Below are 260,476 nucleotides of genomic sequence, written 5' to 3'. Positions count from 1 at the left end.
AGCCGTTTTTAGTATAAAAGTTGAATTTTAGGGCAACTTTTAGTTAATATAGAACGTAATACAAGCGTTTCAAAAAATTGGAAACAACCCTATTGGTTCAGCGGTTATTGATTCCCCATACAAAATTTCAATTTCACCCCCTTAGGAGCCAAAAAACGCAAGGTTTTGAATTGTTTTGTTGATTGTGTACTAATACATTCCAATTTCAGCTTCCTAGGACTGCAGGAAGTACCCTAAGGGTTTTGATGATCATCAGTGACTTCAGTGAGTGATTGAGTGAGTCCACTATTGACAGTATATTCCGAGAATTTTGTTTATTTGTTATAATTTATAATCCAATCCCACGTTGCTGCGGTGACTGGTTAGTCTAGTTATCATCAGGCCGGCCTTTTGTTTGTTTGCTACCGTCGTGGTATAAAAAAAAATAAAAAAAGTTATGCGGGTTAAAAAAACGACAAATGGCATCGATAAATGGTGCCCTTGAACGTCGCTTTGCTCATCTTGGCGGCACTGTCGTGCCCCCAGATACGTGGACGTGTGGGACTACACTTTGGATAAAGAAATAATAAATCCCTTTTTGGAAAATTAAAAGAAATGTAGTTTTATTGACAATTAAAAGTTATTAACATACATATGACATCTTCACATCTCACACGAAAAACATATCATTGACTTAGCGGCCTGCGTTCGCAGGCAGACGTAAGACAACCAAAGAGGTTCGCCACAGACGAATAAAGAACCAAAGAGCAAAGAGCATAATAATCACTACGTTTTATAAAGAACCGTAACTATTATTTACAGTACATATGGGGCTACTTTATAGCACTAGTGCGAGAAGTAGCATATTACGTTACTGTGTCGAACATTTAAAGGGCCATATGTACTGTAAAACGTTGTACGATACATGTGCGAATAGGTAATTCGCAACTCATGTCGATTTAAAACACTCCCTTCGGTCGTGTTTTAATTTATCGCCACTCGTTTCGAATTTCCTATTTTTCGCACTTGTATCGTAATGTACTATTATGGTCAAGTAATAATATAATGTTGCCATTCAGGAAAAATAAAGCGTCTTATGTAATCAAGCTTTTTTGGTAATTTATGATAGCGTGTTTTTCTGTATGTCAAACAGATCCCCGTTAAAAGTTGTCGTTGTCACTGTCAATAGTGTCAGAAAAAGGGCGGGAAACTTCAGGCGCGGTGGACGCGGTTTTTCGTAACTAGTTTTTGAAATTGTATTTTAAAGGATTGGAGTCTATATTTAGTGTATATATTTGTAGATTTAGATTCACTTTTTAATTATTTTTAGTAGTTAGGTGTATATAGTAATCGGTAAGTGATAATTATATGTAATTTCTTATGGGGGATGGCCAGCCCCCTGACCCTGGGGGAACGATTCCCTCAGGGTCAAAAACACCAATGGATATTTTAATTTCTGCGATAGAGTCATCGATGGATACTGATGTATCAAATACTACGGACGTAACTTTAAAGAGGAAAATACTTTCACGAATGTGTACCAATTGTAATAAAAGAAAACGCAAATCTGGTTCAAACAAGATAAAGATACAGATTGTGTTTGTGTAAACCAATCAAAATTGAAAGATAATGCCAGCCATCCACAACAAACTGAAAAGCTGAATCCCATTGTAAATTCGTATTCTGAAAATACAAATACACTTAATAACTCCACACCTACTCATGTGCCCATTGGTCGTGACCGCTACCAACAGTCAGATGTTGCACCTTACGTTGTACATGTTCGAAAAGAAGCCAACACTGATGGCACAACTTTACATCCAATCTTAACTTTTGGTCGCTTTATGCGACAAAATAACGTCCAAGGCGTTGTGAACGGCAGTCTTAAACGAATAGGGAGAAATCGTGTCAGCATTGCATTTGCTACATTCACTGATGCTAACAATTTTCTATGTAATGAAAACTTAGGAAAAAACAAATACAATGCTTTCATCCCAACATTCAATGTCACACGCATGGGAGTGATTAAAGGTGTACCACTTGACTTGACTGATGATGAAGTACAGACTTCTATTAACCTGCCAATTGGCTGTGGGCCAATTATTAAAATAAGAATAAAAAGGAAAATTGTTGTCAATGACATTACTCAATTTGTGAATACAGGTACTGTTATACTTACTTTTGAAGGGCAAGTATTACCTACCCGGGTGTACATGTGCTACATGGCCTTGCCAGTAGAACTGTATATATATCCTACGGTTCAGTGCTTCCTTTGTTGTCGCTTTCGACATGTTAAAAATCAGTGCCGCTCAAATCCAAGGTGCTTCAAGTGTGGACAAGCTCACTCTGGTGAATCTTGTCATTTAGAGGAGGATGACTATCAGTGTTGCTTGTGTAAAGGTTCACATCAAGCCACTAGTAAAAAATGTTTAGAATTTAACAGACAAAGAGCTATTAAAGAAACTATGAGCAAAAGTTGCATCTCTTACATGGAAGCTTCCAAAATTCACCCACCTGTGTCTAAGGTGTCATATGCTGAGGCCTTGCTTGCAACACCATTGTCATCTTCCTCACAAACACAACATGATTTGCAGAGTAACCAGGATATAATACCAATGTTAAATAATCAATCTTATAAAAAAACTGTTTATCTTAAACCCAGAGCTCCTGTAAAGTTAGGCAAAGGGTATGATAGAAATGCACAAACAGAAATAATAAGACAACCAGTTATCCATAGGGAAAAACCTGTGTTTAATAGTAACAAAGAAGAGAAGCCTAGTATTGATGATATCGTAAAAGCTCTTATGAATTTAATGTCCCAATCTAACACAGTATCACCGTCCAACGTTGCAGCAGTTATTAATGCTTTATACCAACTCAGAAACAATAATAATGGATCAGAGAGCTCTAGTGGTTCAGTGGAACGTTCGCAGCCTAATCAATAGGAAACAAGATTTAATACATGTTATTAATAAATATGATCCCTTTCTACTTTGTCTTCAAGAGACATGGTTGAGAAGGGATTCATTGTTTAAAATACCAGGATATGTCTGTCTAAGAGAGGACAGGCCTGATGGGTATGGTGGTGTGGCCATACTTGTCAAAAACTTATTAACATATGATTATATCACACTACCTGTACATTGTGATGAACTATCTGTTATAGCAGTAGTTGTAAATAGCATTTGTTTTGTATCATTGTATTATAAAAAACCTAATAACAATATTTTTAAAGAAATTGAACAACTTTTTAAGTTCCTGCCTAAACCATTTGTATGCTTAGTTGATTTTAATGCTCACCATGAGTTCTGGGGCTCTGCTCAAACTTTATACTATGGAGAAAAATTGCTGGAACTAATTAGCTCACGTAATTTATTCATATTAAACACTGGATCTCCAACTAGGCTTGCACGAAATCCTAGTGCAATTGATCTGTCCATTTGTACTCCCGATCTTGCTTCATCTCTATCTTGGTCAACTGCAGTCAGGGATCGGAAACCGGTATTTTTTGTATGGGAACGAAAACGGTATTTTTTCGTTCTTTGTTAATTAATCTCACTACTACATTTCTACTTCATTTCTAATTAGGCAATCTAATAATACGAAGTCGTTATCTGAAAACACAACTGAGTCCTACATTTAGAGTATAAAATAAACCGAAATATATGGTTATTTCGATGTTTTTGCAAAAAACCGGTTCCGATCCCTGACTGCAGTTTCCACTTATGGTAGCGACCATTTTCCTATTCTCATTACCTTTCCTTTTTTCAAGAAACCTCAAAGACATGTCAGACATCCCCGTATAAAACATAAGCTTAATGATGATAGATGGAATCAGTATAGAGGTTGTAGAGCAAAAAATTAATAATTTATCTGAAATAAGCAATTTAAATATATTAGACAGTTCACAAGCATTTGCCACAGCTTTGAGGCTGCTAATGAAACCTTTCCATTAAAAAGCAGCGGTCCAGAATCCATACCATCCCCACCTTGGTGGGATTCAGATTGCACTCTTGCAATTAAGCAAAGAAAGGAGGCAGAGAGGAAGTATTGTCATGAAATGACTGATAATAACTTTGATAATTACTTAGAAGTTGCTAAATCCACTAAAGAGTTACTTAGAACCGAAAAGTTTGAAGGATGGCATAGGTTTTGCAAATCATTAAGTCCTAATGTTTCACCATCAATAGTTTGGCAAAACATTGGAAGGTTTAGATCGGCATTTAAAGTCACAGTGAGTAAAATATCTCTACTTTTAGCAGAACAAGTCATGGATCGTTTGGGTCCTCCTTATGTCCCAGAACACCCTATGATTCTAAGGCCACTTTTGCTAGGTAATAATAATGCTGAAGATGTTTTAAATTCCCCCTTTTCACTTTTTGAACTGAAAGGAGTACTTTCATCAACTAAAGATTCTGCACCCGGTGAAGACGGGATTCCTTACTCTTTCTTGTCAAAACTTGATGATAACAGTCTTTGCTACTTTCTTTCTTTGATTAATAATGTTATGATAACAGGTTTTGTTCCTAAGTGGAGGACTCAAACATTGATTTTAATACAGAAGCCAAATAAACCCAATTCAGATCCTACATCGTATAGGCCCATAGCTTTATCAACTGTACTAGCCAAAGTTGCCGAACACTTAATAAAAATTCGATTGGAATGGTTTATAGAACATAATAAACTTTTATCATGTAATCAATTTGGTTTCAGGAAAGGTAAATGTACTCTTGACAGTTTAAGCATTTTTACCACAGATATCAGAATAAGTTTCTCTAAAAATGACTCTTTAGTTGCTGCTTTTCTAGATATAAATGCTGCGTACGACAACGTCAATATTTCAGTTTAAAAAAATAAATTAATTCAACTAGATGTTCCTAACTTTTTGATTAATTTTATAATAAATATGTTACATGAAAGGTATATAAAGTATCCATTAGACCAGTCTGGAAATGAAGTCATTAAAAGAACAGTTTGGAAGGGTCTGCCACAAGGATCTGTCTTGAGTCCTTTACTATACAACATTTATACTTATGATTTGGAACTTTCTGTTGAAGGGCAGGTTAATGTTCTTCAATACGCCGATGATTTGCTCTTATGTTTCTGGGCGATCTTTAGAAAACATTAGTAATATATTATCATCATCTTTGAGTGCCTTAAATAATTGGTTGAATAATAATGGATTAGATCTTTCGCCCCCTAAAAGTTCTGTTGTAGTTTTTTCACGAATGAAAAATATTCCACCTATTAACGTGCATTATAATGGTATTCCATTGGTAATCAAAGATAGTGTAAAATTTTTGGGAGTTATATTAGACTGTAAACTAACTGGACTTCCTCATTTTGAAAATATTGTATTAAGATGTGAACGGAATCTGAACATTTTAAGATGTCTGACAGGAGTCTGGTGGGGGGCTCATCCTTTTACTATGAGATTGCTGTATAACGCTTTGATTAGAAGTGTTTTAGATTATGGCACTTTCCTTCTACACCCTGGAAATGTTAAAGCAATCAAAAAAATTGATTCTATTCAGTCTAAGGCTTTAAGATTGGTCATAGGTGCAATGAAATCAAGTCCAATAAGTTGCTTACAAGTAGAATGCTGTGATCCACCCCTTGCGTTTAGAAGACAGTTCTTCTGTGATAAATTCTTTTTTCGTACTCTGCAATTAGATTCTCATCCACTACTTTCAAAAGTAAAACAATTAGCAGAACTGGTTGGAACCTGTAATTATTGGGCCCATAAGGATTCTCCTTGTCTTGTTAAGAGCTATAAAAAATATCAAAGTTTGGAAGCACCCACTTACAGAAGCGCGACACTTCCTTTATATCAACACGACTACACCAGTCTCATTATAGATCCAGATATTAGATTTAACATAGGCTTATCTAAAAACGATATTAATCCAAAAATAGAATTTATTAACCTTCTTAACATTGAATGGGCTAATTGGCACTGTTTATACACAGATGCCTCCAAACATGGCGATAGGAGTTGTGTTGGTGTTGGAATTTTCCATTCACAATACAAAGGATTACAACTTATCAAACCGCCACCTGAAACTTCCGTCTACACTGGTGAATGTTATGGTTTACTTAAAGCTATAGAATATATACTTATGCTGAAGATACCTACCTAAAACCATAATTTTTTCAGACTCTCGCAGTGCTTTAGAAGCCATAACGAGGTTCCCATTTAAGACTCATAAACAATCTCCAGTTGTCTTTAATATTAGGAATGTTTTATATAAATGTTCACAGAAAAGTTGTGCTGTCGTGCTGGCTTGGATACCAAGCCATGTAGGCATTCCTGGGAATGAAAGAGCGGACCAATTGGCAAATGAGGCTATTCTCGTGGGAGACATTGTGCCATACCATAATTATTGTCATGACTTAATAAATTTGTCAATAGTGTATTTGTATGTGGATTGGAATGAGATTTGAATAAGGAAACCGCAAAAGGTGTACATTATAGGCATATTCAGCCGTCAATTCCACGGAAACCATGGCTTAGCAAAATATTTTTTTCGAAAACTGTAACTTCTATTCTGTGTAGAATGCGTCTGGGGCATGTTTGTTCTTCGGCGCATTTACACATAATAAATAAAAAGCCGGATCCTCTTTGTTCTTGTGGTGACTATGGGGACCTGAACCATATTTTTTTTGCATGCTCTCTTCATGATCGGTCTGATTTTCTTTCCAGCCTTGAATCATTACGCATCCCATTTCCTACATCCATAATTTGCTTGTTATTTAGTAACTCGTATGATATTTATAAAATCTTATCTGTACTTTTAGAAAAGAATGATATTAAAATATAGTATATAATAATTATTATAATTATATACATATATTACAGTAAATCCAATCCTTCCCTTTCCAAATTTTCGTCATATCCGTACTTCCTAATTCCTAGTTTCCCTAACTTTTAATCCCATTACAACTTGACATTGGCTAATGTAACAAAAGCCAGAACAAAAAAAAAAAAAAAGTGTCAGATGTGATGTGACGTTTGACGTTCAATTCAAGTGAATATTTTGGTTTCCCGACTTTCCCGTATGGAGTGTGGATTGAACCTCCACCTTCCATAGTTTCCCGTTTTCCTTTCCTGTGTAACTCAAGATTCACTAAAAAATATAAGATTCTTATGCAAATAAATATAGCAAGGAAAATGCTTCGGAGAGCTAGGCCATTGCTGTGTGCGATCCACGCTCAACATAATAATATGTATTGTTTACGCAATATCCAGACATCACCTGCGCCACAAGAGGGAATTGTGATCAGTGAGAGCTGCGTCCAAAAATTAAAACAGCTTTGTGATGCTGAGAAGAGTTTCTTAAGGGTGTGCGTAGAAAGCGGAGGCTGCTCGGGATTCCAGTACAAATTTGATTTGGATACTAAACTTCAAGATGATGACAGGTTTGTTTAATTTTATACTACGAGGACTAGATATACCTAATGCAGCTACTATACTTTGTGTTCTCCGGTTTGTCAGCTAAACAAACACATTATACTGCACAGACTGGCATATATTGTAGACTTTTAGTCATAAGCTTGTATTAAATTAGAATATGTAACAAGGCCTAGAATGGGTGTCCGGAACTTGCAGTATGGCTATTCTGGGAAACTGTTACTTGATTGTTTTAAGTGGGGTTGTAAGAGATGGTGACTATGTTTTTACACCATATTAAATTACTTAGTAATTTATGTTGTTTCTTTTTAAATATGAAAAATATTTTTTACTGCTGCAGAGTATTCGAGAAAGATGGAGTCAAGGTGGTAATAGATGATACATCACTTGAATACATCAAAGGATCCACAATTGACTATCACACTGAACTAATCCGGGCAGCATTTAGAGTGGTTCAGAATCCTAATGCTGATTTGGGCTGCTCATGCGGGGCAAGTTTTTCAATCAAAATCGATTAAAGGTAACTAGAATTAAAAAGCTAAAGTAACTAGAAAAAATAGGTGGTAAAGATTAGAATAAATAGGTGACATTTGTACCTTAAAAAATATATACTCAATACAAACACTATATAGCAAAGAGTTATTGTTATTCTGTTATCGACAACCGGTTTAGCCTAGTGGTTAGTGACCCTGCCTAGGAAGCTGATGGTCCCGGGTTCAAATCCTGGTAAGGCCATTTATTTGTGTGATGAGCATGGATATTTGCTCCTGAGCCATGGCTGTTTTCTATGTATTTAAGTATGTATAAATATTTATATATATCGTTATCTAAGTACCCTCAACACGAGCCTTATTGAGCTTACTGTGGGACTTAGTCAATTTGTGTATTAATAATGATTATTATTATTTATTATTTGTAAAGCAGGCAGGCAGTTGAAAAAACTGATAATGGCTGTATCCTGAGTCATCAATAAAGTTTTCAGTGTTGAGTAGAATTTGCATAGTATGCATCTAATTTATTCTTAAAATCATTGACACTTTGGGCCGATACTATATCCTCTGGGAGTTTGTTCGAAGGTTTGATCACTCTGTTGCTAAAGAAGTGTCTATGAGGATTGTTGTAGGACCTGCGAGACACCAGCTTATACTGATGACCTCTCAAACAGTTTTTGTTATTGCGATCTAGCATCTTATGAAAATCTTTCAGGTCATAGTGTTGGGTTAGTATTTTGTATGTCTCAATAAGATCTCCACGTTCTCTTCAGGAAGTGCAGTCTTTCTTCATAGGGCATGTTTTTGAGTTTCTTCGGTATCTTGGTGAAACTATGTTGAATAATGTCCTATAATATTATCTATTTATTTATTTTTATAGACCACAAACAGTTGTATAGTATTTTCTCAAATGATGAGGGTAATCTGTTAAACAAAAGCCATTGTTTCTTTTGTGCAAGCAGTGGGCTCCCGTGTTGAGCGTGTGGCAAAGCAAAATGTCATTTGAAAAGCGGCTGTATCATGGTGGTTTTAAAGTTCAAATCTAAGTAATAATATGAGAGCTGGCCTACATTGAGGTGGTCAATCATCCTACATTACCAAAACATCAATAACTTAGAAACAAATATTTGTGATATACACACAAATAAATTCCCCTTAATACCAGGATTTAAACCCAGGCCCTGCTGCTTCGTAAGCAGAGTCACTACTGAGGATGAAAATTCAGGAAAAAATATTTTATTCGGAAATTTTACAAAATTTCGTTTTTTTTTAGTTTTATTCAGAAAAATTAAATACGTCATACACAATGCCACTGATGAGTGATGACAGTCTCAAAGTCAATAAAATGCCAGAAACTAACACATTAGATGTGCAACCTTAAACTACCTGTTTAAAGACCTAATTAGCCGGGTCCGCACAGAGCGAGCATAGGCGCGAGGCAATTTCCTCACGCACAAACCGGCCAGTGGAGACGTGCCTCGGCCGAACGCATGCACCGCCCGCCTATTAAGCCCGCCCGGCCCGGCTATTAAGTTCATTGTTTAATACAAAACATATAGCGTGTAAGCTTAGCTTAAGTTATTTTTCTATATAGCAACATATTTTGTTTGTAGTTGCCCTATAATTTGCATGTGGCAACTCTCTCTTCTTTCTCGATCCGAACCAACGACACATCCCGCGATCACCTTTGTAATAATTTTTAGTATAAAAGTGAATAAAAGTTCATCTAAACTTAAAAAGCGCATTTTGTATTCTCCATGCGCAAGTGGTCCTTTGAACCGGATATGAACCAGTGACCTATGGATTGAAAAATACAGAAGTTTTAAAAAAACTCGTTTGATTCGGCTTTATTCGTTTTTTTCGGAAGTATTGTAACTGAAATTTGCATTGTTTCGAAAGAAACCTGAAAAAACGAGCCATTTGGAAATTTTCCCGTATTTTCCCTGGTTTTTTCAACGCTAGTCACTACTGACTAGGCAAGGAGGTTCACAAAATTGCTATTTTTGAATGACGTTATTACAGTTAAATCGTGAGTTAACTTTGTTGACTATGTTACTTATAGTTAAAGTCAAACTCATCTATGCAAGCAAACATTAAAAAAAAATCAACGGAAGAGCATGTACCTACTTTGTTATTTATAATCAAACAAGCATTGAAAAAAAAACCTTGTCAGTAGCTCTTGAACGTTGCATTGATGAACCCTACTCTACTAACTGGGGCAAACGGGGCAAGTAAATAGCACTTAAAAATAAAGCTATGAATTATTAATTCTTCTTCGTCCTTTAACCAACAAATGTCCATCCTTGTATTTGATATATTTTACTTCATCTTTAAGAGGCTGTCAATACCTAAAGCGCGCACACTGTCTATTTGTATCGGAGTAAATGAGATAGCACTGTCGCATGTTACTGGGCCTGGGTAAGGGAATAATAAGAAAAATATTTAAATAAAAAAATGTTTTGAAATTGTGATTTTAATTGCAGACCCATAAGTCAAAACAATAAAGACATAGAACCGTTTAATTGTGATTTTAAGACCAATCTTTGCAATTATTTTCTATCGAGCCGATTTCGTTCAATCATGTATCGAGTACAACCACGGTCTTTGAAATATAATTAATATGAACATATATTTTTCTTACTTGACTAAAACAAATAGTCTTTCTTAAAAAACTGTTTAAGTAACATCAATTTCAAGGACATTGGGTGTTGACAGCCTCTTAAAGATTGTCCCAATTTGGTTTATGTTTTCTTTATGTTGTTTTCCTGGATAATAATATTCTGTTTGTCTCCAGTCTGCTAAAGCAATGTAATTCATACATTCTTGTATTTAAGTCATAATTGACATAAACCTCTCAAATGAATGGCCTAGCTTTACAAAAGAAGTTTCATATCTTACTAACAGTTTTAACAGAAATAATTAGTTTGAATTAAAAAGAATAGGATAGATTAATCTATAATTTTTATTGTATGCTAATTAAAAAATAGAGATATATAAATGTAAATTGTAAATATACTCAAATTACAATTGGTAGCTTGAAATGTAAATTGTAATATTAAATTTCGGATTGTTAATTGTAAAATGAAATATGAACAATTTGAAATTAAAATTTCGATTTATTAAAAAAAATTGTAAATAAGTATGTAGTTTATAGCGTACATATTAATTGCATTAAAACAATGTAGACATTTAGTTTAATTTATTTACATCTTCTGTGATATAACAATAAAGAATTTAAACAGTAGTATAAGCAAGTCTGCTTTTAATTTTAACAGTTATTATTCTCTGTGATACTTAATTTCCTAAAATGTATGTAATAAATAAGGGGATATAGTCTACTCGACAACTTCAAAATGGTGAAAAATAGAGATACTACTCCTAATAATACGAGTGATGCCTCATTGGATATTTGTCATAAGAGCTCTTATTGAAAAAAATACAGAAACCATTTCGTGAAAGGGCCGATTCTATATGAAAACACGGCTACGCTCTTTCTTTCGTTTTGTTTTATTGCGGTAATTAAAGTTAATTGTTAGAATACCTTCAGAAAACATGAGTGAAATAGTGATCCGTCCGTCTGGCTTACATTTTTTCAGGTTGTATTTTTTGATGGCTGACTGACGTGAAATTTTTTGTGTACTACACAAGATCAAAGTTATTTACATCTCGTGCGCTTTTGAGTCCCTTACTACGCTCAAGATTCTAAATTAGATTCACTCGCTACGCTCGTGAATCTATTATAGAATCTTTCGCTTGCACGGGACTCAAAACAAGCACTCGAAGAAATATCAAACTTTGCTCTCTTGTTGTACAAATAACTATTTCGAGCAAGAAAAAAAGAAAATGAAAATTATTATGATAGCCTATTTAATTGATTAAAAAAATGGAAAACTTGTAAATGGAATTGTGGGTGGGCATAGTAGATTGTATTAATATCATAGATATAAGTAAGTATGTAGGTATACATATAAGAAAATATGTTTCATATAAGTACTTAAATTTGGTTACATTTGCTAGGTACTATGAAAATTCAAATTTCAAACTTAATGCCTTTTAAGGCTCTCACCACACGGAGCGTAAGCGTAAGCGACGCGTAAGGGTCGCGTCAGCGTATCGTAAAAGGCACCAAGCGTTGCGTAAGCGTAATCGTGTTATAAGTGAAATCTTATTAGTTGAAAACATAACTTCTGACATAATCAAACAATAAAAAAATCTTCATCTAGCGAGAAAGTAAGATCGTCGATACATCCGCCGAAGACATCTGACGCCAGCGACTACATGATTTCAACTAATGAGATTTCACTTATAAAACGATTACGCTTACGCGACAGTTGGTGCCGTGGCCGCGTAGCCAATGTGCAAATCGTTAACGCTCTGAAGCGTATCGTAGTCATCTCTCTCTCTATCACTGTCGTACTAATGCGGAATGTATGGCGTTTTTGCCATATTTGACCTCAGAATCATATTGATGATCCTTAGATATCGATTTTCATCTCGATCAGAGCCAAAATGCAGACATCCAAGATGGCGGACGTTTTTTTTTAATTTTTTACCACAGATTCATTATAACGGTCCTTTCGGATCCTCACATATCGATTTTCATCATGATAAGAGCAAAAATGGAGATATTCAAGATGTCGGTTTTTACCCAATTTGATCTCAGAATCATAATGTTGGGCCGCTCGGATCCTTAGATATCGATTTTCATTATGACCAGGGAAACAATGCAGAAATTCGAGATGGCGGGCGTTTGTTTCATTTTGACCCCAGATTCATTATAAAGGTCCTCTAGGATCCTCAGATATCGATTTTCATCTTGATCAGAGCAAACATCCAGAAATACATATTGAACACGTCGTCATAGGAACAGTTTATATGGTAAAATATCATTGTTGTTTTTACTATTTTCCTCGCATTCTTTCCATATTTTTTTCACCGTTTAAACCCTGGACCTAGAAATATTCCAATACCAAAAATAGCCAAATCGGTCCAGCCGTCCGCGAACTTAACGAAAAGTTATAAATAGCAGTCTCGCTGCTACCAGGTCTTAGTAAAAAAGTACACATAAAAAACCTCCACCTACAACGACGATTCGTATTTACCATCACAAATTTAAATTACTAAAACAACAACCTGAACAAATTAAAAATGAAAGTTTCTTAATATCAATGGTTGTTTAAAATGCATAACATCATCCCCATATAAAACCTGTTTTGATCAAGAGAAATGAAAATAATATGATCCTAGCTAAACTATACGTGAAAAGTAATCCCATATTTTTTCCAGTGTTTGTTGGAACGAGTAGCACATCATTTATCCGCACAATAAGGCATATTTCTTTCGTTAAAGATATAATTTGAATACTTCATACTACGACCTACGACTGTGACAACGGGGGCGCCATTTGCATAACTAAATAGCTCCGCGGCATAATGTTGACGTGAGGCTCGGTATGAACTCTTCGTTGTTAACAGTGTTGGTCCTTATCGATTTCTCGAATGCTTTTAACGCTGTTAACCATGATCTGTTACTGGCCACTCTCAGGCACCTGAATATATCTTCATCTGCGGCTGGTTGGTTTTCTTCGTATCTTCAGGACCGCCGTCAGTCGGTTCGTTCTGATCGTACGTCTTCTGACTGGTGCACTCTTACTTCTGGTGTTCCACAGGGTGGAATTCTCTCACCTCTTCTTTTCTCAATTTTTATTAACCTTATTACTTCTAAAATTAAATGCTTTTACCACCTGTATGCTGATGACTTGCAGTTTTATTCCCAAGCGAGTGCGAAGGATCTGGGCCAGGAAATTGCTGAAATAAACTTAGACCTTAACCGTATTTCCACTTGGTCACATTGCTTTGGAATCACAGTTAACCCAGCCAAATGCCAGGCCATATTACTTGGCAGCACCCGCTTACTCGCTTTGGTAAATACTACTGAATTGGCACCTGTTCTCTTTGAAACAGATGTTATTCCGCTTTCATCGCAGGTGAAGAACCTGGGGCTAACAATCGACAATGGGCTCACGTGGGAACCTCAGGTGTCCGACGTCAGTCGTAAAGTAATTAACAAGTTAAGAGCACTATATCGTTTTAAAAAAATTCTCCCGGTCAGCACAAAAACTCTCCTCGTCCAAGCTCTTGTTCTGCCTGTCCTTGATTATTATTATTATTTTTAATTTATTGAGAAACAAACAGTCTTAAAATAAACATATGAGCAACTTAGCTAATAGCTATGCATTGATTTCGTTATAGACCTATAGTTTCCTAATTTTAAATTATTCGATGTACAATTGAAAAAATAATAATAGTGTAAACTTATAGCGTACATAACAAAAGCGTAAATTTATATATAAAATATATATATATATATATATATATATGTAGAGAACTGAGAAAATACTTAAATCACAGGTACCTATTATCAGGTTGCTGCAACTTTTAACCGTTATTTTAGAAAAGAATATACTGCTCTTTTAAGGAGGCCTAATGAATTGCAAAACAAATCTGCGTCCATACATTTTTCATTGTACTGCCTACATGCGCGCCCAATATATGAATGCTGTGCGTATTTCGTTCTGCTGTTAGAAATGCTAAATAACGCCTTACTGCGACAACTACGTTCATTTCTACGGGGGACACGGAAACCAATTTTATGTAATAAGTCGGGGGCATCTACAATATTATTAATAATTTTGAATAAAAATACTAAATCTGTACAGGACCGTCTAAGTGAAAGTGGCTGGATATTATGATGTGTAGCCGAGGAAGCGTAATTTACATAGTTACGACCCACTCGAAATTCCAGTGCTTTAATGAACTTTTTCTGGAGTCTTTCAATTCGAGTCTTATGGACATTAAAGAAAGGATTCCAAACCACAGAAGCAAATTCCAATCTGCTGCGAACGTAACTATTATAAAGAAGTTTATAAGTGAGAGGTATTCGAAAAGGTTTTGCCACGCGAAGAACGAAACCTAGTTGTTTATATGCCTTGTTTAAAATATGATCTATATGAGGGTTAAACGTTAGTTTTGCATCCATTAACACCCCTAGGTCACGTATACTGTGCTGTCGTGTTAGAGTACTGCCACACAGCTGGTAACTAAATGCAATGGGATCCCTTTTCCGCGTGAAAGTAATAACTGAACATTTGTCACTATTTAAAAACAGATTATTTTCCACACAATAAGCTTCAAACCTAGTTAAATCATCCTGCAACAGAGCACAGTCGACGTCAGTTTTAATGACTCGAAATAATTTAGTATCATCGGCGTATAAAAGAGCTTTTGAATTTGTTAGACACTCCGTGATATCATTTATGTATAAAATAAATAATAACGGACCCAAATGGGACCCTTGTGGGACACCTGAAGTAGTTATTTTAAAAGCCGATGAGAAACCTCCAAGTACAACTCTTTGGGACCTATTTTCTATATAAGATTTTACCCATCGAAAAAGATCACCGTGGATGCCAAGGTTCCAAAGTTTCACCAAAAGCGTATTGTAAGAAATTTTATCGAACGCTTTGGCGAAGTCTGTGTAAACTGCGTCGACTTGATACTTATTATCCATTGCATCTAGTATGACTTCACTAAAGGACAAAAGATTACTCTCCACACTTCGGCCCTTGTAGAACCCGTGCTGACTCGGATTGATATGACGCCGGACAGCGTATGATAATTGATCAGTAACAATTTTCTCTAATATTTTACTGAATTGGCATAACTTGGAGATAGGCCTATATTTTTCGATGTCCTGACTTATAGAACCTTTGGGTATAGGTGTGATCCACGCCGTTTTCCAGATTTGCGGGACTTTCCCCTCCTTGATAGACTGCTGAAATATTTTAGTGACGGGAACAACCAAAGTATCAGCACATTTACTAATTAGTAAAGGATGTATACGATCAGGTCCAGCGCCCTTATTTATATCAACAGATTTCAGATATTTGAGGACAATTTCATTTGTCAAAATGATACCACTAAAGTTTAAAATTGGCTTTGGCGGAGGTTCCAGAGAGTTAATGTCCAGAGGTGGCAAAGTGGACTGTTCAAAGACTGATTGGAAGTGATCACTGAACATATTACAAATACTTTCCCTGATTTTGACAAATACTTACTTTGATTATGCTGATGTTTGTTACACTAATCTCACTCAAGATTCCTTGAATAAATTTGACCGGCTCCTTAATAGCTGCATTCGGTTCGTGTTCGGACTTCGTAAGTATGACCATATCTCCTCTTTCCGTAGAAAACTTAATTGGCTCCCTATTCGAGAGCGTAGGTCCCTTCGTATTCTATGTACTCTCTACTCAATCTTGTTTGACCTGTCCGCCCCAGATTATCTCCGTTCGAAATTTAAATTTGTTACCCCACGTCCAGGTACAGATCTTCGCTCTTCCCGTTGTCTTAAGCTCATTGTCCCCCAACACCGAACGGGTTTCATGTCCAATTCTTTCACTGTTCAGGAAATCAGACTTGGGAACGTTCTCCCACTCTCTATCAGACAAGCGCAGACCAAATTCACAATCAAGCGCATGTTGCGCAAGTATTTCCTTGACAAACTTTCTTCTTCATCAACTTAATGATTCACACTTTGTATAATTATGGATGTATTAATATATGTATGTTTATTTGTATTAAGTATATGTGTAAGTTTATCTATATATAGTTTATATTCATATATAGTCTCGGTTACAAATTCATTTACTTTAAAAGACACTGCACCTACTTAATCTTTCTGGTTTAACCCATTGGTTGACTGGTAGAGAATGCCTTAAGGCATTAAGTCCGCCATTTGTACCTTCATGTATTGTGCAATAAAGATTAAATAAATAAATAAATGCTGACGCCCCGCCCGCTTCGGCACAATGTGTGTAGGGTCATTTTGCAGAGCTAGTTCGTCATCTATGTTTATTATCAATCGCTGACGCGGCCAGAACTCTACGCGTCTCGTACTCGTAACGTTTTCATGATACGCTTACGCGACGCTTACACTCCGTGTACTGAGGGCTTAAGTCATCTCAATATTTCTTAAATACTTTAAATAGTGCAGTTTCCAGGGTCAAAACGTTGATTAAAGATAAAATAAGAACTCTGCTTTAAATATGAAACTTTATTTATAAAAAAATCATGGTTTTATGGAAAACTACCAAATTGATATGTAGTGTATTCGTGTACAGGACATAGAATGAAATGAATAATCTTATTTTAACGAGTATATATTCAAATATGTATCTAGCATAGGCTGGTGAATAATTTTGAAGATTTTGCACTTTAGTTCTTACCATGTAAAATTTCTTGTGACAATTTTAACAAACTTGTTTTCTTCCTCATCAATTTAAAGATTTTGCCGCTTGATTTTGCACGCTGAATCAGCGCTTACGCACCACACGTAGCGAGGTGTGTGTTATTTCTTTTTGTGTGCGTCACTGATTATACGCTATTGTCTGTCCTTAATGCGCACCTAGTTTGTTAGCCTCTGTACGTTTATCTCATTTGTATAATGGATACACATTATGTTAGGAATGTATTTATATTACCTATACACATTACACATTATTACACCTAGTGAGATTGAGAGACGTTGATGGCGGTCCACACGTTGTCCAGTTTGGCAGACGGCATCGTGATGATGGGCTCGGTCTTGTTAGAGGAGTTGGCAGCGCATCTGGAGTATATACAATATTCATTATTCTCAAACAGAAAACACTGTGTATAGTAATCAGCCAGAAAAGACCAAGAAATGGGCTTGTCGATAAGCGTAAAGTCGTCACAAAAAAGGCAAATTTGTTATGAAACCTACAACTCGTACCCACTCGTACCTACGCGGCAACATTTACATCTTCACCAAATACATGGTTGGCGTTGGCTGTGCGTTTTTCCAGAAACTTCCTGCCTCGCACAGCTAAACTGCGGAATAAAATGTCTTCTGCGGTATTTCCGTACCGATACGACCTTCAAACCTTCAAGAAAAGACCGTACTCCCACCTTAAAGGCCGGCAACGCATTTAAAACCCATCTGGTGTTGTTGGTGTCCATGGTCAGCGGTAATCACGTTTGCTCGTTTGCCTCCTATATCATAAAAAAAAACAAATACTCGGTAGGTAGTAGTATTTCCAGATCGACCAGTTGCGTTTCTTTCCACCATATACGAGCATTTATGTAAGTCTTCGTCAGAACAGTTTCTACTAAGTTGAAACGAGCGGAGCGGAGAAGATGTAATGTGGATTTTAAGCAATGTCATTGCACTCTAGCACCTCCCCACTCTGCTCGCGTCTGCATTATTTACAATCGTGGTAACGTTCACGTTGAGATATGATTTCGTTTTATGTACGATTAGACCACGGGCCAGGAGTTTATATCGTCAGTCATCGCACCCCGGCTGATACTTTGTCAGATGATAGTTTAGATCCTTTTTTAAATAAAATAAACCGTCTGCCGGTTGTATCGCGGTGGAATGACCGTCAGCTGAAAAATGAACATGTAAAAAATACGCGCCTTACCACTTTACGTTTATTTAAAACGCCTGATGGAATGCTACATGCAAAGTTTCATGATTTTTTATACTATCATAAAAAGGTAAAGCGCTTATTTTTTTACATATTCATGCGACCACACTGACACTGACGTTTTTACCACAATAAGATTTTTTTAACTAACAATAGCATCTGAACTATCATCTGACGAAGTGTCAAACGGGAGGCGATGATTTGCACTTTTGCAGCTGGGTGGGCTTTCGTCCTCTTGTCTGCACTAGCACCTACAGTTGCGTGCAATATAATAGCAGTACATAAGAAATGAAAATTAGGGGAAAACTACCCAACTAGCACACTAGTGGATATAGCAGCCTATTTTGCAACTTTTAGCTGTACAGTAGCGCTTTAAGGGTTCAGAAAGTGATTTTAAGTTCTACTATTGCTTCTGAAATTGCTCATAGCTGTAAATATCACTAGAGGTAGCAGAAACTGAACCAAATGTCACTCTAGGCTTTATAAGAGCTCATTTTACAACCCATTTGCCGTCTATAGCTTTAAAACAGAGTAAAAACATATATGTTAAAGCTTAAGGCTGCTAAAAAGCTTCTATTTCCGCTGCCGTACGCTTCAGAACTGCATAAAGACTTTAATTGCAGACTTTTAAACGGAACTGTATAAAATATATATTTATCACTGTTCTGCCACTGAAAGTTTTATTGCAGAAGTGATTTGTACTTTTGCGCAGACTTAAGTAGCAATTTGAGCGACTGTTTTACTAATAGCGACATTAAGGCTTAACAATAGAAGCAAGAGCGTATTTGACACATTGCCTACTTTTTTGGATACATTCTGCCATTTTTAATGGAGAAGTCACATTTTATAAAATATTTGAGCCAGTTTAAAATAAATATGGACCTGAAAGCATGGAAGTTCAAACAAAGAACTGGTGGATATCGCAAGAAAGTAAGGAGAGTTTATCAGAATATGCAGAAATTAAAAAAGACAACTGTGTGTGAGAATTCTGTAATTGAAATAATTAATAACACATAAGTTAAAAACTCATTACGTGAGAGTGATTTAGCTTTCATTTATAATACTCTATTAATTTAATTTATTCTTTAAGGGATTCATTGGAAACAAAAAAAATAATGCGCCTAGTTCGAGTTCTACAAACACAAGCGAGGGTCCCGTAAATTTTGTTTTCCCAATTACTTTCCAATTTGGCTGTGGAGTTGAATCTTCTATTTTACATAATTTTTTACTTTTTTTTTCGGCCAGTGTAACACTCCATGTTTTTCCCACTTAGATGGACAGATGCACAGTTCTTGTTTATCTTGTTGTTCCTTATAAGTTCGAATTATTTTGAAAGGCATTCTGAAAACATGGTAAAACATAGTAAGTATTAAACAACTGAAAGAGCGAAAAATATAGAAGCAGCTACAAACGATCATCGTATTTTAGGGTTTTCAACGAGTTCTACGGATCTCTAAACATATAACTATTAGTGTGGTTCGATACCTGCAGTAAGTACGAAATAAAAGTGATTGTAAAGACTTAGCATTAGTGGTAGAGGTATTACTTGGATCTTTAGAAGAGTGAAACTTAACGCTTTGACGCGCAGAGTGGAGGTATTACGGTTGAAGTTGCAAGTTAAAGCTGCTTCTCATAGACGCCATGTTTACAAGACAATTATTTATCATTACTTGAGAAATTTATAGGTTTTTATCACAAATATCACAATTTGTAGTAAAATATAACTAAATATAGTACCAGCAACTTACTAAATACAAATGTAGTCAAGTATTTAACTTCAATATCGTGTAGGTATGTGATATAATATTATTTATATATTCATATTTTTACATATTTTACGATATTCTGAGGTAATTATTGAGGCGCGTTAAAAATACTCCAATAATATCAACTTAATGCGCGATAAACTGATCTGCGTTTTTAGCCACTTGCATATAGTACAAAACGTAGCTCAAAAACACTTACCTTCACTTCACTTCACTATTTGTTATTCACTGTCACAGGAACAACTCAGATGTATTTAATAAATGAGAGACAAGGTGAATTGAATGATCAGTTGATCGTCGATCCTTTTATAATTCGTTCAGTTAAACTGTCATTCATTCAATAAGCGCCACAAGAGATTTAGTGTGGTGTTAATTATTAGTTGTAGCTCCTGTAGCGCTGTTATGCCACTAGTATGAAGTTCTAATTGAACGGTAGGTTGCAAAAACTTGTGCCCCTTTGGCTGTAAAGCGCCTGCATAAGGTCTACAGTGCACGCTCTGGCGCTTGAGCTTGGCACCTTTCGGAATAATCGGATTAGCTCCAAAACCCTTAAGCAACTAGTTGTGCTAGTTGGGTATAACTTTGGATCAATTATATTGGATCTTTTTAGGGTTCCGTAGCCAAATGGCATAAAACGGAACCCGCATAGTTTCGCCATGTCCGTCTGTCTGTCTGTCTGTCTGTCTGTCTGTCTGTCTGTCTGTCCGAGGCTTTGCTCCGTGGTCGTTAGTGCTAGAATGCTGAAATTTGGCATGGATATATAAATCAATAAAGCCGACAAAGTCGTACAATTAAAACTAAAAATTTAATTTTTTTTAGGGTACCTCCCCTACACGTAAAGTGGGGGAGAAATTTTTTTTTCGCTTCAACCCTAGAGTGTTGGATTTCGTTGGAAAGGTCTTTCAAAACTAATAGGGTTTTTAAGAAACATTTTTTGATAAAGTGAATATATTCGGAGATAATCGCTCCGAAAGAAAAAAAAAATGTGTCCCCTCCCCTCTAACTTTTGAACCATAGGTCCAAAAAATATGAAAAAAATCGTGGAAGTAGAACTTAAGAAAGACATTAAATGAAAACTATAGCGGACATGATCAGTTTAGCTGTTTTTGAGTTATCGCAAAAAGTTTTCCCTTCATAGTAAAAAGCCTTATTTTAATTAGGTACTGATTATGCAAATTTGCCTATTTGTTTAACTCAGGTGAAAGGTAGCGTTTCATCCCTTGGTTAACAATTTACTATACTTAAAGCTCCAGTTTAGCTTATTGTGACGGAAGAGTAACTACGGAACCCTACACTGAGCGTGGCCCGACATGCTCTTGGCCGGTTTTTTTTTATAATTATTCTGCATTACTTGACATTGTTTCAAATTTAACTGTAACTTTTACTTAAATAATATTGGAAGTTAACAAAAAAATCGTGAAAACCGACTTTTACTAACTTGCTGAAATTCTTATAAAAAAGCGGCCAAGTGCGAGTCGGACTCGCCCATGAAGGGTTCCGTACCATTTATGACGTATTAAAAAAAGTACTTACTACATCTGGTTCAAACCAATTTTCGGTGGAAGTTTGCATGGTAATGTATATCATATATTTTGTTTAGATTTTTCATTCTGTTATTTTAGAAGTTACGGGGGGGGGGGGCACACACATTTTTCCACTTTGGAAGTGTCTCTCGCGCAAACTATTCAGTTTAGAAAAAAATGATTTTAGAAACCTAAATATCATTTTTGAAGACCTAACCCTAGATACCCCACACGTATGGGACTGATGAAAAAAAATTTTTTTTTTTAATTTTATGACGTATTAAAAAAAAACTACTCACTAGACTAGATCCCGTTCAAACCAATTTTCGGTGGAAGTTTGCATGGCAATGTATATCATATATTTTTTTTTAGATTTCTCATTCTGTTATTTTTGAAGTTACGGGGGGGGGGGGCACACATTTTTCCACTTTGGAAGTGTCTCACGCGCAAACTATTCAGTTTAGAAAAAAATTATATTAGAAACCTCAATATCATTTTTAAAGACCTATCCCTAGATACCCCACACGTATGGGTTTGATGAAAAAAATTTTTTTTTAATTTTATGACGTATTAAAAAAAAAACTACTCACTAGACTAGATCCCGTTCAAACCAATTTTCGGTGGAAGTTTGCATGGCAATGTATATCATATATTTTTTTTAGATTTCTCATTCTGTTATTTTAGAAGTTACGGGGGGGGGGGGTGGGGGGGGGGGGGCACACATTTTTCCACTTTGGAAGTGTCTCTCGCGCAAACTATTCAGTTTAGAAAAAAATTATATTAGAAACCTCAATATCATTTTTAAAGACCTATCCATAGCTAGATACCCCACACGTATGGGTTTGATGAAAAAAGATTTTTTGAGTTTCAGTTCTAAGTATGGTGAACCCCCAAAATTTATTGTTTTTTTTCTATTTTTGTGTGAACATCTTAATGCGGTTCATAGAATACATCCACTTACTAAGTTTGAACAGTATAGCTCTTATAGTTTCGGAAAAAAGTGGCTGTGACAGAATCGGACAGACAGACGGACGGCTACGGAACCCTAAAAAAGGACATTATGGCGGACGAATGTTTGATATGTCACCGTATTTAAGAACTATTTCGCTTAAAATTTAGTTTTTTCTTCGCAAGTGTGATGAAAAACATTGTGTGTAACTCCGGGGGTAAGAATATTGCAAACTTGGGTCTTTAATTCCCCCCAGCCTGCGACTGTCGGGAATTACTACCCTCGCTTCCAAAATTTCATTTACCCCCCTCGTTGCACAATGTACTATTAATGGTTTAGTGCACCAGCTTGCACTGTTATTTTTACAACGGGTATAGAACATCAAGCTATTAAAAAGTGGTTTCTTGTTATTAATCTATAGGTAGGTACCTACCTAATAAAATTCACTAAAATAGTCACAGACTTGATCTGCAGGCATACAGGGACTACTGAAAAACTTACTGCTGCAACTCCCCTTTGAAGACACTGCCATCATTGACGTTCTTCACGTTGTGCGGCGAATACCGGTTGTAGAAGCCCCAGATGCTCATCATCAGTTTGCTGTTGTACTTCAGTGGTGATAGCTCCATGACTGGAAAGGAAAATAATATGTTATAAAACTTTTGTTATGCATGTGTAACTAGTTAGAGATATAAAAATTCTGACACTCTTCTGTGTACAACTGTACATTGTTCGTGTTGCGTCATATTATAACCCATCAAAAACAATACTTGTCAAAAAAACCAAGTCTCGCAACTCAGTTGTTCTGCGGTAAAAAGTTGTGAGATCCATGTAATACCAAGTCGGTTATTAATTTATTCAGTCTCTACTTAAGCGACTTTCTGTCTTAATACGTCCAGTCTCTAAGACCACGATCGTGGTCCATAACAATTGAAAATCAATTGTGTCTGGAATCTCCGTACTCGAAGCATTAAGTTGTTACGTAATAATTAACAGCATCTTATAGTGACGCATATCAATATTAAAATTCTTTAATGTTTTATATAAATATATTGAGACTTGGCCATCGCACTAAATAATTGAATTTACATGTGTTTTCAGGCGATTGAATTTACACGTGTTTTCAGGCGATGGCCAAGTCTCAATATATTTATATAAAACATTAAAGAATTTTAATATTGATATGCGTCACTATAAGATGCTGTTAATTATAAATAAATAAATAATAAATAATAAATAAATATTATAGGACATTATTACACAGATTGACTAAGTCCCACAGTGAGCTCAATAAGGCTTGTGTTGAGGGTACCTAGACAACGATATATATAATATATAAATATTTATAAATACTTAAATACATAGAAAACACCCATGACTCAGGAACAAATATCCATGCTCATCACACGAATAAATGCCCTTACCAGGATTTGAACCCGGGACCATCAGCTTCGTAGGCAGGGTCACTACCCACTAGGCCAAACCGGTCGTCAAAAATTATTACGTAACAACTTAATGCTTCGAGTACGGAGATTCCAGACACAATTGATTTTCAATTGTTATGGACCACGATCGTGGTCTTAGAGACTGGACGTATTAAGACAGAAAGTCGCTTAAGTAGAGACTGAATAAATTAATAACCGACTTGGTATTACATGGATCTCACAACTTTTTACCGCAGAACAACTGAGTTGCGAGACTTGGTTTTTTTGACAAGTATTGTTTTTGATGGGATCTCATTTCTTTTTGTATTTTGTAGACAGTTCTACTTTTTTCCTTATAAATACTTAGGTACTTAAAGTATCAATATTTAATTTAAATTATTTATCCGAACAACGTCCAAATTGTAAGCAAATAATATCAGTAAACCAATGAGAGTAGCCTTTAGTCGTCAAACTAATATAGCAATTGAAATTATCAATGAAAATCGCAAACTTATAGGTAAGAATTCTGGGCACATCCGAACAGCATTGGGTCGCTCGCGCGTATGAGCGCGGCTGCTGCTCGCTCGGCGACATTCACCTTTCCGCGCGCCCCGCCACTGTCCCCGCCCCGCGCCCTCGCGCTAGCACCGCGCATAGCAGCGCGTAGTAACGGCCCGCGCTCACTCGCTAGCATCGCAGCGCGTGGTATATAATAATTAATTTACAACCTTACGCACTCGTAATAAGTACGAATACGCACGTAGGTACGTTTTTCGCATTAAATAATTTAATTTACACGTGTTTTCATGACGGGAATACCCATTTTTTGCTCGATTTGGCAGGGGCACTACCATGCGCCTATATTTATATGGGACTAGCTTAAACCCGCGGCTTCGCACGCAATAATAATAACTGCCGTAAAACATAAATTATAAAACATCGTTACGAATAAAGCCAATATTGAAAAATTTAACTGAAGACTTGGCTGTAAGGGCTTAATTTTCTTTGCGGTCTTTTCTAGATTTTTTAGTTTTTCCTTGATTCATACACCAAACACTACTTATATTCCAAATTTGAAGCTTCTAGGTCTGCTAGAAGTGCCTTAGAATTTTGATGATCGGTGAGTCAGTGAGTGACAAAATTAAGAAATTTGACCCGTTATAATTCTTAAAATACTGGTTCAAATTGAATGAAATTTGAAATATACCGTGTCTTTACAATGCCTGCCTGGTTACCTACTGAAAATTTCAGTCTTCTAGTTTTATCCACAACGAAGTTACAGGGGGTCGAAAATGGTCTGAATTGCTTCGAGAAAAGGATGGTACGGCCGTGCTTTTTTGCTCGACTTGGTGGGGGCACTGCCGTGCCCCCAGATATCTAGACTAGCATCTGGATACGTAGATCAACAGAGTGGATACAAGACATAACATGTGGAACCCTTTCTCTCATTATATGGGAATATTTAAGAATAGAAGCCCACTAGTGATATTGGCTAAGGAAGCATACGTGATGCCAGTGCGCCGCGCGAGCAGTATAATTTTGACCTCTGATTCAAGACAGTTTGGACCGTGTAGTGTACATAGAATATCGTTGGTTATAAATAAGACTGATAAGATAAATTTTAAAAAGTTTATAAACCATTGTCGCGTGATGCAATGATACGCAAGAAATGTCAGAAAATGGAAAAAAGTATGAACAATCTTTATAAATATTGATATTAAAAGAAGATTAAAATAGTTTTAAAACGAATACGGGACTTAATCGCGTAAACTTACTTTTATTATATGGCCAGTACCCCTAGTGTAAATTAAATTCGATTTCGAAACGTGACGTACGCGTTTGCGTTTAATCTCATTTTGTATTGGATTTAGAAAGAGCGCGCCAAGCGGGACGTTTTGGAAACTCAAAATCCTATACAAAATGGGACTTAACGCAAACGCGTTCGTCACGTTATGATGTCCATTAAATTTACACTAGGGGTACAGATGTTTCGAACGTGACGTTAGACGTTACGCTCGTGGTCACAGGCAGAAACGTCAGGCCATATAATAAACGTAAGTTTACGCGATTAAGTCCCGTATTCGTTTTAAAACTATGAACGAAAATCGTGTTGGTTTAAGATTAAAATGTTGCCTTAGGTATTCAAATATCTACAGCTACAATATTGTCAAGGTAAAAGTATGTTTTTTTCAAGCCTTCTAATAATAAGTCCATCAGAATTAAGCCTACCTACCCCTTAGATGGAAGAGTCATTGTAAGAAAACGGACTAATTTCAATAGCCTATTTTCCCCGTATGTGTTCTAAGCTTAGATCGCAGAAGGTAAAAACCAGATGCAACCTAAAGTGCCTATTACATCCACACTTTATCAGGCCTGATATCAGACCAAAGTTTGGGCCCGAGAAAGAGTAGGTATTTTTCCGTTTCACCAAAAATCAGCACATCGTTTACAATATTTGAAATATAAAAAAATGGTTCATATGCAAAAAATATCAAACAATGAACATTTTTGTCAAGTAGAAACAAAGTATTATTTACATTTTAAATATTGTTAACGATATGCTGATATTCCATGAAATGAATATCATGTACGAAATAAGCAGGTAAGGTAAGGTTCTAAGTTTAAAGCTGTTGGCTCTCCTTAACATAAATAAATAAATAAATCGGGAAGTGTGGATCTAATTTGCGCTTAAAGCCAGAGGCGAGAGCCTACTTGAAAATATAGGATATTAAAACTCACAGTTAGTGTTGAATATCTTGGCATTGGGATCCTTCGCAGACTTGATGTTGGAAAGCTTCATGTCGCGCTGGGTCTCTCGGATGCGCCCAGCCGAGAACGCGGACGGCGGGATCGATGCCATGGCCTTTACTTGACAGGCTGGAAGTAAAACAGTATATTTGTAACTTTGTCCTGTATATAGTGTTATTAATTAGTAATCGCATTTTCTGTAGTAGGATATAAAACTTAACGCATTCACTGCCAGGGGGCGTGGCCTAGGAACAAACTTGCATGACGGTGAACGCATATATGCGTCGGTGGCAGTGAATGCGTTCACAGTAGCAGTCGAATGCTGTCTATAGAATTGACATGTAGAAAGCGTACGCTAATACTCAGTTTACGCTTAGTTTTAGGAAACGGACTAGAGATACGAACGAAAAATTACATAAGACTAGGCTGGAATAGCAAATTTTTCCAACAGATGAACTTGTTTGATTAATTTACGGCCGCGGCCTGAACTGTCATATTACCAATTATTGAGCTAAGCTGCGTAACAACAAAGTAAAGGTTTTAGGTGCACCTACCAATGTAAGATATCTAACCATTGGGTAAGTACCTATGTTCATAGTTTTAGCTTTACAGATCGTGAGATCACATTGATTGATGTGTGATTCGTATGTAGGTATATAAATACAGTGTAAACTCTTTATAACGAAACTCAAGGGACTGAGCATTTTTTGTCGTTATAGAGAGTTATCGTTATATGGAGTGAACAAAAAAACAACCAAATTAACAAGAATTTTTAATATGTATGTATTAGATAATATTATTGTTTACACATATAGTCTGATAACTTTGTCTGACGTTTTTTGCTATGCCAGTACTTGTTTTGTATTATTTTATGTATTCTATTCATGTGGTGGAATCGTCTTGATTAAACAACAAAAAATTTTCTACCAACTTAGCGGCATCTAGGGCTTGTTGAATTGTTGGTGGTGATTCGGCTTTGTCCACTTGATCATCTTCTTCATCTTGATTATCGGGTGTTTCCTGACTTTTTGACACTAAATCAACAATTTGTTCATCTGTAAGTGTACCAGTTGTGGCTACATCCTCATCTATATTTTCGTACGATTGTAGATCTTCGTTAAAATTGTTTGGTTTGTTGAACTGTCTTATCCATTCACTCAGTGGTAGATTGTCTTCACTGTCAAATTGGTTCGTTTCTTGGCTACTACATAATCCAGCATGTCGAAAAGAATGTTGGATAGTGGCTGCTGTTACCTCTTGCCAGGCTTTTGATAAGAAGTTCACTGCTTGTAGCATGTTGATCGAGACCTTGCCGTCAGTTTCGATCATATCCATCAACATTTTCCGTCTATAGTGGCCCTTTAGGCTTTTAATTACACTCTGATCCATTGGTTGTAAAATACTGGTTGTATTAGCTGGGAAAAATGCTAACTCTATGTTACGAAGATTAGATATGATTGGGTGAGCAGGACAATTGTCTACTAGAAGCAAGATTTTCCGTGATTTTAATTCAGCATCCCATTTTCTCACTTCCTCTTCAAAAATCTGCGATGTCATCCAAGCTGACTTGTTTGCTTTGTACGTAACTGGCAACTGTTTTATGTTCTTGAAACACCGAGGGTTTTTCGATTTGCCTATAACTAAGAGCTTTCTTTTTTCTGTGCCACTCATATTGGCAGCCACTAGAACTGTAATACGCTCTTTAGACAGTTTTCCTCCAACACATTTTTCCCCTTTGAATTTTAAAGTTTTATCGGGAGTCAACTTGAAAAAAAGGCCAGTTTCATCTGCATTAAAAATGTCTTCTGGTGAGTACTTCATCTTTAATTTAGGCCACACTGTACTAATCCAATTGTTAGTCACATTCATATCGACATCCCGCGCCTCTCCGTTCATTTTACCGTACGTAATTTGGTGACGGTGCTTAAATTTTCCAAGCCAACCTTCAGATGCTTTAAAGTCAATTATGCCAAGTTGGTTGGCAAACTTTTCAGCCTTAGCTTTTACAATTGGCCCCGAGATGGGTACATTATTCTGGCGATGATTGTTAAACCACGATAACATTGCCTGATCTAAGTCTTCGAATTTTGGCTTTCTTAATTTTTTAGAAGAGTTTCCTTCCAGCGCCGCCTGTAGAATTGTTTTTTGGTTTTTCCAAATGGTAGCAACAGTGGATTGACTTAGTTCAAAACGCCTTCCAACGTCACTTTTCTTTTCTCCCTTTTCAATCGCACGTATCACACAAACTTTTTCGTCAACACTAATCGCTTTCCGTTTACTGGCCATGTTAACAGTTTCAAAGTAGGTTTACGACTGATAATACGATAGGTACCCAGTATGCTTGGTCGAAGACCATCACTTCCGAGAAAACAATGCGTCTTACTGCACGTGTTCAAGGCAATTAAGGATAACAAAAGCTAGACGGACCTCGGATGTTTCGGAGCTTCAAAGTCTTTTGTTACCTGATAACATAACATAAACAATAATACCGATAATAAATATTTATTGTCTAAAAATATGAACACATTTCTTCGTAATAGAGAATGGCGTATCGCTATAAAGAGTGTTTCAATATGTGGGTTTTAACGCAAACCAACCAAGTTGGGCTCACTTCAACGTTATAGGGAGTTTATCGTTATAAAGGATAACGTTATAAAGAGTTTACACTGTAGTTTAAGTAGTATAAATTTCACTCGCTGATTAAGTAGGCACAATGATATGTGGCGGTAAAGCGGATGAAAACTTCCGGATGGGAGCACTCGTGCAATTACACTAAAAAAGAGACAGCTTATGCTTAGATTCTAGAACGTCTTGATGCGTATTTTAACAGCTGCAACTGTACTTTCATAGCTATTCTCCAAATAGCGGCCGTAAAGTCGTAAAACCTAGCCCCTTATTTACTTATTCACCCAAGATCAACCTTACATCCTTTAGTTAAGGTTGCATTTTCAACAATGAGACCGGTCGATGCAACAAATTCTTGTTTTTCTTTAACACTTCTGAGTTTAAAGGCGTGGTGACCTTATATTTTTTGCTATTCGTATGTCTCCGTAAGTATTTCGCAATATAGGCAGGTGCGCATCACCTGTCGGAAAGGTCATCTGACAATTACCTAATTGGTCGTGTTTATCCCACCACTGTTAATGTTAACCGCACCCATCAAACAGTGGCCATATGTCCACCAGTATAAGTGAGACCTCGAGATTTATATCAATTATTTTGTAATCAGAGACCCAACTATACTAGCTCTTTATATCAGTCTAGTCAGCGCATGCACATGATTTTGTTCCCATTGTTTTATTTGATTGGATGGAAGATAGTTAGGTACATAGTGAATATAGTTGTTTGCTAATTATTTTAATCGTTTTTATGAACAACATATGAGCCACCTTACCCTACCTGTCGACCTTATTTGTTATTGCAGGCATGTTTATAAGGAGATTCACCTCGTCTCTCCTGTGGAAATATCATTTCATTTAATTATTTCAATAACAATATTACATTGTCTTTACTATAAAATCTACAAAATTTTTTTAGGATACCTCCCCTACACGTAAAGTGGGGGTGATTTTTTTTTTCTTCAGCCCTACAGTGTGGGATATCGTTTGAAAGGTCTTTCAGAACTAATAGGGGTCGTCAACAAACATTTTTTGATAAAGTGAATATATTCGGAGAACTAACTTTTGAACAATAGGTCAAAAAAATATGAAAAAAAATCGTGGAAGTAGAGCTTAAGAAAGACATTAAATGAAAACTATAGCGGACATGATCAGTTTAGCTGTTTTTGAGTTATCGCAAAAAGTTTCCCCTTCATAGTAAAAAGACGTACTATGCACAGTTCATCCCTTGGTTAATAATCTACTATACTTTAAGCTCCAGTTTAGCTTATTGTGACGGAAGAGTAACTACAGAACCCTACTCTGAGCATGGCCCGATATGCTCTTGGCCGATTTATATATTTATAACATGACCCAACAGTTTGAATGTCAAAATGTTTACGTACAAGTAGTTAAAAGCTTAAGATTGTATATAATTATAGCACTGGTAATAAACGTGACCACTAATTTGATAACAATGAGTACGTACATAAGTACTATCTGTATCTATCTGTGTCTGTGTCTATGTGTATCTGTCTGTAGTAGTAGTAGTAGTATAAGCGCTATCTGTGAAATTTTGCATATCAACTTATAAAATATAGTCGGGCCAATTATTGGTGTCATTCATACATTTAACCACTAGGTTCCTAATTGATATTGATGTGGATTTGCTACTGCTTCGTAGCCAGGATAGAACCTGAAAACTGGGATAAGAGAGGGACAAACCTAACTAACTTGTACCATTAATTAGTTTAATTACCTTTACACAGATTGAAGAATACGCTGGACAGCAAAGCGAAGTTGTTGACCGCTTCAATCTTAAAGCCTGTCCCGCCCAGGCTCCTGCAGTCGCCGTTGATCCTCAACGTGCTGAATAAATGCACCATTAAATCACAGTAAGATGGGGTAAATGCCTTGAATTTAGACGCTGCACAAGTATGTGCCGAGAGTCGCGGCTGGGATGCCACTGATCACAAAGGCACGAACATGCCTGACCCCAAGAGTTATCAGTGACCAGCTACATCATTCATCAAACATTTTAACGGAACTGTAGGGTGGTGTCTAGTGTCACTTGACCTAGTGATCAGTAGCGATTTTGTGTAATTACAGATCATACTCTGGTAGCTGCAAGGTATAGGTTTAAGACAACAGTCCAGCAACATTTATGTTTATATGAACGTATGTGTGCCGCGATAAGGCGTAGGTACATGAGCGATGTTTCAACGTCTTGTGTTTCGGATGGACAAAATAATTTTCTTGTATGATCCTCAAAACCAAACGACTACAGTTGAATTCAACTAAGTAGATCGTGAACACGTCGGTCTGTTCTCATTAGTGTCTTTATTTCTATATATGCACATGATGACGTGGTCGGTAGGTATAGTATTATTAGTATTTGTAATAATATCCTGTCAAACAGTTCAAAGTTGTTGATATTAAGTCTAAATGTTTAGTTAAAAATCTTCAACACACGACAACGACACGACACAAACGCTTGTCAGTACTATTAAACACAGTATACTTTACTAAACAAACGGGCGTGTAGTGTATGTAGGTATGTAATGCTTGAACATTTCCTAACCTTTAAACGTGTTTTGTATGATGTACTTACCTATTAGTTAGGGAGGCGAGGTAGCTAAATGGCGTAATTCAACGGCGCCGTCGAGACCTATCAAAATCGAAAGATAAAATAATTTCAAAAAGAAAAGCTCGTATGGTAAAAACCATTTTAGCGGTGGGTTTGGCGTGTACGGTTTTTCAAAAATGTTAAAAAAAACAGTTACTTGGGCATTATCGAGCGCGTCAGATATTCATACTACGTATGCCTCAAGTGCCTCTGATAACAACGGTATATAAAGGAAGGAATATAAAGTAGTCAAAAATGCAAAAAAAAAAATGTGCTCGTGCGCGTCAGATTTTCGGAAGGGATGTTAAGTAGGCCCCAAGGAAGCTCCCTTTAAAAAAACTGACGATTTCGGCGTGACGATAAGTTACGATGAATTTTTGAAAATGCAAAAAAAAAAAGTTTTTTTGAAATACTCGAGCGCGTCAGATTTTCATAGGGGAGGTTTATTTCGGTATCCTGAAAGCATATTTTCTTAATCTGACAAAAATGTTGATGGGTTCTCTTAATCTGACCGAAAAAGGTTTTTTGGTTTCTTTTTTTTTTCCTTTATTTTTCCTTGATAAAACGGGGATTTTAAGAATGACAATAAAGCGATAGATGCAACCAACGTACGGTACGTCCAAAAAACAATTTGAAGATCAACAGGCTATTGAATAATATACATACATGAAACTGTACATGTTAATAATACTTTTGTATACAGATACGCGTAACTTTTTCCGAGTCCACGAAAATTGTCGAGAAGCTTTAGAAAAAAAAATTTGAGATATAATAAAAGTCACATAATTTAATATCAATTTTTTTAACACCCTCAGTTTTCGAGATATACTCAAAAAACCGGGAGTTTGAGTTTTTATGATGCTTCAAGTCAAAAAGTTTTAACTTTGGACAAAAATGTAAAGAGACCTTTTTTGTGTAAAATAAAATTACCTTTTTTGTTTATTTAAACTTTTTTTTGTAAAATGTATCGTTCGCGACTTATATGTATGCCGCAACGCGTTTTTCGGAAGACGAAATGGCTCCTCCACACTTCCGGTCATGCGGAAACCGGCAGATTTTGTATTTTTAGTAAGTTTTAGATTATATTCTTCAAAATAAAAAAATAAAAAATCGTGCTCGAGAATGCCGGATTAACGTTTTTTTTTACAAGTTCGCGACCCTATAACTCGGCGGCGTCAAGGACTTATCGTCAGATTAGTTAAATTTAGTCTTAAAACACTAAAATCAACCCCCAATATCTTAATCTGACGCGCTCGAGTATTTCAGACTATCGATTTTTTTTTACTAATCTGATCGTCTATCCTAGGCGCTCGTCACTACATATAGAGCTAAATACTTTACAAGGTTGTTCTATTAGGTCTAAGGTATCTATCTCTCATATCTTAAACTGCCACGCTCGAGTATTACCGAAAATTCCCCTATTCGCCTCCCTTCCTATATAGTTAGGTTGCTTGTAAAAGGGGTAAGTACCTAAGTAGTCATGCATGGTAACGTTACTTCAGTTAGATAAAAAATAATAAGTACATTATTTATTATATTATATTAATTGCTATGCTGGAGATAAATATGTTGTCTGGCAGACATCAAAACTTGTAATTTCTGTGCAAATGAGTTGTTGCTGTTGTTGGCACTCACCTAAACCAAACCAATATAAATGGATGTCGAGGTTGGTTTGTTCTACCGGTTTTCCGCCTCGTTGAGTGTCGTCATATAATATCTGATAGTGTTTTAGGGTTCCGTTAGTCAACTAGGAACCCTTACAGTTTCGACATGTCCGTCTGTTTGTCCTCGGCTTTGCTTTATCGTCAGTGCTAGAAAGCTGCAATTTGGCATGGATACATAAATCATGCAAGCAGGCATGGTAAAATACCTACTAGGTAAAAATGTTTTTTTTTTCTTTAACATAATAGTCTGGGTTATCGTTGGATAGATTTTTTAAAACGAATTACTAATTAGGGTCTCCAACAACCATTTTTGGATAAAGTGAATATTTTCGAAAATAATCGCACCGAAAGTAAAAAAATGTGTCCCTCCCCACCCGCCGTCTAACTTTTGAACCATTGGTCCAAAAAATCTTAAAACAAAAGCTTAACAAGGACTTTAAATGAAAACTATAGGTAGCGAACAAGATCGGCCCAGCCGTTTTTAGGGTTCCGTAGCCAAATGGCAAAAAACGGAACCCTTATAGATTCGTCATGTCCGTCTGTCTGTCCGATTATGTCACAGCCACTTTTTTCCGAAACTATAATGAGCTATACTGTTTAAACTTGGTAAGTAGATGAACCGCATTAAGATGTTCACACAAAAATAGAAAAAAAAACAATAAATTTTGGGGGTTCTCCATACTTAGAACTGAAACTCAAAAAATCTTTTTTGATCAAACCCATACGTGTGGGGTATCTATGGATAGGTCTTCAAAAATGATATTGAGGTTTCTAATATATTTTTTTCTAAAATGAATAGTTTGCGCGAGAGACACTTCCAAAGTGGTAAAATGTGTGTCCCCCCCCCCCCGTAACTTCTAAAATAAGAGAATGAAAAAACTAAAAAAAAATATATGATATACATTGTCATGCAAACTTCCACCGAAAATTGGTTTGAACGAGATCTAAAGAGTAGTTTTTTTTTTAATACGTCATAAAATTAAAAAAAAAATTTTTTATCAAACCCATACGTGTGGAGTATCTATGGATAGGTCTTCAAAAATGATATTTAGGTTTCTAATATCATTTTTTCTAAACTGAATAGTTTGCGCGAGAGACACTTCCAAAGTGAAAAAATGTGTCCCCCCCCCCCCTGTAACTTCTAAAATAACAGAATGAAAAATCTAAAAAAAATATATGATATACATTACTATACAAAATTCCACCGAAAATTGGTTTGAACGAGATCTAGTAAGTAGTTTTTTTTAATAAGTCATAAAATTTTTTTTTTTTTTTTCATCAAACCCATACGTGTGGGATATCTACTGATAGGTCTTTTTTAAAAATGATTTTGAGGTTTCTAATATCATTTTTTTCTAAACTGAATAGTTTGCGCGAGAGACACTTCCAAAGTGGTAAAATGTGTGTCCAAAGTGGTAAAATGTTGAACAAGATCTAGTAAGTAGATTTTTTTTAATACGTCATAAATGGTACGGAACCCTTCATGCGCGAGTCCGACTCGCACTTGGACGCTTTTTTTTTTAAATTATATTATTCGTCTATAGGATGCGAGCGGCGTACCTCCCGCATTCTCAAACTGAACATACCGTCTCATCGCACTGGATTTATGACCAATTCTTTCGCCGTCCAGGCTAATCGTCTTTGGAATTCACTCCCTCTAAACATCAGACAAGCTCCAAGTAAGTTTTCTTTCAAGCGGATGTTACGTAAGCATTTGCTAAAACAAGAGTTCAAATAATATTTATCAATATTATATTTATAGTATGTATGTATATGTATGTATGTGTGTCTTATATTTATAGTGTGTTTGTATGTTTGTATTTATGTGATATATTATGTAGTTTATAAGTATATTAGTTTGCTTTTCTTTTTAATTCATTGACTTTTTTCTCTCTGCACCAATTGTAAGTGTCTCTGTGTGGCCCTATGGTAGAGAATGCCATTTGGCATTAAATCCGCCATTTGTACAATGTTGTATATATTTTGTGCAATAAAGTTCAAAAAAAAAAAAAATTATTGCAAAAAGTCTTCTCCTCTTAGTAAAAAGACGTACACAGCGCTGCGAAGGTACTCCCTTATGCTTATAATTTAGATGATACTAAGGCCCACTTGCACCATCCCACTAACCCGGGGTTAAGCGGTTAAGCCGTTAACCCAGTGTCAAATTGTACTGGTAACCATGGTAACTTCCGGTTTAACCGGTTAACCCCGGGTTAGTGAATGGTGCAAGTGGGCCTAATAGTTCCCATTTATGTTATTTTGACAGAAATAACTACGGAACCCTACACTGAGCATGGCCCGACATGCTCTTGGCCGATTTTTTTTATCTTCGAAACAGTAGCTCTGAAAAGTGATTGAGTGTTTCTTGAACTCTATTGGCGCCTATTTTATTTATTCAAGATTTATTCGCCTCCTTCATTTCGTTACTGGTTAGTCTGCCGAATGCTCGAGAGGTTGGTATGCAACAGTGTTGTCACATACAATTTTGCCGAAATGGTAGAATAGGGTGCAAAAATAGGTAGAAATGGGTGGAATTTAAAATGAAAAATAGGTAGATCTACCACTCAATAGAAGTACATTTTAATGATTAAAAATTTTTGAATTATTTATGAGTTTTTAATATTGTGACGTTAGTACACATGTTCATTAAAGAAATTGAAACATATAAGTTAGGATTTCCATGGTTTCTAGGTAATAAACCTGCTTGTATAATCTGTTTCTTTGGCAAGTTTTCATTAAATCAAATCTAAATTCGGTAGAAATTAGGTAATGTTCCGTCACATGTATTGAGAATTGCTTACAATTGTACTATTTTGAAAAATAGGTAGATTTCAGGCCGAGGGAGGTAGATAGGTAGAACGCAGGTAAAATAGGTAGATCTACCAAAAAGTAGGTAGATGTGACAACACTGGTATGCAATACGAACACACGACTAGAATAAATAAGACAGATAACGCGGCCAGTGGTGAAGGAACTTTGGCTGATTCGATCGCTGTTCTCGAAATCAGAACCCAAATATAATTAAGAAGTGTTTACATTTTAATTGCATAAAGTAACTAATAAGTGAGTTAGCAACACGACAATGTTTTAGTCCTAAATTAGGTTAGATAGATGCTTTTGTAGTGAATTCAAATAATTTCTTAAAACACTTTAGAGAGACCTATCACCTAAATATGTAAGTAGATGAAAATTCCGATATGACATATTCAGCGAATATGAAGAAAGAAATAGGAAGGGGAATAGGCCTACCAGGATTCTGCCACTGTGCGGACGTGATGTATCTCTGTATCTCTTCTTACATGAATATTTTGTTAGTTAAATATATACACAATTATTGATAAAGTTTTTAGTAAATTTCATATTATAAAGAAATATATCAAATTAATTTAAAAAAAAATGACAAATTTTATTCCGCATATGTAGGTATGTAATAGGTATATTCAAATCAGTGCGATAACGAGTCAGACAAAAGTTCGCCTATTAGTCTGATTACTCGATAGGTATTTGTTACAACGTCAATAAACCTTTAGTACTAACCTCGGTTTTCTTCCACGGTAAGGCTGCATTGCCTGACGTCAATGATGTGAAATTGAGCAAAATAAGCGTCACAATTTAACCTACTTTAGAAATTACGCTGATCGCCGATGATTTGTATCTACTTGCGTCAGTAAGTTATTAGACACCCCCGCTTGTGTTCATGGGAATATTATATGGAATCTCAAGAAAATTAGTTTATTCTATAGATTATTTTTTAATATAAGCTGGGCCCGCGGCTTTACTCGCAAGGGATGGTCTGTGTCATTTCTCTTCCGAAGGAGTGAATTTCCAAATATAATGCAGTCGATGGTGTCCATTTTCAAGGCTGACTTTCTGCTTGTCAATTTCATCATCATCATGGATGTTGATATTTAAAATATTGCCTATGACTGGCGTTTCGGGGTAAGAGATACGTATGGCGCAATTTAAGTGCGCACATATAATTTTTCAAATACCTACTTACTGTTTTTTTTTTAAAGTGTTTTTATATGATTCGCATCGGTCTACCTTCATTGGTTCAACAGTTTAGTGAGTTTAGCGCTCGTAAGTTACGGATAAGTTACTCGCATTTATAATACTAATGAGTATGTTTAATTGTAGTTACAAAGTAACTACAAAGGTTTTCGCGCATGAAAATACACCGTGGGTTTATTGAATTCCGTTAACTTAGGTGTATGGGTAATAAGTACGTTTAAAGAAACTAAATGGCATAGTTCATAAAAAAAAGGTTTTTTTACATAAAAAGTTAAATTAAACGTTGCATATAGCATTGTTGTACCAAGGACATTATAATATTTATAATTTAACTCAATCAAGTAATTGAAAACATATCAATATCATATCGATCATCGATCGACAGAGATAGTAATTTAGTAATTACGTTTAGTAGTAAATGTATAAACTCGTACTAAAATAATTATCTCCGAAATGGAGTTAATTAGATTACCGGTGTCTTTGAGAAAGTAACTTGTTATTACCTAGTTCTATTTTATTTGTAGTTAATTTTACATGTAAAATGTATTATTATTGGTGCAATAATAGTTATTTACGATACAAGTGCAGAAAATAGGAAATTCGTAAAGAGTGGTGATAACATAAAACAAGACGAACCGACCGAAGGGAGTACACATGGCTCTTTAAAGTTCCATATGCACGGAAAGTGCTCATTCCCGCACGTGTGCGGGAAAGTAGTAGCACATTATGTACTGTAAAGAATATTTACTTACGTAAGTCTAGGAATATACCCGTGAAATTAACGGAAATAAAAAACACGATGTATACACATTAGAATAATAATGTCATGCTCGTTCCTCTTTCTCAGAGAGTATAATAGCAAGCATCACAGGGCAAAGGCCGGGCCCGTACGCTTCACTGGCTCGATAAGTTTAAGGTGACTACTCGTCTAACCCCAGCTTCGTAGATACTTGGAAACTATAGGTGTTGTGTTGGAGCCTGTGCCGGGTGCTCGTGTTTTCCTCTTGTTTAACATTGTTGCACTTGGATCTGATTTATGGTCGTAACATAAAATCATAAGTTCGCAATAATCATTCAATCATCATCATTATTAATGATCTTTTTATGTCTTTTCGTTTATGTACATTTTAAATTTTTAGATGTCTTTGTCATTTAACGGTCTAGCATGAGTTGCGTTCTCGCACGCGATAATACTAAAATCAAATCCGTATAAGTACTTGAAGTCGTGCGCGAGAACGCAACTCATGCTAGCAGGTCTGATATAAGACTAGTGGTTTTCTGTAGCGAATATCATTGCATAGTAGGATGCCATGAAACTAGCATTTAGGTATTACTTCTATCAATTTGACCAGTCATAATAAGCATAAAAGTTTAAGCATTTTAGTCGTCAATTCCATATTGTTTCAACATAATTATATGTAGTATCTATACTTATCGTATAGTCTTCTGAGCGATCAATTGCAACTTTTTAAAACCCTTAAATCGGCAACGGGTCACAGAAGGCACAATACCTTTGACCAACTTTGTGCATTTTTTTTCCGAAACAGAATCATTAGTAGGTATTATTGAACTTCGAGGAGGCATAAACTCACGACCTTCCGACATTTTGTGCCAATTTAAGGTAGATAAAATTTTTAGGTCATTCGATACTTCGTACGTCAATGAACCATCATCTTCTAACTAGGAGTGGGTTAATGTTTGAATTAGATACTGAAATGAAAACCAGTACTGCAAGGTGTATCAATTAATAAACGTATATTTTTATTTGTATACTTAAATTCTAGAAATCATCATCTGATTGGGTGTCATTGTCGTCACCTTCAATAATTACAATAGAATGAATTTCATGAGGTATAGATAAATGGTATGGGTAAAAGTATCGTTCATCGGTACTTAAAAGCAACACTAAAACATCGCTTATCACATTTATCATATTAAGTACCTGGTGCTGCTGAGTTCATCAAAACATCGAAAAAATAAATGCTTAACTATCAAACATATACAATCAGTTGCTGGAGTGAGAGAGAGGCAAATACGTATTTGGTAACAAACTATCTGGCACTGTTTTTGTACGTTGCATTAAGATTAGTTGAAGTTAGTACTATTTTACAGAGTATTCTTGTTGAAACGTTATTACTTAACCAATCTACACTAAAATAAATAACGATATAATTAATGGTTGAAATGAACACTAGTACGCCCGGCGGCCGATGAATACTGTTTTTCTCAGTCAGCACCCGTGAGGAGAGATAACCTGCAAAACAAACAAAAACTTTAATAAATAAGTGCTAAATTAGCATGCTTACAACAGCGCAGCGTTTATAAATCCCCCGGCTTGCCTAATACGTAAACATTCAAATTAGGTCGCGCACACACTACGCTGCAAGAAAAAATGGTTTTTAGTAAAAGTATGCAATAAAAATTCGCGAGTGATACATAGATTTAGGTTCTAATTTTCTGTTTGAAAGCCAAAAGTTAACAAATGTGGGCGATTTTGGTAAAGGCGAAAACAGCACCGGCATCGGTTTTAGGTGATAGTCACAACTAGAAATTACGCTCCGCTTAACTTTAGGGAACACAGAAAACTTTAGACTACTTATTCCATTGAAATAAGACAAATGTATTAAGTACACATTTTTTGATAGTGCGAACAATAATGCTAAAATATTCAAGGTCCTATAAAAATAAATAATAACAACCGAGTCTTCTATTTAATTGTAGTCATAACTTTAAAAGAATATGCTATGATTGCATTGTAAACTTCCTTCATCGTTAAACAGGCTATGAGAAATTACACAAAATTAAACCTTATCAATTTGATATAAAGTACAAAATCAATGTACGAAATAGATTCCCTCTGCCTTAAGATGGCTTAATTGTAAGTCTAAACAAAGTTAAGGAAAATGTTATCATGGATGTTATTGTTTTAATAGTCGGTTTGATAAGGCGACACAAAATGGTGCTTTATAGCACATAATTAAGACTAAAGTGGAGGACCCGCGCGAAATTGCCTTTTCATACAAACATTGAAATTGAAAATATTTTGACAAAATTTGTTGCATTTCAACCAAAGCAATGTTTGATTTTTTCGAATTTTTAATTATTATAAGAGTTTGTATGAAATCTGTTTTCTGCACCAAATTTTTACAATAATCAAAAATTCTAAAAAAGTCAAAACGTAAACATACGAGTAGCTTTAATATACGTAAACACCAAAATGTCAATATCCAGACAGGAAAATGGGAACTACGTTTGTATGGTGAAGCGGCCGTCCCCTTTTCCCTTAGAATGTTGTTGTTGCGTCATTTAATGAATCAGTTATTAAAACTCGTAAAATAATGAAAAGTATAATTAGTATAGTAAATAGTAGTAAGGTTGATTAGGTTAGGTACCCAGTAAAGAAAGGAATTCAAGTGGCTCTCGCGTATGAAAATCACTAACTAACATTTACTTACACGTAGTTAGAAGTTTAGACTCTAAACACAATATTAACGCCGACGATTCTAACGAGCCCAAACTGAATAAGGTTGGTATCCACCAACACTATTGCACCTTGCACCATTAACCTTGCATTCTCATCGAAATCACATGAGTATTTCAAATTACAACTTAATCAGATACCTATTTTTACTGTAATCGAATTTTAAAACACCTTATATACATTACATAGGTACAAAACAACTTATATACATTACAAGGAATAACGCAATTTAAATAAACTGCTTGTAATAAGGTTATCTAATATACAGTAGCTAATTTAGTTGTTATAACAACAATCACCGTTGTCTGGGTAGATACTGCTACTACCTATAAGTAAACATTTTTATCTTTTTGTACGATAATAATACAATCTTTGTCTATCATCTTGTTTGCGTATCAGTAGTAGGAATTGCTGGCAAAAACGTTTATGCAACTCGTAAACACGCGTACTGTTGACACATATATTAGTTGGAATTTATGTTATATATTAAAAAGTTGTTTATTTGGAAATAAACATCATATTTTGCGTCACAGATCAAATCAAATCAAGTCAAGATCCGTCTAATCTAACTCCGTATAAGCAGCAACACTCTTAACTGTCCACCGGTGGACCTTATGCCTTTTGAAATAAGGCTAGGTTTAGGAGTAAATAGTCACTCTAAATGAAATAAAAATAATTACCTATGTCTTAAAATAAATATAAAATCTAAATAATTTATAAAACGGGGCATATTAGAGTTCGCGCTGGTGGCTTAGCGGTAAGAGCGTGCGACATTCAATCCGGAGATCGCGGGTTCAAACCCCAGTAGTACCAATGAGTTTTTCGGAATTTATGTACGAAATATCATTTGATAGAATATATATAGAATTGGATGGAACTTGGGTTGGAAGGTCAGATGGCAGTCGCTTTCGTAAAATTAGTGCCTACGCCAAATCTTGGGATTAGTTGTCAAGCGGACCCCAGGCTCCCATGAGCCGTGGCAAAATGCCGGGACAACGCGAGGAAGAAGCATAGTAGAATTCTCGAAACTTGCTGGATCGCTGTAAGACATCAGTCAAACTCACCTAAATTTAACCTAGTAGGTCCTAATGACCGGCGGCACGGTCTTGCACTCGCCCTGGTCGAGCGTCTTGTCTATGACGGGCCGGTATGACAGTTTGGTCGCGCCGGTTTCGGCGTCTGTTTCTGCTAGTGTGTGCTTGCGCCAGTGCTGCTCGAATGGTAGCTTCGTCTGTTAAGGAAAAGGAATAAGCGCTGGTGAAAAGATTTATCTTGCCCATAGAAAACCATTGTTAGGCGTGTTACTGTTTTTTATTAATAGGATTTAAACCATTTAAATGTATAATTAAATAGAGAATGAAACAGCGAAGAAAAAATGTACGCAAATCAACTTCAACAAAATTAAAAAATATATTTTAAGTTTAATCTCAATAGATATTTACGACTTGATATAGGTAGTACATTACTAAAAGAGGCCGAGAAATAAGGGATATTTTTAGGAAGTATTTCCGCTCATATTTTTGACAATAGCACAATACCTACACTACATACCTCGACGTGAAAAGGGATGGGAGGGCCCTACGTACCCTGTCTTCAACTACTTAACCGTGTCCCTTGCTTCTCGGCCTCTGTAGTAATCACTATTGTTTTGGCACTAAAACAGGCTGATTTGAGCCTTTAGGACGATAATGTCCCTCTTCCCTTTATAAAAAAAAACTACGAGATTAGCACTATATCAACACTAGAGTCAAACCAAGATAAGTTGTCAGCGATTTTGATAGCCCAGACGGTGCACGGGTTATTTTAAACGTCAAACTTCTATGAAGTTATGACGTTTACTTGACACTTGCACCGTCTGGGCTATAAAAATCGTTGCCAACTTATCTCGGTCTGAATCTAAACTGGTAATGGGTGGTGGTGGTATCCTTATATTTTTGTAATAAGATTTAGGAATGGACGAGGCACCGACCTGGCCGTCCAAAGGCTTGGAGTAGTCGTATTCGTCGCGCCTGGTCTTGAAGTCCTCGCGCGCGTGCGCGCCGCGCGACTCCTCGCGCACCAGCGCGCCCTCCACGATCTGCACGGAGTTGATGAGCAGGTTCTGCAGCTCCAGGGTCTCGATCAGGTCGCTGTTCCAGATTAGGGAGCGGTCGGACACTTTGACGTCCTTGATCTGCTTGTAGATCTCGTGGATTTGCTTGTGGCCTGAAACGATATGATGTTTGAGTGGCATGTCTTTGTGAACCAAGTTTTAAGATTATCTATATTCGAAATATTAAATTCGCCCTCTAAGTAAAAAGGGTCTGAAGGTTTTTATTATTATGGTAGGCATTTAAATGTAATTAAATTTTCGTGACCGTATTAAGATTGTAAATATGTATTAGAATAATCTAAGAGCTAAACCTTTTATTAAATTTAACAATATCATAAATTACAATCCACAAGCACAGTCAATATTCATAGTATGCATGTTCTAAAAACAACATGTAATACATACCAATAAAAGTAACGTAACAAACATACAATTCAAATATGTACTTAAAGGTGCCCACGAGGAACCCGAAATATTTTAACCATGCATTTCTGAGGCCAAAAGAAGGAAAATGTTATGAGTTTAGGTCAATTTCGCACAAAAAGTCTTTTTTGTTTATTTTGTTTCGATTTTTTGTATGTATTTGTACATAAAATGTGAAAGCTATTTGTAAAACTGTAGCTCAAAAACAATTTGAACTTTTTTTTGTAAAACCTATTTTTTGCAAAGTGTGTTACTTTTTGACATCTATCAATAAGGATATTTGGCCTAGGTCTAATAGTGGCAACATCGCCATCAAAAAGGCCTTTTGCACTAGGTAACAATAACAAGATGTTTATTTTGTAAATGACTAACTCTGAAATTAGGCGAATTTCAAAAAAGTTTACAGGACATTTTAGTCTTTAAATATGATCAGGAATATACTGTAAAAATCTCTCGCGATGCTCACGAGCACCGTGTATAAAACAATGTCAAATGAAAACTAAAATTACTATTAGCCTAAACTTAACCAAAAAGAAATCGTCACGCGCACCACGTTGCCACGTTGAACCGCGTTGCAGAGCCAAAGAAATGTTTTTAATTATTTCAAAAGCAGGCAAATCCAAACATATTATCCGAAACTCCGTATTACGTTAATCTCTCTACAAAATAAAGTACTATTTACGTTAATTTTGAACAGGTACCAATTTTATTGCATAGCGTGCATACACATAAATCAATGCTATCGGCTTACGCAATATTTTACGGCCGACATTGGAATGCCTGTTAATAATATATAAAACTCACATAAATATAGTAGTTGCGACACGTTTCTATTAATGACGATTGTAGTTTTCTATTTATTATCAGGACACAAAACATTTTCTATATGTGCTTTGAAATTATATCATGGTTTATTTGTGTATGTTCTCTCTTTAATTCAGGTAATTATTTAGGATAAAATAATAAAGTATAATATCTAGACATAAAAAAATACAAACGTGACTAATCGTTTAAATTGTATACTGTGTACAATCATTATCAAATAAATACATTGTATTCTGAGAGTGATAAAAAAAATATAACGAGTGATAAAAAAAATCATTGACGCGTAAATATCTTATGCATTTTAGAACGAATGTACACGTGTATAGTAAAGTACATACGAACATCATTATCATAACAAACGCTGACTAGTTTAACCGTGATACGCTATATTTAACTTTTAAACAACGTTGATGGAGCAATGATGCCCTTAATTTAGGACACGACCTTCATCGAAATATAATACGCTTACGCATATACGCACTTTAATATGAACAACATTTTATAACAGAATCCATGTTTCTCCACGTGTTGTAAAAAACCGGCCAAGTGCGGTCGGACTCGCGTACGAAGGGTTCCGTACCATTATCTAAAAAAACGGCAAAAAAATTTACATATAAAAATATTTAATTCCATTAAATATTTATTTTATAATGTTTTTCTTTTAGTATTTATTGTTAAAGCGGCAACAGAAATACAAGATCTGTGAAAATTTCAACTGTCTCACTATCACGGTTCATGAGATACAGCCTGGTGACAGACAGACAGACGGACGGACGGACATCGGAGTCTTAGTCTCTCGTTTAGGGTCTCGTTTTACCCTTTGGGCACGGAACCCTAAAAATGAAATAACTTTTTTTAATCAAAAATGTCCTAGGTATACCGCATTTTGAAGTGCAATAAGTGAAGTACATGCATAAATTACATACATTTATTTTATATAGCCACAATAATATTAGTAAAGAAAAGAAATACGTATGCATATTAAAAATACACACATGTAGAACGTTTATCAGGGACCGCCAATGCAAGTCTCAATAAATCTTTACACGAAATTATACAACAAGTTCAGACATGTAACAGTAACAGACCATTCCAACGCTTTACTTTATTTAACACAATAGGACTCATTCTATCCGAGGGATCAGCATAAAAAAGGTTAAACCATTTATGTCAGAAACAATTGCAACATTTAAGTTCGTCTTTGCTGGCCACACGCTGCCGACCAAAAAACCCGTTTTTTCTACTATAGAGCTTTTTTGTCGACAACTACCAGAATTTGTAGCAAAAAAGTTTAAGGGTACCAACGGACTGTCTAATTTTTATGCACATGTTTAGCTATAACCTTTCTACTTAGTGCGAGTATAATGCATCAAATGTTAGGAAACAATTTGTGACTGTAAAGTTTTAGGGAGAAAGTCTACTTTTGATTAATCTTTGGCGCACGTGGTGTTTCTATACAAGGAAGATCCCTGGGTGACGCAGTTGGGTATATCCATAATTTCACATGTGCGTGCTATTGATTTATGACAAGTACCCATTATTAGTGGGCCTTTGGTTATAAATTCCAATGGACTTGGGCCGTTATTTTAACCATGCCATCAAAATTATAAATAGATTTTTGCAGAATAAGCTTCTAGAACTTTACCAAACATACGCTAATGATTTTTTATTTATTTATTTATCGTATGGCGATTACAATACACTGTACAATCATTACTGTTAGCGCTGTGGCAACACCGCTAGTTTTGTCTACAACCAATGATTGATGGAGATGCGGCTCCAATCTGCCAACATAGACGACAGAACGGCGGCCAACCAGAGAGCGCGATGCCAGCGCCGGAGTTTCGCACATGCGACACATCGACGTGCAGCGCGACCCGAGCATCGACCTCTTGCATTTTAACCACTGAACTGAACGCGCGTGTCCTAGACAAAGAACCTATCAGTTGTAAATTGTAATACACCATTAAAACAATGGTATTATTTAAATAGCGCAATAACGCGCTAACATTTACCTTTGATATAATTAACAAATTTAACACATATCAGTAAAAGAATAAGGATCAAAGTCAAATGGCGCCCTAAAAGTTTAAACCATGTGTCGAAAGATGGGAGTAAATTTACTGGGGCTACAACATTTTCTTTGACAATCCACCTCTATTTCAAAGTATAACATGTTTACACTGTCGTCTCCTTCAGATTGCCAACCTAAAACTAAACGGTGACTCACTAATAATCACGGTCATGGATAATAAATAAATAAAATTAAAATAAACCTTAACTACATAAAAAAATACGGGCCCCCAATTATCCTGCTGATTAATTTCGATTAAACGTTGCAGCCGTTTCTCAATTAATAATTGAAGATTTTATAAAACTAGTGGCTCTGAGAGCTGCAGACCTCGAGATAAGCTTAAAAATGTTAAAAAAAACTAACTTGGTTGAATCATTATCACAGCGAACTCACAATACCCGTAGTCTTAAGTGCCATAGACCCTACTGCAGTAACAGCAGCGGCTGCTTAAGTCCCAATTTCCGCCATTTTAATTTTTTTTCAAAAAACGAAACGACAGATAAAGTCTATCTGTTGAGAATTGCGAACTGTAGAAGAGAACATCCAGACATACTAAAGGATTTTTGCTCAAACTGAAACGGACACCTTCGCTAGCGCTCGGTCAAAAAAACATTCGATTAATATCAAAGCCAAACGTTCGATTCTCGTGAAATTTTGTGAACAGGTTTAACAATTAATTTCTTTTTTGTCGATTCAGTTTTCTTTTCTTAATGTTGTCAAGCCAGACGAACCTCCTTCCCCTTCCCCTCTTGCCATCAATTTTTCCTTCCAATATTAGTTGTAGTATATTATATTTGTCATTTCTGTATATATGTCCAAAATAAGATATTTTCCTTTTTTTTCACTGTAACCAAAACCTCCAACTTGAACGTGAATAACGCAGCCATACTGGCAAGAATGGTCAAGAGCAGAAGAGAGATGGCAAAAGTGGTCGCCGACGTCCGTTAGGGCATGGCAAATAAAGAAGAAGAGTTTTCTTTTAATACCGAAATTTCTAAATACCGGAGTCATGGGGGTTCCCGAAGTCTACATCTGACACAGTTCTAGAGAATTCTGGTTGGTGATACTCACCCTCCTCGAGCGTGCTCTTCTGCCGGAACACGGCAGCGTTCTTCTGCATGCACTTCTGCATCCTCAGGCGCAGGTCCGCGGTGGAGATGCTGCCGTCTGCGTAGCGGATCCTGTCCAAGTTCGCCACGCTGGCTTCACCAGTTGTCTGTAAAAGGTGTGCTTTATAATACCTACTTATTTTGATGTGTGTGCTGTTTTAATTTTGCGCTTTAGTTTTTACTTATTACAGCCTAAATACAGCCGAGCACGTCTTTAAAGACACTGTTATTATTTATTATGTGAGAGACAATAAAAATAACATGTCTGAGTTTGAATAAGAAATCATAAAAAAAGCGGCCAAGTGCGAGTAGGACTCGCCCATGAAGGGTTCCGTACCATTTATGACGTATTAAAAAAAACTACTTACTAGATCTCGTTCAAACTAATTTTCGGTGGAAGTTTGCATGGTAATGTATATCATATATTTTTTTTAGATTTTTCATTCTGTTATTTTAGAAGTTACGGGGGGGGGGGGGGGGGGGCACACACATTTTACCACTTTGGAAGTGTCTCTCGCGCAAACTATCCAGCTTAGAAAAAAATGATATTAGAAACCTCAATATCATTTTTAAAGACCTATCCATAGATACCCCACACGTATGGGTTTGATGAAAAAAGATTTTTTGAGTTTCAGTTCTAAGTATGGGGAACCCCCAAAAATTATTGTTTTTTTTCTATTTTTGTGTAAACATCCTAATGCGGTTCATAGAATACATCTACTTACCAAGTTTGAACAGTATAGCTCTTATAGTTTCGGAAAAAAGTGGCGGTGACATAATTGGACAGACAGACGGACATGACGAATCTATAAGGGTTCCGTTTTTTGCCATTTGGCTACGGAACCCTAAAAAGGATAGTATATTTATTCGTGTGATGAGCATGGATATTTGTTCCTGAGTCATGGGTGTTTTCTATGTATTTAAGTATTTATAAATATTTATATATTATATATATCGTTGTCTAAGTGCCCTCAACACAAGCCTTATTGAGCTTACTGTGGGACTTAGTCAATTTGTGTAATAATGTCCTATAATATTTATTTATTTATTTATTTATATATTTACGATTAAGATTGTCTATTCTATTTGTGTGACGCTTGATATGAATCAATAAAAATTTAATGAATGAACATGTCATCAATAAAAGAGAACCTCTAATAAATAGGTAAAGATAAAGTATACCCTCAGATTCACAAATGATTTTCATGCAACTTTTAGATTTTTATATTGATACCGGGCATCTTACCAAAGATGGAAAAACATACGTGGCGCGTGTAATCACACCACAACGATTTATCAAACATGTGTACGACAAATCATAGCAAATTATTTCGTCGCTGCGATGAATCGGTGCATTATCATATGACCATATGTTCGTTTTATATATTACAAAACAAAGGTAAAATCCTAGTGGTGTGCAGCCCGCCACGATGTCGAGCAGCGAGTTGGCGCCCAGCCGGTTGGCGCCGTGCACCGACGCGCACGACGCCTCGCCGGCCGCGTCCAGCCCGGGGACCACCTTGTCTTGTCCGATGTGTATGGCTGTACCCGGGGGTACTCACGTCTCTGAGCGGCGCCTGGGCGTCGCCGGGGCGGGAGGTGTCGGCGATGGTGATGGCGCAGGCGCGGCCGAACACCACGATGTCGAGCAGCGAGTTGGCGCCCAGCCGGTTGGCGCCGTGCACCGACGCGCACGACGCCTCGCCGGCCGCGTACAGCCCGGGGACCACCTTGTCTTGTCCGATGTGTATGGCTGTACCCGGGGGTACTCACGTCTCTGAGCGGCGCCTGGGCGTCGCCGGGGCGGGAGGTGTCGGCGATGGTGATGGCGCAGGCGCGGCCGAACACCACGATGTCGAGCAGCGAGTTGGCGCCCAGCCGGTTGGCGCCGTGCACCGACGCGCACGACGCCTCGCCGGCCGCGTACAGCCCGGGGACCACCTTGTCTTGTCCGATGTGTATGGCTGTACCCGGGGGTACTCACGTCTCTGAGCGGCGCCTGGGCGTCGCCGGGGCGGGAGGTGTCGGCGATGGTGATGGCGCAGGCGCGGCCGAACACCACGATGTCGAGCAGCGAGTTGGCGCCCAGCCGGTTGGCGCCGTGCACCGACGCGCACGACGCCTCGCCGGCCGCGTCCAGCCCGGGGACCACCTTGTCTTGTCCGATGTGTATGGCTGTACCCGGGGGTACTCACGTCTCTGAGCGGCGCCTGGGCGTCGCCGGGGCGGGAGGTGTCGGCGATGGTGATGGCGCAGGCGCGGCCGAACACCACGATGTCGAGCAGCGAGTTGGCGCCCAGCCGGTTGGCGCCGTGCACCGACGCGCACGACGCCTCGCCGGCCGCGTCCAGCCCGGGGACCACCTTGTCTTGTCCGATGTGTATGGCTGTACCCGGGGGTACTCACGTCTCTGAGCGGCGCCTGGGCGTCGCCGGGGCGGGAGGTGTCGGCGATGGTGATGGCGCAGGCGCGGCCGAACACCACGATGTCGAGCAGCGAGTTGGCGCCCAGCCGGTTGGCGCCGTGCACCGACGCGCACGACGCCTCGCCGGCCGCGTACAGCCCGGGGACCACCTTGTCTTGTCCGATGTGTATGGCTGTACCCGGGGGTACTCACGTCTCTGAGCGGCGCCTGGGCGTCGCCGGGGCGGGAGGTGTCGGCGATGGTGATGGCGCAGGCGCGGCCGAACACCACGATGTCGAGCAGCGAGTTGGCGCCCAGCCGGTTGGCGCCGTGCACCGACGCGCACGACGCCTCGCCGGCCGCGTACAGCCCGGGGACCACCTTGTCTTGTCCGATGTGTATGGCTGTACCCGGGGGTACTCACGTCTCTGAGCGGCGCCTGGGCGTCGCCGGGGCGGGAGGTGTCGGCGATGGTGATGGCGCAGGCGCGGCCGAACACCACGATGTCGAGCAGCGAGTTGGCGCCCAGCCGGTTGGCGCCGTGCACCGACGCGCACGACGCCTCGCCGGCCGCGTACAGCCCGGGGACCACCTTGTCTTGTCCGATGTGTATGGCTGTACCCGGGGGTACTCACGTCTCTGAGCGGCGCCTGGGCGTCGCCGGGGCGGGAGGTGTCGGCGATGGTGATGGCGCAGGCGCGGCCGAACACCACGATGTCGAGCAGCGAGTTGGCGCCCAGCCGGTTGGCGCCGTGCACCGACGCGCCGTGCACCGACGCGCACGACGCCTCGCCGGCCGCGTACAGCCCGGGGACCACCTTGTCTTGTCCGATGTGTATGGCTGTACCCGGGGGTACTCACGTCTCTGAGCGGCGCCTGGGCGTCGCCGGGGCGGGAGGTGTCGGCGATGGTGATGGCGCAGGCGCGGCCGAACACCACGATGTCGAGCAGCGAGTTGGCGCCCAGCCGGTTGGCGCCGTGCACCGACGCGCACGACGCCTCGCCGGCCGCGTACAGCCCGGGGACCACCTTGTCTTGTCCGATGTGTATGGCTGTACCCGGGGGTACTCACGTCTCTGAGCGGCGCCTGGGCGTCGCCGGGGCGGGAGGTGTCGGCGATGGTGATGGCGCAGGCGCGGCCGAACACCACGATGTCGAGCAGCGAGTTGGCGCCCAGCCGGTTGGCGCCGTGCACCGACGCGCACGACGCCTCGCCGGCCGCGTCCAGCCCGGGGACCACCTTGTCTTGTCCGATGTGTATGGCTGTACCCGGGGGTACTCACGTCTCTGAGCGGCGCCTGGGCGTCGCCGGGGCGGGAGGTGTCGGCGATGGTGATGGCGCAGGCGCGGCCGAACACCACGATGTCGAGCAGCGAGTTGGCGCCCAGCCGGTTGGCGCCGTGCACCGACGCGCACGACGCCTCGCCGGCCGCGTACAGCCCGGGGACCACCTTGTCTTGTCCGATGTGTATGGCTGTACCCGGGGGTACTCACGTCTCTGAGCGGCGCCTGGGCGTCGCCGGGGCGGGAGGTGTCGGCGATGGTGATGGCGCAGGCGCGGCCGAACACCACGATGTCGAGCAGCGAGTTGGCGCCCAGCCGGTTGGCGCCGTGCACCGACGCGCACGACGCCTCGCCGGCCGCGTACAGCCCGGGGACCACCTTGTCTTGTCCGATGTGTATGGCTGTACCCGGGGGTACTCACGTCTCTGAGCGGCGCCTGGGCGTCGCCGGGGCGGGAGGTGTCGGCGATGGTGATGGCGCAGGCGCGGCCGAACACCACGATGTCGAGCAGCGAGTTGGCGCCCAGCCGGTTGGCGCCGTGCACCGACGCGCACGACGCCTCGCCGGCCGCGTACAGCCCGGGGACCACCTTGTCTTGTCCGATGTGTATGGCTGTACCCGGGGGTACTCACGTCTCTGAGCGGCGCCTGGGCGTCGCCGGGGCGGGAGGTGTCGGCGATGGTGATGGCGCAGGCGCGGCCGAACACCACGATGTCGAGCAGCGAGTTGGCGCCCAGCCGGTTGGCGCCGTGCACCGACGCGCACGACGCCTCGCCGGCCGCGTACAGCCCGGGGACCACCTTGTCTTGTCCGATGTGTATGGCTGTACCCGGGGGTACTCACGTCTCTGAGCGGCGCCTGGGCGTCGCCGGGGCGGGAGGTGTCGGCGATGGTGATGGCGCAGGCGCGGCCGAACACCACGATGTCGAGCAGCGAGTTGGCGCCCAGCCGGTTGGCGCCGTGCACCGACGCGCACGACGCCTCGCCGGCCGCGTACAGCCCGGGGACCACCTTGTCTTGTCCGATGTGTATGGCTGTACCCGGGGGTACTCACGTCTCTGAGCGGCGCCTGGGCGTCGCCGGGGCGGGAGGTGTCGGCGATGGTGATGGCGCAGGCGCGGCCGAACACCACGATGTCGAGCAGCGAGTTGGCGCCCAGCCGGTTGGCGCCGTGCACCGACGCGCACGACGCCTCGCCGGCCGCGTACAGCCCGGGGACCACCTTGTCTTGTCCGATGTGTATGGCTGTACCCGGGGGTACTCACGTCTCTGAGCGGCGCCTGGGCGTCGCCGGGGCGGGAGGTGTCGGCGATGGTGATGGCGCAGGCGCGGCCGAACACCACGATGTCGAGCAGCGAGTTGGCGCCCAGCCGGTTGGCGCCGTGCACCGACGCGCACGACGCCTCGCCGGCCGCGTACAGCCCGGGGACCACCTTGTCTTGTCCGATGTGTATGGCTGTACCCGGGGGTACTCACGTCTCTGAGCGGCGCCTGGGCGTCGCCGGGGCGGGAGGTGTCGGCGATGGTGATGGCGCAGGCGCGGCCGAACACCACGATGTCGAGCAGCGAGTTGGCGCCCAGCCGGTTGGCGCCGTGCACCGACGCGCACGACGCCTCGCCGGCCGCGTACAGCCCGGGGACCACCTTGTCTTGTCCGATGTGTATGGCTGTACCCGGGGGTACTCACGTCTCTGAGCGGCGCCTGGGCGTCGCCGGGGCGGGAGGTGTCGGCGATGGTGATGGCGCAGGCGCGGCCGAACACCACGATGTCGAGCAGCGAGTTGGCGCCCAGCCGGTTGGCGCCGTGCACCGACGCGCACGACGCCTCGCCGGCCGCGTCCAGCCCGGGGACCACCTTGTCTTGTCCGATGTGTATGGCTGTACCCGGGGGTACTCACGTCTCTGAGCGGCGCCTGGGCGTCGCCGGGGCGGGAGGTGTCGGCGATGGTGATGGCGCAGGCGCGGCCGAACACCACGATGTCGAGCAGCGAGTTGGCGCCCAGCCGGTTGGCGCCGTGCACCGACGCGCACGACGCCTCGCCGGCCGCGTACAGCCCGGGGACCACCTTGTCTTGTCCGATGTGTATGGCTGTACCCGGGGGTACTCACGTCTCTGAGCGGCGCCTGGGCGTCGCCGGGGCGGGAGGTGTCGGCGATGGTGATGGCGCAGGCGCGGCCGAACACCACGATGTCGAGCAGCGAGTTGGCGCCCAGCCGGTTGGCGCCGTGCACCGACGCGCACGACGCCTCGCCGGCCGCGTACAGCCCGGGGACCACCTTGTCTTGTCCGATGTGTATGGCTGTACCCGGGGGTACTCACGTCTCTGAGCGGCGCCTGGGCGTCGCCGGGGCGGGAGGTGTCGGCGATGGTGATGGCGCAGGCGCGGCCGAACACCACGATGTCGAGCAGCGAGTTGGCGCCCAGCCGGTTGGCGCCGTGCACCGACGCGCACGACGCCTCGCCGGCCGCGTACAGCCCGGGGACCACCTTGTCTTGTCCGATGTGTATGGCTGTACCCGGGGGTACTCACGTCTCTGAGCGGCGCCTGGGCGTCGCCGGGGCGGGAGGTGTCGGCGATGGTGATGGCGCAGGCGCGGCCGAACACCACGATGTCGAGCAGCGAGTTGGCGCCCAGCCGGTTGGCGCCGTGCACCGACGCGCACGACGCCTCGCCGGCCGCGTACAGCCCGGGGACCACCTTATCCTGGCCGTTGTGGTGGGTGATCACCTGATGAACAACATTATGTTGTCAAATAATTAATATTAAAAACAAAATACTGCAAAAACAACTGAGAAAGTAGTTTTTACGTTTATTATGAATATTTTTTCTCTGTATCTAAGAATTTAACCCTAACCGCACGTAACAAAGAGAGAAAGGGAAGCGCTCTGAGCCTGGATTACTATGAAAATCATTATCACCAACACGCACACTACTACAAACACAATGCTACCTAAATATATAATTGGCCATATTTTCTTATTTCCAAAGAGATTATGAGCCCTCGCCCATTGCTATAATTTGAGTTTTACATTTTAGGAAATAATGTTGAAATTACATTACGATTTTTATTTCTGAAGATAGTGTCACAGCGTCGAGAAGCCACGCTAGCCACACCACATATAATAACATAATAACATGAAGTATATCTAGTCCTGTAATGATGTAATAGTCGCAACTAGCGTCTATGCTCTATCCCTTTTACACCTACAATGTTTTGCTAATTTCGTCGCTCCGGTGAGTAGAGTCAATTACCTAGTTAACTTATTCGAGAACGTTCTGCAGTTTTATGTTAAATTGATATCGACTTTATCGTGTTAACATTAAGTTCATTTTTTTAGCAGTATAAAAACGTGTTGCAAAATTCAGATAATTTTATTTTTATAGTATATTAACCGCAAAAGCTGTAGTTTAGGTTAAGCAGGCGTCAATGTCACCACGTACTCGACAACATTGACGCGTGCGGTTATCGAGGTGGTCTTGCAGATGCCGGGCACACTCCTGTCAAACACGCTAGAGTAAAGCCCCGCCAAGTTTTCCCGCCCGGTGCTATGTCAAGTATGGCACTCCCATGGGATGGTCGGAGTCTACAGACCTCTCCACGGTAGTTGGTGGGCGTGCCGCCCATGTTATAGTGCACCGTGGGGAGCACGGGGATGGGCTCCTTGGTGACGTCGACGCCGGCGAAGATCATGGCGGTCTCGGAGATGCCGGGCAGGCGCTGCTTCAGCTGGTCGGGCGGCAGGTGGTGCAGCTGCAGGTGCACGTGGTCCTTCTCGGGCCCGCAGCCGCGGCCTGGAGATAAGTATTTATTGTAAGACGTATGCATTGACGGCATCAAGACATTTGACAACGCATTTGTAGATCATGGTGCCTCTTTCTCACCAGATTTAATGGCTTCTGTGACCTAAACTGAATACTTTAGCTTGGACCCTTCGTGCTAATACGCAGGTGCTCCCGTCTGGCTGCAAAGTGATAATGTCAAGTTTACTAATTCAGGTTTAAGATAGCAGACAATTCAACGCGCAAGGTAGCGCGCGTAACTGTAAAGATATTCAAACCTGAATCGGTAAACTTAAATTTGACATTATTACTACGCGCCAATAAACAACTCCCAAGTGATAAGTAAAAGAGTCAAAGCTCTTTCATGATGTACCGGCCCTTGTTGTTCACGAGTTACCCTCGCCGCAACAGCCATCAGTCCACATGAACTGCTTCTTACCTTCCATAATCTCAACAGTCATGGCCCGAGACACGACGTCGCGGCTGGCTAAATCCTTGGCAACGGGGGCGTAACGCTCCATGAATCGTTCGCCCTTCGCGTTCACGAGGAACCCGCCTTCACCGCGGCAGCCCTCAGTCATCAAGCAGCCAGCTCCATAGATACCTGAAATTTTTATTCTTTAATATTCTTCTACTTATGAAAAGAAAAATAGACTACGTTTACCAATATTCGGAAAATGTATACTGCAAAAACGATTTTTAGGGTTCCGTACCCAAAGGGTCAAACGGGACCCTATTACTGAGACTTCACTGTCCGTCCGTCTGTCACCAGGCTGTATCTCATGAACCGTGATAGCTAGACAGTTGAAATTTTCACAGATGATGTATTTCTGTTGCCACTATAACAACACATACTAAAAACAGAATAAAATAAATATTTAAGGGGGGCTCCCATACAACAAACATAACTTTTTTTTTCCGTTTTTATAAATAATAGTATGGAACCCTTCGTGCGCGAGTCCGACTCGCACTCGCCCGGTTTTTTATTATTTTTACTTCTTTCATCAACAGTTAAAACCTTTGAGACACTACTCGGTAATCAAGTAGGTACAAGAAAAGCCACAAATTAAGCCCCTACAGAACAAATACGTACGGAAAAATTACTACACTGTGTGAAAATGACTATGGAAAATGAAAATGTAGTTAGCACGACAAAGGGGTACTCGAAGGTGATGGTAATGTTACCCGTGGGGTGGAACTGCACGAACTCCATGTCCTCGTTCTGGAGGCCGGCGCGCGCGGCCATGGCCGTGCCGTCGCCCGTGCACGTGTGCGCCGACGTGCAGCTGAAGTACGAGCGGCCGGTGCCGCCCGTCGCCAGGATCGTGTTCTTGGCTTGGAACCTGATAATAACAATAAAAATATCACTCATCAAACATACTTATAGAATGTTCAATCATTTTTCACACTAGTAAACTAACAATTAGCAACTAGCAAGTGCATGTTAGGCTTTAGGCCTATTCGAATAATGAACAATCTCTAAAAGGATTCTTAATAAAAATAAAATCTAAATTCTACAAATTATAAGCACAGTTTTATCAAATGTGCCCTTCATTTTTTTAGGGACTGCTTTGGCCAAACACGTCCATGTTGCTAACACCAAAAAGACAGGAGTAAAGGAATAGCTATTTACTATACAAGTGCGAAAAGTAGGAACATTACCTATTCACACATGTTACAGTACATATGGCCATTAAATTTTCGACATAGTTACGTAATGTGCTTATTATCGCACTAGTGCTGTAAAGTAGCACCATATGTACGGTAAAACTATAACCCATTGGACAGGCAGATGCCAACAGCAGCCTAATTATAACACTGTGACTGATCAAAACGAATATTTGATCAATTAACCTATTTCTTGTCCGCTAACTTGTCAACAAGTGCTGCTGGTAACTATTTTGAGAATGATGTCACTACTTGGTTTCAATTGCTTGCATAAAACGCCTGCTATGCGATGCGAAAGACGGGATAGTGATTGGCCCGATACCGATTTTGAAGGCGGTGGCTTTTCGTTGCATTGCGTTGGGCGGAGTTTTACCTGTGCAGTGTTCCGTCCTCGAGATTAATGGCGATACAGCCCTTGCAGACGCCGTCCTCCATCAGCAGGTCCAACGCGAAGTACTCGATGAAGTACTCGCAGTCGTAACGGAGGGATTGGCCGTAGAGAGTATGTAGCAGGGAATGTCCAGTTCTGTAGACAGAGATAAATACGATTTGGGCTATAATTTAGTACCCAGACTAGTATAGATGTTTTCATTTCTTAAAGGTTTTGTGATAGCTATCATTACAGCACACGAGTAGGTAATTTATAACTTCAAAATGTCAAATTTTATACGAGCGACTGGCCGCCTAACGCGGGCTGGTAAATAGTCCTCGGGTGTCTGAGACAACGGCATTTTTTAGTTTGCCAGCTCGGTACTTGTAGCGCCTAATGTAGGTAGATAATAAGCAGTCCTGGTTGTGTATAGATTACCTGTCCGCCACAGCGCAGCAACGATGCGCCTGGCCGCCCTTGCCGAACTTGAGCGACTGGCCGCCGAACGCACGCTGGTAGATACGACCCTCGGGTGTTCGGGAGAATGGCATGCCGTAGTTGTCAAGCTCGATGACTGCATGCGGTGCTTCGCGAGTCATGTAGTGGATGGCGTCCTGATTAACAAACATAGTTCTACAGTTCGGCTTTAGAATAGAGTTTGGGGTTCGTAAATTTGTTACAATTTAGTAAGGCAATCCAAATAGCGTCACGAAAATCCGCTTAGGACACTTGAGCTCTATAGTTTCTGCATTTTACTTCTAACGGCCTTCCACTACGGGTCCTATGTCTACGAGACATCCCGGAATAGTCCCCAGTACAATTATGAGCTAAAAATGATTTTAAGATAAATCAGACGAATAAAATATATACAGCAGGTAACTCCGGATACACCTAATCACTATCTGCACGTTCTAACAAATATGTAAGTGAAAAAGTGACAGGCATAGCGACAAGTGATATAAATGCGACCATGCTACAGCCGCTGCATTGTTTATAAAGACAAATAGGCAATGCAATGTATTTAAAAAAATACAGAAATCGTAACTTCTGCCATGGTTTCTCTTACGTGTAAAAGTAGGCGCATGCGACTATAGATCGCGTCATTCACGAAGACGTGTGCCTTGACTCCTATTGTCATATCATTAAAGGTTAGATTTGACAAATCTACGCGTAATCGTGGATGGCACGACCTAAATAAAAGATCAAATTTTCGTTATTTCTAAAGAAACTCATATATTTACAAAGGCGAATCTAGACGACCGGTTTGGCCTAGTGGGTAGTGGGCCTGCCTACGAAGCTGATGGTCCCGGGTTCAAATCCTGGTAAGGGCATTTATACGTGTGATGAGCATGGATATTTGTTCCTGAGTCATGGGTGTTTTCTATGTATTTAAGTATTTATAAATATTTATATATTATATATATCGTTGTCTAAGTACCCTCAACACAAGCCTTATTGAGCTTACTGTGGGACTTAGTCAATTTGTGTAATAATGTCCTATAATATTTATTTATTTATAAAGCAACTTCTTGGCCTAACACGTCAGTTTGACATCTATTATAGACTAGAGAGACACACGACATTAACCACATTCAAAAAGTATTTATGATCCTAAAGAAGGTACCGTATCTTGATACAGGTAAATAACTAAAGCTGTATAAACGCCAAACGACCTTGGCTCAATACATAGAAAAGCAAGTCAGTATGTCGTTGCCATGGCTGGTAATCAAAGTCACCAGTTACTTACTACTTAGTTCCGTAAATTACACCACTTTACAAGTGCATCACGATTTTCGAATGAAAAACAAACGAGTCGTTCATGAAAGCATATTAAAGCGTAAAGGACCGTAGAATTTATTTTACGGGCTCGCGCAGGTAAAATATCGAACAATTGTTTTTTTTTTGTCGTGAATTCGTCAAGCATTGTGCGGCATAACAGATTAAATTCTATAAAATATGTAAATATAAGTAGAATCGTACATTACATTCTATTTTTACAGATTGTTGGTTTCAATGTGTTTGTTCTTGAATGTCACGCAGTAACGCAGGTATTAACGGATGAACTGCTTATTTTTATATTTTTCTTCTTATTCATGATGTATTCACCGTGTTTCTTTCAAACTCCGTTTATTTCAAGGGTGCATTCCTGCGCTTACATTAAGTAACTTCCTCTAAGACACTGGTATTCCATTTTCAATTCCATTCCGAGCGTGTACACTTGTCTTAAGGCCTCATTACATATTGAATATATTGATTAGTGTTTAGTGTGAGCTAATACATTAGGCGGGTCCACACAGAGCGAGCGAGCGAGCACGTACGTGCGAGGCAATTTCCTCACGCACAAACCGGCCAGAGTAGACGTGCCTCGGCCGAGACGGCGTGTGCGTTTTCCTCGCCCGAGCGCGCTGCCTCGGCCGAGGCACGTCTACACTGGCCGGTTTGTGCGTGAGGAAATTGCCTCGCGCGTATGCTCACTCTGTGTGGACCTGGCTGTTTGCTATTAAACGTAAGTACTATCTCAAACAATTGATGTTCGAATTTATATTGATATGTCAAAGTTTTCAATTATTTGCTTGAGTTAAATATAATACCCGTGGTACCTACAACAACGATATATGCATCATTTAAGCACTTACTATTAAATATATAAAAAAAAGTTTTCTTATATGTACTTACTTAGCCATACCATACCCCAAAGCAATCGGAGTTTAAAAAAAAACACGGTGTATATGCGCCATTGACAATAAGCATTATGGTTTACCGCATTCTGTATGTACGAGTATATGAGCCGTTAGAATTGATGAGAGCTATTGCATGACACTTTGCGAGAAAAAAGGAATAAAATATTTCTGAGAAATACTAAAGTTGAAACCATACATTTATAACAAAAATAAGGCGCTACCTACAGGCATTAGCCATATGGTGAGCTTGGACACTACACGCCTACATGTGCCACGTGTGATTTTTGCTTAATAAATTATCTCTAAATTATTTAAAGTAAGCGAGCGTGCAGCGCGAGAATAGTTTCTATTTGAACTTGGCCAAAAATGCTTCCGTATGTGACATATGGTATGTCCGAATGTTTTCGTCTACACGTTCCTCTACCGCTTTTTTGTGAGAACGGTCGATAATTATACGGTTTTTTTTGTAATACAGTTTTTGGAAAAAAAAACAATATGACGAAGCCATGGAAGGCTTGCGAGGTCTACAACTCACAGAGCTGAACTTGTAATGTATGTGCTGGAAAATTCTACATTTTGCTCTGCACTAAATATTATATGTGCCTCTAAAAGTTATACGCCTATACATACATGATTGCTTACTATGATTGCACAAAAATATGGATGATGTAGCAGAATTAAAATAGATCAGTACATAGCTAAACTTAAGTATCTCTTCAAGAATATTTATTGAAAGTTACTACTGTGATATTGTAGTGTTGTGGTTGTTAGTACTTTACGATACAAGTGCGAAAAATAGGAAATGCGCAACGAGTGGGGATAAATTAAAACATAACCAAAAGGAGTATTTTAAATCGACGAGAGTTCCGAATTGCCTATTCGCACATGTATCGTTATGACTAGCTTTTATACCTGATCTCCAAGCCAATCTGAGCCCTTTACTGTGTCATACATATGCCAGAGCCAGCTGTCTTCCTCCATATTACCTTGAAAATAATAATTTAAAAAAAAATTATAACACTGTTTCATATAAAGAGTGACTAATATTTACTGAATTACACACCATTATATTGAACAAGATTTTTAAAAATGATTGCCATTAGAAGTACATTTTTTAAATGGAAATGTTTTAATAGACCCTATGCCCTGTAAAATAGATAAATAAAAAAAAATAAAAAAACACAATATAAAAAGATCCAACATATTTATATTTATAATCAATGAAGATACTGAAGTTGGCTGAAGTTTTCAAACACACTTGGATACTGAGATGCTGGAGAAGGTTCAACATAGTTTCACCATGTTACTGAAGAAACACTGCAATTCCTAAACTTTATAGTGATGAAGGACTGCAGACAATGTGAAGACCTGATTCAGACATTGAAAATACCACCATTAAACCACCACCACCATTTAAGAACCAGCATTTAAGAATATGACCTCAAAGATTGTCAGAAGAGACCAGAATAGAATGCAATAAAAACAACTATCTAAGAGGTCATCAGTATAAGCTGGTGTCTCGCTGGTCCTACAGTAATCCTCATAGACACTTCATAAGCAACAGAGTGGGTTGAGCTTGGAATAAACTCCCAGAGGGCATTGTATCGGCCCAGTGTCAAGGAATTCTACTCAGCACTGAAAACTTTGTGAAGATATAGGCATTTATGTGCCTGCTTTACAAATAAAAAATAAATAATGAAATAGGTACCTATACTTTTGAAAACCTAATAATAGCATTAGACCACCATATGATTTTAATGTTGTGTCAATAATCTCTAAATAAAGCCTTGCTATATTTAATGAGTTTAATCATTAGTATCATGACTTTGAAATAAGCAATTACTATCAATTAAGACTTACTCTAAAACAATTAACATAGTACTTTCTAGAATTTGCTTGAATAAAATGGGGGACATATTTAATGATTCTATGGAGAACAAATTTAAACTTTTTATTTAAGTTAAGAATAAATTTTCTTGAGAGGAATGGAGGTCACATCCTAAGTAAACTACCATTATGGATATGGTGATTGTATTTGTCCATGTGACAGCATGATAATGACAGTCCCTATCTCTTTTAATTGTGCTGCCTCATTACAGCAAAACTGTGTATCTAGATAGGAAATATGTATTAACTATTTTGCCGAACCAGGGCAGTTTGTGGTGTTAATAAGTGATACTTATTATATCACATGGATAAGGCCATTCCATAATATGTTGGCAAAGTTTCTGCTGAAAACAATTATGGTTCAAATTACATGTCAGTTGCCAATAATATACATACCTAAAGCAGCATTGATCCCACCCTGAGCTGCAACAGTGTGAGACCTCGTAGGAAACAGCTTGGTAACTACAGCAGTTTTGAACCCCTCCTGCACCAGACCGAAAGCCGCACGCAACCCTGCACCTCCGGCTCCGATGACCAAGGCATCGTGCTTGTGGTCAACCACAGTATAGGCCTTGGTCATGTTTGTGTTTGATGAGCCACCATCTTTAGCAGCACCTCCCACCGTTAAGTGGAGTCTTCGGTATAAATATGATGCCTGCAACACAAATTATAGCTATGTAACTGTTCAATTACAACACTCATTAAGTATCATGTAAGTTATTGTCATGAACGTAATGACTTATTCATTAAAAGGCAATCACACCGCTAGAAATTTAAAGTATTGTATATTTGTTTACAAACTTCCTAAAACATCCAGAATTCTAGAAAAATCTGGGAAGCAATGGGAAAACCTGGATAAAATCTTGATATCAAACCAAACCCATAAGATGTTTAAATAAATGTGAAACAATTTTAATATATATCAATTTTTAATACGTTGCGCAACTTTTAAGTAGAAATTATTGTAGGTGGCAGATCAAAACATCTCCTAAGAATGTATTACATAACTTGTTTTCTTTTATAAGAGACTTTTGTGGTGACTTACCAATGATGCGGGGCTTCGGGAAACGGCGGCTTTCATGATTGAACTCATGATGGAACTCTCTGTTCGCACCCTGAGATCAAATTCAATAAAAATACACTAGCGATCGAAGTTTTCGTGGAGATTGTACTGTCAAACGCACAGCTATCACATTGCTTGACAATTTTTTTTTTTTCAAATATATTGACACAGATTCTTGTATTTAGCTACTTAAAAAGTTGCCAATCACTAAAATGTTTTCAGTAGTTCTACACGTCCAGAAATCTGAAAGTAAAATACACCGCATTTATGTCATCTGTCAAACGATTAGTTTAGCTGTCACTGTCAGTGAGTGAAGCAACTAAAATAAATTTTACAAAGCTCTCGCAACTCTGTCATTTACTTTTAATTTAATTGCGAAATTTATCTAACATCTAGATTCTGCTATATTGGTTCAAATAGAACATTTGTCATGGCAGACAATCCTAGTGGTGATGCATTGTCGGATGCTGATAGGTTGAAAGGTAAATCGTTGAAAATTCTCGTCACATGTAACACTTGTTTATAAAGGTTTTTTGTTGTTGATATAACACAGTCAATCTTTGTGTCTGGTATATAAATGAATACGCAGAGTTACTTAGATTTGTATACCGATTAAATAAACAATTTCGGTGTAGATACTTGGTATTCTTAACCGCATTTATTGTTATAGAGGACGAGCTAGCTCGAGAGCTGGAGCACAGTGACACCGATGAAGAAAATTCTCAAGAAATATCTCTAGAAATAGAAGAGAAACTACTCAAAGATGAACCTGAATGTAAGACTAAGAATTATGCACAATTATACTTATAAGTTTCTTAAACCTACATAGACCATAGAAGTTCTCAAACATGTACCCCAGATGAGACATTATTTACCCAACTGTTCTCCAAACCTCTTCCTCAATCATTTGATATCTGTTATCTGCTGTGTCTTGATGTGTACCATTTACAATTACTCCTTACTAACCCACTTTGAGATACCTTGAAGTAAAATAAAGTTACAGTAATAAAAAAAAATAGTTTTGTTTTGTAATAAAATTCCTTATCACATGGTATGGACTTGGTGGATAGGGGCTAGGTGAAAAAAAGTGTAAGAGTTTTCCATCTGAAACCTTTCTTAACTTAGTTCCAATGGTGTGTTTGATGAACATGAAGATGACAAGTTTCTGTCACAACCCATTCTTAACTTCTTTACAACCGAGTGTTCCACCACAACACACAATTTCTTTATTATAGGAGTATAAATGAATAAAATTTTATTTATACCAAACATTTATATTACAGATACAACACTAGTGAATTATGAAGAGAGCATACAAAGTACAAATAAAACAGACAATGAAATCATTGAGACATATTCTGACAACTCACAAAGTGTGGAAACAATCCACAGAGCTGATGAGCTGGGTAACATCTACATGGACAGCTCAGAAACCTTCATAAACCCACAGGTTGATGATAGCATAACAGATCCCGCTGAGAACTATGATTCCTACATATCAGAATACAGATTTGAAAATGAAAATCAAACAATTGACAACACCACATTGGAAACAAATGAAGCGAGGAATGAAACAAGTGAACCAGATGAGTTAAAAGATAGTATAGTGTTGCCAGATATGAATGAGTTCCAGCAAAGTGAAAGCAATTATGACTCGCAAACGGCTGAAGATATGCTCATGAGTGAACGAGAAAGGGAGAAGAAAAGTAAGAAGGAGTTAGAGGAGGAAGAAAGAGAAAAGATGCAGTAAGTTGGGCATGCAATACAATACAAATATTCTTTATTGCCCACTAATATCAAAAGGAATATGTCATACAAATTAGGCATATAAATTGAATGATGGCATACACACTCCTCCGGACAACCTTCCAATAGACTTACCTATTTCAACCTAAAATTATGAATTTCTACTGTCCAACAAAATAATGATCAAAAGCAATCAAAATTCATACAATTTGCTAGGATGCGTCCTGCTTTGCTTTACTTTAACTTCAATGCCGGCTCCACATACTTGGTGTTCACTACAAACACGGAACATATGCCAAACACCACCCAACATAAACACAGCATCCCCAGGCTTGGCAAATGTGCCAGTTTGTCAAAATGATTTGTGCAAAAAACCGACACCGATACTGAAACAAAACAGACAAACATCTATTTGGTGGTTGCTGTTTGTTGTTGTTTGTCAAGCACATAGTCACAAATACCAATATGTTGATTTTCAGGGTACTAGTCTCAAACTTTACTGAAGAGCAACTGGATCGATATGAGATGTACAGAAGAGCTGCCTTCCCTAAAGCTGCAGTAAAGCGCCTGATGCAGACCATCACAGGCTGTTCTGTTGGCCAGAATGTTGTCATTGCTATGTCTGGTATAGCAAAAGTATTTGTAGGAGAGGTGGTTGAAGAAGGTTGGTATGATCCAGATTTTTGCTTGTACAGTAATAAACTAATACTATTTTTTTTCAGGTACCTGCCCTTGTCAGAACTTCCTTCAATCATACTGACTATTTTTTTAAGCTACCACATTTAATCTTGATTGTTCACTTTTGCGCTAAGGTTGTCACTCGGCTGACACATCATAACTTAGAGAAATAAAATAAGTAAGAGGGCTTCCGGTTCGAGCCCCATCATGACAGCCTCGTTTTTTTCTTCATTCCTTTGTTTTATGCACATTAATATTGATTAAAAGCTTATTAGACATAAACTAATATGGTAGTGTGCAGTGAATGGAAATAAATCTTGAAACGCGTTTAACCACCATTTTGGAGTCAACGGACGGTAGTCCACAAGCTACTTGTAAAGTCCAGCTATTGCTTTGCAAGAGCTAATAAAATCACCGTACACTGTCTTGTACTAACCATACAATTTTAGTCGTATTTAAAGCTCCTAATACTGGCGAAATAGTCCCACTGGACTAAAGCCATAATTTTAAAAGAATGAATGAAAAAGTAAGTGTCCATGCACTTTTGAACCCTACTGTACAGTCACGTCTGAAAATATCGGTACAAAAAATGCCAAAAATATGTATACACGACTTTATTGCCCATATATTAAGCTTTGAACCGTTATTTGAAGCCTAACATAAATGAATAATTTGAGAGTAGCGAACTTGATTTCCTGTAACAGATCGGTCAAACCACGAACCTAATATTTTCAGACGTGACTGTAGAGCAGATCAGTATTTAAGAAAAAGAAAAAAAGGCTGATGCAAAATGACGCTAAAGTATCGTGGATTACGGAGGGTATTAAAACTTCAAGCAAAACGAAGCGATTTCTGAATAATTTTGACAAGGAAAGGTGTAACGATTCTGTGGATGAGTATAGGAAGAAATATATCACTATTTTCAGACGTGTTATTAGGCATGCAAAAAGACATGCCGTTAATTTGGAAATGGACAGAGTGGTCAATAACAATAGAGAAATATGGAAAATAGTGAATAGGCACAGCAACAAGTCGAAGGCTAGGACTACTGAGAGACTTATCCTTAAAACAGATAAGGTCATCGTAGATCCACAGGAACAGGCGGATATTTTCTCTAAAGTTTTCGATCACGGCGGTTCGTCAGTTACCCTTGCTCTGTAAATACTGAAATGGTTTTTGATAGAGTGACACCACAAGAAATATCAAAATTGGTTATTAATATGAAACCCAATTTATCGGCGGGTCATGACGAAATACCCATAACTATTATAAAGGAATATAGATCTTTTATCGGAACCTCTTGCACAGTTCTTTAATAACCGTCTTGAGTCAGGCCTGTTTCCGGATCATTTAAAAACTGCCAAAATTCTGCCTATCTATGAAAAAGGTTGTAGGATTGATCCAAAAAACTATAGGCCTATCTCTCTTTTACCTACTGACTCAAATTTTTTTGAAAAGCTGTTAAAGTCAAGATTGCTGCGCCATCTGGGCGTGCATGATATCCTAAATAAAGGGCAATTTGGGTATCCAAAAAGTATTGGAACTAATGAGGCTATAAGCACCTTGATTCATGATATTGTGACACAATTAAATGACAAACTCAAAGTAGCTGGAATTTATCTGGATCTTAGCTCTGCTTTCGATACTGTGGACCACAATATTTTGTTACGAAAGCTGGAGCAATACGGAATTAGAGGCAGTATGTTCAAAATATTTGAGTCTTATTTAGCGAACAGGACACAATTTATTGAACTAAGTTCAATTGTGGGTGTCACTGTAAGGGCGGTCAGGTCAAAAACAATGTTGATTAGACGCGGAGTCCCGCAGGGCTCAATACTGGGTCCTTTATTTTTTCTTGTGTTTGTCAATGACTTGATCCCTTTCGTACAGAATACAGTGCCGCAAACAAAACTAGTAATGTTTGCTGACGATACTAATGTTGTAGTTTCGGCGGAAAGCATGCTTGAGTTGAATGATACAGCAAATGCGGCATTAATGGCTTGTAATAAATGGTTCACGGCTAATAATTTAAAATTAAACACGCATAAAACCAATGTTATTTTGTTTTTCGCTACATCAAGGAAATCTGACACTTTAAGTATCACCTTAAATGGCAGCAAAATTTTACAGACAGAGGTTGTGAAGTGACAGTTGTGAAGAGGTCTATATCGACTCATTACTAAATTGGAAACAAGAACTTCAGACATTAAACAATTCCTTGTGTTCAGCCTGCTATGCCCTGCGAAGTCTGCGCGATTTTATTGACAAAAAGCTGTTTACCATGCACTAGTGGAGTCGAAATTGCGATTTAGCATCAAACTTTGGGGAAACAGCTATCAGTATAACACAGAAGCTGCCTTCGTACTTCAGAAAAGAGCTATAAGGACCATAGTGCGCATACCTCAAATAGCTTCTTGCATTGAGTCATTTTGTTGATCTCAATATCCTTACTGTTCCGTCACTATATACGCTCGTACTCTTGATAGACTTAATTAAACATCTAAATAAATATGAGAGCTCATCGGACAGTGAGAAAAGAATGGCTGCCAGACGTAAGGATATAAAAGGCGACATCCCTAGGCTCAGCGTTATGAAACATGCAGCAGACTATCAGGCTGTGTTCATGTTCAACGATGTGCCTACTGAATACAAGTCTATTACAAATAGTAAAATCTTCAGTACAAGACTCAAACAGTATCTCTTGCAGATATGTTATTACTCCATAGCAGGTTTTATATTGGATGGCTGACTATTTATATATTATTTCTTGTTTTGACATGCTTAATTTTTACTTATTAATTGTGTGTATATTTTTTGTTTGACTTGTGTATTGTATTTGACTTGCAATTAAATGGTAATTTTAAAATCTTAGACTATGTTTTTATTATAGTGAGTAAGGTGTACTGTACATATTCGACACAATGTATATTGTTATGAATAAAAAAAAGTTCCAGTACTTAATAATAAGTTGTATGGAAGGTATGGTATTAAAACATATTATTAACCATGTACGACACATTGAGTGCCGGGAAACCGCGCGACGGGTTCTTTGTTCCTAGTCGCTTTCCTCTATACAAAGCGGAAAGCACTGGGATCGTTTACGAGCGTTGTGCTACGAAATCGTTGGCAGTGAATGTGTTAATAAGTTCAAACTTGCTTCAAACCTAATACTTAATTAGCTTAACCCTTTACCAGGCTGACAGTTCAAAAATGACAATCGAATGTCAGTCTTACTCATCGAAAATAGAACACATGTTTGAAGAGCCGCATGTGGGAAATATATATCCCTTAGCCTGGTAAAGGGTTAAATCTTATTACAATATATATATACATATATGGAGTGAGCACTCTAAGCTTACTTATTTCTCTATGATAACAGGCACTAGTCTAAATAAAGTCAGTTAATGAATAATCTCTACAGCTGAAATTAACTGAAATAATATTTAGAATTTTAGTGTCAGGCGTTTTATTTACCTGTACCCCTAGTGTAAATAAATTCGATTTCCAAACGTTACGTACGCGTTTGCGTTTAGTCTCATTTTGTATTGGATTTCGAAAGAGCGCGCCAAGCGGGACGTTTTGGAACCTCAAAATCCTATACAAAATGAGACTTAACGCAAACGCGTTCGTCACGTTATGATGTCGATCAAAGTTACACTAGGGGTACTGATATAGCCAAGACAGCCAAGTAAACGAATTTTAGCAAACTCTTATATATAACCCTTATTATTTCTATAGCCCTGGAAGTATTGGAAAAGTCTGGAGAAGCGGGCCCGCTGCAGCCCAAGCACCTGCGGGAGGCGCTGCGCCGACTGCGAATGAGGGGAGCCATTCCCTCACGGAAGGTACACCGGAGTATGTTCCGGTCGTAACGTAATATTCTTGTATATTCACTCCAAAAACAATATAATTGCGAATACTCCAAATCAAAATTAGAAAAATAATAAATAGTTCAAGTTTTATCTAATGCTGTCAGGTATCAAAATAACTATAGTAATTAAATCACTTAATGAATTAAGTGATGATTAGGGATCAGATTATAATTTAATCAAGTACAATTTTTTGTGTTTTTGTAAGCTCCAGTTCCATGTATTATTCACAAGGAGGAGTCACACATTGAACAGGCAAAGAATAGCTTGTTTGGAAGTGTGATAGGCCGGAGTCCCAGAGTCTGCTCTAGTCTACAAAGCATGAAGGCGGAAATGTTTGACCGAGATATCTTCACCTACAAACACATACATACCTCCACTTTCCATACACATACAATTCAATCTTATTGTCTCTCTCATGACAAAACTAATTTCATTCATTTTTAAATTTAATACATAAATAATATTTTTTTTGATACTTCTTTACCTATTCGTATACTTTTGCAATGTTATACTAACCATTTATGTGAAAAGAAGCAATAAACATACATACTAATTACTACCTAAGTAAAAACTTAATATGTAATAAGTAGTGCTTAATTTGTTAAATTTGATAATAAATATGATGATAAAAAGTAGAATTATTGTTTACTTTGATGTTTATCCTGGATCTAAGTTAGAGGATGCAATAAAACACAAATGATTTATTGAAATGTTAATTTATTACATGATAAATTGTTATTTTATTAAAACATAATATACAACAGTAACTAAGGATTATTCATAGTTCGAAAACTTTGAAAGTAAAATCAGTCTTGTTAAAATGGCCAACTATGTTGTAGTCTGTAGACATTAGTGGAAATCCTTAGAAGGGCATTCACAAATAATAATAAAAAAATAAAATAGCGTTGGCTAACGATCGCAAAACATAAAAATGCACACAAAAAAATTCCATTCAAAATCCAAGGATGAAATTGGTACTTAAAATTAAGATTTATTCCATGCGCGGACGAGAACCGATTTACCAATTTGTTTCCGCATATCACAGACATTTTGCATTTCAAAGCTTCCACTGGTCATTTTGGCATTTGTTGGAATTAAAAAAAAAACTTCAACTAAAATAAAGGAAATATCAACAGAACTTAGTAACGGTATCGAACAATATATTAATTTATTTTTAATCTAGCTACATGGGAAGGCACAAATTAGTGAAGGAATTCGGTAACAAACATTTCAAAAGAGAAAAAGTAGTATAGATCGTGTAATTCACGAAGACGCATGCTTTGACTCTTAATATCATGTTATAAAAAGTAAGATTTGACAAATCTGCGCGCCAACGTTGATGACACGAACTAGTAGTCTTTAAGTCCTACTGAATAGAAAATTGTTATCCTTCATAAAAATGATTTAAGGCTAAAACATTTCACAGTTTGGTCCTGTTGACAGCGGTTTACATAGTAAAAATTAACTATGTATATGTTTTCTCTTCATATCATTGTATTACATAATTATTTTATTAGACCGTTACATTATTTCAGATCTCATGATTTTCAAATACTACCAGATTCGTAAGAGTCAATAATGATAAATTATGTAAAATACATAGCTCCGTGCATCTCATGATTGCAATACGAGCAATCTTTAAAGAGGGTCAATTTCGTCAGACATCAAAACATGTCTTCGAAACTAAAAAAGAATACATATCGTATAATGCAAATTCTGCTCATCGATGCACAGTTTCATATCAATACCGGCAGTATTTCGTCAGCTACACAATAGCCCGAGCAGAATGAGCACAACCGGAACCTTAAAAACGAAAAAGCCGCCCGCACTACTCAAAACGCAAAGCTTATCACACCCGGCTACTACTAACGACTAGATGACACCCGGCGCGGAGCACAGGACAGCGTTTCACTTGACATGAGCCGCTCCGGCTCGGCGTGGCCCGCGCTAGACGGCGAGCCGCTTGACGCCGCACTCGATGCAGAACTTGGCGGTGTCGACGGGGAAGCGGCTGCCGCACTCGTGGCAGAAGCGCGACAGCCGCGCCGGCGCCTTGTGCAGCGACACCTCCGAGCTGCTCGAGCTCAGCTCGGCGCGCGGCCGCCACGACCCGCGCCGCGACGACGCACGGGAGCTTACACGCTTCTCTGAAATACACGCAGGACCTTCGCTTTAGTATTCCTTCCTTCACGTTGTGGGTACAATTTCGAAAAAAAGTTTGCTAAATCGATATAAATAAGGTTTACGAAATGTAACTGTAAGACTTTAGGGGCATAGCACACTGTCGCCGCATGTCGTTGCGAAGTGCGAAGCGATGAATTCGAGTGCGGCGACGACGGTACGATGGTGCGATTTTCTCCGTATCTTCGTCCGAAGTTGCCATGCGCGACGAATCGCGTCTACTTACAAAAGTCCGTACGGTACTATGGAGCTCGGTGTGGCGTACCCCGCGGCGCGCACCGCATCTCCCTCCGAAAGCACGAATCGTCGCGCAATTCGCGCCTTCGTACGGAGAGGCAGAGCCAATGTGTTATACTTTGCATACAAACCGAGATTCTACAATACTCGTACAGTAGTAAGTTGAAAATCGCAGCACCGGACAGACGTCGTTCCGAAGTGCGAAGCAGTGAGATAAAGGCCTTACTATTGCTTCGAACACACGGACAACTTAGTGCCACAATTTATCATTATTACAGGTTTTTTTTTGTATTTATTTTGTACTTTTATGAACTGTGTTCTCTAATAATAAATCTAATTAAGTTGAGATTTTTCAGAATAATTGCCTTACCATGGCCCTGGTTTTCGACTTCTTTGTACGGCGCATGTTCCGGCGGCGGTATGGGCTCATCCAGCTCCGCCGACCGCTCCATCGCTAAGAACTCCTCGCTGGAGACGGAGCGTATTTCGTCTTTTGGACTCCCACTGGAGTCCGAGCCCGCCGGTATTCGCTCCAACGATGACGGACCGTTTGACTCCTTCGGACATACCGTTAGTTTCGAAGGAGATATTCTATTTAAGCTAAAAACAGACAAAACGGTGTAAATGAAATGGTACATGATGAAATCTGTTTTCCAAAGCTGTTTCTTTAAGATTACCTTCATCAACATGAATATGCATGCTATTAGATAATTAAGGATAAATTTTGGTTCGACAGGCGGATGTTTTTCGTCACAAAAAAATTACAGTACCTGACTAACCTGCTATAAGCCGAGTCGTTGCTGGATTTCCCATTTGGCGTGTAGTTCCCGTTGGAATGGCTCTCGGATTTCGCGCTTTTCCGCTGCGTTTTACTTCGCGATTCCTTTTCCGTCCCGTTGTGTACATACGCATTGTAATTAATGACATCTTTGTTCGATTGGTTCATTTGGTTCTTCTCGGATTCGTAGAACTTGTCGAACTCTTTCAAGGATTGCATAATGTCTTGTTCGAGTTGATCAGATTTGTGTCGCGTGTTCCCGCTTTCCGTTTTCGAGACCTTCTTGTGGATGGAGTCGAGGAGGGAAGTGGAACGTTTGACGGAGGATGGGAAGAGGTTTTCGCTCACGACATTGTTACTGCTAAAATTGAAAGGCTTGTTGGTAACTGGGGTTAGACTGAGACCGTTACTATTGGGTTTTACTTGTTTAGGAGTGGAGCTAACACTACTAAAAGTTGAAGTCCTATTGCTACCGTTGAACTCTGACTGCCTCACGACCCTAGTGGTGGAACTACAAGTTCTTTTGTTTTCAGATTTCCTTTTATGAATTTCTTCGTCAAAAGTAGTCATGAATTCTTCAAGGTCAAATTCCTCGAAGGCAGACTCCTCATCCCTAGCTAAAGTTTTAGATGCAATGCTTTCTTCCAAAGAAGACATAATTTTGTCGTATTGGGCACTTAAATTGTCAACCGGGGCGGCAACCAGCTTATTAGTATCAGTGTTGTTGTTGACTTTGTCTTTTTCCGCTTTGATTTGTGAATCAATATTACCGTTTAATTCATAATTATGAATATGTGTTTTGCTGAAAGAATCAAATTTAGAAGGCAAGTTTTCTGTTGTTTGAAGGGATTCCATACTACTAATAATGTCAGGATTGTTTAAAATGGTGTTTACATTAATGGGCAAGTTATCATTTTCATTAATAAGTCTGGGATCGATGTAATTACTGTCGGTCATGGACGAATTATCGTCTGCAAGGATTGCATCTAGGTTTACGAAATTTTTCTTTTCTTCCTCATCTCTCTTTATTTTGTCAAGTTTTACAGGCTGTTTTATGGTAGTCCGCGTGAAACTATGGTACATAGAGGTTGCAATCTTCGGGATTTTATCTTTTGGTTTTGGAGTGATATAGTTAGATGTGGTGTAGCTTGAGAATGATCTATTAAGGCTGCTGTTGCGGTTGAAGTTTGTTTTATCTGTCATGCTAATATTTTCTTTACTCGATTTAGTGAAAGTTGTGTTTAGTTTTTGACTAGGCTTTTTATCATTTCTGTTAAGTCTAAACGAGCTACATCTACCCCCGAAACTGCTAGTGTTAGTGTTATTATCGTTGTTCGTGCTTCCAAAAGATTTCATTCTTTGCAGGGTAGGAGTTTTTTGGTATGTTTTGTTAAGAGTGTCTTTTATAGTTTTGGAATTTTCAGTGCGAAGTTGTGATAATGGAGCTTTGTCTTTGGCAGGACGAAGTATGGGAAGAGTGCGAGTGAGGTCTTTGGAAGAGTTAAGCATCTTTTTAGGGATATCGGTATCTGAAGACAGGAGCTCTTTCATTTGCCTAGCCGCTGATACAAATGGGTCGTAACCGTCGTCCAGTCTGAAATAAAATTATTACACTCCTAGTAAAAATTATTCGCAAATAACTATTAATTATAATTTAGAAATATTGTTTATTAGCCAACCTGAAATATAAATAATTAATTTTTATGAGCAGACATAGGAATCCGTGGGGCAAAATTGTTTGACAAGTAGGGAGTTCCTGTATCGATAAACTCAACTATCGATGCTAGTTCCATATACTAGTGATCACTCAAGGGTTTGTTTGTAAAAATATGTTTTTATTAAGGGTAAAAAAAATAATAAAATAATAACTCAATGTACTCTTCTTATAATTTTACTCATCCCAATTTTTTACTTCGTGAATGTCCCATTTATTATTGTTAAAGTAAACGACCAGAATTTGTTCCATATTCACGAAGAATAAAATTGGGATGATTAAAATTTTAAAAAAATCGTCTTAAAAACGAAGAAGAGTATATTGAGTTATTATTTAATTATTTTTTTACTCTTGCAAACCCTTGAGTGATCACTAGTATATAGAACTAGCATCGATAGTTGAGTTTATCGATACAGGAACTCCCTACTTGTCAAACAATTTTGCCCCGCGGATTCCTATGTCTGTTTATGAGGAAGGATAGCAATTGGATTTTAAAACTTAACCTTGCGCTTTCTATCCTTGGCAACTTTAATGGCGGCGCCTCAGTAGATATAGATTGATCGTCGCTATCACGTACGTTCTCTGCAACTATGAAGGTTCTGTTGTCTGCATTGTCTCGACTTTGCTCACGTAGTAGGATATATTTTCTATTAGATTTAAAGATCTTTTGCATTCTTTTCTTTGTGCAAGCTACTTTTGGTTCAGGTTTATTCGTCACCGTTATGGAAGGCAATTTTAATGTGGAATCCTCATCGTCACTACTATTTTTTTTATTTTGCTGCTGTTCATAGTATTTTAAACCATAAACTGTGATATGTTCCATGTCAGAAACATCTTGGTTCTCTTTTCTATCCGATTGTCGGTCAGTTTGTTTTGCGGTATTTCTAACGGTGTCGCCGGCTCTTTGTAACAATTGTTTCAAATCAAGTTTTAAGTCTTCAAAAGTGTCAGAGAATTGTTTCTTTTTGTCTGAATCATCTGCATTGTCCAAATTTTTATCGTTTAGTGTTTCCAGTGAGACAGTTCTTGGTGTATGTAAATTGTCGATATGTTCTGCCAAATCGAGCTCCATCTGATTTTGGGAATTTATCATTTCATCGGTTAAATGCATAAACTCATCTAAATCTCCTGGATTTTGTGTGAATTTTGTGTATGTATCGCCACTCCCATGCCTGCGTCCGGATTGATTATTTTCAGTATTATTCTCTTCTTCATATTTAGTTCCATCAGAATTGTCTAAATTATCGCCACTGCCATGTTCAAAGCTATCTTCAAAATGGTCACCAGACAGATCAAACATTTCTTTTCCGTTTTCATCATCCTCTAAAACTTTTAATGAATCAATCGGTTCTGATTTAGAAAGAAAGTTAACCGAGAAATAATTGTCACTTTCATCAACCTCATCTTTTTCCACTTTGCATGCATCATTTAAAATTTCTGGCGTATAATTATCAGATTTATTAATTGTTGTTGTTGTAGAACTTGTTGTAGCTTGAGTGTTATACGAGCTATCAATTGTTGAATTTTTATACAGGAGTTCTACTGTGTTATCGGTTACATTATTTTTGGCTTTCCGGGCACTTTCAACAAGCGTTATTCTATTTTTATTATTACAACTTTGAGACTTAACATCTACATTTTCGTGGATAACACATGGAACACAAAAAAGTTCTGTGTTGATGCCGACTGTTTGAGAAAATTTAGTATTTCCCGCAGGATTTATAGTAACACAGTCGTCTAAACTATCAACGCTCATGCTATTCTCTTTAGGTAGTGATACTGTATCCCTCCTTGTTTTATTTTTAGTATTTTTTTCTTTATTTCTGTCTGTCTGCGTTACTTCCGCGGACTTTAAAATAGTGGGTTTAGCTTTAGCGTTAGGTTTTCTTACAGGTTTCTGTGTTACTTTGGAAGGCTCTGATTTTTCAATAGGTTCAGTTATTTCATTTTTAGGTTTTACATTCTTGTTAACGACCCTCTTCAGGATCGGTATTTGTCTCTTCTCTTTCCGTTTCTTATTCTCTTCTTCTTTTTCCTCAGCAGCTTTCGCTTGTTGTTCATTATATTTATTTGCAATTTCTTCCAGCTTCTTTAATTTCTGCTCTTTTTTAATAATTCCAGGATGTTTAATTTTATTTTGAGGCTTTTTCGGATTAGGATCGGTGATTTCTTGTTGGATTTTAGGAAGATTGGGTTCTTTTCTACGGAAGGGGAAAGGAAGGTAGTATAGATTGTGATTTAACTTAGCCAACAAACAAGGAGACAGGAACGAAAATGTGCAAAAAAAAAACATCGAAACAAAAATAACCACCGCTTCCTTTCCCCTTATTTGCTAACTAAAACAAACAAGCGCCCCTTAAAATTATAGGACTCACCTGGAGCTGCTAAGATCTCTTGCCAATCTAGCTTGCCGCGCTTTAACGTTGGCATCGCCCGAAGAATTATTTTGAGAGTTTCTAGTGTTCCTAATAACTGGCACGTGCGGTGACGGTTCGTCATTACAATCATTGCTCGACATGGATTCTGTAATAAACAAATATATAACATAAGTTATCCGTCGTTTGATACGGTTTGAAATATGAGAGGTGCTGTTCGAATAGACATCTCCGATAAAAAATACTGAATTGATACGTGTGAGTTGTGATACTTTACTCGATGATTAATCGGGTATATCGCATACATAGGTCGGGAGGGAATATAAATTACTTTATAATGTAGAAATTCGAATCGGTCAATCAATAATGTATTTGGTAAAAGATATAGACCTGAAGCCCTGGCGCGCCGTCGGCCGTCGCCGCAGTCGCGCGGCGGCGGCGGCGACGCGCCGCGCGACGACTCCACGGACGCCGAGCGGCTCTGCGACGACTTGTCGCGGCTCTGGGACGACCTGGAAATACGATTACACCGTTTACTTTTTGTATTTACATCGTTACTTACTACATGAGGCTTTAGCAATAACAATCAAATAAAAGCCACACATTTATTTGCCTGTCGCCTGTTGTTGTGAGTACGAGTCTTTCATTTTGCAACTATCGAAAATGTCGCTATTGTGAAGCAGCCAATGTTCTGTACAATGTCAGATACCAAATAACAAAAACCGTTATTGAAAAGGAGACAAAAGGTAGATAGCTTTTGGAAAAATAATTAGCTTTGCAGACCCAATGTTCAGCGGTTCCCAGCCGCCTTATGGTAGGTATGTGCAAGCGTTATTACGTCACTTCGCTGTCGAACATGCTGTATTGGCGCAGCCGATGGGGTTATTAGAATACACGTACAATACATACATACGTCCCAATATCATACATGTGTGTATCTTAAGGAAGACACAAAAGCTTAAACAACGAACCGTCTCCCTCTCGCAAGCGGCGCTTTGTACTTAGTGCGAGCATTAAGCCTCTGCTTCGCGTCGGTGATGTGCGGCGGTTGTACGGGCGCGGCGGGGAGGATCTTGGCCTTGTCGGCGCACCACTCCACGTGCCGCTCGAAGGCGCGCACGCCGAACGCGCGGCTGCAGTGCGGGCACTTCTGTAGGTCGGCTGCCGGCTGGAAACGGTCACGGGCTCCGTTAATTCATACACTGATCAAAAACAAAGCACTCATAAACCCTTTGAACGCTACGCCTATCGTGTGCGGCGGATCATCGGGAACCTTGTCGGGATTCATAAAGGTAATATTGGTCTGTAGTCGCGCGCTGCATTTGACGTCTATGGCGGTCAAAAGTTTAAATATAACAAATAACAAGAACCAACTTGTCATTCCAGATCTAGAACAGAGCTCAACTGGGGTAGTACCTCCACCGTACAGAAAAACGCAGCCAAATAACACAAGACCCTACTCATAGTGTTGTGTCCCTGCCAGTGAATAAGGTTGCCAGAGCTCAACGAGTGTGCGGAGTGTTAAGGTCGGCAATGCAGATGTAATACCTCTGGAGTTGCAGGCGTCCGTAGGCTACGGAGACTGCTTACCATCAGGCAGGCCGTATGCTTGTTTGCCACCGACGTAAAAAAAAAACATAAGTTGCATCAACCAAAGTAGTTGCGTAGCCCGGAGCTTATTTGACTTGTTTTTTTCTTCGAAAGCACTGAAATAGGCAAGCCAGTCTGAACAGATTTCCATGGACGCTCCACCACTGTCATACCTACCTACCGACTACAATTTCATACGTGTCGAAACTTAACTTAGATCTGACATCTTTTTAGGGTTCCGTAGCCAAATGGCAAAAAAAACGGAACCCTTATGGATTCGTCATGTCTGTCTGTCTGTCCGTCCGTATGTCACAGCCACTTTTTTCCGAAACTATAAGAACTATACTGTTGAAACTTGGTAAGTAGATGTATTCTGTGAACCGCATTAAGATTTTTAGAACTAAAAACTTTTTTTTTTATCAAACCCATACGTGTGGGGTATCTGTATGCTATGGATAGGTCTTCAAAAATGATATTGAGGTTTCTAATATCATTTTTCGAAACTGAATAGTTCGTGCAAGAGACACTTCCAAAGCGGTAAAATTTGTTGCCCCCCCTGTAACTTTAAAGTAACAGAATGATAAAACTAAAAAAACATAATATGATGTACATTACCATGCAAACTTCCACCGAAAATTGGTTTGAACGAGAATTAGTAAGTAGTTTTTTTTTAATACGTCATAAATGGTACGGAACTCTACATGGGCGAGTCCGACTCGCACTTGGCCGCTTTTTTTAATGAGTTGTTAACTGATTGTGTATAAAGAACGATCAATGCTATTCAAATTAATAATCAATATAAGCGATACATTTTGAGTAAGGAATTTAAAATTAGCCAGTCCGTAAACGGTTAGTGAATAGTACATTACGATACAAGTGCGAAAAATAGGAAATTCGAAACGAGTGGCGATAAATTAAAACACGACCGAAGGGAGTGTTTTAAATCGACACGAGTTGCGAATTACCTATTCGCACATGTATCGTACAACGTTTTACAGTACATATGGCCCTTTAAATGTTCGACACAGTAACATAATATGCTACTTCTCGCACTAGTGCTATAAAGTAGCCCCATATGTACTGTAAAAGTTATTTGAGTATGGTTTGTGTTAAGCAAATATATATATTTTATTGAAAGCCATGGATATATATATGGATAACATTTAAATTTAAAATAACACGCGCTTTATTATTGAAATTTGCTTACTTAGTTCTGATTTGAGTCGTCAACGAAGTTTATTAATTTTTGGAATCCCACATATGCTGGTTCTATTTTGTTTACATCCAGGAAATAAAAATATTGGAAAAAATAAAAGTGTGTTTTTTTCTAGTTTTCGATTATAAATTACAAAATAATCGTAAATTCCAAGTATATCATATGTTAGGTCGATTTGTAGGAAATTTTAAGGAGTGTCCCTCCCCTTCATCGACATCAACTTCTCCACATTCTACAAGTTTTGCACCTAAGTGTATATTAACATCGTTACGCCTCACGTAGCGCCTGAGATGTTTATATATATATATATAATCCTTAGCTTTGTGGCAAAATGATGTACCTAAACAAAATAGAACCAGGATATATGGGATTCTAAAAATAGATAAACTTCGTTGACGACTATATGCAGACATAACTAAGCAAAGCCCATACCAGGATAAGCTAAGTCAATCTGCCCCCAGCGAGTTTTGGCTTGTAATTTTTTTTTGATGATGTGGCTTTATATTAGTAGCAAGTATGCAAAATATCAGCCCCGCAAATATTATAGATTTTAGTAAAAAAAATGATCGTTCTTCAATTATTTTTTTTAGCTAGCCGTGAAATACATTCATTTTGTAGCTTATTAAAGAGGCTAGCTTTGGTGAAAAACTTGGAGTGCTGACGCTGAGCTGAAGTAAAAGTACTTTAAAAAAACAAAAAAAATTATGTTTTTGTATGGCAATGTGTCCTATAATTGCCTTTACTATATACACAATATATGTGACGTACGTCAAAATCAGCTAGGTAGAAAAAAAAATAAAGATTTTTTTACCAAAATCTATAATATTTGGGGGTCGGGCTGATATTTTGCATACTTGCTACTAATATAAAGTCAAAACTCGCTGGGGGCAGATTCACTTAGCTTATCCTGGCATGGCCTTTCAAAAATAAAGCGCGTGTCATTTTTCAATTTAAATGTTATTCATAACAATTTAAAGCGATTCTCTATAATAGCCGCAGCCGTTCATTCAAATATGTAAATTATGGCAGTTACACTATATGGAATATTAATTTCGTTCGAGGTTGTTTTTACTAGCTAGCTTTACTTGGTACACAATACCTACCTACATTAGAAATGGTAATGAGTTATAATTAACATCACAGTATGGCAGCGGCATATGACCGTCGGTACGCAGTTCGTTGTGTCAAGTTACTTGCAACATATGCTTAATACAATACTGTAATATGTGACATGACAAAGCTCTCTAATATATCTGACAGCTCTGCCTCTCCATTGAAATATTGTGCAATAAACAGTGTTAAGCGAAAAATCGTCGTTTACGCTTTACCTGTATTTTCCATTAACGGCAAATAGTTTTAGAAACTAAATGTTATGATGATATAGATTTGTAAGCCTGTATTTTGGGCAAACAATATTGTTGATGGTTCCGGAAGACCCACAGCTTAGGAACTACGAGATCAATGACTCATTGATAATACAGGAATAAAAAGCGCAATTTCAACGAAACGACATACGTCTATCGTTCAATAAGCGACTGAACCAGTAGGTATAACAGTTGGTTTTTTGTGTAGCGTCGCCGAAATATCTATTGAAACTGTGTTTTTTTTTCTCGACATCAATCTTGGACGTCGGATCGTCATTCGATCTAACCTGTCCGTTAGTCTGTCAGTTTTTTGCGACGTATTTGTTTTGAGATTGGCTTTAAAATATGATATTGTGTTATATGTTAGTTTCATCATAACAAACTTTAATAGCAGTCTAATAAAAATAGATAGATACATATTTAATTTTTATTTAGAGACTGTTACAAAGAAAAATATTGTGCTTTTTAACAATTATTACGCCCTAAAATATAAATATATTACTATACTAACAAATTGTCAAGATTATTTATTTTTTCACTTATATTACAATCGCATTAAATTAGTGGTTGCGCATTAATATTTAAATTTTCTTAAACATATATTTAGGCCATATTGTACAGTCAAAGAATTTAATTTACGTACTATTTCGTAACTTGTCACAGTGACAATCAATATGGAAGTCACTAGAGACCTTGAGACACACGGGCCGATTCGAAGAATGATTAAGACACTTCTAAGATCTTGGAAAGATCTTTAAAAGATCGATAACTAAACGACATGTCAAAATTGACTTCAATTTAGATTCCGCTGTGATCCCAATAAGATCTATCTACGATATTTCTAACGTCAAAGTGACATTGGTTACCCGAATCGAGCTGCTCAATTATACGACATACAAACATTACAAACGATATCTGAATGAGAACTTATCTAAACCAGAACTTATCGTTATCGTATCTCATTCTTCGAATCGGGCCGAAAGTACCTACGAAACGGTATTAAACTCCATGACCGTACAAATTTCAGGGGGTGGGACAGTATGATCGCAAACTTGAGGCACCCAACCTCAAAGGCTCAATAGCCTAACATCGAACTACTTCAAACGAAATATAAAATACCTTCATGACAGTAGTCCTGACAGACTGCGGTTTTGCCTTCGGCGCCGCTTTGGCAGTGTTCGGCGGACTCTTTTCCAAAAATGGACTGTTCTCAGGCAACCCAAAGTTCTTTGGCAAGTATTGCTCCAAATCCGTACCTGGAATTACCATTACAAGATAAATATGAGGTTTGTTACTTTGAAAATACAATTCATATTCTATTGTATCAGTTTATTAATAGAAGACGCATTCCTATATAAGGTCTAGACACAGATTAATTCGCATTCGTACAAATCACAATCTAAGTAAACATTAGAGCATGCTGTTCTACTGAAACTCACACATTGGTGCAACAAACATTTTATGTAATGCGAAAATGAAATGACGAAATGCGATGTTTGCAACTAGTTTCCTTACAGTTTAGCTCGGTGCGAGTGTCAGGGATTATCACAGTAAAAATTGTACTGAGATTACATGTTCCTATTCTTAGAATAGGAACCCCTATAGATCCGCTAAAGCGAGATCTTCTTATCAACAAATCCCAAAGTATAAAAAGCTTAATTCGTCATGAATGAAATAATGCTCCTGACATTACCGATTTTGTGATTATATATATCGACGTCAATCACAACTACAGCCTTTAACTACCTACTAGAGTCTGTTTGAAAAAAGAAGAGTCGTGGAATGTATTGGGCCCCATACAATCCACGAGTCTTCTCTTTCCGCACAGACTCTATACAAACTTTTTCAAATTGTCATACTTAAACGACCCGTGGAGGCCGTGGGCATGGGCACTTTCTCTTATTTTTTATTATAACTGGCCTTATAGACCGCGGGCCACAATCGCTATTTTAAATTTAAAAAAAAACATCAGCTGGTTGTGACGCGTCGGAAAGACCGTCAGCTGGTCACATGAACATGTAAAACATTTAAGTAATTTGTGTCGTGTATTATTTTACAGTTTGGTCAAATGTTTGTATAAATTACGATGTTAATACCTAAATGTATTTTCTTTCTTTCTTTAAAAAATACGCCTTACTTATGTCCGCAAAGTGTGCTTAATGCATAATCCGCAAAGTTACATGATTTTGTTATTACTATAATAAAAAGATAAAGCGCTTATTATTTAATTGGTCATGCGATCAGCTGACGTTCTTTCCACCGCGATACAACTGGCTGACGATTTTTTAAATTAACAATAGCATCTAAACTATCATCTGACAGAGTATCAAACGGAAGGCGATGACTTTTTTTTACGTGTTTCGGTGGCTGCCATTCCTCAACCCACCAACGGAGCGGCAGCTGACGTCCTCGAGGGTTGATCATACATAGCCGTTAACTACATACGAGTTATCGCCCGGGAGGCGATTGGTCATGGAAATCTGTTCCTGGCTCGCGGTCTATTATAGAGTCATCATGAGTCGATAGCAAGCGGCATTATTAAACATGTCGAATTGATGAGGTCAGTGGGAACTTTTAACTGATGTTATCAAAGTCGTATTTAATTGATGTACCAAAATATAAATTTGTACGAAAACACCAATAAACAAACGAGTTTTTATTTTAAATATATAATCGAGTAGGTTTTAGTAAAACGCTCAATCGTAGGCGTCAGTTACCAAATAAATTATCAATAAATAGTAATACCTATGCAAATAAGGATAGAGAAACAAGCCAAGATAATATTTAGAATGGGACCCGTGAGTTAGTAAGACGTAAAGACGTACACAATGGTCACAGGATTGAGGTTGCTGTTAAATTAGAGATGACAGATAATGGCAGTTGACAGTTTATGGTTAACGCACCACCCACTCACCGGTATTAACACCATTCGCCGCTGGCAGCCCTTTTACCCACAACAATAAGGCATAAGTCAATATACATAAAATAAGTACATGCCCGTAAACGTATTTACTTAAAATATAATAAGTATAAATAAAATGGTAGTACTTTGGGATAATTCCGAAAAATCTGCTGTTCAAAAAAATTATCACCACATGTTAATTACAACGACAACAACTCTAAGTATTTATTTCGTATTATAAATGTCTGTTCTCAATTTTGAACTAATTCGGATTATGTACGACTACCGCTTAGATGAAAATACAATGTTAACGTCATGAATTCATGATACTCATGATACCAGCGTTCTGGTTGGATTAATGAGCAGGATGGAGGGTATCTTGTCATGTAATGTATAGCATTAGAAAAATTAATAATAATCGTCTTCAAAATAATACTATACAATAAACAGAATAAGTTACAGAAAATTACTCAAAATATATTTTCGGAATTTCCCTAAAGGACCTAAATAATGGAAAAAAGCTATATAAACACGTCTAATTTTAAAAACCAAATGGAAAATTGAACGCAAGAGATGCAAATGATATACAGTAGCAATATTGTTATTACTCTTCCACCTCAAGTTTCATGAACAATAAAAGCGTGCAAACCTTCGCGTCTCTGTCGGGAAGAGTCGAACGTTTTCCTTTTCTTGGCGGCCGTCTTCTCGCATATTTTGACATGTTTGGCGAGTGACTCCGGCACGAAGGTCCTCCCGCATACCGCGCAGGGGATTAGCCTGACGGGGCCTGAGGGCTCTGGGGCCACGGGGGCTATGGGGCGAGTGGGGACCGGGGGGGACGGCGGGGGCCCCACACGAGCCGGCGGCGGCGTGCGCGGTATCGGCCGGAAGGACTCTACGCTGCTTGGCGTGTTCGGCGTGGGCGGGTCCGGCGTCACCGAACGTGAAGACTTCGAAGAATGGTGCCGCTTGCCTGTGAACAAGCAATGTCTTTAAACCTCATTGCAGAATCTACACCTATCATTATTGTTGTCCTCTTTTAGATTTCTAGATAGTCTTAGCGTCATAGCGTCAAAATACAAAATACGTATGAAATAAGTAGAGAAACATGCAAAGTTGACCAAAGTAAATAAACCTTTTCACATTTATACAAAGTTTACACGTATTTAGTCGCGCGTGTGTGAATTCGTTGATACTTACTTATTATTTAAAAACCGTATTAGTTACTATCGTCATACTTCTTGATTGAACGATTTGTTGTTTTACGAAAACTACCTAAGTCAATGCCAAACAACCGACTCACACAAAGAATTACAGGCAAACATTGACTTTTAGCGTATGTCCGCGAAGGTCAAGTACAAAAAACTGGACGATTGTAACACTAACCAACATCTTGAATCACTAGCAAAGTTAACATCTTCTTTCTTCGAGTTCCCGCAATAAAAATACCAACAGGTGTAATGCGGATGAATGCTGAATTGTACTATCAAATATCGAAAAAAAAAAGGTTGTCACTGCAAACAAATGCGACCATGCCATGACGCAAGCCGGCCACAACCTCCATATTGATTAGGTAAATTACAGCCTAGGTCACGCGATCTTAGCTATTGTAATAATAACACCAGGCAAGCCGCCGTAATAGCAGGTTTTTAACTTTTTATAGAGCGATGCAATTCAGATTGTGGTCAAAACCTGGGTGTAAGAAAACTTTTTCGTCACGTACATACCGACATACTAAGAAAAGTAAGAAATTACTTATCAAGCAAGTTCAGTGCTTAAGACATCCAGAGTTCTTCTTCTTATTTATAATATTAGAGGCGATGACTGAGCAAATCGTTAAATTCGATGAAAGACGTCGACGAAAACACAGAGTACTTATTAGAATCGACGCGGGGCTCTTGGCTAATTAATTCTAAGTGGCCAGTGACGCTGAGACTGCTTCCTTTTCATGCTCGCATTCGTAAATGACACCTCATTCCGGTACTCACACAGCTACAGCTGGTTTATAAGTACTTATGTAATATTTAAACGCGAATTCTTCACAAGGTAGTAGAACCAGAAAAACGACCTTGAATTCGCATAAATTATGAACAATTTGACAGTTTAATGGTAGTATTTATTTGAATATTTATCATTTATCGGAGGCTAAACTGAACTGTTACGTCTGGACGTAAGATTGCGAGGTCATAAATCATATAGTTTATTAATAAACTGAGATGGCGTGTGTTTAAACTGATTGCAATTGCGCAAGCAAGTCGAACGCAGTGTTCTTTTATTACGGATCCTCAGATCCTTACTGTGTTTCTTTTGGATCGAATAGTAATAAAAGAGCGCAGATATTAAATTTATATTAACCTACCAATTTCGCGGTCGACTCCCTGGTTCACTTCAGCGTACGACTGGCCTGCTCTTGGTTAGAGGTTAGGTTAGATACCACTCCTAAAGCGTGTGGATCTTTTATGCAGATGCAGGCGCATAGGCACGGTAGGAACACACAAATGTCGGTCGAGTGGTCGCACACGACCGGGTTGCTAATTGATTTTTGTCGGTAACACGGTCCCTTCATATAGATTATATATATAAGAATGGTTTCTATTAAGATTCTAAATGCGCGATAAGGCGTTTTCTGTTAACTCTTCCGTGGAAACTGGTAGGTAAAAAAACCTTCGTTGACTATTTGCATAAATATCAATGTATGAAATAAATATGAAATGATGTAACATTTGCACAACAAATATAATAATACATGGAAACCGTACCAAAAAAGAGGTGTTGCCTTACATCAAATGAGGTAGTTCTGTTTATTAAATATATTATTAGTGATGAAACAGTAATGACAAATCCAAGTTTTCCGCCTCGAAAGCCCTTCGGATCATTGTGTGTATAATATACTGTACAGTGAGGGAACTTGTTATAACTCGTATCTCTTAGTATATCTTTGATGGACCTGGCTTGTCCTTTGGCTCCACAGCACTACTTTTGCGGCCAGCGTGTGTGTGGTAGCATTTCTTAGCTAACCTGATCAGGCAGATCGAAATCGTCATCGGATGTTGGATCATCAATGAATGGTTTTTCAATGTCGGCACACATCTCCAGTCTGGTATATTCTCGCAGGATTGAACATTGCAGTAGTTGCAAACAGCTGAGCATTTAAGTACTGCTTTCCTGCAACCACAACTGCAGGCACAACCTTTTTTGCAGTTACAGTTAGTTCAAAATTTTGGAAACCTTTGAGAAGCCGTATTTTAGAAACTATTTGGCCTACCAAGACTATATAGTCAATTAATTGCAAATTTCATCTTCTTGAAAGTGTGCATAGTGACTTTTGCCGTAACTCCGGGTCTCGGTGGAAAAAAAATACAAGAACTGAAAAAAGTCCTAAAATTAAATGGATTTCCACTTTACAATGATCCCGAGGGCTTTCGAGGTGGAAAACTTGGATTTGTTATTATCATTTCATCACTACCAACATATTAAAAAAACAGAACTACCTCATATGATGTTAAAAAAAAATAGGTATATAAAAATAGGTACCGATTCCATGGGCTATAAATATACATTATCTCAATTCATATATTTATATTATGACTTCTAAGTATTCGTAGGTACAAAATTTTAGACCTCGATGTTTTCTTTTACCTTCGCTTGACTGCAAACCAAGTGCATGATTAATTCAAAAGCATTGAATCTTTTATTCCGTCTATGTCCTACATCTTTCCGAGAACAAATTCGTGGTGTTAGACACAACTTTGATATGCGTCCGACGTTACAAGAGACGCGTGCCGCGAACGCAAAATGCTACAGGTTTTATCCGAGACCCCGGCTGCTAACAAACGAGGCGCTGTCTGCCTCGGACATCATATTGAAATGCACGACGCAAGTTACAAGCGGATACATTTTTGATTCCTTCGCTAGCGGTTTTATGGTCTAGATTCTTTGGTCGTTCCCTCATAATTGGTGACTAAGGATCGTCGATCATTACTTGAGACATTCATGGGGTCGTGTCTATCATGTCTATTAAATTTTAACCAAAACAAATGTAACAACACCCCTTTATGATTTCAACCCGTAGGCACAGAATAAGTAACTGTATTACCGTACAGAAAATAAAGTTATTCCTTCAAAACCGAAGTTTGACAGCGATTCAGGGACGAATCGTGCGGTCCCTTTCTAATGTATGGCACTATCCTTTACGGCTATTTAGGGTTGTCAAAATTCAAGTCATTAATGTTATCCGTGGTTGTGTACGCAAAGGGATGTCAAGTTGTGCCAACCGACCCGAGAATGCCCGAAAAGATCAGATTCGGCTCCCTGCCGTAGGACACTGGAATCGAAGACCTCGAAGTCAATTGCAGTATCCAACAAATAGCAGTATCTACAGGACCTCAGTACTACTTGGCAGTACCGGATACCGGAATGATTTAAGAGGCAACAGGAGTGGTCATTTCTCAATACTACTCGACTGTTTCCTCCGTGTTTTTGGACCTAGAGCAATGATTTGTTTCAACACAGGTTATTATTATTAATATCTGTGTTGGACTGTTTTGCTTTTATTAATATTTTTGTTTCTTAAGACGCTAGTGCATTTCAAATATTCGCAAAAATGGCCTTATTTACTAGGCCGCAAAGAGAAGTATGGTATTCAAAACTGACATCAATTGGCCTAAAAAGCAAAACAGTCCGATACAAATAATTTCATTGCCATTTAGATCTCAGTAGTTCTTTACATTTGGATAAGTTTTGGAGGAGGAAACAGTCCAGTACGAAACATCGTTTTTTGAGATTTTTACGCAGGATTTTTCGCCTAACCTATCGCACCAGTTCTAGGGGTCGCTTCCGTTAGGTGTTAGCTCCCGTATTCTTTTAATATGACGTCATAAAATTGCAACTCAAAAGTGGGTGACGTTCTATATACTATCTTAATTATCTTATCATTAATTAGAAGTTGTACTACAATTGATAGTAGATATGATAAGATTTATTAAATGACACAGAAATAGTGACTAATGAAAAAAGACGCAATTCAAATAAAAAAATATATATTATCTATAAAACTGTGTTATTACCAAAAATTAAGATTTAGAGAGAAAGTCCGTCTAATCTCTGATGTTAGATTCACTAGAGTCCAATAAAAAGGATTCCCATTCCATTCGACATAATTTTAATTTTTGACAAATCAAAATTGCATTTGACTTGGCAAGTTTGGTGTGTGGACGGTTAGAGAATACTGAGCACCAACAATTGTATCACTCCTATTTCGCATATGTAGGTAAGCATATAAATCGTTAACGCAACAAAACTGTAAGTAATGTATGTGGTCGCGTCTAGACCTCAAGGCAAAAAAAAATTGATTCCGCTTGCCTAAGGTATCTTGGTACGCAAGGCGTTTTTATAATTGCACCCAAGCCTGCCCTGAATATCTTCCACTTCGATGCTATCAGAGGAGGAACAAGCTGTGTTAATTGAACCGGATATTTAAGCTGATAAATCGTTCAAATTTCAAAACATGACGAGATCAATAGTTTACAAATTTCGAATTCGAAAGTTCGTGACAGAAACCTACCGTTATTCAAGATTAGGGGAATAGTACAGGTATCAAGGTAAAATGTGTCGAGGGGTGACACCGTATGATGAGTGCCTAGTACCACCCGGCACCGACAAGTAATGGAAATTAGTATCCGTATAGGGAAGAGTGACAACAATGTAACTCCTTAAGGCAATTTGCGCCAGCCATGGAAAATATAAATTCCATGTCTAGATGACTTCAATCAAGGTTATGTAACTTGTATGTATAACTACGACTATGAGGAAAACATCTTTTATATTCTTCATAAGATTATAAAGTAGGTGTATGGACACATATCACTGACGCAAATGGAAAGACAACGATCAGAAATGGCTATGTGGTACAAGGAGTAAAACACTGTTACACGTTCATTGACCACTTACAAATACCGATTGATTGAATTAAGCTTATTCAATAGACTGTACAATATGGGAGCATACCGTTTTGGTATGCTTTAAAGCATATTAAAAGAGTCATGACAAAATTAATATTCTGGTGGTTAGAAAAAAACGGAAGTCGTACGTCGATGATCTAAAAGAAATAATAAAAGTACATTCATAAACTTTATTAAAGTAAATAAAATAAGATACAATATACATAAATATGGACACGGTAAAGAGTATATAAAAAAGCTGCTACCTTCAGTAGTGATATGAAGAGGTAGTAGAAGAGAAGGGTCTTGGGGGACTTTCAGTATATGATTCCTGCACCATCTTCGCACTCAAAAGCTTTAATGTGTCGTCTTGTACCTCTGACTCTTATAATAAAAGTTAAACTCAGCTTGTTTAAACAGTTAACGCGATTTCTCATATGGTTTCTGAGAAACCACTTTAGAAAGACAAATCCCGAGGCATTTCGAAGAAAAATATACGAAATAATCGAAATAACCCCACAAAAATCATAAACAATAAGTGTGATGGCGGATTGTGCAAACTGACGAAGAAAGCGTATCAAGATGAAGTATAATTACAAATTTGCGAAGTAGTTACGAATTATGTATTAATGCGTGAAGAGTTCAATAAAGCACAAAATTACTTCCTTTGAGTAATTCCGATGAGGATTGCATGGTGGAGTAGTTTTTAGCTCGCGTCAGACGTGACGGGGTGTTTTGTGGTCGCCGCAGTTCGTGTGAAACGCGAAACGAAAAAAGATCACACGCAAGTGTAATCACTGGAAATCTCAACTAACTATAAGAAATCATACTATAGATTAAACAGCAGTAGCTGTAAAACTAATGCCTTTTCACGCCAGCAGCTCGAACAAGGGTAATTTGCTGCTTAAAAACAGTGAGCAAAATCGCATTTTGCTCACCGAGTGAGACAAAATAACATTCAAGTGACCTTTAGATTCGAATTTCATTTCAACGTGCGGGGCCTAATACAAGTTCGAAATATTTGGATTCTATTGTCTTTATCCCTTTCACGTCATTAGCAAAAAGAAAGAGACAAAAAAAGTGCATACGTAATTCCACGGTATATTGACGGTTTATAATAGACCCCCGAAATAAGTCAGACCGCATCGTTCCAAAACACCCTACGAGTCGTCATTCGTAATAATTAATTAATGAAATAAAAGTTTAAAATTTAATAAAAATACCATATTTTACGTATTTTATTATACAATCAAAACAATGAACTTATACAAATTTACGCAATTGTTACGCAGTAAATAATTCTACTTAACTACTTTTAACGATCTCTACTATAGTTGACAAATAGTAGTATCCGCAATTCAGACCGTGTCTTACAAAATTTTTTTTTTGCAAAAAAAAGTTGTCGATTGAACTGTCAATTGATGTTCGTTAATTCATTATTTTCGTATTATTTTATTGAAATTTCTTTCGTTTTGTTTTATTGCGGCAATTAAAGTTAATTGTTAGAATACCTTCAGAAAACATGAGTGAAATAGTGATCCGTCCGTCTGGATTACTTTTTTACAGGTTGTATTTTTTGATGGCTGACTGACGTGAAAAATTTTGTGTACTACACGAGATCAAAGTTATTTACATCTCGTGCGCTTTTGAGTCCCTTACTACGCTCAAGATTCTAAATTATAGAATCTTTCGCTTGCACGGGACTCAAAACAAGCACTCGAAGAAATATCAAACTTTTCTCTCTTGTTGTACAAATAACTATTAATAGGTTAAAGTACCCGCTAAATGCCCTTGCATTGCAACATATTTTCCATAATTCATTAGTAAGGAATCTTGAATCTACCGAGTATAGCTCATGCTTTAATTTAATTTTCATCACACTTGCTCTAAAAAAATCTTATTTCATGCAGGTGTACTGATGGAAAAAGGCCCATATTGTTTTTTAACTTTTTAATTATTATTATATCACTTATCCATACAAACCAAGTAGCGTAAATGAGATTTACTTTAAAAATACTGCCGTGAATAATTTAATGTTTGTTTATTTAAAAAAAACCCCTCGTTGCACAATGTTACTATACTAACACATGTAGTATACAAAGCAAAGTAATCTGTACGTCTATCACTGAACAAGTACTGTTAAAATTTTGTCGCGGGTAAAAACTAGAAAAAGAAATGTAAATAAACAACACATTTTCTGAAACAGAGTGTCAATCCAAGATAACTCTGCAGCGATTTTGACAGCGCAGACTGTGGAAGTGTTATTTGAAACGTCATAATCTCATATATGTTTGACGTATAAAATAACAGTCTGTGCTATCAAAATCGCTGCAGTCTTGTAGGGTTAGGCGGACAAACATAGAGTTTGTAACTATAACTCGTTAGATCTTTAGTATCTAAGAGTTTCTGGTCGCTCTCATTGTTCCAGATATCTATTTGTCTCACGCCGAACGCCGCACGAGGACGTGTAAAGTGTTCTAAGAAAGTTACAACTCTTGAACAATTCAACAGCGGCAAACACTTTCCGAGGAGGTTGGAGTTAGCGATAGCGTCTCCAAGTGAATAGCGACCGAAGTAGATTTATCGTAATCAGTATCTCAACTTTAGACGTACTCGTGGCAAGAATCGCGTTCGCGAAACGACGTCCTTATAATAATTATATATAAGGTATACTTAATGTACTTTGGCATAGAGATATATCATACTAAGATGCCAATTAAAATGTACACATATATCACAAAGACGTCAACGTCATTGAGATATTATTCTGTGTACGTTCGAATTGGCCTGTAAATCTACATTTAAAACAACACCAGCAGCACCATTACCCTGAGCTACAACCGCGGCTTCGAGCAATGACAAGTTAGGACTCAGAGATATCACAAGCCTATAATATAATAGTCTGGAACAAGCTCTTACTACAGTAAGACTAAATCCCAACAAAACATAAATGTAAAATAAGAGCGAAGTTCAATGCTTCGTTGCTGACTTAGCCGGTAAAAGAATTGAGATCTATATGGTTGCCTAGTTCACCTGGGGTGTAAGGTGTAAGTAATGTTTGACTTTATTATTTATTAGTAGGTATTCATTCATATTGTTTATTAGTAGGTATTCATCATAGTTGATTTCGAAACTAAAATTTATTTTTGGTATTACAAATTCGATAGGCGCTTAGTGTGTAAATAGACCCTACTCATAGTGTTGTGTTCCTGCCGGTGAGTAAGGTTGCCAGATCTCAACGAGGGGGGGTAGGGGGTAGGGTCGGCAACGCCCATGTAACTCCTCTGGAGTTGCAGGGGTACATAGGCTACGGAGACTGCTTACCATCAGGCGGGGCGTATGCTTGTTTACCACCGACGTAGTATTAAAAAATATACTGATTTTTGGAAAATATTACAAATCGTAAAAAAAACAGTTTTTTTTTAATTAGGTTCGTAACCATATAATTGCCCAGCTGGATGCCAAATTTTAACTTGCTAGAGGTCATCTGAAAGTGGGCTAGGTTTTTGATGTTAGGTCAGTCAGTCGGTGAGAAAAAACCCGATTTGAGCTATATTCATAAAATTTAGGATTTTTGTTAGATTTAAGGGTCTTAATAAATGAACCAAATTGCATACGTTTATTTTTTATAGATTTTGACTGAGGTACGAGGTAGGTGTAATGAATAAGTAATGGTTCGTGTAATATAACCCACAGGCGCTGCGTCGCCATTTCTCTTCTGTAGAACTTGGCTTGACACGCTGCCGCTTGTCTAGAACGGTCTGAATAGCAGATTTGAAGGCGTATCTATGCCGTACGAGTAAATAAAACGCTGAAAAAGTTATAGATCTGAGTGTGGGTGACAGGGATCATTGTACCGAGATGACAGTTGTCATCATGCATTATGCATTTATTAAAGTAGATAATAGCGATATTGATGGTACTGTGAAGTTAGGATACTGTTCGTGATGGTTATTGTGGTTTTTGGCCGTGAGAACTAGAGTCTAACATGTGCAAACAAGTTGTGTCGAGAAATGCGAGAGTTTGCCCCGCTCGTTCACGCCTCTTACGTAAATAAAGGTCAACTTAGCGAGCAACATTCCAACTTTTCTGTTGCACTTTACGCTAGTCTGACATTTATTTCTAGTCAAAAATTATGTAATGTGTAATTTCTAAAGGCATTTCAATAAGTGCACCATTAATAATATCATGGAGCCTAACAAATAATAGGTACGTTCATCTATCAAAATGTGATAAGAATACTAAGTAGTGACGTATTCATGTTTAATCTTAAAATTCTGAAATTATTTTGTAGTAACCGGGTACTGTGCGTTAAAAAATTAAATAAAACTAAAGGATGCAGTTTGTTAACAGCAATTAAAATGTTCAATCATTTGACTTTTGACACGAACCGAAACTCACTTGTTTTTAAATACGTTCGACCGTCAATGTCAACGTTATTTCACCTTACTTCGTTGCGTTGGTGTTACTGGCATCTTTGACCTCCGCTTTGGAATTTATAGTGATGATCTGATGATAATTGAAGAATAACATTTTTTTTAGATAACCTGGACTTTCTTAGGCATGGACTATGAGCACGTTTTTTAAATGTATTTTGAGTCACATTTCAAAGCGTTACGCCACTAAATCAATAGTAATCTCATACATCTTCACGCTTACCGACGTTCGCCGGTTTCCGTATTCTGATGCCTGTGAAAACCAATATTATCGGCGGCTCGGGTATCGTGGAGAGTTCGAAATCTTTATACCTAGGTAATATGATACCTACCTTCTAATGTACAACCGTACCTTTAACAATCATATTACTTAATAGACCGTTAGTCGATTTGTCAATGTTTTGTTTATTTGAACTGATTTTATTTTAGCTGTCAGCCACTATACTTTTTGTAGGCAACATGGACTGACCAAGTTTTGCCCGAAAACCGATATGCTTTTTTTGTGAAACATGAACGAGTGTTCTTTTTTGTTTTGCTTTTTTGCCGCACTATATAACTAAAAACTTAGTATTTTAAAATAACCAACATACACGAGCTTGTTCCTTATATCATAGGAAACACAGGTATTTATACAAATGGTTATGTTATTTAAGTTCAGCGACTTAAGTACCTACTCACAGTTAAAAGTAACTTAAAACATGTTTACCCACGCCGTTCCCGTGTTCCTAATTGTCATAGGCGGGAAAGAGGGCACGTAGATAAGACCTACACACGTATACACAGTTATCCTTTAAAAGTTTCACCGATACATATACACGGTGTAACATGAGGAAACCGAAAGATTTTAACAGTGTATTACTGATCACATTTAGAGACTCTAAATGACATATAAACTTTTTCTAAACTAGTTTCAGAGTAGATAGCAATTTTAAAAAAAAACATGTTCTTGTGGAAACTTAGTGGAAAACGCCTTTTTAATGGCGATGATGCCATTATGGGGCGTAGTCTAAATATCTTTATTGATAGATGTCAAAAAGTGACAAGTAACCTGTACAAAAACTAGGTTTTACAAAAAAAAACGTAAAAAATATTTTTCAGTGCTAGTTTTACTATATTTTTTATGTACAAATACATTCAAAAACTTGAAAAAAAAAACAAAAAAAAATTTTTTTTTGGCATAATATACTTTAACTCATATAATATTTTTTCTTTCTTTTGGCCTAAGAAATGCGTGGTTAAAATTTTCGGTTTCCTCATGTTACACCGTGTATGTACTTATACACGTTGTTTTTATTGAATTGCGTTAACTCCGGGGTTTCGGTAAGTACGGTCAACCAATTTGATTCCTAGGCCACTATAGAACCATGTCATATTGACTTCTACGACAGTGTTTATTGAGTGATGTATGTCATGTATAGAGTAGTTCGACAGACGACGACAGAAAGCGACAAGGTTCTATAGTGGCCTAGGATTCAAATTGGTTGACTGTACGTTTAAGGAAAATTAATGGCATAGTTAATTTAAAAAGAAAAAAAATATTTTGTTTTTTTTTTACTATTTTTATAAAAGTAACTAAATGTTGCATATAGCGTTGTTGTAACACGGGCATTACATTTAACTCAACCAAACAATTGAAAACTGTGATATATCAATGTCATTTCTAACATCGATCGTCCGAAATAGTACGTACCTTTAGTAGCAAATGTATGAACTCGCACTAAACACTAATCAATAAGTAAACAGGCCCTAAGGCAAGTGTACACGCTCGTAAGGGCCTTATAATATAAATAAATTATGATTGATTATGATTATCTCCGAAATGGAGTTAATTAGAATATCGGTGTCTTTGAGAAAGTTACTTAATTTAAGCTCAGGAATGCACCCTCGAAATTAACGCAAATAAAAAAAAACACGGTGTATATATCATTATAAAAGTTGACGGCACAAGATATGCTTGTACATTCCGTTTGGAGAAATTATTTTCAGTAATCATTATTCATTGAATGTTAATTCTTTGCGCAAGTGTCTCCATGTGGGCAGTTTTTAACAATACGGCACTCATTTAAATTGTGAGTAATGTTAAGAGTCCTTATTCCTACAGACGAGCGTATTTTGTAAAATGCTTCCTTTTTCATTCAAGATTACGACGTAACTATTAGTATTTATTCAAAAACTGGTAACGTACTTAAATAATCGTTTCCTAAACTAGCGGCTCCAACAGTTCAAATTTTCATTTTCTCTTTTAAACCTCTTTTTTAATGAGTTTTTTTGGGAGTCTTTTCCAAATTTTGCAGTGAGATGTGGCGTTTCGGTTCTCAATTTTGCTATAAACAAGAATCATTTGGTACATGAATGACTACAATTTGATTCAACATATCTCGTACGAGGGGCTGGAATGATTAACAATCGAAGATTCATTTGAAAAAACTGATAAAATACCTTCCGAGTTTTCTTATTTTTTTTGGCGAAAACAGGGTTTTATTATATATTTTTTCCGCAAATTGTACGCATATTTTGCTTTAAAAATAATATTATAGCAAACTGTAACTTTATGTTGACCTATAAAAAAAAAATCATAACTATGGGACCTATATTGCCGTAAATTTATATTTTTTTAAAACACGTATAAATCACGCAGCAGCGACGCCCCGCTCTCAGTCCGCGCGGAGCGCGCTTAGAGGACGGACCTGTGCTCGATTGTCAGGCATTCGTTGCGATCGTAATCAGCTACGGAGTTCCGAGAAGTGCTATATACTGCGATTAGAAAATCTTAATAAAAGTTCATTTTTTACGCTATGCTTAACAGACTCACGCTTATTGATGGATTTTCAGTGGTCCTTTTTTTTTTATACTACGTCGGTGGCAAACAAGCTTACGGCCCGCCTGATGGTAAGCAGTATCCGTAGCCTATGTACGCCTGCAACTCCAGAGGAGTTACATGCGCGTTGCCGACTCTAACCCCCTCCCGCCCCTCGTTGAGCTCTGGCAACCTTACTCACCGGCAGGAACACAACACTATGAGTAGGGTCTAGTGTTATTTGGCTGCGATTTTCTGAAAAACGCATTTTTACTTGAAATTACGTTAGGGTTTGCATTTGCATTATTATTTTTGACCCGGGTGAAGTCCAAGTTCTCATGATGGAGTCAGGAGTTGGTCACCAGAACTCCTAATCTACTCATTATAATCCCATCGTGTTTGGGCTCAAAAGATTTGCCCTGACGAACACCATCGATCTAGATGAGGTCCAGGGTCTCATGATAGAGTCAGGAGTTGGTCACCAGGACTCTTAATCTACTTATCATAACGCCATCGTGTTTGGGCTCAATAGATTTGCCCTGACGAGCACCATCAATCTAGATAAAGTCCAGGGTCTCATGATGGAGTCAGGAGTTGGTCACTAGAACTCCTAATCTACTCATTATAATTCCATCGTGTTTGGGCTCAAAAGATTTGCCCTGACGAGCACCATAGATCTAGATGAGGCCCAGGGTCTCATGATGGAGTCAGGAGTTGGTCACCAGAACTCCTAATCTACTCATCATAACCTCATCGTGTTTGGGCTCAATAGAGTTGCCCTGACGAGCACCATCAATCTAGATGAGGTCCAGGGTCTCATGATTGAGTCAGGAGTTGGTCATTAGAACTTCTAATCTACTCATCATAACTCCATCGTGTTTGGGCTCAATAGATTTGCCCTGACGAACACCATCGATCTAGATGAGGTCCAGGGTCTTATGATGGAGTCAGGAGTTGGTCACCAGAACTCCTAATCTACTCATCATAACTCCATCGTGTTTGGGCTCAATAGATTTGCCCTGACGAACACTATCGACCTAGATGAGGTCCAGGGTCTCATGATGGAGTCAGGAGTTGGTCACCAGAACTCCTAATCTACTCATCATAACTCCATCGTGTTTGGGCTCAATAGATTTGCCCTGATGAACACCATCGATCTAGATGAGGTCCAGGGTCTCATGATGGAGTCAGGAGTTGGTCACCAGAACTCCTAAACTACTCATCATAACCTCATCGTGTTTGGGCTCAATAGATTTGCCCTGACGAGCATCATCAATCTAGATAAAGTCCAGGGTCTCACGATGGAGTCAGGAGCTGGTCACTAGAACTCCTAATCTACTCATTATAATTCCAACGTGTTTGGGCTCATGAGATTTGCCATGACGAGCACCATCGACCTAGATGAGGTCCAGGGTCTCATGATGGAGTCAGGAGTTGGTCACCAGAACTCCTAATCTACTCATCATAACTCCATCGTGTTTGGGCTCAATAGAGTTGCCCTGACGAGCACCATCAATCTAGATCAGGTCCAGGGTCTCATGATAGACTCGGGAGTTGGTCACCAGAACTCCTAGTCTATTCATCATAACTCCATCGTGTTTGGGCTCAAAAGATTTGCCCTGACGAGTACCATCGATCTAGATTAAGTCGAGGGTCTCATGATGGACTCAGGAGTTGGTCACCAGAACTCCTAATCTATTCATCATAATGGTAATTTGATGGTGCTTGTCGGGGTAAATCTATTGAGCCCAAACACGATGGAGTTATGATAAATAGATTACGAGTTCTGGTGACCAACTCCTGACTCCATCATGAGACCCTGGACTTCATCTAGATCGATGGTATTCGTCAGGGCAAATCTTTTGAGCCCAAATACGATGGAATTATAATGAGTAGATTAGGAGTTCTAGTGACCAACTCCTGACTCCATCATGAGACCCTGAACATCATCTAGATTGATGGTGCTCGTGAGGGCAAATCTATTGAGCCCAAACACGATGGAGTTATGATGAGTAGATTAGGAATTATGGTGACCAACTCTTGACTCCATCATGAGACCCTGGACTTCATCTAGATCGATGGTACTCGTCAGGGCAAATCTTTTGAGCCCAAACACGATGGAATTATAATGAGTAGATTAGGAGTTCTAGTGACCTACTCCTGACTCCATCATGAGACCCTGGACTTCATCTAGATTGATGGTGCTCATCAGGGTAAATCTATTGAGCCCAAACTCGATGGAGTTATGATGAGTAGATTAGGAGTTCTGGGGAGTTCTGGTGACCAACTGACTCCGTCATGAGACCCTGGACCTCATCTAGATCGATGGTGTTCGTCAGGGCAAATCTTTTGAGCCCAAGCACGATGGAATTATAATGAGTAGATTAGGAGTTCTGGTGACCAACTCCTGACTCCATCATAAGAACCTGGATGGACTTCATTCGGGTCATAAATAATAATACAAACCCTAACGTGATTTCAAATAACACTGAAACTCTATAGCACTAATGTGCGCAAACGATTGGCATCTTGACTAGGCAGCATGGGTGCGTAGCCACCATGCCAATCGATACGACAACGAAACACTATCTGTCTCTCTCTCGTACTAATATGCACAAACGATTGGCATCTTGGCTGGGCAGCATGGGTGCGTAGCCAACATGCCAAACGTTTACGATACGACAAGGAAACACTATCTGTCTCTCTATCGCACTAATATGCGCAATAGATTGGCTTCTTGGCTAGGTATCATGGGTGCGTAGCCAACATGCCAATCGTTTACGATACGACAACGAAACACTACTGTCTCTCTATCGCACTAATATACGCAAACGATTGGTATTTTGGCTAGGCACCAAGCAAGTGTGTGGCCAACATGCCAATCGTTTACGATACGACAACGAAACACTATCTGTCTCTCTATCGCACTAATATACTTTATTTATACCTGCAGTCATTTACTAACTTCTTCATTTTCCATTGGTGTGAAAGAGACAGAATAAAGAGCAAGGGTTATAGTACACTCTGTAGTCTGTACACTTAGTAGTAGTGTACATAAAAAAAACTACTGTGCGTATAAAATAAAATAAAGAGTGCCCATATGATATCATATAACACTAAAATTAATGTTGCTTGAAATTATATTGAAAACTATCAAGATTATTCTAGTCTGCATTGAAACGCGCGTCGCGTTGCCGGCGCTCGCGTACCGAGCGCCAACGCCATCTATCGAGCGTTATTTCGTGAAATCGGAGAACGCTCCAAGGATTAAGGGCTCTTAACGCTGATGAACTCTACTCAGAGTTCAATATAATCAGGTTAATGACAAATTAGAGCTTGAAAGTAATATATTTTAGATTTAGGATGTTAACTGTAACTGTATATAGGTGCATGAATTCGCGGAAGTTTGAAAACAATAGATTGACGTCATAGACTGCAAAATGACATTTGACCCGCATGCGACTCACAAAGACAAAAAAAGGATAATGACAGACGAGTCACGGCAAGGTGATCATAAACAGGTTAACAGCACTGTCTGCACGAGCATCCTAAACACTGGGGTTTAAGATTAAGTTAAATTAAATAAATGTTCAAGTTAAATAAGTAATAAACTCACGATAACATTATCTCGCAAGCAGAGCAATATTCAACAATATATTATTGATTTTTTTGGAGATATTTTATTGAGGTTGGTTACCTACATTTTAAATTTGTTATTAATTTTTTTAGTTCAGTAAAATGGGGATCCTGGCCACAACATGGCGGTAGGCTAGGCAACTAAATTTTATTATTTTATTTATTGTTGTTTTTTCTCTCTGTATGTTTGTATCGGCAATATCGGCATTCGTTAGTCATAAGTTAGGTCCCTACCGACAAGCGCTGCGGCTTGCCGATGACGATGCCGATGCCGTGGCATTACGCTGAGTGTGGGTCCTTTTTTTGTCCGTGACTTTTATACCCTCTCTTATATAACTATCTGGTGTGATGTAAATAAATGTATTTTCTTTCTTTCAACACAACGCCGCCCAGCGGCGGCCCAGCTGACAATTCTAATAAAAAAGCTATGGGTCAAAGTAGTTTAGACAAAACTGTAGGTTGTGCTACAATAAAATCACGTAGAGTATGAAGCAGATTTGGGGATAATAATTATCTTTAAAGCCATCTAAGATCAACAGCATTCTCTTAAAGGTAACACGACGTAACAAAGAGCTGTATAGGGTTGAAAGTTCAACAAGCCTTAGCATTGGCTAATTGCAGCTACTAGGTATAATACAAACAAACGGACACGAGCTCGATATAATCTTATAGTGAGTGCAGTGTAAGCACACGACTCCAAGTATTCCCACGGCTACACACGGAAATGAAAGACAAAGACGAGATGTCGAAATTGTGCAAAATGAGACGTCCCGACTGGCAGGTGTCAAGAGTCAAAATGATCGATGTTGTAAGTTTGTGAGGAATATCAGAAACAAAAGTTAATTAAGCCATACTCGCTCGAATGCATCACGAACCTCACGAAATTTAACATCATTAAAGTTAATGAAAGGTGAATTGATGATCGCTTTAACCATGTGAAGGTTTTGACTTATGTTGACATTGTAATTAGGTACAGCGAGAGCAAACGGGGTCAAACTTGATAGATAAGGAGACAATTATTGTGACCTTAACGCGGTTTATCATAGGAAAAAATATGATATGTTGTAAATTGAGATAGTTTACAGTACAGTAGACATTTAGTTTGCATGTTGTACAAACCGGCAAAACATCTACCGGCAGTACCTATGTAAAAAATCGGTAGGTACTTAAAAATCTACTTGAACACCCACATTTATTATTTGTAATGATTTGGATTTTTATAATGTAGTAATATCATATACTTAATATATTTCTTTAGATTATAATTGAGTTTAATGTTTATTTATAAAATGTTTACTGATGTTTCAACTTGTAACTGTTGACCTACAAAGGCCATTAACATCTTTAGCGATAATTTACTGAATGGTTGAGCATATCAGAATAGATTGTACTTCATTTAAAATTACCTTTTCTCCAGCGAAATTTCAGTCCACACGGCATTTTCACAAACACAAACTCACGAGAACATGTAACCTTCTTTACAGTATCTTTAGCACTGAACAAAACAATTGTCGTAAGCAGAGTTAGTACCTAGCGAGTCATATATACATATGGCGATGTATATACATGCGGTACACCACGTGCTTATCAGTTCGTAAAACTCAACTGTTACCTGAGCAAATATTACTAAGGGCAAAGAATAAGGTAATGTGTACCGAACTAAACTAAACATCAGTCATTTAAGAAATGAGTTCAATTATCTGATAAAACGCAACATATTATTTTTTAGAGTGGGTATTTTATAAAGTTGGAGTAAACAACAAAGTAGCAAGTTAGTAACGATTAAATAATTTAGACCCAATGTCACTTGGATAGATTGAGTTTTACTCTAATTCCACTAAAATTCGGACAGTGTGACACGACCAAATCGAATCAATTGCCGAGCTAAAAGATGCTGAGTTGTTGCTTTTAGAAAAAAACTGGTACGATTTTGACGTAAAACATGGTTTGACGATAAGTAATTAATTATGTATGTCTCAAACAGAATCTTCTTCATAAAAATATTATAACTTCCGTGTATACGATCATAAATATAAATCTCATTTAAATTAAATGTATGCATAATTATGTAAATCATTAGAATACCATCAATTTTGTCCTTATACATTAGTAAGATAAATAAGTATTGAGAACAGAATACCTACTTACCTAGTTGATAGATCACAGTGAGTTTTTTTTAACATAAGAAGCGCCCGCCCCTTACCCGTCCAAGTGATTTAATGCACCTTTTAAAGGCGCCCTTACACTGGCATGTTATTGTTAAAATTTACAAGCAGCTGTTCATCAACAGATCCGCATTCGTCACTATAAAAAGCAACCTCGTGCGCCGATTTTAATGTACAGAGTTCGGTTTAGGATCTCTTTGCATTAGGGCCGAGATTTATTTTGCATCCTATGGGAGGAACCCTAAAAGTGTAACGGCTGTCCCAGCTGGCTGATCGCGTGAAGCAACGCATTAAAAACGCGAATTAAAATTCTACAATTTACACTAGAAATGTTCACCGATCTAGCAATTATCGACGCAGATAGAACAGATAATTTGCAATTTCATCAAATACCAACGATTTATTCGTTCTTTTCATAAATTTAGATCGTCATAAAAACTAGCCAACCACGGTTTTTAAATTGAATTAATCGATTCACATTAATTTTATTTTAACTGCACAGAAGTGAATTTGAACCTTCTTAAAAACTAACATGTTATTGAAATAAAATTGTTGATTGAATAAGAATCAATTATGGTGTAAATAAATCATGCAATCCGCATAATCGCCCAGGAAACAAATATTGCCCTTAAATCATCAAGCTTTATGGTGAAAACGTGACAATTCGGGAATACGTAAAGTTTACAGAACAATTCACACTTTCTGACGAGTAAGAAACACTTCATAAATTTTCTTTTCTTCACACATGCTCGTAAACGGTTTTATTGTATGACAGCATACTGAGATGGAATGAGGTATATTATGCACACGGGCGTAATAGTCCATGTGCACATTGAGCATAATATTTATAAATGAGTTTAACTTGTAAAATACACACGTTTATAAATTATTATCTTTTAAATATTTAATTTGTTTAATTAAGTAGCCGTTTAAAATATTTTTACACAATTTTCGAATTTTTAAGAATTATTTGGCTTAAAATTTAGTTTTTTCTTCGCAAGTTTGATGAAAAACATCCTGTGTGCCACGGGCGGAATAATAATTAATTACGAACTCGTGTTAATTAAGCCCTCTCCTTCGTCTTCAGGCTCAAAACTAGGGCTTGCTTGTTCGTAAATTCTTGTTTAATACACCTTAGCCCTTAATACACAATGTACGTACTATAACATAAAAGGGAGTATAAACTATGTTTTACATAATTACCTTTCTTCGAGCCAAATATCGCTTTGAGTGTCGATATCGTCCTTTTCTTCATTTTCCCCATTTGTTATAACACTGCACTAATTACACAAGCAACTGTTATAGACATCGGATCACAACAGACAGAAATACACCCCACACCACGACCTCGAGTTTTTCAGTCAGACGGTTTTGCTCCTTTTGCCGCTCTTATTTCCGTGGTACTAAAATAGGCCCGCCGCTACACTTGCACCGGCGCAGACGCTACAGGCATCAGTCATATGCACGCGGATCAAACGGGAACCCCACTCAATGTACATTAAAATAACTCAAGCAAACAAAATGCCCCTACTTATCCGCGCACCATAAATCCAGAGATTGTAGACACGTTGTATCTCTTACGCTTGCTAATTTTTATTAAACATCGGCGCCTCAATTTGCGGCTTTAATGTTATCAAGACTCCATGTTATCTTCATTTGTAAGCACGGACTGATAACGATGTAAGCGGGCAAATGGCAATACACACAAGTTTACGTCGAACTGTTAAGCTGAATACTGAGGCATATATTAGAATCGTCAACTGGTCGATACACGCGCACGTCACTAATCAAGAGGTCGATGTGGCGAAGGTATCATAACCCGCTGGCCGTTTACGACTAACGAATTAATCCGATAGTAGTCCAGTGGGAAAAGGATCCATCGCAGCGGCTATTCTTGAGCGAGCAGCGAACGCAACTAAACACGCAGCGACGCGGGCGCAGCACGCGAGCATAATAGAGAGCTGACCGGTATACGGTATGACACAAAAATGGTCACAGAACGAACCCCTTTTTAACAAAGTTCAGCTTCCGTCCAAATCCAATCAAGCGATGAAATGGGAGCATTCCATAAGGACCGTTTCAATGGTGCTGCGTTGACAACACCGGAGGCGACATCCGCCGAAATTTTTCAAATTGGAATTTAACGAACGGCACTTTCGGGGAACATGCAGCCGGCTCGATCAAGACTGTGCGTTTGGACCATACATAAATCTCAATCACAAGGGTGCGATGCGATGTGTTGGTTGTGAGAAGAATATAAAAGGTTAAGCAAGGAGAAAAGGGACAGGCGTATAGCAAAAAATTATAAGTGGCATTCCGATCAACAACAAAAAATGGTGCAATCTGTAGCACAGTATACAGCGAAATAGATACACGTGATAAAGTTAATATATTATTTTTTGAGTACGTATTATAATTTCTACTATCTTTTACTACTTATTATAAATTATAATAGTCGAATTGCTGTTAGTAATTTCTAGACAATTTAAGCTGTCGTTATCCTAACCATTATAAACGGTTTCTATTATAGTAACAAATCACACAACGGGACGTAAGAAACTCATTAGAGACAGCGCCTAATTTATGTCCACTTTAGCCGTCGGGCTTCAAACGGAAATATTACGCATCCTCTATAGTTCAGCTCTAATTTAGTCCTGACGAAAATTGCTTCCTCGGATGTGACTTATAACGGCTGTTATTCTGTTGGTGTCTCTGTCTCACTGTCTTCCAAATGATTAATAAAAATATTTTATGAACCGTGTAACATAGTTATAGTTATCTCACTTTCTTTATTAATGAGAAACTACCTATTAAATATAAAGCTCCAAGCTTGTGTCGCATTTTCTATAGTTCAATCAATAAGGCTTTATTAGAAATAATAATTCTTTAGGTATATTACGTATATTAAAACGCGCTAAGGCGATAAAAAATAAGGTAAGTTCAATAAAAATTGCAAATAAAATGAATAAACCAATTTACCTTCATTACTTCGTAATCTCGCACGTTTTAAGGACAACCATGACCCAACAGTTAAGATACTTAAATATTTTATTAATATCATATTTTCAGTTTAAATATATGGTAATTATGAATATTTCGGTGAAAACAACCCTTTATTTTTTTATTTTAGGTTAATATGTCAAATGGTCACAAAATCATATCCGTCATATTTGTTTACATTATTTGCAATTTTATTGAACTCCACTTAAGTAAATTACTATTTTGTTTCTGAAATAGGTAATACGTAACTAAGGAAGAAAAGTTATAAGCTGAAAGCCAATAAATAAAGAGAGAAATTGACTATTGGGTTACTTAACAATTTACTTAAGCCTCATGAATACAATACATGGTGCAGCGTTGCGTAAGCTTCCAGACTTACAATTACTAAATACAGCAGAAAACCCAGACAGAATCACAAATAAACCAAACAATGCAACCAAAAGCACAAAGAAAATGCCCTAAAAGCATGAACGGCCGGCGCATTGTGGTGTAAGACAAAGTGTTAGTTTGTTATTGTTTAGTCTTACCATTAGATTGTTTGGATTTTCAAATACTTAGCGGGTTCTGGATGGTTTCGAAACATGTATACACAAGTCGTGACATAGTGGCACTTATATGAGTGAAGGACAATTTGGCTAACACTTGTAAGTCCGTAACCTATGCAACAACAAATAATTTTACACGGCCTTTTGCAAAGAAATAGCAAAACAAGCTTTATATATAAGATACATAGTTACTTTGTTTAATGGTTATTTGGTTGTTTAGGTCTAGTTCATTACCGAAATATGTAATTAAAAATGTTATTCATATTTTTTATTTGCATACATTTTGTCACGACTCCACCCACATACACGTCGTATACATATGTGTAGCTTTGGCCTGTTGCATATGTAAAGTACGTTCGCGAAACGTCAAGAGCTTTATATTCACTTCAGTTAATCCAACGACTTGCGCCCACATTGCTTACTCGTAACTGATCTACCGCCATGTTTCCAGTACATTTAAGCCAACTTTAAAATATAACCACATTATTAAATTTCAAATCTTGCAAAGAGAAAGAGATGTTATTAACGAATTCGATCAGTAATTTGTGCAGAATTCAATAGTGCGCGACGTATCGCTGCCTCACACTCGGGTGAACATCAGTTTACTTTCACAAACTCTTATCGGAATACCCATTTTGCGGAAATATGAAGTTTATATCACTTGGAATAAGGGTGTTTATGGAATCTGTATCATGTGTTTAATTACGTGTTGGTTAAAGTAAATAGACGATATCCCCCCGGCGCAGCGGAGATACGGACGTACGCAGCGAGATCGTAATATGATCAACCACATTTGGCACATCTATTCCCGTCCCGCCTAATAATAACGTATCTTTAATGAGAACTGTTATTGTCGACTATTCTAACCCGAGATAGATGTGGTTTATGATTGACGTTAACATGGAAGACAATGACAGAAAGCCGCTGAAATCACCGCAGAGGAAAGCAGACGTATTAAAATTTATAGAACTTTAACAATGTGTGCTGGATTTAACATCCTCGAGAATCGGTAAGTCGAGTGTCGCGGCGGTTGGTTATAACGGGACTGCAGGCCACGGTGCTATGCTATAGATAAAAAAGTTGGTTCTAGTTCAACTGTGCTGTATGTACCCAGCACGATTCACCTAGAATGCAAGTCCTAGATCATGCTTCTATTTTCAAATGAGTTTATTTAATTAGCGTCTGTTTTTAGGATTCCGTAGCCAAATAGCAAAAAACGGAACCCTTATAGATTCGTCATGTCCGTCTGTCTGTCCGTTAATGTCACAGCCACTTTTTTCCGAAACTATAAGAACTATACTGTTCAAACTTGGTAAGTAGATTTATTCTATGAACCGCATTAAGATTTTCACACAAAAATAGAAAAAAAAAACAATAAATTTTGGGGGTTCCCCATACAAAAAAAAATTTTTCATCAAACCCATACGTGTGGGTTATCTATGGATAGGTCTTTAAAAATGATATTGAGGTTTGTAATATAATTTTTTTCTAAACTGGCACTTCCAAAGTGGTAAAATGTGTCCCCCCCCCCCCTGTAACTTCTAAAATAAGAGAATGATAAAACTACAAAAAATATATGATGTACATTACCATGCAAACTTTCACCGAAAATTGGTATGAACGAGAATTAGTAAGTAGTTTTTTTTTTAATTCGTCATAAAAATAAAAATTTTTTTTTTTTTCATTAAGCCCATACGTGTGTGGTACCTATGGATAGGTCTTCAAAAATGATATTGAGGTTTCTAATATCATTTTTTTCTAAACTGAATAGTTTGCGCGAGAGACATTTCCAAAGTGATAAAATAGATTAAGAGTCATACGATCTTGCCGCCGCCTACGCCATACAATCTAAATTACGCTCTCATTTTTAAGCGAAATTCTAAAATAGCATTAAATTGTAATACAAACAAAGAAGTTTTACATACAAAACTTCTACTCGCTTGATTTTATTTGTGGGCCATTTTTTCAGATTTTGTTAAAAATTGGTAGGTTGAAGTTAAACAGCTTCTTATTCTGATCGGAATAAACATGAAATCTAAATTAGGAACAAAAAAATGAAAGTTCCCATTGTGTTACGGAAAATTCCATAAGGTTTCCATAACTCAGTGGAACATTTTGTAGGACATGCGGTGAATTGCGCTTATATTGTACAGAATAAGGAACTCTATCTATCCACCATATTTTATCAAAATCCATAATGGCCCTTGTTTAACAATTTTTAGCAACGAAAACTATATTATCGATATATGTTACGTAAATGTTTATGCCAAGTTTCAAGTAATTTAAGCATGTCGTTTTCAAATGATTCACTTCGATTGTATGGGAGCGGTTTTTGGCGGCGGGTTCGTGTGACTCTTAAGCAAAATGTCATCGATGTTGATTGATTTCATTGTTGTACAAACAGCAACACTCTCACAACTGTACATCGGTGGAACTTATGCGTTTTGTAATAAGGTCCACCGATGGACACTGATGACAAAGTACAGCAAGCAGTATCATACCGGATACTATACTACTGATATGCGATGTGATACTGATAGGGCAACTTCAATTTCGCACATACCTATACGAGTACCAAGAACAAGATCTAAAACCGGTCCAGATGTCATGCTGTCATTCATCCGACGAGATTGACGTAACGTAACGAGTAAGTCGAAAGCTGAAAACTTCCCGCAGAATAGGACAATGGATTCTGGTTTCACAATGGACCAGTCGAAGCCAAAACAAGCTCACGTGGCGTATAAAATCGAATATTAAGCAACGGATACCAAAATAAAGATTCGATAGAGGAGAACTGCAAATCGAAACTCATATTATGAATATTTAGCAATTTAAATATAACTTGCATAGAGTTGGTGTTGGTCGTATCAATAAGAAAAAATCGGCCAAGAGAATGTCGGGCCATGCTCCGTGTAGGGTTGTGTAGTTACCATTATGTCAGAATAAGCTAAACGGGGGCATTTAGTAAGTATCATGTACAGTCCGCTGCAGAGAGGTGACCCCCCCTGCATAGAATCAGTCCATGCAGGGGGGGGGGGGGGGGTCACCTCTCTCTACAGCGGACTGTACATTATAAGCATAAGGGAGTACCTTCGCAGCTTTGTACGTCTTTTTACTAAGAAGAGAAGACTTTTTGCAATAATTCAAAAATGGCTGGACCGATCATGTTCGTTAATGGTTCGTTATAGTTTTCGATGAAAGACCTTGTTAAGTTTCAAGATTTTTTTTCATATTTTTTGGACACATGGTCACACTTTTTTCTTTCGGGGCGATTATTTCCGAAGATATTTACTTTATCAAAAAATGATTGTTGATGACCCTAAATTAGTTTTAAAAGAACTAGCCAACGATACCCCAAACCACTAGGTTAAAGCAAATGTTTATAGGTTATGTATCCATGTCAAATTGCAGTTTTCTAGCACTAACGAGCTCGGAGTAAAGCCGCGGACGGACGGACAGACGGACATGGCGAAACTATAAGGAATCCTAGTTGACTATGGAACCCTAAAAATTTGCACAATTTAGAAATGTGGGACACCTGGGTAATATTAAGCTAACGTAACGTAACGTAACGCGTGGACGCTAGCAAAACCATTAGGCCTAGCAAAGATGACAATCATTCGCGGAGAAACGAAACAAAACGCTATCTGTCTATATCGCACAAATGAGGAAGTATGATAGACAGGAAGCGTTTCGTTGTCGTAGGTCGTAGCGCAAATAATTGTCATCTTGGTTAGCCCAGAGGTGTAACTTGCGCTTAAAACACGTAAATATTATCTTAAAGAAACCCATACATTCATTCCACTCATTATTTTTCTGAAATTGTATAAGTGCGCGACCATATTTAAAGATGTCGCAGAAAAGCGTCCAATGTTGTAATAAACACCCGCTAAACCTGTTAGAACATAGCTTTTGGAAAACGCATAAAGTACTTCATTAAAAGAAATCATATGGATCTATATATAGGGTAGGATATCATGGAAAAGGTTTAGAGCTAATTTTAGAGATGCCACGAATATTCGGCATCTGTTCGGTATTCGGCCGAATATCGAATACCTGTTGTGTGTATACCTACATAAAAAGAAAAAAAAATATAATAAAAATTAACCGCAATGCACTTTTTTTTATACTACGTAGGTGTCATCAAGCATACGGCCCGCCTGATGGTTAAGCAGTCTCCGTAACCTATGTACGCCACTATATTTAATTTTAACATGTTTTCTTGGAAAGTTGTTGAATACGAAGACCCTAATATTAATATTTAGCATTTGTTCATTACAAATAATATTATTTTTATCATGGATTGACGCGACCTAATACATTCACTAGTTCTGAACAACAACTTCGTTTAATCTTAGCAAACGTTGTGCTTTGTTGGCGAACAGTTTTCATAATTAACGTGACTCAAAATGTTCGCATGTTATGCTGAATATTCGGTCGCTTCGGCCGTGAGAGGGGCATCTCTAGTTAATTTGCGTTCTTTACTATAATTCAATTTCCTGAAACATCTACAGACTGTAATTAACGGACTCAGTTAAATGAGATGGCTATATATAATATAGAGTAATATACAATACAAAACGTAAAGACCCACGGCCGTGAAACTAGCTCGGGGTAAGACTTGATTTAACTCCCAGCAATCAATTTATGCGTTATCTTGTAAACTTACGGGGATAAATAAGTAGAGAGTTTGAGAAACGATCGTTATAAATAACGACGCTACGAGGAAGGCTGGAGTAAAACTTACTAATTATTTTCTTACAGCCATTTTATTAACTTTGACGTATTTTGTTATCAATGTTATTAGTGCAGACCCTACCAGATTTTCCTTGGCAAAAGGTTTTTCAATGGACGACCTTTTACAATGGATAACTCAGAAAGAATACATCACCGTTGAGTCGCTCGCTAATCTCCAGTCATAGAGACCCAAAACAATGTTTTTTTTTTTCTAATGTTATTCTAAGTTACATCCTTCAAAATAACTTCATAGGTGTCGTCACATCAACAGGTGTCCGACGCGATCCGGACGTGTGGGGGCGGCCGCCCACGTATAATGGCAGTTATCGGCCCTTGGCCGATGTGACGAATTTCGGTTAACTTATTGCTCGGTGGGTTATTAAAAGATAAGTACAAATTGATTTGCAAGAGGCGGCGCTGAATGCTTTAAAAATATTAAAAGATTAGTAGCGTCTGATAACTAACTCTAGCGTTAATCTAGCGTCCTAGCGACTACTATAAATAACTGATGACATTATTTTAATCCTGCACAAGCATTGTGAAAAGTTAAAGAATTTGAATTTATATTATAGCACTTGAAGGAAAGTAATGGAAAGTTAGATATTGGATTGCCACACAAAGTAATTAAAATAAAGAGTCGCAAACTCAGTTATTAATGAACCTGATACGAAAGCCGGATATCAGAATGGACAAATAAGTACCTATCAACTTTTTTTTTGGGTTATTTGAAGTGGGGTTTTATTGTTTTTATTATAGCTATATGCGCATCAGTGGTACCCACCGCACCGATCTCCATACTGCCCTGCAGTGTTGGCCGAACGTTAATTACAATTGAATAATAACCAACCAACACCCAGTTTCAGCCAACACTGCTGCAATAAGCAGGGCAGCTTATTTGACAGTTAACAAATGTCAAATAGGTGGGTATTTTCGTAGCTCTTAGATACCCCGCCGCGTGGTATGTGTATACACATCACATAGTCATTCGCTCAAAATTAATAAAATTATATTAAGTACTAGCTTTTGCTCGCGGCTTCCCCGCAAGCTACTAAGCAAAAAAAAGGTTCTCAGTTTGACCCGTATGTTTGTATGAACCACATCGCACCCTAACAGGGTATTTGTTTTTCACGTCCACTTCGTTAAATTTTATAATCGTTGTCATTTTCGTAATCAGCGACCCGATAAACCATAGAAATAATACCCATGTTGATTTCCCCCTTTTAGGGGTTAAATTCTCAAAAAACCTGAAACACGTGTTTACTCATTTATTGTTAGGAATACTCTTGTAAAGTTTCGAATAAAACAGTCAAACTAATCTTGTTTGCCCATACAAATGTTGGACCCCCATTTCACCCCCTTAGGAGGTGAATTTTGAAAAATCCTTTCATAGTGCACCCCTAGAGACCTTCTAAAGAACCTACGTGCCAAATTTGGAATCTCTAGAACCAGCGGTTTAGGCTGTGCGTTGATATGTCAGTCAGTCAGTCAGTTTCTTCTTTTATATATTTAGATTACTTTCAGGCTTTGTAGTAAATCTGACCTAATAACATGTCTATTTGAAAGCATCAAAAACTTGCCTACCTTTCACTGAGTCGTATATATTTCGTTGGAAATGGGTGCCTTTCATCCCTTGGTTAACAATCTACTATTGAGGCCACGTAAAAGTGGTAAACGGTATTCAAAACAGTTGGCATAGACAGATAGATGGGGATGCATTAGGACCCCAGAACGCGTTTCGCCAATCACTGATGCAGATAATGGACGAGACGTGACTTCAATCTGAGCAGCCGCTCTCTTGTAAACGACAACTATATCTTGTGAATAGACCATTAACGGTGAAGTGACAGACTCACGTCTTCAGATGTAAACAGTATACATACTACAGAGTACCTGAATGTACACATTAAGGGGGGACACATTGATAAACTCATACAAGTTTTTAACGCACGAAATCAGAAGTCGTGGAGGTCAAGGGCGAAAAAACTAAATATTTAGGGTGAGAGATGAGAGATATCATCGAAATGAGATATCGAGATAAACAGAAGTCACCAAACGGTTTACAGCTTGCTATTAGAATTAAACTCGGCCCAAGCCCTCCTACAACTATACATACAACTCATCTGGGCAGCTCTACTGTGCTCCGTGCAGCCGAACTTTTAAAACTAAATTTGGATTTGCAAGTCACGCTCGCGCCCATGCGCGTAATAGTTAATAAATAATATTTAAAAACAATATTAATAAAAATAAAAATAACTTGTCAGGATGTCGCCGTCGACGGATACGTCTGGGAGGACACCATCATCATCATCATGATGATTCATCATCATCAGAATTAATATTTCTAACTATTGTCTGGTTGGTACATTTTCAATTTGATTTACAAATAGCTATGGATTTTAAATATATACATTTTTATGACTTAGCGTGTACCAAAACAATATCCACATACGTAAGGAGTGGTTCAGTAAAAAAGTTGCAGTGAATTATCTAGTATATTTTTTTATTTTTTACTGATTATGAAGTAGTTTTTTTTTTCAGTAATCCGTAGATAAAATACTATATGATAACAATAAAATCATATTGAGAAATATCAAATTATTTGAGTTTTCTCATTTTTATTGCAATGTACTTCGTAACTTTTTGTACAACACAATTTGACAATCTTCACCTGCCGTTTTCCACAATGCCACACTTGAATTTTAATTTTCACTAGTTGTATGCTTTTAGGAATATCATCTTATGAGTAAATTATACCAATAAACTAGAGTTCATCTTCGGTAGTCAGGAAGTTTCTCCAATCTAACCTCTGACAGAGGTTTTTCTATGGGAGACAAATTTCTGTAAAAATCGCAAATACACAAAAATGAAAATTCCATGTAACTACTTCAAAGTGAAGTCAAATCAAAAATGTGCAATATCCAACATAAGACAATTTAATAGTGCATTAAAGAGCTTATCAAATTTAAAGAAACAACTATGTTTATGAGAAACACCTCATAAATTCTCACAGAAGACGCTGTTCAAAGTCTTAGGAGACATGTAATATAAAAGGCGAACATTCAATTCGCCCTTTTATTTTAAATACGATTGTATTTAATTGTATAGAATAGTATGTACGGATTACTACAAAAATGCGCTACTTAATAATTATCACTAAATAAAATGAAAAATCCACATAATGTGCTGCTACTTTTTTTCTGAACCACTCCTTATGTGAATTTTAAGTGTTTTTATTCATACGTAAGTAATACTAGATTCAAAGACAGTGTACAAACAAAGCGTAAATCCAAGTGCTATCATATTTACATACGATGCGCTAGAAAATTGTTATGCCGCGGCAATTTACATACCTTGCGTCAACAAGACAAAAAACGGCTTTCCAGTCCAGCTATAAAATCAGTACGCATAGGAATACATACAGTCAACATTATTACCAGTTACTTCACACTCACATCTCACAGGACTGTCTCATTGTTAAGAGGGTTTGTGCTATTATTGGTCTCCACGTTGAACATGCCTTTGTTTTTTAGATATGTATTGTAAACAAAGTATCGAAAAGCAACCGTAAAAATAAATATATTTGACACTTAAATTCCAAAAAAACTTATTACGAGCCGACAAGGATGTATGATATATTATTAACCGGTACAAATCAGAGATCTATATGCGTAAATACCTAATTAGACAAGTTTTCGTAAATCGGAAAACACGGTCAACCACAAGCACTAAACCTATTTTGCAAAGTAATCCAATACAAATACAAATGTTTAAATATACAGTGAATGAGAGCTCGATATAGGCCAAAGAAGCGACTACGCTACATGATTGATGATGCCAATTTCCTATTGATCGGAGTACTAATATACTTTCATGCGGAGCTTTTTATTTACGTAACATTTGATTAAACTATAGCGGTATTTTCTTTCGCAATCAGAGATATATTATATGGGTAACATTTAAAGCAAATTATTTAAATTCAATAGACAAATAAATGTTGTCTAGTCTATAAATAAGCGCCTGGATTACTCAATATTTACTTTACAGAGATGTTATCGTACGTCTCACGAGAAGCATTTCGAGTAGAGTCATTGCACTTTCTATTAAGAATCGAGGGCACATTACGCGTACAATATGCGAAATGATCATTGACGTCTCATTGGACAAGGAGCCGTTGATCTAATCAACTGTAACAGACCCAAGTGACTTGTTTATGTAGTCATCCTGTTTTGTAAACTGAAAGCATAGACAAATAGAAAATAATAGTAGCAAAAACATAGTACATAATTGAATACACAGGATGTTTTTGTTGGGAACCTCTACAGCTTCGTAGTAATAATGAATCTTAGAATGGATAAAGTTAGTTTTTTTATAAAGTAGGTATTCTAAATCTTACACCGCAGGATTTGAAGATTTTTGAGTAACTATGATATTCATTTTAATCCGATACAGACACTAATGTAGGTATACTAGGTAGGTACCTGCAGAAGCAGGTATCGATTTTATGTTTAGCCAAATGACATACTTGTCAAATATTGGTTGAAATATATTACCACTGGAGTTCACTGGACAGAAAGTAACGATTTACGAGTAAGATCAAGTGCGGTGAAAAACATTGAAATGCTATGCTAGTTTTTCTATGAAAAAAACTCTAGGTTAGAATACAAAGTTGTATTGAGCTTAAACACGATGTATACAATACCACCACGCCTCATTCGATTTCAAAGATTCTCCTTTGCACGCTATCAATTTGCAAATAAACAAAATGTTAAAACTATAATTGTTAAAATTTATTTATAGTCAAATAAAATACCTGAAGATTTGCAAATAGCGATAAAATAAAACTAACAACCGGTTAGTATTTGCTGAATCCAATGAACGACTCACAGATGTCAATAATTAGCCGTGTATCTGTTACAACGACACACCATGTGTAATCTGTGTAAGTCACAGCTGTGATTAAACTGATTACCGGTGTTAAGAGTTAAGACGTGACAGAATGTTGCAGTTAATGAGACGTTGCACTGGACACGACTCTATTAATGCGTTTTTTAATACTACGAATTAAGAGTTTTTTTGACCGGTAGATTATATTATATTGTGTTTCTTTGTAATATACCTAGGTTTCAGCATATTTGCACAAACAAGTTTGCATTTGCCAGGGTTTTTGACTATGTTCTTGGTTTGTGTTTTATAGAGTAAAATCATCTGACTACATGAATTAACAACAATATCTGGGAAACCGAGCTTTGCTCGGATAACATATAAAAACTCAGAAATGCGCGTTTTCCCTGAGATAAGACATCGATTTTTCGCCCCCGAAAACCTCCATATAGAAAATTTCATCGAAATCGTTAGAGCCGTTTCCGAGATCCCCGAAATATAAATATACAAGAATTGCTTGTTTAAAGGTATAAGATATATGTTTGTTTTCTATTCCTGGACATTTTCTACATTCTAAATAATTTATCAAAATAAAAACAAGATATTTCCATTAGCTCACATTTACCAATAATTATAAATTATTTATTCTAACCGTTGACCGTATAAACGACATCGAATATATTTACTCTTACACGATTTCGAGTAGGAGGATGGTCCCACGGCCGTCAAGCTGAATATTCCGCAATTGCTTATTGATCTTCCATCGAGTCATTAATTTGTCCATGAGCGTCTCCATGACGGATTAGGATGGCTCACGGTATCGGTAGCACGATTTGGCTTTCACTTGGCTAATGTGATATCCATTCTGCAATTGATCTCTATACGTACAAAGATTATCTTTAGTTCGGTAATAATAAATTACGCCGCGGTCTCGTGAAATGTATTTTAAAACTTTGAACTGGCCAAATACTTAACAATATTTCATAAAAAACAAAATCCCACCAAAAACATTCTGTAAAAAACTAGCCATGTCTCGATGGAGCAGCTTGTTTATCTCTAAAAAGTGGCAATTTTCCATCGTTAATGGGTAGCGGTTCTGGCGACAGATTGGTGCAATGGTGTCATGGAGCACCTGGTTTTGTACCCTTGTGTACCCTTCAACGGCAAATTCACACAACATTAACTATAATAATAAAGAAATCGCAGTAAGGAACCTTAGACTTGGCACGACTTTGTCTAGATTTCATTACTTTTTAGAGATAAACAAGCAGCTCCATCGAGACTTGGCTAGTTTTTTAGAGAATGTTTTTGGCGGGATTTCACTTCTTTTTGTAGAAAACGTGGGCTTATTGATTTATTTTATTAGATTTTCTTATTTGACACAGTTTTTTTCTTTTTAGGAGTAGTTTTTTATTATTATTTTGTTTTCTAATAAGGGTCACCAGGTACTCCAGATCTTCGACTATCCTAGTTTTTATAGTTTTCCCTTTATGTGGCCATTAAACCCTAACTCTGTACCAAATTTCAGCTCTCTGAGTTTATGGGAAGTACTAGTTCTATTTTGATGATCATGAGTGAGTGAGTGAGTGAGTATCATAAATGCGAAACTTTGTTTTCGCTTAACTTCGGAACTAAATGACCTACAGACTTGAAATTTTGGATTTTAAGTATGTGATTATAGCTTACTGGATGACGAAAATTTCTGCGTTCTGGTCTTATCCAGAGGTTCTCAAATAGGGGCCTGAAAATGCGGCGAAATGGTTCCAGTAAAGGATGGTACGGCAGTGTTTGCTTCGCGCTCGACTTGGCGGGGGTACTGCCGTGCCCCCAGATTACAAAGACGAAAATCAAGACAAAGTATCTGATCTACACCTCGAGGAAATCGTACAGTAAAAATTACAACCATACTAATATGTATTATAAATGCAAAAGTAATAACTCTATCTTTCTGTCTGTCTTTCTGTTAACATTTCGTATGGAGATATTTTGTGTCCTGGGGAAGGACATAGGATAGTCTACATCCCGGAAACCATCGCATAAGGGGTGAAAAGGGGGTAGGAATTTATTATGGAATTGTTATCACTAATTCTACGCAGATGAAGTCGCGAGCAGAAGCTAGTTATTATATATAGTAAAAGAGCAGAAGGCAGATCCTTATCTTAGGCTCTAAATGCTATCGTGACGCAATAGACTTTATTGTATGAGTAGGCTTTGAAATACATAATATTAAATTCCGGCATCGCCGTATCAAACAATTCAAATTGAAAGTTATCGTCGATTCGCGTCGTGACTAGCGAAAATATAAAATTACCGAATATAAGTTTCCAAACAAATTCAGATTAACGATTATAGACGCCAAGAATATTAACGAAGCGATAGTGTTTTGTGTCGGACGTTCAAAAGCAATTACGTAGTTAAGTGAAGCAAATAGGCTGCAATGTAGATTGGAGAGAGATTATCGGAACATTATGGGGGGCCGTGACGAAGCAAATTACATAAAATATTAGTCAAAGACAATTTTGCTACATCAAAGATGCTGGTAACAAAAGCAGACTCAAATTTCTGCTATAATGATAACATGTTTTTGATGCTACTCTTTCGATAAATGTTTTAAAAACTAAAAGTAAAAAGATTTATGAAAATTAAGTTAAGTCGGAACTTCGGGATGTGTAACCAATGTATTACACATCCGCTTCTTCGGACGGATCGGTTCTTGTTACGTTACTTATGAATCGGAAGTTATATCGGATGTCATTTTTTTAGCTTTTAACACCTAAGGGTCAATTTTTTTATTACTGCATAATAAATGCTCATTAATATTTATAATGTTTTATTTTTACCCGTAACATCTCGCCCACCTCTCACTCAGGCTCTGATTCTGGATACGGTTCCATTTTCGGTTCCGATTCCGTTTCAGGTTCCGATAAGCTAAATTTATAACATCTGGTCCCGCTTTCGGTTCCGATAAAACCACATCCGTTACATCCCTGATGAAAATGCTCTATCAATTAGTTGATGACTTTTCCTAATCGATTAGGGTTTATGATAGACGTGTATTTTTATATAATGGAAACCGACCGAAATTTTTTAACTACTTTCTCGGAAGAAAAGTTTAATAAGTGCAAGTTTTAAGTGCAAAGCTTGAAATATAAATAGATAAATAAATAAATTTTTATTGGCATTAAGGTAAGTACATTTTAGTGATTGAAGTCCCTGACTTCTGAGCTAGGTAAAAACCTGTGTTACAGAAGTCAGTGTCCTCTCCCAAACATAATAGTAACTATTAAGACTTTATCCATTTTCATTTTAGACTTAAAGTAGATAATTAAGGCTTGTTTTAATATTATAAAACAAATGCCATTCTAATAAGAATACAATGCAATTTATTTTAAATAATATTTTTATATATATATATTTTTATATTATTATTAAATATTAGTCGACAGGGCAGTTCGTTCTATCAAAATTGCCAAAGCTACCAACCCTTGAAATTAGTTCCCCGAGCGGATCAAGGGCTCCTTTAGTTTAGAACACATATAGGTATATGCAAGTGAAAAGATGCAAAGAGATTTTGATGTCCTAATGAACCTAAGATATAGGTACCTATAATATAACAATTGTATAAAACTACTTTCCGAGGTCCGAACCCGACAATGACTGGCCAAAAGTGCTGATTACGAACGTTGTTCGCGGGTCATTAGTATCTCTGTCGTGAGCGACAGACAGACCTTTGTATATCGACGTGCTGGTAGCGATTGTATCTAATGAACACCCACAAAAAGATATCTGATTACACTTTATTAAAGCAAAATTGTGCCAGATACAATGATAAATATGTTTTACTTAAAAAGAAAGTTTCAAAAGCGAAGTGTTCTAAATCGATTTCAATCTAAGAGGTAAAAAGTCCAAATAATGTTCAAATATGATAATTATTCGATAGAAAGCTGCAAGTAATGTTTAATTGACAAATGGGAATGTGCACTGTGCATTATGCCGGCGACCAAAACCCATTTAAGACGAAATCTCGCAGTGAAATAACTACAAGTTAAAACCATTTGGTGGATAACATCTACATTTCTCCGTTTGTTTACTTTGTCGGCTACTTTGAATTTTACTCTGGAAACACCTTCTATATTTAAATAGAGAAAGCATGAACTAGTAAGTTATATCAACCAAATTCAGTTGAGGATGATTTTGTCATAAGTCATAACATAAAACGATAAAGGATTTCATATAATATTACTGTCACTTTCACAAGTCTAATGTAATCCATAATTTAATATTATTCATAGGTATATCGTATTTAGAATATTCAGAACATAGTTTTATATATAAATTCGTCCCTTTCTGCTTTCGTCACCCATTCTTCATTCGTCACTGTCGATATTTGGCTATTTCTTATTCCGGCTTAGTTCGGTATTCGTCAACATCATCTTTAGGCATGTTCAATGTTGTTTTTAGACTCACTCGTTATTCGTATTTTTTTTCACGGCACGTTCGTTGTTGGTCCTATTCGATTTTGGCAAGTTCTTAATTCATCTTATTCTGCATTCGTCACTTACGCTGGAAGTCTTTGTCATCTTTGGTCATGTTTGCTGTTTGTCTTTTCCTAGCGTAGCGTTGGGTATTAGTAATGAAGGAAGCCATAAACAAGAAACTTAATAAAAATAAAGAAAAAATAGTGAGTGGGGCAAATATCGAAAGAGATAAACAGAGAATGTGTTCAACAAAGAAATATATAAATTACTAAAGAGGCGAAATAAGAAAAACACGAACTTAGAATAGTCCCAAAAACGACAAGACAAATAAAGAGTGAGTCTAGTTGTTAAACATATAAGTTGTTTAAACTCGAAATTTCAATTCTATTTCAATTTTTTATTTATAAAATATACATTTTACACGTCAAATTTGTAACAAACAACATACGTAGTTATATAATTAAATAGGTACATATTTATGTTATTAAGTCTGTAAGTATATTGTAGGTACAAAACTAATCCAGAACTGCAAAACAAACCTAAATGCACTGGCTAACTCCAATAAAGTCCCACTGAAATGGGTACCAGGGCACTCCGACATTAACGAAAACGAAGAAGCGGACGAACTTGCTGGAAAGGGCGCAGACCGACACACCCCTGGTTGGCCCAGAACCGTTCTGTGGAAACACTAAACGGGACGAATATTCTGGACTGGACTGGTGGAAATTCGTTAAAGAACAAGAACACTCGCAAGCTCTAATCGAAGGGTTCAAAACAGCAAAACTGCTAAGGAGCTTCAAAGGGCTCAAAGGACACAAAATCTGCGCGGTGACTAGAATATTGACTGGACACTGACGACACTGTCAGTTGACCAACAAATAAGGTGCAACATGCAGGTCATGAGACTGATTCGGTCAGGAGACTGCAATGCACATCCTCCGTTCCTGTGGTGGTCCACAGGAACGGAGGCTGCTGTCAAAAAGAAGTACCTACTTAGAGCGGTATGTTATGCAACCCTATGAGGTACAGAACATTACGGCCCAAAGAATCCGGAACTTCCTGGATTCAACGGGCTTTAGCAATGAAAATGAACTTTAAAGGGCCATCACAATACTTAGATCACTGATTGGTGGAAGTGGCACTCAACACCCACAATAGGTAATATTTATAGACATAAGTGGAAATATTATTCAGTATGTTTATTCATGCACAGCTTTTATTTAGGTAAACGCAAGCTGGGTGTGTTCATCCGGATAACGCCGGGAGCATCGTCCTCAAAACTGGCACCGTCTAAGGTGACCTTCAGGGTGTTTGCGGCAATTTTCGTACGCCTATCGAGTTTGGGTCGACCGGAATGAATATTTAAAAAGAGAAAATATTACAGCATCAAATTTGAATACACATGGGATTGTAAAGCATAAGTGCCCATTAGTCGTAACCATTACTTCAAGTAAGTTTCAACGACTTTATCGAGATAGATATGCAAGAATTTATACCACGACGGTGGCAAACAAGAATACGGCCCGCCTGATGGTAAGCAGTCACCGCAGCCTATGGACGCCTGCACCTCCAAAGGTGTTACATGCGCGTTGCCGACCCTTTAAAAACCTGTACACTCCTTTTTTGAAGAACCCCATACTGTAGACCCTCGGGAAACCCTCGGAGGGGAGCTCATAATAATCTTGCTTAATCTTGATTAATTTTTAATGAATAATTAATGTAATAGTAATAGGTATTACTGTAAAATCTTTGGAAATCTCCCTTGTAATTTCCTTAACTCAAATAAGTTGCTATCGAAATGGTATGTATTACCTATGTATTACGAGGTTGCCGATATCTAGTTATAACATAACGGTGATAAATGATAAAGTCTGCCAGGTTAGTCAGGTAACGACAACCTAGGCAAACATTAAGCTCAAAGCGTGTCAGGGAAAGCAAACAATCGTGATCAGAAGACGCATGATCGCGGCGCGGCTTTGTACAAGATTGATAAGACAGTCGACCGTGATGACAAATTTTATAATGTACTTATTTGTAGTGGCGACGGCGGGGGCTACATCACTAGGCGCACGACCCCAGATCAGATACGATATATATAAAATCATAAGTATCATAACAATGACAAATGTTGTCACTCGACTGTGTCTTGAAGACTCGAGGAAATGGGCTTTCTTACTAGAACAGAAGATTTGTCAAAAGCTTGAACTCACAATACTAGCAGGTACGATAAAACGAGACTGTCTGGCGACAAGGCATGAGGAGAGCTCGAGTGCGTGCTACTTGGAGCACTCCGATGACACGGCACGACACGCTGGTCTTAAATTTTAAATAAATAGAACGCAAGGTTCTCTGGCGTAAATTGGAATAAAAATACATTCCTTTATATATATATATTTTTTTAATTTCCGCGCACATTTGCCTGTAATGGGCGAGTAAATAAGTGGGAATTGAGCGTTAGAATCGCCATTACATCACACATTATTGTATTAGAATAGATACGTCAAGAAACTGAAGATATAAGACAAACAATCGAAGGGGTCAACATGAACGATCAAAGACACATTTTTCAGATTCCATTTTCGTCAGGATAAATTATAGCCTGTTTTTTTCAGACGAAATCGGAATTCCCCTTTGGACAGAAATAACTTAACTTTGGCGTGAAAGATTTGGAATTATCCTGTGATGCTTGCATCTCTTAATATGGTCCACCAGTAAATCGAATAATTAAAACATTTCATTCACGAGTTAACTAGAAGCGGGGCTCCTCTATCTCTGCGCGGTTTGCCCTTCGGGCATCTAAAGCTACCTAACGAACCTAACCTACCTACCTATTGATTTAGGGTGACGTTCGTGAAAACATTACGCTTTGGGGAAAAAGTTACCTACCTCGTAGGTTAGATTCGTTAGGTAGATTCAGATGTCCGAAGGGTAAACCACCCAGAAATAGGAGCTCTCAGATAAGTTGTGAAGGAAATGTCTTTGGACAAGAAAGAGTGCGGTTTTATTCTGACGAAAGCGGAATCTGACCAATGTCCTTTATCGTCCGAAAAAAAATAGGCTATAATTTATCCTGACGAAAAAGGAATCTGACGAATGTGTCTTAGATCACGTGAACAAACTGCTGAATAGCTATAGGATCATTTATGAGGATAGAATAACTTTACGAGACTATTAAACCTAAAGGTACGTTAACGGACGGCACGTCGTCTGCTGCTGTCGTCTATGGTTGGGTTCCAACTTGTACCTTTATAGTGTAATTGGGGGTCAGATTTGTTTTGGTCTCGCCTGTAGCACTGTAGCAAATTGTCAGTAAGTGTTATGAACAGCCCCTGACAGAATGCCAAAGCTGCAAAGCAGGAGTGGCCGGCAGAACAGATGAAATCAATTAAGGACTAAACCGCCATTGTTTACTAAGATCCTCACACACGAAACGACCTAAGTTTCCTTCTGTACTATTTAATTTAGTCCCTAAATCTACGAGCGTGCCGTCTTCGCGTGAATGACGTAATGTTACCTATTGCGCACCATTGCATATTTACTGCCTATAGAAACTAGAAGCGTGATAAAGCATCGCCTTGCGCCGTATTTGCTCACTTCTGCTTTACGAATAGGTATCTTGATTGGTATGTCTAGTTGCCATTATTGTACCTACGTACATGTGTTTCTAATGACATAGTTTAAATTATAGCCTAGTAGAAGATGTAAGGCCATGGAAAATTGCGAAGTATAGGGACAGACGCCTAACTTTGACTGAGTAGGCGCAATGTCAAGCATCTTAAACAATAACAGAGTTATGGAATGTTTTGATTTTTGATTGGTGTCCTTGGACATCTCCGTTTATTTGTGACCAGAAAAGTTCGAGCTTCCTCAATGTAAGTTGGTAGAGCTTAGGTGTATCGTAGCCATGGCATAATAAAAATATACGTAACCAAGCAGATCTATCGCTAAACAGGGATAAGATAAGGAAAAACCAAGACAAGGATACCACTTAAAAGGGTTAAGAATATTGAGTTATTTTGCACAAATCCGCAAAATATATAGGTATAATCAGTACAATATTGTAGATGTAGAGTCAGAAATATATCTGCCTATTTTTTCTTCTTTTAAGCATTGCGATTTAACAATTGAGAGAATTATAAATAGAATCCTGAGAGCTGACTCATTATAATAACAAATATGAATGAAATGCTGCCAAATAAAAGACAATAATAATTATTGCTAATACTTGATTCCGTCCTACCTGACACCAACGAAATTTAGTCGTCAGGTGAACCTGTTCTTTGAAATGTTATTAAATACATTAACGGTCAAGCTGAAAGACACAATAATAAGCAACAAAATTCACCGATAAAGAAAATATTTTTTCAAAACACTCACCTTCATAAGTCTCCATGTCGTTCCCGACCAAAAAAAAGAAAAGTTAATAAAATAATAAAGCGTTTCTATGACGACGCATGACAGCAATCAAACTCTTCCTTCAAAACTTATAGGATTCCCATTGGTTAATTTTTGACGGCCAAGTATTGTCTACTATTTTTATTGTTTATGGCTAGACCACGGACACGTTTCGGAAGACTAGATTTAGTTCCATTAAAAAAAGCTTTTTTGATAATTTGTCTCGTCAGATTCTATCAATCATTATAATTTATTTTTTTGGATCTTATACAATTTGTTATCCAAAATAACAAAGACGATTTTTTATATAAGTAGTGAAATTGCCATAGAAATATCATACTAAATCAGTTTAGCCAATATAAAGAAGATGACGTGTCTGAAATGACATGGATACCGTCAATAACCGTAAATTAAAGAATCCACTCGTACAACACTAGTACTAGTATAAAATTTAAGAAAATTGGAAATAAAGAACGACGTGTATCATTTATTCGAAGTGATCTGTTGTGTTGTAATAAGTCATTGTATACTCAAGACAACATTTAAATAAGCAAGGGGAATAGTAAATAAATAACTTCTAACCATGGGTTTGACGATATCAAGTGTCTTTACAAAGCTTTTCGGCAAGAAACAAATGCGTATCCTTATGGGTAAGTTACAATTGACAGCTCATCGGCAGACGATAGCGTTGAATCGTGTTTCTTTTATAATACATTACCTTGTAATGAAAGACTGTAACAATATATTACGGATATTGTCATTCTTACATTAACCTTGTCTTACAGTTGGCCTCGACGCCGCCGGGAAGACCACTATACTTTACAAACTAAAATTGGGTGAAATAGTAACAACTATACCGACAATTGGATTTAATGTAGAAACAGTGGAGTACAAAAACATTAGCTTTACGGTGTGGGACGTCGGCGGTCAGGACAAGATCAGGCCGCTGTGGCGTCATTACTACCAGAACACTCAGGGTCTTATTTTTGTAGTGGACTCTAGTGATACCAAGAGAATAGCTGAAGCCGAAAATGAGCTCGCTAATATGGTAATTACGCTGTGATAAAGTTATACATATTAGTTTGTCGAGATTAAAGCATGTCTATTTTTAATTGTCTTATCATAAATCATAAAATCTTTATTTATTTGTATATAATACCAATTAAGTAGGTTAATAAATTATTATTTCAATTCTCACATCAAACTCAAACATTTACAGTTTCATTGTTTTGTTTCAGTTAAAAGAAGATGAATTAAGAGATGCGGTTATCCTAGTATTTGCTAACAAACAGGACATGCCTAATGCAATGACTGCAGCTGAGTTGACCAATGCACTAAACTTAAACAGCCTGAGAAACCGCCGTGTAAGTTACTATCTGATTTATAATTTATCTGGCTATCTGAAAAGCACACACAATAGAATAATCGTTGATCTTGTAAAATTAAGATAATTAGGCCCTTAATGCATGTCATAAAAAATATTTAGTTTAAATTTGAACATAATAGCGGTCAATAGAGTTGAATATTATAACTGCCATATATGGTTGGATTATGCGGTATAGGGTTAATAATATATCTTACGAAATGATATTTTTAAAACTCCATAATTCTGTAAAATGCACAAATATTACAAACTTGGGTTGCATATATAGCTTGCCTGGTGAATTAGATTCTTATTTTTAATGACTAATAAACATTTACATCTTGTTTGTTCTTTTTGGAGGGTGGGTCAATATCACTACAATAAAAATGAAACTTTGATTTCCAGTGGTACATTCAAGCTACCTGCGCGACGCAAGGACAGGGCCTATATGAGGGCCTTGACTGGCTGTCCAATGAATTGGCGAAAAAGTGAGATTCAACACTCCTTGCAGTCTCCGGGAGTCAGCGAGTACATTCCCAAAATGGCTGAAACTTCCTGTATTGTGAATGTTGTTCAATCTATATTGAATTCAAAAGACTTTTAAATTTGTATGTAACTAATTATACAATGTCGTTCTAATATTTTTAAGTCTAAAACTTTGATTTGTTGGTGAATATTTATGAATATTTTGTTAATCATCATTAAAATTTTCATATTATATCTAAACTATCATCTCCGTGTCAGCAAGAACTACATACCTGTAGTTCATAAGAACTGAATACCCTATTCAGTTTGAATAGAGATTTCAGAAGATTATGTATTGTATATCAGACATGGAATATGCATTTATACTTAACTATGGGATGCACAAGTAGAGTGTTAACATACACATTTTTCTTTAATATGAAACCAGTATACATAATAAATAGAGACAATAACTGTTTTAGAATGGTCTGGAATTTATGATAAACTACTATTCCTATGGTTAATTTGATTAAACATTATTATTTATTGTGTGTAAGTTACTATCATATAAAATTTATAACTGCTTTTGTACTGTGAAGTTCTGGGCATTTCTATTATCCAATGTAATCCAATGGCACAATAGATATCCAGCTTTCAATTCCAATGTCCATTGTAATGAAATGTATATAATGTAAATCTTTTGATTGGCCAAAAATCTTTCTACACTTTGAGAAAGCTGTATCTTAAGCCCTAACATTGGAAGTTTGCTAATGTATGCTAAAGATATTTAAAAGTTTATAATAATTATGGCAAATAAAATATAGGTGTAAATAAAACTGTGCCTTTTGCTACTGCTACCACTATGCCTTTATTTTTCATCAGTTGCTATAATTTTTCTGAGGTATGATAAAACATGAAAGAGAAAGGCTAAACACCTGAAGTCCAACCTGTAATAGAACTGGAATGTGGTCTTAAATTGAATTATATAAATAGTTTTTTCTTCTTAGACTTTAGTCTCATCTTGCGTAACTTCTTTCTGGTGATGATTTTGTTTAATTTGGTTACCTATCATAGATAAATTGCATGATAGGAATCATCCCTAAGGTTGACTGGTAGAGAATGCCTCATGGCATTAAGTTCGCCTTTTGTACATTAAGTTTTTCTTTTGTGCAATAAAGTTTTAAATAAATAAATAATCATCATAGAATTATATCCCGAAATGGTAAAATGGTTAAGGCCTTCATATTCAGGAACAGAAAAGGCCAAATAGAACCTACATTCCTATGTAACCCTAAAATGACAACCTAGCGTCAGGATCTTGCTTTATTTCAAGCAAAATCTAAGTGATTATAATGTAAAGCGTAATATATGATCACGCGCCATATTGCGGAATTTCATTGGAACTAAATTTTTCAAACTTGTCACCCTACACATGAGAATAACAGCGCCCTCTTGACAATGATCATATATTTCTCTGGTCGGGCTTTACCTCTAGTGTACTTCAGTGTACCTTGAAAAAAAATCTGTACCTCTCCTAAAACTAAGTTACGTCATAGAGAAATAAGAAGTAATAGAGTGCTCACTCCATACATCAGTTTTGGTACCAAAATGCTTATTATATTATATACCGAGATTAAATGCTTATTATAATAGATAACCGGAACTCTATTTTCAACTCCTACACTTACTCTGGTTATAATATTATAGTACGGTCCCCAAGCCGCTCCGAGGCCAGATTTAATTGACTCAGCTCGGCCTTACCCACAACCGGTATCAATGTGTTCGGACAGTTCTCCTGATCACCGTACATGCGGTAGTAAAGCGGAAAAATGGTGGAGGGGATAGTAATGACGTCACAAAGATGGCGGCCGGACCTATTCTTTTTGGCGGTATATCTCGAAAACCACTTAACCGATTTTAATTATCGAGGTGTCAAATAATAGCTTATATTATGGAGATTATTTCCTTTTCTACAAACATTTACGTGAAACCTATAGGAAAAAAAATAATCACAAAAAACAGTTTTTTTATAATTTTTTTTTTTTGTAAAAATCTCCGTAAATATTAGCATTTCGCAAATTTTGTTTAATATAAAACATATTGCTTCATTATCAAGGAATATAATGAGCCTTAAAACATACAGATCGAGTAATAAACAATGAAGCTACACTCATTTATTTGCGCATGGGTAACGATAACTGGCTTTTACCGGTCGAAACTGTGGTGACTGTTACGATACGTATTGAATGGAATTTATAGAGTATCGGTTTTAATTACTGAAATTATAATGACAATTATAAAAACCAGACACAATAATGTTACCTTACTTCGACGTTTAGTCTCTTTTTTCGTCTTAATCATAGGTAGGTACATATTTCTTTCGTTCTTGGACTAAAAACACACAAACGAGAAGACTGGATGTCACAAAAGACTTGGGACCTCATCGAAGAAAGAAGGGAACTTCATCTTAAATCTCTGGCGACCAGTGACGCGACATTACTAGAAGACCTGAGGCTGCAATACCGTCTGATCCGCAGGCGCATCTACCGTAGTACCCGGTATGATAGGCGAGTTTGGACAGATGGTGTTGCCGATACCGCCCAACGGGCTGCAGACTCCGGTAATCTCAGGGAGATGTACAAGGCAACAAGAGTCTTGGCCGGAAACCAGAAGCGTAAAAAGAAACCTCTAAAAGACAAAGAAGGCCAACTGATTGTGACATCCGAGGGACAGCTAGAACGCTGGCGTGAGCATTTTCAGGATATCTTCCGTGTCCCCAACGACCCCAGCACTGAAAGCGCACCCGCAGATAACTCGCCCTTGCTGAGACTAGATATTGACGTGTCTACAGAACAAGAAGTAGCGAATGCCATCAAATCGCTCAAAAACGGCAAAGCCCCAGGAGTCGACCTCATCACAGCGGAGATGCTAAAATTTGACCTGCCGACCGCCGTGAATGCCTTAACACCACTCTTGAATAGCATTTGGCTTGCTGAAGAGTTACCGGACGACTGGAACAAGGGACTTCTCATCACCGTGCCAAAAAAGGGGGACCTCAGCAACTGTAGCAACTGGAGAGGCATTACTTTGATTTCGATCCCATCCAAGGTGCTCTGCAAGATCATTTTGGATAGGTTGTCGAAGGCCGTTGAACCTCTCATACGCAAAGAGCAAGCTGGATTCCGACCCCACAGATCATGCACGGATCAAGTCAACACACTGCGTATCATTTTGGAACAGGCTACTGAATGGCAGAGTGAAATGTACCTAACGTTTGTAGACTTCGAAAAAGCCTTTGATACGCTTTGGCTTGTATCTGGAACCGTTTACGAGAAATTGGGGTCCCCGAGAAAATCACCAACCTCATTAAGGCTATCTACAAGAATTACTCTTGTAGAGTGACGCACAATGGCCTCGTCTCGGAGGATATTCCAGTGAATGCGGGTGTGCGACAAGGGTGTCTTCTTTCTCCTCTCCTCTTCCTTGTTGTTCTCGATGGCATCATGCATCACACGATTGACAATAAGCGCCGCGGCATAGAGTGGGGACTCTCCAACGTCTTAGAAGATCTGGACTATGCCGATGACCTATGCCTGCTGAGCCACACACGGGCTGATATGCAAGCCAAGCTGGATGACCTTCGAAGTGAGGCAATAAAGACGGGACTCAAAGTGAACATCTGGAAGACCCAGGAGATGAGGTGCAGGGCGGCAAGTACCGTGCCGCTCCTTATTGGCACAGAGGCTGTGGAGCAAGTCCACAAATTTACTTACCTCGGGAGCGTCGTGTCAGAAACTGGAGGGACCGAAGAAGACATCGCTTCGAGAATAGCCAAAGCAAGAGCAACCTTCGCACGGCTCCGACCCGTATGGCAATCAAGTAAACTGACTCGGAGAGTCAAGCTCAGAATATTCGGATCAAACGTAAAAACCGTATTGCTATATGGGTGCGAGACGTGGAAGGTTACAAAAGACATCTCGCGCCAGCTACAAGTCTGTGTTAACCGCTGCCTCCGCCGCATTCTCGGTGTATACTGGCCCGAGAAAATCTCTAATGCCTGCCTCTGGAGATGCTGCAATGAAACCCCGATCGACCAGCAGATCCTGCGCCGGAAATGGAGTTGGATTGGGCATACACTCCGAAGGGATCCTAAACACATACCGAGGCAAGCCCTAGACTGGAATCCCCAAGGAAAAAGGAAACGTTGCCGTCCAAAGCAGACCTGGCGCCGGACTATAATTGCAGAGGCGAAGGCTATTGGGAAGACTTGGAGCGAACTCAAGCACGAAGCTCAAGACCGATCCAGATGGCGGCGCACTGTGTACGCCCTCTGCCCCATCTAGGGGACATAGGACAATAAGTCAAGTAAGTCATAAAAACCAGACACAATAATGTTACCTTACTTCGACGTTTAGTCTCTTTTTTCGTCTTAATCATAGGTAGGTACATATTTCTTTTTACTTAAAAATTTTATACAGGGTGAACTTTTAACCACCAGTCATACTCTGCGCAGCGACTTTATAGGTCATACTGAACAACTTTTACTATGGGACCAATTCCGAAATTGCGAAAAAAATTTTGACTGTCCCATATAAAGGTGCGACCAGACCGCAGCTTAAAAAACGGTCACGATACGGAATCGCAGTGACGCGTCGTATGCGTACCGTTTTTGACGCATGCTCCCCACACCGCTGTTTAAAAAACGGTGACGGTACGGAATCGCAGTGACGTGCTTCACGCGAATCTTTTTTGTTCGCAAAACAGTTGCGTCTTTTACGTCACCGGTACGGTGTCTGCCATAAGATCTCCGTGTAATATTTTTTGCGATTTTTACGCAGATCAATTTACGGTGCGTCAGCTTATTTTAAGCAGCGATGTGGCGAGCATGCGTCATGGACCCGGGTACGTCCTTAAACTACGTCCAAAAGAGAGGTATGGGCATTGTGAATGTCATCTCGCTTTGTGTGGTAGGGCACAGCCAGTGGATGTCATTCCAGATCCAAATTTTCTTGCGTGATTCGGCATTGGTCCCATAAAAAAAGTTGTTCAGTATGACCTGTAAAGTCACTGCGCAGAGTATGGCTGGTGGTTAAAATTTCATCCTATACCTATATTCGACACAAGTAGTAAGCACTTACAGACCAACTATGATACACATTTTGCCTGTATAGTGATACATAGTGAATAAATTAATACCTGATTTAAAAAATAAAAAATAACAAATAGCATGTTATTTAATTCAGTAATCACTAATCAGTCTTAAACAATGAACATCATACTTTTAGATTAGACAACAAAATGTATATTTATACTGTGTTTCGACTGTAAAGATTTTACTGCTTTAAAACATAAGACAAACCTACCAACCAAATGTATTAAAAAAAATGTTTCTTGTGATTATTTTTTTTCCTATAGGTTTCACGTAAATGTTTGTAAAAAGGAAATAATCTCCATAATATAAGCTATTAGTTGACACCTCGATGAATACAATCGATTAAGTGGTTTTCGAGATACACCGCCAAAAAGAATAGGTCCGGACGCCATCTTTGTGACGTCATTACTATCCCCTCCCACCATTTTTCCGCTTTACTACCGCATGTACGGTGATCAGGAGAAACGCCCGAACACATTGATACCGGTTGTGGGTAAGGCCGAGCTGAGTCAATTAAATCTGGCCTCGGAGCGGCTTGGGGACCGTACTAATAGTAAAAGTTGTTCAGTATGACCTATAAAGTCGCTGCGCAGAGTATGACTGGTGGTTAAAAGTTCACCCTGTATAAAATTATTAAGTAAAAAGAAATATATACCTACCTATGATTAAGACGAAAAAAGAGACTAAACGTCGAAGTAAGGTAACATTATTGTGTCTGGTTTTTATAATTGTCATTATAATTTCAGTAATTTAAACCGATACTCTATAAATTCCATTCAATACGTATCGTAACAGTCACCACAGTTTCGACCGGTAAAAGCCAGTTATCGTTACCCATGCGCAAATAAATGAGTGTAGCTTCATTGTTTATTACTCGATCTGTATGTTTTAAGGCTCATTATATTCCTTGATAATGAAGCAATATGTTTTATATTAAACAAAATTTGCAAAATGCTAATATTTACGGAGATTTTTACAAAATAAAAAAAATTAATTTTGTGGTTATTTTTTTTTCCTATAGGTTTCACGTAAATGTTTGTAGAAAAGGAAATAATCTCCATAATATAAGCTATTATTTGACACCTTGATGATTAAAATCGGTTAAGTGGTTTTCGAGATACACCGCCAAAAAGAATAGGTCCGGCCGCCATCTTTGTGATGTCATTACTATCCCCTCCACCATTTTTCCGCTTTACTACCGCATGTACGGTGATCAGGAGAACTGTCTGAACACATTGATACCGGTTGTGGGTAAGGCCGAGCAGAGTCAATTAAATCCTGTTTCTAGAGGGCTTTTGAGATTTGGGGACCGTACTATTAGCTGAAAATCGTTGACAATTAGACTTTTTATTTGCTGCGATATCTGTTGTCGAGTAGCAGTACTGAGAGTTCCGCTACTTGATGCTGGATGTCGACTGCGAATATAATAATCATTTTGGTACCAAAACTGGAGGCCTACCGCGAAAACCGAAATTCGCAAATTGCGGGGATCTTTCTCTTTTACTCTCACTAAGACGTAATTAGAGTGTCAAAGAAAAATGCCCGCAATTACGAATTTGGATTTTCCCGGTAGCCGCCCTGATGTATGGAGTGAGCACTCTATTACTTCTTATTTCTCTATGGTTATGTCTAATAGTAAATCCGCTTTGGTGGACCATATTTTTTGAATATCTCGTTTTAGGGAGAGGTACACTGGTTAATATTGAAGGTACACTGAGGTACCTTTTTTGTTAAATATCTCGTTTCAAGGAGAGGTACACTGAAGTGTACAATACAAATACATCCATTTTGCGTGAAAGAATGCAAGATTTCATAGGTCCGCCCACCAACCTAATGTCAGGTTGGTGGGTGGACCTAATAAATCTTGCATTATTTCAAGCAAAATATATGTAGTTATAATGTTGTACCTTCAGTGTACCTTCAATATTAACCAGTGTACCTCTCCCTAAACGAGATATTTAACAAAACAGGGGTCCACCCGCCAACCTGACATCAGGTTGGCGGGTGGCATGCGGGTGGAGAGGATTGTTTGAGCATGGCTCGTTTTAGGGATAAGTAAAGTGGTTTCTATTAAAAGTTTACAGAGGTACAATACAAATATATCTATTTTGCGTGAAATAATGCAAGATTTTTATAGGTGGTTTTGAGCCTGACTCGTGTTAGGGATAAATATATTGATTTCTATTAAAAGTTTACAGAGGTACAGTCAGCGTCAAATACTTTGTAGCAACCAAAGTAACCAAATAGTTCGGTACACCATATATTTAGTATGGTGTACCGAACTATTTGGCCACTTTGACTGCTACAAAGTATTTGACGCTGACTGTACATTGAAGGTACAATATAATTGCATACTTTTAGTGCAGTATAATGCAAGATTTCATAGGTTCATCCCTCTGACGTCAGAATGGCGGGTGGACCTTTTTTTAAATATCTCGTTTTAGGGAGAGGTACACTTGGATTCTATTAAAGGTACATCGAAGGTACAATATGTTTATAAATATTTCGTTCAATTTTGCCGAGGTCCGGTGCACCCGCCATCCTGACGCTCACAGTTTGTTTACATCTCTTCCCTTATATTTACTTTAGTCTTTGATCTCTTTCCTCACCATGCCAGACGAATGTAAAACAGAAAAAAAAAATGCGTTTTTAGGTTTACGCAACGCAATAACAAATGACAACGAAGCAAGTTGGAAGATTCTATGCGATCTTGCGATGTTTGTCACGCTCAATGTCAAACTGTGCAAACAGTTTGCAGATGGTTTGCAGGAAACTGTATTAGATTATACTATAAGTTTATTTCATGTAATAATAATAAATAAATAATGAGCGTCGCTATATACTTACTCTTTGGCGTCGCTTATCTTGTTTTTTTCCCATTTCGTCTCACTACTGAGGGTCTACCGCGAAAAACAAAAATCTAAATTTCGTTATCGATTTTGGTTTTATTAAGGCATTAAGTTTGTTCAAAAACACGTTTCTTGTATTATGAATTATGAACGTACCCTATTTACAGTGACAGTGACATTCATGTGGTGATGTCATCGCCGATTCTCCGTGGCGCCAGTGTTGTCACATCTACCTACTTTTTGGTAGATCTACCTATTTTACCTGCGTTCTACCTATCTACCTCCCTCAGCCTGAAATCTACCTATTTTTCAAAATGGTACAATTGTAAGCAATTCTCAATACATGTGACGGAACATTACCTAATTTCTACCGACTTTAGATTCGATTTGATGAAAACTTGCCAAAGAAACAGATTATACAAGCAGGTTTATTACCTACAAACAATGGAAATCCTAACTAATGTTTCCATTTCTGTAATGAACTTTAATGTACTAATGTCACAATATTAAAAACATAAATAATTCAAAACATTTTTAATCGTAAAGATGTACTTCTATTGAGTGGTAGATCTACCTATTTTTCATTTTAAATTCCACTCATTTCTACCTATTTTTGCACCCTGTTCTACCATTTCGGCAAAATTGTATGTGACAACACTGCGTGGCGCCGTCACCGGTCCGGATCGAGGGATCGAGTGAGTCAGCCGGTGCCGGTGCTGCAACGCAGTTAAACATAACAGGAAAACAAGTTTCAGTGGGTGGCGTACAGTACCTGGCTCAGTTTTAAATACAAAGTAATCTGTATCGGTCGCTTGAGAAACAGTTTACGACAAAAGATGGCAAATTTCTTTTCAAATCTTTATGCCAAGATTTTCGGCAAATCACCGATTAGAATTTTAATTTGTAAGTAGTAAATATTCATGGATTTCCATTCAAAAACATTGTTTTCGCAATGGCTTCTTCATATTTAATGCGTCGTATACTTTAAATCCATATTGTGTTCTTGTTTTTGTATACCTATTCAGTGTTTTATCCGTATCTGCGACTTGTGTAAAAACACATTGTGTGGTGTGAGACTCTATTTTTAGAATATGAATATTTTTGCAATATTGTGTAAAATTTTAATCACCTTGTCCATTACTTCCGATTGTATGTACCTATACAATTAAAGATTTAATTTACAATTATTTTTTTCAGTGGGTCTGAATGCAGGTGTGGGCAAAACAACTGTTTTGTATAGGCTGAAAGATGGCACTACCATTGACAGTACTCACACAGTTGGATTCAACTTGGAAACCGTGGAGCGTAACAACATCAGTTATGAAATATGGGACATTGGTGGTGGTGACAAAATAACACCTTTGTGGAATCAGTACTTTCAGAATACCAAGGCAATAATATTTGTAGTTGATTCAACTGATAAGGAGCGACTGGATGTTGTGGAGCAGGAACTGCACAGACTGGTAAATTGTATTTCACTATTCACAACATAAACTCGGTTTTTAATATTTTAAAGATACAACATTTTAACTTATTACTGATTAAGTTCGATAAAATTCAAATCATTTTAAATTGGAATATAATTGCTTTTGTTTTGTTACATTCCGTTTTCAAACAAAGCGAAATCAACTCTTATTTCCTACAACATACATAGCTTTTTATCTTGTATGGCTGGGCCTGCGGAGGCTAAAGAGATGAGGTTTTATATTCTTTTTGTATTTTCTTTCAGCTGACTGAAAAAGAGCTTGAACATTGTCCATTATTGGTACTGGCCAACAAGCAGGACTTGCCAGACGCCATTACTGTAGATGAGCTGAAGAAAGCATTGAAATTGGATCAATGGAAAAACCGGACTGTAAGTCTAATAGTAACTAATACCATTGTTCATAACCATCCTACAAGACTTTAATCATTACTGGTTTACATTTCTTAAATATAATTAAATGAAAATTATTTTCTTAGATGAAGAAAGGGGTAACTTTTCAGGTTAAGATAATTTAATGACCCCATTTGCAACAACAAAAGATGGTTTATTTATTAGACTAATTCTTATTGCTATTAGTAAGATATTTTTCCAGATAGTTATTTCAAACACATGATACACATGAATCAAACTATGTAGTAGAAAAACAAAGGAATAATTAGTCAAAAGAGTTTGCATACTTAATAATAATTAATGCCTAGTTGCAGCTTAAACTTTCTTTTGACTGACTCAATTTTTCTACTTCACTTTAGAGCAAGTAAGAAAAACGTTTTGCCAGCTTTACTCACTTTCTAATTTCGTTTTCAGATCCACGTACAATCTGCCGTTGCAAATCAGGGGACTGGAGTGTCTGAGGGTTTTGATTGGCTTTGCAATGAACTCGCAAAAGCGGAAAAGTAGATCTTAAGTTTTTTAATTATGTTTATCTGAATCATGCCCTTAGCTTGGTAGAACAACCATCATTGTACAATGGCAATTGGCAATGTTATCAAAAATAATTGCAATATAAATGTAATGTCCCAAAAGATGAGGTACAGTTGACATCAAAGATCTGTTTTTTCGCCTTATTACAAAGGAGTGAGATGCAAAGTCGAAACATATCTTTGACATAGAGTGAACCATTATCCACAAAGTTAACCCTTTGAACGCCACGCCTATCGTGAGCGGCGCGTCATCGTGAACCTACAATTTGTAAATCTTATTGCAAAGGCAAGGTACACAAGAGGGCCTACCGCGAAAACTGAAAGTCGCAAATTGCGGGAATGTTTCTCTTTTACTCCAATAAAAAGCGTAATTAGAGTGACAGCTCCGATTTTTGCGGTTATAGCCCTGTAACCGATTGAAAGTGTTACTGTTAGTAAATAATACTGTTTTACCTATATTTATATGTATTTTATTCTAAAACAGGAAACAACAAAATAACAGAATTAAATAACTAATATAAAACTAAAAACATAAATCTAAAAATGAATAAAAGTAATCTTAAAATAAACTACCAATATTATGTATTTATTTACGTGTAAGCGGTAATAATCAGCACTTATTTTTTATTCCTGTCTAAATTGTATTATTAAGTCAATTGAGTGACTGAATACCAGCATAAAATGCTGACAGCTGACTGTTGAATTTGCAGACTGAGTGAGTCAGACTTGTAGTCATGTAAGCACAGCTAACTTTTTATGTTCATATTTATTAAGCTTTTCAAATATTTTAATGTTTTCTTTATTAAAACTATTGGCTAACATTTCGTTTTTCTCTCTTGAACCCTGTAGTGTAAATTATAAGCTTTGTTGTTCGATTGCAAACTCTGCTTTCCCGACTCTGGCCTTCGGCCTTGCACGGCAATGCGCCGAAATCGGAAGCTTTGGACTTCCGGACCTGGATAGTTTTTGAGTTTTCGAAAAAAGACGAGTTAGTAAAAATAAGTAAAAATGCTGTGATGGTGTTTGTTATGACATCCACTAACAGCCCCTGTTCAGGGAAACCGAATATTGTGACACGACGGACGGGTAACTACGGAACCTAATACTGAGCATGGCCCGCCATGCTCTTGGCCTGTTTTTATTATATTTACAGTACATATGGTGCTACTTTACCGCACTAGTGCGAAAATTAGCATATTACGTTACTGTGTCGAACATTTAAAGGGCCATATGTACTGTAAAACGTTGTACAATACATGTGCGAATAGGTAATTCGCAACTCGTGCCGATTTAAAACACTCCCTTCGGTCGTGTTTTAATTTATCGCCACTCGTTTCGAATTTCCTATTTTTCGCACTTGTATCGTAATGTACTATTATCAAACTGCAATTTGGACAAATAAGTTTACCCACGGGCGCCAAAACTCAATCTCGCTCTACCCTGATCGAGTGCTCGGGCCGTCGCTGTGTGAACCACAGAATTACTCATATACCTACCTACAATTACAAACATTGGAACCGTGCTGGGCCCATAACCTATTATACCTAATTATGCGGGGTGGATAGTAAAGAGAGGAAATGTAAAAAATTGTAGGTTTAAAATTTTACATGCAATGCTCACAAGGAAATTATCGAGTGACAATCGACGAACACCAGATTTTGACAATCTCATCAGCGGTATTATACTCCCAACTGGCTTTCCTTGAACTCCTACTCATGAAAACAACAGCCTTTAGGTACAAATAAATAAATATTATAGTACAATCCTACATTTAATATAATGTAATGTTTACCCAGGAAAATATATCTTGGCTGTTGTATTTTTCATGTCACGAGTGACTATATGTGTGACCGAAACCGGCAAAACGTCCCGCTTTGTCGCTTGCTATAAGGACGAGATTTGCTTGTTTCTTTACACGAATAACCTGGCATGCGACAAAGTGCGACGTTTTGCCGGCTTCGGTCACATATATTATGTTACTGTAAATATTGTATTGACTTGTGAAAGAGCACTTGAGGTCTACTAGCAGATTTTTTTAATCTAATCTAATGCAAATAAACCAGATCTACCAAACGCGATGAGTACAAAGCGAGCTCACTAGTCACTAAGCAATTTAAACGACTCATAATGTGAGTTTGAATTGATACGTAGTATCTTCTTAGTAGTCTTGAGGTGAGTTGGGATAATATTGTTAAGCGCCACGTAGTTTGAATGATGAAAATATATTGCAATAATTAATAACGATATATTTTCTAATGCTTACGCTCTTAACGACGCTCCAATACTAATGCGGTGTTATACCACGTAAGCGCCAACCGGCCATAAGGTAATACCTTTACGCGTGGAACGTTACATATTACGCGCCACGTAGTATGAATGACGAAAATATATGTTTTGTGATTCAAGTCTCCTTTGAGTTGGCAGGTTGTAATATGATGAAACAGTAGCGAAACTCCCGGTGTGACTCACAAAGACAATTGTATTATTGTACCTACCGCCGAGACGAATGCAGTTAAACGATTTCTGTTTCATTCTTTGAATACAAGTTTTTTTGTTCCTTTACAGTAGGCCTTGAAAGTCGCAAGTTCAAGCAACTTGTGTTTAAATTGTATTTATTAGCTGTCTTTGTGAAATAGCCTTTGTATAAACAGCAGCTTCAAAACGATCTGCACAAAAGTGCTTCATTAGTCACGTACACTCGTACAGTCGTCAGTTAGATACATCGGAGCAAGATTCTGAGCGTGAATTATTACGCCTTATAATAATAGAGGCATGTGAATGGGTACCAGTAAGTACTTTGATGTTCGCTGTGCGATACGTCGCATGGCTACTGTAGAGCAGCAGAATAGCTGCTCTGGAAAAGTGTTTTAAACGATCTGTACTACCTACACACTTTTCTTTCGAAAGCAATTGAAATGGTCCAAAAAAAGTTTTTGCGGGCTACACATAGACGCCTAACTGGCAAACGTATGTCCTACTGTAAATTATTGAAACATTATAAGTTACCCTCCCTGGAGTCAAGGCGCACGTGTTCTGATATGTTGGTTCTCCACAACATTTGCCGTGATAAGTACGACTGCCCGGAGCTGCTTGACAACATACGCTTTAGGGTCCCCTCACGCAGCACTGCCCGTTCTAAAGCCTTGTTCGCCGTCCCGACTTGCTCAACTAACGCTGGGATACGCGCACCTTTGCGCCGTCTTTGCAATTCATACAATAAAATGTTCACGGCCGCAGACATTTTCAATACAAGTAGAGTAAGTTTCAAAAAACAAATCCTTGAAATACTAGGTGAGACAACTTAGTGTCTTCGTACAATTTGTATCATTGCCATCTAGTCGCTAGAGCGCGTTAAGTTTAGCATAGTTTACTGTAGCATTACCTTACCTATATTATATATAGTTCTTAGTGAGAGCGTTTTTAGGAGGTAGGTGCACGTCTATTGCAATGTATAACTTATCACTTATACTATTATTGTACTTGCTTCTGTTGTTTCTCCAATAAAATAAAATAAAAATAAAAATAAACAATAATGTAGTGTCCTCTCGAAATCGTTTTTTTTTCCGAAACTTAAACCGATGGTTCGGTTTTGCTCTAGTTTCGGCCGTAACGTGGTTTTATGCCGGAACCGCGGAACGGAAAAGTTTTTATCGTTCATTTTTTTAACATATCGCCCAATTTGCTGCTGAATATACACAGCCCCCCGACAAACAAACTACTATGCAGGGGGGTCGGGTATCTCCGCAGCTGACAGTACTTAGGTACAGATATTTTGCCTACTTATTGAGCATCTGCTGTTGACTGGTTTTATATTCTCGTGCATAAGTTTAAGGCGAAAGGGAGGACCCGCGCGAAATCGCCTTTTCATACAAACGTAAGTAGTCCTCACTTTCCTCTCTGGATATTAACTTTATTGATAATATTTGACCCAATTTGTTGTATATCGACCAGTATGCCCCTACGTTTGATTTTATTCGAATTTTTAGTTATAAGAGTTCGGAGCATTTAAAGAGCTCCTAATTTTTACAATAATAATAAAAAAAAGTCAAGGGGCATAGCTATTGTTAATATACATCAAATTATGTACAAATATTTTCCATATCCAGAAAGGAAAATGGGGACTATATTTGTACGGAGAAGCGGCGCCGTCCCCTTTCCTCTAAAAGGGTTTGATTGCAGATATATATGCAACCTGCATTGCATGTGCTACGGAAGGCAGGGGCCTCCGTGAAAGCCATTAGCTCTGTAGTGAGCTATCAAAACATTGAGACGAGTCAGTGAGCGTTTCTTTTAAAAAATGCCACTTTCATAAATTTTGTATCTTTTCATAAATTGTTTGTGTTTTTTCTACTCAGAATCATGAGCTCTTTCGATCCTAATGGGATAAAATGTCACAGATTTGTTTTTCCCATTGTGTTACCATTTCCCCATATACTTTGTATGGCGGTAACAAAAAAAAAATGAAAAATGTATGGAAATTTCGTGACACTTTTTTCTACTATAAGGATGAAAAGGGCTCACGATTCTGACTAGAAATAACACAAAAGTGGCAAATAAAGTCACATAAAAAAAGAAACGCTCAAGTATGAGAGTAAATAACAACTGAACTGACTGAATGCTGCTGATCAGATACATCGAAATTATTTTGAGTGAAGTGTTCACAATTTTGCTCTTTATTGCAATACAATACCTAGGTAGAGTAAGACCTAGGTTGATAGCATAGACTGTGCAATCGTTATTTATATTTAAGTACGTCATAATTTCATAGAAGTAAGATGGCTCTATCAAAATCTCTGCACACTTATCTTGGTCTAACTCTAGTAGGAACTATATCATATTTATAGTTTATTTAATATGTTTGACAAACAGCATTGTAAATTCTGATGACAAGTGTAAAGTCCACGTCTTATTGAAGGCAAGCTAATAGGTAAGTCTTAAGCAAATCTGCCAGGTACATTATGCCACTGATGTATTGGGCAGGGTACCATGATTTCCCTTGAAAAAGTAAACACATAGATAAATATGTATTAATACCTACCATTCCTACCAACATTAAAATATAGTACCTATAGAAATAAAACATCACATTTTCCATACTTATCAGTATCACTCACAAAATTTCAAATATCTGGTGTTAACTATAGATAGTCACATGAATTGGAAAATACATATAAACATAGTGTGCAATAGGCTAAGGTCCATATTATGTAAAATAATTAGCTTAAAAAATATTACGTATGTTATATCATTCACTGGCTGACGCTGTAATTGGATATGGATTGATAGCCTACGGACGTACTTTTAAAACCTATTTAAACCATGTGCTTAATTTACAACTGAGACTGTTAAAAAATATTACAAACGAAAATACCATAAAAATCTGTAAGAATGATAACGTAGCCTTATTCAAAACATTAAGCGTCTTACCAGTGCATGACAAGGTTAGATATTTATTAGCAACTGATCAGTTTAATTGTTCTGAGTTTAAAACGCCGCGAGTGTACACACGACCACAAAGAGGGTCAGAGCGCCGTAGGTACGCGGAGCCCACCGCCAACAACTACTATGGTGAACGAACGCGCAGCTATCTCATCCCGCGAATTTTTAACAAAATTTCCTTTGAAGACGAGTGTAGCAGCAAAAACGTGTTTAAAACGAAACTGAAAAAGTTGCTACTAAATACCTCAACTCAAAACGTGCCTCAACTTAAAAATAAATAAATAAAATATATAGAACGATCCCAAGCTTGGGCAACTAGTTTTTTTCAGATAAGAAAAACAATACACACCTACATACATACATATAATATTTAGAATAAGTCATAATCATAAATACTTAGATAAATAAATAGTTCATAAGATAAGATCGGGTACACAAAAACTGTAAGTGAGTGCAACCTTCGCCGATAAACGTTATGTTTGGCGAAATATTATGTAAATGTATATTGTACCAACTTTTTTTGGATAAATAAATTAAAAAAAAAACTATTTATTTTCTAATTTACCCTGGAACCAATAACATAAGTTTTATTTAAAAATATGAATTTTTACTAAAATAAATTAGATGAATCTCGTATGAACACCGGTATCTCGTATGTATTCATAAAACACACACGACTGAATGCCAAGGTAGATCTCAAGGAAAAATGCCTGGTTACTTGTGATGCCAACTGGCTTTACGTTTTTCCACAAAGCTCTTAATTCCCTCCTGTCCATCGTCCATATTTATATTATCCACCATTATCTGTTCGCCTAAACCATAAGCATCAAGTAATTTCATATCAATTTGTTTATAATAGAACTCTTTTCCAAGTGCAATGACGCTTCTGCTTTTGTGTTTAATGCTTTCGACTATTTTGTTGACTTCTTCATCTAGTTGCGTAGCGGGAACCACTTTGGTGACGAGTCCACTGTCATAGGCCTCTTGTGCCGTTAAGGGCAAACCTGGAACACAGTATTTAGGTAAGTGATTTTTGATTTTGCTAAGGGACCTTTTTTATATTTTTATCAAAGTATGGGCGAGTGGCGAGTGTTATTTATAAGTACGCCATCATTTCATAGAAGTTTGACGCCCTCAGTTTACAATGTGAGGTTTTAGATGTTATTAGATATACTTAGTAAAAACTTTTTTGAAATGCTGGAATCTACTTGAGAGTTTATCTGCCAATGAATGACATTGCTGTCTTTTTTTGAACCCACCGGCTAATAACCGTCGACGCTTATTAGCCGGTCAGGAAAGATTTAAAGTGGATTCAACGAAATAAAAACTTTTATTAACGTAATTAATTAAATATTTTGTTAACCTATCCCATTAAAAACATTTTCATGCAAAATGTGGCATATGGTCTCGCCATATGGCTCGCACTGTCAAAAAGTTATCAGATCTCATGTAGCTTCTAACCCTACACGCCATATCTTCACAAACTCTAAACCTTAGTCAAGATAGGTATATGACTTAGCCTTTTCGCTTGGCTCGTCTTGCTTGGCGGGGGACTAGCGTGCCCCCAGATACAGCCACGTTTGGTGAGATAAGTATAGGTACGTGTTGACGTAAGTCATAAATCGTAAATAAGTTAATGTTATTTCGATATTATTTTTGTTCCCTTTCCATAATTTCTTTTAACACATTTATGAGTTATGATTAAGTTTTTCGAAATTTTGATGATATTTCGGTTGTCCCGTAGAGGTCCCTGACTACGAGCAAACAACCAGAAATAACATTATAATGAAAAGGTGCTTATACAAAAAATTTATTTAATACAGAAATTAGGCGTTCGAAACGCCCGTGATATTTACAATGTTACATTAAGGTTACGGTTAAGGGTTACGAAATTATACTTTTATTTTCTTAAAAACAGGCAGTTAAATTTGAATAAGGCACATACCCGTTAAAAGCATATACATAGCTCTAGACTTTGGCACACATCTACCAACAGCTATCCCTGGGGTCGAGCAGAATATTCCGAAGTTGGCGCTGAAAAGTTTAAAATACAAGTTTACGTAGGTACTCGTAAGTGAATTATATTAACAATTTTGTATACCCATCCCAAGCGATAAGGCCACCTTTCGTTTACCGATCTCATTGTTACATTATTGATGAACAATAAAGAATATTGTATGTACGATTACGTATTAAAGGAAGTACTTCTCGGTGATTCGAAAGAATGGACACTTTTCGATGGCTGCTATACCACATTGGGACTATTGAAAGCGAGATACGAGTAGGTAAATAGGCCTTATCACCTCCTCAAACCTCGCATGTATTTGTTTCATATGTACTTTACAGTTACATACAGTTCAATGAAGACAAGCGGTTTTTCAAACTTTATCGAAATTCAAGTTTGGTTTAGGTAAATAAATATTTTTAGGGATATAAAAAGTCTTACCCAGGAGTAGAGAACTTGCTTGTGTCTGTACATACAATCATATCACAGGTCGCAACCAACTGGCATCCCGCCGCAGCCGCAAAACCATTCACCTAAAATGTGAACTCTTTGAAAGGGGCATAAAGTCCATTTTCGTTTGATGCATTTTTCTGAACTTAGGTACATTTTAATGAATGGTAATCTTAATTAATGCATACCTTCGCTATAACAGGAACTGGGCTTTGAATAATCGACTTCATTAACTCTGATGCTCTTTGGAACACTAATTTATGTTGATCAATACCAGTGCTTGATTGCTAAAATAAAAATTAAACTTAAAAGTGTTCTATTTTAATTAGCTGGATTGCTTAACAGGTTTAAAGCAAAAGTAAATAATGCTTCTACTGAACCTGTGAGTTAATTATTTACCAGAGTGCGTCAGAAGGAGGGTAATGTTTTTGCTCTTGTGGTTGATTGCCAATTAGGTTATGGTTATGAGACTAGAGTCAATAGCAAGAGAGTTCGTATTAAATATAAAAACAAATATAAGTAATTTTACTTACTAATTCCTTCAGATTGTGCCCAGCAGAAAACACATTGCCATTGGCAGACAAAACAATAGCTCTCAGTGAGGTATCATCCTTATTTAAATTGATAACTTCTATGAGGTGGTTCATCATGTCCAAAGATAAAGAATTTCTAAACAGGAATTCCAATTATTACATGACAATTAATTAGTGTAAAATGCTTGTTTCATTTTATTTTGTCAAATTTTAGTACTAGGAGTATCAAAAGAAAATAAGTTAATATTTATTTTATAACAGAATAGTAAAATGCATTGTCAGTCCAAAGCAGCTGCAAGTACTATTACCTACTTTGATACAGTTGGAGCCGCATTTTATACCTCGTCTATGGTGGCTCTTACTACCTAATAACTTAGTAGGTACTATACCTAATAAGTTTCGTTACAAATAATTTCTACTCACTTTGTTTTCTCATGATTGAGTGTTATTTCTCTTGTACCATTCGCGTCATTTGTTATTAGATATTGACTGTGGATACTTCGGTGAAAAAGCCGGCAAGATGATACAATACTCCTCTAAAATATCATACAATTAGGTACCTAATATTTCTCAAGTAAAAATAAAGTGTTTAATTTAACATTATTATACAAATAGTTATCTCACCTCTATTGTGGCGAGCATTATTTTATATTATGTAGTAATACAACTGTAAATTACTGGTTGTTACAGTATTTTTCAAACTTAAAAATAGTTTTTATCTAAATCTAACCTCTACGCCTGCGCTTGATTACTTCTTATCATTTGTTTACGAAATGAACTGTCAATGTGACATTATACACTTGGGGTTGCTAGTTGAAAAATAGAATTTATGATGGATACAAATAAAAAAGAAATGTCATAAAACACATTTATTTGTGCATGAATATTCATGCGAATATAAATCTAATAGTAATGGTTGTAACGTCTATTATGGTAACTGCTATCAGATCCAGAATCCGACTCATAGTCCATGTATTCCGATCTCTCGTCTTCCGCAGTCATCACATCTATCACAGCCCTGAAAATAAAACGTTTCTTAAATGCGAAAAATTGAGCCACACAAGTATGGTCCACAATTCACAACTTCAAGACATAATAAGTATACTTATGTCCCAATGTTATATTTGGTTTCTTCCATTTATAAAAATATTTAGCCATAGATATTTTTGATTACTTTGGCCCCTCCGATATATCTGACGGCGACTGTACCATACAGGTAATAGTAAACCTACCTTTAATACCTGCGAGATAGGTTTACTATTAGATATTTTAAAAAAGTGCGATTGCTTACTTAAAAACTAATTCGTCAAATTGACTGTGCCTCGTCGACCTCTCACTAGACTCCGTCACCATGGAGGCGAGGACCTGGTCTAGCAAGGACCGAAGCTTGAAGAGTACATCAGCTGTCTCCTTCGGGCAGCGGACCTTCACAGTGGCCACTGACATGTAGCACTCGTTGGGAGAGTCTTCAACTGAAAGTTAAAGAGCCTTTAAAATTTGTCTTCTACTTAAGCATTCCAATGGGGTTGAAAACTGTGAAAGGTTTGCATAGATGGCGCCATCATAGGTTTTACCTGTCTCTAGTTTGGTTCTATGAGATTTGTCTTAAAGTGTCCAGACCATAAAGTGCCCAAAAAAAACATGAACTTGACACTTTTCTTAGGACAGACCGGAAAATCTATGCTAACGCCATCTGTAAAATACTTAGACGGGCCAACTCCCAAGTAAATTGTCCTTAGAATTGAAAATAGGCTTCCTAGCATTTCCAAAATATTCAAAGAGTACTATCGAAAGCAAGGAACGCTATGAATAGAAGGAATACTCCCAAAAAAAAAATACAATATAATTTCTTTGAATATAATGTACATAATATTTAATTTACACCAGGCAATAGAAAACTAAGACACGTAAAGTACTACAAAATATTCTAGGCGTAAATTAATCAGCTAAAGGAGATGGCTTAGGATTGGCTTATCGTGGTAACTCATTGTCAGCTGCGCCATCAACTTTATTGTCAAATATGCGAAAATATTTTGCACTACTTCGCGCGCCTTAGTATTTCTTTGTCTAAGACATTACACTAATCTTTGGTGACAACCAGCTCCCCGAAGAATAATAAAGGCAGAGTGTACACTAGCGTGACATGTTTTTTTTTAAATTTATTTAGATAACAAACAGCCTTTTACAAATATATCTAAAGTAAATGAACTAAAAATAGGCCTAAAGTCTCCTACGTTACTAAGAAAACTATTACATAGAAATGTAAATTACGCAATTATAAATTACCGGATTATGATGATTCGATGATTTCTGTTTGAGCCAGTACACCAACCAGTTGTCACCCGGCTTGTCGCATGTCGGTATCCGGCCAAACCACTATCCGTTGCGTCTCTACTCATGACGCTACTTGGGTGTATTGTGTTACGTAAGCAATCTCATTGGGTCATTCGAAAGCAACATCACGAGCAGTTAGTAAGAGAGAGAGATATTTAAACTAACCTTTGGTGACAACCAGCTCCCCGAAGAATAACAAAGGCAGAGTGTACACTAGCGTGACATCAAACAGGAACAAAGCCGATGATTTCTGCTTCAGCCAGTAGACCAGCCAGTTGGCGCCGGGCTTATCGCAAAGAGGACCTACATTAGCTTTGAAATTGGAACTCATGACACTGCTCGGGTGTATTTGGATTTTCCCGTCTTCCGGCGTTGAGACTCTGATTTTTTGTTGTTTGCAGGGGTTTCGAGAGTTTGTCCATCTGGAATAAAGCACAATTTATTGGGGTCTAACGAATCTTACATGTAACGTGTAATATTAGTTGTCTTTATTTTCTGAATCAAAGTTGTGTATCTCATGACAATGACGACGCATTATATCATTATGTGTATACGTCTCACTGCTGGGTGCAAGGTCCAAGCTATAGTTGGTTAACCTTTAGACGTTTAAATTTTTTCGCAACCTTATACAGGTTTTCTCCCACAGAGGCGTTCCTTCTCCAAAAGCGAATTTAAAATAAGATTTGATACATTTTATTATTAATCCTCCCTTGCACTTAGCTGGAAATGGAACCCAGTGAAAATCTATCAATTAGTTCGTACGAAACGTATCTACAACCAAGAAAATTATTGTTGCAGTCTACAAACAAGAGTTAGTCCTACTAGTCTATACACGATACGATACGATAAATAAATAAATACACCAGATTATTATTTACCCAGCTAAAAACAAAATATCAATAACCTTACCTAACCATACCAATATTCGGATAAAGCGCCGCAGCCATAATAGCCTTGAAAACGCACAAATTATCCTTATTACGATTCTCCCACGCGCCGCGAAAATTGCTCGCAGCCAAGAACCCCATTTGCCTCAGGTTCTCACAAAGCTGCTGTTTCATCTCCGATAACAATTGTAGTGTGTTGTAGGATAGGAAATAGTCGTAAGCGAACTCGCTTTTTCCTCTACGGTCTAGGCGTTCCCACTGTATTATAGCCTCGGATATAGCGATGTGGTCGCTAGGCTCGCCTAGCGCTAGGCTGCGCTTTGCGTCGTCGACTTCTTGCTGCTTGCCTGAAACAATGAAAAATAAAAAAAAATACCAATGTAGTGGGGCTATCCATATAAATTGGAACACATTGAATTATATTGCCCAATACACAATTTCCCGCTATAAAAAAATGTTGTGGTTCGTCAATAAAAGTTTTGATTGACTAAAATAACATTTTACCTATATGTCAAACCTTGTGCGCGGCATGAAAATATTTAGCATTGTAAAAGTGCGCGCTGTATAGTTGAGTCGATCGCGGCACAATACATGTGGGATATTTCTGAGCTCCAGTCAGGCTCCTATAGTTACTCTAGTGCGTGCAGGTTGCAGGTTGGTCCTCACCGATGACGAGGGTGAAGGGGTCCTTGAAGCCCCACACGGCGGCGACGGCGGCGGCGCGCTCCACGCAGCCGAACAGCGCGCCGAACAGCAGCAGCTTGCCGGCCGCCGGGTGCACGGGCAGCCGGGCCAGGTGCCAGCCTAGCGGGGTCAGGCGTTCGTTGCCATCTAGGGCGCCTAGCCTGAACGTAAGGATAAGTATTAGCATATTACCATGTTCTATCGCTTAAGTCATTTTTAGCGCATTTGACTCCACATCAAGCCAACTTTGCCAGTAGAAAAAGGCGCGAAATTCAAAATGTATATGGGAGATATATCCTTTGCACCTGCGAGTTACGCGCGCGTGACCACGCACGTCACGCCAGCGGTGTGATGTCTTAAGAAAATATATTTTACACACAATCTAAAAAAGTCAAATGTGCTTGCATAGGTATGGTTAATATAGATCAAATTAAGTAAAAATATTTTCAATAATGTGAATAACCAGAGAGGAAAATGAGGACTACGTTTGCATGAAAAGGTGATTTCGCGCGGGTCCTCCACTTTCGTCTTAAATGTAACTTACTGTTGCAAATGCCTGACAGCTTTATCCACAGTGACCTCAGCCGGCGGACCTGGCATCAGCTTGAACGCGTCCTGCGCGTTTCCCAACCGTAACTTCTTGACCTGCAGCACTGGTTCCAGCAAGTTGCTGCGCTGTAACTCTGGCAGCAGTCTGTCGGGGATGGCTTGTGCGCGGTACGAGGTTAGGAGGTGGTAGGCGATGCCTGGCTGGCAACGGCCGGCGCGGCCGCGTCTGAAAATAAGATTTAGTCAGATTTTTTTAACTACTCGAAATAGTTATTGTGCGATTTTCAAATCGGAGAATTATGGTTTAGCAGGACCAAAACCCTTCTCGTATATTACGTACAAAATAGGTAAAATTTGAGATTTTCCAGGAACTCTTTGATGTGAAAGTTTTTACTCTAGGTTGGAAAGCTACATGACAGTCAAATTAAAAACTAGTACCTTCGCAAACGTGTTAGGTTTCCGGTCGCTTTAGAATGCAACAGGTAAATCATTAAGATTGCAACAGATCATGTTATCAACTTTTAGTATGAATTATTTATATATACATAATAAAAAATTCAAATATTATAGGACATTATTACACAAATTGACTAAAGTCCCACAGTAAGCTCAATAAGGCTTGTGTCGTGGGTACTTAGACAACGATGTATATAACACCCATGACTCGGGAACAAATATCCGTGCTCATCACACGAATAAATGCCCTTACCAGGATTTGAGCCCGAGACCATCGGCTTCATAGACAGGGTCACTACCTACTAGGCCAGACCGGCCGTCCGGTCGTCGTAAATATGTTTTAAGTTGACATTTTCATGTGCTATGTGTATATAATTAATTTCTAGATGTGTGTATACTTTTTGCATGCTAATATAGTGGTGAAATATGTTGAACTACCCAATTTTGTCCACCATCTATGATGTACCATAATTCTAGCAAATAAAAAACGATGACTATGACTATTGTCGAAATAGTTAAGTAACCATTCTTATACTTTATTTCAACTACATAAGGTCTAGCAAGATTGTACTTTACTGTTATCTTACCTTTGCATCAAGTTAGCTTTGGATTCAAAGTCCGTCTTAAGCGTCGAGACATTTGTTTCCACATTTAAGCCCGTCATTTTTATTCTGCCGCAGTCCACAACATACACAATATCATCTATAGTTATAGATGTCTCCGCTATATTCGTTGCAATTATAATCTTCCTTATATTCTGTGGTGGTCTCTGGAATATCTTATGTTGGTCTAGTGTGGGCAGCTTCGAGTGTAAGGGATATATCTCGAACATTGAACTAGGGAACATTCCACTATCATTCATCAATTTTACAAGCTTGGATATATCACCGATGCCGGGTAAAAATACTAGTACAGCGCCAGGCGGACCTTTGGATATGTGGCTTAGAAGAGCTATTATCAAATCGATGTTTAGATCTTCGATTCTTGAGTCCTGGAGTGAGACATACACATTTCTATCTATTTTGCTCTTTATACTCTCCAGCCACGGACCTAAAATAAAAAGGAAGTAACTAAGTTGTCAGAAAAAAAGGTCGGAAAAAAACTTAGCTAGGGTTAGGTTAGGTTAGGACTTGCTGATCAAAATATTTTTGTAGACCAGTAAATCATATCCAAAATAAAATCGGACATAATGATGTATAGCGAGATTAGTGAGCGTGAACTTTATTAGGGGGCAGCACAGGTGTACCCATTTTATGTGCATGTCAAGTTTATGATTCCATTTTAGACCACAATATGGCAGAAACTACATTACGCTTCCCTTGCACGCATGCGTTAACTGTAAGTGGCAGCATTGCTGTGTGATTTGAGGTACCTACAATAAATGTATACGTGAATATTAACCCAATAGAGACCAATTCTTATGCACCTGTAACATTTACTACTACTACTTCATGGCGCAGCGACCCAAAATGAGTCTTGGCCTCCGACACGAGTACACGCCAGTTGTCTCGATCCTGTGCCATCTCCCGCCAGTTATCGGCCTGGAGATCGCGCAAGTCCGCTTCAACAGCATCGCCCCAGCGATATCTGGGACGTCCGATATCCTGTAACATTTACAATATCAAAATATACATACTAATTTCAGCTCTATACTGCACATCTCTCTCCATCTGATTCTTCTCCGTTTTCATTTGCTTCCATTGTCCACCTCGACCCCGCTTAGCGGGTCCAGAGTTCCTCTTATTATCTGCGGGTAACTGGTACCGCGTAAGGGCCAGAACATCCTCCAAGTACAGTGGTTGTACTGGGTACGCGAGACCCTCGATGTGCATGGTCGGGCAGTTGTCGAAGTAGGCGGATAGTCGGTCGCTGTCGATGGTTGCGCTCATTAGAATGAGCTTTAGGTCGTGGCGTTTTTTGAGCACCTGGGAGATAGTTTTGTATAAAATGCAATTAATTATCTAATGCCTCGTTTAAGTTTTTTTTTTTGCGATTGTATGCGATTTTAATATATAGGATATAGGTCATACTGAGCAACTTTTATTATGGAGCCAATCCCGAAATCGCACAAAAAAAAAAAGACTCTCCCATAGAGAATATCAGCATCTGACCAGCCAAATGTAAGAAACAGCCAAATATTTTGAGACAGCCTTTTAGAAAGGTTTACAAATATTACTATTAAGTATCTAGGTATATCTACCCTTTAAACAGGGGTTTGACTAGATGTCTGAGGTTTTTTCGTGAGGTGTTCTAGTGCGATTTCGGTGATTTTTGGAGAGTAGACGTTAACAATTTTTGGCTATTCATCCCGGTTATCGAAACGCATCTAACTTGACGACTTGGCATTATTTTTGGACTTTTGGTGTTTTTCGTTTGGAGCGATTTTTGTGCGGTTTTTGGTTTTTGTTAAAAAAATTCTATCTTCTTTTTCTTTCTTTTTCTGTTCTTTGTTTTAGTCTGGTAATTTTTCATTTCTTTTTCTCTTTCTTCTTCCGTTTTCTCGGTAACGCTGGGACTCCTGGTTCCAGAGTTATAGGGAAAACAATTCTTTGTTTTGAAGTTTCGAATCTTGTTTTATTTTTTGGAAAAAATTTCTATCTTCTTTTTCTTTCTGTTTTCTTCTTTTGAAGTGACGGGCATAACCAGGCAAGGGCAAGACCTACCTTGTGACGGGCGATTTATAATTTTCTGACATCAGGGTCAGAAGTTATAAATCAAAAACAAGATTGCTATTCCTGTTTTTGCGGCGCTTCCAACTACTTTTCATAAGTTGGTAAACTTTTGAAAAGGGATAGCGTCGGAACGTGGCTAGCTGGTGTCCGGGCGTTTGGGGATTTGGATAGGGGAGGTCAAACTCCGTATTCTACCCACGTCCCGAAATTTTCGGACAACCGGAAGGGGGACAAAATAATTTTTGAACCCAAATTCCGTAAGTTTGTCGAGTGTGGTACAGATCACACTTGACCGTTTTTGCGGAATTGGTGTTTGCGGTCGCTTCCTCCATGGTTTTGGTGGGGGAAACGCCGGATCCGGGTGGGGATAAGAGAGGAGAAGGGGGGGAAGCAAGAAAAAGGGGGGGTTGCGGACGATCTGGAGGAATGGGGACCAACTCGGTGTCCCAAAGTGAGGCGAGCCTGGAGGTTAGCCAGGAAGTCGAGGACGGCGAGGACTCTGGAAGGGGGTATATTGGGGGGGGGGATGTCTCCCCCACCCCTACTTTGGGAAGATTCTGGTCGGGGGGAAGAAGTAGGGTAAGACGTCTCTCTGAGACGTCTACTGACGAGTGGGGCAGTGTGGTGACGGACGGAGCCAGGAGCTCGAACCGGGACGAAACAGGGGGGAATATCAGGGAGAGACGGGAGAAAAGGGGTAGAGACCACCAGGACAGCGAGGGTGAGACGCCAGTGCGCAAACTGAGTACTTCCCGCCGTGGCCGTGGCAAAGGGCACTACGTGGGACTCAGCGCCGCCAAGGCGCAACTGGAGGACTATGAGACGGTATCCGAGACGGAAGTCCCATACAGTCCGAAACCGAGACGGAGCACTGGTAGGCGTTCGCGGAGCCCAGTACAAATGGGGGAGAACTCGGAGGGGTATGAAACTCCTGGCGGCCGCATCAAGGCCTGTGCGCGGGAGATATTAAGTGATGCGGCCAAAAGTAAAAATTTAAAAGGCGACATACGGGGGAGAATCAACTCTGCCTGTAGGGAGTTGATGAGTCTGGCAGACTCGCTCGGTGAGTCCGAAGTTGTCCGCTCGCTTAAAGCGGACAACGAAAGGATGAGGAGTGAGTTGGAGCACCTCCGCCTGGAGACGAAGGCTCTGCGCAAGGCCTTCTCCGAGCGCAGGCAGGCGGAGCCAATCAGGGCAGGGACGGAGACGGAGACGCAAACCCTTCTCGAGGAATTGGGCAAACTCATGGAGGTCCGCCTGGGGAGCTTCCAGAGGGAAATGTTCCAATCCCTGGGGAACATGGTGAATGCCCGCCTCGAGAGTGTGGAGGGACGACTGCCGCCGGAGCCCATCCGCCGACCACCACTGGCGGCTGATAGGAGAAGGACGCTCCCGGACCAGGAAATGGACCTGGATGTGACGGGGCACCAAGCGGAGGTACCCAGTGTCCCAAGGACACAAAGGAAGGCTGGAGGGGCATCTCAATTGGCCTCCCCAATTGCGTCCAGTCAAACAGCAGGAGCGCCCCGAGTGGCTGAAGCGCCCCCACTACGGCAGACACAGGCTGGACAGATCCAAACCAGGCCGGTCCCAAAACCAAGGGGCAAAAAACCCCAGCCGGCGATCCCTGCTCCCAGGGTACCGGGAAGACAGGCCCGCCCGAGTGTGCCGCCACCTGCGCCGCCTACTCCCCAACAAGAAGGTTGGTCCACTGTGGTCAAAAAGGGCAAAGCTAGGGCTAAGGCCCCTCCCCAGCCCCAACCACAGCAAACCCAGAGGAAGGTGACAGCCCCAAAATTAGTGGCCCCAACTATGGCGGCGGTTGTTGTGGCCCTCAAGCCGGACGCCCAAACCGACTACAGGTCGGTTATGGAGAGGGCCACCACACTTAAGTTGGCGGAGCTTGGCGTGGACCACCTGAATGTGCGCAGAACGGCCACAGGGGCGCGCATCATAGAGGTCCCAGGGGCGCAGAGCAGTCAGGCGGCGGACAACCTGGTGGACCGGCTCCGGAGTCTTGTGGGCGATGTAGCTGAGGTTTACCGGCCGGTCAAGAAGGCCGAAATCAAAATCTCCGGATTCGACGAATCCGTCACTCCGGAGATTCTAAAAAGGGAGGTTGCCGCCAGAGGCAGATGCCTAGAAGACCAGGTGTCGGTGGGGGCAATACGGATGGCGGCCAACGGGACCGGCTCGGTCATCCTGCGGTGCCCACTGACAGCGGCCAAGGTAGTGGTCACAGCAGGACGCATAGTCGTCGGGTGGTCTGCGGCCCGGGTGGAGGCGTTGGAACAGCTGCCTTTGCGCTGTTACCGCTGCATGGGGACGGGACATACGCGGCCTCTGTGCCCGTCCCTGGTGGATAGGGGCAGCTGGTGCTACAGATGCAGCAAACCAGGCCACATGAGCAGGGACTGCTCCGCGTCGGCCCCCTGGTGCGCGGTATGCCACCATGCCGGTTTAAAGGCGGGACACGTGATGGGAGGGCTAGCCTGCACCCCCCCACCAATCAGAGGAAAGGAGGCCTACGCTGCTGGTCCTGCAAATTCAGCAGCGGCCGCGCCCAGGAATGAACCTGAAAACCGGACGGATCAGCAGCGCATGGAAAGTTAATGCCTCCCAGACAAAACCTGGAATTGCTCCAGTGCAACCTCAACCACTCCGCGCGTGCACAAGATCTTATGATCCAGCACATGGCGGAGTGGGAGGTTGCTGCGGCGGCTGTATCGGAGCCATACTATGTCCCGCAGCAGGCTAACTGGGTGGGTGACGGGGTAGGCACGAAAGCCACGGTAGCCATTGTGGCGCCGGCCATGGGCGGTCTGCCCCTCTCCAGAGTCTCCACGGGCCCTGGCTATGTGGTGGCCAGATTGGGGGACATTGTATTGATTGGCGTGTACTTCTCCCCAAATAGGCCACTACACGAGTTTGAGGCCTACCTGGAGAGGCTGGGACGGGCGGTGGCTGGTGCGGCTCCCTCCCCCATAATGGTCCTGGGGGATCTCAACGCCAAGTGCGCTGCATGGGGCTCCCCTAGGACCGACCCCAGGGGAACAGAGCTCCTCGAGTGGTTGGTCGGGCTGGGGCTTGAAGTGGCGAACCAGGGCACAGCCAACACCTGCGTGCGCCTGGGGGGGGGGTCTATTATTGATATCACTCTGGCCTCCCCAGTGGCGGCAGCGAGCATTGCGGATTGGCGTGTCCTGGAGGACACCGAGACCCTCTCTGATCATCTGTACATCAGAATGAGGGTCTCCAGGGCCCAGCAAGGTCAACAGCCCAGGCAACCGAGGGACACGAGGAGAACTCCGAGGTGGAGCCTGGCCACCCTGGATCGGGAGGCGGCCAGAGAGGCGGCCATGGTGGAGGCCAGATGGGGGCGTCAAATGCCAGAGGAAGCCAATGCAGACAGTATGGCCCTTGGCTTCCGCGCTTCCCTCACACGGGCATGCGACGCCTCAATGAGGAGAGCGGGGCCTCCTCGGAGGAAAAAGGCGACGTATTGGTGGTGTCCGGAAGTGGCCGCTCTCCGGACTGCCAGTAATGCCGCGAGGCGGCAATTCACGCGCTGTCGGAGGAGGCGGCACTCCCAGGAGGAGCTGGAAGCGTACCACCGGGCGCTGAATGAGGCCAAGAAGGCCCTCAACCTTGCCATCGCCAAGGCAAAGGATGCGGCGCACGGGGCCTTTTTGGCCTCGTTAGATGAGGACCCATGGGGACGGCCTTATAAACTTGTAAGGAAGAAGCTCCGTCAGGCCGCCCCCATGGATGCCATGGACATGGGGACCCTCCGGGGTATTTTAGAAGGTTTGTTCCCTCCAGCCCCAGACTTCGCCCCTCCTGCAATGGTGGTCCCCGGGGAGGAGGAGCCGCTGGATCCTGAGGAGGTGCCCCTCGTGACTGAGGGCGAAATGGCCCGTGTCGCCCACAGGGTTAGGGCCTGCAGGAAAGCCCCTGGCCCAGACGGAGTCCATGGGAGGGTCCTACCCATCGTGATGGAGCACCTTGGAGACTGTCTCCAATCCATCTTTAATCGGTGCCTTAAAGATGGACAGTTTCCAAGGTGCTGGAAAGAGGGCATTGTGTGCCTCCTCCGGAAGGAGAACAGGCCGGCGGACTCCCCATCCGGATGGAGGCCAATAGTCCTGTTGGACGAAGCGGGCAAAATGCTGGAACGCATATTGGCGTCAAGAATTAACCGGCACTTACAGGAGACGGGCCCCAATCTCACTGGACGCCAATATGGGTTCCGAAGCGGTAGGTCCACGATGGACGCATTGGGGGCACTTCGGGCCTTCCGTGAGAATGCTTTGAAGAGAGGGGAGGGTACCATTGCGGTGTCTCTGGACATCGCCAACGCGTTCGGTACCCTCCCGTACTCGGTAATACGGGAGGCCCTGAGGTACCACGAGGTGCCCCCATACCTGGGGCGAGTTGTAGACCACTACCTGTCAGATAGGGTGGTGGTCTGCAACACGCCTGATGGGCGACTGGAAAGGCGGATGGCCTGCGGTGTTCCCCAGGGGTCGGTGCTTGGACCCCTGTTGTGGAACATCGGCTTCGACTGGGCCATCCGAGCAGAGCTGCTCCCCCGGATGGCCCTCATGTGTTACGCCGATGACACGATGGTGGCCATTCGGGGTAAGGACCTGGGGGAGGCAATGCGGAGGGCGGAAGTGGCGGCGGACCTCATGATTTATAGGATCCGCCTCCTAGGACTGAGGGTCTCCCTCGCAAAGACTGATGCAATAGTCTTTGCGAGGAGAGGTTGGAGGGTGCCCGCCGGATCCTCCCTCAGAATAGCCGGCGAGGATGTCCAGGTGAGGCCCCATATAAAGTACCTCGGCCTCACGCTGGACAGATGTTGGAACTTCGGTGAGCACTTCCGCCAAATTGCTCCCCGAATAGTGACGGCGGCGTCGGAGATGGGTCGGCTGCTGCCCAACGTGGGAGGACCGTCCCATGCCTGCAGACGTCTGTACGCTGGAGTAGCCCGATCCATGGCCCTCTATGGGGCCCCGATCTGGGCCGACAAACTCAATGGGGAGAATAAAGCCCTGCTTCGGAGGCCCCAACGGGTAATAGCTGTACGCGTCTGCAGGGCCTATGTGACGGTGAGTTGGGCGGCAGCGTGCGTATTGGCGGGCACCTCCCCTTGGGAACTGGATGCTGAGGTGCTCGCTGATGCGCACAGACGGAGAATCAGGAGCAGGGAGACGGGCGACTTCCCTGCTCCTGAAGAAGTGAGGGAGGCACGCAGAATGGCGCAGAGGAGACTCCGTGAAAAATGGAAGGAGGACCTGGAGAACTCCCCCTATGGAACCTACACTATAGGGGCAGTTCTCCCGTCGCTAGACCGATGGCTTGACCGGACGCACGGCAGGGTTGGGTTTAGACTGGTGCAGGTACTGACCGGACACGGGTGCTTCGGTCACTACCTGCACTGGATCGGTCGCGAGCCTACCCAATCCTGCCATCAATGTGACGAGACGGACGACACCGCCCAGCACACCCTGCAGGTGTGCAATCGCTGGGCGGTGGAGCGGAGTGCGCTGGTGGTAGCCATCGGGACCAATGATCTCTCGCTGCACAGTGTCGTGGCGGCCATGCTGGGCAGCGAGAGATCCTGGGAGGCGGTGACCTCCTTTTGTGACGCGGTTGTCTCGCAAAAGGAGGTCGAGGAGCGGGAGCGCGAGGAGGATCCGGACGCGCTCCCGATCAGGCGAAAGCGAGTGGGCAGGAGGGCTAGGCGGTTCGCCATTGCGAACCGCGCTATACCCCAGTAGGGCAGCGGGGGAGGGACCCGCAACACGGCCCTACATGGGAGGGGGGAGAGTCAGTTATGCGTTTGCTGACTCTCCCCAAACTGGTGTGAAGTCCCGGTTCATCCGGGTCGGGACCGCCGGGGGGGTGCTGAGGTGACGTGCTTGCGAGCCCCCAGCACCCCCCTTAACGGCATGGACGGAAACGCCGCAGGGGAGGTTAGTGGGTATTCTCCTCCTCTCCCTCTGAATAGCAGAGGGGGTTACGGAAGGAGCGAGTCCCACATACCGCCCCCCCAATGGGCTTCCCTCGCCCGGGGGGCGATGATGCGTAAAGGCATTCACCCCTGCGTCAACAAAAAAAAAAAAAAAAAAAAAAAAAAAAAAAAAAAAAAAAAAAAAAAAAAAAAAAAAAAAAAAAAAAAAAGGGGTTTGACTAGATAGCGCAAGATCCGACGCCTGGCTGAACATAAGACTGCTTCTTACCAGCTAATAGGCATATCGAAGGGCATTTTTTAGGTAAGAATATTTCGTTTCAGTAAACATGTAGTTGTATACCAAATAATTACCAGTTTTAACATGCACATAGAGAAATCCATATGGCAATCCCTCTCATGAGCCTCGTCCAGTATGATATGGCTGTAGTTAGTCAAGCCCTGATTCACTTCCAAGTCCGCCAGGAGGATACCAGTAGTAACGTACATGATGCTTCCACGTGGTCTGGCTTCTGTTCTGAAAAAGAAAAGCGGGTCCCAAATTATAGTCTATAGGTGTAGATTATATTAAGACTAGTTTATAGATATAGGTATTTTAGGTATTCCCAGGTCTCACTTCACCTCAATGTCGTCGGAAACCTTATACTGGGTGAGATTCTATTTTACTTAGTTGGGTCGTAAGTTCTGTCACAAAGGTTTTGATTGATAAAATGTAAAGCAAAGCTTTTAATAAAAAAAAAGTTTGCCATGAATTGAAAGCTTGTTTTATACTGATCGAAACGTAATATAATTAGTTTAAAATTTAGATCGCGTCTTAAATTACTACTCGTTTACTTTGGGATTGACGTTAGACGCAAATACGCGGCTGGATTGTGAAAAATTATACTTTACCAAAGGGAGTAAAAATCTGTGTCACTTTAATAAAATAGGTAACCTACTTTATTAGAACGCTATTTTATCACCTGCAATTAGTTTTCCGACAAGTCTGTACTTCAGCTAATACCCTTCAAACTTAGGGTATTTTTCAGTGATACGCAAATTTTTGACTGCCATCCTACGAGTACGTTTGGTAAAACACGTACAGTTACAGGTTGGCAATACCAATACACATGAATTATATATTTTAAGAAAGATAAAAGATCCAGTTTTAAATTTATGTAAGATTCGTCCATGTAAACAAGAAAAATAAATAACTAGGGATCAAAATCACCTCGAACAGGTCGCGTAGTTGTTGCATGTTTTTTTATAACATTTTTCTGAATATTACATAGAATTATGCAAAACTGAGACAAGAAATTAAGTTTAGTTATAATGTAAGTAATTCAGCATTAAATGAGCTTTCAATCCATATATATGAATAATAAGGGATCTTAACCTATAGCTTTTTTATCAGTCAAAACCTTTTTGACAGAACTTATGACCCAACTAAGTAAAATAGAATCTCACCCAGTATAAGGTTTCCGACGACATTGAGGTGAAGTGAGACCTGGGAATACCTATTATCAATAACTTTGTTGTATGTTTTTGTTTACTCTATTTAAATTTTATTAGATGATAGTATTGGTAGTTTATATTATATTGTGAATAAAAATTTATTCATTTTTATAATTTGCCGCCATTTATTTTTACGTAAATATGTAGCTATCCAGACTACAAAATACCATGGCTCTATCAATCTTTATGACGATAATAATTGGCAACATTTAGGTAGCTGTATGGGAAGTTAATATGGGCATAAAGATAAAAAAAAGAGAGAAATACATGACTAAAATTCTAAAACATTAATTAAGTCCCTATTTGCGATAGAGATCATAGAGAGAAAGATGAACATATCCGTAATAATAATAATAAAAGGTGGATACTTATATTTATAAAAAGTAGAAAAATGTGTTGCAATGCAAGGCAACCAGTACTGTTTGCATTGGGCGACCATCTTCGGGTAATTGTCGTAAAGGGCTTTAACTAAAAAAACTGTTTAGGATAGTGAAAGAATAAAAATTAATCTTACTTTTCTAATCGCACGGCATACCCAACAGAATTGCCCAGACTTTCAGCTCGCTCCTGGGCAACTCTGCTGGCTAACGAGGAAGCAGCTATTCTTCTAGGCTGTGTCACTAGTATGTGAATGTAGGCACCTTGGTTTTTTGCGTATGGCATCGTCTAAGATTATCTGTGGCACCTGAACAAGGGAGAATGGTTATACAGTCTGGCAAACTATTTCGACACTAGAATTTTTTGGAAGGCATAAAATTCTGCCTCTTTTCTTAGGGACAACACTGGCTTAAGGAAATACAAGTACTTCCCTGACTAGCTATATCAAATAAAACTGAACATTAATTCTATTTCTATTCTATTATACTTATTAAAGATGAATAGAACAAGATAGAAACATGACATGAAATAAGCAGCTTTGCTAGATAATGTGCTGCAAGCTCAATTCTTCAATGGTTTTGTATTTAAACATTGACATATATGTTAGGACGGGCCTTAAGGGCACTAAGAATGGTGCTAGTTCAGTGGTGTCACTCACGAATTCGAGTCAATCGCGCAGTGTTACGCAACTAGTTGCGACCAATGGCGCGCGTGATGCGAACTCATCAACCAATCTCATTGTGGGGTTAGACTGCACGATTGGCTCCAATTCGTGTGCGTGACACTGATGTACTGGCCCCATTGCCCGTAAGGCCCGTCCTTAGATATATGTCAATGTATTTAAATGAATCTAGTTGTGTGGTCTCTTTATAAGCAGAACTATTACCTAACCTGTACCTACCTGTACCTGTACATGTGAACTGTTACCTAATTAAATAAAATGTCTATGACCATGTTAACTAGACTAGAACATTTAGACAACAAAATACAAAAATAAAAATAGCATGCTAAACCCTAAAACCCCACACCGAACTCAAATCTCTAGCAACCCATACATTAAAACTTATCAAAGGTAATTTTGATGTGGTTGAAATATGTAGATTCTAAATACAGATCCCATGGAATGGGATGCCATTTATTGTGCCTCTAGACACCCAGAGAAAAAGGGATTGGAAGAGAATGGGATTGTTCATTTCATTCTGTCTGATTAACACATTCACTGCCAAGAACAAGCTAGGTGTGTTCATTTTGTATTGGAAATGGGGAGCTCGCCACTGAAAGTGTTAAAATATGCCTTTGTTAGGTTACAATGCAAGGTCTGTAGGAGACAAATAAATTATTAAAATAGCCAAGTAATACCTGTGTAGATTTGCCACAACCAGTTTCACCACTTATGACAACCACCTGGTTATTATTGACAAGATTTAGAAGTTCTACTGACTTCTTAAATGTTGGCAGTTTCTCACGAAAACCCATCATAGATTTGAACTGGTTTCGTGTAACCATGTCCTTATATTCTTCATGCATAGCAACACTTAAGTCTTTATTTTCTTGTGTCTTAGCACAAATATTGATACCTTTAGCAAGGTTTTCATCTAACTTTTCATCAAATGTGCCTGTTATTATGTCCTGATATCCATATTTATAATGTGATTGATCTCTCAAGTGTAGTGTTCTTTCCAAGGAACTTTCATAATCTTCAGTTGATTCAGTTTTCACTGGGATAAAATCTGAACATTCTGCTGGAGGATGTTTTACACCAGGTATTTTGGGAGCTTTAAAAATACCTTCTGAAGGACTTTCTTTTGATGAAGAAGGCCCAGCTTCTGAGATGGGAAAGTCCTGACTATCATTTTCAGATTTAACAATATCATCAGAATTTATTGCTATTATTTCAGACTCAAAACTGCTGTCTGACATTGGTTCTTCTTTTATATACATTTCAGATTTTCTTAAAGTTATATTTTGTTTTAGAGCCAATTGCTCTATAGCTTGTATATCTGAGGATACTCTATACATGACAGCCGATGGTATATTCAGGACCATATGGATCTACAATAAAAGAGATGTGATTATTAGGGTGGAACAAAAATCAATTTTAAAATTTGGTTAATTCCTGTATTGTCAATCAATGATCTAAAATTTCAGAGGTTTTCAAGAGGTTTTCAAGTGAAATTTCAAGATTCTAAATCAACATCTTTAGGTGGTGCAGTCTTAAATTTTTGTAAAACATATACTGTTAAATGTGAATACTTTGATGCATAATTGGAAGTCGAATTTTTTTTTTTCCACACCACATACCATGTTTTTATTGAATTCTGTTATATTCGGGGTATGAGTAAGTATGTTTAAGGAAACTAAATGGCATAGTTAATTTTCAAACATTTTATTTTTCTTAAACTTTATAAAAAATAATAAATTATTGCATATATGCAATATTTGATTATTTTTATGCTATAGCATTGTTGTAACATGGACATTACAATTAACTCAACCAAACAATTGAAAACTGTGACAATTGTTCGAGATAGTATTTACATTTAGTAGTAAATGTATAAACTCATACTAAATAGGAATCAATATGCGAACAGGGCCTAAGGCAAAGTACACGATTGTAGGGGCCTTATCCGAGAAAAATAAATTATTGATTATCTCTGAAACCGAGTTAATTAGAATACTGCTGTCTAGGAGAAAGTTACTTAATTTAAGCACACAAATGCACCCTTGAAATTATATATATATTTTTTTTAATATGTTGATTATACATCAACCATCATTATTATCATGTAACATTTAAATGAGGTTGTGATAAAGTTATAATGTATAAAAACTGTTGGAGTAATTACCCAGTGAGGTGCAAAGTAGGCACATTTCACAGTATAAATTGGGTAGTAATATTTATCCACGTAGGAAAATGGAGTCTACGTTTGTAAGGAGAAGTGGTCGGAAATCATTACAGTATAATTATAAAGACCGGTTGGTTGTATCAATGCTGAATAAATTACGTTGATTATGTATGTAAGTACTTATAACAGAGACTCACGCCTGCAGTCAAACTGTGCAAACAGTTTTGCAGGAAACTGTATTAGATTATAAGTTTATTTCATGTAATAATAATAATAAACAACTTACTTCTCTACGTTCCTTCTTTTCATCATTCCTTTTCGCCGCCTGATCTCTGTAGAATAATCCAATTGCTTTGCCTTTTAAATGTGGTGGATGTGTACTCGCTTTTTTAAAGTTTCCCCAAGATTTGTTTTTTCGCCCTCTTTGCCAATTGTTAGACATTTTTAATTAAACTCGATTATACTAAATATAGAAACTTAGAATGCCGTTCAACTTTACGTTTTCATTTGTATGTATTTATATACTTAATGTATATACAATAGAATCAATTTTATTTCATATCGATTTCCCGCAAGTGGAAAATGAAAATATGAAATGTCAATGTCACAATCACAAATTCACAATAGTGATTGCTTTTTTTTTTAATTTATTACGAGCATTGGCAACTAGGCCATCAGCTCAAGCACGAAATACAAAAGTAGCATATATAAGTACTTTACTTATAACTAATTCACATAAAAAAATGAGACACGAATCTAATAGTTACATGAGATATTTACAAACTACCTATAGTATGAGTAACAAATTGATAGATTACAGGATATAATTGTGGATATTTCAAAAGGCCCTGTACCAATTACGCATTGAACGAGAGCGAGAAAAAAACTGCAATATCGAAAGAATAAGATAAATAATTTTTACAGTACATATGGTGCTTCTTTACCGCACTAGTGCGCAAATTAGCATATTACGTTACTGTGTCATTTAAAGGGCCATATGTACTGTAAAACGTTGTACGATACATGTGCGAATAGGTAATTCGCAACTCGTGTCGATTTAAAATACTCCCTTCGGTCGTGTTTTAATTTATCGCCACTCGTTTTGAATTTCCTATTTTTCGTATTTGTATCGTAATGTACTATATTCATTTTGGGTAAAAATTGTATCTAAACATTCTTTGGTATGGTGCTGAAAAAATTTACGACATCATCTAAACAGAGGGCCTACCGCGAACTACGTTCGACGTGTTGCCTCCCTGTCGTACATGTAAATTCGTACGTAAGTGTGACAGGGAGAAAACACGTCGAACGTGTTTCGCGGTAGGCCCTCTGAGTTCGTTCAAAAATTATATTATAAAAAAAAATATACGTGTGGTTATAGTTTTGTATCTGAACGCTCGTTTAAATGACACTAATGACAGGAGCATTTTGAAGTTTCCGTCTCGCTGCATTTGGAAGAATGGAAGAATTGGAAGATAATGTCATTCTCATTTCTGATTCTATTCAATAAATTGAATGGATAGGCTGTTTGATTGTGAATTTGTGAAACGATAATTTATTCTAGTGACCTGACACAGTTTTAATGGATCCATAGAAATGAAAAATAGACTGCAGTAATGACTATTGAAAACCCATAGGGCGATACAAGTTGGAGCAGTTTTGGTGTACTTTTATTCTTGTCTCATACTTGAAGTGGAACTTCTGAGATTCTTGCGATAGAGATGCTGCAAGGCGTGAGTTTAAATGAAATTATATTAATTCTTTCATATACTTGCCGTGTCTTATCCAACCTCGACATTGGCAGAATCATAACACCTTTATGGAGCCATAACACGAAAATTGATTGATATAAATTGTATAGAAAAAAAAATTTTTGCTTTATTAACTAATGTATGAGTCAATGTTTTTATTCGCAGGAATTCTGGTCACTGCTGTGCAGAGGTCGTAAGAAAAAAATTATAACTTTAATAATAATATTGATATTTTTAATAAACGCGATGTTATACGTCAGTATGGAATTGTACAATACCATAAGAAGAAACCGTGAAGATTGGAGTAAAAAGTAATTTATTTTTATAATGGTATAATGTGTCGCTTACTTTTGCCTGTTTTGTTTACATTATCTATAAATATTTTTTGTAGTTGGCAAAATGAACAGTCAAATACAGAGAAAGGTGGCATGAGAGTAATAGTTGGGCACTATATTGGAGGCTTTGGTAAAGGCAACTTATCTGATGGTAAGTACATATATCACAGGGCTGGATGTTGTGACACCAGCTAACTTATAATACTTAAGTATCATATAAAATATGTTAATTAGCTAACTTATAAAGCTGGTGAAACAAGTAGTACACAAAAAAAAAAATGATATTATAACAGACACTAGGTTTTTTACATAAATAATATACTGCCCAATTTTGTAATTAGTAAAATTAAAACTTTCTTGGATTCCACTTTGATTCTTTGACACATTCAGTGCCAAAAACCTGACTATAGAGGATTTCATGATTTCGTTCCCAGGCTGGATGACGCCATAGTGTGGATCGTTGTACTACAATTTTATATGACTATATTTTTGTGGCCTTGCTTGGATCTCTTGTTTGGCTGGGTGGCAATGTATGTGTTAAATTATATATTGTAGGCATTTTCCATGGCTATCTGATGGTCATTCATTTACATTGCCCAGTGACCGCTGCAGCCTTGACTGATTAGATCTGAGAATGGTATTTTGTTTATGGTAATTTATGATAATTTGAAAACAATGAGATTTTAAGGATTAACTACAAAGCAAATATAGCTTTATAAAGCAAATAAAGCAGAAAAGATTTGATGTTGTAATAAAATGGAAGACTGAATTTGAACATTTTGAACTTCATGACCAAGGGCATTGCTCTTAAAAAAGACAGATTCAGATTTATTTATTTGCAGAGAAAGAGAGAGAGAGAGGAAGAGGGAGAGAGATGTTTATTTATTTCCTCATTTTAATGCAATGCTTAGTTTTACTTTTCTATATTTTAAGCCAAAGTACAACTTTACCCTCCCAACTTCCAGGGTCATTTTTGCTGTTTTGAATTTGGTAACGTTGGAACCTTCTTTTTTCCATTACAGTTAATTGATTGATACAGTTGTGATGTAATGGCCTGCATTAGTAAGACATTTTTACCTTATTGCCACAAATGGATTTTTATGAAAAAAATATATTTCATACAATATTGTATTGTGCATTAAATACCTAAAAATTGAGGTTGTCACCCTCTTGTAAATAATAAAAAAAAAAATTAAACAAAAAAAAATATTTTTTTAGGCCTTTGTAAATAAGTTAGAACCATGATTTTTTTTTTGAAAATGTATTGCTATTAGTGCCATGTATAATCCGAATTTCAAAGAAATCTAACCATTAGTTTAGCTTAGAAAAATTAAAAAAGATTTTATATATTTTTGTTTTTTTATCCAAACCAAGGGGATTCCAGGCTTGAAATATTCTAAAATGATATCTTATAATAAGACCAATTAACGCTTCTAAGAAAGGTATACATTTCAGCCAGGGGCAGTTTCACTATAGGATTGCGGCTAGACCCTTTGTCCTTTTAAAAGGACATTGGGACTTGGGAGGATATATTCGAATCATGTGCTAAAATATATTTAGAAAAAAGTAAAGTAAATTTAGCATTGTAAATTTTTTTTTAAATACCTTTATGAAGGAAAGATTAAAAGCAGATTCAAAGTTATAATCAAAAGTAGACTTTAATAAAACACCTACTGAAGTAAGTCTTCTACATACTTTTGTTATTACTAATTTGTGTAAGTTTTATTTCAGATATAATAAACAGTAACAATTATGCACCAATCAAAGGTGCCGGGGAAGGTGGCAGGCCAGTGCAGCTGGCTCAGCGGGAGCTCATCACAGCAAGGGAATTGTATCAACTGCACTCATATAATATTCTAGTCAGCGACAAAATATCCATCAACAGAAGTTTGCCTGACATGAGAAGTGACAGGTAAAAACTTAAATTTAGTTTTGTTTCCATTTTAATGAAGCAATAATGACTAAAATAATAGGGATGTAAAAATTTATCAAAAGAATACATATTTACATAAGAAATTCTTGTGAATAAATGTAAGCTTAAATGATACTTATTTACCTTTTGCTTCTGTTGTTCACTTCACAGATATTAAACTCGCTTTTGTGTAGGTCTGTTGAGCTAAATTATTATTTTAAGCATAGCATTAGTAGTAGTAGATGGTAGGTTTGCAGCTTTCTACTGTCCTCGGACGAGATGCCTGAACCTCTTTTTGACGACACTGCCATGCCCTGTAATTCCAAAATGGGCTGACCCTTTTTAGGGTTCCGTAGCCAAATGGCAAAAAACGGAACCCTTATAGATTCGTCATGTCCGTCTGTCTGTCCGATTCTGTCACAGCCACTTTTTTCCGAAACTATAAAAGCTATACTGTTCAAACTTGGTAAGTAGATGTATTCTATGAACCGCATTATGATGTTTACACAAAAATAGAAAAAAAAACAATAAATTTTGGGGGTTCCCCATACTTAGAACTGAAACTCAAAAAATCTTTTTTCATCAAACCCATACGTGTGGGATATCTATGGATAGGTCTTTAAAAATGATATTGAGGTTTCTAATATCATTTTTTTCTAAACTGAATAGTTTGCGCGAGAGACACTTCCAAAGTGGTAAAAAGTGTGTCCCCCCCCCCGTAACTTCTAAAATAACAGAATGAAAAATCTAAAAAAAATATATGATATACATTGCCATGCAAACTTCCACCGAAAATTGGTTCGAACGAGATCTAGTAAGTAGTTTTTTTTTAATATGTCATAAAAATTAAAAAAAAAATTATTTTTTCATCAAACCCATACGTGTGGGGTATCTAAGGATAGGTCTTCAAAAATGATATTTAGGTTTCTAATATAATTTTTTTCTAAACTGAATAGTTTGCGCGAGAGACACTTCCAAAGTGAAAAAAAGTGTGTCCCCCCCCCCTGTAACTTCTAAAATAACGGAATGAAAAATCTAAAAAAAATATATGATATACATTACCATGCAAACTTCCAACGAAAATTGGTTTGAACCAGATCTAGTAAGTAGTTTTTTTAATACGTCATAAATGGTACGGAACCCTTCATGGGCGAGTCCGACTCGCACTTGGCCGCTTTTTTGTTATGACCTCAATCAATAAAAAAAAACACTCAGTTAGTCTCTTTGTCGCCACACGTGTTTCCCACCCCATAGCTTCCCAGAAACCACTTGTTAGCTGCGGTTTTTTAGAGTGTACTTAGAATACTTCTAAAAATGTTTCAAACCTCTCACTTTCAGCTCTTTAAAGTTTATTTCAATTTGAAGCTAATTGATTATGTTTTATGATATTGATGAACCTTAACGTTTTTCCATTTAATATCCTAATGTCATATATCAAAGGTTAGATTTGACAATACTGCGCGTCATCGTGGATGACACGAACTAGTTTTATGTCAAATGGCTATTATATTTTCTATGGTACTATACTTATTGTCGCGATATAGCGACACTAGCATTCCCACACCTATTTAGTAACACTTTTTATGGTTCACGTGGAGCGCATTTCTTACTTTAGAAACCTCGTAAATCTTTCATTTGCATTATTACAAAATCAATCTAGTTGTCCAGAAAACAGAGATAATTTTTCAACTGTACTTAAGTGTAAGATATCGTACATATTAAGTTGAGTAGTTGCGTTTGTCTAGAATGCTTGTGATTGTGTTGTGTGTTACATAAGTAATTTGTTGCAGTTGTAAGAGCGTGGAATTCAACCTAGATAACTTGCCGACGGCGACCGTCGTCATAGTGTTCCACAATGAGGCGTGGTCGACGCTGATGCGTACGGTCATGTCAGTTATCATGAGGTCCCCTAAGCAGCTGTTGAAACAGGTGACGTGAGTTAATTAAATAGTTACGATTGTCACACAGTGTCGTGAACTTACCCAGTTGGATATACCTGAGGGCCTAGCCAAGATGCCAATCGTTTGCGCCGTAGCGAACGCAACGGTAATGTCACTTATGTCTGTCTACCACTCTTCCATATAAGTGCGACAGAGATATTAGCGTTTCATCCGCTACGGCGCAAACGATTGGCACCTGGCTATGCCCCTTGGAATTCTATAACTAAGTACTAGAATACGCGGTAACGTTAATTGTATGTTTAGAACTGTAGACTCCGTCTATGCTAACTTTGCGCCGACTTGAACACAACAAAGTGTGGGAGTGTCATTGTAAACGTCAAATTTTCATTTAAATTTGACATTAATGATGACTTTTCCACAATTTGTCCTTGCAAATATGACGTAGAGTTAGCTTGGTCTTGTGTCGTATAAATGTGGGCTCGCAAGTAGTTTTAAAAATATCTATACATGTAGACATTCAATGCACGACTTGATGAAGAAAATATAATGTTTTGGAGAAACTTGTTAAGTGTTGAACATATTATCTTAATTGTTGTTATTTTCGAATCAACATCTTATCTCAAAGTGCACTTTGCGCAAACCCCTTAAAATTCGTTAGATCGATTTGTTGTTTACTAATCACATAAACGTTTTTTAAAATGTGGTCTATAAACTATATGTATAAGAAGTTTAATGTAATATAGATACTAATTCAATACATTTTCTGATTGTCATATCAGTCATGTGTCGACCATCAAACTTTCTTTCAACCCCTCCGGTGTTGTAGGTGCCCGTGTGCGGCGGTAATTGCTTACCATCATAAAAAACATATTACAGTTTGTCTTTACAAGTACTTTCGTAAAATTTCAGATTATCTTAGTAGACGATGCCAGTGAGAGAAGGTACCTCGGCAAAGAGCTGGACGATGCCATAGCCAATTTGGACAAAGTGGAGGTTATTCGCATGAAAGAACGCAAAGGGCTGGTGGGAGCTCGACTGTTGGGAGCCAGGAAGGCTGAAGGAGACGTGTTGGTGTTTTTAGATGCTCATTGTGAGGTAACACCCGCTATTACAACTTGATGTTGTTTTACATCTTTCCTATAAGAAATATGCAATAAGATACGCTGTTTTGCCTTAAAAGTGCAGACAAATGAATGGTACGGTATTTACGGCTAGTTATTTTTTATTTATTTATTTATTTATTTAAACTTTATTGCACAATACATGAAGAGTACAAATGGCGGACTTAATGCCAGAAGGCATTCTCTACCAGTCAACCATGAGCCAAACCGAAAGATCCTAATTGGTGCAGGGTCAGAATACAGAGTAAAATGACAAAAAAAAATATCACAAAATTATATAAAATTATACGTACATAAATAATATGATACATAAATATAAATACATACATATACAAATATATACCCATTGTGAAACATCATGAGGACGACCTTTGAACCTTGTCAAACAGATGCTTGCGCAACATGCGCTTGAAGGAGAATTTGTTCTGGGCTTGTCTCGTAGAGAGAGGAAGATCATTCCACAGCCGGATTGCCTGAATGTTGAAGGAATTCGACATGAAACCTGTACGATGTCGAGGGACAATAAGTTGAAGGCTACGGGAGGTTCGGAGATCGGTGCCGGGGCGCGGAGTAACAAATTTGAATTTGGAACGAAGGTAATCAGGGAAGGCTGAAGGATTAAATAAAATTGAAAACAAAGTGCAGAGAATACGCAAGGATCGACGTTCACGAATAGGGAGCCAGTTAAGTTTTTTGCGATAAGCGGAGATATGGTCGTATTTTCGGAGTCCAAAGACAAACCGGATGCAATTGTTAAGTAACCGATCGAACTTGGTTAGGTAAGCTTGTGAGAGATTGCTGTAACACACATCAGCATAATCCAGGATGGGCAGAACGAGGGCTTGGACAAGAAGAGTCTTGGTGCAGGTCGGGAGAAAATGTTTGAACCGATAAAGTGCTCTTAGAGTATTGGTCACTCTACGACAAACGTCAGACACCTGAGGATCCCAGGTCAGCCCACTATCGATGATCAACCCCAGGTTCTTCACTTGCGGCACAAAAGGTATATCTACTTGCTCATACTGGATAGGGGCTAAGTACGTCGTGTCCGTTAAAGACAGCAAGCCCGCACTACCAAGTATGATGGCCTGACATTTGGTGGGGTTCACTGCAATGCCATAACAACGTGACCAGGTAGATATGAAGTTAAGATCAGCGTTCAAATCAGCAATAGCTCGATCCAAATCATCGGTGCTTGCTTGAGTGTATAGCTGCAAGTCGTCGGCATACAAATGGTAGGAGCATTTAATCTTAGCGGTAATGAGATTAATAAAAATGGAGAAAAGCAGTGGGGATAGAATGCCACCCTGTGGAACCCCAGATTGGAGTTCACACCAGTCCGAAGAAGATCTGTCAGCCCGAACTAACTGATCCCGGAGATAGGAAGCAAACCATTCAGCCACAGATGATGAAATGTTCACATTCTTAAGAGAAGCCAAAAGTAAATCGTGATCTACCGCATTAAAAGCGTTAGAGAAGTCGATAAGAACCAACACTGTAAGCAGCGAAGAGTCCATACCGATCCTCACGTCTTCGACCACTTTGAGCAAGGCGGTAGAAGTGCTGTGGCCACGACGAAATCCGGACTGAAGAGGTGAAAGCAATTGATTAGAGAATATGTGGTGAGATAACTGATTATGAACTGTGGCTTCCAAGATTTTTGACAAAAAGGGTAGAACTGAAATGGGACGAAAATCTTTAAGTGAACTGGGATTGGAAACTTTAGGTAATGGAATGACATGGGCATTACGCCATAACGAAGGAAAAACCCCAGAAGACATTGAAAGGTTAATAACATGGGTTATAACCGGGAGGATACATTCTAAAATGCCCAAAATCATCGTCCTACTTAACTCATCATGACCTACAGCGTTGGATTTAACAGACGTTATTACCTTGCGAGTTTCATCATCTGTGACCGGGGTGAAAGAGAAAGTTTTATTAGAAATACAGGGCAAGGCATTGATATGTGAAATACTGTGAACTTTAGTGGCGGGATCTAGTGAAGAAGGCTTGGCAAAGTGCACGTTTAAGTCATTTAATGAAAACGAAGAAGTTGCAAAAGAAAAGTTATTAGAAAAATTGTTAGACTTGGCCACACCAATGGATTTTAAAAATTTCCATGTTTCGGCAGGGGATGACATGGCAATGTTGTCATGAATGTGTTTCCGTTTTGCTGCTCTTACCATCTGGTTGCACTTGTTCCTAGCCATTTTAAATGCACACCAATTTTCTTCGCAACGATCGCGCTTAAATTTACGAAACGCCCGATCCCGCTGCGTCATCGCAATACGGACGACTCGGGTGATCCACGGCGCAGGTGGGCGTTTAAGTTGGACTTTTCGGACCGGCGCGCGTCTATCAAAAAGATTTAAGATCGACGAGTTTAAAGACGCCACCGCCTCATCAACTGACGGCGCCGACATGACGGACGACCAGTCAGTCGCATGTGCGTCACGCTTTAAGGCCTCTATGTCAAGTCTAGCAAAACTACGTAGTTGAACAGACACACGATGCACCTTAGGGGGTCGAATACGGTAGCTCAGATAAATGAGGTCGTGGTGTGAAAAGTTACTCTTTTCTCTGCTACAAAAATAAAATTGATGAATTTTACGTGTATGTGAGCGTTGCGTCTCGAACCTCAAACTTCCTTAGGAAAAGTTAGTATGATAGGCGGCAAAGGGTTTAAGGAAAATTTAAAAAAATGTTTAATCCTTATGTTATACATTTTATTGCACCAACATGAACCTTACTTGATAGTATTAAGCATAATGTTTTGGTCATGCCGTTTTACGAAACCTTTAGGTGTTCATTTCAATGAAAGGATCTATAAAATTTTGTTAATCGATTTCAGGTAACACAAGGTTGGCTCGAACCGCTTCTCGATCGAGCCGGGAGCGACGACGTCTTCATATGCCCGCACATAGATCTACTATCCGAGGACACCTTAGCCTACACCAAGAGCATCGACGCGCACTGGGGCGCTTTCAGCTGGAACCTTTTCTTCCGCTGGCTCAACCCCAGTGCTGAAGTCATGGCTCAGAAGGCCGAAAAACCCTTCCAAACCCTACCCCACACCAGCTATGGCTGGAGGGCTTTTCGCAGTCAGGAAAAGCCTCTTCTGGCGCTTAGGAGGATACGATGAAGGTATGCTTATTTGGGGAGCCGAGAACTTAGAATTGTCATGGCGAGCCTGGCAGTGTGGCGCTCGAGTAGAAATCACACCGTGCTCTCGAGTAGGACACATTTTTAGACGACACAGTCCTTATAAATATCCAGGAGGCGTTAGCAAAGTTTTAAATGTTAATTTAGCTCGCGCAGCCACTGTGTGGATGGACGAGTGGGCCGATTTCTTTTTTAAGTTCAATCCTAACATAGCAGCGATACGCGATCAACAAACCGTGTATTCAAGAGTAGAGTTGCGGAAGAATTTGAAATGTAAAAGTTTTAAATGGTATTTGGATAATGTGTGGCCTCAGAATTTCTTTCCGAGTGATGAGAGATGGTTTGGTAAGATTAGGAGCGATCTTGGTCCTTGTTTAGCGGTGCCGGAGCAGACGACGGGGCTCGCTGTACCAGCGAAGGGAGTTCCCTGTGGGATTGACGATAGAAGTTGGGATACGATGGTCGTTTACACTCCTGAGGGTAAGATTATGGGTGATGAGAATTTGTGTTTAGAGCGAACCGAAGGTCGCGCCATGTGGAAGGCTTGTAAAGAGACGCCGAAGCAGATTTGGGAGCAGAAGGGGCCTAGGTTAAAAACAAAAGACGGTCTGTGCTTATCGTTAGCTTTGATCGATAAACAAGCAGATGGTTTTAGTGATATCGTCTCAACAAAGAAGTGTCGCGACAAAATGCGTGATGCGGCGACCACGCAACAGATCTGGCATTTTGACCGAGTGCCTTGGCGGTAAATGTGATATTAAAAGTACTTAAATAAAATTAAAAGTACAACATTATTCCTCAATATATTTGTAATTAAGATATTACAATATATTTGTTATTAAGATACAATATTGTTGTAATTAAGAATCTCATTCTTTGTTGCTTCGTTTTCTCTCTTCGAACTTTTATACTTATATGGTGTTTATGTTAAATGTTTATTACGGAACAATATACACTATATTACTACATAGTTGTATGTTTTAGAAGATTAGTAGTAGCATATATTTTGGACATTCCAATAATTGTATAAAAACAAGTATTAAATGTATACTATTATTTAGATACTCTTTTGCCGATGTGTAAAATAAGTTCAGTATATTTTTGTAGTATAGCGATTTATCACATAGTACCTGTATGTATAATAATTATATGTGTGTAATTTATTAATCGTTTATTGGCCAACATCTCATACTATTGATATAATCTACACTTTACAGCTTTTGAAAGATTTTTTTTTTAGTAATATTTTCTTCATACACTTTATAACATTACGTATTTTAATTTGATAAACAGCAAAATCATATTAAATCGAGGGTTTTTGGAGATATATTTAAACTAAGTGCTTAAAACCCTTTGAGCCTTTGACCGCTAACGCGCCAACACAGCCCAATATCAACCTTCGTGCATTCCGACAAGGTTCAAGATGATGCGACGCACACGATGGCGCAGGCGTGGCGTTGAAAGGGTTAATTTAGCTGCAAAAAATACATTTGAAACTGTCTGCATATAAGCATCAAGCATTCGGTACGCATTTGCTGGCAAAAAACCTACCACATTTCTAAGTTCTCTAAGATGCCTGACTAAGCATATGTATCCTGTATGTATCACATTCGAGGAACTTATTTATTTTTATACCGTTTATATTGATCTGATGGTTGCACTCCACTGACAATTATTTTTAATTATTTTTTTAATTAATAAAATCTAATTGTAATATTTATAGTACACAATGAACGAATATTTGCATTTATTTTGGAAATACTCAATGCCATAGGCCAGTTGTATTACTCGTAATTATATGTGTATTTTGTACAAAATTTTAGACGTAAGTAAACTTAATGATGTAACTTGCAGCTTAATATCTAGTCTTTTTAGATAGTTTGCAATAAATAATATAGTATGCTTAGTGTATTAGACGTGTTTTGTCTAAGTACTTCTCATATGACGGCAGCAAATAACTCTCGAATTTAGTAACATATCACTAATTATATGAAAATATAATGTAATGTGTAATTTTTTATATAATATAAACATTAAATTCAATGGACCTACTTACATTATAGTTAGTATGATTAATTGATCTTCCATTTTGGTTTTAAACTGTGTTAAATAAACAATAGGCAATAACGGTTATGTGATTTATTTTAACAATGATATTTCAAAACAAATTAAAAAAGATATGTTAACAATTAAAAATACAAGATGGTTGTATAATTTATAATATCCTATTTTATTTATAAATCCCACTTTTTCACACATGTTACAATTATTTTGTTAAAAATCACTTGATTACTAAATTAAACTACCCCAATAAAAATATATTAAATAAATGGCAAATACTATTTGAAGTCTATAAATCTGTATTCTACTGGCCGAATTACAATTATTTCTGTTGCAAGTGAAACAGCGCGCGTCGCTGTGGCCTCTCGCTCGTTCCACAGCTTTTAGAGCGAGACAGACTGAGTCCACCTGGACTCTGGGGATGCATCCGCGTATAACATCCACGGTATTGCCAACTGGAAATAAAAGAAATTGTTAGTTTAACTTCATGTAGTTTTTACGTAGTTAATGAAAGTTTAAGTCCTAATAACCAGATTAACCGGAACTCTATTTTCAACTCCTGTTTGTAATATTATTTGTAAATTGTTATGCAATACACTTTTCGTCAGTCGCGAGACTCTTCACATCTAGTGTCATGTAGCGGTACTGATAAATCGGCTACTTGACGCTAGATGTCGGCTACGAAAATAATAAGCGTTTTGGTAAGGAAACTGATGTATGGAGTGAGTACTGTTTACTTATTTCTCTATCGTTCCGCCAAAATTATTAATTAAATCGGCTAAGTTTAATATGCAGCCATTCCTCTTATAAATAAAAACCGGCCAAGAGCATGTCGGGCCACGCTCGGTGTAGGGTTCCGTAGTTACTCTTCCGTCACAATAAGCTAAACTGGAGCTTAAAGTATAGTAAATTGTTAACCAAGGGATGAAACGGTACCTTTCACCCGAGTTAAACAAATAGGCAAATTTGCATAATCAGTACCTAATTAAAGAAGTCTTTTTACTATGAAGGGAAAACTTTTTGCGATAACTCAAAAACAGCTAAAATGATCATGTCCGCTATAGTTTTCATTTAATGTCTTTCTTAAGCTCTACTTCCACGATTTTTTTTCATATTTTTTGGACCTATGGTTCAAAAGTTAGAGGGGGGGGGGGGGACACACATTTTATTTTTCTTTCGGAGCGATTATCTCCGAATATATTCACTTTATTAAAAAATGTTTCTTGAAAACCCCTATTCGTTTTGAAAGACCTTTTCAACGATGCCCCACACTATAGGGTCGAAGCGAAAAAAAAAATTCACCCCCACTTTAAGTGTAGGGGAGGTACCCTAAAAAAAATTAAATTTTTAGATTTTATTGTACGACTTTGTGGGCTTTATTGATTTATATATCCAGGCCAAATTTCAGCTTTCTAGCACTAACGACCACGGAGCAAAGCCTCGGACAGACAGACAGACAGACGGACATGGCGAAACTATAAGGGTTCCTAGTTGACTACGGAACCCTAAAAACAGTCTTGTTATCTTAAACTAACGGTTGCTACCCCCTAAATTCTAAATGGTTTTCCATGTCATGAAATTTATTCGTCACGAGTGTAACCTTTTTCAACATTTGCTCAATTATTTTACATAGGCGTTTCTTCTACGCATTCCAGTTTAGTAACGTAGATGTCATATATTAAAGAGAAAAAAATAAAAGCCTCCCGTGACTTATGAACCAGCGCCTGTTTGACTAGATTTGTTATTATTCCTAATGCTACATGACTTAGGAGAAAATGATGAGGGAATATCTTTATACCAAGTCGCTACTCGCATGGATGGAAATGGATGTCATAGATTGCTTGTACATTTTGGACTTTACCCTGTTTTTAGTAGGGTAGGATTTTGTGGGCAATCCCGGGCTATCAATTAAACTCTTATAATCTTCAATCAACTTGCGTACTTGCCATCTGGAGTCGCTACCATCTTCAGACAGTTGAAGTTGAAGTTTCTATATAGATAGATACCTTGGCGTCGGTGGACAGTTGTCCGATAGTGATGCTCGAGATTGTCGCTCACCATTCACTTAGTTGGAGTGGAATTTTATTGGTGAGCCCCGGGCATTCGAACTTTGATTATAAATCATCAACAAACTTACAAGACTTGTCATCTGGAGTCGCTACCATCTTCAGGCAGTGGTACTCTATAGGCACCTTGGAGTCCGTGGACGGTGGCGGATGCCCTAGATTGTGTATCCACTCGGCAGTGACCGAAGTGCTGGGGTGGCATTGTATGGGTGAGCCAGGAAACGCGGCGTCGTCTGGATGGCAGCCGAGGCAGCGTTGTTGGAAGCAGCTTTCTGTCGTCACTGTTGAGGACAACAACTTTGAGGATGAGGAATAGTAATGTGAGAATATGTTTTGCTGACCGTCGATGTGTTGGTGATAGTTTTCGCGAGGGTGACGAATATGTATGTATGATATGTAGAAAATTTTGAACGTAAGTTCGAAATGACATAATATAACTTAGGTATAAGTATAGAAGTAAGACATTGTAATGCCCTCACAGGGTAGCATGTACTATTCCTAAGAAATTATATTTAACACCATGTATCCTGATGCATTACTGTACATGTATACAATAAATAAATACAAATACAAAATATTAACGCAGCTTCATGATCCACGGTAAAATGTTCTAGTCAACGTATCGTATCATTGCAATAGCGCGATTATTTAAATCAAGATGTGATGTTTATTATGTTTAAAGTTCAGTAGTAAATTAAAGATGACAAACTTCAATTTATAAATTAACCTTAAGCTATGGATTAGATTCCCATATAAGGGGCCTACCGAAAAAAAACTGTAAATTTCACATGAAAAAAAAAACTGATGCAATTGATAAGAAACTAAGTTTTTTAGAATAACTACAATAAAAAGCTACTTTTAATTTAGATTATTGTCCGTTTTTAGGGTTCCGTAGCCAAATGGCAAAAAACCGACCCCTTAGAGATTCGTCATGTCCGTCTGTCTGTCCGATTATGTCACCGCCACTTTTTTCCGAAACTATAAGGGCTATACTGTTCAAACTTGGTAAGTAGATGTATTCTATGAACCGCATTAGGATTTTTACACAAAAATAGAAAAAAAGCAATAAATTTTGGGGGTTCCCCATACTTGGAACTGAAACTCAAAAAATCTTTTTTCATCAAACCCATACGTGTGGGGTATCTATGGATAGGTCTTTAAAAATTATATGAGGTTTCTAATATAATTTTTTTCTAAACTGAATAGTTTGCGCGAGAGACACTTCCAAAGTGGTAAAATGTGTGTCCCCCCCCCCCCCCCGTAACTTCTAAAATAACAGAATGAAAAATCTAATAAAAATATATGATATACATTGCCATGCAAACTTCCACCGAAAATTGGTTTGAACGAGATCGAGTAAGTACTTTTTTTTTAATACGTCACAAAATAAAAAATAAAAATTTTTTTCGTCAAACCTATACGTGTGGGGTATCTACGGATAGGTCTTCAAAAATGATATTGAGGTTTCTAATATCATTTTTTTCTAAACTGAATAGTTTGCGCGAGAGACACTTCCAAAGTGGTAAAATGTGTGTCCAAAGTGGTAAAATGTTGAACGAGATCTAGTAAGTAGATTTTTTTTTAATACGTCTTAAATGGTACGGAACCCTTCATGCGCGAGTCCGACTCGCACTTGGCTGCTTTTTTTATGTAGGAGTGATAAGCAGCTTCCTACCGCACTCAGTGGCAGCTTTTTACGGAGCTGATTTTCATATTTGCCTGCATCAGCCCATTACCTGCTGATATTTTTAAAGTTTATTGGGTGTTTTGTTTTCTCCTTCCCTCTTAAAACACACTTAATTTGTATTGTACCGAGTCGAGCGGCACTGCAGGACGTTTGGTGCTCTTGCTCTGCTTTTCATTAATTACCAAATGCGAATTTTTGTACGAAGGAAATTGTATAGATTTCGACTTAGCGTAGAATTAAATAATGCAAATTTTCGATTACTTTAGCTATCCTCGTAGTTAGCTTAGCTAGCTTTATAGTTCGTTGCACTATAACCGCATATGTATCCCTGTTTTTACGAGAAATATGACAGGCATATAGGTACTTCGTTTCGCAAGTTCTATTATCACTTGTTCCTAGAGGTCTGCCGCTTCGAGGCCTCTGTTCAAGAGACAACACTAAAACTGTCTGTTAAACTAGTAATTTATTATGAAATACCCGAATCTTCGAGGTAATTTTAAGTGTTTCGAAATCAAGCATGTAGGATGTTGCAAATTTTCATGCTAATTGACAAAGACCACTTTTCAGTGACCTATTCTATTCACGTCTACTGTAAGTTTTGTGTAACGTCGCAGAGCGTAACACCAGGGGCTCATTTCTCGAACAGTATTAGACTAATATTATTAGTCCACGAACTGTCAAGTTGTATGGGTTACCATGGCACCACACTAATAATAATAGACTAATACCGTTCGAGAAATAGGCCCCATAATTATTTATATTGGAATATATAATATTCTATCTTTATCGCGGTAAGAAAACCGTAGTCAATTTTACATCTTAGAAACAAAATTATAGCCGTATTAAATTTATAGTTTTTTTTGGCCTTATTATACAAATATACTTACAGGGAGCTTAACACTGTGGAGCAGCATTTAAACGACTCGGATTTCTAAAGGTGTGCCTATTTTGGCTCTTTTATTCGAACATATTCTTTAAAACAACGTTACCCAATTAAGCTGGGATATGCTTTTAAATTAGGTATTTACCTAACCATAAATGCTGACGTTTGGCCCGATAGCCCTGAGGGCGCCAGGATACCGTTTTTTTAAATTCGAGTTCAAATTGTGCAGTTGTTAACCAGTAACATTGATGCGATTAACATGCGCATAACCAAATCCAGGAGGAATTTGGTTATGTTGTCGGTTTAAATTGTAAAATGGTTTATAAAAGTGATCCTGTCCTAAACGGGTTGTTGTTAAGAATCGATCGCTTTCAGACAAGGGACAGCTTTGTTTTAAAGCCTGTATTTATTAAGTGGTGTTTTGGTGAACTTATTCTCGGTTCAGGGCCTAGGTCGAATCGGAAAGTGCTCATCGATCACTTTGATCAGATAATGTTTATCTGGAACTTTTTGTATAAGGGAACCATTTGCGTACTTACAAGTGTCAGCTTTGTAAATTTTTATCTTCATAAGTCTGCCAGTAATGATCAAGGTAGATTTACTCTTCCATTAAATAATAAATATAAAATCTCAAACGCATCTAAATTGATTGAGTATATGTAAATTAATATTAAATGTCATTATGAATTATTTGACGTAATAACTACTAAGCACTTAAAAGCAGGCATCCGTTCACAGTAGGTATTTATCCCGTTTTCTTAAGGTTATTATTAATTTATGGCGTGCGAATGCTCGTTTATCTTCCTACCGCCCTTTTACAGGTTTACATAATGATACCCGCATCCGTATCTTAGGATTTCACGAAGAATTTGGAATGGAACCCTTGAAATTGGAAAGAAACCCACTGCACCCAGGTGAGACCTTAGTGCTATTACTCTATACTGTAACAGAAGTGCACGAGCGATCGTGATTACCAATTTGCGCCCCAGAATAGCTCCCTCATCACCGACTCGCCATGGCGACTTGGTATCGATCGACATTTGACTCCTAGCCTGTTCTTTACAATGCTTCGTTGGCGCAACGCCTCAAGCGAACCAGTTTTGGTGTGATCTACGTTTACGCATAGTAATCACGGATCTTAAGTTATACTAGGGACTTCGGACGAGTTCGAGCTCACAGTTAAGAGAAGTTGTTTGCAGTTTGCGAATTAGATATCTGACATTTGCCCGGTCCCTGCATGTCCAATCTACCTTTACTTGTCCGTAACTGATCGGCGTGCTCGCTTGTAATGACCACTCCGGAGCGCATTTTACGTTTGTTTTAACCGCCGCAATCATATGTCATTTTCTCGCGTTTCGCGCCATTTTACCGGTCATCAGCCCGTCGTTCCAATACAGGCGCGTACGCTACGTAATTATTGAAAGCGAGAGAATCCGCTCTCGATGCGTCGGTATGCCGAGCCCAGAGCCGACCACTTATTTAACTCGATCATTCGCTTTTCTTTCACTTTTCTCCTTTTGGATTTGACGTATAGCGTAATTAAATGAATGGCGACATGACCCTTACCTATCTACTTACTATGTTGCGGTATGATTTCCCGGAAAGACCGCAAAGTATCATCTTGTTTTGTCATAGAACACTGACAGCGAAACTAGTCTATAATGAGGCGAAGTGTTCCAATAAGGACAGTTGTACACGCGCCACAATGCCAGCGGCTTTTCTATGATCTGGAGAAAGTTGCCATAAATGTATGAATTTATATTATAGCGAGCAGATTCCTAACTTAGTGCTTCGTATTAAGATCACGCAAGCATCCTTTTTGCTTAAGATTTTGAGGTCTACTATAGTTTATGACAGAATTCAGATTATTGTTTTCGAGAAAACCTGTTTACCTATTAACCTTATCGTTATTATAGGTTTAGATTTCCCACTCACATGCTTTTAGTAGCTGTAGCTACCAGCTGTCACCCTTATTTTATTAACCGACTTCAATTTCATAGGAGGTTCTGTATTCGGTTGTGGCTATTTTTTTGTAACTAATAGAGTTTACCGAAAAATATCAATTATCGACATCTCTGCTGGCCCCGCAGCATGGTTGCATTTTTATCGCCTGGTTCTATGCCTGTCACTTTCGCACTTACATACTTTAGAACGTGAAAGGCATGGTGACGTGACAGGCGATAAAAATGCAACCGCTGCTGGACAACTTATCAGTGATTTCTTTCTCGTGATTTAGGAACAGGTATCATATTTTCTTTAAACTTTTTTGCAGATTTCGGATTTTCTCAAGTTGTGCTGCATCACCGACAAGTTAGGTACATAAACAAAAGTTATTACATTTCTCATTGCTCAAGTGTATTTTTTCACTCGATCCATGCGCGTCATATCGAACCTACATTTGTCTCGCTGCTCATTTTTAGCTCCAACAGTCTGTCCGTGGTCTTAAGTTGGTGGTCAACCGGCGATGCGTGAAGAGCAGCCGGTCGCCCGGGAAAGTGGATGATAGGCGTCTGACATAATTGTGCACGGATAAGTGCGTGCACCTTCCATTGTGGCCGCGGCTTTACTGCTTTAGATAGCGAGCTTTCTATAGTACAGACACCCAATGTCAACTAAGTAGAGGGAGCGATCTGAATGTGACATTTGTAGTTGGGAATAAAATGAGCATATCTGACATTACTTTGCAGGGGTGCGTGAACCTAAAATTGGGTCTACGGATAGCGACTTTACTACAGTGGAGGACCTGACTCGTACCTAAATAAGTATACAATAAAACTAAAGTAACTAAAAGGACACTACATATAGACAGAAGACAAAACAGCGCGGTAAAGTAATTGCACCTTCCATTGTGACCGCGACTTAGATAGCGAGCTTTCTAGGTATAGTAGAGACGCCCAAGTCAACTAGAAGGAACAATCTCAATGTGACAATTGTAGTTGGAATTAAAATGAGCGTCAGGGATAAGTGGGTCTTTTATTGTAGCTACGGATATTCCTAGCGAGTTTTCTATAGGTGGAGGTACCAGCTAAATAGAAATAAGACTTAAATACATTTACTGTATTAGTAATTATAAACAACAGTACAGAAACAGATAAGTAAGTGCAACCTGTATTGTGGCTGCATCTTTAGATAGCGAGCTTTCTACAATAGAGGTACCTACCAGAAACGTAACTAATAGAACGAGGAGAGTTAGGTACCACAATATAACAGAATTACTTAGTTGTAATTGTACTTAGCTAAAATACCCATCTGATCTAGGTAAGGTATACTGATTGTCCATACTTTCTCCAACTCCCTTCAACCTTGTTTTAAGGCAGAAAAGGGCGCATAGAGCTTTCTATGGGCTGGGAGGCACCAGAAGTTAACTACTTATAGAATGAGCAACCTGGACTTGACAGACGTGTTTGAATTGTCAGTTAACGGTTAGGTTTATCGAAATTGTTCTTTAAAGTAACTTGTTAATTACTTTCAGTGTACTACTTGCTGAATAAAGAAAAACAATCACAGAAGAGTGCAGAAGCTATAGATGGGAATCTAATTGTTCAGGTATGTAAAGTCGAGGAAATTGATTCTTTAGCAGGTTGTGGTTTACTTTACACTGGAAAGCTCATAGCATAAGTATGTACAACCAAATTTACTTGAACCGCAAATTGCTAAAGAATCAATTTCCTCGACCGTACGATAACGATAGCAGTTGGCGATTCAAAGCACTTTATTGTGTTTCAAAATACTGACTGATGTCTATCGGTTCCATAAACTGCAAGCTGTTTGTATACCATCTGTACGAATCATAACAACGCAGTAGGTAAGTTTCGTAAAACAGGAATTAGGTATGCTTAGTCCAAATGCGTATCTATTTATACCGCCGTCACCGACTCAGCAGTGACCCAATTCATAAACAAACGACGATCAGCATAAAATCCCGTGCCCACGCGCATGTCGACATGCTCGGATGCTCATTGACAATGTAAATACGTTTGTCAACAGTTGAATAAATAAATATTTATTTAGCAGTAGTTGCTGGACGGGATGAGCCGGTACAATGCATTGTCGCGGTCGTAGGCGATAGTTTCAGAGTGCCGACAAATGGAATTGTATTTCGTGATATACATAATATTACCCAACGGATGTTACCGTGTTTACCCTACAAAAACCATTGTAAATAAACATATTTACAATGGTTTTTGTAGGGTCATCATTTTGTAGTGGCTCTGTAAAGAGAGAAAGAGGGAAGAGATCTAAGATTAAGTACTATTTAATCTATTTATTAAGTAAGTTACGTTATTTTATTAGCTGCAGTGTGACTCCCCAATGATTAGCAGTGATTTTATATGGCCTTCCTTTAATTTTATAGTTTGTCCAAGGTAGCTACTTACCTACCTGCAGAGATTATATACAAGTAATTATAATAAAACAATGTTATAAAAACATCCTGGAATAAATCGTGGAAGTGTTATCATAAACGTCAAATGTCTATAAAATTATGACGTATAAAATAGAGAGTAGAGAAAGAGAAAACATTAGAAAGAATCCACGGCTGTTTATTTAGTCACCCGCAATAATTTACGGGGTGAATAAATAGACCATACTGAGCAACTTTTACTATGGGACCAAGTCCGAAATCGCGAAGTCTGACTAGAGCTCACAATTGACCAATCAACACTTTTTTAAATACGGAAATGTATAGAGAAGGGATAAAACTGACACTAATACGAGTCTGTCATGTCGACCGTTTTTTGAAGTCAAAAATGTATTCTGTCGCAGGATTTATATCATATTTCAAAAAAACATTTATGTTAAGGTCTTTGTTCAAAGCCGTTTCTTCGAGTAGATACCGCTTATCGTTTTATCAAACAAATGTAGAAATTTTATCTATCTTTTACAAATGAATGCAACTTACCATACGGTACCAATCCAACCACACTAATCACTATAAACACTAACATTTTTGTCCACGATACAAAGTTTTTTTTTACTAACTGACTAACATTCCTCCTATCACCAAAGCATTTTGTTTCACACTATCTACGCTGCACTATTTTATCTTTGTTCGAGTTTTGTTATCACTAGCACCATAATTTACTCGGACAATCTTTCGAGCGTTTTTGGGACTGTGTACTTTATAAAGATAGTAAGATACACGTAATTCAGTTGCGGTTAGCAGTGACAGTGGAAGACTACTGTAGTTTAGGGAATACACGCAGCAGATACCAAAATAAATCGTATCTGGAGTTTTGATTAGCCCGCATGAACATAGGTATACACTCGAATAAACGGATTGCGATCTTTGGCCTGCGTAGTCTAGTTATTGAAATCCATTTTTCCAGTCCATAAGGACTTGTTTTACACACGGATTTAGGTAAATGATAAAGTTTGGTGACATATGTACTTTAGTTTTAGTGCTGAACATCTACAAACCCTAAAATAATACCTACGTGTAAGTATTTTCCGTTAGGGTCTCCCCAAACCAGTCGACGCGGAGTCGGCTTTCGCCGAGTGTTTTACACCACACTATTCGCATTTAGCCGATCGACCGTCTCCGCGGTTGGACACCTGCGTTTAGCAGTCTCATCCTCCTTGCGGCCGTAGAGACGCCCGATCGCCTGCGACTTGCTATCGCAACAGTTGTAAAGCGACGGTCGGCTCTCCCGTGCTCCGTCCTGCCGTCGAGACGTCAGACAGCACACGTACAGCCGTTGAGTCCGACGAACAGATGTAGGACAGCGGGTGATCGGCAATCGTAAATCTCATTTTTGGAGACTGGTTATTAGTAACAACCTGAGTTTGAAATTGAACAGACCTGTAAGATTATTTTCCTTGGTAATTGTTACATATTATATAATAACCTGTGATGATGGATATTTTACGTAGACGGGCATGGAAAAAAAGGCTTACCAGCATTTTTATCGTAGCCTACTTGTTGGAAGAGCTAGAACAGCAGCAAAAGCGGAGGCGACCGTGGGTTGATTCTTTGTGGCAATATAGATTAAGTGAAGGTGAATTTAATTTACGATATCCTCGTTTGAGACTCGATCCAAAAATGTTTTACGATTATTATGGCCGTCATCGGCTCTGTTCGGCCGTCGTCAGCTATGTTCGGCCGTCGAAGACGCTAATCGGCTTCCGCCAGCTCTGACCGGTCTTTATCGTAGGTACTCGGCCGTGATCGGAGCCGTTCAACTCTTTCCGGCACCGTACGGCGGTATAAGGAGATTTATGAATGCGAACGTGTGCGGTAGGCTGCAAACAGCGTCGTACGAATGCGAACAGCTTTACGGCAAAACGCCATTTTCCCGTCGAAAGACGTCGTTTCGCGTGGGCCGAGCCGATTTACGACTTATTCGCTCTTATTGCGTTGACATAAAGCTTTTTCCGTACGCGATTTGCCGAAACGGCGTCGACTAGTTTGGGGAGACCCTTAGAGTTAGATAACTCTGCAGCGATCTTGATAGCATAGACTGTGCAAGTGTTATTTTAAACGTCAAACTTCTATGAAATTATGACGCATAAATAACACTGACACAGGTTATCTTGGTCTATCTTTATGATGATGATTGAATATATACTTAGTATTGATTTTTATTAGTAGGCAATGTTAATACCTGATGCAAGTACCTACATACACCCGTTGAACAAATTTTATCTGTTTAACGTAGGTATAGCAGGCTTTTACCAATATACTATGTTATAAATTTCATTAGAAGGTTTTTACCAAAATGTAGCTATAATGAGACCAAGATGCACTAAATACCCAAATCGTGCGTAATTTCCGTGTGGAGTGCGATCGGTTCCGTAACATCGGCGGCGTGGGCGGTAATGAATGTGCCAGCATTATTCGCTAATTAAAACCATCAGTGGGCCGCATTCAGAAACGGATAATCCATATCGATGTAATACGAAGACTGCGGCTTAATAACCTATGTGGTCTTACCTTCCTTCCTAGCGCAAAGGTTGTCCATCGCAGTTCAACGCAGAAACGCAGCAAGCGTGATGGGCACTTTTGCGTCGGGTGCGATGCGGGGTGGGTTGTTCGAATAGTTTTTAGGGTTCCGTACCCAAAGGATAAAACATGACCCTATTACTACTTAAGACTCCGCTGTCCGTCCGTCTGTCTATTTGTCCGTCTGTCACCAGGCTGTATCTCATAAACTGTGATAGTTAGGCAGTTGAAATTTTCACAGATGATGTACATCTGTTGCCGCTATAACAACAAATACTAAAAAAGAGGATAAAATTAATATATAAGGGGGCTCCCATACAACAGACATGATTTATTTGCCGTTTCTATAGATGATGGTACGGAATCCTTAATTCGTGCGCGAGTCTGACTCGCACTTGGCCGGTTTTTATAGAGTTGTTTAGCGGCCCGATTCGAAGAATGATTAAGACACGTTTAAGATCTTGGAAAGATCTTTAAAAGATCAATAGGTAACTAAACGACATGTCAAAATTGACGTTTATTTCGATTCCGCTATGATCCCAATAAGATCTATCTACGATATTTTTAACGTCAAAGTGACATTGGTTGCCCGAATCGAGCTGCTTCTGTCAATTATACGACATACAAACGATACCTAAATGAGAACTTATCTAAACCAGACCTTATCGTTATCGTATCTCATTCTTCGAATCGGACCGTAGGTTTAATTTATAGTTAAATTTTTGAAAATAAATATAGTTTTACCAATGTTTTATATGTAATAGGCTGATAGGCCACTTCCATAGATGGTACCGCGTGCGCCCGTGAGGGACAGAACATACGTTAAGTTTATTGATAGATTATTTCTTAGTTCTTAAGTATATTTTAATTATTGTTTTTAAATAAATTGGTTTTTTATGAACTTATCGGTAACGGTTCTGGGGTTAAACCCTGGTAAGATCCTTTACGGTGTATGTGTTTTTTTAACATTTTTTTCGATATCAGTATTGGCGCGACGCTTTCGCAGACATTTAATAGTGATTTACAACTTGCATGCAGTCAATACGTTCTCGATATAATTTTTAACGACAAATACACTTTCGAGAATAAGATCCCATGCTCGAAATAGTCAAAATACTTCCAAAGTTAATAACCTGCTCGGCATTTTCGGGAGACACCTTTTGGCGATTTACACGGTCTAATGATTTCAAAGACACCGATTATCGATTCAAGATGCCGCCGGGCAATAAAAACCAATTACCTACTACACATTTGGTAATAAAATTAATCACGTTTAAATAGTCGTCTCTTTGATTTTGGACTGGTAGTAGCTGATTTGTCAGACGGGTGACCCGCGGTTTCCACGTTTTTTTTAAAAGCTAGACGGTTATTCCAAACGCTATCGCTATCGTCTCAGGACCTCCGCCTCTGATTTAAGTGCATAGGCCACGGCCGCCCCAAAACCGCCTTTTCATACCTACAAACGTAGTCCTCATTTCCCTCTCTGGATATTAACATTATTAAAAATATTTTGACACATTGTTGTACATCATTATCAACCACGGTATGCCCCTATGTTTGATTTTTCCGAATCTTTATTATTAAAAAAGTTAGGAGCATTTTAAAATTTGTTTGACACTCCTAATTTACACAAATAAAAAAAAATAAAAAAAGTTCAAACATAGGGGCATAGCCGTGGTTGATAATGATGTACAACGAAGTGTGTCAAAATAGTTTTTAATAATACATTTAATACATTTGGACCCGGGTACGTCCTTAAACTACGTCCACAAGAGAGGTATGAGCATTGTGGCATAGCACAGCGGATGTCATTCCAGATCTAGAGCAGAGCCCAACTGGGGAAGTACCTCCACCTTACAGAAAACCGCTGCCAAATAACACTAGACCCTTTTTTTAAAAATACTACGTCGGTGGCAAACAAGCATACGGCCCGCCTGATGGTAAGCAGTTTCCGTAGCCTATGTACGCCTGCAAGTCCAGAGGAGTGACATGCGCGTTGCCGACCCTAAACCCCTCTCCCCCTCGTTGAGCTCTGGCAACCTTACTCACCGGCAGGAACACAACACTATGAGTAGGATCTAGTGTTATTTGGCTGCGGTTTTCTGTAAGGTGGAGGTACTTCCCCAGTTGGGCTCTGCTCTAAATCTGGAATAACATCCGCTGTGCTGTGCCCTACCACACAAAGCGAGATGACATTCTCAATGCCCATACCTCTCTTATGGACGTAGCTTAAGGACCCTACTCATAGTGTTGTTCCTGCCGGTGAGTAAGGTTGCCAGAGCTCAACGAGGGGGGGGGAGGGGGTTAGGGTCGGCAACGCGCATGTAACTCCTCTGGAGTTGCAGGCGTACATAGGCTACCGAGACTGCTTATCATCAGGCGGGCCGTATGCTTGTTTTCCACCGACGTAGTATAAAAAAAAAACATCAAAATATGTAAAAACATTTTCCATAATGTCAATATCCAAAGAGGAAAAAGGGGACTACGTTTGTATGGAGAGGTGGCCGTGGCCTATTTTCGTAACTTAAGTTATTAGGGCTTTATCACACCGCCGATCTACTAGTGCACTAGACTGCAATGGGATCGGCAAACTTTTGAGAAGAAGAACCAACCGCAGTTGAAATCACCAGTTTTAGGTTGTTAAAATCAAGGAAACTGAAATATTGTTTTCTCAAGTTGTCAAAGGGCACTCAAGCTTAATTTAGAAAACTAAGATCCCAGATTATTTTTAAATGCGCAATAAATTTTTTGCATATCTATAAAATAACTCGATAATTAGATACACACTTGTACATCATTTTCACTTTTAAGACTATCTAATATCTATTATGCTGATCCAGCAAGAACTTCTTTTGGTTGTAGGCATTGACATTTGACATATATACCTATATGTAAGGACGGGCCTTACGGGCACTAAGAATGATGCTAGTTCAGCGGTGTCACTCACAAATTTAGTTAGGGTGCACGATTGGCTCGAATTCGTGTGCGTAACACCGCTGTACTGGCCCCATTCTTATTACGAGTACATATTTCAATGGTTGTAGGTTGGTAGGTATATATTGTCAAAGGCTTCTCAAAGTCAGTCGTAAAAGATATATGATATAACCATTACACACAGGAAAATATGTGTTAGTTATATTTTCCTCATAAACTGACGTAGTTCTCTCCAAATTAAGAGTCTTCTAGACATTTATATGCTATTTAAATTGAAAACGTACAACGAAGGTATGTCGCAAACGCTGGCAAATATAGTTGGCGACATGACAGTTCGGGATATCGGATTAATACTTATTTATCTCCCAGTGCCACAGTTTGTCGTGTATTTTGCAGTTCAGACAAATGCCGACAATGTTTGTTAGTTATAGCGGCAATCTTGTTGATATTCTTTGATAGCTCTCAGAAAATACGGTATGTATTCGAGCGTAAATATCAGAGAAATATTCACATACTTAAACAGAAGGAGAAATTAAAATAAGGCATGGTACTAAGTTTATGTTTATTATGCTGGGAGGCTATGATTTAGTTTTGGCGGACAGTCAAAATTCAAACAAGGTAGATAGGTAAGGTATAAAACTTATGTTTCTAAATGAAACCTTCTCATTTTAACATGAATTATCCAAATCAATAGGTGCATATTTGTATGCTATGAAATCATTATCAAGTCATATTTAAGAGTTAGACTTTTGTCGGTGGTGCGATTTCCATGTATGTCGATCTTTTCTTTGACAGCCTGATGCGACACGACGTTGAGTTTTCCTTTACTTGACATCGTCATGTCGTAACAAGAAGTGTCCAAGCATCTTTCTTATAGGTATTCTGTTTTCAAATACGTATTTTTATTCAATTTATTGTACAGAGCTGTGAGATATGTGGACTATGGCCGCAGACATCGCGAAGTCGTGTCGGTATGTAGTAGTCGCGGATGGTTCTGATAGATAACCGACATCCAGATGGCCCAAGTGTTACCATTTCTCGCTTCATGTCAGGGATAACCTTGCGCGTAATCAAAAGCTATATTGTTTTCGATCTCAGCACGTACCTACAGTTAGAATTAATTTAGATATTCAATTAAACACACACAACAACAACAATTTACAATTAGAGTAGGTAATCAGAACAAAGCGCCTGGTATTTTTTTGACACATTAGTTTTAAGAGGAAATGTCGTATTAGTAGTAAATATCTAATATATCATTCATATATTATTTTGTGTAAGATTGTCCCCAAATATTTATTTTATTTTATTCATTATCGTTGTACAAGTATCGTAGTCACTGAACGACATTATGTTAAAAAATTTAATCGTGTAGGTATTCTAACGATTAAAATGTCATTGTAGATCTCAATACTTATATAAGTAGGTACATTCGTTTCGTTAAAACCCGTCGTTTTTTATAGAGATCTTTAATTCGAGTACAGTCAAAGTAAAACATATCGACACGGACAAGGGCCAAAAATATATATACACCACCTCATTGCCTATGCGTAAAGGTAGTGTGTACATATTTTTGGCACTTTTTCCGTTTCGATATTTAAAACTATACCTTTATAGGCACAGTACCTAGTTTCAAGACAGTTTTAAACCATGCACACTTAGTATTATTTGCCTAGTCATCATACCTATGTGCCTAGTGAGTATGCACATATTGCACATCCTTATATTTTGTATTCACTTCACCGTAACTGCGACCTGCTTCAGTACGCACATTGCCATTATAACACTTCTTGCCGGCTTTAACGCATGTCAAACAACTCAAGGCCCATCTTGCCCATTTTAGGGATAATAGCTTAAGCATTTACCCCGAGGTGTAAAGTTATGATTGTATCCATTCATATATCAAATCGTAATCACAGATCACCAGTTGATTGACGTGCATGTCGTATCTATACATCTAGGTGTACGAGAGCGTACATTACATATTGCTAATCAATGTATCAGATGATAGAGTTCCATATAACGAATCTTTATCATTCGATCTTTGGCTTAAGTGTTTTTGAGCGTTATAATTTAAAGGCGGCATGGCTTTCACTCAAGAGGACCAATTAATTTTTGACCGAAACATAAAGCGTCCGATAAATTTCTTGAAAACGCCGACGTCGATAAGAGGAACGGGTTCAGGACGTCTTCCGTCGAATAAAAAGGTTTATTTATCTTGGACAATTTGTTATTGCCACTCGTCTTGCCTTCCGGTAGCCGTGTAATTGAATCTTCTGGTTTTTAAAGATTTATTACGTTCATTTGATTGAGCTACCGTCTTTTGATTAGAGACGCTGTTTATATATGCCTCTTGATTACGCCGGTATGATGTTTTTTTGGTTTTACTCTCTTAATTGATTTTGTTAATCACGGTCCGAAAACCTGTCGGAGCTCAATGACCTTTGTTTATGATTGTTTGTCAGGACATGTTACAGTTTAGTGCAGATCGTCTAATCTCGGTATGCGAGTGTCCGACAGCCGACACAGTGACCCGCCGATACGATCCGCAGGACGCGCGATCGCGTGAGATACTCACGCGCACGTCCGCGCTGCCCTCACGATCCTGCGCCGTTATTTTAATTTATCTTCTTTCCCCTCGTTTCTATATCTTCACTCGAACATTCGCCGACTTTTATTCATTAAGCGCTAAGGTTTGCCATTGCTTTGTTTAGTCTAACCATTATTGTTTGGCGCTATAGGAATATTATTTATTTATTTAATCTGTATTGCACAAAAGAAAACCTTACAGTACAAAAGGCGGACTTAATGCCATGAGGCATTCTCTACCAGTCAACCTTTAGGCAAATCAGAGAAATTGTGGGCGGTGCTACTTTAACAACAACAACCAAATATAATACAATAACATACCATACATACATAATACATACATACATATAAATATACAAACTTATATTACTTATAATATATACACAAATAACGACAAAACATATAGAGCTCACACATACATTATGAATTTTTCATTCTGTTAGCAAAGAAAGCACGTAAAGATTTTTTAAATGCAAACTTATTTTGAGCATTTTTGATGTCCTTTCCAAAAAAGACGGACCGCCTGCACGGAAAACGAATTCGACATGAAATGAACCCAGTGCGGTGAAGAGGGATGGATAGAGACATATTTCCGGGAGAGCGAAGTTGACGGTCGCTGGTAACGCCTTAGTATTGAAAAAAAAAAACTTGAGGTATTCAGGAGAATGTGGATCATTTAACACAGAAAAAAAAGCGGCCAAGTGCGAGTCGGACTCGCGCATGAAGGGTTCCGTACCATTTAAGACGTATTAAAAAAAAATCTACTTGCTAGATCTTGTTCAACATTTTACCACTTTGGAACTGTCTCTCGCGCAAACTATTCAGTTTAGAAAAAAATGATGTTAGGAACCTAAATATCATTTTTGAAGACCTATCCATAGATACCCCACACGTATGGGTTTGATGAAAAAAAATTTTTTTTAATTTATTGACGTATTAAAAAAAAACTATTCACTAGATCTCGTTCAAACCAATTTTCGGTGGAAGTTTGCATGGTAATGTATATCATATATTTTTTTTAGATTTTTCATTCTGTTATTTTAGAAGTTACAGGGGGGGGGGGACACACATTTTTTCACTTTGGAAGTGTCTCTCGCGCAAACTATTCAGTTTAGAAAAAAATGATATTAGAAACCTAAATATCATTTTTGAAGACCTATCCATAGATACCCCACACGTATGGGTTTGATGAAAAAAAATTTTTTTTTAAATTTTTATGACGTATTAAAAAAAAACTACTTACTAGATCTCGTTCGAACCAATTTTCGGTGGAAGTTTGCATGGCAATGTATATCATATATTTTTTTTAGATTTTTCATTCTGTTATTTTAGAAGTTACAGGGGGGGGACACACATTTTTTCACTTTGGAAGTGTCTCTCGCGCAAACTATTCAGTTTAGAAAAAAATGATATTAGAAACCTAAATATCATTTTTGAAGACCTATCCATAGATACCCCACACGTATGGGTTTGATGAAAAATTTTTTTTTTTTTAATTTTTATGACGTATTAAAAAAAAACTACTTACTAGATCTCGTTCGAACCAATTTTCGGTGGAAGTTTGCATGGCAATGTATATCATATATTTTTTTTAGATTTTTCATTCTGTTATTTTAGAAGTTACGGGGGGGGGGACACACTTTTTACCACTTTGGAAGTGTCTCTCGCGCAAACTTTTCAGTTTAGAAAAAAATGATATTAGAAACCTCAATATCATTTTTAAAGACCTATCCATAGATACCCCACACGTATGAGTTTGATGAAAAAAGATTTTTTGAGTTTCAGTTCTAAGTATGGGGAACCCCCAAAATTTATTGTTTTTTTTTCTATTTTTGTGTGAACATCATAATGCGGTTCATAGAATACATCTACTCACCAAGTTTGAACAGTATAGCTTTTATAGTTTCGGAAAAAAGTGGCTGTGACAGAATCGGACAGACAGACGGACATGACGAATCTATAAGGGTTCCGTTTTTTGCCATTTGGCTACGGAACCCTAAAAAGAGTACACAATAAGTATACGAGCATTGCGTCGTTGACGGATGGGGAGCCAGCCAAACTGGGAACGAAAAGATGAGACATGATCATATTTACGAAGGTAAAAAATTAAGCGAATGCAGTTATTGAGTAGCCGATCCAATTTGTCGACAAGTTCTTCATTTAAGTTCGGATAACACATATCACCATAATCAATAATGGGCAGGATAAGGGAATTAATTAATAAAACTTTAGTTTTGATAGGCAGTAAGTGCTTAAATTTATTAAGAGAGTGAAGGGAACCCATGACCTTTCGACTGATATCAGTAACCTGTGCTCTCCAACTCAGAGTACTATCTAAAAGAGCACCCAGATCTTTAACACTTTGACTGAACCTTATTGAAGTGCCGTCAAAACTTACTGGTGTTATCGCGTCTATTCTTGCAAGCTGTCTGGAACTACCGATAACAAATCTCTGGTACTTGGAAGGATTTACAATAAGTTCGAACTTTTTTGACCACTGTTGGATATGTGAAAGGTCAAGGTTAAGTTTGTCAATGCAAATCTGAAGGTCAGTCACGGGGCACTGGTCGTAGAGTTGCAGGTTATCAGCATACAGATGGTAGGTACAGCAAAGGTTAGGTGTAATGAAGTTAATAAAGGCGGAAAATAGAAGTGGGGATAAAATTCCTCCTTGAGGCACGCCAGTAACCAGGTCACACCAGTCAGACAAGGATCGGTCAACTCGGACTGCCTGCTGGCGGCCCCTCAGGTAGGCTGCGAACTAGTTAAGGGTTGTTTCCGAAACGTTCATGTGATTGAGCAGAGCAAGGAGAATGTCATGGTCAACGGTGTAATATTAGTTATTAGTGAGGAAAAAAAAGTTTCATAATAACTCTTTTTTAAAAGTAGACCTTAAGGCTGCGTTTTCACCAAAGCTGCACGAGGTAACTGAGCGTAGAAATGGGCGCCGACCCCTAAAATCGCGGTGGCGTGACAATATTTTGAAGACCTTGGGATGGGATGGTTCTTTAAAATCTTATTGTATTTTTTTATGATATAAGAAGGCAAACGGGTAGACGTATCCTCTAATGGTAGCGTCAGACTAAGCTAAGCATCGAGGCAGCGATTTTGATCGCCCAGCCATTGCAAGTGTTAAGTAAACGTCATAATTTCGTTTTCGTCAGACGTTTAAAATAACACTTGCACTGTCTGGGCTGTCAAAATCGCTGCCAACTTATCTTGGCTTGACTCTAAGCGATTACCGATGCGCGTAAGTACGTTGCCGGTCTTTAATACGGGAATATGCTCTTTTCTTGAAGGTTTGAAGGTCGTATCGGTCTAGAAATACCGCAGGCGATTGAGGAACGATCGAGGCACGCATGTTACTGGAGAAAACTGGATGCGGTCCAATTCAAAGCTCGTTCCTACTGGGGTAACCGTCCCCAGAGATGAGAACAGTATTTTATGTCTGGGCGAACCTGCGCCTCATGAAGGAGGCCAGCGCGCCGCGGATGATCGGCGCGAGGATGCGTAGCGAGGATGTGAATGTTTCTAATTCTATTTAATGTCACTAATTCATACGAACCAAGTAGGTATAAATGAGTTTTACCTTTAAAATACTGAAGTTTAATTTAGTATTTTTGTTTAAGTTTAAAAATATTTTATTTGATTACTTTAATAGAACCGTATTTCCCCCGAAGGGTAAAAAACGGATATTTAGGTTCCTGCCGAAGCTTGGACCACTTATGAGATAACACCCTTGTAACTCAGCCCTAATCGAGTGAATTTCTCAACTAGCAGCGCTTTGTAGAGCATTTGTAGACAACTCTAACGTTAACTACTAACGACCCCACTACAATACAAATCCTCTTTATTGCACAACCTCAAAATAACATTTACAGAGAGACATACATATACATGAAGACAGAGGTGACGACAAGCGGTCTTATCGCTAAAGAGTGATCTCTACCAGACAAACTTTTGGTAGCAGAGAAGTGATAATATTAGTTTACCTATTTAGGAGGTGCAAAAAACTAGATTAGAAACTACTAGCTCTAAAGAATAAACTTATAAATACTAAATCTACCCAATTTTTCAACTCATATTGATATATCAATATGACTCTACATATGTCTCTACATATGACTCTACATATGTCGTTACACATGACTCTACATATGACTACATATGTCTCTACATATGACTCTACATATGATTCTACATATGACTCTACAAATGACTCTATTTATGTCTCTACATATGACTCTACAAATGACTCTATATAGGACTCTACATATAACTCTACATATGACTCTACAAATGACTCTACATATGAATCTCGATTTTCCACCTCGACCTCGCTTTTTTGACCTCGTATGATGATCACCATGGTAACACACACCAGTTATATCCACCGATTAAGACACTTGTGTCAAAATTACTGGCCATCATAGAGTTGTTATCATAAAATAAAACCATATGTAGGTAGATATTTAGGTTCCTGCCGAAGCAATTAAGAGCCACAGCGAAGGGATGTCTTGTGTTGGTCTATGGCAGAGCCGTAAATTAACTGGTATTATACGACACGTATACTAATATTCCTATTCAGAGGAGAGAATGTTCTAAGCTTATTTTCCTTGCCTCCATTTTTCGTTGGGCAAAGTATAATACACATCATGAAGACAGTAATGTTGTTTAGGATCCCCAGAATGTATATTTTTAAGTTCGCTTGGTATATGTCATTGAAAACATAGCAAACAATTCATTATGTATGATAGCCCAAGACCAACACATGCACCCGATCAAATCTGAAACCATCCTCATTTTCGTCAGGTTGAGACAGTTTAACTCTTTAACAGCCAACGTTTTTATAGTCCTACCAGCGTTTTCTGCTTTGTAGAGGAAAGCGGCTACGAACAAAGAACCCGCCAAGTAGGTTTCCGGCACTTCACACCATTAAGTTGGCGACAATGATGATGACGTCCAATAACTGGATCGCACACTGGTCAATATCATGACCATGCATATGTTAAAAGTGAGTCCGACCGTGCAGATAACGAACAATAAAGCGACACCCGCTACCATATAAATGGTAGGCCATGAGGCGATGTTTTAGTCTAACCAGGCAATGCCTAGACTTTGCATGTCATTTCTAAGGACGATATCACAGGATGCCGTAACTCGCCGAGACGCTGGTCATCTTACAGGGCAACGACGCCATGTCGTCTCATGGGGTGACACCATGTCTTCTCATGGGACGACGGTTGTCATCTAATGGGACGACGCCATGTGGCGTTTGTACCCATGTACGTTTTATGACGGTGCCTATAAAACGTACATGGGAGGTCACTGCGTCTCGTCGCTGGGCCATGGGCACCGAGCGGAATGTCACGAAGTTTGAGGTCGAGGTCGCTTGTGAAAATTGTACCCGTGTTCCTTTTTATGACGATGGCTATAGGAGCTCAATACTTCTCGTCGCTGGGCCATGGGCACCGAGCGGAATGTCACCAAGTCTTCTAATGAGATAAAGCTTATGGGAGGATCAACTTTTTAGCGTCACTCGTTGCCATGGTTACGATTAGTTGTCCAGGGGACAAAAGTTCATTGAAATACTGATTTTATGGTACTGAAATGTACTAAACTGTTGTCCCTTGGACAACGGGACAGGATAACAAAACAAAAAAAGTTGATTCACCCTTATCGTCTCATAAGACGACACCATGTCGTCTGCGTCGTCTCATGGGACGACGCATGTCGTCTCACGGGACGACGCTTTTCGTCTCACGGTGCCACGATTGTCGTCTCACGGGACGACGCTTGTCGTCTCACGGGACGACGGTTGTCGTCTCACGAGGCGACGGCATGTCATCTTAAGGGACGACGCCATGTGGCATTTGCACTCGTGTACGTTTTATGATTATGACGGTGCCTATAGGAGGTCACTGCGTCTCGTCGCTGGGCCATGGGCACCAAGCGGAATGTTACGAAAATAATCTTCACGATTTGTAACTTCTCGATCTTTTTTAAACTTGTTTTGTAGACGTTTGCTCGGCTGAGTTACAAAAGCGTACTGAGGAGAAAGCAGCCGAGCACTGGCAACCGGGCGACATTGGTACTTGAGTAGCTCGATAGATGGCGCTGCTAGTTGAGAAATTCACTCGATTAGGGCTGAGTTACAAGGGTGTTATCTCATAAGTGGTCCAAGCGGAAGGCACGGATACCTAAATATCCGGTTGGTGGCTCTTTAAATCTATACCTAAATAACTTTAAAAATTGGGAACTGTAGGAGAGTTGTTGTTTCATAATATAACAGATACGAAGTTACAACAAATACATCTAAAGCAAACTTTCATTGAAACGGTTCTTAAAATTTATTACCGTTTGCGCAAAAGGATTCGGTGGCTCAATTTTTCGTGTCTGAAACTAATTGAAGTCAATTGCCCCGAAATAAAAATATTTCTAAATTGTATCGTTCGCGGAATCGGCGTCAGAACGGCATTTTCGCGTGACTGTGACCGTTGAAGGTGGCGAATAAAAGCAATCGCGCCATGTTGATACGCAAAGAAATACAAAAGTTTTGGAGGACTTCATTAAATTGGACTTGAATAATTATTAGTTTAACAAAAAGAGCTTTTACATTTTTTATGTATTTTTTAACGAACGCCTTGTATTCTTTCGAAAGTAGGAATTCTCATTATGTATAAAATCCAACCTGAAAAAAATTTCTTAATGTTCTCGGAAATTAACAACACAAAGTAGTGTCAGGCTGCAAGGCATGCTAATCACATAAATAATTAGGAACATAACTTTAATCTACGAGGAGCTACTCGAGGTTTTGGATTTTGTATACCTAAAATATTGTAGTAGTAGTAGTAGTAAACTCTTGATTGCACAAAAACACATAATAAAAGGATTTCAAAAAAAACAAGCAAAAAGCAAAAGGATTGTCGGCCGGTATTCAGACCACATTTTAATTCATCAAGTACCTGTCACAATGCTGCAGCAGCTGTTAGTGAGTGGCAAGCAACAGTCGCTCTGGTCATAACACCTCCAAAATTTATAACGCCAATTATCTGATCGCAGTACCGACAATTTCACGCCGTTTGTGTAATTTTTTCAAAATTATCACCCAACCGCCTATGGAGCGATCGCTATTAACATAATTTACTTTTTAAAAGTATACCACATAAAAATCGATGAGTGTTAAATTGAATTCGAGGAGCCGCGCAAATAAGAAATGGAGGCGCGAAAATTGGACGGTGCACCGTTTAAAGTATCGTTAAGGCTTGTCGGGAGAAAATATTGTAATCACGGCGGTACAGTTTACGAGCTGCGGAAAACGCTCCATTATTGTGTGTGCGGAATTCGGGGTGGTTTTGACGATGCCGCTTTCTTGACAAGTGCGCTTGTGCAGAGTATAAAGTGGGGAAAATTGAGGTGAGCTTATTATGTTAGGAATTTGTGTTTCTACACAGTTTTAGCGTGCCATCACTACGCCTTATAAAACAAAGTCCCCCGTCGCGTCTGTCTGTGTGTATGTATGTTCGCGATAAACTCAAAAACTGGTAAACGGATTTTTATGCGGTTTTTAACATTTTACTAATCAATAGAGTGACTCGTGCGAAGCCGGGGCGGGTCGCTAGTTACTACTAAGACGCGTATACAACAGCGACTACTTCTGATATCAAAAGATTAAAATGTTTTGCCCTAATTTACGTGTCCTATTATTATTTTGTCTATGGTTTATCATATTATGCTATTAAATAAACTACATATAGAGGAAGTCCTCAGTAGTCAGTAATATTTATGTACTGGATCGATACGAAATTATTAGTTTACTTAGTGTCATTTGGAAATCTTACTAATAAGTTTTTTGTTTTGTATATACGAGTACCTTCACACAATATCGCGGGCCCGTTCAGTCCGGTACCTACATCATAATAGGTACCTACGTAAGTAATACAGTTTGACATTTCATAGATTTACCGATCTATTGTATCCATGTTTCATCAGCCAGAACTGCAACGGGCCGCTGCCATTATATTGTTGAAAAATAGGCCTAACCAATTAATTATTTTACCATCAGCAGTCCTTGCACATGAAATTTTAAGATCAAAATCAACCAGTAAGAAAGGTCATGGTAAGTCGGTCAGCGGGGGACGGCAGTCGCTCACGTACTAGTACATGTTTATTGTAAAGTAATACAAAGAAATCATGATTGACTCTGCCCGAAATAGCGCCAATCGTCGGCTACAGACTCGCCAACTTATCCGCATGATAGTTTATGCAATAACAGACTTTTGTACATTAAAATAAGAGCTATGATACACGAGAGATAAATTGGAGTAACAGTACGTGCGCGTTCTACTGCGTGTCAAGGATACACGTAAAATAGAAGTTTTCAAATTTTCATTTGTTTTATTTAATCCGTTTTGCAATGAAACGTGTTAATAATAATTATTAGAATAAAATATTTTCCTTTATTTTTTTCCTTTCCGAAACAATGGCTGACTGTACGTTATTACATATTTTTTATTTTTCATAAGGAGATCTGTACCCCTAGTGTAACTTTGATCGACATCATAACTAAAATAAGACTTAACGCAAACACGTTCGTCACGTTTCGAAATCGAAATTATTTACACTAGGGGTACTGAATCCAACTTTATGTGAACGAGATTTGATATTTATTCGATACTATTAGATTATTACACATTATGGGCGAGGGAGGTGCACTGACGGTAGGAACATATCTATTTCAAATCAAGCACATAGGTATTTTTAATATGAGCAATGCCGCTTCTTATGAAATGTGTTACATATCGGTGAATCAAAGTACTATACATTAACGAGAAATGGTACATTTAAATAAGTTGTTCATTTGCATTTCTGTTTTTAAGACTCCTTTCATTTAGCTTATTTTAATCAAATTTGGCCATGAGATTGACTGCTTGTTATTATATTATACCTTGTCATGAATTAATAGATTTGTTTTCCTGATACTAGAGCTTTTGTGTTAGGTCTGAAGTTTAAGTAAGTATTAGATTTTAATCAATTGATTTGAAAATTAGTATCCTAGTAAGCTTAAATGGTTATTGCCTGATAACTACATTGAGACATAAAGCGAGACACGATTTGAACACGGAATTCAAATTAAGTCTATTAATTAGATGTAGCCTATACGAAATAGGTACTAAAACTGTTAAATGACCCAAGGGTTCGATTTAAAAATGTTTGCGAGGTAAGCGGATCGATAAACTAAAATGGGCCATAAATCCATTTGTATGAGAAAATTACATGGAATTTTAATTTTTCGTGCAAAAATCCATGTTATTATTATTTATTTTATACACTGGTAGCTCTGGGAGCTGATGCGTGTATACCACATCACTTGTTTTAATTTTGCACAAATTGTAAAACTTCTAAGATATATATCTAGTCTATTTCTGGAAGAGTTCACCGACCGTGCACACTTTCTTGTTTCTAGTGCCTGAAACTACAGTTTCTTGTTTCTTAGAGAGAGATTTTTTTGAAAAGGTAACACGATTAATTTATACGAAAATGATACCAAACTTAACTTGATAGCTACAGGTAAGTAGAAACCGAGCGCGAACTACTGCCGGAACTGCCTTTCCCCTCTCCCTTTTTGGGGGGTAGCCTGGAGTTCATTTCGTGGCTAGAAAACTAGATCAGATTAGTATGAGCCAAGTTACAACTGTGTCAAGTGGCGTCGTCTGAGACAAGAGTGCATAATACCTACTGCTCGATACATTTCTGCACTTATTTCCCCCACTATAAAAAGCATGGCATGACAATGCAGTTCAGTTCCCCATCAACCAGTTTTAACGGATAGTTTTTGTAGAAATACATACAAGTGCAAGAAATACAATTATATTAAAAAAAGTAAATAAAGGGATAGGTCAGAATTAGGTATCTGATGGTGTTGGATTAGTTGTGATTTAGGTAATGCTCTCAGTAAGTAAGTACTTACTAATTTTGTATGGCGACAAACACAATCTGCTTCCGGTCCTGCTTTTAACTAAATATTTTTCAATCCTTTTATACATATATCTAATAGGTACCTACTTATGAACGGTAGACTGAGTTACAAAAAATAAGAAGGCATAGAGAACTATTATACTTATGTTATGTAATTAGTAGAGAGTTCGATTTTGATCATGAAAAATGTGTAATGTTCATACATCGATATGAGCAAAATCTTTAAAAAGAGAAACTAAATCATTATTGTTTAACGGGAACTCTAAAAGTGCCTTGTAATTCAATATTTCGATGTCAATAATGCATCGGTGCAGCCAAAGGAGTGCGGATGCATATTACACAGAAACATAACAACGCCTGCTGTGAGAGATTTGTAGATATCGTAAGTGAATATATGTAGTCAAGTAAGCTCTTATTATGTTTTTATTAGAAACTAAACTACGAGTTTAGGCAGTTGATTCCAGCACCGAAGATAAGGGAGAACTTAGGTGGTGTGTTTCCTTTGTAGTCAAGTTTTTTCCTATTTATAAAACCTTGCCAGTAGTTTCAATAGTATTTCTTAAGTGAAAGGCTTTGGTCTAAAATGTCTTTCTTTAGGCAATCACAATTCTTCATCATCCCAATCAGTATCCAGTGTAAAGCGCTTCACATATCTTACTTAATTCAGTGAAATAACCATAAGCGATTAATCTGATTTACAGGTATAGGTTAAGTTAAGCTTATCTAAAGCATGGATGTTATGAATCAATGTAATAGCTCCGGCGGGGTCAAAGTGACGCTTTTTAGAGCATACTGCCAAAGCTTCTACACAGGGTAACTTTGGGCCAACTTCACAAGGAAAGCAATCAACACCCTAGGGGTTCATATAACGACGCCTTCAAAATCCTGATGAAGTTGCTAATAAGGTGGTGTGATTGTCGTATGTTGCTCGTGACCCGGATTTCTTTGCCTTAATTCGGTCTAGAGCGGCGTCCTTTTGGAGTAGGCTGCGCAGTTCAGAGAACTGTATCCTTGCCATGAGTAGTGAAGATATGCACAGTTTTGGCTGTCACTGCACCCGCAAATAGTTTTACTTTATTTTAAATTGTAATTTTAAAAATGTAATGATTGTTTACAGCTATTTTACTTTTTACACTTTTGTGTCATTTAACATCTTATAGGTAATTCTTTGTGTATCACTTTGTTTTATACCTATTGTAGAAAAAACTGGACAGATCAAACATTTAAAGTGCAAACACCTTGGGTCAACCGGCCGGATTAAAGCCGACGCACATTAAAAAATGAAATGCTTATGTTTGTAAAAAATATTAAGACATTTAGGTTATTTGCTAAGTAGATTTAGCTTTAAAACTCCACGTTTGAACACACGACGTAGCAATAAATTTTTCATCACACTTGCTCGAAAAAGATCTTATTTCATGTAGGTGTGCTGAAGGACAAAGGCCTATTTTGTTCCCGCGGGAGTTATGGATTGTGAAAAAAAAGACTATAACTCCCTAGGTAGTTATAGATATTTTAACATGTCCTCTATATTAATAATAATAATTACCACCCTCGTATCCAAAATTTCACTTACCCCCCTCGTTGCACAATGTACTAATTCTATATTCCTTTACTGAAAAGTTGTTGTTAATTTTTAATTTAGCTACCCGTACTTTGTTTATTTTTTTATGATCTATTTAGTGGTGGCAACTGTATTGGTTAATAAAATAAGTAATATGTATCGTTTGTGCCCAAATAAGCATTAAAACATCAGGGAATCCCCCAAACAACATAACACATGAGAAGATCTCCTTAGGATTACACTCCGAGGGCTAGAAGTGGCCGAAGTGGCAGACAAAGATTTAGTTTAAGAAGTTTGATCCCTTTACACGAAGAAGAAGAAGATCAGGGAATCAAATTAGTTGCCTACTAAATACCTCTCGTTGCTTGTGTCATGTAATGTAAGTTGGTTCTTTTGTGCCAGTTGCATTATCTTAACGCTATGGACTTAAAAATGTCAAGTCTACTTCCATACATATGTTGTGCATTGTGCATTAAAATTTTAAATATAAATAATAATTATTTGATCACTAACGGTGTGATGATAGCCGAACCTTGATTCTGAATAATTTGAGCTTGAAACTGCAAGCTAACCGAATGAGTGAGCGTATTTTTAAGTGTACTAATTATTTTCTTGTGCGCATACAAAAGAGTAACATTGGTTGTGCTTCATTGACTTTTTGCAAAATCAGCATTTCCGGTAGCCGATAACAATAATGTATGCATTAACTTATATTTAAAATCGGAAAGTGTTATAAAATGTAGGTTTTGTGCCTAGATCGTCGTTATACTAATCTGCAGAAATATTTAGATATACCGGGTGGGGCCTGTTATACGAGCAAATAATTAAAACACAAATTGTACTCCTTTAATGATTAATTACACTTTTGTGATATAAAAAATATGAAGTCTTGAGTCTTCCTATTTTTCATACAAATTCAATATATACATTGCGTCTTAGAATAAACTTTAAAGTGCACTAAAAATCAAAACACAAGTCATTTTTAAAAGTCAGTGTGAGGAATTCATCGTACAGTTTAATTTATTACTCCTGTTACAGGCCCCACCCAGTATTAGGCCTCTATTTTATTTAACTGAAAAAACCATTCGGGATATAGCGAGAATTGGGAAGAAGTGCAAGTACATTTTTTAATCGAATTTAGTTCAGCATATGTACCTACCTAAAGCAGTCCATAATAAACCAATTGTATTGTTTTGGGCGGGCATATACGTAAATGCTTATATATAGTACATAAATATATGATGGGATTGATGGGGCATGGACGAGCTTACATAATATGTACATTAAAGATAGAGATCAGCATGTCCCAAAGACAGACGATTTAAATTGCAGTACGATGACTTGGCAGGTTCAAGAAATTTCTTTTCGCAATGAAGATTTCAATTTATTCGAGCTTAATTGAGAATGTATATTAACAATCTAAGTTAATTTCGTGATTAAACAACAGTAGTAAAAGTAGCATGATCTGTTAATTGAAAATTTGTTATATCATGTTCCTATTCCATGTATCCATTTCTATGAATAGTAGTATTTTTATGTATTTGATCTCCATATTTTAATAATGAAAATAAAAAATAGGCATTCTTACAATAAGGCTTGCCTTGTTTTGCGTTTAATAAATTGAAATGTTCTATGAGAAATAAAATGATAATCAATGTAAAGAATTAACCGTGTTGGCAAAGAACAGCTAATTACGGCCTCCGAAGCCTAGTTGGTATAGTGCTATTTAGTTATTTTATTTTTATTACGTGTATTTTATGAACAAAATATATGGATTGAAATTAACAAATATATTAAGAAAAATTAAACATTATACAATACATCATCATGATCAGTATCATCATCGCATTTACAAGTATAACTCGACACGGAATTGTTATTCTGCAACAGTTCTACAATCGCGAGTGATAAGTCCAATCGATAAATTAAAAGATAACCAATTAAACGAGAGATATTGAGTACAATAAATAAGATACGTGCAATGGTATTCAATAATTTCATTACTGCAGAAAACACCGCTTCTTGTCCGACGCTGGGAAATTTGGCTTTTTGATTAATATAGCGACGCTTTATTCCATTACGTTCTTGTTCGGCTACCGTTAAAAAGTGACTTTATTTATTACTTCTTCGCAGAATAACAATGAATAAAAATTAATTGTATGCCTATTTATTGCACTTGTATTGCTGTCCCATACACGCTAACGTGTCGGTAACGTTTAGCTACTTTCGTTATGTAAAAAATAATGACTCCGCCTGAAGCATAAGGAATAAAATGTCTCCGGAAGATATGATACAACCAACCAAGCCTAATTTTGGGCTTATTAACTCCTCAAGTAGTTTGGAGTTGTGCCAGAGACGCTGCATTTCTCGTGCGCCTTTTAACTAATTATCTTTTTAACTTCATGCGTATAAAATCTCACCTAATGCTATTATTTACTTCTAATAAACGTAAAATTGGACTTTCTTGGCGGCTATTGTACAAAAGTACAATTAAAGCATATAGGCCAAGCAACAAGAAGGTATAGAGGGAAATACTTGGAACACAATTTTTGACTCCGTAACTTTGTTCGTGTCCGAAGGTTTGAAATAGGCCTACGTAGGTATAAACCACGATAAGACTGACTTCACATGCGACGTTATAAAACCGGTCGAAGCAAACCTGTAGATCTACATGTGAGAGATACTGTGTTTAAAAAATTGGTAACTGACGTTACAATCTCGTGGAATGACTCTTATACACTTGCTATAATGCCACTTGGTATGACATTAAATGACATAACGTAATTTTTCCGTTGCTTTTGGTATATTATAATTTAATCTAAATCTTAATGAAAATAATGCCTATTTTTTTTTACGTAGTATAAATAAAGACACATTGTATAATGCCTTTAGATGTACAAGGGGCCCGTGAGCATTGCGAGAGATTTTAACGGTGCTCTCCTGATGGCAACAGAAGCAAAAAATGTTATATGACTATTTGTGAAATTCGACAAAAAAAAAACCCTTTTTTTTAATACATCTGTACATAAAACGTAATTTTTATTGATAAACACATAACCTAAAATTAACTCAAAAGTGTTTTTTTTATTTGGGGGTAGCCTCTCGAATACATTTTTTTAATTTATCGATGTCAATCAATAGGTATGTCCAGACTAGACCTCAAAGTGGCAATACCGCAGTTAAAAATGTGTTTTGTATCGACTTATAGCGAAATAATAATTTCGAAAAATATTTAATTACCTCTGAAACTAGGCCTAATCCAGAAAATTTTATTTGACATTTTAGTTTCTGAATATTACCAGGAATGCTTAGTTAAAATGTCTCGCAATGCTCACGGGCACCTTGTATAATATTTTCATAAATAGTAATATTATATCCAATTTTTAATAAGTGTAATAAGTATTGTATAACAAGTTTGCATCGTTGTTTGTAAAATAATTCTACGGGGTCGCAGTTCTAACCTAAATAAACCTACTATTTGTTAAATATTGGATAAAACTAAAATTAAAACTGTGACCGCCGAGGTCACAGTTTTAACCTAACCCAACAGACTTTTCTAGTTACAACTTATCACTAGTCACTAGTTATATTATATAGCAGTATGTATTAGACTACATGTAAATATACCCTATGCCCATTATATCAAGAATAACATTATGCCTATCATTGATTTGTTAATATGCTGTCGACTAGCTGGATGTGATTGTAAACCACGTATGAAATTGTTTATAGTTTAAGCTCATTGTAAGTGAACTTTTGTTCTTTATGAGTAATAAAAAATCTTTAAACCCATATAAAAGTATGCCATGATATATTACATTATTTCAAATAACGGTATATCAAACTATAACATATGAAAAGTAATTATATAAAATATAATGCACCCCTCGTATCGTTTTCGTATAAATCGGGAGTGCCATATTAATTTATGGTAACACATTGACACCATTCCAAAGTAAAATCAAAATTTAAAATAATAATTTTATATCTGCGGTCAGTCAAATCCAACTTTACATTTTTAAATTATAAATGGCGTTATATAGGGGTTGTTAGTCTTCTTTCTTTACTAGACTCTGATTATACCAAAACTGAGAATAAGTATTTCATTTTCCCGAGTAGGTTATAAATCATCAGTTTTCAGGAAAAAAGAAGTCGATTTTTCCTGAATTCGAGTATACCGTGACTTCAAATGATACGGGAAGAAGCGTCAACTGATGAAAAGTATTGCTGATTTGATAAAATAAAGTATAAGTAGATTAACTACCTATTCCATTTGAGGTTTATCGCAGCATCGTGACTATTTAATCTTGGAATAAACTTCTTAACTTGGTCAAATCGACATTTACGTATTTATAAACAAATACCTATGGCATTTTCTTGCAGGCAACTGTTTGATTTTAAAGTGTTGTAAATCTTAAATTCACAACCTGTCGCGTTACATTTGTACGCTACCCGTATTACGGTGCTCAGCATGGCTTCTTTCGTTAATCGATTAACATGATATATTTTCTTAGCAGCCAAAATGCCTTGAGCAAGTGATTATTAAAATGTACCTACAGTGCGTACGCACACGCCAATTAGGAGCACCGTTCGTTATAGTTGTAAACGTCCCAGAATATGTACGACATCTTAAATTAAATGAAATATTCTGTAATAATAGTATGAATGTATATTTATTTTCGCATATTTCCTTTGCAACCTCAGTTAGTGCGAATATTTTATGTTTAACGCCTTGAATTTCGTTTTTTTTAATTGGTTGATTTATTACAAAATATGTAGGTACTTGTATGTAAGTAGCTAAGCGGGTGAGGCTAAAATGATCTGAAAACAAATGTATTGTTTAGAGAATAAGCGCATAAGCAGAAAATTTTGAACACTAATCGCTTAGATGTTTCCTCTGCGGGTTGTACTGAACTTCCATTATTTTATTGCTTATCCAGTACTTATAAAACTCTTCCAGCTAAGATATGACGTTTTAAACATTATATATGTAGTTATGTGCGCAAATATTATGGGCATTACAAATTTACCATTTTAATACCCGTTTTTATGAGAGACAAAGTGTTTCTTAATTACCAACCCTTTTTATGGTATATTTTACGTTACGCCGCAGTGTGATGGGGCTCTTGTTGGGCAAGCTATTAGGGCTGTCAAATTATCGTTGCCAAATTACCATCTTATCGAGTCAGTCGTATTTATACGCTATTAATCTCCACGCGTACTCGGCGAAGAAAAATCGTATATGACTACGTCGCCTATGGGCACATTCGACTTTGTTATAATAAAGGTGTAAATAAAAGGCCCATCCGAAAGCCCATCGATCAAGTGTATTGAGGAAACAACAGAACATTTTGTAAGTTTATTGATGTTCATACTAAAGAGGTAAATGGGTACTTTCAAGTACATTTCATCTTCCCACATTAATATCACATCATTTTTGTGTGAATTAAAATGGTATTCTCTAATATGTTCGGAAATGTTCACCTTGCAACAGTCCGGGCAATTCTTTTACAAATATGAATTAAAAAAACAAATCATTATTGCACTGTTTTACCTTTTAAAAACATAAGTAAATAAACTAAAAAAATCAAGGCCAATTATTAAGCCGCGTCTACACGACCCGGTACAGCTATCATTTTAAGCTATAGGGTAGAGTGAGATAGGGAGATCAATGACCTTACATATCTCGTCCTTACAAGACCCTTGCAGTGTAATTCCAGGATAGATGCCACACTTTTTGAAATAGTAGCTTTATAACTCAAAATTCATCATTTTATAGCAATGTTTCCTATACGTATGATAACTTTGATTCTTAATCTATTATTTTACTGTACTTGTTTCGTTATAAGTCGTATAGATAATGTATAAAACGTACTTTTTTTATCTCTGAAAAATGGGATAGGTGCCCACTGTGGGGGATAGACGACTCGTCGTGGGCCAGAGGATAGATCAAAGAATACAATACTCACTAGGAGAAGAACGCTAACTCCATATAAAAAAAGCGGCCAAGTGCGACTCGGACTCGCCTATGAAGGGTTCTGTACCATTTACGACGTATTAAAAAAAAAACTTCTTACTAGATCTCATTCAAACCAATGTTCGGTGGAAGTTTGCATGGTAATGTATATCATATATTTTTTTTAGTTTTATCATTCTGTTATTTTAGAAGTTACAGGGGGGGGGGGAGGGGACACACATTTTACCACTTTGGAAGTGTCTGTCGCGCAAACTATTCAGTTTAGAAAAAAATGATATTAGAAACCGTTCCGTTTTTTGCCATTTGGCTACGGAACCCTAAAAATGCCTCTTTCAAAACTTCGTTTATACTAGTGGCGCGCTCTCTTTGTATCTCAGTATTAAAATTGACAACCGGTTTATCCTGGCGGGTTTTGGTAAGTAATCTTGTTCAGGAAGCTAGTGGTTCTGGATTTCGTATCTCGGCGAGGGTATTTCTTTTTGTATTTTTTGTTTTTGTTGGAGTAAAGTTTTTAAATTAGCATTTCTCAAATAGAAAAATATTATGTTAAGTAGATATTAATCAAAATCACAGGCATCTTTTGTACTAGGAGATAATGATTTCTATATTAGGAAGTGGATTATGTAGTGGAGTTTATCTCCAACAGTTAGCTACTAGTAGAAATTAAAATCGCGGCATCTATCCCACTGGGGCATCTATCCTGGATTACCCTATATGATCGTGCAATGCGAATACTGCTTAATAAAATTAAAGACTTCATAATTTTTATTTTTTTAGGCAGAAGTGGACACTGCATTAAACCGCTTTTCCATACAAACTTAGTCCCCATTTTCCTCTCTGGATATTAATATTATTGAAAATATTATGACTTAAGAGGACACCGTCCGTCTGTCTGTCTGTCTGTTCGTCTGTAACCAGGCTATATCTCATGAACCATGATAGCTTAGATAGTTGAAATTTTCACAGGTGATGTACTTCTGTTGCCGCTATAACAACAAATACTAAAAAGTACTGAACCCTCGTTGGGCGAGTCCGACTCCCACTTGTCCGGTTTTTTTAATAATTATAAGGCTTTGTTTGGAATTTGTTTTTCGCCCCTGTCTCTTATAATAATAAAAAAAATACATAAATTCTAACGAAGGAGCATAAATTAATTGTTAATATTCATAAATTTGCATAAAAATATTTTCTATAATGTTAATTCAGGCAGGAAAATCGGCACTGCGTTTGTATGGAGAATCGGTCATCCCGTTTCCTTTTAATAGCGAACACTATTTTACAATTATTTTCAATGAATATGGCAGTATGAGGTGTGCCTTCATCTTTTGTAAAATAAATAGTTTTTGACATTTTGTATTCTTGATGCTGAAATAATTAATTATTTTACCTAATTTCCTCGCATGTTTGGAAAAAACACTATATATGCCTTGGTAGGAATAATAATTTGTGAATTCGCCATCTTTGACGGACTCGGCTTCGCATAGTCCACAACAACACAACAACAAACACAAAAACATAGACAAAGTACGGGCCTCTGCAATAATGTACCTACTATTAAATATATTTAGTCAAAGTCAGGTACATAACTTGAATCGGTGGTAAAATTTTAAATAACTTATTTACTAAAAGCGGAAACTTATAATACTTGAGCCAACGAATATTACACAAAATTAATACTTAAATATAATTTACATTCTCATTCAATAGCTCCACTTTCTCGAGCATTTAAGCCTAAAAGAGTGACAGATAAGAATAAGTAATTTAGCATCACTGTCATTACGCTCTGCACTGATTTTGAAAATGCCGGACGTAGTGGCAGTAAAGTGAAATGTACGATACGGCCGTTTTTGTAAAAAGACACGTAACTGCCTAATTGGTTTGTTTAATTTACGTGATACATTTGTAATGAAGTTTATTTCACAGTTGCGCAAGAGTCACTTTCTTTGGTTTGCAAATCAGGCAACGTAAAGTCTATAAGTAAGAATGAATTAAGTATGTATTAAGAAATTGTACGAAATGCTACTTAGCTACTTAGAAATCCAAATAATACAAATAAATTATACTTTTAAAATTAATTTATTAAAGAAATCTTACTAATCCGGCACTAATGCGAACACAAGAGAGCCGGATTAGTGGAAGGTTCGGATAACTGGAAGTCTGTATGATTTAAATCTTGTCGAATTGAGTGTTACGTTACTGTCTTCTATTACTGTGACGTTACAAGTAGTCTTCGGTTACGTTATACGCCGTGGGCTGGTAAAAGCCGACAGATTTTAAAGGTGTATTTTTGACCGCATTTAGAGACTAAAATGTCATATAAAGTTTTCTGAAATCGGCCTTGTTTTAGAGATACTGACAGTTCTTGTGAAAATTAGTTTCTGTAATAACTTTTTGGCTGCGACGCTGCCACTACAGATTAGATTGGATAATTTATTTCATATGATAGGCAATTAAATAATAAATATGCATTGATGTCAAAAATATAAGAATTTATATCATAATCGTCAAAATAAAACAAAAATATGAAAATAATAACAATACTAATAAAATTAAATTTTAGCTCCAATAAGGTTTGTCAATACAATTAGAATAAGAGTAGGTAGGTAAATACTTACAAAACGTATATGACTTGGTTTAGACAGGGCAAAACGTATATTACTGGCCACCTTATACTAAAATGGCTAAAATAAGAATTCTATTTATTTATTATTTACACAATTCAAGTAAACTAAATAACTATCATTCTGAGGATTAACTAAGATTTTGTGATTATTAAACAGAATCCCTTTTAGTATAAGGTGGCCAGTAATTGGAGGGTGGCCAGTAATAGACGGTTTACCCTACCTACTACCAGATATTAAAGTTTTAAAGGAATCTTGCAATATGTATCTGTCAATAAAATCAGAAAAATGTACTTACTCGTTGTAATGTTTTTTTTTTGCCAAGATGTGAAAAGAAATAACGTGTGGTGTGCAAAATACGCAAACATATTTTTTTCACCTCAGCAGCTCGAATAAGCCTACTTTCGTCACTCCAGGGAGTGAGACAAAGTAGCTTTTTAATTTAGTAAAGGCCATGATACAGGAATATTTCTAGAAGCTTTCGTCATAATGATGATGCCTTTCATTCATGAATGTAAATAAATGTGGTTAACTTTACTTGATATTGAATTTTTTTTTAACGTTTAATATGTTCTCACTACTGAGGTGAAAAGTTGTATGAGTCACACGAGAGCAAAGTTATTTTACATCTCGTGTTTTTGAGTCCCTCGCTCAAGATTCTATCTTAGAATCACTTGCTTCGGTCGTGATTCAATTATAGAATCTTTCGCTTACTCGGGACTCAAAATCACCACTCGCAAGAAAAAACAACTTTCCTCTCTTGTTGCACAAATAACTTTTTTCCTCATATTTTCTCTTTTCACTAAAACTCATATAACATTGCTTCTATGACCTCAGGAATGCGTGGTTAAAAATCTGTCGAATTTTACAAATACAAATACGTTTATTTCATTACTTTTTACAGCAGTTCATAGGTGCAAATATTAGGTAGGTAAGTAGTCCATCTTAGTGTAGGCAAGTATTTATCTTAACAATGTGCAACAATTTGACTGTGTAAGTAATGAAAAAGGTGCGGGTACAGCGTGCTGCATTTAAACCCGCCCACGGTGTGTAATATTTGAGCAGGACGTGCTGAAAATTAGTATTTGCATGATTTGACTAAGACACACAGAATTCAGGCTCGAAAACAATAGGTAAGTGACTATAAGAGCGTTTTCCATTGTCTGATCCCATATCGGATGTAGGATCCTACATTCTCATAGTCATAGTTAAAATTATTGTATAAATCAAAATAATAGAGTTACGAGTTACGACTGCGGGACACTTTGTCACAACCGTGATTACGTACTCATTTTATTTACCTTTCCTGAGGGTATTAAGCTTGACCATATGCATCAAATTTTTGCTTTTTGTATGTAGTTTTGATATACGTAACAATATGTGAAAAATAAGTTTTTGTCAAAAAAAAAAACATTTTTAGTACAAGCTTTTATTGCCGACTGTACTTTTCTCCACAGGCAACTAATACTCATCGAGACAATTCTAAAAACTACAAACACAATTAGGTTGCGTTGTTTTATCATAGAGTTACTATGGCCACCTCCTGTCTCCATTATCAGATCAGCTCGATAGTACCATAATATTGCATTGTCACCCAACTTACATATGTATGCAAATTTTCAGCTTCATTAAAAGTCGGGAAGTGGGTCAAATTTAACTTGCAAGATTTGACCCGTACATACATAAGTACATTGAAAGTTAATATAAAGCTTGTAATAATAATAATAAAAAAAATCTGGACACAATGTAACAATCACCCATTTGGCAGAAATTATCTGCCGTATATAATTGCTAACCCTGAATTTGCACATTTTTCTTTGTTTGTGCAATAAAGTTTAAATAAAAAATAAATAATAATAATATATTAATTAAAAATTATTTAATATTTTTTGCACTTAATATAGTTAAATTTGGAAAACAAAGTGTATTCCTCTTACTGGCTCATCCTGTATTATTAATCAACGGTTTTACACCTCGTAATTCAGTTTATTGTCATTTTGCTTTTGTTTTGAATGTATCGTTTATTATTATATTGTATAATCGATTTTTATCAACTTACGGAAATGTCATATCATATGAATTGAAACGACAGACTCGGCCATAACACTGATTGAAACAAAGAAAAGACGTTTGCGTGATAAATTATTACCTATCGTAAAAAATTCAAAAACTAATTAAGATCTAATAAAATGAAACATATGTTATGTTTCAGAAAAGCAAAATTTTGTTGTTAAGTAGGTAGTTGTCAAACCCTAATTTTATTATGGGTTTTTATTTTACGTTCTACGGGCGTTGTCATGAACCAAATTTGTGAACTTAGATCTCTTGGACAATAGATATCCTGCCCGCGTAGCCAACGTGCCAATCGTTAATGCTCCGTAGCGAACAAAATGCAACTGATAGTGTCGCACTAATATGGAAGAGAGGACTACGATACACCACGGAGCGTTCGCGATATGTGAGCATTTAGTACAGTCAGCATCAAAAGCAGCGGATCAAACAAGGTTTCAAATGTATCTAACATTCTGTAACAGCTTAACAAAATGTGATGGTTCTATATGTAGAACAATTAAGACGGTAAAAGATATACTTTTTAATGTAAATTTTAGAGATTAATCTATATTTGGAAAAGTTATACAGAATATCAGATACTTTTAGCGCGTTGTTTCATCCGCTACTATTGATGCTGACTGTACTTAATCCGAATGTCCACTTTTCTTGGTGTTTTCTCGTGTAGGTTATTGGTATTGTCTTGCCCCGTTCACTACTGTATTATTCTAGTTTTCAATTAATTTGGAAGTCGCTCTATTCAAACAGTTTACGATAGCAGGGAGAATAAAGGGCTAAGCTTATTTACTACGCTTGCCAGACATTACGCCGCAAGCCACCTCAAGGACCAATTTAAGCATGGGCTTCGATAACGACTATTTGTTACAAAATTTGAGGTCAATTTATATTAGGGATGACAAAATGTAAAGTGAATTAGGTATCTGTTATCTACGGTATTCGGTCGGCGTTGCAGCGCTGACTCACGCGAGCCACACCTGACGCCGAATTCCAGACACGTCTCGATCGAATACCGTTTAATTGGGAACTAATCTGCTGACCTATACAGGGAGTCACGAGAGTTATAAGATTACAAACGATTGCTTTGACCGGTCATAGCTGTTACCAGTAGGCATTCCAATAATCTCAAATATTATAATAAGTAGAATTAAGAATTTTTCTATGCAATGACATATAGTTCTAATTCTCGTGATTAAAATTCCACAGTGAACCCGTAGCGTGGGTATGAAATGAGATTTGTGGTCAAACAATGAATTTCATCCGGATCTATATCGCTATCAAATTTTAATTTCACACTAGATTATAGCTATATGTACTTCGATTGTTATAAAGCAATTTATATAAGTCAATTGACGAAATAATCACATGTTCTGCAACAGTTGAGCGTGACCATGCATTTACTTAATGCCGAATTACTTTGGTTTCGGAATTGAATTTATGTCAGAAATGTCACAAGACTTATTAGAAATAGGAATACAATTTAGATTGAACAAATCTAAACGAACATAAGTAACGATTTCACAGGGATTTCCGGCCAGAAAATTCAGAAAATTAGTATTTCATTTCAACGAAGACTATGCTTGTGTTGTGACCATAGAGTCCACATCTTTTTGTCTTTGAAAATGTTGAAAGATTCAGATATATAAGTAAAGGTATAAGTAGGTAATATTCGTTAATATAATAATAATACTATACGAGACTATACTCCCGATAAGTTAGGAATGCGTCGTTGCATCGAATCCAGCAATTCTCCCATCAATTTTACAAGCCGTACAAACTTAACAGGGACATGAACGATAGTATAGCGGCGTATAAAGCACAACTTTACAATTTAATCAAGAGAAATGAACAGTGTCCTTTTGTAAAAGTTAAAACAAGATATCGATCAATCCATTGAGCGATTTCATTAACACCATAAATTTTCGAAGATTATTTCCCGCTGACGAAAATTGAGGGCCCGACGAAATTGCCTCGTAATATTGTAACTAAATAAATTATAGTTCCTTGATGCATGTGCGCTTGTAGCCAAAATATGCCGCATTATTCTTTATATGGTAAATGTATGGACGGTAAAACGGCATCGTATTTTAACGTAATCATGTGTTTGGGGATGAAATTATTACTGCAAATCGTGTTTTTCAACTCTGGCAAAATTTATGTTCCCACAGAGAACGTACGGTTTGTTTTGCAAATTAAAAGAGTATTGAGAAAACTTTGAGTGGTTGAAAATTAAGTGTTATTTTGTATGTCTCACCACTGTATTGATCCAATTATGGCTAACAGAAAAAAACGATTTCAATTTTCGATCGCAATTCCTTTTGCGGTTTAGTAAGAGGCGTTTTCTGCACGTTATCGGGTTCGGTTTTACGTAAGAGTCGGTTGTCATCGATTACAAGGCTTCGTGCGCTCTGTGCCTGCGCTGCGCCCGCGCCGCTCCGAGCGCTGCGTGCGACACGCCTCAAAACCAATCTGATACTTTTTCAACTAATTTACATAGGTGATTTAAAATAAGTGGGCACTAACTTTCCGTAAACCAACCATTTTTATATTCGATGAGATACACAGACTACACACACACACACTATTTAGAAAATTTAGAAAGGGACGTACCTACTTATGTACGCTCAATAGGTGGAGATAAGATAAAGATAGTTTATTTTATTATTCAACCAGGCATATTACAATTCACTTATGAACGTCAAATAAAGCTACACTGGCTGTAACCCTACACCTCTGACCCGAGAAAATTTAAATCCCCCCTCAATTGGAGGAGGGTATCCCAAAATGGACCGGCCAGAAACACGGAGGGACACATCTTTTCAAAACATTACATCTTATAGTTAACATGCATTAAATAAGAAAAAAAAATACAATTTAGATTACTATAGAAATCATGCAATTACATACAGTAGCTACTTTTCTTTATAGAAATTTGATTAAAAATATATACGTCATATAAAATCATACAAATACGTAGCTCTTTCAGAAAATATATCGAATTCTTACAAAAGCAAAAGAAAAAAAAACATACCAACCGAATTGATAACCTCCTCCTTTTGAAATCTTGAAGTTGGTTGATAAAATTAATAAAGCAATGGAATATACATTATGTAAATCTGACTGCTTCTGACTATCTGGCTTGCTATAAGTACCTACATAAAATATTTGTTGTGCTTTCTTACCTGAGCTGTGTCACCCTCTATTTACACATAATACAATGATTTTAATTGCTACTTGTTTTTACAGTTTCTGGTTTGGACCATGCATGTTTGTCTGTCAAGTAGTCCTCGGCTCTGTAATAAGCCTTCAACATCAATGACTTTTTTAAGTAATTCTTAAGAGCTGACAAGTGTAATTTTAAAACATCGTCAGGTAACTTGTTATAAAAATGAATGCATTGCCCAACGAATGACTTTTGTACTTTGCGGACACGAAAGTTTCTGATAGATAACTTATTTTTATTTCTAGTGTTATAGTTATGGATATCAGAATTCTTAGTGAAGGAGGCTAGATTCTTAACAACATAAATAATACTATCATACTCGTAGATGTATTGGGAAGCTATAGTTAAAATATTAATTTCTTTGAAAACTTATCTTAATGATTCGCGTGCTCTTAAGTTATATATAGAACGAATGGCTCTCTTTTGTAAGACAAATATGGTCTGTATGTCAGCTGCTTTGCCCCTAACCAAAATACCATATGACATTACATTATGAAAATAATTATAATAGACAAGGCGTACTGTCTCAATATTGGTCACTTGCCTGATTCTCCTAACGGCGTAAGCGGTCGAACTTAATTTGTTTGCTAGCGTTCTTATGTATATATGAGGACTCCATTGTAGATTTTTGTTCAATGTTAAACCAAAAAACAGCGCTTTATCTACCATCTCTAAGGATTCATTATTCAACAGTATCTTAGTCTCGACTGGTTTAACATTCGGCAAAGAAAATCTAGTAGGTAGGTAGGCTCAATAAACTTGAGCGCCTTCAATATCCTTGCATCAGATTTTTTGTTTGGCCTGCGTAAATTTCATCACATTTCCAACATTCGTGCACAGCTTAAATAAGTGGAGTCTTCGCCGAAACTCTCATATTCTCGCTCTTCTTTATAGCATTCTTTTCAACACCTATACTTCTCCATTTCTTAAGGAAGGTTTTTACTTATCTCTCCTCCGTGTGGCCTTCATGGCTCTACTTATTCCCCCTCCATCCTCTACGAAATTTAACAATGACTCCTTCACGTTTCGAGCTGTGCGCCTGTGGAACAGTCTGCCGTTAGACATTAGGTGTGCAAAAACTCTTCTAAGCTTTAAAAACCTACTGAAAAATCATTACTTGTCTCTTCCTTAGTGTGCCCCTGTGTATGTAGTATATGTATGTAAATATATATGTTTATATACGACGACCGGTCTGGCCTAGTGGGTAGTGACCCTGCCTGTGAAGCCGAAGGTCCTGGGTCCAAATCCCGGCAAGGGCATTTTTTGTGTGATGAGCATAAATATTTGTTCCTGAGTTCTATGTGTTTATCTAAGTATTTATATATTATATATATATCGTTGTCTAAGTACCCACAACGCAAACCTTATTGAGCTTACTGTGGGGCTTACTCAATTGGTATGAAAATGTCCTGTAATATTTTATTTTATTTTATTTACATGTTCAATTATTTCACTATTTTAGATTCTCGTCTAATTTATTCGTGCACTACCTGTTTTAAAAGTTTTTGTTCTTCATATCGTGCTACCCTAAGGTTGTCTGAATTTGTTTTGTATCTTGTGCAATAAAGAATATTTATAGGTACTTTTCATCACACTTGCTCGAAAAAGATCTATTTTCATGCTGGTGTACTGAAGGACAGAGGCTTATATTATTCCCGCGGGAGTTATAGATTGTAAAAAATAAGCCCCTCCCTCCCTAGGAAGTTTTATTTTTAATTATGTCACTAATTCATACAAACTAAGTAGCGTAAATGTTTATGTTTAAAAATATTTATACATGATTTACAATCGGGATTGAATGCCGAATAGGTCTGTGCCTTCGTTGCCTAACCTGTCAAGAAATTATAATATGGCGGACGAATGTTTGATATGTCACCGTATTTTACAATTATTTCACCTAAAATTTTGTTTTTTTTTGTTCGCAAGTGTGATGAAAAATATTGTGTGTAAACTCCGGGGGTAAGAATATTGCAAACTCCCACCCTCGCTTCCAAAATTTAAAATTTCAATTACCCCCCCCCCCCCACCCTCGTTGCAGAATGTACTATTACTTACTTACTTACCTACCTAAGTAATTAATTTGTTATGTCCGTTAAAAAAATAGTACGGTATGGCGAAAGGTAAGTAACCACAGCGAAATCAAGGCTACCGATGAACAACATTAGTTACTTCCTTTCTACCTAAGAAGAAATTGTTTTAAAAATTTGCCAATTATGTTACGTAGCATTTTATCAAAATTTACCAAGTAGTATTAAGTGCACGAGTATATCGTAGGTAGGCAGATACTTACCCGTTATGTAGAACTTTTCCGCTAGCGCTTAAAAAATGTGTGACGCACCAATCAAAATATTATATTCAGAGGTCCTGCCAGGAATGTCACAATTTCAAATTTCGTTATCTGCTTCTCTGTCGCTCTTGTATATTGGAGCGTTAGAATTGGAAATAGATGAACCATCGAACGAAGTGGTTCGCGGTAGGCCTTTAGATTAAATTCACTTCAATCTAATTCCAATCTAATATGTTTATTAATAGTGCGTCACGCTTTTGTTTTTCAATTTTGAGATATGTTTATGGAAAAACAGGCGAAAGTAGGAGAAAATTTTGGGGATAACCGGATGGTGCTTGCTGGTTTTGAACTGTGGCTTATATACAGTAAAAATAGTAGCTTACGCTATACCATTATAATTTAACATCGCCATTGCATTAATAAATAACTCTCCGTCGCAGAGAAATTCGAACTAGCTAAGAGAATTTAGTCACTTAGAACGGCAAAATTCCTTGAAAATGCCAGCCCCATTTCTCTAAACAATAGAATTCGCAAAATCTCAAGCGTTTTAGCTGTCAAAAGATGATTAAACTTTTAAATGTTTTTTAGCTATACTGTAATATAAAATGTAACTCTTTTTAATCACAGTTAGTGCCAAAATGAATATAAAAAAAAATTGGTATCCTATTTCGACAAGGGAGTATTTATTTTGTACAATTGTGTTTATGTGTTCCCATTAAGCCTTATTACTTGAATAGGTCATTATACTATTCATACCTTATAGACCGACGTGTCGTGTCGGGCCACTGAAACAAGTGTTTATATTATGTAGATTGTAGGTATTTGTAATATAACAGGCAATACTTACAGGGAATGAAACTTTGAAAGTCTAACCAGAGTCATTAGTCACTTAACGCAATACTTAATGATACCTACAGGGATTGATTATCACCACTTCACTTAAAAATCTCTGTTTTCTTGTACCAGTTTCCCTGATAAGAAACTTTTTCCTAAACTAACTTGTAATTTTCATCGTATTTCGATCGGAACTATTAATGAAACTCTTAAAATCCGAGGCGACCGTGACGACACATTCTTAGTCAATCTTAGGTATGCCATCTTCAGACCTGTCGTCACTAATCTAAGCATCCTGTATTAAAACTTGTATGAAATTTGCAAAGTATGTTAGGGTCCTTAAAGAGCGGCTTGCAGTTGCGCAGCTAGCCGGGGGCGCGCGTGGCCTGTCGATGATTTATCAATAGCCGGCCGCGATCGCCGCACGACGCCCGTCCACTCTTCCTGACCGCATCTAAGGGATGAGGTGCGGCGGTTGTGCAACGTGCATCTTCCTAATATTAGGTACATATTATACATGTTATCACAGTTTGTATGCAACTCGCCAATTACGTGTCTTAGGCTCCTTAAAAATCGGCGCGTAGATGCGCAACTGTAACTATTAGCTCGGTGAGCTGAAGACCTCGGAAACCCCCTTTTTGGTAACATCTAACAATTTTAACGAAAAAAATTCAGTTATCGAACCTTTAAATTCTTACAAAATTTCAGGAGAACCGAGAAATGCAACTTGTATTGAATAACAGCCGACCATACGTAAATATTTTTGCCCAAGCTGAAATGGAGACGCTTCGCTTCGCTTAGTCAAAGGGATGAGGAACAGTGATAATGCATGTTGTTAATTATAGCCGCGTAAGTTTGAGTTTACCTACACTTTTTTCTCTTCTCTTACGATAAACAGCTGCTACATCTGATGATTAAAATTGACTAATCATGGCGTCAGAAATACAGCAAAATTAATATTTTGATTGTAGTAACAGGTTATGATTTTGATTTGGGTTTTTTATGGATATGATTTGCAGAAATGTTAATTTTGTATCAAGCGGAAACGTCTGCGAACGATGCTCTTATTCTTATAAATAAATTGAAAGAGGAAAAATTCATTGTCTGAACTTGAACCCACGACCACCGGATCGCTAGTAGGGATTGCAAACCGGATTGATTTTCAATCCGGCCGGATCCGGCCGGATTTGGACCATAACCCGGCCGGATCCGGCCGGACCGGATCCGGTTTGGTATAGGGATATCAAAGTTAATTAAATGACATATTTTTCTAGTTTTTTGCGTAATACGTATTCCTAAATATATAATTTGAAGTTAATAAATAACTTCTTCACAATAAAATAACCCTTAGTAGTAAAAAGTGTGACATTGTCAATATCACTTAAAAACCAAAATATGAAATTGGTCATTTATTATATATAACCATTCACAAGTGCTCAAATTTTCGTTTACAATTATAAATTTGATTAGTTTCCAACGCCCGGTAATGGGATGTGAGGTGGGAATTGAACTCCTTGAAAAGACAAGTTTTCGTAACTTTCCTTGATTGAATTCTTTGTAACGTTGACATCCATTCTAGTAAGAAATTAAGATATTTTACTATTAACCAAAATGATATTAAATTTTCCCTCATTTTTTGCCCAAGAAAGTAGTGGTAGACTGTATGATTTAAAAAAATTAACTTTTTTTTTTAGCTTGCAGAAAATTATATTGGTCAAATTATAGGGAATGGAACACGACACGACGATCTCATGCGAAAAATAATAGAGTGTAGGATTGAAATCCATCGCGGAAAGGGACTCCCTAAGAAAAGTTACATGGATCAAATAAAGAATTGGCTAGACGTAGAGTAGCATGTACCATGAAGGAAATTGCATAAGATTGGATGAAATTGTAAATACAAAAGATTCTCTCTCAAATTTGAATAGAAAATAAACAATATTTTATCATATATATATAAAATCGAAGTAAACTAAAGATTATCAATGCTATACATAAAGATTATCATTTCATACATTCATTTTCAATACAAACTTACAATCATATATTCATTGACACATGTAACACATATTGATTAGCCCAACTCTAGTCGGTTGAGTACCGCCGACTTAATCTTGCTCATTTGTTTACTTTTAATGTCCTATCACAACATTATGACACGCTTTTCTTCTCTTTAGCATAAATTACACATGCCTTCCATGGCATCTCCATCGTTTATGTAATCGTCATATCGTGCCACCAACATGAAAGGCAACTTCTGTTCCCAGTCATCGTCATAATAAATATATTTTTATTTAACTAAATTTAAACTTTTTCATTCGTTTTATGCTCTGTTCAACTTCATACCTCTCATCCGTCGCCTTTTCCTCATCTAAACCGCACAGTGCGGGTTGTATTTAGGCGTTTTTTTTATTTGACCGGATCCGGTCCGGATCCGGTGATTTTTACCGGATCCGGTGGCTCCTGAAAAGTGCCGGATCCGGCCGGATTACCGGATCCGCCGGACCGGATTGCAATCCCTAATCGCTAGCCCGGTACTCCCTAAGGCTCATATATGGTGGAAATATTCGCTGTATTATTTAAATTAATCGCTTTATACATATAAATAGCTCATATGGAAGGGCTAGCGATCCGGTGGTCGTGAGTTCAAGTAATTTTTAATTTGTTTCTAAGTTGATGAAAAGATACTTTTAACACTCACAAATTATAATTATCATTAACAAAATCCAGATCCAATTTATAACCTATTATTAGAAAACTTTTTTTTGCTATTAAAAAAATAGTGTAGATGAGCAAATATAGTCATGTCGCAATATTGGCGAAAACATGAGTTGAAACAATATCGGATTCGTCATTTAAGTGAGCAAGGTAATCGCTATGCAATTGTCATTGTATTGAAGTATCTACGGCGTAGCACATATATTGAAGATTCTCGTAGCGCAGATGTGTAGAAGATTCAACTACCTGGCATCACAGATTGAATACTTTTTCAATACTTGTTAATTTAAAGTTGGTTTTACACTTTTAATATTTCGTACGCGTAGTATTAAGCTTTTATTAAATATGTAGTGAGTATAATTTACCTCCATTGGAATGGTAATAATTTATAAATATTAGTACCGAATATTAACTTTGTATCGTAGTAATATATAGAACACATTTGAGTATCTGATACTGACTGACTCTCCTGGTGCATGCACCGCCACTCATAACTCAGCTTTTTTTGTTTCTGTTTCCACCTAGTATTGTCAACAGAATAACGTAACACTTCACTTTCGATCCAGATTAGCCTTCACTCAAAACAATAACATCATACTCGTGCCAACATTTTGCAAACCGCCTATCCAGCATCAGTGTTTCACATATCGCCCGCCCGGATCTCGTTACTTGCACAATCGCCTTCCCGTTCTGTCCCTTCTGTGTCCCCCTCTCCTCCCCCCACGGGCCCAGTTGCGCACGCGTCGACCACGCCCTGCCTCCGCGTGTTAAATATATCATAGGTCATCTAGTCAGGTTTGTCCGGCTAGGGTTTAGCGACGAAATGTAGGAGCTAAAGAAAACAGCGGCAGCTTTTGTTAACTTGAATAATTCGATTGACAGTACAATGACAAGTAGGTTGGCTCTAATCCATGGCACAAACGTAAGGTATCTTTTAAGGTGACTCTGAAAAAAAAAGTTAGTTTTAAAAGATTATTTCTAAGTATAAAAAAACTATGCTCATATCATTAGGTACTTTCCCAGATGTAGAACAAGACTGGAGAATATTAAAACAAATATAGGTCTTTAGTCACAGTATTATAAGCTGCCCTTAAAATAATACTTACATATAATTAGTTCCTTAGGAACTTCTCAGTATTTACTGTTGGAGTTAGAAAGACCCTTTAAAAAATACATTTACTCCAGCTTTCATTCAACTTTTGGTATGTTATTGAAATTTTTATCGAATGACACCAGTTTTTTTCTAATGCTGCGGAATAAGCCTAAAAAAATTAACCGTTGTTTCATATTTCTCATATTTTCTCATTAAAATAGATTCTAAGATCTCGACAGACAAACAGATTTAGAATCCAATGTCAGTCCGGTATCCAGACAACATCTCTTTCACAGTATCTGCGCTCGAATTCATCTTCCGCGGACAATCAGTGTCGTCAAATAAACCTTTCTAGTAGTAGATTTGCCAACTCTTTCTCTATCTGTCGGTCATAAAAAGGGGCATATCGACAAGTGATAGCATCGCTCTGTGAATTACCAACGGCACTTGGGTTCCCATTATTTCTGCACAAGCAAGTAGTCGTACTGGATGTGATTTGACGGTGGTAACTTGTACATTTATAGTTTTGTTGGCTTAATAGTTATTTACGATACAAGTGCGGAAAGTAGGAATTCGCACGTGTAACGTACAATGTTTTACAGTACATACGGTCTTTTAAACTTTCGGCATAGGCACGGAAAGTGCTCATTCTCGCACTAGCACCATATGTACTGTAATAGTTATTTACGATACACGTGCAGAAAATAGGAAATTCGCAACGAGTGGTTATATATTACAACACGACCGAAGGGAGTGTTTTAAATCGACACGAGTTGCGAATAGCCTATTCGCACGTGTATCGTACGTCTTACAGTACATATGGCTTTTTAAAGTTTCGGTATCGTTTTTTTCGTGGGTCGTCTATTTCTTATTCCGGGTCATTTCAGTATTGTAAAGAGTTTTACTTTTAAAATACCGACGTTTATAATTTAATATTTTTGTTTATGTATCAAAATATTTAATTTGATTAATTTAATAGCCGTTTAAAATATTTTTCATTTTCAATCGTGGCTTGAATGCCGAATAGGCCAAATGCCTAACCTGTTAAGAAATGATAATATATGGCGGACGAATGTTTGATCTGTCATCGTATTTAAGAATTATTTCGCTTAAAATTAAGTTTTTTCTTCGCAAGTGTGATAAAACACATTGTTTGTAACTCCGGGGGTAAGGATCTTCGAGTCTTTAATTATTTAATTCCCACCCTCGCTTCCAAAATGTCACTTACCCCCTTGTTGCACAATGTACTATTTAAAGTTACTCTTATATTCAGCTCTTCATTGACAAATTAGTAAAGTTAGCTCAAACCACCGTTCGAACCTAGCGCTTCTAATCCAGCCGGTTCCAGGCGCGATGTTATCTCCGCCAGCCATTATTTTGTAGCCTCAGAGAGACTAATGGGCTATCAGTGCTATAATTCAGCTCCGCTCATTGTCCGCGAATCGCACTCTTACCCTATCTATAAGCCGGCGACAAATTTATTAATGTCCGACATTGTGCCCTGGTTCATTAGCAGCGGTGTAATTTGATGCGGCCGGCGGCTCTTTGACTGTTTTTGTAACGGTTATCAAAGGCTTTTTATGTGGTTAATTTATTGAATAATGTTTTGATTTTTGATGCTGTTTAAAAAGTCGTGTAGATTTGTTGGTTGATAGTTTACTTTAAGTAATGAAAAATAAAAATAAATAAATATTTTAGGACATTCTTACATGAATTGACTAAGCTCCAAAGTAAGCTCAAGAAGGCTTGTGTTGTGGGTACTCAGACAACAATAAATATATATACAAATACTTAAATACATAGAAAACACCCATGACTCAGGAACAAAAAATCTGTGCTCATCACACAAGTAGGTAAATGCCCTTACCGGGATTCGAACCCAGGACCATCGGCTTCACAGGCAGGGTCACTACCCGCTAAGCTAGACCGATCGTCAAAAATAAAAATTATCTGTAAAAGCCGTATAATTTGCAATGAAGTGATACTTGACCATCATTAATTAATTTGGTTGGTGGTATTTGGTTACGGTGAAAAAAAAGGAAAATATCTTATTTTGGACATATATACAGAAATGACAAATATAATATACTACAACTTATATTGGAAGGAAAAATTGATGGCAAGAGGGGAAGGGGAAGAAGGAGGTTCATCTGGCTTGACAATATTAAGAAATGGACGAACGTGAATAACGCAGCCATACTGGCAAGAATGGCCAAGAGCAGAAGAGAGATGGCAAAGATAGTGGCCGACGTCCGTTAGGGCATGGCAAATAAAGAAGAATTAATTCATTCATCAAATGCAGATGAGACTATCTCATTTTTAGGGTTCCGTAGTCAACTAGGAACCCTTATAGTTTCGCCATGTCCGTCTGTCTGTCTGTCTGTCTGTCCGAGGCTTTGCTCCGTGGTCGTTAGTCCTAGAAAGCTGAAATTTGGCATGGATATATAAATCAATAAAGCCGACAAAGTCGTACAATAAAATCTAAAAATTTAATTTTTTTTGAGGGTACCTCCCCTACACGTAAAGTGGGGGTGAATTTGTTTTTTGCTTCAACCCTCCAGTGTGCGGTATCGTTGGAAAGGTCTTTCAAAACTAATAGGGGTCTTCAACAAACATTTTTTGATAAAGTGAATATATTCGGAGATAATCGCTCCGAAAGGAAAAAAAAATGTGTCCCCCCCTCTAACTTTTGAACCATAGGTACAAAAAATATGAAAAAAATCGTGGAAGTAGAGCTTAAGAAATACATTAAATGAAAACTATAGCGGACATGATCAGTTTTGCTGTTATTGAGTTATCGCAAAAAGTTTCCCCTTCATAGTAAAAAGACTTACTTACTTTAATTAGGTACTGATTATGCAAATTTGCCTATTTGTTTAACTCGGGTGAAAGGTACTGTTTTATCCCTTGGTTAACAATTTACTATACTTTAAGCTCCAGTTTAGCTCATTGTGACGGAAGAGTAACTACGGAACCCTACACTGAGCGTGGCCCGACATGCTCTTGGCCGGTTTTTTTAGCTGAAAGCGGTAATAAAGAAAAATTATGATTGATTTGACTGAGTATCTACGATTTAATATACAAATGCCTCTGAGGCTTGATTAGATATAATTTATGAATTCAATAGGTATATTAAAAAATGTAACTCGATAAAAACCTCGTCAACGAATCTTATTTTGGAACCCGCGCTTTCATAATATATTTTCAATCCCAGCGTGTCAGCTTAGTTATTGCCAACTTTTTAACACACAGATTTTTGCATAATAATCAATTTAAGCACTGAAACCAATCACAAAAAGCCTACCTACTTTCTACTTTTCGGTTACGTAAGTTAGTTGGTGTCTGTAATGTATTCTCCTAATTTATTCATAATCAATATTAGATAACGTCAAAAAACTTGTTACAGCAATGCAAGGCCGTTGAAAGTAATTAGTCTCAAGGTAGACCACCTTGGAGACATTTTTAAGGCTTCTTCGCCAAGGACGGTATGTCAGGCTCTTTTAAAAAGCATCTGAGAACATGTTTTGCGGTTTTTTGGTAAAAAGGGTTTCGCAGGTTGTTTTGTAAATAGTTGCGGCTTGAGCAGGTGTTTCACTTTATTATTTTTCATTGTTCATAAAAATAGTGGACGTGCAGCTTTGCTTTCTTGATTTATCTGGAAAAAGAATCTTATTTAGTAGTCTATTAGTATAGCTCTAATAACTTTTTTTATTAAATCAACATTCATTAGCATCTATTGTTTAAAAAGTTGTGAACGAGATAAAAAAATAAATTTCAAACGGGCATAAAAAGTTCTTAATAATTTTGGTAGTAATTATTTATTTTTTAGTTGAATGTACTTCATAGATAATCGTAATTTTAGTAGTAGTAGTTCATTCTTATTCAAATATTTATTATACTGATCGTGACCGATCGGCCTAACCTACTGCTCCAATAACAAAAAAGTCCAAAATTCAATATCGCAGTAAAAACCGCAATGTTCTATTTGACATCACGCTCACCAATCAATCGACACTTCGGTCAATAGAAATCGAAATAAGACAGGTCAGTCCTTTGCTTGTAAATCTAAGAAGATGGAAAAAATATAGATTTATGAACATGTTTCTGAATTAATTCGTTTCAATATCGTTAAGCGCTATATACACTACTTTTTAAGGTTGAGTTTATGAGAAAATTGTGTACAATTATCATTTTAACCGAATTAAAAAATGACGGAGTCTTGAAGGCGTGGGATCATTGTTTTTTTTAGCTTTTATTTAATGTATGTTTCTGATTTCTTTACGGCGGCTGGATTTTTATAGGTTGTTTACCAATTGGTTCTATTGTCATTATCTCAGGGTCTGATAATATAATCTTGGAGAAATTGAGGGTTTCTTTAAAATTATAGACCATGTGTAGAATTAAAACAATAATTTGATATTTTTACTGTAACTTGTGTAATGTGCGGTAAACACCTTTTCGGTTGAAGATCATAAAATGATGGCATGACTGTTTTGCGAAGTCGGTTCTTTTTTATTGGCGATTATTAGGTATGTAAGTAGGTATAATTTAACTATGCAAGGAATACAAGGTTTAAATCTCTTCCAATATCGCCTTTCCCGTCGGGACCAATTATCTACTCTTGCGACAGTTTTATCGATTAAAATCGAAAGTGCAAGATCTGATGTGCCGAATAGAAAAAATCGATGAGCTAGTGGTCACCACAATAGGCTTGAGTAGGAAGTGTAGTGGTTTGTCATCATACCGAACAAAAAGCGATCACGAAGTTTATGTTGCGTGAAATTGGAACACGTTTTTTTGAAGTATGGAAACGCACCTCTAAAGCTTGGTACGGGCTGGCGCTAGTCTGTGAATAACTGAAGATTGGTACAGGCTGGCACTAGTCTTTTAATAGTTTATTAATTAAATTCGCATTACCTGTCAAATCTTCTTAAAGTAACACACTGTCATACTACGCTTAAAAACGTGTGTGTATACAGCAAGGAGTAAATACTAATTCATATTTAAATCTAACGGTAAATTTTGATGTGTTTGGGACATTTATCGCAACTGTACTGACGTGACTTCGCCGACCGCTCTGGCCTAGTGGGTAGTGACCCTGCCTATGAAGCCGATGGTCCCGGGTTCAAATCCTGGTAAGGGCATCTATTCGTGTGATGAGCATGGATATTTGTTCCTGAGTCATGGGTGTTTTCTATGTATTTATAAATATTTATATATTAAATATATCGTTGTCTAAGTACCCTCAACACAAGCCTTATTGAGCTTACTGTGGGGCTTAGTCAATTTGTGTAATAATGTCCTATAATATTTATTTATTTATTTATTTATTATAGATATTTTATACATAAATTTATGAGTTACGATAATCGTTTAGCCTTCATTCACTTCTTGTTTTGGGTTAATTTTCTCCATCAATACACTGATAAGATCTATGTAAGTTGTGTGGGTGCTAGGCTTAAAAAACATGTTTGGATTGATTAGAAGTTTTCCTAATAATAAAGATATGAGGTATTTTAATTACTTTATGTAAAAAAGGTAGGAAGGCTAATTACAACAGCAAAAACACGCTTGGTTATGTATTGAAAAGTGGACGTATTTGTAAACGAAATAGGTTTTATCAAAGCTTTTAACACGTGAACTAGTTTACCACTTGCACCTAAGCAGTGCCGGATTAAGATATTTTGATGCCCTAAGCATTTCTAGATCATGGTGCCCCCTCATCAAGATTACGTTGAATTTTCTTGGTAAATTGAGTGACGTTTATTGTCGCATTACTTCTGAGAATAAAATTTTCAATCCGTCACATCATTTTATTACGGAAATTGACAGTAGGCATAAGGTTAAGTGTCAGAAAATTCGACACCCCCGTGCTTCGCATAAGGCCGGAGGCCGAGCCAACCAATGTCCAAGAGTAAGCGAAGACGTAAAACATAGGCCGTACTCCGCACAGGGTTTTGCAACCTCTATAGCTTTCCTGCGAAGCTCATTCGTGTGAGGGCAAAGGCCGAGCTTCAGTAGGGGCTTAGCCATTGGAGGTAATTTTAGAACTTAATCAAACGCGATTAAGTCCCGTTTTCTTAAATAATAATGTGTCACAATTAGGCCAATAAAATTAGATTTTTTCGAATTTGGTCCTAAAAATGCGTGTAATGCGAGTTTGCTCCATTCCAGGAGGTGTGCATAAATGTTTCCTCTTTTTCAGTTTTTTGCTTGTAAATCAAAAACGGTACGTCTGACTGAAAATTTGTTCTAATTATGATTAAAATTGATATCTGAGGATCCAAAATGTAATTTAACTATGTTCTTGCAATAAAATATATTGATTGATTGATTGATTGAAGGTACCTTAATATGTATTCGTCGTAAATTGTAAAAAAAGGTCGACATTTTTTATTTTTGTTAAAATCATGTTAATAATCCGAAAACGCCTTCTTACCAGTGTCAGATTCACCAAGTGCTATTGTAATTGATAGTGGGTTCCTTCTACATCGAGTGTGCCAAGCCACAGGAAATCATGTACAGGAAAAAAATATCTCTTAAGCATCCCAAAATGTATGCACACCTCCTGGGATAAAGCAAACTTGGATTACACGGTATTTATGACCAAATGAAAATATTAAAACAATTTCCAGCTTGCTGGGAATTAATTACTCAAAACGCTATTTCTGGATCTAATTTGATTGGCCTAAATCGTGAAAGTTTAAATCAGTGTTTTTAAAGGCAAGTCTAAGGCTGAACGCGCGGAGCGTTCGATCGGCGCTTACGGATGAGGCCAAAGGTCGAGCTGGAAGAAAGCATGGCTTGAATTTGACTAATGGCCAGGTATGAATGGCTGGGCGTCCGGAGCGTCCGATCGCGGCGCGTTATCATACAATACAACCAATGGCGAGGTGTGAGCAAGGCAGGAGACCCAGCTGCGAGAGAGAACAGCTTTGATTTGGATCCATGGCAAAGTGAAAGTGAGGCAGTTTGCATAAAGTAGAAGCCCTTAGCGTCGCATAAGACCTAACGCCGAACTGCAAAAGAGTGGCTTGAAATCCAACCTATGTAATCACGGTTCTCCTACTGCCTTTGCTTAACTCGAAAGCGCAACTTGAAAAGCTTTTGGGTTTCGGCCTTCGCGGGGCCCTTTATAACACTTTGACAATTAGGTCGCAGGTCGCAGCAACTCGGCCTGACCGACACATCTGGCGTACAAGAGAGCAATTTACGCTACAAAATCGGTAATCTACATCGAGAAAATCGGTGGACCACAACAACCCGACAATTTTTTGGCCATGAGCTTTGAGGGCCTCCGCGTAAGGTTGGAGATGTGCTTTCGTGTCCTCACTCTCTTACGACCCTTCGTTATTAGATGGGTACTTGCACACGTATCAAGAAGTTACGTGTACATAAGTACTTACATTACGACTGCGATGCTGATGCAGCCTGCGCGTTTTTTTTTTCATATGATTTTGGTGCCCCCCTAGACGTGGTGCCCTAAGCAAGTGCTTATTTTGCTTAATGGTTAATCCGGCACTGCACCTAAGACTAAGTAAATATTCTTCATGTTCTGCCTTCCGCGTCCTCAAGGTCAGTCCGCCTCCGACTTATCCGAGAATAAAAAATACTTGCAAAAAATGTCGCCAACGTAATTATCCGGTCAAGCGTGTAATCCATTAGAGCAATCGAAAGTCTCTGATGAGTGACAGGTATTTGCAAAGACGCGACAAGGTCACCTTGTTGTCTGAAAATTATTATTTGGCATTGTGACACTCGAGGTCCGAGGAATAGGAAAAGGATAATACAACATGCTACGATGATGTCCAGCAAAAACTGGGATTACTGTTATTATCAAAATATCTATGGGTGAGAGGGAACATCGGGTAATTATAAAGGAGGCTTGTGTCTTGCATGTTTTACTAATGCAGAGATATTATACGAGTAGATATTCAGAGATATCAGGAGTCAAGATACATGGCCGTGAATTTGTAAGCATTGTTATTGATGAAGCAATTTATCCAGCAAAAACATTTTTAATTAAAGCTTGGCCACATTTGACTCTACGCTAGAGGTTATTTTTTTGTGGTTGCTTCTGCATAATTTTAATGAGTGTTACCCAGTGTGTCAAAGTGTTCCAGTCGACGAAGCTCAGTACTGAAATAATAAACGTAAAAAAAATAACTTATTACCCCTTTAATCTTGGTCGTCTTTTTTGTCTTTTCACCATTGTCATCGATCGAAACATGGCAGTAAGAGCAAATTAACTGTTCAGATGATGGGTCAGTAAATCGAAATTTCTCTGCTAACTCAAGCAGATCAACCCCGCTGTGCACTTGAATGCTGTTATTAGCGATTTCTAAGGTCCACCAACGAGGCGTAGCAGGCACGAAGAAATGCTACTTATGTAAAAAGTGTTTATCACGACTTCCTAATCAGACTTTACATTGATGATTTATTAAAAATCTCTTGAGTATTTTAGAGGTTGACCGAACACAACAAGTGTCGGAGTGTATTAAAATTACTAGTTTATAGTTGCGGAAGTTGTGGGAGTGCTATTATAAAAGTCAAGACTTTATAGAAATTTGATATTCAAGATGATATTGACAGACTTCGTCATTGCAAATGCCAGGCCAGCTTGGCCCGACTCTATTTTGCTATTTAATTTAAATTTATAAATTTAACTAACCTTATTTTAAAACAAGTAAATAAATAAATAAATGTGATTGAAGTGCTAGAACTACTTTTTTATTTCCTACATTGTATTACAGATTACAGATCTAGAGACAGAATACAGACGAAGGAATAATTAATATATATACCTACCTACAGGATGTGCATTGTGCAGTAAAAGGTCATTCTACTATCGCCGTAGATTTCACATATTTCTACAAGGTGAATTTTAACGCTCTACTTTTGTGTCCAATTATTTCATTAAAACAACCGACAACGTGTTAATTATTGCTTATTTTGCTCCTTTGACGTCGCTGCCGGGGTAAATACCAAGCAGGATAGTGTTACATGTAATGAGATAATATTATTATGTCGTGAGTAATTTAATAAAATGAAAGGCATTCATGTTTTAAATAAGACTATTCATACTTTTGAGTACCGCATACACGTGACGGTGCGGATTTATAATTAAATATTGTATTTTGCATTTGGATGACATTTTACAAACTTATATTTTATATTCAATAAGATAAGTTCGCCTTTGTACTAATGATGAATGTTGTTTTTCCCGTTCTGTTTTCATTTTTGTACAATCAAGGGTTTTACTATTACTATTTACACTTAACCTAGAATATATTGAGGATTTAAGGATGTATGTGTTAGTAATAAACGGCCCGATTCGAAGAACGAGATACGATAACGATAAATTTTGGTTTAGATAAGTTCTCAGAGAGGTATATAATATAAAATAATGATATGTTCCGCTCCGTCCTGTATAGCGGATACCATACTTTACGAGTGCTTTAGTGGTAAAAAACCGCGCCTACGCACCGACCTTCGATGCTCTACGCATTTACTCCAATTTCGACATTCCTGGGTGATTACGCGGGGTTGCCAGTGGTATGGAATATTACCCAAGTTAACTGCACGTAAAAGGAGCAATCAATATTCATGAACAAGCCCGCAATGTTCTACTTCAATTAGTTCTCTGAGCTCTATGGGTTTCTATTTTAGTCCAATACTCATTCGTCATTAATACACGCATTTCGTCCTTAACATGACATGTCTTAAATTAAAAATCTGTACTTATTCCTTCAGCGGCGCTTTGTTAAAATGTTGTAGCTTCGAGTACTGACGGCCCGATTCGAACTTTAAGATATGGATAGGATATATTAGTGTCAAAAGTGACGTTTTTGTTTGAAGAAATCGTATCTAGATCTAATATTTGATGTATTTTAAAGTTCGAATCGGGCCGTTAGGATATTAGGGGTTGTTTTTAGAAATTCGACTTTTTTTTTTTAATAAAACTTTTTCCATATTTCTTGTAGAACATTGAAGGTTCAATTCAATTCGATATTAAATAATCTATAATACACAGTTAGTTTCCGGCACATACCGCTATTAATTTGCAAAATATAAGGGTTTTTGTCACTGACCCGGATTATTTGCCCGCGAGTATAGTTTGTCACATTAATAAAGCTAAAGTGACACAATTTGAAATTAAAATGAAATTTTTCCCTTATTCTCATGGAACCCCTGTTAACCCCATAACAGAGGTCTTGGTTTTCCAACCTTGCGTTGACAAACCCTTGGGTACCAGATGTATATAGCTCACAAATATTATTATAGTACATACACAGATTGACCAAGTCCCACAGTAACCTCAAGAAGGCTTGTGTTGTAGGCACTCAGACAACGATATATATACTCGTATTATTCAAATACTTAAAAAATACATAGAAAACGCCTATTATTCATCACACAAATAAATGCCCTTATCGGAATTGTGCCCGAACCATTGGGTTTATAGGCAGGGTCACTACCCACTAGGCCAGACCGGTCGTCAAAGATCCGATGAAAGAAGAAAGAAGAAAAGTACTTGAAAGATATAAATAAGGAATGTGCGCAGAAATCTGCATTAGAATCTCAAGTACTTGCGTACTCGTCTTGAAAATAACACGTATCATGCAGCCAAGTTAGATTCAATTCAGCCTTTCAATCAGCCTCTGAGCTGGCAATTGCACATCTCACTAATAAGCTATGGTAATTACCGCTAATCATACGCGCGGACTGTTGTAAGCACTGATGTTGTGTATTACTAACGCCAGGCAGTCATCTAAACAATTTCCACTTTGCTTTGGTACGCGAAATGGAAAGTTGCCCGTCATTTTCTACTTACCTTAGTTGTTAACGACTTGTTCAAGTTGATACTAAAAATGTTGCGTTGAATATGATTGGTGGTAGTACACGACACAAAAATTAAAAAAAAAAACTGGTCAAGTGCGAGTTAATCTAACTTGCGCACCGAGGGCTCCGTGGATCAACGTTTTTGTAACAAAAATATAACTTATAAGTAGTTTGTTAGCAGAAGGGGTTGTACTATGTTCAACAAGAATACTTGGAAGATGATCCATTATAGACAGGGCTTATAGCTACCACAAAAATACATGTTTGGATAATTTTAATGCCAAAAAAACAGGGGTTTAAGAGTGACCCAGAAAGTCGTAAGTGACGAGTGACAAGAAAACGTTGATTCACCCTCGTACAAACTTTTAATCATCTTATGCGATTATAAACGCGAAAGATTTTTTAACCAGAAGTATAAACAAGTATATTTAGTTTTAAAGATCTTTATTTCTCATAAGAATAAAATATTCACTTACATGAGAATTTTTCTTTTTTTTTCATGCAAAAACACATTTTAGCGGTGAGCGCACACTTATAACAAAAAACGTAGGTACATGTATGACTTAAACTAAAAATCTAAAAGTTAAACTAAACACAATAAAATAAAATAAATACATTTTTGGTGGGTAAGTGAAATAACAAATCGAAACAATTTGCAATAGAGTGCGAGCGTAGTTGCTACGGCCCGGACCGGCTGCCTCATAGTAACAGAGATAAGACATTTGTCTTTGAAGTCACTTCAAATATTGTTTGACTTCAGTACATAACTTGCGTGTAAGCAAGTTTGTATGTCGGGCGAAGAAAGGATGCGTTATTTGATTGATTTATTACTGGCGTAATGGTAGCGTTGTCCCATCGAAAACTGACCATGAGATTGAATGTCAATCGTTTAATGATATTGTAATCGCAATAGACATTGATGTTTCTCAGAATAGGGCCCCAGATTTCTTTCAATACCTTGATTAACAGGCTCACGTATTGTCACGCACGAATGGCCGCGACCTTGCTTCTGATCCTGTTGAGATGTGACTTGCACAAGTTTGACTCTCAGGCGTATTCTAATGTTAATTATAGGATATGAATTCGATCCGGATTAGATAATAATCGGATCAGTCAGTGTCAAAAGTGGCATTTCTTCAACCAAAAACGCCGCTCTTGACACTGACAGATCTGATCCATATCTAATCCAGATCGGATTCTTATCCTGTAATTAAAATAAGAATACGCCTGTCCGTTTGTGGTGCCATTCCTATCAGTTACCGAAAGCGGGCAAGTTGAAGTCTTAGCCAATACAGTATTAGTGCGCTCTCCGGTTATGCAGAGTTTTTACGGATCTAGAGATTATTTTACACTGGATTCTTCGTGAATTCGATTTGCATATACTCGTGTAATCAATTGTGAATATAATGATGCCCGTTACCTTGGCTCGAGGTGACTTCTGGCCGCTTTTGCCCGAATTTTGATAAAAAATTGCAAGGAACGCCGACACGTACATCTGAAAATTACGCTAAAGTACAAAAAAAATTGAGATCGAGGTACTTAAAAGATGTTAGGTACCTGAGAATTGTTCATATCATTAAGTTATATTTGAAAAATATAATTATATGGAACAATCTGTGTCTATAGTAGTCTTTTGAGAAAGTTATATTTTGTACGGATTTAATTAGGCGTGTACCGAAAAACTGTAAATTTCAAGCCGCTGTAATTTTGTTTCTAAGCAAGATGCCTACGGCTTTCTTACCGCAATGAAAAGTCTTATTATTATGTTATATATTCCATTATAAATAATTCTGGTTTTACGCTGTTCGACTTTACACCGGCAAATAGAAGAGATCACTGAAAATTGGTCTTTTCCAAATAGGAAGAAAATTTGCAACATCTCCGATATAGGAACCTGTCGATATTTACGACTTTGCCACCGTGCCTCTAATACCTAACGACTACCAAGGTGTTGCAACACTTAATTCCTGTAACGATGTAATTAAATTCCGTTTTCAATTAAGAAGTACATTTTCCATCTGCTTATATCGCATTAAATTCATAAAATTAGGGCAAGGCTCGCATCGCTAGCACGGCTGCTGACATAATATCCAGTGAGTAGAGCATTCTGCCACTGTTGCCGATAAATCACACAGTTTTATTACGACAGTAACCAATAAACCTATTTGTCGGCGGATAGATGCACATAACTACTCAGAACCTTAACAACCTCATTTTTCACAGGACATTTAAATTGAAAAGAGGACCTTGTATTCTACAGAATAAGGCGTAGATTTCAAAACAATGCCAGTGAGGAATACGAAGTGGAAAGAACGTCAGGCGAATAATCGTCCGGTACTTGGCAGATATGGAGCTCTAAATCAAAATTTCTTCGTAAAGTACTTAACAGCAAAATGATGCTGTAATTCGTTCGGATAGAGTTCATAACAATGGTTATTTCTGGGGAGTAACTCAGTTCTGAGGTTAATCACGAGAAAATGGTAGTAATTTTATGAGGGAGTCGCTTGTTCCTGTGACGGATCTGTCATAAATCTATTGTCGAACATTATCATAAGAAGTTCAGGCCACACGTATTGCAGTTACGTGTAGTAGTTAGTATGTGGGCAAAGCATATTTTCTTATTGCATAACAGTGTCAGTTTTGTAGCAAACAAATTGCATAAATGAATTTTTTTATTACGCTTAAAAGCTAACCGCCACTGAAATTGTAGAGCCAGCAGGAAATTTACCTAAAATCAAGAAGTCATTCATTCTACATCACCGCTTCGGTCAAGATTCGAACTTGCGATCTTCTGGAACACCGCCGTTTAAATCGCACCAACTAACCAACTGAGCTATCAAAGTTTAATTTATTTTAATAATCAATACAAACGAGCAACTTGGTTAAAGAATGGAGTTATTACAGTCAGCTTTGTTTTCCTTTTTTTTTAACTATCCACTCACAAGGCACTTTTTAGTCCCTTTTGCATAGCCCTGAGGCATCCTGTGTGCCGTATCCCTCCACTTTGTACCTGTTATACAGTATTAATTCTGTTTAAAATCTGATTATAGCGCTCTGTTGAACCATTCTCGACCGCCGACATCCTTAATTGAAGTAAAATGTCCATCGACGTCCGCCGGATCAAGATCCGATTTGATTTTGATTGATATTGTGGTGAAACGGTGCACTTGTCCCGGGCACTTTAGGCTTTCGCTCAATTTAATCCCCGGTAGAAACATTATCTGAGTTCGGAAATCATTAAAATTAACAGGCTGTCAGTAAAGATTCTTACTTAAACATGTATCCCGGTTTGTAAGCTTCAGAGTGTAAATGGTCAGTGTGGCTACCACCAGTTCGGCACTGACATAAATGCTATCGAGAAGGTAACTTACTTTCTATGCATCTCGCTCGTACTCGTATAAGTTCGAGCGAGTAATAGAAAGTCCATAATTTACTCTCGATAGCGTATATGTCCGTTTTGACACTATCAGTGACTCATGGTACGGGTTATGGAAGGTGGAGGTAAGGAATGAAATCTCCATGTACCAAAAAGTGTCATCAAAAAACCTTAAATAGGTGGCGCTACAATATCTAGAATACTTGAACAAAAAATCGAATCATAGACAGCGCATTTCATTCAGTCAATAACGCAGGTTCTTAGCTACTACAGCGCTACTCTGGAGAGATTTGGAACTATTATTTATAGCTGACAGTTGGAAACTTTTGCAACAGTTCTACCATTATAGAGTTCACTCCTTTTAATTCCACACTTCATAGTACGGGAACTGATTAATAAATAATAATAAAATAAATAAATAATAAAATTGTTTATTCCTTATAAGTGTCACTTTACATTATACAGGGTTGGTACCTCTTTTTAAGTAACAGATACTTGGCCAAAAGCATTATGTTACACTAAAACGATTCATTAAGGGCACTTGTAATTGTTGATTTAAAATTGATTTGAAAAAAAGTTGATTAAAAATAGGCTAGACAACACAATATTTTATCACCAAGACAAAAATAGGACGGTTTTATATGTTTTTTTTAAATCAGTTAATAAGCATATTAATTATTTTATATTTAACAATATTGTGAAGCTATTATCGTATTAGACACGCATTGCAATACTGATTTCATGGAGCAATATCTTCAGACAGTAGCTAATACTCGATTTCATGCGCTGTCTCCGCCGAGCTGTTTTGAAACGCTCCTAGCACATTAGACACATACGGGTATCGTCGGGGCGCGGGCAATTCATCTCGATTTGTCTGCGGGTCACGGATAGTGCGCGTCGTGACTATCCGACGTATGAGGTCGCGCTGTTTGACGTAAAACGTCTATTTTTTACGAGCTTTCATTGAGCTGATATTGGTAATAAGAATTAGTAAGTCAGTATCAAATAGTGACATCCAAAGTACTTGAAGAGCAGGGAGCCTAGCCAAGATGAAAATCGTACATACCAAACGAAAACGAAAAATGTATCTAGATGACAGTTGCTACGAAAAGTCACGTGATTATTTCCATAGATTATTTAACGTTTTAGGCGTTTTCTATCAACGATTATCATATTGGCTAGGCGTCCAGGATTATCCTTAGACATACATATGCCCATACTTGTCACCCAAAACCTCGACAAAATTGCGCAAGATATAAAGTGATAGTGAGAATTTATAGCCTTTTAATTCATCTCAAGGCGAGGGCGAAGGGTAATCAATTAAATGGTCACAATACTGCTCTCCGGAATAATGTAGTTTCTGTGTAAGGTAAAGAGACTGTAATTATACTATCAGATAAAAGTGTAACAAAGGACGTACAAATTGCGTAATGTAAAGAGCTTAATAAATCAACCTTAAGGATACAATAAGTAACTTAATTAAATTATATTTCCGTTCCGGCTACTACAAAATCTACAAAAGTGGCCAGTGCCTCTTTTAATTAAAGTTTAATTTACTACTGACTTCCAAGATAATTATCACAAAGTATAAGAAAACCTATTGACGATTGAAAGGTCAAGAATAAGGCCGTTCTTTTCTGACGCAGAAGATAACTTCTTTTTGTTCATTAGGGTAATCAGCGTCTTCGTCAAGGTACCGTTCGGTATCAGACTGCATCAGCTATACTGCGGCAGTATTGCGGTGCGAGATAACAGCTGCTGTATCCGGGCAGCAACATCGATTTTGACATATCGGCCTGCATTCGCCGCGCGCTGTCCGCAGTCCCGGCGACGCGGACCCGGGCATTATCCCACTCACCGCTGCACTGCGCATTGTCTCTCTTGAACGATGGACAGTGACAGCAAACTAGACATATTCCAATGTACTACGCCTACTTTTTTTGCAGTTAGTAGCCCATACCTAGAATCAATAACGACGCCGAGCTAAATCAATGTAGAGTTAGCACTACGTAAATTGTTAGTCTCAATGTTTATATAAAGTCTCTCCTTTTAACACGTGCAGCTTGACTGTAAGTGTTAATTTAAGGAATAAATAAAATGAAATAAAGTTGTGCTGCATTAATGCTGCCGACTGCATTTCTGCAGGAAACTTCAACCTATAAATGTTTTGATGAAATGACCTTTTTGTCATTTTCTGCAGCAATGCGGTCGGCAGCAATGTCACTGCAGCAGTAATGCTATTGTAGTCTAAATCTGAACGGTACTTCGTCCAACGCCACGCGCTGTAAGTAATATAGGTAAGCATAAATACAGTGAATAATAAACTTTGGGATGTTAAACATTGCAAAAGCCAAACGTAGCCATGCGGCTTCGATTGTTTAGTTACGACCCTTTTATTTTCCCAACAAATAAAGACAAATTGCACCTGGAGGCTAATTTAAACAGATATGTTGGTATAAAAATAATTTCATGTTGTTATCTTTCGCGCATGTCGCTCGCACTTGTTCGCATCAACATGTAAGTTTGAATTGGCCTCCTGTTGTTTATTCGATTAACATTATGTCAAAAGTATTTATGTTGCTCACACCCAAAACCTAAATGTAATAATAGCAAGAATTTCACACTTTGCCACTGCATTCTTACCTTGGGCGGTGCAATAAAGAGCAACCTGTCGGCTTGACACGCGGACCCGCAGCGCAAAGTTTTGGGTAATTTATTTTCAATGGCACCATAACTCGTGGCGACAAGCGCGCCGATGTATGAAACGCGTTAAAATATGAACGATTGGTTGCGATCGAATGTTCCTGATTCGCGATACATATTCTTTACATTGATGCATGTTAAAAAAAATCTAGTATGCAAGTCGGACTCGCACGTCGAGGGTTCCGCACTTGCACACATTTTTTCGCGTTTTTCTTAATATCGACTCACGTTTAACCGGGTTTTATAAATCGTAGTTAATCGTAGTTTTCTTAAACATATTAAATTTTTGGTTTATACTCGTAGATATGATTTGGTTTTGGTTTATAATGATACGATAAATAGAAAAGAATTATTTTGTAAAAACTAAAATAACCTGTTTAATCCTCTCTGTGAGAATCCCGATCTATGAGAATTCAACCTTCTACCGACTTTGGTTCCTGTGGCACAACACGTTGACAAACAGAATAGATGAACGGATGGACAGTGGAAGCTTGTAAATAGGATACCAGTTGGTAAACTTCGGGTGCGGAACCCTAGAAAAGTTTTGAAGTGTCTACACATGTTATGAATAATTTGTAAACAAAAGAGTATTTAAATATTCTGTTTAAGGTTCACAAAAGGCACTTGAGATGGATTAATTGCGGCAATATCGATACCATTTCTCTTTATGGAGACATCGGCTTTAAGTAAATACAATGTAGCACATAAGTTTTTATTTTCGTTCGGTACAAAACAATTGACAAAGTAGGGATGCGATACTATTTTTCGTTAAATGGCCTTCCAAATGTTTCATACCAAAACTGTTTCGTTCAAAGAATGTACATTTCCATTTTAAAAATGAATTACAATCTATGGAAATATCAACGAATACTAATCATTATCAAAAGTTTTTCTACAGTTTTGCTCTCGACCAATTCACTTTTTTATTTACAACAACTTAGATGTTTCGGAAATATTAGAAATTTGCTATACACATACAAATCTGTTTAAAAATAGAGCAATATAAGTCTTTTAGCGGTTTGCAGCTAACGAAGGTACCACCCGGGAGGTTCCCAGGCCTGACATTCCCGAAATTGTGGGAAGCTCAGCATTCACATTTATTGCCCGAAGTATTACTTGGGAGGCCTCAATTAATTACTGAGCACGCCTGACATTAAGTGCGGTGTGCGGAATTTTTTCACTTTTACGTAAAATAATGAAGCCCTCGACGTATAAAGTAGTGAGGTAATTTGCGTGTTCGCTTGATAAATTGGAGCAGGGCAACGTTTTCGACGGACCTTGGCTGTGCGGAACATTTTTATCTGTGGAGTGACCGAGAATTATTGCATTCGCTTACATAATCGGGCTCCAGTTTGGTTCCGACGTAATTTTAGAGCCACAACCCGCACTTGTCTTTCGTGACGCGGGCCGAATAATCGACGTCGAATTTTCATAAAATTTTGGCTGATTTGCGTAATACAATGTAGCCGGTTTGCGCCATTGGTTCCATAATGTAACCGTCCTAAAGCTTTATTAGGTAATGCAACGACGGGTTTAATTTATGCATTATCTACGAGCTACAAGCCTATGAATAAGTGATGTTAACATACCGACCAATGGGTGTAAGAGACGTCTGGTCGGAGTTATCGCTCAGTTTCCAGCTCAATCGAGTGATTAATAGTTAGGTATAAAATATCTTGTGAAAGCTTAGATAATTTTTTGCCTAGTTATATATGCAAGTAGGCATATATACCAATATGTAGGTATCATCGCATATAAATACTTCAAGAAAATATTAAAATATCAAAGACCGAGTCACTTAGCGAACCGCTTTTGTTAATCAGTCGCGGAGCCCACAAATCTTCTTCTCGTAATTTATGTGAGACATGATTCAAATTCCGCGGTGCAGAATTAATTATGTCAACGTTATGATATATGAATTGTTGAGGAGGCTGCTGTGACAAATGCGGCCGGCCAACAACGGCAACGACAACGACCAGCTAATTTGATAAAGCACGAGTCGGAGGCGCTCGTGATATGGGCATAGCCGACCCTTAGCGACGTACACATACCGTAGTGTGGATAAGCCTTAGCTTTTTATTGTCACATAAATACAATGAACTCGTTACTACTTAAACAATTGTAATGTAATGTTGTAGTGGCTAAATAAAAAATGGGTTAGAAAATTTTCCTATATGCATTGTAATAAACTTTATTACAAAGTAAAATGTGTCAAATTATGTGTTTATGTATATTTTAAATATAAACTTAATTCAATTAATGTTGCTAATCAGATTTGCCGCGCGAATTGACGTAACGTAAATTTAATGGAATGTTTGTTTTACGATCGGTAAGCTATTAATTAGATAAGATTTAGATTTTAGATTTGATAAAGTTAGACTAAGTTTTAGTTCGTATTTAGTATTTAGACCTATTTTTGTTCTCAATGAAGTATTTTATTAATGAACTACAATCGATTGCAAATTTGACTTTGGCATTGTAAGAATGAACGAATTTTGTATATTACATGTACGTTTATGTTTTACCAATTTAGGTCATGAATTATACATTATGTAGTTACATTTATTGATCAATACGTTATAATTATATATTCAAGAAAATAAATATTAAATTGCTATTTAATAATAATAATAATAAGCCCCCAGGGCAGCTTGTGGCGAGCTGAATGGGAAGTGACGTCCCTTGGGTCCCATGCCCCCGAGATTCGGACAGGCCCCTCTCTCCGGCTTGCCTTGATTGGCCGGCTGGAGTGAACACTGAGCAGGGGCCGCAGGACTCTCACCTCTGGCTTGCCTTTACCGGCCGTCCAGAGTGGGGTGTCAGAGCTATATGCTCGCAGGGTGGAAGTGAAATATGCATAAGACGCGAGTTGGCACAGTGGCTGCTGACAGCCACTGGGTAGAAAGCGGCGCACACCTCTCCACACCCTGAGCCGCTCACGCAATGTTGTCCCCTTGTCGCTCTGTGCGAGCGGCCGTTTTCGGGGACCCATATTGTGAGTTGGCGAGTCACCACCTGTCCATTTTTTCGTGTTTTTATAACATATGATTAGGGCAGGTGCCATAGTCACCTCTATAGTCTCGGTTACCAGTCCACTAGCAACTCAACCCAATAGCCCGGTTTCTTTTTGTACCTTTTTCTTACAATAGTCCTACACTAACCTGGGCTTGTCCTTGGGTGCACTGCTATAGTGTGAACAGGGATAATCGTCGGTTGGTGTCACATTACTTTTAGAGTAAATTGTCTTATTACAAGGGGCCTCTACGTGTTGGCTTCGGCCCCACGCACGCCTTCAAAATGCTCGGGACCCCGTGGTCCCGAGAATTTGTAAGAGACATACAAATAATAATAATAATAATAATATTCTTTATTGTGCACAACGAAAACATGATTAAATACAGTAATTAACATAAAAAACTAAGCAACAACAGGCTATTTAATAAACTAGGTACTTAATTTTAACTAAGTAAGTAGCTATTTTTCACTTCAATAACTTGCATCAGAAGTTAAAAAAAAATTTATATTACGTCGGTGGCAAACAAGCATACGCATGCCTGATGGTAAGCAGTATCCGTAGCCTATTTATGTACGCCTGCAACTCCAGAGGAGTTACATGCGCGTTGCCGACCCTAACCCCCTCCCACCCTCGTTGAGTTCTGGCAACCTTACTCACCGGCAGGAACACAACACTATGAGTAGGGTCTAGTGTTATAATTATTAAAGTATATTTTGGTGAGATAAATTGGTAATCATAAACAACATTGACCGATGTTATATCGATATAAATATAATGGCTCAATCTCATTCATACTTAATACTTTCCGATTTATCGTCCGATATTCTACCGATTTATTGATCATTATTGTTAAATCATCACACACAAGCTTATAAAGCGTCCAATTTAGTTACTATGTATGTTTTTGTTTTCGAATCCATACTAAGATTTCGTTGGAGATTCAATGATTTATACGGGTGCCTTCGTGTCGAGTTGTTTTTGTTTAAAGCAAACAAATAAAAGATTGCTCGCTTTGTCTGTCTGTCCGCGGACACCAGTAAGCGCTGCTCGGGTTACACCAGACTTGACACTTAAAATGCTGTTGAATAAGGTAAATCACCTACTTTATACGTTATTTAATGTGAAGCGTATTAAAATGATTACGGATCTTTAAATATATCGTAAGGGGTGAATATTTTTTAAATTACCGTGATATCATTTGCAAGAGTCGAATCGCGTATAAAGATGCGGTTAATGTAAGCTCATTATTGACGGGTCGTGTTTACCGATGAGCCGATCGGCCATAAACCGTCCAATAAATTACCCAAATCACCGCAGATTAAGTGATTATTAAGCAAAAAGCGTGTAAAAATTACCACAAAAATTGATAAGGATTTCTTTTGTTGGCGCACAGCGAGTAAATTGCGTCGTCGTACATTAAAAACCGCTTTAAAAGAAGGGCGACGTTGCAAAACCTTGGAGAAAGGTAGCCTGTTTTAATAAAGGCGATCGGCGGACGGACTTATTTAAAGTTGCAATAAAAGGAATTCCTTAATGATGCTGACGCCGATATTAATATCGGCCGAAGTCGTCCAGCCGCTCTTCGGGTAAATGTAGTTTTTAAATTGCGTTTTTGAAGGAGCTTCGGGCTCACTCGTGTCTGCCCTTACCGGACCGATTTTGTTTCTCCCATTACATTCGACATAATAATGCCTTTGTAAAGTATTAAATCAGAGGCCGACCGACTGTTGTAGCACTTGTAGCATGATCGTTATTTTGTTTGTGTGTGTGTTTGTTTGTACAAATACCTAGATCACGTTTGATGCTGTGATTTGACTGTGAAAATAATGTTATTGAGTTTAGAGTCTAAACTTGGGTCTAACCATATGGGTAATAAGGGCTTGTACACAAATCACGCGAGGCTCGATAGTGGGGGTCACGAAAAAATCACAGCAGATCACGTTTGGGGAGTGTAAGCAAACCTCACGTGTATTTTTCTATGGTGAACTAAACTAAGAAAAAATATCTAAAACATACTTTTTTTTTTAAATACACGTGAGGTTATGTGGGGGAGGGGGGTTCCCCAAGAACCTCACCAAATATCACCAAGGGGGAGGGGGGGTCAAAAAGTAGCTGAAAAAACCTCGCGTGATTTGTGCACAAGCCCTAAGTAAGTAGAAAGTGGAGGACCGATTAACTTTAAAAGTTTACTTCTAAACTTTAGAGCCAAGGCTACAGAATAGGCAAGGAACACAAATTAATTCAATTGTACGAGTATGTCTCACATGATCCGTTAATAACTTTAACAATCTCTATTAAGAGGAAAGTGGAAGAACGCTTCTCTATATAAACGTAGTCGCCGTTTTCCACTCTGAATATTGATAATTTGGAAAAATACATAATTGTATGTATATTAATTTAACTTACTTAACCATACTTAATTACTCCGCTTCGTTTAACTTTTATCGTTTCGATTCGAAAGAAAAGCATTTTCTGACAAGCTGTCTGGCAAAGGTCTGAGTTAAAAAGGGCCTCTGGCCATTGAAATTTACGAGCATGTTTATGAAAAAATGGTCACTCATCATGAAGAAGATGGTGGCGGGGTGAATAGGGATAAAAACCGGGAATGACATTTACCTGATAATTAAAACTACCGACCTAAATTGTATCATGCATACTACTACTACTTATTGGGCAGTTTTAAGAAATTATCTGGTAAAGGCATTCCGAGTTTTTACCCCTATTATTATTATTATCTGACGACCGGTTTGGCCTAGTGGGTAGTGACCCTGCCTACGAAGCTGATGGTCCCGGGTTCAAATCCTGGTAAGGGCATTTATTCGTGTGATGAGCATGGATATTTGTTCCTGAGTCATGGGTGTTTTCTATGTATTTAAGTATTTATAAATATTTATATATTATATATATCGTTGTCTAAGTACCCTCAACACAAGCCTTATTGAGCTTAATGTGGGACTTAGTCAATTTGTGTAATAATGTCGTATAATATTTATTTATTTATTATTAAAGCTCTTTATTCCAAACGTTTTACAGTTTCTAACTTAGTTAATTTATACTATCGATAGACATTTTTAATAGGTATTTGTTTCGTTAATCCATGCTATGTTCGTTTGGACGCCCAGTTTTGGGCAAAGGCCTCCTCCATATCACGCCATTTGTGTCGGTTTCTAGCTGTTCTTTGCCATGTTTTGCCTGCCAGTTTTATTATGTCGTCTTTCCAGCGCGTCTTCTGCTGGCCACTGCTTCTTGTGCTTTTCTTTCTGGCGTCTCTTGGATACCATTGTATGATGCGTTCGCTCCAACGTCTATCGTTTGCTCTAGCAATGTGTCCTGCCCATCTCCATTTGAGTTGACATTCTTTATGGCCCCTATATTTACCCCTATTAACCCCTTCATCCCTTTTCACCCCGGTTGATGGATTTAGTTTCTACAAATGATTTACTCATTCAATATAGTTGTAGCTCTACGTATTTCCTACTTGTGTTGACAAAAATATTATCATTTTTAGGGTTCCGTAGTCAACTAGGAACACTTATAGTTTCGCCATGTCCGTCTGTCTGTCTGTCTGTCCGAGGCTTTGCTCCGTGGTCGTTAGTGCTGGAAAGTTGAAATTCGACATGGATATATAAATCAATAAAGCCGACAAAGTCGTATAATAAAATCTAAAAATTTAATTTTTTTGAGGGTACCTCCCCTACACGTAAAGGGAGTGAATTTTTTTTTGCTTCAACCCTACAGTGTGGGGTATCGTTGGAAAGGTCTTTCAAAACTAATAGGGGTCTTCAACGAAAATTTTTTGATAAAGTGAATATATTCGGAGATAATCGCTCCGAAAAATAAAAAAAATGTGTCCGCCGCCATAACCATAACCAACCATAAGCCCATATGAAAAAAATCGTGGAAGTAGAGCTTAAGAAAGACATTAAATGAAAACTTTAGCGGACATGATCAGTTTAGCTGTTTTTAGTTATCGCAAAAAGTTTCCCCCTTCATAGTAAAAAGACTTACTTTAATTAGGTACTGATTATGCAAATTTGCCTATTTGTTTAACTCGCGTGAACCGTACCGTTTAATCCCTTGGTTAAAAAATTACTATACTTTAAGCTCCAGTTTAGCTTATTGTGACGGAAGAGTAACTACGGAACCCTACACTGAGCGTGGCCCGACATGTTATTGGCCGGTTTTTTTAATGTAATAGGCAGCAAACGAGCAGACGATTTTTAATAATTTATTGACGTCTTATGAGCAAAGATGAAGATATAAATAAATAAACAAATCATGCTCTTAAAGTAATTGTCAGATCATGTCGAATATAAAATCGAGATTAAAACATAATCGGACAGCGGGGTTACGGTGCGACCTCGCTCGTCGATCGACACATCAGTTCCGCGAACCTGAATTATCTTGCCTTTCCTCGTAATTTAGTCTTGACCAACAAAATTAGGGACTCATTAAAAACAGCATTAAGTTGCAAATAATATGTGCACAAATATTAATAAAACAACTTCATTCGAAAATTTGTGTCAGCCAAAAGCGAAAATTTAAATGTAATTAATTACCAGGTCGATAGGTCGATTGAATCGTATATGAGTTATTTACGGGTACTTAATGAAGTAATAGCTTGACCTAGTGTGAGTTTAGATAAACCGTAGGCAGTTATTTCAGAAAAGCGTTTAAACATACAAAGACCGGAGGAGTGGGCAGAATTAATTTAGATTCACGCCGATTTGAATAAATTATATATTCTATATAACATTTAATAAAAACTTCATCTAACTATTCAAAATAATTTGATTATAACGACTTAATTCGAGTTGTTCATTTATAGCTGTCATTGATAAAATTTATGGCTCCTCCTCGTATTAAGGAGCAATTAAACCTTTCAAAACGGCTATTAATTGGGATTGTGTTAGAGATTAATTAGTAATTATCGATCGATCGGATAAGCTTCAAATTGTTTATTGTTTGCGTTTTAGGCGCGGTGGTAGTAGCGGCACTCCTAGGTCATTACGAGACACCATTCAGCGTTTTAAATGTGTTTTGTGTAACAATAGATCGGGTGTAATAGCCGAAAGGTACGGGCGAGAATAGGCTTCGGTCATTTTGCAATATTGAGTGGCGGCGGTAATTAGAGCCGCGTCCGGACTATTACAGCATCCTGATTCTACTTAATGCGTGCCCTGCTAGCCTGCAAAAACGAAATATGTCTTTTAACCTCTCTATTCAATATATGTTTTATTTACTGGTAATTAAAGTTCAAACTCTTTTGTCGATTTAAATACACTCGCCCATTTAACCTCCACTATAGTCCAGCCATAACGACCAGTACGAAATAGCCTAAGCTGAACTAGAGTATATGTGAACCTCGCGCTTACCGTACTTTCTATAAGGGTTTAAATCGCAACAATAAATATTGTCATGTTCCCTTCTGACGTTTGTATGGGTTCGATATGGTCCCTTAGAAGCTAAGCAAGTTTCGCAAGAGGCCGCCTTGCTATCGCATCGAACTGATATCGTCTAATTATAAGGTATGGTAATGGCCCAACGCGCGTGCAGCTGAATCAATTGCTCTACGTTCATTCAGCTTTTATAAAAAAGTATACTCACCTACTTACATTCAATAAAATAAAACACGGATAGTTACTTATGTTGTGTATTCATAAGCGTTGCTATGCGGGTGTGCAATTTAAAACGTAATAAACAAGTTGAAAAGAATTTGACGTGTTTATTAAGCTGATTGACGTGTTATGCAGGATGTTCATTATGATTTCTATTATTATACAGTCAATATAAAATGGAGACATTATCATTTTAGTTTTTAGCTACGTGTATAGATAAAGATCGCCGAGGTCGTGCAATAGCCGTTTTCTGGTAAGTGTGGCCTCCGAGATCAACTAACATTAATTCCTGCCATATCGATCGTCAAATCTCGTCCGCGGTCACGTCAACATGTCTCCGCTATGTACTAACATGTTCCCAATAAGCCTTACTTCAGCAGACAAATATATTTTTAAGTAGAGTTTGCCCCGAGGCCGCCCCAGTTGCCCGATCCTCGCAGATCGAACCAATAAAAAAACCGCTTTTATTACCTCGATTGTTGCGAGAGGACACGGTGAATTATTTCCTTTATAAAACTTTTTATTGTGCATAACGTCATCATTTTTATAATGCCACACGTTTCCGAGAGAAGCTGTTACGAGCGCAGTTTCGCAGTAAAAAGTTTGTCCGCGGGTTTGTGAATATTCTGTAGGTATTCGCATAATGGAGGTGCCCTTAAGTGATGTTAATGCGGTGCACCGGCGCGAGCGCAAGCAGAGCTGTTATTTATATCATTCGCCGAGTATTAGCCTCAATTAACCAGTGTATGTGTGAACTCAATGTTCTTAATAACTATAGATAATCTGATTTCACATGTATACTGTTTTGCTGGAGTTGAGCGCTCGGCAGGCCATGGGACCAACAGCCCAGGCAGTGAGACGTCTCGGCGTCCGGCGTCGGGCGACAGTAACGAACCGAGAGACCCGTTTAAGGACGCCACATTATGTTGGCTTTTGACATCATTAAGGCAATTCTTGGGCCAGTCCCGGGTAATCCTTGACGTTACGGAAGAACGTAATAAGAAACTGCGCAGAATAACGACGAACATTATTTTTTACAAAATGATTCCTTTTTCCTTAAGAAAAAACATTAAGTACGGCTATCCGGATTTAAACAGGATATGTTATTATAATTAGTGTTAAATGTGACACTAAAATTAATTCATTATTAATCTACTAATCTCTGTTTGTTTATATCTTGATCTCTGATTTTACAAATTTAAATGATATGTTGAGCTGTCAGCTTATGCAACTTCCTTTAAATGTAGTTTGCATTATCTATGCAAAAACTCTTGAACATTTGTGGGTGGTAATTTACATAGAAAACGTCTTAAATGACACATCATCATATCGGCTTAAATATATTTTATTCTTGGTATAGGTTTTCCGCAAGAATTTTTGCAATGCCCGATGTACTGCTCATGTACAAGTTCTCTGCCATTTGTTCCCGCCTTGCTCACGTGGAACGGAAACAGATGGAATCTTATATGTTAATTCAAAGTAAAAAGTTTTTTACTCATAGTTTTAAAAACGGAAACGGGTCTTAATCGCTTGCAGTCAAAGGCAGACTGGTGAGGAATTGTGTCAACATCTTCCTTGAGCTAATATACAGGGCTATTATACTAACATAATAAGTGAAAACGTCACTTGATCTCAAGAATTCGCAAATACCTTATAATCCATAAGAGGAGAAATTAGGCAGTGTAGGTTGCTATGTACTCGTATTTTAGCATGAGAATTAAATTAGCAAGATAGATAGTATTCAGTGAAATTAATTAATTAACCCCGTTACTATGCTACGTCATTTATGTAGGTCTGTTAACTATTTTTGCATTTTAGAAACTGTGAAAACTGTCACCTGGTTCCACACATAGCAACAACAATCAACCTAAATAAATCTCCCGTTATCCGATCCCATATCTATAGATATCAGTTTCCCGAAAGAATCATATATTTGAAAGTAGTAACACCTTCCTTAGAATTTCAATTTTTTTTGTTACCCAAGCCATGTGAATAGCCAAAGATTGGATAGAAAACTCCAATCGAAAGTAATTTTTTTTTCGATCGGCGTTTGTCTATGTAATTACAGCCGGCCTAGCCAAGGTGACAATGGCTATTGCTACGACAATGAAATGCTTTGTGTCTCTATAACTTTTCCATATTAGTGCGACAGTGACAGTTTCGTTTCGATCGCAACGGAGCGTAAGCGATTTGCACGTTGGCTACGCGGCCTGGCCGGAAACATGCAGACTATCGATCGCCTATTGAGTTCATTCAGGTCAATTCCCTCAAAAAAATATGTATTCAAAGTATCTTACTCAAAAGTTGACATCTACTACATGTACATTTTCAACCTGTTTTTAACCTCTATAGGGAAAAAGTTAAAAATTACAGCGCATGAATTATTTTATCCATATAGTATTTTTCAAACTCGATGGGTAGGGTGTCATTTGCGTATAATTTTTATAACCTAAAAACGCCAAATCTCGCAAAATTGTATTGAGATGACATCTGTCAGCGTATAAATCAAGTTTGAAAAATACTATAGTTTAGAGATACACAAACTCATCAACCTTCCTTAAACTATTAGTATAGATTACTTGCCACCGCCGCCGCTCGCTGAGAGCCTTCGCTTGTAGCATTTAAATCGAAGATTGATGAGACGAAATTGCCGAGTGACAGGCCTGGTTAGTAATGCCTGCGATAGTGCTTTGATGACCCATCCATTACGAATTTACATAGCAATCATGTTTAGACTACGGTAATTATGGACAAAAAAGAGTCGTCCCGAAGCGGCGAGATTACAAGAAAGTTGGCTTCTAGTGATTTTAATGAAGGTAATGCTACTGTAATTGGTGCACACCCGGTAAGTATGTTGATTAATGAATGTCTTTATGAAATAGTAAATGCTTATAAGCTAGAAAGGTGCAATAGATGTTTTTTGTTGAAAAACGTATCTCACGTTACTAAGTAGAATACCTACCTACATGATATCAGATTTATTTAAATAATACAATTTAATGAATAAATATCACGCGGATTGAGTTATTTATGCATGATGCAACAGCATTCATGTTGGATAAACGCGAGGAAATTTCACAATATAAGCGGTATAATTAGTTTAAAATTGATTTCATTGTGCTATTCGCGGAAACCAATGTTATATTACATATTTTATTATTCCTTACTTCATCTTAGCTTAAACGACAAATGTAAAACGTTTATTCAGCAAATAAAATACAGATTATAACAGTAGAAATTAAATAAATAAATAAATATCGGATACAGAATAATACTAGTGATAATGACAAATGTAATACTACCGTTTCCTCCGTAATAAACATTATAATATTTTATGACCAAATTATTATTACTCTATTTAAAGTCCATAAAATAAGTAATAACTTGGTCGAAATAGTCTAATACCAACATTGTAAAAGCTAAAGCTTTCAATCTCGAACCGGAAATTACGCGCACAGACATTTATAGTTAATTTATGAAATTTCATTAACACCTTATTTATCCCGTTGTTTAAGTGGATACTCCAGTCGATAAGGAGCTGAGACGTATATATTTTATTTATTATTCTGCTGAAATGTAAAACTTCGAAATTTAATTGTTGAATGTGAAGATCGTATATGTAATTCTAAACTTAGCGCTTTGTATTTTCGTCTTTAGTATAATACTTTGTACATCTTCTCGTCCCGATTCAAACTTGGAACTTTTGCTAAAGATACGATATGGATTGGATATGTCAGTGTCAAAAGTGACACTAACAGATCCTATCCATAACGTATCTGTAGGAATTTTTTGAAGTATCTTAAAGTTCGAATCGAGCCGTCTATCTCTTATAAATTAGAAGATTATCGAAGTTAGGTACATATATGTTTATGGAGCATATGCATGGGGCGTTGGGGCGTCTAAATAATAGCCCTCAATGCAACATTTTAAATGTTTCGGTTGGTTTGTGTATCACAGGCAACGACGGATTTTTTAATACCACGTCGGTGGCAAACAAGCAGAAGTAAGATGGTAAGCAGGAATATGCGGTGATCCAAGAGATGTGGTAATGGAAAAGATAACTTGTGTTATTATTATCTGAGAAGCATACCTAAAATCTACTGGGTCTCTGTTAAGTCTCCCTGCTGGGACAGCCTTTTGGCCACGGACATTAAGGTTTGTCCTATAGCTGCAGGAATCAAAATAGTCTATACAATTGCAGAACAGATGAAAGTCGCAGTAGTCAGTCGGTTACAAGTGACAATAAAAATATTGTGTCAGAGAAGAATAGCCAGGTAGGTTAAGTAGAGAATAAATTATCGTATTATACTTATACGTATGAGGTTCGTACCACAGCATGCTGAATTGGGACCAGAAGTAGTATCTAATGCAATCGCAAAAAAGGAAGGTTACGAAAAAGTTGTAAGTATTTAATGATTTATCTTTATTTAGAAGCCGTTGATTACTGGAGTTTGGCTTCTAATTATACCGGCAATTATGAAAGCGTTTGCGACAATAATTGGCTTGGAAAAATGCCACGCGCTTGTGGCGGCTGAAGCTGCTCTCGTGACTAGATGATTGCGATTGATTGTAGCCGGCTTGATGGACGAATTCAGTCTCTAAGTGCACTGTTTATGTGATCGCTGATATATCTAGTTAGGGTAATTTCTTCATTCCAGGCCATGTTCTAAAAACGGTTAATGACATAATGTACGTTATTTTTAGTGTTTTTTTTGTATACTAATACACAAGTCAATCTTGAAAAAAAAAACAAGGAATAACTTGGGTTGTATTTTCTTTAAGAATTTGCGTTGATTTGGTATAATGTTTACCTAAATGTAATGTTATCAAGTTATCATACTAATAGGTACTTACTACGATATAAGTTACTTATTCCATAATCACTCTACAAGACTACCTCGATTAAAGTATGATTGACTAAATGTTATGTTACAAAAGTGTTCGATAAACAATCCTGTAACTTTAACAAAAAGTTAAATAAAGAATAAACAATCGAAACAATCGGAAGAATTCCATCCTTTTCGCTTCTACTAATGGCTCCACGGTATCATTGCACCGAGCCATTCAATCTCTGTAACTTATCTTATTCATGCATCTCACTTATACACCAAATGATATCTATTCAACTCTGCACTTACTGCTTAAGCATTAAGAGTTAGTTTTTCAGTAAAAATACAAGGTGCTTATGACGTTTTGGATGGTGTGAACAACGCGTGCCTAGCTCGTGCCAATTTGTGAATAGCGCCGGACGCTCCGGGCAGCTTTCTTTCCTCCATTGCTAAACTTGTTAGTTGAATATCACTGCTGTGTAAAATAGGGCTCGATAGTTTATATTCATCGATATCGATTTAAACTTGATTTAAACGCTTATATAGATTCTATTCACAATACTTCTGAGATTTTGTCAGCTGAACGCGGATGGACAAGAACGCTTTTGGGAACATACTGGCATTAGTCCACGGCCTGCATTGAGTGGTAGTAAATACAAATCGATTTTAATTTCAATTTTAATATTTTTAATCATCGATGCATTGCTTTGTTACCCTTGACTTGACTACCGACGTGGTTCATGCCCGATACATGTCATTGGCACAGTCACAGTTTTTATGTTTCATCTGACTTTTCATAACAGGGAAGTGTAGATTTTGAGGGCCCATTGTCCGTTTTAACCATATATTTTGGCCAATGATATTTTATTCAATTTATATTGGAGTTCCAGCCAAAGGCCAAGGTCATAAACCAGGTTTTCTGGCTTGTAAACTGTAGAACTTACGCTCGACTACCGGTGCTCCTCCATGTCCTACCGTCTGACTTTTGTACCCTAATAATATGAAGTGTTATATCTCCATTCCAATTTCTCCTATGAGTGAATCACTTGCATGTAACAATATTTAGTCAAATTGAATGGACTACAAAACAATAAATCATCGACAGTCAGAAGAAGACCCTTTGACCATCACTATCAACACGTGATGCCCTCGCGCTCCGTATCTGCCTACTGCCCGCCAGCTCATTAGAATGATTGATGCTGTGTTTGAATGCATAAATATGTGCCTACCGACCGTACGGCATTACCTCAGTCACGAACTAACATGCGTAAACAACCACTGTAACTTGAAACCACATATCTATCAAAACGTTTCCAACTAGAAGTTTGCATTACACTGGTCAGATAAGTAGCTATATGTATGGTCTCCTACTTGTATTTAGCTGCATATCATTTAGAGATCTCCTTATGTCGGTTTTGGTCCATTACAAAACAATGCACGAAAGCTATTCTGTGGACGGAAGAGACGAGTAGGACAGACGGAATGTGTTATACGTTGTGATCTGTTTTATTAGGTTTATTATGTTGTTTATTTAATTTAAGTAATTGCGGTTTGTGTTGTAGGCTTTAGATGAGTAGTTAAATACATTCTTAAAATGTTATATGAGCATGGAACTATAACAAATTAGGTACCAAATCAAATGTTGTAGACCAGTGCCGGTGTCCATAGAACTTGATTGCTACTGGATTACCTATTTTCAGCCTATTTGGCTATTTAACCGGCATATGACAAAAGCTAATGCAGGTTATTTATGCCTTCACGATCGTAGGATGCTCCGCCCCTGGTGTACATAGTCTGAGAGAATTATTAGGTACTAACATATGAAAGAGATTTCTTAATGATAATCGAATTTCGAATTGGTACAACGAAATACAAATTAAAAACGTATAAGTTATAAAAAAATTCAACCCGCAAAAATTCAGTCAGCGGATTAGAATTGCTAACCACAAGGGCAATTTGGCCAGCCTTCTGAGCACCCTATTAAGAGATAAAGACTTAGGGCATTCTTTTTAGTACGAATACATCGAGAACATTGCAAATATGGTATTGCTTTTTCTTCGCATTAACAGTTAAAGTTAACATGGGTATTATGTGAAACATAAAATGTAACTTGATATAAAATTTTAGTATCAGCCTGTAACTGGGCGGGGGTTCAAATAATTAAGTATAACAGATAGTCGTGGGCGATAACAATTAAATGAAGAGATGTCGCCGTGAGCGTGTCGTGCTGGCGTGTCGCGTCGCAACTCACTTGAGTAGTGTAGTATGCTATCTTGTAAGCATACGAACAACGTTTTAATTATGTTGTTAGAGAATATTAGTATAAAAAAGTTCCTATGATACCTATAGTAGAATTATTTTTGGTAAATATCGTTAACCTTTGTGACCTTATGTGACCTTCCTTAATTCTTATTATTTAAATATTCTAGTTCTGGCTTCACTTGTGATTGGTGCTGGGATTGGGTACATGAAATACTGAAAATATTATAATATGTTTTTTTAAAGGGGGTGAACCTTCTGGATTCTTATAATCAATGTGTGAAAGTGTGTGGTTTGATCAAAGTTTGGATAAATGAAAGATAAAGGTTAGTGAAGATAACAATGATTAAAGTTTAGTAGTATACATTTATCAGTTCATCATGTTTTCTATTCTTTAATTTCACTGAGTAGTAGTGGGTACAGTATAAAATTATATCAACGCATTACCTAGATAAATTGCGTATCAGCGCGGCAAAAACGCGCAGGCTAGACTTGCGACATCAAAATCACAAGTCGTCGGATGAATAATGCAAACGTATGATGTATTATCACCTGGAGCCGTGTAGGCCGCGGAGATACATTGGTGAATTTAGTACAGGCGTATATTGGTTATCATTTCTGTACTATCTAAGTTCCTTGTTCCTTTTAGGTATATGACATTTTTTCTTAATGTATCATATAAAAACCACAATTTATTGCATAAGTATTACATACAATTTTGTAAATAAATGTCAAATTATTACCAATAATTATTACAATTAAATCTTAACAAGCTATAACTAAACAAAACTAAATGTAAAAAATCTCCCTTAAATCACCCGCTATACCGGGAAACTCCTAAACAAGCTGGCGACATTTCCCCTATCAATCGCCAGGCCTAGCCTCTGAGCAAAAAACGAGCCCGCCCTTTGGTCTCTTGAGACGCCTATCAATCGAACGAAACTTCTTTAACAATTTTTTTTGTGTCGCTAGACCACGGACCCAATGTTTCGCCAGCGCCGCAAACTCGTATTCGTTCGTTAAGAACGCATACTTGCGGCGCTTCAGTGTCTGTGCCTGGTCCGCGGCTGCCCCAGGCTTCCGAGGAGACCCTTCCACGTGGGACGGGGCCAGCTTGTTGACGCAGGTAGCGTCCCACGCTAAGGGGCGACCTAGGCTCCATGGCACGAGAGTGCAGCTGTCAGGTCTCTTGATGTCAGCCGCTGGGAGGCCTGACGGGTCCAATGTCGCGGAAAGAGAGGCGGTGCTGAGGGCGCAGCGGATGCGGAAATCGTTCAGGGTGGAAAGCCTGTAAAACCGGCCAGCGCTCATCCTGCAGTGCAGGCCATGCCGCTTAGAGTGTAAACCGGTTGGGCTCCAGCGACTGCACGTTGAGCCTCGGCATTTGGTTCTAGTGCGGTGCGGCTCCTCTACACGATGGACCATCATAGTGGACCACTAAGCTGGGCCAGGGTGTAGAGAGGGTAGTGGTGTCGGATGGCTTATGGCGCGGGGAGATGGCGATGGGATGGCCGCGGTGTCGGTTTTTCGTCCGCACATCAAAGGTAGTGGGCCAGCGATGGCTGTACGCATCTACACGTGGCCCATCCCACAGTGCGTGCTCGATCGCGGTCGAGTGTGGACGTTCGTGCTGTGTATTATTTTGATTAAAAATGATGAGTACGTGGCCGCATCACGAAACGATAAAGTTTTTAGAATTATATCGGAGAGAAAGCGTAACATGGAACCCCAAACATAAAGACCAAAAGTATAGAAATAAGGTAGCAGGATATTTAAAAAAAGTTTCTATAACAGATAGTGCACAAATTAATTAGCGGATTAGGAAAATTACATATACATTACGCAGACATCTGTACATACAGTACATTTACAATTAAATAAATGTACCAATACTTAAGCGGATTAGGAAAATTACATATATATTACGCAGATATCTGTACATACAGTACATTTACAATTTAAATAAATAAATATACCAATACTAAAATAAATAAATGTTAGATAAAGAAATAAATACATATCTAAATATATATACATACATAATTACATATATGCATAATATATACCTACACAGCGGCACATTAAGGAAGAGACAAGTAATGGTTTTTCAGTAGGATTTTAAAGCTTTGAAGAGTTTATTGTACAAATTTAAAATGACTTAGTTGATGACCTGTCTGGCCTAGTGGGTATTGACCCTGCCTATGAAACCGATGGTCCCGGGTTCAGATCCTGGATATTCGTTCCGGAGTCATGGATGTCTTCTATGTATTTATAAATATGTATATATTATGTATATCGTTGTCTACTTAAAGTACCCACAAAACAAGCCTTATTGAGCTTTTCGTGGGACTTAGTCAATTTGTGTAACAGTGTCCTATAATATTTGTTTATTTATTTCGATGGATAGATAACATCCACCATAATCTTCTACGTCATTTTTTTATTATTATTATTGTGCAGATTAAGAAAATGTTGGTACGTGGCGTATAAATAACATGCTGCAGCGGCTAATGCTTCCACGTCCATCTTGGAAAATAAATAGATCGCAACTTAATGTCGCCATCGTGTAGTGGTGTGCATGGCCATCTCGCTGGCCCAGCGCTGGGCCATCATGTAGAGGAGCCATTATACTCTGACTCTTTTTCCGACACAGCTAAGAGTCTGCCGCTCATGACGGTCACGGAAT

General features: G+C 38.0%; 12 protein-coding genes and 2 long non-coding RNA genes across 23 annotated transcripts; 7 read left to right on the top strand and 7 right to left on the bottom strand.

Moving 5' to 3' along the window:
- Positions 1-4,517: 4,517 nt before the first annotated feature.
- Positions 4,518-6,416, top strand: LOC133526112 (uncharacterized). The gene has a single exon (XM_061862588.1). The coding sequence runs from the start codon at positions 5,013-5,015 to the stop codon at positions 6,117-6,119; it is 1,107 nt and encodes a 368-aa protein (XP_061718572.1). The 5' UTR covers positions 4,518-5,012; the 3' UTR covers positions 6,120-6,416.
- A 414-nt stretch (positions 6,417-6,830) lies between these two features.
- On the top strand, positions 6,831-11,135 carry LOC133526123 (iron-sulfur cluster assembly 2 homolog, mitochondrial). The gene is made up of 2 exons (XM_061862603.1): positions 6,831-7,398; positions 7,731-11,135. Exons 1-2 carry the CDS (start codon positions 7,127-7,129, stop codon positions 7,906-7,908), a joined length of 450 nt encoding a protein of 149 aa, XP_061718587.1. The 5' UTR covers positions 6,831-7,126; the 3' UTR covers positions 7,909-11,135.
- Positions 11,136-16,972: 5,837 nt separating this feature from the next.
- Positions 16,973-31,744, bottom strand: LOC133526121 (uncharacterized). The gene is made up of 4 exons (XM_061862600.1): positions 31,155-31,744; positions 26,790-26,927; positions 23,128-23,257; positions 16,973-17,547 (listed from the first exon to the last, which is right to left on the bottom strand). Exons 1-4 carry the CDS (start codon positions 31,279-31,281, stop codon positions 17,445-17,447), a joined length of 498 nt encoding a protein of 165 aa, XP_061718584.1. The 5' UTR covers positions 31,282-31,744; the 3' UTR covers positions 16,973-17,444.
- Positions 19,363-22,232, bottom strand: LOC133526132 (uncharacterized). Its single transcript, XR_009800695.1, has 2 exons — positions 20,354-22,232; positions 19,363-19,729 (listed from the first exon to the last, which is right to left on the bottom strand). It is a non-coding gene; the product is annotated as an uncharacterized LOC133526132 (long non-coding RNA).
- Positions 31,745-39,425: 7,681 nt separating the features above from the next.
- On the bottom strand, positions 39,426-62,993 carry LOC133526127 (succinate dehydrogenase [ubiquinone] flavoprotein subunit, mitochondrial). Its single transcript, XM_061862607.1, has 13 exons — positions 62,822-62,993; positions 62,173-62,431; positions 60,802-60,875; positions 57,647-57,822; positions 57,212-57,364; positions 56,356-56,513; positions 55,610-55,774; positions 54,983-55,182; positions 53,920-54,117; positions 47,663-47,807; positions 43,147-43,382; positions 42,242-42,408; positions 39,426-39,950 (listed from the first exon to the last, which is right to left on the bottom strand). Exons 1-12 carry the CDS (start codon positions 62,867-62,869, stop codon positions 42,253-42,255), a joined length of 1,968 nt encoding a protein of 655 aa, XP_061718591.1. The 5' UTR covers positions 62,870-62,993; the 3' UTR covers positions 39,426-39,950; positions 42,242-42,252.
- A 137-nt stretch (positions 62,994-63,130) lies between these two features.
- On the top strand, positions 63,131-69,773 carry LOC133526115 (transcription initiation factor TFIID subunit 11). The gene is made up of 5 exons (XM_061862590.1): positions 63,131-63,321; positions 63,510-63,614; positions 64,123-64,585; positions 65,065-65,249; positions 69,002-69,773. Exons 1-5 carry the CDS (start codon positions 63,270-63,272, stop codon positions 69,133-69,135), a joined length of 939 nt encoding a protein of 312 aa, XP_061718574.1. The 5' UTR covers positions 63,131-63,269; the 3' UTR covers positions 69,136-69,773.
- Positions 69,774-69,835: 62 nt separating this feature from the next.
- On the bottom strand, positions 69,836-124,639 carry LOC133526105 (putative uncharacterized protein DDB_G0282133). 9 transcript variants are annotated; one of them, XM_061862571.1, is made up of 11 exons: positions 124,484-124,639; positions 84,142-84,465; positions 83,505-83,534; positions 81,710-81,846; positions 77,392-77,588; positions 76,811-76,932; positions 76,421-76,568; positions 74,549-76,246; positions 72,324-72,692; positions 71,924-72,153; positions 69,836-71,282 (listed from the first exon to the last, which is right to left on the bottom strand). In XM_061862571.1, the coding sequence occupies exons 1-11, from the start codon at positions 124,497-124,499 to the stop codon at positions 71,083-71,085; spliced, it is 3,471 nt and encodes a 1,156-aa protein (XP_061718555.1). In that variant the 5' UTR covers positions 124,500-124,639; the 3' UTR covers positions 69,836-71,082. The 9 variants fall into 9 exon arrangements, with proteins under 9 accessions (XP_061718555.1, XP_061718551.1, XP_061718552.1 ...); XM_061862567.1 differs by lacking the exon at positions 124,484-124,639 and adding an exon at positions 103,669-104,505; XM_061862568.1 differs by lacking the exon at positions 124,484-124,639 and adding an exon at positions 103,669-104,498 and having other exon boundaries at positions 72,333-72,692.
- A 258-nt stretch (positions 124,640-124,897) lies between these two features.
- LOC133526119 (ADP-ribosylation factor 2) lies at positions 124,898-127,165 on the top strand. Its single transcript, XM_061862597.1, has 4 exons — positions 124,898-125,151; positions 125,287-125,549; positions 125,740-125,865; positions 126,270-127,165. Exons 1-4 carry the CDS (start codon positions 125,085-125,087, stop codon positions 126,354-126,356), a joined length of 543 nt encoding a protein of 180 aa, XP_061718581.1. The 5' UTR covers positions 124,898-125,084; the 3' UTR covers positions 126,357-127,165.
- Positions 127,166-135,003: 7,838 nt separating this feature from the next.
- LOC133526118 (ADP-ribosylation factor 4-like) lies at positions 135,004-137,557 on the top strand. The gene is made up of 4 exons (XM_061862596.1): positions 135,004-135,233; positions 135,528-135,793; positions 136,060-136,185; positions 136,621-137,557. The coding sequence occupies exons 1-4, from the start codon at positions 135,167-135,169 to the stop codon at positions 136,711-136,713; spliced, it is 552 nt and encodes a 183-aa protein (XP_061718580.1). The 5' UTR covers positions 135,004-135,166; the 3' UTR covers positions 136,714-137,557.
- Positions 137,558-142,708: 5,151 nt separating this feature from the next.
- On the bottom strand, positions 142,709-145,946 carry LOC133526116 (enoyl-CoA hydratase domain-containing protein 3, mitochondrial). The gene is made up of 7 exons (XM_061862591.1): positions 145,788-145,946; positions 145,587-145,699; positions 145,164-145,299; positions 144,819-144,917; positions 144,622-144,713; positions 144,121-144,209; positions 142,709-143,179 (listed from the first exon to the last, which is right to left on the bottom strand). Exons 1-7 carry the CDS (start codon positions 145,803-145,805, stop codon positions 142,890-142,892), a joined length of 837 nt encoding a protein of 278 aa, XP_061718575.1. The 5' UTR covers positions 145,806-145,946; the 3' UTR covers positions 142,709-142,889.
- A 71-nt stretch (positions 145,947-146,017) lies between these two features.
- LOC133526106 (ATP-dependent DNA/RNA helicase DHX36-like) lies at positions 146,018-164,075 on the bottom strand. The gene is given in 13 exon segments (XM_061862577.1): positions 146,018-146,181; positions 146,455-146,635; positions 147,663-147,919; positions 148,407-148,731; positions 149,051-149,229; positions 149,613-149,843; positions 150,661-151,123; positions 151,710-151,998; positions 159,077-159,239; positions 160,731-160,861; positions 160,863-160,901; positions 161,954-162,646; positions 163,727-164,075. Coding segments are annotated over 13 exon segments (3,222 nt in total). The 5' UTR covers positions 163,883-164,075; the 3' UTR covers positions 146,018-146,066.
- Positions 164,076-164,919: 844 nt separating this feature from the next.
- On the top strand, positions 164,920-175,568 carry LOC133526108 (polypeptide N-acetylgalactosaminyltransferase 3-like). Its single transcript, XM_061862579.1, is given in 8 exon segments — positions 164,920-165,173; positions 165,357-165,502; positions 165,583-165,677; positions 167,258-167,438; positions 169,229-169,367; positions 170,249-170,434; positions 173,315-173,509; positions 173,511-175,568. Coding segments are annotated over 8 exon segments (1,818 nt in total). The 5' UTR covers positions 164,920-165,161; the 3' UTR covers positions 174,375-175,568.
- Positions 175,569-175,749: 181 nt separating this feature from the next.
- LOC133526122 (uncharacterized) lies at positions 175,750-185,466 on the bottom strand. The gene is made up of 3 exons (XM_061862601.1): positions 185,223-185,466; positions 177,824-178,033; positions 175,750-176,141 (listed from the first exon to the last, which is right to left on the bottom strand). Exons 1-3 carry the CDS (start codon positions 185,266-185,268, stop codon positions 175,918-175,920), a joined length of 480 nt encoding a protein of 159 aa, XP_061718585.1. The 5' UTR covers positions 185,269-185,466; the 3' UTR covers positions 175,750-175,917.
- Positions 179,900-197,228, top strand: LOC133526130 (uncharacterized). 2 transcript variants are annotated; one of them, XR_009800694.1, is made up of 4 exons: positions 179,900-182,637; positions 183,010-183,147; positions 183,795-183,868; positions 196,085-197,228. It is a non-coding gene; the product is annotated as an uncharacterized LOC133526130 (long non-coding RNA). The 2 variants fall into 2 exon arrangements; XR_009800693.1 differs by having other exon boundaries at positions 179,900-183,147.
- Positions 197,229-260,476: the final 63,248 nt, after the last annotated feature.

This window comes from Cydia pomonella, chromosome 16, assembly GCF_033807575.1.
Source record: "Cydia pomonella isolate Wapato2018A chromosome 16, ilCydPomo1, whole genome shotgun sequence".
Lineage (NCBI taxonomy): Eukaryota > Metazoa > Arthropoda > Insecta > Lepidoptera > Tortricidae > Cydia > Cydia pomonella.
The sequence above is the reverse complement of the archived record's forward strand: the minus strand, read 5'-3'. Positions and strand labels throughout refer to the sequence as shown.

Coding starts and splice junctions, on each gene's coding strand:
- LOC133526112 (XM_061862588.1), top strand. CDS start 5,013: ATGATTTGGAACTTTCTGTTGAAGGGCAGGTTAATGTTCTTCAATACG.
- LOC133526123 (XM_061862603.1), top strand. CDS start 7,127: ATGCAAATAAATATAGCAAGGAAAATGCTTCGGAGAGCTAGGCCATTG. Junction 7,399..7,730: donor AAACTTCAAGATGATGACAG/GTTTGTTTAATT, acceptor TTACTGCTGCAG/AGTATTCGAGAAAGATGGAG.
- LOC133526121 (XM_061862600.1), bottom strand. CDS start 31,281: ATGGTGCATTTATTCAGCACGTTGAGGATCAACGGCGACTGCAGGAGC. Junction 26,928..31,154: donor ATTCTTCAATCTGTGTAAAG/GTAATTAAACTA, acceptor TTTTACTTCCAG/CCTGTCAAGTAAAGGCCATG. Junction 17,548..23,127: donor TTCAAAGGGGAGTTGCAGCA/GTAAGTTTTTCA, acceptor TATATACTCCAG/ATGCGCTGCCAACTCCTCTA.
- LOC133526127 (XM_061862607.1), bottom strand. CDS start 62,869: ATGAGTTCAATCATGAAAGCCGCCGTTTCCCGAAGCCCCGCATCATTG. Junction 56,514..57,211: donor GAGGACGGAACACTGCACAG/GTAAAACTCCGC, acceptor TGTTATTATCAG/GTTCCAAGCCAAGAACACGA. Junction 42,409..43,146: donor CCAAGCCTTTGGACGGCCAG/GTCGGTGCCTCG, acceptor TTTCCTTAACAG/ACGAAGCTACCATTCGAGCA.
- LOC133526115 (XM_061862590.1), top strand. CDS start 63,270: ATGGCAGACAATCCTAGTGGTGATGCATTGTCGGATGCTGATAGGTTG. Junction 63,322..63,509: donor GGATGCTGATAGGTTGAAAG/GTAAATCGTTGA, acceptor TTATTGTTATAG/AGGACGAGCTAGCTCGAGAG. Junction 63,615..64,122: donor ACTCAAAGATGAACCTGAAT/GTAAGACTAAGA, acceptor TTTATATTACAG/ATACAACACTAGTGAATTAT.
- LOC133526105 (XM_061862567.1), bottom strand. CDS start 103,729: ATGGGGAAAATGAAGAAAAGGACGATATCGACACTCAAAGCGATATTT. Junction 81,847..83,504: donor GGCGAATGGTGTTAATACCG/GTGAGTGGGTGG, acceptor TGGTAATTCCAG/GTACGGATTTGGAGCAATAC. Junction 76,569..76,810: donor ACGGCGCGCCAGGGCTTCAG/GTCTATATCTTT, acceptor TGTTTATTACAG/AATCCATGTCGAGCAATGAT.
- LOC133526119 (XM_061862597.1), top strand. CDS start 125,085: ATGGGTTTGACGATATCAAGTGTCTTTACAAAGCTTTTCGGCAAGAAA. Junction 125,152..125,286: donor ACAAATGCGTATCCTTATGG/GTAAGTTACAAT, acceptor CTTGTCTTACAG/TTGGCCTCGACGCCGCCGGG. Junction 125,550..125,739: donor AAAATGAGCTCGCTAATATG/GTAATTACGCTG, acceptor GTTTTGTTTCAG/TTAAAAGAAGATGAATTAAG.
- LOC133526118 (XM_061862596.1), top strand. CDS start 135,167: ATGGCAAATTTCTTTTCAAATCTTTATGCCAAGATTTTCGGCAAATCA. Junction 135,234..135,527: donor ACCGATTAGAATTTTAATTT/GTAAGTAGTAAA, acceptor TATTTTTTTCAG/TGGGTCTGAATGCAGGTGTG. Junction 135,794..136,059: donor AGCAGGAACTGCACAGACTG/GTAAATTGTATT, acceptor ATTTTCTTTCAG/CTGACTGAAAAAGAGCTTGA.
- LOC133526116 (XM_061862591.1), bottom strand. Junction 144,918..145,163: donor GGCACAATCTGAAGGAATTA/GTAAGTAAAATT, acceptor TTTTTATTTTAG/CAATCAAGCACTGGTATTGA. Junction 144,714..144,818: donor CAGTTCCTGTTATAGCGAAG/GTATGCATTAAT, acceptor TTCACATTTTAG/GTGAATGGTTTTGCGGCTGC.
- LOC133526122 (XM_061862601.1), bottom strand. CDS start 185,268: ATGTTAGTGTTTATAGTGATTAGTGTGGTTGGATTGGTACCGTATG. Junction 178,034..185,222: donor GGTTGGATTGGTACCGTATG/GTAAGTTGCATT, acceptor TGTCCTCAACAG/TGACGACAGAAAGCTGCTTC. Junction 176,142..177,823: donor GACTCCAGATGACAAGTCTT/GTAAGTTTGTTG, acceptor TTTTATTTCCAG/TTGGCAATACCGTGGATGTT.